Consider the following 288,358-nt stretch of genomic DNA (forward strand, 5'->3'; position numbering starts at 1 on the left):
ACCTTGTGAAGCAGGAGTTGGCAGCCATGACGACACCGACAGTGTCTGTTGCCCTAGCAGCGTTCCCGATGCCCCCATACGCGGAAGTCGCTGCAATTCCACCTTCCACTGTCTCTTCCGGGCCTCCTGACCTCACCTGCGGCTATTTGGCCTCTATGGGCGCCCGAGCACCTGCTGCACCTTCGTATCCTCAGTGGCGTCCACCTCGTCCGGTCTGCTTTTACAGCGGTATACGGGGGCCACATACCACGTTACTGCCGTCGCCGGCAGCTGGATGTAAGCCGAGGCTACGCCGATTTCCAAGGAGACGCAATCCGACGACACGACGCTAACTACCCAGGTCCGTACGCTTTCACGCAGCGTCGTTCTCCATCTCCTCCAGCGTCTCCACATCTTCCTCAGGGCTCCCGTTCAGCCAGACGGCGTTCTCCTTCGCCCTACCGCCACTCTGCATCACCGCTTCGCCCCATCTCCCGCCTTGCTGACCAACCCTCGGAAAACTAAGGATTGCAGTTTTTGGAGGGAAAACTGCGTCCTGTCAAACATCGGAAATACCTCCTTGTCGCCCGGCCAATATGCTATCTGTAACTCTCCAAGGTGTTCCTGTGCAAGCTCTCGTCGAGACTGGTGCCGCTGTTTCCGTTCTGCGTAGTGATTTGTGCTCACGGCTCCGTAAAATCAGAACGCCTTATCTTGGACCCGTTTTACGCGGCGCAAATAACGCACTCATTCACCCCGACGGACAATGTAGGACTCGTGTTTTGGTCGACGGCATTCGTCACCACATTAAGATGATTGGGCTACCCCCGTACATCCATGAACTTATTCTCGGTTGGGACCTCGGATCCTGCATTCTGCCTCCGCTGTTATAACATGTAGGGAGAACGTCGTCCACATCACAGATACCACGGATGCACCTATTTTGGAGTCGTCACCCTCCATCTTGAACTTGGCTGTCGCTGCAGACTACGTCCTGCACCCTAGTCACGAACACATTGTAGCTGTCACATCCAGCCAGGTAACCGATGGAGACACACTGGTTACCCCATCTTCACGCTGCACTTCACGAGGAATTCTAGTCGCCCCTTGTCTCGTCCAGTTTTCATGTAGCTGAGCTCTCCTGTTCCCCTGCAACACAACCCCAGATCCTGTGCTGGTGCCCAAAGGGATGACCGTGGCAACCTTCACCCACCCGCCACTGATCTCTGTCGCAGCGCTTTCCCCTTCTTCGTCACCAGTACCAACCTCAGGTTTGGATTCTTCTTTTTTCCGAGCCCTAATTGGTTCTGACCTAACCGCTGCCCAGTCGGATGCGTTACTCGCCCTTTTGGCTAAGCACAAATCTTGCTTTGATAGCTGTGCCACCGCAGTGGGCCAGACTTCCGTGGCTGCACACCGCATCGAAACCGACGGTTCTGCAATTATACGCCGTCGCCCATATCGTGTTTCGCAGTCAGAACGGAAGGTCATTCAAGAACAAGTTGATGACATGCTAGCATGAAATATTATACGACCTTCATCCAGTTCCTGGGCGTCTCCTGTAGTTCTAGTGAAGAAAAAGGATGGTTCCGTTCGCTTTTGCGTTGATTATCGAGCGCTCAATAAGATTACACGCAAGGATGTGTATCCCATGCCTCGAATTCACGACGCCTTAGGTACACTACAAGGAGCAGAATATTTTTCCAGCCTTGATCTGCAATCGGGATATTGGCAGATTCCCATGAACGAGGCTGACAAAGAAAAAACAGATTTCGCCACGTGGGACGGACTTTATGAATTTAATGTTATGCCATTTGGCATGTGCAGCGCTCCAGCCACGTTTGAGCGTATGATCGACACTGTTCTTCGTGGCCTAAAGTGGAAGACCTGCCTCTGTTATCTGGATGACATCGTTGTTTTTTCTTCCAGCTTCAGCCAACACCTGCAGAGATTAGACGAAGTCCTCCAATGCCTTTCAAATGCTGGCCTCCAGATTAATGCTAGAAAGTGCACATTCGCCAGCAGAAGCATCAAAGTGCTGGGTCAAGTCGTTTCGAAAGACGGCATCCAAGCAGACTCTGAGATGATTGCTGCTGCGCTTCAATTCCCTTGCCGATCGAATCAAAAAATGTTGCGCAGCTTTCTCGGCCTGGCGTCTTACTTTCGCCGTTTTATACGCAATTTTGCTACAATAGCAGCTCCTCTATATAAGCTACTGGTCACCGGCGCCTCTTTCACATGGTCTGAAGACTGTGAGTCGGCATTTCAAGCCCTTAAGAGACATCTCACTTCCGGACCGGTGCTTCGCCATTTTGATGAGAGGGCGCCCACTATACTCCACACTGACGCAAGTGCACAAGGCATCGGAGCAGTGCTCCTGCAACGGGGTCCCGCGTTTAAAGAGCCGGTTGTGCAGTGTTGCCAGGTCCGACGAGGTGGCGTAGCCAAAAGCTAGAGAAGTTGTAGCCCAAATGTAGCCAAACAGAAAAAAAGTGCAAAATATTCCGTATGCAAATATAGGCATTGTTATTTGCAATTTTATTTGTGTATGCATTTTCACATTCGACAACGGCAATCTTTTTTTGCACAGACCGTCGTAGCAAAATGTCCGTGCCGCCGTGACGTTCGGCTCTTTACATCAACAACAGCGACATCATGCTTGCACAGAACACTTTTTGGTTGGCCCCGGTAGCTCTTAAGTTCCAGCAAATCGCTGCAGAGGGCTAAATCAATGCTTTTATTTTATGACAGATAGTACTAAGTTATTATTTTTATTTATTTAGAGTAATATTAACTACGAACTGTGCTTTTTAGCTGTCGTGACGCAAAATAATGTTCAGCGTCATCGATCTCTCACGTTATCTCTGCCTACGGCGTAGAAGTTCAGCTGTCCAGCGATCTGCGACGGCGACGTGCTCACGGCTTCTTTTTTGATGAGCTAAAACAAGTCTTTCGCGCTATGATATCTCGCGTTATTAGTCTCATCGTCCTATCTTGTTTTCTCATTTTCTTGTTTTTGTTTTTCAATTAGCTTGGCCCGGATTAGCTGGGACACACACTACCTATATAGTGAAAATTCACATCAAACTCGCCGCCATCTTAGGTCTCTAGCACGCCAAGAACATGCGTTAAGAAAAGGGACAGGCCACATATGCCCCTCACTCTGAATCGGTGTAAGCGGAGCTTTAAAAGATTACTGCGCAAACCGACACGCTAGTGGAAGAAGCGCGCAGTCGTTTTCGGCGACAAGCACGTCCCGAACTAACTCGCTCGAAATGGTAAAAGCCGCGACGGCGTACAAAGAGCAATGGTAAACAACAAATTGATAACAGTGGTAATGCTGTGAAAACCTGTTACTTTCAAAAAGCAAACCATGTTGATGGCTAATAAAGTTTTAGAATAGGGTCCCCTAAAAATTGGGGCACCAAAGAGCTTGGCGGGTGTTAGCATTGGGGCATGCAGGAATGAAGAGTTTTGGAATAGGCGTGTTGCGTTTGCGAATAGGGTGTTGCGTTTGCAGCGTCACTACGGCATCAAAGAAAAGCTGTTATCAATATTAAAGTAAAATATACCACTTTATGATAAGAAAACTAATTTATACTTTTGTGTTTTCGCCTTTAAATATAATTTAGAACTTATTCTATTAGGAGCATGCAACTTGTTGCGCTTAGTTTTGAGTAACCAACTTTACGCACCTTCACCCAGCCAAGTCAATCCATGATAGGTCTACGAGCCATGAAATCGACAATTGAAATCGGAATAAGCGGGGTATAATGAATCCATTTTCATTAAACATGTTAGTTGGGACAAAGCGATAACCGCAATCACTTCTAGCTTACGAACATCACGCGTTACCACGAATCGAGCCCAGTTTTACGCTAAATTAGAACTGTCGCTTCGGTGGGCGCCGCCATGTTTGTTGACGAAAGCTTTTGGGGCAGCTTTTAGGGCTCCCGATAAATCGATGAAATAGTGTGCTCGACGCAAAACCCAAACACAGTTGCCGTCTTGCACATGCGCAGTGGCTTCGGGCGCCAATACGTTTGAGGCCCCTAGCTATTTTAACGCTCTAATAATTGCTGGGGTTTTACGTGCCAAAACCACGATATAATTGAGAGGCATGACGTAGCGGGGGACACCGGTTTCATTTTGGCCACCTCAGGTTCTTTAACGTGCACCTAAGTTACTAAACGGGTGTTCCTGCATTTCGCCTTGATTGAAATGCGGCCGTCGGGGCCGGGAATCAAACCCGCGTCCTCGAGCCAGTAGCACGACACCTCACAAGTTAACCTAACACGGTGGGTGAAGTTCATGTGACGTGGTGCACTGATGTCATCGTGGCAAACATGTTTCGATATTAGTAGAATGAGCATCTGCATCCATGACGTTACGGGTAAACCATCTAGAAGTAAAAGCACCAGAACCCACCTTTAGCTCGGGGTCTTGCTCCCATTCTTTTTTATACGTTCTCGCATACTTGGCACACTTCCCCATGTTTGGATTCTCCTCTCTGAGGAGGATCCAATCTTACGTCCAACCTGTCGAAATAAATCTCGAATCTAAGCAGGAAGAAAAATTCATCTAGCAGCCCCCCCCCCCCGTCAATTCATCTAGCCCCCCCCCCCCCCCCCCCGTCGGTGCGCCACTGGTATACTGTCAAAAATCCACTACTTCTTGGTTCATCCCGATGCCCGGGGATCGGGTGCCTAACGGTCAAGCAGGGTGTAAGTTTACGTGCATCAAAGATCCCTGCCACCGGCTCAGACAACGGCGCAGAGAGGGAAGGAAAGGCGGGGGGGGGGGGGGTCATTTCGCGGACGCACACACGCACAGCCACGCGGCCGGCTCAACCAGCTATAACAAAGCCTTCGAGATTTGCTTCTACCCGATCAGAGCCACCTCTGGAGCGTGGATTAGGGCGCCACTTATAGCCCAAACACAGCCAAGTCGCAGATTTTCAGTAGCCCAAATATAGCCACATAGCCAACTAGTCCAAGTGGGCACCAAAAAATTTTTCCGTTGCCCAATTTGGCTATATATAGCCAAACCTGGCAATACTGCGGTTGTGGCGTATGCCAGCCGGACCCTCAGGATCTGAACAGAACTACACGATCACGGAGCAGGAATGCCTGGCTATTGTTTGGTCCATTCAGAAGTTTCGCCCATATCTCTACGGTCGCCACTTCACCATCGTCACCGACCATCATGCTCTGTGTTGGCTGTCATCTATGAAGAACATGTCAAGACGCCTGGGACGCTGGATACTGCGCTTACAAGAATATGATTTCACGATAACGTACCGGTCTGGCAAATGTCATCATGATGCAGACGCACTGTCTCGATGCCCGCTTTCGCCTTCTATCAATCGTGCGCACTCCCCGTCTCTACCACGTCGCTCTGACGCAACGCCTGCCCCCTACCAGCTCACGCTAATGTCACTGGATCAAGCTCAGCTTTCTTCACGCTCCGATTTAACTTCCCTTCAGCACGCAGAATCTTACTGTCGAACTCTCATTGATCGCCTTCGCGGCCTAACTTGTAAGCGATCTGACTAGTAGCGCCACCTACCAGCCTCAGCACACAGCCAGCCCCGAAGCCAAGCCGGCCAAGCCTAGGCGTGAGAAGTGTGCGCGAGAGTGCGGGGCGCACGTTGGCTTTCGTCGCGTCTAGTCGCGTTCTTGGACGCACCATGCCTTGTAATAAAGTTCATTATTAATGGTTCTCGAGCCTTAACTGCGTTTCGGCCAGCAGCCGGCCCTCGCCGCCCGTCTCAACTGGCGCAGTCCACAGGAACTAAACCACCCAACAGCCGCTTGTGACGCCAGCTTCGACAATTTCGCCTTCATCGTTATATTTATCATCCCACGGGTAACAAGCGGGCCCCAGTCGTACCTCGCTGCCTTCGTTTTCGAGTTTTAGAAGCATTTCATGATGACGTTGCCATCTTCAAGTATTCATTTATTTTCCTTTTTTTATCTATGTCTAAACTAATTTATTTCAAATTACGATCATAATACCACCGGTTCGTGGCCTATCCCCCACAGTGGGTTATGCTATAGTGCCTGGAATATACTTTAAGTATATTCCAGGGACTATAGTTATGCCATTGATTGAAGCATCATCATCATCATCATCATCGCTGCCGCCAGCCACTTTGGCTACCGTTGTGGACCAACGCCTCTTTTTATAGGAGGCGTTGTGTGGACAATCCAGGCAAGCAAAAGCGGGTTTGATGCGGTCGTAGGTCTTGTGGAAGCCTAATACGTTGCCTCGTGTGCGTTGTGGCAGCACCGTAAACGCTCCACATCCCCTCCTGCCCGTTTTGTTCAGCCTCTGCCATGCCCGACCGAACCTCTCGAGTTCGTTGGAATTGACTTATATGGTCCCTTGCTGTTGACGCCCTCCGGTCACCGCTGGATCGTCACTGCGGTAGACCACTTAACAAGATACGGCGAGACTGCGCCTCTTCGATCTGGTGCTGCTTCTGAAGTTGCTGACTTTTTATTGCGATAGCAATTATATGGACACTCCAAAGCGGATTTCTGCCGTCGTCGTCGCCTTCGCCGTCGCCGTGAGGTTCCGTATGACGTCAACGGCAATGAAATCATCGCCGCGCTCCGGACGCTGTATGTGCGAGTGAAAGGGCGCGAGGGACGCGCGCTTTCACGATGAGCGAACGCACGTCGGAGAGCAAACGCGCATTCTGCGCCGTGCTCCCTGGAGGGCTGCAGAATTAAGGGTCTGTTTCCTCCTTTACAATCACCATATATAGAGAGCAAACGCGACTTTTTCCGTCGCGCAAAAGGCGGTGGGGGACGGGAGGGAGGGGAGGCGACGTTTAGCTGCGGCACCAAATGCGTATTTATATAAAAACGTTGCGAGGCCAGAAGGTGGGTAAGATTTCCGACGCAGCTCGACGAGTGTACCATTCTGATCTCGTCGGAAACCTCCGAGCCGCCCCCAAAGGCACCGGCATCAGTCACCAACGCCGCGCGCGTTCGGTGCGAACGCGGGCAAAACGCAGACGGCGTCGACAACAGTTCTGCCCGTTGCTGGTGCTGCTGCATGTCCAAATTTACACAGCTGATAAAACTACTATCCTTAATCCGTATAGCTCTCTACTAATTTGCTATCGCAATTGCTGCTTCGCCTTTCGGGTGAAACTGCGACATTTTTTTTTCTTGCAATCCATAGTATTGCGCCATGGTGCTCCTCGCGTTCTTTTGTCCGATCGTCGCAAAGCCTTCCTGTCCCACGTCCTCGAGGAAGTCTTGCGGGAGACAAATACGAAGCATAGAACCACTTCTACATATCACCCGCAAATCAACGGCCTTACTGAACGCTTCCGCCGAACACTCTCTGACGTGATTTCTATGTACTTACGTCCCGACCACACAGACTGGGACAACATCCTTCCTTTTGTTACATTCGCTTATAATACTGCGACCCAACGAACTACCGCTTACAGCCCTTTCTCCCTCGTGTATGGACGATCTGCCTCCTCCATCTTCGCCACCGAATTCTTTTTCTCTCCTACTTCCCCTAACACCTCCCTGCCAGAAGAGTTTGCAGCTCGAGTCGCGCATTGCCGTGAAATCGCTCGTCGCAACACCGCCGCTAACCAAGAAAGAAAACGTCTTTGGGAGAGTAAACGCCTTGACATCGCCTTCCATCCTGGAGACCAAGTCCTCCTATGGACGCCGGTTCGAACCCCTGGACTTTGCGAGAAATACCTTCACCGCTACATTGGGCCCTACACAGTCCTACAACAAACTTCCGCAGTGAACTATCTAGTCACTCCGCGTCATTCCGTCGCGGACCGCCGTCGTCGTAGTGCAGAAATTGTTCACGTCTCCCGCATGAAACACTTTATTCCCCGTTCAGCCGATCTTTAGATTGCGGCCAGGTTGGCCGCTTCCATGAGGGGGGGGGGGGGGGGGGATTTGTGTAAGCTCAATTAACGTGCTTCATCGTTCTCAGTTGTATGCAGCCATCATCATCCCTGTTTTTCTTCTTCGTGTTTGAGCCGCGGCCGTGCCTGCGGAACAAACGGGTCTGCCAGTGCTGCCTGTCCTGGTCGTCTTCCGTCTTTCAATATTTGTACTTGTGTACCTCTATATTCATAATGAAATGTGCGCTAGCCGAAAATGACAGTAAAGAAAACAACCTTTCATAACTTCAACATATGGTTTATTGCTATCACATTCGAGTAGCATCTCAGGTGAATAAATGCCATAATTCTAAGATGACGGAAACAATGTACATTGTGCTCTTCGTAAGTTAAACAAAGAAAATATAAATTTTCATATTTGTGTCTAGCCCATATTTATGTCTACTGCAGGACGAAGGCCTCACCCTGCTATCTCCAATTACCTTTATCTTGCGCTAGCTGATTCCAACTTGTGCCTGCACCTTTCCTAACTTCACCAAGCCACCAAGCTTTCTGGCGTCCTCGACTGCGCTTTCTTTCTCTTGATATCCATTCTGTAACCCTAATGGTCCACCGGTTTTCCATCCTACGCATTACCTGGCCTGCCTAGCTCCAGTTTTTTCTCTTAATGTGAACTAGAATATCGGCTATCCCCGTTTGCTCCCTGATCCACACCGTTCTCTTCATGTCTGTTAACATTAGGCCTAACATTTTTTGTTCCATCGCTCTTTGTGCGGTCCTTAACTTGTTATCGAGCTTTGTCAACCTCCAAGTTTCTCCCCCATATGTTAGCACCGGTAGAATGCAATAATTGTGCACTTTTCCTTTTATCTACAGTGGTAAGCTCCTAGTCAGAATTTGGCAATGCCTGTCATATGCACTGCAACCGAATTTTATTCTTCCGAAATTTTCTTTCTCGTGATTAGGGTCCCCAGTGAGTCATTGGACTAGATAAACGTACTCCTTTGCAGACTCTAGACGCTGACTAGTGATCCTGAATCGCCTAGCGCTACACCATATGCGCCAAGTCGTATGGTGAATTCACCGCGCCCATATTACGATGATGAACCTCGTGCTGCGTTACCACTATTCCGCCGGTCTGCCACCATCCACCGCTCACCTTCTCCACGTCGACGCTCCCCATCACCGATGCGGCCTCGTCCCGAAGCTCGGGAAGATGAAAACTAGTCGTCGCAGTCCATGAGGCAAGGGCTGCGATGCCGTCGAAACGCGAAACTCCTCAACGTAGCCCGACAAATGTGATAGAAGTGTTAGTTGACGGTGTGCGCATATATGCCCTCGTAGACGCCGGAGCCGCTGTATCAGTTATGGACGCAAAGCTATGTCGCTTCCATCGAAAGGTCACGAACCCCCTTGCTGGATTCTCCCTCCGCACAGCAGGCGCACAGCGTATTGACCCGATAGCGGCGTGCACCGCTCGTGTTCTCATCGAGGACGTTGTATACGCCGTCGAATTTATTGTGATTTCATGGTGCTCCCATGAAGTTATCCTGGGGTGGGACTTCCTTGCCCGCCACAATGTCGTCATTCATTGCGCACAGGCCGAATTAGAACTGTCGCCGACGTCAGATATGACGCTTGCCGATAATGCTTCTTTTGTGAACAAACTACTCGTCAGGCACGGCACCAACGTACCTCCCAACTCGTCAGTGATTGTCGCTATGCATTGCAGCAGCCTCTCCGACGCCGTCGCACTACTTTCTCCATCCGGCCGCTTTTATAATCGAAAAGGCCTGCTGCTACCTTTTGCGACAGTGAACGTGAAACAGGGCACCACAGCTATTTTCGTATGTAACCCCTTGTGATACCCTGTTATGCTGCTTCAAGGCGAATGTCTTGGCTATGTGGAAGCGATCGACGCCGTACAAATTACGGATGCTCCCGAAGACACGTCCTGCGCCAATTACAGCACGCTCGGTTCTATCTCTACGTCTGACCCTTTGCCCACAGCCACAGATGTGTTCGATTCATCTATTGTCAATGGTCTCACCGCAGCTCAGCGTTCTCAGCTCCTGCGCATCTTAGAAGAATTTCGTTCTTCTTTTGATGTCGGGCAACCTTCCCTGAGCCGGACGTCTGCTGTCACGCACCGTATTGACACTGGCTCCCAATCGCCATTGCGGCAACGCCTATATCGCGTCTCTGCCGCAGAACGTCGCGTGATTAATGAGCAAGTCGACGAAATGCTTCACCGACAAGTGATCCGACCCTCAAACAGTCCTTGGGCATCTCCTGTCATCCTTGTTACGAAAAAAGATGGCTCTGTACGGTTCTCTGTAGAATATCGGCGCCTGAACAAGATCACTCGCAAAGATGTATACCCGTTACCGCGAATTGATGACGCTATCGATAGCCCCCCCCCCCCTTACGAGGAATTCTTTTCATTTCCAGATTTACGCTCCGGCTATTGGCAAGTGCCCATGGCTGACGCCGATAGGCCGAAGACAGCCTTTGTCACACCCGACGGCTTATGCGAATTTAACGTCATGCCGTTTGGACTTTGTAATGCGCCAGCAACCTTCGAACACACGATGGACACAGTTCTGCGCGGCTTGAAGTGGCACACGCGTTTATGGTACCTAGACGACGTTGTTGTTTTTGCCCATGACTTCACCACTTACCTTCAACGCCTCCGGGGTGTTTTGACGTGCCTAACAAACGCTGGCCTACAACTGAACCTAAAGAAGTGCCGATTTGCAGCGCGGCAGCTCACGATACTGGGTTACGTCGTCTCGAAGGATGGCATCCTCCCCGATCCAGCTAAACTTCGTGAAGTCGCCGAATTCCTGAAACCGACGTCCGTCAAAGAACTGCGCAGTTTCGTAGGTTTGTGTTCCTACTTCAGGCGCTTCATTCGTAATTTCACCGCAGTCATATCGCCCCTGACGAAGCGCCTTGGAAACAACGGACTCATCCATTCGTGGTCATCCGAGTGCGACGATGCGTTCGCAAAGCTCCGTTGTTTGCTGACGTCTCCTCCCATTTTGCGTCTCTATGACCCAACAGCACCTATTGAGGTACACCCGGATGCCAGCGGTGTTGGCCTCGACACTGTCCTAGCGCAACGCAAACAAGGCTTTCCTGAATATGTTGTGGCATATGCCAGCCGTACGCTTACTAAGGCCGCGACCAATTCCACCGTCACGGAAAAAGAATGCCTGGCGATCATCTGGGCGCTTACTAAGTTCCGGCCCTATTATTGCGATAGCAATTATATGGACACTTGAACCGGATTTCTGCCGTCGGCGTCGCCGTCGTCGTCGCCGTCGCCGTGAGGTTCCCTATACATAAAATCTTCGCCGCGCGCCGTATGCCCGAGAGGAAGCGTGCGGGGACGCGCGCTATATCACGGAGAGCGAACGCACTCAATCTCCCACGCGCAAGCAAGGAAGCAGGAAGCCAGCGCCGGAGGGAGCAAGGGGGGGGGGGAGGGGGGCGGGCGCACTTCTCTGCCAACAACCGCGCTCGTCGCTCGCTCGCACCGTCTCTTATCTCCACACGGCATTCGCCGCTCAGTTTCCGTTGAAGCGATAGACCGCACGTACCTTCGCCCGCTGCGGCGTATGCCTGCTGCCAGCGTTTTGACAGTCGTTGTCTGCTGTCATTCAGTGTGATCTCCGTGTTTGTGCGCGCTCACACCACGCTTGTTCATTCAGTTCGTAATAGTCGGGCCACATTTTCCAACGCACGCTACACACGCAATGCTGCCCGGATCGGCAGTGCAGCGCTACAGGTGTGTCCCTTCGCACGCGCTGCCCACGGGAAGCGCTTCTCATCAACACCACCGTTTCATACGCGCCTTCTCGTGGTCGTCGAGTCTCTCTTCATGTCGGTCTACTTACGCCGCAGCACACCTGCTTACTTAATCAGCTCATGTTTACTACAATTCATATTGCTACCAAAGCCGCTCACCTTACTTCGTATGACATTGCTGTGTTGCTATCGCGTTCATTGCTTCGCCCTTAGGGCGAAACTGTGACATTTTTTGTATGGTCGCCAATTTGATGTCGTCACGGACCACCATGCATTATGCTGGTTGTCGTCATTGAAGGATCTCTCAGGCCGTCTCGCCCGCTGGGCACTTCGATTGCAGGATTCCGATATCCGCGTACTTTGCCGCAACGGACGCCAACATGCTGACGCTGACGCCCTCTCACGTTCTCTCTTGCCTGACGACAATGCCTGCTGCTCACTATCCCAGCTTGACGTTTCTTCCATCGACATTGGGACCATCGCTTCCGAGCAGCGCAAGGACCCCTGGATTGCCTCCATCATAGACTTCCTTGCTGATCTGTCATCGCAGCCAACCACTCGTGTGTTGCGTTGTCAAGCTCGCCATTTCTCTATTCGCGACGACCTGCTTCACCGACGCAATTAGACCTCTGACGGACGCCAGTGGTTATTAGTGGTACCTCGAAGCTTCCGTTCAGAAATCTGCGCATCGTTTCACTCTGATCCACAGTGTGCACACTCGGGACTCTTCGAAACCTACCAGCGCCTCCGACAACGCTACTACTGGCGAGGAATCTACAACTACGTTCAGAAGTTTGTTCACTCATGCTCCGACTGCCAGTGCCGGAAATCTTCACCCCAGCTCTCGCCAGCTGGTCTGCAGCCTCTACCCTGCCCTAACCGGCCGTTCGGCCGCGTTGGAATTGATCTGTATCGGCCACTGCCTTTGACATCAGCTGGTAACCGCTGGGCCATTGTTGCAGTCGATCGCCTCACACGATACGCCGAAACGGCCGCCCTTCCGGCAGCTATAGCGTGCGACGTTGCCACATTCCTGCTTCGCCGATTCATTCTGCGGCATGGTCCACCTGAAGAAGTGCTCAGCGATCGCGGACGCGTCTTCCTGTCGGAGGTAGTTGAAGCCATCCTCAAAGAGTGCCACGTTGTTCATCGCACAACTACGGCGTACCACCCTCAAACAAATGGCCTCACGGAACGCTTCAACCGTACGCTCGGTGATATGCTTTCAATGTACGTCGCCTCCGACGACACAAACTGGGACGCCATCCTACCCTTCGTAACCTACGCGTATAACACCGCTACGCAGACCACCACTGGGTTTTCACCCTATTTCTTACTGTATCATCGGCACCCTTCGCACACCATCAACACAATTCTGCCGTATCGGCCGGATGCATCCGAGTTCGTGCCTATCTCTGCCACGGTGAGACATGCAGAAGAGTGCCGCGACCTCGCTCGGGCATTTACTACCGAAGATCAAAAGCGCCAGAGGAGCACTCGCAGTAACGCCACTTTCACGCTCACCTTCGATCCGGGAGCGCTCGTGTGGCTATCAGTCCCTTTGACTGCCCCTGGCCTTTCATCAAAACTGGTTCCGAAGTATTAAGGCCCCTATCGTGTCATCGAACGCGCATCTCCTGTGAACTATGTAATAGAACCAGTAGAGCCATCTTCAGACATGCGCCGCCGTGGACGAGACATTGTCCATGTCGACCGTCTAAAGCCTTACTACTACCCGCTCATCGTGATGAACTGTTAGGTCGCCGGACGGCTCCCTTATTGCTCCCGGGAGTGATTGTAGCGAAGAAGAGACGCTAGTGGGTTCAGCGCTACTGGATCAAAACGCTAGTGGGTCGAGCGCTCTTGATCGGCAACGTCTCTCGTGCTTGAAAGCTGTTACTGCGCTGACCGTTGACGTTGCGCTGCTCCACGCTCTGCCGAATAAACACCTTTAAAATATATATATATTCATGCTGTGTGCACACACATGACTGCAACTCTGCTAAACCATAAACAGTGTCTCGAATAACTCGTTAGTTTGAAATAACTTTGCTCGAGTTGTGAAGCATTAGAATTATTGCGTGGTTCTCGCTGTAAAACTTTGGGTCCTGAGCGTATTGCTTTGCGGAGACCGTTCAATCCAACTCTGCAAGGCCGTAGCTTGCGTCTCAAATTATTCGTCAAGTGGGGTTAAGGAGGCTCGAATGATCAAGCATTAGAATCATTATACCATTATCCCGCCCATTAGGATCTTGCAAATGCTATGAAATATATATATATATACCAAGCAATAGGACGCCAGCGAACAGTGGATGCTTGATGGGCAAACGAATCAGCTAAACGCTGATGGGTCACCTAAATAGTGTGCTAGTTGTTGGAAGAGCACGGAGGGGCAAGAAATGGTGATTTAGTGTGATATGAAGTTCCAGACGAGGCAAATAAGTTGGGAAGTTTATTACGAAGCGAAGGCAATAACGCTCCTTCTTTCGTACGTCCATGCAGCGTTCGAAGCTCAGCGCGGCGACTATTAATGCCGAAATTTCATAGCATTTGCAAGATCCTAATGGGCGGGATAATGGTATTGTTAGAGTACGTGGCACACGGAACAGCCGACAAAAACTCGAGACTCAGACAGGCGTCTATTAGCGTCCACCTGGGCCCAGAACATCCAAGATGGCAGGCTAGTCCTTCGAACGCGCTCACGCGCTCCCTGGCCCGATGCTCGTCCTCTTCTTTCTTGTAGGAAGAACGCAGGAAATTCAACACATTCCCGGCCCCGAAGTGCGGTCATGCCTGTAGTTCAAGCGGAAACAGTCTTTGTATGGCCCTTGTCGTCACGAGGCCGTCTTGTCGCTTTGTCTTGCAAGAGCGAACGTGTCCATCTTCTCCTGCGTAGACTTCAATCACCCTTGCGAGTTGCCACATTTGGCGTGGAAGGTTTTCCGCATGTACAAGTACAACGTCGCCTTCTTTAACATTGTTCTTGCTCCGTGTGTCACAGAAGTGTGCAGATCTAAGTTGGAGCAAGTACTCTTTGGTCCATCGTTTCCAAAAGTTTTCCGTCAGGCGCCTTCTGTACTGAAGTCTCCGGAAGGCCTCTGCACGCTTTGAGATCTCGGGGTTCTCGATGTTGCCTTGTGGTATCGTCGTGAACCTACGGCTAATTAACAGATCTGCAGGAGTCAGAGCGCACAGTTCGCCGTCTTCTGATTCAATGAAAGTAAGTGGCCTAGAATTGACGACAGCTTCAACTTCTGCGAGTACTGTCATGAGTTCTTCGGAGTTGAGGCAGGCTCTTTGAAGAATCTTGCGAAGCGGTGTCTTTACAGTTCTTACAAGCCGCTCCCACCATCCACCCCACCAAGGAGCGTGTGGCACAATAAACTTCCATTTGATGCCTTTACTGCTCAGGTGTCCAGCGACATCATCTTCTAACGGCATTCTGAAAATCTTTTGTAGATCCCTTGACGTTTTCTTGAAGGCCCTCGCATTGTCAGAATAGATGACCTGGGGAAGACCGCATCGGGCACAAAAGCGTCGCAAGGACATCAAGAATGCTGCAGATGCCATACTGGACACAAGTTCTAAGTGAATTGCTCTTGAAGATGCGCACGTGAATAGAGCAATGTAGTTCTTCGACTCTCCTAACGGTGTCTTCACGAAGAGAGGTCCCACGAAGTCTACTCCGACTACTTCAAACGCGTGTGCTTGTTTTACCCGATGTATTGCGAGAGGAGCTACTGGAGCGTTGCCTGGTAAAACGGTGAATCGTCTGCACAAGTAACATTCCTTGATTACATTCTTCACCAGACTTCGTGCTTTGCATATCCAGAAGCGCTCTCTCATTTGCGTCAGTGTATCTCGCACACCTCCGTGAAGTACTTCGCAGTGCGCTTTGATTGCGATTAACCTTGAAAAGTGGTGTTTACTCGCCAGTATAATCGGATGCTTGACACCTTCTGGAGCTTCCATCCGCATTAAACGTCCACCAACCCGAAGTAACCTATCTGCGTCCTGGAACGGGTTGAGACCTGCGATGAGTGACGTTTTGTCGATAGAACGGCCCTCTGAGATAGCTTTGATCTCTGCATTGAAGAACACATATTGTACCTGTCGAATCCAGTATTGTTCGGCTCTCGATAGCTCCTGCGTCGTGAGGGGACCAGTTTCTTTATTGCTGCCATTATGTCTGCAGCAGCTGACGAACCTCAACACCCATGCTGTAACTCTTAGCAGCTTATCGAGTGTGCTGTAACGCTCCATTACAATTAGCGGTAGCGTGGCATCAGTCGTAAGTGAAACCTGAACGGTGATAATCTCACAGTAGACTTCTTCGTTGTCCGCTGTTTGTAGTGGTTGTGATGGCCACATGTGCTAAGGTTCCTGAAGCCAGTGAGGCCCATGCCACCATAAGATGCTCGTAGATACCTGGTCAACAGATACGCCTCGTGTCAACAGGTCGGCAGGATTTTCAGTACCAGGACAATACTTCCAAGCGGCCGGCTCGGTTCGCTCGTGGATTTCAGTGACTCTGTTGCGAACGAACTGTTTCCATTTCTGAGCATCGGCCCTAAGCCACGACAATGTTATTATCGAATCCGTCCACATAGTGTAGCGTTGCTGGAAGTCCGTAAGCGCGCTTGATATGAAGCTCATCAACCTTGCACCAATCAATGCGCACAGAAGTTCTAGACGAGGCAATGTTGCCGTCTTGATTGGAGCAACGCGTGATTTTACGATGAGTAACTGGGGTCGTCTTGCGCGATCAGACACAACGTAGGCCACTGCGCCGTATGCGAACGGACTTGCTTCGCAAAAAACGTGCATTTCTAGCACGCGGGGCAGTTTCTCTTTCCCGTAACGCAGTACCATAATTGATTGTAACTTTGACAATTGGCTCACCCATCCTTGCCATTCTCTTCTTAAGTCTCCGGGCAGACACTCGTCCCAGTCAATTCTACGGGTCCAGATCTTTTGAAACAAATTCGTACGGACACCGTATACGGCGCAATGTATCCCATCGGATCGTATACTCTTGATTCTGCTTGTAAGACGAACCTTTTCGTGTCGGACTTTACTTTAAGAAAATCAAGAAGATTAGCCATGGAGAAGCTGAATTCATCGCTCTGGGGACTCCACGCGATGCCTAGTACTTTAATGGAGGCTTCACGAAGTACAACCATCTTTTGGCTGGTTGAGCGGTGCTCGTTTTCCAACGTGCTCATAAGCTCACTAGAGTTTGTCATTCATTTACGAAGATTCATTCCTGCCGAGAGCATGAGCTGTTGCGCCTCTCTACAAAACTGGGCAGCTTCGTCCTCCGTATCAGCACCTGTCACCAAATCGTCGACGTAAAACGACTCACCCAAGGTCTTGGCGGTCGAAGACACACTTTGTGGTGCTCTTCGCACGTGGTGAAGAATAGTTGCTGTCAGCAGAAATGGGCTGCATGTTGCTCCAAAAGGTACTCTGGTCATCCTCCATTCTTGTGCGTCTTTATTGAAAAACTCAGCGACATCGTCTTCTTCAAACCACAGAAATCTAAAGGCATCTCTGTCTTCTTCTTTAATCGAAATCTGAAGGAAAGCCTTCTCGATATCTGCCATTATGGCGATGGGATGCGTTCTAAAGCGTATTAGTATTTTGACGAGATCCTGGTATAAGTTGTCGCCCTTTTCCAAGCACTCGTTAAGTGACTTGCATCCCCGTGCTCTTCACGACGCGTCGAAGACGACTCGCACCTTTGTTGTAAGTGCTTGTTCTCGGATAACTTCTTTATGGGGCATGTAATAAACCTTCGCTGGATTTAGAGGTGGGTCTTTTACAACTTCTGCATAACCGGCTAGCAGATAATCACGAATCGTAGCGTCGTAAATCTGTAGAAGACTCTCCTTGCTGGACAAGCGAGTCAAAAGTTTCTTTAGTCTATTAATGGCGACTTCCTTGTTATCCCTTAGCTCAAATCCGGTTTTCCAAGGCAATGACACTTCGTATCTGCCATCTCGTAGCTGTATCGTTTTCTCGAAGTGCTGCCTAGTTGAGCTTATCTCAATTGCCTGGTTGGCATTATCGGATATACCGATACTCTCCAGCTCCCAAAATGAACGGATTAGCTCGTCATCAACAGCTACATGCGTCTTCAACACGCATACCATGACCCGTGAGTTGACTGGCTTTGACGACAAGTGCTCGGTGCTCCCTTGAAAGATCCATCCGAGCTTTGAGTTCATAGCGATGAGTGTTTCCTCGTTTCCCGGTCTGGAGAGTTCACCTGTCATCACCACCCACATCTGGTCTGAGCCAATTAGTAAACTTACTCCATTTTCTCTTTCAATGAACAGGTGGATCAGCTCATCGGCGATATCGTGCCCGGTTTTTTTAATGATGTGACGAACGAAGAAGTCATCGTGTTGGCTGATATGTCTTGGCAAATGTGGGGTATCTCGATGGCTCTCAATCAACTTCAACATCGGAATGCTGACTTCGGAGGTGAAGCTCAACGATGCGAAATCTTTTCGGTGTGCAACTGCTGACACTGGCGAAAGTGTTTATTGCTATGGAATCAAAGCCAAGACACCTCAACTTTAACCGCCTTGAAAGAGCTTCTGTTACGAACGTACGTTCACTTCCTCCATCGAACACGCCTCTGATGTAACGGTATGAATAATCTGTCACTGCCCATGCTCGGAAAGTCTGTAGGATCACGCACGTCAAAGTGTCACTTCTTTCGTTGCTCTTAGTTGTTGCTGTGCATACAGTCGTACTGCTGCATTTCACGTCTTCATAGGCCTTTCGGTTTAGTTTATCTGGGTCGCAAATACTAGACGCATGACGACCTCTGCAGCCGGAGCACGCAATTCTCCTTCTGCAATCCCTTGCACGGTGACCTTTAATGGTGCATCGAAAGCACCGCATGTCGGCGGCGAGAAGTTTCTTCTTCTCTGACAGCGATAAGTCTGTACGGCAAGACTCTGTCAAATGCTGCGTTGACTTGCAGAAAATGCAGCCCGTATCCGGAGGTGGTTTTGAAGCTTGGTTATGAAGCACTGATGACGTTGGGATCGCACTGTCAAACCGGCGGTTCTTATTGTCTCTAGGATGAGTCGCCTCGTCGTATACTTTTTGCTCCCCAAAGTGACTCTGTTCCAGGCTTTCCAGTTCAATAGAGACGAACTACAGCAGACGCTCTAGCTCCGTGGCTTGCTGAACGTTGTCATTGGCGGAACTTGCAGCTTGTGTAGCGCAAGATCTGTGATACGCTACGACAATGTCATGTGGCAGTGCCCTGAGCAGAACGTCGCATAGCATCGACGAGAAAGACGACTTGCTCACGCCAAGCGCCTCCAGTCCCCACGTGTTAATGAGCACTTGCGAAGTTTCGTTACTTCATTAGAAGAAAGCACAGGAGTGAGCCTTCGAAGCCTTCAAAAATACTCCTGCTCCAATCGCTTCTTGTCCCCGAAACGTCTTTTTAGCATGTCCAAGGCGTCAACGTAACACGCTTCGGTGGTAGGCAGCCCCGCTATAGCTGTCGCCGCGTCTCCTTTCAAAAATAACCTCAGGTAGTTGAATTTGTCGGTAGCTGTAAGAGTTCCGTTCTGGTTGATGATCTGGTCGAATTGCTCCCAGAACGCGTTCCATTTGCTCAGATCACCGTCGAAAGCATTAATTACCAGCTTCGGCAACTTGACTCCTGGCCTTTCAGAATGCCCCGTGGCCACCGGCGTGTCGCGAACCTCGACTGGCGATGACAATGAATTGGTTTCGGACTGCTGGCGGCGTTTGCTCTGGAGCTCGGCTAAGATGCGGGTTGCGTTGTCCTCATACTCAATTACGGTTGCGTAATCCGCCTCGAAAGCCTCTTCACTTATGTGGTTTTCTAATTCATCATTAATCTTCTTCAATTCATCGTTATTGTTCTTGAGTCGCTCGTAAATACAGTCAATCTGTCGCAATGTCGCGGGAATGGTTTCCAGCACCGCACTTGCCTCTTGAATGATCCTGGTGTTTTGGGCCCTTCTTGTGGCGCGCTTCAACTTGAGCTTATCCATGGCGGTCAGCTGATCCGTATACCTCCGTGGTTCGTGGCAGTGGTTCCAGTCGGTAGCCACCAGCGAAGTCCCTTGACGGTAGCTCCCGGCTGTTGCCTCCCGGGTTCTTCGGCACCAAATGTTAGCGTACGTGGCACAAGGAACAGCCGACAAAAACTGGAGACTCAGACAGGCGTTTATTAGCGTCCACCTGAGCCCAGAACGTCCAAGATGGCAGGCTAGTCCTTCGAACGCGCTCACGCGCTCCCTGGCCCGATGCTCGTCCTCTTCTTTCTTGTAGGAAGAACGCGGGAAATTCAACAGCATAATGATTCTAATGCTTGATCATTCGAGCCTCGTTAACCCCAGTTGACGAATAATTTGAGGCGCGAGCTATGGTCTTGCAGAGTTGGATTGAACTGTCTGCGCAAAGCAATACGCTCAGGACCCAAAGTTTTACAGCGAGAGCCACGCAATAATTCTAATGCGTCACAACTCGACCAAAGTTATTTCAAACTAACGAGTTATTCGAAACACTAGTTATGGTTTCGCAGAGTTGCATTCATGTGTGTGCACACAGCGACACGCTTAGTGAAACGTGAGAACATTTTTACAATGGATGAACAGCAGATACTGCGTGTATGCTGCTGTTCGCTTTACACATAGACCCTTACTTTAGGCGTCTGGCAGTACGCAGCCTTTACTTTCAGTAAAGCTAAGGCTGCACCTACCTATGTTCCGGCACAGCAGAACCGGGATGACGGCAATTGTTTTGCCGCTACTTGTCCCTTCATTGCAAGTTTACCGGGTTCGATGTGGGCAGTTCATGCGACAAATTGTCAGTCTAACGATTCCCTTAATACGATAAAAAGGTTCACAAATAGACGCACCGGAATACGAACGCAGTTCTCGCGTCTGAGAACACTGGTGCAATCAAGCCCAACCGGAACTGAAGCGAAAAAAATGACGCAGTTTCGCGAGTGTTTATATAATTGATATCGCAATAAAACGAAGCAGTACCATTATTTATGCCGAACTGCAGCCGAACGTAATCGATATGTTTTTCGCCATCTTGGAACCGAAAGTGAACCGGAACGTTTTGGAGGAATCGTTCCGAACTGATTTCAAGACAGTTTAAGTTCAAAGTCATTTTTGATGAAATTCGACTACCATTCAGGCCGCTGCGCAGACGAGAGTAGATGAAGTATCTAGTGTCAGTTCGTCGCAGCGAGGGAATTGTTATCTCTATATGAATCATACTGTTTGTCACACTAATCTCATTGGCTCACTCAGCTCTGCGCATGGTCAGCACCTACTGTCTAGACCTATTAGCACCGGTAATGAGTATGGCAAATTTGTATTTTACACCTCAGAATTGGTAGCAGCAGCAAACTGCGCGACTCCCACTTTTACAAGCGCCATCATCGCAGTTTATGCACCGCCTCCTGCTAAACTCAAAGTACTGCTCGAAGAAATTCAAGTTTTCATCCCTGAAATTGTGCACTCATTTGTGATCAGCGCCAGGAACTTGAATACGCAACACCAACTTTGGGGCACGGTTGACGGTGTTACGCATGGTGCACAGTCATCACAATTCGCGTCCACCGATGCTCTCATACTACTCAACAACCTTTGATCCCAACCAATATTTCAATCGCACTCTGCTCACAACTGTATGAGTGGCAGGATTACATATCTTGTTTTCGCTGCCTTCGGCTACGATTGGTTCATCATCCATTCGGCAACTCTTATCAAAACACTAAATCCGTTTTTTTCTGTCAGAACAAGCCTGAATAAATACCTTAAAATTTCCACCAAGAAAGTCTGGACTCGCCCACTAATACTAATTTATTTCAATACGTTCAATATTGCCCCCTTCGTTCAAAAGAAGCTCTGTAGTTGGCCATCATTAAATTCCACATTATTTCAAGGCACTTGCGCACAACTTATTTACGACCAGTTGCTGTGCGACCAGGTGGGAGAAATTCTTGGTGAAGGACCGATTTGAAAATAGAACAAAATGTGTCATGGCAATGCATAGGCATTTTTTAAAAATAAGAAGAACCCAACTTGGGAATCTTTAAAAATCGCAATACTACGCCGATTCTGTCACTTATAGAGTGCACATTGACTTTGCTAAAACATCTGGCTTCATGCGGGCTTACAAATAATCTCGACATCAAAATATATTCTGCTTCCTATTTCAAATATCACTTGAAAGACAGCACACCACGCAGCAGCTTCCATTGCTTCCAATTCCGGACAGTGCTTTCACATGTGTTTACAGATGTGAAACATGTTATGTGTCACATGTGTTTCACATGAAACATGTGAAACTTTCATATGTTAAAGGGCCCCTAAACCACCCAGAGGTCGAAATTTAGTTGTGGTGTTGCAGTTGTGCACGAGTCTACAACGAACACGTAGCCGCGAGAATTTTTCGAAGTGGTGCCGTAATAGCGGAGTTACACGCGTTTGATGATCGAAAAACGGCCCTCGCTCGTTTCGCTCTTACCTTCGCTACGGCTGGTCTCTCCTCCTCGCCGATTGCTGCTCCACATGTCACGTGACATACGTCATCGCCAACGACCTTCTCAAAACACTGCCTACTTCCGGTTAAAGCGGACGACGATACAGCCTCCAGTCTGCCGCGCGAGGGGTGTCCAAAGTAGACGACAGTTCGGCCGGCGCCCCGCCCGCTGCACGATCAACGGGCCAATCGACGACCGCGAAGCTGCGCGCCTCTGCCACCGGCAACGAAAACATCGGCTGCAGCTGAGTGCAAGGCTACCGACGGGAGACGACCGGCTCGGCTGTGCTCGCATCGTAGCCGACGGCGCCGCTAATATCAGCGTATTTTCCTTCTTTGTGTACAATTGTTTCGTAGAGCGATAACAACGATAATAAAATATTGTGGCTCTGAGCGTCGGTAATTCCTTTCAAAGCGCCGTCCGCTTTAGCTTTGAAGGTAACCGGAAAAGGCCTAGCGACGATATCGGCGCCGTCGAGCGATCAGCGGCGGCGAAGCTGCCGCATAAATGAGTCCCCGTCTCATACTCTCTACGTACGGCAAGGAATTCTCGCCGCTCGCGAGCAAATCCGCTGTCGAACGGCGGCCCGCGAATGGCAAACGGCGTGCGGCGAGTTAGCGTGCCGGTAACGTGACTCAGCGCTTCTCGGCTACCCGCTGTTGCTGCGGTGCCAGCCCGTGTTATGCGAAGCGTGCCGCTATAGACCCTGTGTTGAGCGCACGCCTGCAAAGGCCAACACTGTCGCACTCTGTTCGCGCAGCTAATCAGAGCGCTAAGCATGACTGTGTTGGAACGTGAGCGATTTCGCACTTACGTTGCGGGCTGAAATAACCAGTTCGCAAGCGCACACAAGCGAGCAACACGGCGAGGACGAGCAGGGAGCGCGCGTACCTGCTAGCAGACTAACCGGAAGTCGTAGGTTCTTGTTCGGCCAATGGACATCGTTTCTGCCGTTGACATCACCAGATTCGCCCTGGTGACATCATGACGACCGCTGGGGTTACTAGTAAGGCGAGGGGAGGAGGACGGAATTGTTTTTCTGGTTTTGTGGCGCGCCCGCGGCGCGTAGCGCTGCAGCGTTTGGCATCGTTGATCGTGACGGCCTTCTGAACTCGATGCGCCTGTTTACTTGCAATGTTCAAAAAATATCTGAGGTGGTTTAGGGGCCCTTTAAGACATGTGTTCACATGTCTTAACCCCAAAGATTCCTGTAGATAATCTATTCACTGACAATATTTATTACTCTCTCGGCTCCGGCAATTATTGGCTACACCTTATGACACTCTAACGACGTGCCTTTCACAGTTACAGAACTCAAACATGCAGTACCACTGTGTAGCATCCGGTCTGCTCAAAAACGGGACGGGATTTGGTTTTCATAAGGAGCCTATATTTTTGTTTTTATATTAAATACTACTTACAACTACTCGGCTTCCTTATTTGTCGATATTATTTCCTATACCCTAATTATTTGATCCCTTCTAAACAATTTGGCTCCGTTAAACATTCGGTGAAATTTCACGTAAAAAGTTGCACACTTTGCTGATATCTCTTGATTGCAAAAATTTAACAGCGTTTAATATCATGAACTACTGCAGTTTCTGCGACCTGAAAACTGCCCTGAAAGCCTTTGCCATTAAATGAAATATTTCCTTTGACACCAAATTGTGATATGCATGCCAATACATTGGTCAAGATTCACAATCACACTGTGCGTTCAAATGTCGCCATCCTCAAACGGCAACAGCAAAACTCACCAGCGTTAACTTTTGAAGCGTGAGAATGGTAAACTTTATCACGCTTCAAAAATAAAGGAGGGAGAGAGAGAGAGAGAGAAAGCTGAGGGTGGACAAGAAAAAAGAAATATTGTCATGCAGAGTTCTCTCTTTGTTATGTACGAGCTTATACAATTTGGCGCTGCCACAGACATGAACCAAGGTGCAGTTGACATTCTTTTTTATTTGTGTACAACCGCAACGGCAGTGTGGTACTTTAGAAGTATACATTCGAGGACGAACCCACCGTTGACATTCCTGAAGAAGTCACTGCACTTGATCTTCTGAATCTCAATATCGATGTAGCTTCCGTGTCTGCAGATGAACTTTTCAATGGAGAATCTGTGAAGTTAAATGTACCCCTGCGTCTCCTCAACAAGCTAGTGTTGACACCGCTCAACGGAATTTTAATTCTCCGACCAGCTGCATCTGACGAGTTATTAACAGTTCTTCGAGTCATTTCCATTCAACAACAGCAATTTTAACAGCTAAGTAACTCTGACTTCTGCTTTAGCCCAGCTGAGAAACTATTCATTGCAAGTACATCCTGAAACATTCGACGGTTCGTGCGATAGTCCCTAATGATGGATAGCTCTCCACGAACTAGCTTAGAAGAACAATATGTGGCTGTCTAATGAAGACCCTGTGATAGATATGCGACCGTTCCTTAGCGGGACAGCAGAAAATGGCACGAGTGGCGGCTTTCGCAAGTCTGAACCTTTGTTAAAATGGAAAGAGTGTTCCCCCTTGAATTTCTGCAAGAATCTGGTTGAGTGGCGGCATGAGACATTGTCTTACCGTTTCAAGTCCGGCACGCCACTCGAGTGTTTGCATAGGAAATAGTGACTTCGCTTTGCTGAACCAAAATGGGAACCATCATTGCTTTTTGCACTCGTCATGCGCGGTTCCCCCGTGACATCTGCAACTACAGGTACCAGTTGACGGTCCGACAACTCTAGAAACCCGCTCACAGAGCCACTAAAGGCATTTCTGCATTCTTGGGCAGAGCGAAGCTACAAGAATGAACAAGAGCTCGCAGGGACAACCAGTGTCCCTCGCTTGGACGGGAATTTTCGGTCGAAATTTGAAAGTATAAAGTGTAACTTTAACGCGAGCTCTGCAAGACCTATAACGCCCGTACAGAAACCCATCGCAATCAAAAGGTGACGACAAAAAAGAAGCAGAGGAAAACTCGAAACAAGTACCTGGAATAAAGGAGACCATACAATTTCTGTTAATTGATTCAAGCGAATTACATATACTGCTCAAAGTCAACGGACACAATATCTGACCTCTTGTAGACACCGGAGCTTTGGTTTCCGTTACAAAAAAGACGGAGCCAGAGCTTCGTGTCCTACATCGTCTTCTTCGAAAGCAGAGGCGCCAGCTCTCAGAAGTTGAAATCGATAAGGCTAATTTGCCAAGGACCTTGCATCCGTATGTCATTCTGTCAAACACTGTCTCCGAAACAACTGTAGACATGCAGAGCGTCACGGTGTTGCCAGGGTTTCTTGCTGCAGCAACAGATCCTTCAGCATTTAAGTGGGAGATCTCCGTACTAGTCAACTCAGTGAGCGTTAAGTTCAAGATAGACACCGGTGCTGAAGAGACCGTTGTCCCCGAGCCCCCGTTATGAGACATTTCAGAACGTTCCCTTAACGTCGACGCTACGCTGCCTCTATGGCCTTTTTGGGCGACCAGAGAAAATTTCGGGCATAACGCAAGGGAACTTCTTGTGGGATGGCCATCAAAGCCTCCGGCATTACTAGGTACTGCCGACATTATGCCAATCTAATCGGCAAACCAGCGATTAGTCACATTGGGCTAGTCTCCACCATGGGTTTACTGTCTGCTACACTGAATTTCGCGCCCGGCTTCTCCGACGTGTTCCAGGGTCCCAGAAAGTTTCCGAGTGAGTAATATATAATGTTGCGGCTGGACAAAACAACCTTTGCTCTGACGTCGCATTGTCATGTCCCACTGCGTCTGTTAGACACGACAAAGATGAGGGTACAGTCCATGGAGAACATCGGTGTCATCACAGCAGTCACCGAGCCAACGCCGTGATTTGCGCCCATGGTCGTCGACCAAAAGCCCTTGGGAGCACACCTGATACGAGTCAACTTCACCAAACTAATCAGTTCCGTCGTTTGAGAATGGCACCACGTCCGAACAGGAAAGCAGACACTGGGCATGTTACGAGACACATCTTGGTTCTCGAAAATCAATGCGAACTCAGGATTGTTCAAAATCCCGCTTAGCAAACGAAACAAAATCCTGACCACCTTCATCGCGCCGCGTGGTCGGTTCTGCAGCAACCATCCACAGCTTGCTCGACACCAGAACACTTCTGGACACGTATGTCCGACATGTTACAAGGCCTCAATGAAGTTGTCTGCCCTATGGACGACGTCGTATTTTGGGGGTCTACCAGACAACAGCATGACCAACGGCTTCGAGCTACACTTGAACGCGTCAGAAAAGGGCGGTCGCACTCACTAAAGTCAGCTGCAAGTTAGGAGTGACGTAAGAAAGATCAGAACGCCATAGCGTTATTGGGACCCGTTCGCATCGTTCGCATTCGGCAAGTAGGCTTCATTCACTGCAACAATGAACGCGGGAAAGCCAGCTTACAAAGACAAAACCTACGCCAATCCCCTTTAAAGTCGACTTCACTTTTAAACTGAAATGCATTGCGGGAAAGACGTTTTTTTGCAGGGGCAATATAAGTGGGCTTATATTAAAATGTGAAGGCCCTAGAACCTTTTTTATTATTTTATTAATTGTTTGCTATTGCCCCGACGCGCGCAGGTCTGGTAGAAATGCTGGAAAAGGAGTTTGTGTTTGAGTTATCTAGTAGCAGAATCAGGTTTTCTCGTACATTCAAATTACAATACGACGCCGATTGGCAAACAACCCGACGGCGAATCCGACGCCGAATGGTAAAGTCGTACTTTACCATATTTCTGACAAATTTCACTGTGAGAAATTCAATTTTTGTTCACCAAAACCTTGCACCACGTGGAGGGCCTGCGCTTGGATAATTTTCTTTGCCACCTGTGATCACACGCTGGTTGCTGACGCCGGAATTTCTGCGACACGGGGCCCTAACCGCTATCGCGTTAAAACAGTCAGCACTTCCACTGGGCAGTGTTGCCAGGTTTGGCTATATATAGCCAAATTGGGATACAGAAAAAAATTTGGTGTCGACTTGGACGAGTTGGCTACGTGGCTATACTTGGGCTACTAAAAATCTGCGACTTGGCGTTGTTTGGGCTATAGGTGGCGCCCTAATCAACGCTCCAGAGGTCACTCTGATCGAGTAGAAACAAATCTCGATGGCTATGTTTTCGCTGGCTCAGTCGGCAGCGCGCCTGTTCGTGTGTGCGTGCGCGAAACGCCCTCCACGCCCCCCTCCACCTTCATCCTCTGCGCCGTTGTCTGAGCCGGTGGCTTTGATCTTTGATGTACTTAAACTTAGATCACGCTTCACCATGAGACACCCGATCCCCGGGCATCGGGATGAGCCTGAGAGTAGAAGGGTTTTCACAGTACACTGTAGTACAAACATCACTATGCTCAGAGAGCAATAAAATAGGGTCGGGAGATCGTGGCGCCGACACGAAAGGAGCACGGTTAGATGACACGCTCCAGTGTGTTAATGGCCATGGCTTCCTGGTCAACTATAGCGCCAGGCACAGCTTTCGACCTGCTTCACGTTTCTCACCCTAAGCTTTACTGCCATTTTCCTTTTCCTCAGGGATGAGTTTTTTTTTTGTGCTTACATTAGAGGTTCATTTCCATAGTGAGCATCATAGTGAGCATCATTTGCATAGTGAGCATCGAGACTTAAGATCGAATCCTCCTCGGAGAGGAGAATCGAACCATGGGAAGTGGGTCAAGTATGCAAGAAAGTATAAAAAAGAGTGGGAGCAAGACCCCGAGCCCAAAGTGGGTCCTGGTGCGTTTACTTATAGATGGTTTACCCGTAACGTGACAGATGCAGGTACTTATGGTGGTAATATCGAAACACGTTTGCCACGATGCTATCAGTGCGCCAGGTCACATGACCATCACCCAGTGTGTTAGCTTAGCAGGTGAGGTGTCGCGCTGCTGGCTCGAGGACCCGGGTTTGATACCCGGCCTCGGCGGCCGCATTTGGATAGAGGCGAAATGCAGGAACACCAGTGTGCTTAGATTTAAGTGCACGCTAAAGAACCCCAGGTGGTCAAAATTAATCCGGAGACCCCACTGCTTCATGCTCCCAATCATATCGTGGTTTTGGCACATAAAACCCCAGTAATTATTGCCATATCAACGTGGTTTGCTTTTTGACAGTAACCGGTTTTCACAGCATTACCACTGTTATCAATTTGTCATTTACCTTTGCTCTTTGTGAGCCGTCGCGGCTTTTGCCATTCCAAGCGAGTTAGGTTCGGGACGTGCTCGTCGCCGCAAACGACTGCGCGCTTTTCGCACTGGAGTGACGTTTTGCGCAGCAACCATTTAAAGCTTCGCGTACAGCGATTGAGACAGCGTGTGGCATATCTGTTGCCTCTCACTTCTTTTTAACGCATGTTCTTGGCGTGCTAGAGACCTAAGATGGCGGCCAGGTTGATGTAAATGGTAACTATATAGAGTGTGTCTCAGGTAACCCGGGCCAAGCTAATAATGAGAAGATAGGAAGATGAGACAAGTAACGCGAGATATCATAGCGCGATACACTGGTTTTGGCTCATAAAAAAGAACCCGTGGGCGCGTCACCGTCGCAGACCGCCGGACAGCTGAAGTTTTTCTACGCCGTAGGCAGGGGGGTCACGTGAGAACTCAATGATGCTAAACGTTATTTTGCGTTCACGTGAGCTAAAAAATAGAGTTCGTAGTTTTTATTACCATCACACTGTATATAACTAAAAATAATAAGTCAATTCTTCCTCTTCTTTCTGGGGTTTTAGGTGCCAAAACCAGTTCTGATTATGAGGCACACCGTAGTGGAGGGATTCATATTGACTACCTGGGGTTCTTTAATGTGCACTACAACTCAAGCACACGGGCGATTTTTGCATTTCCCCTCCATTGAAATGCGGCCGCTGCGGCCGGGATTCAATCCCGCGATCTCGTGCTCAGCAGCGCAACACCTTAGCTGAATGAGCCACCGCGACGGGTTAACGCAGTTCTATTTGTCATAAAATAAAAGCACTATGATTTCGCCCTCTGCTGCGATTCGCTGGAACTTGAGAGCTTTCGGGGCCAAAAAAATGTTCTGTGTGCAAGCGTTATGTCGACCGTCATGGTGGCAAGGACATTTGGTTACAACGGGTTGTGCAAAATAGGATTCCCGTAGGTGAATGTGAAAATTTATATAGAAATAAAACTGCAAATAAGAATGGGTATACATTTGGCTACGAAATACGTTGCTCTCTCTTTGTGTTTGGCTACATTTGGTCTACAATTTCTCTAACTTTGGGCTACGCTGCCTCGTCCGACCTGGCAACACTGTCACTGGGGGGAGATGGAAGACCAGCGAAGCTGTGCAATGGTGGGAATTATGTATTTTCAATTATGACTATTAAGATGCGATGGTGTAATTGTTTATTCGAACTATTCAAGAATGATAAGTCTATATGATCCGGTGGTTTTCAAATATTTATTGACCACAGGGACCATGGCCTTATGGTCGCTACGGTACACCGCCATAAGGTGTATGGCAAACGTTGGCACGTTCTTCATAAACACGTCACCAACGCCGCGCGCGTTCGGTGCGAACGCGGGCAATACGCAACCGCCGTCGACATCAGTTCTGCGCGTCGTTTGTGTGACCGCGCTCAAGCGCTGTCAAAACGCTGGCGTGAGCAAGCGCGCCAGCAGCCGTGAGCGAAGGTTCATGCGGTCTATCGCTTCAACGGAGTTGGAGCGGCGAAAGCACACCGCATACAAAGGTAGGAGCCGTGTAACAGATCGCTTTCAAGATACGGTGTGCGCTACCACGCGGCGCCGCGCAAAGTACAAGTTGCTCGCAGAGCAGAAGCCGCAAGCCCTCATTCCTGCGTGGCCTTCCCGCTGTCCTCCTTTTGCGTGGAAGATTGAGTCGCCAGTTTTCCTTGCGCCCGGTCGCAAGATACGCATTTGGTGCCGCAGCTAAAGGTCGACTCCCCTCCGTCCCTCCCGTCTCCCCACGGCCTCTCGCGCGACGGAAGAAGTCGCATTTGGTCTCCGCCGTGCGTTCCCTCCCCGTGAAGCGCGCGTTCCTCGCGCGCTTTCACTCGCACATAGAGCAAACGGCAAATGAGAGTTTATCTCAACACGCGGACACGGCCATCGAAGACTGAGCCCTTAACAGCTTCGCTGTTATAATGTTCCTGGGTCGCATGCTCAAAAACAAGTTTTGTCCAGAAGAAAACTGTGATAACGTCAAGCGCTGACGCGCCACTGCGTTATCGCGTGCACTGATATCAGCAGCGGATAAGCAACCGCTGCCTATAAAAGTGCGTCAAACGAATAAACGCACACATCTTGTTCTGCACCTGCCACGGCTGTTTCTTTGAGTACGGCTGCCGCCTACTCGGCTGCCGCACGCTACTACATCTACTGGCGACGAGGATGGGATACCGGCGGCTTGCCACTTGCTTCTGCTGTTGCTGCTGAAGACGACGACAGCCTGGCCGGCGCGGCAATGGCAAAGGTGGGAAAAATTGATAATTTTGATGAAAAGAGTGAGAGCTTCGGGTCCTACTTGGAAAGATTTGAGCTTTACGTCTTGGCAAATGATGTGGCTGAAGGCAAGAAACTAGCTGTATTCTTGACGGTAGTAGGACCTCGAGTGTATGAAGTATTGAAGAACCTGCTAATACCTCACTCCCCAGCCAGCAGAACGTATGACGAGGTCACGACTCTGTTGAAAACCCACTACAGTCCCCGAAAGGTCGTGATCGCGGAAAGGTGCCGATTTAACCGAAGAGTGCAACTTGAGCAAGAGACGGTAGCCGAATTTATTGTTCAGCTGAAGCACCTGGCTAGAAGTTGCGATTTTGGCAAATTTCTCGACGAAGCGCTTAGAGACAGGTTTGTCGCCGGGCTACGCTGCGCCGACACTCAACGTGAGCTGTTTGCAGCTGAACAGCTGACATGCGAAGAGGCATGCAAAATCGCGTTAAATCGTGAACTAGCTTGTACACAAACTCAACAAATGAAATTAGAAGAGCCCCAAGGTAGATCGCAAAGGTCGACAGGGCTAGAAGTTGATGTTCTAGGAAGGGCAATCGTGCTAAGGAAAGCTATCGGGGCAAGACTGAACCCCTAGAGTGCTTCCGTTGCGGTAAAAGTCATACGCCCGAAAGTTGCCGGTATCGCAAGTACAAGTGCCACAATTGCGGTGAGCAAGGTCACTTGCGCATAAAGTGTAGACAGAGCACAGGCCGACCGAAGACGCTAAATGCAATCGATTGCCGGGAAGACGATTCCAACGAAGATCAAGAAATATACAGCATGACAATAAATAAGTCTGCGTACTATGTCACTGTTCACATGGAAGAACAAGCCATAAGAATGCAAATTGACACAGGGGCTTCCGTCACCGTCATGCCGAAGTCTGTTTTTCAGCGCAAGTTTCCACACTTGACGGTCAAGAAAGAGACTGTTCCTTTAAGGACATACACAGGGGAACTGGTGACGGTCGTAGGATCGGTGAACGTGCGAGTCGAGCATGGTGATCAAACTGAGATTTTTACCTGTGCTGATAGTAGATGACTGTGGACGAGAGTTGCCATGTCTGCTTGGTCGTAACTGGCTGAGAAAGCTTAAATTGAACTGGCAGGAAGTTCATGCTTTACAGCAAGACGATGCCGTGAATGAAATAAACAAGAAATTTGAGGCCGTGTTTTCACCGCAGATAGGCTTGATAACGGGCTACAAAGCACAAGTTCACTTGAAGCCAAACAGCAAGCCAGTATTTTGCAAGGCCCGTCCCGTCCCTTTTGCGTTGAGGCGAGTTGTGTCCGAGGAACTGAACGCCTTAGAACAGGCTGGGGTACTAAAAAAAGGTCACCAGAAGTGATTGGGCAACTCCTTTGGTGGTGGTACCTAAAGACGGAGGGGCAAAAGTGCGGCTGTGCGCTGACTACAAGGTCACGGTGAACCCGGTGCTTCTGACTGAGCATTACCCTCTTCCTTTGCCAGAAGATTTGTTCGCAATGTTAGCAGGCTCAAAGGTATTCTGTGTTCTTGACCTTGCTACCGCTTACCAACAAGTGGAGCTTAACGAAGATGCGAAGGCGATTTTAACTGTAAACACACACCAAGGCCTTTACCAATATCAGAGGCTCCCTTACGGCATCGCAAGTGCTCCTGCCATATTCCAGTCGCTCATGGACGGTCTTCTAAAAGGTATCCCTCAAGTAGGGTGCTGCATTGATGATGTCATCATTGGAGGTTCGAATGCGAATGAATGTCGGCAAAAGCTGGAAGAGGTGTTGACACGGCTACAGAATCACAATGTGACGCTGCGCATGGAAAAATGCAAGCTCTTTTGCAGCGAAGTCCGCTACCTGGGCCACGGAATTTCAGCTGGGGGAATCAAGCCACTGGGATCGAAAGCAAGTGCGATTAAGGATGCACCCGAGCCCACGAATAGTACGGAGCTGAAATCTTTCCTTGGAATGGTAACATTCTACTCCAAGTTCCTATCGAACTTGGCGTCCGTTGCTGCGCCGCTCTACGAACTCCTGAAGAAGGGCAAGCGTTGGAATTGGACAGGCAAGTGTGCCCTCGCGTTTCAGGAAATGAAGAACTTGCTCTCGACCAGTCCGTTACTTGCTTACTATGATCCGAAGCAGCCCTTGGCTATAAGCTGTGATGCTTCGCAGTATGGGCTCGGCGCGGTTCTTTTCCACATACTTCCAAATGGTATAGAAAAACCTGTTGCTTTTGCGTCCAGGACGCTATCGCAAGCTGAGCGTGGCTATGCCCAGATTGAACGAGAGGCGCTGGCGATAATCTTCGCTCTCAAGAAGTTTCATCGCTACGTATATGGGCGGGAATTCACGTTGTTCACGGACCATCAACCATTGATAGGCATCTTAGGGCCACGCAAGCAGGTTCCATCTTTGGCGGCTGCTCGCATGCAACGATGGGCTTTAATCTTGCTTCTTATCGTTATAAATTGAGATATCGAAAGGGAGCTCAAATGGAAGTTGCAGACGCGCTGTCCAGACTGCCTATTTCAAGTGGAACCAGGAAGGATGAGACCGATACCCTCTGTGTTTTTGAGACTACGCCACTCATGGCTAAGGATGTTGCTAAAGCGAGCAAGTATGACGCGACGCTCAGCAAGGTCTACCGATATACATTGGAAGGATGGCCAGCACAAATCAAAGACACTGAACTTGTACCGTACTATAACAGACGTGCGGAGCTATCGCTGGAAGCAGGATGCGTCACATGGGGAAGTCGTGTTATTGTGCCAACAAAGTTGCACGACGCGGTGTTGGGACTGTTGCACGCAGAACACCCTGGGGCGTCACGCATGAAGATGCTCGCACGTAGCCTGCTATGGTGGCCAGGACTAGACGCAGACATAGAAAGAGCGGTAAAAAAGTGCAGCATTTGCCAAGAGATGCAAAACAGTGCTCCCCGTTCTCCGCTCGAGCCATGGCCGTTTCCCACCCGCTGCTGGCAGAGAGTGCATGTGGACTTTTTTGACTTTGAAAAAACTACATTCCTCTTGTGCGTAGACTCGTTTTCAAAGTGGATCGAAGTGTTTCCTATGCGTACTACTACAGCCACGAAGACTATCGAGCGCTTGCGTAGTCTGTTTGCTGCTTACGGATTTCCTGAACAACTGATTTCTGATAATGGCCCTCAGTTTTCGTCGCAGGAGTTCCAGGATTTCCTCGATGCCTGTGGCATCCGACGCACGTACAGCCCGCCATACCATCCGGAATCCAACGGGGCTGCCGAAAGGTCGGTGCAAACTGTTAAGAGGAGTCTTCGCAAGCAGTTGATGCACGACAAGAAAGGAGATAACTGCAGACCAATGCGGTTGAGACTGGACGATTTCTTGCTGGCGTATCGGACAACACCAAACACGACAACAGGCAAGTGTCCGGCCGAACTGTTTCTGAAACGAATGCCGCGCACGAAACTGTCATTGCTGAGGCCATCGTTTCGGGATGACATGCAGACCAAGCAAGAAGTTATAAAACGGCAGCATGACCGACGGAGATCTACTTTCCGTTCATTCAGGGAAGGAGACTGGGTATACGTGAAGACGGTCAGGCACGAGAAGGTTTCATGGACGGAAGCGCGTGTAGTGCGGCTAGTCAGCCCTGTGACCTATCTGGTAGAGACTCAGAACACAGTCCGGCACGTTCATGTTGACCATTTGCGCTCGCGCAGTTGTTTCCGACATGCAGGATGTGACATTGGGGCAGAAGCCTCGAGACCACCCGGGACCGAGGAACTTGTACGTCATCAGGAGGCCGCCCAAACCGCACCCCAGCAGGCGCATCATGAAGCTGACACGGCATTACCTCCCCTTCCGGATGACGCAACAACCCCGGACCCGCCACCACCAGACGGGCAGGAATTGCAACTGCCCGCTGCGGACAACGAACATCCTCAGACGCAACCTGAAGAGTCTTCCGTCTCCCCGCCAACCCTGCGCAGAAGCCAGCGTGCCCGGAAACCACCAGGCCGATATGCCTCCCGCGATTTCCGTCACTGAAGCCAAATAATAAAGACTATGATCTGGGGGGGAAGGAATGTGATAACGTCAAGCGCTGACGCGCCACTGCGTTATCGCGTGCACTGATATCAGCAGCGGATAAGCAACCGCTGCCTATAAAAGTGCGTCAAACGAATAAACGCACACATCTTGTTCTGCACCTGCCACGGCTGTTTCTTTGAGTACGGCTGCCGCCTACTCGGCTGCCGCACGCTACTACAAAAACAAGCTGGAGACAATCAATATGGTGCCCAGATGGACCGTGAAGCAAGAGCTCCGGTGCCCTATGTGCCGTGCCTTTGTGTATTGTCTTTACCCAAGTACTATTGTGCAGCTGATGACCAAATTTATCTTCCCGCTGGCATGCTGTCGACAAAGCAATGTTTTGTCTGGCAGGCACCGCAAGAACAAGGCTTTGCTCACTGGAAAAATATCCTCTTATCGTGTCCTGTCGTATCAATGTACTCGCCAAAGAAGGAGACATGACTGACGGGAAAGGCCTCTTCTACAAATTGGGCGCTCTGCTACAGCAAAAACAGCCCAACCGCAGCTTCTCACCGGTCGACAATGCTTCCAGGGTGCTCACTGAGACAGAGTGTCACTACGCTTAGATAACAGAATGCCCCACACTCATCTAGGCATGCAAAAAAATGGTAAACTCGGCGGTAATGCAGTTTCACTCAACGTGAAAGCTGGGGAAGTGGGGAGCCGTGATTCGCCGGCGTTTCCCTTTTGTTTTCCTTGTGTTTAACTTGTTTATCCGTTGTTCATCTTGTGTTTAGCTATTCTTTTCACGATGTTGGCATTAGCTTGCCTGCGCTGGCGAGCAACTTCAGCTTCTCGGGCGCGCACCGCTTGATCAGCCCAGCGTCGGCGCTGTGTTTCACGGGCGAGCGCCCGCTGTCGCTCCAAGCGTGCTTACTGCTCGGCGTCCATGGCGGGAAAGAGCGTCCCGGAGCGTGGGAACGGCTAGGAACGGCTCTCAGTGAGCCCTAGCATAATCTTTCGACTTCTGAGGCTTTGGCGCCCTCTCTTGTCTAGTTGCAGTATCAGATTGGCGTTTTCGATCGCGTTTTCATTAATTTGGGTTAAGGAATGTGGTAATTCATATTTTCTTAATTTATGTTATTTTATACATATTAAGTTTAATTTTATCCATTTTAGGGGAATTTTATTTTTTACGTAGACCTCGTGTTGCGCGTGACACTCACCGACGAGGGACGACAACACCGGGACCCTAAACAGCTCCGCACTTTAAAAAATTAGTATCCCTTAACCTGTCGAGGAAATGGGAGTAAGCGAAGCTTGTCTTGTGTTTCGTCGGTGTTCCTCCGAACGAACTGCACTAACGAGTACCACGTTGTGCTCGAACCATAACCGGTCACGACGACGACGAACGCAGGAGCAGGGGCACGAGCGCATGCTGACCACCTGTGCATATAAAACCCCGCTTCTACCCTATAAAACCTAGAAAATGAAGCTAGTTTAGTGGCGCGTGAAAGAACTTTACGAAAGTCGTGTTGAGCAGGAGAAAATAAATTATCAGATAGCAAAACGTTTACGACCTGAGATTAAATGGCATGTTCCATTAGCTTACGACAAGCACTTGTGAACTAAATGGGAGGATAACTGCTGCATAAAGATGGAGGACCATTTTTCGTGACTGGAACAATCTTGCCCACTCTCCAATCGTCCGACATCACTCCTACGGATAATGATTGGAGAAAATATGCATAGGTTCGCGCTCACAGTTATATTGGTGCTTCTCAGCATTTTTGCATTATCCAGTCGACACCAGATGATTGACGTAAGTTTTAAAGAATCAATTAGCTTCTCAATTTTACAAAAAGTAATATCAGACATGAGATGTTGATCTAAATAAGAAAAGAGCGGTAAAATGCGAAAGATTTCATTGGCATGGTTAAGTTCTTCAGCAGTATCGCGATCGTGAATGCAATGGTTTTGCTCATCAAACAGAGCTATGGCTCGGAGTTATTATGGTTAATAGGGTCCCAGAATCGTTTGGGTTGTGTCGTAACATAGCCGGCAGTGTTTGCGAAAAAAAAGAACTTTTTTCTTCATTGGCCAGATTTTCATACCCTTTTTTCTGCAGTATAATATTCGTTCTATGCACATGCATTGTTAAACCGTTTTGCTGAGCGAAAGCTAGACCCTTCCCTTTTTCTTATTAATGCGCTTTAGTATGACGTTAAGTCATGGAGATGGCTGTTTTCTGGTTCACGTGACAGTTGGTACGTATTTCGTGAACAAATCAAGCATTCTTTTTTTGAGGAGCCGGTTAGTGTCAACAGAATGCATAAAAATAAAATTACAATTCTTTTTGTGGCTGCTTTCACTATTCTGAAAGCAATAAGTGGTCGCTGCTTCTGCGGTCACCTAGACTGGTTCAGAAATTGTTCGTACATTTGAGGGACATTCGCATTTTCTAATTGGCGCCCATCGAAGTGGGACAAAATAAATTGCCGAAAGTTGACTAGATCTTTCATTGTCACAAAACTTACAGTACCACAGTTTGTAGACACGCTTTTACAGCGAAGCTGTATACCTCTACCAGCCAAGGAAATTTTCGTGTCGTTGGCGTAAGCAAAAAACCCCAGGCTAAAAATTGAATACAAGCAGCATATCTCCTTTGAAATCCAGCATACAGCTCAGCACTCGTTTTCAAAAGAAAAACCACAAAACAAGCATCAAAACCACATGTTGGATGATAAGGCGCGTGTCAACACTGGGAACGCCCTCCGGCGCGTTCCTGTAAAATTAGGTTTGCAGCTACTTCAAAAGGGGTTCACGTCATTCAAAGCCCTCGTGTGAAGTGCAAACCGTTTAATGTATGATAATGACGCCTGCGAATAATGCGAAGCACGTTCCTTCTCCCGCGCGTGTTTCCCGGTAAAGATTACGGTTGCGAAAGCTACTCCGAGTGTAAAAGTACCCAACAGCATAGAAATCGCGTAGTGACGTCGCCACGGTCGAGCAACTCATTCAGTTCATTCCAGGCTACCATGGGTAGACCACGGAAAGTAAAGACGCCAGGAGAACAGCGTGAATATAATGTCGTTGAGAAGTAATAACGGGTGTACTTATGTACATTTCACTTGTCCCTGGTTTCACTCCTTGTAGAGCCACGTGTATGAATTCAAGTGACGTCACAACGGGTAATCATAGTGGCTGTCGTTTACAGTTTCGCTGTCCCACCAACTTTACAGCGTGGATTGGAGCCATAGTTTTTTTATTGCGTTATCAATTATTTCGACACTCTTGGCGCATTCACGCCGCCACCGTTGTCTGCGCAGAACGCGCGCGGGGGGTATTTTGATACACAGAGTGCGTTTGACTGCAGAAGCGGTGAAGCGAAGTGGACGCACCATGAACGCTACGCTTAATCGCCACGACGGCGGAAGGGCAGCCTTCTTGCTGAGTTGAAAGTTGAAATAAAAAGCCTTTCCGAAAACTGCCACATTTTTATTAAGCAGCAATTAGGGTATTTTCTATAATTTTTGTAATTTATTCCTACATATATTTAAGATGTACCGGTTCCTAGAAGTTATATGCAAAAACATTTATTGAATACGATAGGCCCTAAATCGTCAACAGATGTCCGCAAACCATATTTTATGCCTAAATTTGATTTGTGCCTCAAACATCCCGCAAATAAACACTCAACGTAGAAATAGCAGCAATTATGCGTATATATACGCGTCAATAGAACACTACCCCAATCCTTGTAAAAATCCGTCAAATCGCCGCGTATATAGAAAATGACATTCACTATATCTGCAGAAAGTTCTGATCAGGTAATTTTTGTTCGCACGAAGGAAAAAATGTGAAATTGAGACCCACATTACACAAAAGAGATTTTAGTTGGACTTACTGCATTATTTTTTGGGTGGAAATACAAACCGGACAGGTTTGGAGGTTAACAAAGAAGCTCGAGATCAAGTTAAGGACCGCACAAAGCGATGGAACGAAAAATGCTAGGCTTAACAAGTTAAGAGACATGAAGAGAGCAGTGTGGATCAAAGAGCAAACGGGGATAGCCGATATTCTAGTTGACATTAAGAGGGGAAAATGGAGCTGGGCAGGCCATGTAATGCGCAGGATGGAAAACCGGTGGACCATTAGAGTTGCAGAATGGATACCAAGAGAAGGGAAGTGCAGTCGACGACGACAGAAAACTAGGTGGGGTGATGAAGTTAGGAAATTTGCAGGCGCAAGTGGGAATCGGCTAGCGCAAGACGGGGATAACCAAATTGGAGATCACAGGGCGAGGCCTTCGTCAAGCAGTGGACGTAAATATAGGATGATGATGATGATGATGACAAGCCGGACTGATGCACACAGCGCCGAAATGCCCTAGTTGGATTCAGTGTGTTCAGTACTAGGATTAAGGTAGTTTAGCATAAGTGTACGAGGTATTGCAAAAACTTCGTTCGGAACTCTAACAGAAAGATAGGTAGACACCATAACAGAAAATAATGCGCATTTGGCTAATGAGCTTTATAATAAAGCGAGGTCATGGCTGGATAAGAAAGATTGATTTATGTCCGCCCAATGGTGAGGCGTAGTCACGTCGCTCACGGCTGTCTTCCAAGTGCCTGATAGTTGCGCTCTTCACCCACAAAATTTCACTTTTTAGGTGTTATTGGCTGGAACTCAATAGGCTGCAGTAATTTACAACGTCAAATTTTGCATGTCCGGAAGCATTTATGAGCTCCTCGGAGAACAGGCTTCAACTCTTGCATTAGGATCAGTCGTATGACTCCAACGGTTTTCGAATTAGCAATGTTGCTTGTTTAAATACTAGCTCGAGTCATTCCGCAATGTGATCCTGTACGCTAAAAACAATGTTGAGAATACGTTTTCTGAAGGAATTTGGACCGCATTTTCTGAAACGCTCCACTTTTCAAACATTTTGGTGGAAACGAAAATTTTAAGCAATATTGTGCTGCACAACCGCGTCATTTGGTTATTATGTTGGACACAGACAAACCACCTCCGGCATTTCAGTCAGCTCTTAGTTGCGTGTTGGGCGAAGATGGCCCATCCCGAAAGTGGTAAAATGTCACATGGTTCGTTCTTTTAACCATAAGTTAAGCAGAAAACCAATATATAAAAATGGGTCCTGTACAATACCTCAGTGCCCGGTGTTGTCCTTCCGTTCTCAGGACAACACCTTCCATTTAAGATCTCTCTCTTCGTATCATCCATTACAGCTGAGCTCTGCGCCGTACTAGACGCGACGATGTTCATTGCCTGAAGTGACGCACCTGAGAACGGGGTGGTATGCTCGAACACAAAGCCGGCGCTAGAGCTATTAGTAGCATCCACAGTATGACATTGTGCAGCGAAATTGCTGTGTCAATTGAGGAATATGTGCAGAGTGCAGCATCGCATGTACATGCTGCATTTCAGTGCGTGTGCCCAGGCACATTACATGATCCCAGAATGAACGGGTGAAACTGACCCATGAACATGGCGACATGTGCGTTGTTTCCCTGACATAAGAGATATCGTGATGCAACAATCCATGGAATCATCTTTCATAAGATGGTTCTACGATGCAGCAAAATAAACTATTCTTGAAGCAATCGAGCGTGAAATAAATTCAGACTTTATGCTAAATTACTGAGAGTCGTAGAAACTTTGTTTTAGCAGCTTCAGGTGGGTGCGGCCTTACACAATCAATTCCTATATAAAATAGGGCGTGCTGAATCGTCATCTTGTGCTTGTGGTGAACCGAATTAGTGAAATTCGCATGTGCGTATTTGTTCGCCTTATGAGTTATCACTTACAGAAATGAAAACTGTGTGTCATGTTTAGACCAACAGAGGTCCAGGGCTGTCATTAGCGACCTGTTTTGTACCGTAGGCTTGTTTCCACATTGTGAGGAGGGCATTATGTGCCATGTGAAACCTTTCTCTAAAGTAAGGTTGTGTTTACGCGTTTGAACAATATATTTCTTTCGTATACTGAGTGTGCGTGTGTTCTAACTATTAATTCATATTTTAAACATTACACATAATGTTTAGGTGTCATTTTCTTTTTCCTCTCACTTGCGCTAGAGACTTCTTTTTGTAGATTGTTGATTTTGCAAGGTATTTTTGCAATTTATTTGGTTACGTTGCGTTTTCTTGCTCGCTTGCCTTGTAAGCCTGTTCCTTAAGAGTTTGCTTGTGCTTTGATTGTAATAATTAAAACCCACTTACTCGATGCTCTTTGGGCTTGTAAGGTATTGCTAAATAAATAAATAAATAAATACCTTATGTCATCATGTCATGCTGCAGTAGTGCACCAAGTGGGGCTAGTTAGTTGAAGTTCATATAAGAAAGATTTTAACTGCGCTATGAACAGGGACAAAGGAGGACGAACAACACTGCGCACGTGTTGCCTTTTTCGTCCTCCTTTGTGCCTGTTCATAGCGCAGTTAAAATCTTTCTTATATGATCATCATGTCATCCCAATTTGCTGACTAAATTTTGTTTGCCATCACTTTTGTAATTGTTCGAGTAATTTTCGTCACCCGCAATGCCTCAGGGCACAGGGTAGGTCCTATACCTCCCATGTATTTTGAGCCTTATTTGAGACCCATTTTCTCAGCAACTACTGCGTGTAGCGCATTCGGGTTTGTTTCATTTGATTCGCGATCATGTCGTCTTGCAGTGGAACTATAACTAAGATTATTTGTCGAAGATCAACAGTTTCGCAATTTTTGTACTAACACAGGCAGTTTTTGTTGTTTTTTTCAAAGAAAACAATTCAGAGAAAATTAACTGTTGAGTGCATGTGTACCATTCTAGTTCAGTAGCTGTGCATAGGTGTCTACTTTACGGTGGCTGAAAATCAACCTGCTGTCATTTGAAGTTTTTATAAAAATGGGGCAAACGTAACAAAAAAAAAACTATTTAGAGATATTGAGGGTCAAAGACAAAAAACCTGTTCACTTCATTTTCTTTCAAAAACAAGATGCACATAACCATTTGCCTAATAGCCACCAGCCACATAGTCACTGCCAGAGTCAGCGTTTCGCTTCTTTGCTTGTTTTCTGGTTTCCCTGGCTTGTTTTGTCATGTGTTAGGCCTCTCTTTCGGCAAAATACAGTCCACAACGGTCCACTTCACCCAACCACATCACAGTGTTACGCACTGGTGATATGCCAAATGCCTTCAGGACATTAACTCTTGCCATGCAACCTTCATTGAACGTGAGCACACCATCAAAGGTGGCACTTTTGAGCATCTTCATTCCGAGGAACACATTTTCGGTGCGCGCTCTCACACGACATGGTTAAATGACTCATTAGAAATTTGTGTCTTGCCGTGTAAGCACTTTTTCAGCAGGTGTGGGTGAGCTTACTGTTGGAATATTCACTTCATGGCATGAAGGACTGGTGCAGGCAAGTATTCTTTGTGCGCAAAAGGCTCCTGTGTCAATTGAGCCTTGTTGTATGCACACCCAGTGCCGGCATCTTTTGGGCAGAGCCCGTGACTTGGGTCGATATCCGTAGCCAACATGTGAAAATATTTTGCCCAAACAGCTTTCCGCATGCTTTCCAAGTCTCCAGTGTTTCTTCTTATGGCTAAGCCATATTAGGTTTATCTTTTGTCAATGCAAGTGTCAGTCAACCGCCCCCGTCCTGACAGACATTTGCCAACAGATAGCTTTGTGCCCTTGCTTTCTTTCTTCAACTTTCTGAGCCTGGCACTGTCACCTTTACTTGGGAGTGTGGAGAGTTGCGTGCATGCGCTACTCTCGATGGAGGAGAGACACAACTGGCGGCACAGCAAGCGAAGATTTAATATGTACAGGGACGGTGAACACACGCGACACACAACACTAAAACCATAACTCAAAACTAAAATGCTTACTCAACAGAAAATGCAAAACTAACTAAATACAACACTACCGGAAGGTAACCTATCTCTGTCTCGGAGCCTAGCTCCGTCTTAGAGTCTCTGCGTCAGTCTTAGCGCTGACTCGTCAAAGTCTGGCCACCTCGGCCCCGGCCTAACTGCGTCGTAAACAAAACGTGATCGTCTCTTACGGATCGTCGTCTTGATGTTCTTGTCGCACACGTGTCAGGCTCGTCGGAAGCGTTGAGAGTGCCGTAGATGCCGACGCCTCGCGTTGTCTCTTTCGTCGGCGGTGAGCTCGTCGGTTCGTCGGTGATGAGCTCGTCGGCTCGTCAGCAATGGCGTTCGGCGTTGCTTAGGCCCACCTGGATAGGCCTAGCGTCGGGATGCGTCGCAATCTCTTCGTGAGTGCCGACGTGGCGTCCCGTGGAGAATCGAACGTGCCGGTCTGCCGCAGAAGGGGGATCCTCTCTGGGGTGCCTGGTCCTGCCGTGAGAAGCTGCAGCCCGTCCAGGAGCCTCGCCCGAACTTGCCGAGGTCGACGGCCACACCTTGGACGGCCAGCGTCGCGGACTCAACCAGACCCCCCAGTCTACCGTCGCCAGAGCGGAGCTGGCGATGCGACCTTCCTGACCCGGTGCCACGTTGAAACTCCACGGACAGCGCCGTTCATCTCTCGACTATGCCTCGGTTCGTGCGCCTCGCGCGCTCACGCCGTTCCGAACACCAGGCATCGCGTGCTCCTCTTCTTTTTCGCGCCACCGGCGGCCTCTTACATGTGACAGGCACCCATTCTCTTTTGTACGCGCCCAATGCACTCTTCTTTCGTGATTTCCACAAAATTTACGTTTGGAAGAAACATGAGCGATTGCTAGGTTGTGCAAGGTGAAAAAAGGGGGCGTGGCCGCTCGTCACTTGGTTTCGAAAACCGGGTCTTTTTGGCTCAATAAAAACGCGGAAAAACATGTGGGGCACTGGATATTGTTGAGGAAGGCCTGAGCATTCCAAAAAAGTGAAAAACCCAAAATCGAATTTTTTTAAAATTTTGCCCTACCCTGTGCCCTTAAATAAACAATTACCAATATATATATATAATCACATTCACAGCACTCTTGATGAAGGCTGGACCCCGGCCGAAACATCACTAAAGTCCTATTATGTTTTTCTTACGTGCTTCTACTTTTTATCTATTTTTTGAACTATATATATACACGAGGGTCGGCTCTGTAAGTTTATGGCCTGACAAGAAAGGAGACATGGTACTGGGTTGAACTTTTAGGCGCTTTCAACAGTCACCCTGCATTTCAATGCACGTTGCCCAACGTTTCTCCAATTTGTCTAATTCCCTGTAAAAGGTTATTATTTCTGGACGTTCAGCCATTTCGAGACAGCATTCTTCAAAGTATGCCTCACAGCATCATCTCTGAGGAAATACTTGCCCTTGAGGTGAGCCTTCATAGCAGGTAGCAGATGGTAATCTGAAGGTGCTAAGTCAGGTGAGTATGGCGGATGTCATACAAGCTCGAGGCCAGCATCATGAAGTTGCTCCATGGATGACGAGCAGTGTGACATGTGCGTTGTCCTGTAGGAACAGGAAACCTCTTTCAATTTTCCTGGGCGTTTCAACTCGATCTGTTATAACAGGCGCTGCAGTACTCGCGAGCAGTAGTGAGCATTTGTGGTGTTTCGTCACGGCAGGAAATCAATGAGGACAAAACCCTATGAGCCCCAAATATTGACGGCGGCATGTCTTTCGCTGCCGGAGATTGTCACGCAAACATCTTTGGATGAGGATATTGAGACAATAACAGTAACAATATCATCGGTCGGGAGTGTTCTTTCGTTTAGGGGTCAAAGTGATCACACCACGTTTCATCCTTGGTCACAAGCCTGTCCGAGAAATTTTCCCGGTCGGCAAGCATGGGCAACGAATTTTTATCTTTGGCGTTTTGGTCCTCCGTCAAGTTTCTGGGACTCCAGTGCGTAGTCACCTTGCGCATGTTCAGGTGCACGGGATTTATGCCTTGCACACGTTCCTTCGAGACGCGCATACGTGGTGCAATGACTTGTGTAAATTGGCGATCCGCCTTCATCATGTCATGCACTTGTGTGATGTTCTCCTCTGTGAAAGCACTCCACGGACGCCCGCCCCACACGTGGTTTGTCGCTGATAGCTTTCGTCTCCGTTAAATTCGCTAACCCACCATTTCACTGTCGCATAAGAAGGAGCAGAGTCACGCAAGGTATTTTGCATGCCCTCAAAAATTTCTTTGGCGATCATACATTTCCGGAACAGATATCGAATCAATGTGCGATCAGTGACATGCTGTTCACTTGCGGATACCTCTGTCTTCCTTTATAATTCCACCTGCAGAATGCGACATGTGCAGCATCAGGATATAAAAAGTGGCAGGCAGTACATACAAAACTTACTCTTGAGCATAGAAGTTTCATACCAAAGAACTACTTCCTTCTGGATCAGGCCAGAAACATTCCAGCCCACCCTCGTATACGTGGATTGCACTTACACATATGTGTATTACATTGACGAAGGCAAGTCACTTGGCCTAACCGAAACATTATTAAGCAAAGTTTATCTCCAACGCGCTTCTACTTTTTTTCGCCTCTCGTTCCACCATGATCCCGACACCCAATGCTGCTTTAATATATATAATGCTATACTAGCGAAGCCGAAAGGAAAAACATTCACGTAACACTTCTTCATGTAAGTATATATATATATATATATATATATATACTTACATAAAGAAGTGTTACGAAAGACGAAGTGTTATATATGTAACGAACCACACAAGGACGGTGCTCTGCATTGGTGGCGAAAGAGGAAGACGGAGATTAAAGGCAGTGTTCGGGCGACCATGTTGTTCTACGTCCGCAACCTCCTGCTCGCGTCACACAAGTCGACAGGATAAAGACCTGGCAGCCACCGCATCGGGCTCACATCATCATGCAAGTATTCAACACCACGCCGTGAACCCCAAGCGCAGAGGTCCACCACCCACACCTACCAGCATCATGACTGCATCGCCATACCCTGGGCATACCCAAGTACACCGGATCAGCGGACGATGGGCCCGTGGAAGATTGGTTCCGCCTCTTCGAGCTCCATGCATCCGCTGCATCATGGCCGGAACGGGATATGGTCGCGAACTTCAATGAATACGTCACCGGTGAGGTATTTCACTTCAACCTCACGCACATCTTTGAAAATAGCGAATCATGGAAGAAAATCAAAGACGAGATGAGTACTCATTATACTGATGCTTGCTGGAAAACGATGCCTTATGAAGACAAGAAAATGAGCAAGCATCAGTATAATGAGTACTCATCTCGTCTTTGATTTTCTTCCATGATTCGCTATTTTCAAAGATGTGCGTGAGGTTGAAGCGAAATACCTCACCGGTGACGTATTCATTGAAGTTCGCGACCATATCCCGTTCCGGCCATGATGCAGCGGATGCATGGAGCTCGAAGAGGCGGAACCAATCTTCCACGGGCCCATCGTCCGCTGATCCGGTGTACTTGGGTATGCCCAGGGTATGGCGATGCAGTCATGATGCTGGTAGGTGTGGGTGGTGGACCTCTGCGCTTGGGGTTCACGGCGTGGTGTTGAATACTTGCATGATGCTTGCTGAAGCGCAAATAGGCAAACTGATGTTTCCGCTGTACCAGGCCTCGCCATACTAATGAAATATGTAAGGCAAACATTAGGTGCAAGATATGTCGAAAAGGACATGTGACGTCTATGCGATGAAGCAAAGAGCTGACAGCACAGTGTACAGCATCTACTCCTCGTGAAGTTGAAAATCAGGAAGAGAAAAACGTCTACTTGCCAGTTTATGAACCTCTCATCAAGTGTTTTTCTGCAGACTACAGTTGCATTAGCAGAAGGTAGAAGGCAGTCATGTTATTGTCGTGTTCTGCTGGATACTGGCAGCTAGAGATCATTCATACTGAAAAGCCTGTCTGAGAAACTTGGCTGTAAAGTTAAAGGAAAAAAACACTCCCGATAGGCTCATTCGGAGGAGGTCAAAATGAAAGAGTCATCAATTCGGTTGAAATTAAACTGAAAAGTGCCTACAGTAGTGAAGAAGTGGTATTGGAAGCACTGGAGGTATACATAAATTCAAAAGAAAGATCACCGTTCCTGCCTATTTCATTGCGAAAGAAGTATGAAGAGGATGAATTCAAGCTGGCTGACGATTCATGAGAACGCACATCATGCATAGAAATCGAAATACTTATTGAATCAGACCAGTATTGGCAAGTAATGACAGGTGGGATCCGAAGACTAGAAGAAAGGTTGACAGGAGCAGAAACCTTATTCCGCTGGACAGTACAATGTCAAGCTAAGATATCAGCAACAATAATAGAGAAGTCAACCGTAATGGTGCTTAACGTCAACGTGGATAACTCTGACATACAGACAGAACTCAGCCATTTCTAGGATATTGATACTCTAGGCATAAAGTTCCCTGAGAAAGAAACCAAGAGAGAAGAGGAAGTAATTCAGCACTCCAAGAGGCACTTATAATTTGAAGAGAAGTGATAATCTGTCAGACTTTGGATTTGTATGATTTGAAGACCACACCACTTCGCAACAAATAAACTTTCTTGCTCGTACAACACTCCAAGGAACCGCTGCCACTGCAGAAGCGTAACAAACCCTAAGCGTCACACTCGGCAATATTCCATTCATCATGTCGTCGCTGCAGCCTCAGAAGAGCCTTTGTGAAGCCTGACACAATGCTTCTGCCACCACACGTCTCCCACAAGCGAGCAATGCACCAGCTACCCACAGATTACCACGTCCGTTTACAAAACAAATCAAAGGCCAAATCTTCAGGAAAGACTACAACAGCAGCTCCCGCATAAACATCAAAAAGATCACCATCAACTCCATCAACAACTTCAGCGACCCCGACGACGGCTTCGACATAATCGACGACGAAGAGCATCACCAAAACACACATGCAACAAGAAAGTCGTGAACGCGCAAGCCAGCTAAACGCAAGGCGAACCCAAGTAGGTCGTGTCCCAAGAAACGAGCATCACCAAGGACCTCTACAACATGACCAGTAAAGACGGCGCCTATTGCGGGGACAACTGCGACGACACGGCATGCGACGGCGAAACGAAGTGGTACCATTTTCTGCCCTTATAAGCCTCGACCAACGAGCAGACTCTCCCGTGCACGCAATATCCTAAAGAAACCTCGCAACGTGCATCCTTTCATCCGCACTAGTTTGAAGAGCAATCACCATTCCTGCTACTTCAAGGCGCTTGAACTGAACGCACTTGTATCAGCAGCCGAACGTGGAGATCGGTTTTCACGAGCTACGGCGCATGCAGGCGTCGTCCGGAACACAACAGTCAGGCTCGTCCACCAGACCTATGCGAGAAGTTACCGGACAGCTACACTTTTTATATGAAGTTGGCAAGGGTTACAGAGTCATCTTGAGACATTGGACTAACTGCGCATTCTTATGCTTTTCATTCATCCGCCCCTGCACCTACGACTCTCTCGGGGGGATGGGGAAGTGTGTAACCAACCACACACGGACGGTGCGGTGCATTAGTGGGGAAAGAGGAAGGCGGAGATTAAAGGCAGTGTTCGGGCGACGTATTACAAAAAGTTTTCAAATCCCACTCCATGCACGCCCAACTTTGTACCCCTGTACATGCCCGTCGTTTCTGATATACCTTGACATGAGCCATCAGATGTGTAGACACTCACAACGCCACTAAATCCTGTCAGTGATGCCCGCATGCTCTTTGTTAATACGTTTTCAGTAATCCCACTCCATAGACGCCCAACTTTGTACCCCTGTATAGCACCACTGTACATGCCCATCGTTTTGATGATTTTGACATGGGTCATTACACGTGTTGACATCCATGACGACACGAAATCTGTGCACACCTGTGGTCATGGGCTACTCACGATTTAGGAGCTTGTTTTCACAGCCTTGTTGTATTCACTTTTTTTACTAATTCCACATTCCACTCTGTGCACGCGTAGTTTTCTATTTACGTGTTCGTTGTATTCTTTTTTACTTTGTATTTATTTTTGTTTTCATTTTGTATTTTTTTTTTCTTGTCTCTTTTCACCCTTACGGCAAAAAGGTATAAATTGAGCTCTGTATGCTTGTACACGCACTCTTGATGAAGGCCGGACCCCGGCCGAAACGTCAGTAAAGTCTTGTTATGTTTTTCCTACGTGATTCTATTTTTGAACTACTTCTGTGCCGGCTCCGGTTACTCTTTACTTCACTATATATATATATATATATATATATATATATATATATATATGAGAAGCACAACTTCGCGGTTATCTTAGGTCTATCTACCCAACAGTTTCGGTCGGTGGACCGACCTTTTTCAAGGGATATTGTCCCGTTGTAGTGAGAGTGAAGACCTGACCGGTGGAGAAAACTGCGAGGGACGAAAGCTAACTCTTCAATGAGTGAACTTGTACCCGGAATAATAAGTGACATTCGAGATACAACTATAGCGGCGAGCTGTCGGCGATCAAAACAATCTTATCTACGGTCCTAAATACGCTTGGCCCATTGAAAAAATCCAGTTACTACTGCATATATATATATATATATATATATATATATATATAAAGAGAAATGAATTAAAGAGAAACACATGCTACCTATTTCTCTACCAGATCTGCATCTCGCTGTAACCATCCGTCTGGTTTATATGATGAGCCGTTATGTTGCGGGCTCAAAAGACTGACAACAGGTATTTCACATTGCTCAACGCGCCATGATTTATAAGAAGTAACACATGTTGTTTTTACACTTTTATTTATGGTTTAGAGTTGTGGCTTAGACTTTATTCTCATCGGTATTACTTGATGCAGTGTCATGTTCGTATTTTTTCAGGACAGAGTCATTGTGAAATGCACGTGTGGGACGACAAAATTGCGGAGGATGCCACGCCAGTGTGTGAGGGAACGTACGACGCTATTTGTCAGCAGAAATACCAAGTTTATAACCCATATTGCAAGTCATAACAATGGCGATAGCGTGTGTCGCTGTGCGAAAATTCCAATAAAACGTTTGCTTATTGTGTGAAGTTTTCGCACTGCCTCCTCTCGCACTAGAGCTAAAGGTATCCAAATACAAAGAAATGTAAAGTTTTCGCTAGGAGTTAGTGGTAGAAACTTCTTCAGGCTCACAAACCAGTAATGGAATTTGATGCGGAGAGTAGGTGCACTGAACACGTATACGATAAGCATATTGTCCCGTTGTAGTGAGAGCGAAGACCTGGGCGTTTCAGAAAACCTGCGAGGGATGAAAGCTAACTCTTCAATGAGTGAACTTGTACCCGGAATAATAAGTGACACTCGAGATACAACTTTAGCGGCAAGCAGTCGGCGGTCAGAACAATCTGATCTATGGTCGAAACGTCGGCTATTTATGCATGCATGGCACGCTCAAGATTCCCTCGTAATCGCCGGTGCTCGCGTGCCTTCCAGAATGTACAACCCTATTTGCGTCGCCTATGCATTCTGATTACACAAGGTTCGACCGACAACACAGACAACAGATAGATTCGGCGACAACAATCGAGGATGTTCTCATACATGCAGGCGCGTCTTGCGCTGAGCGATAGCTTTTATCACTCATTAGATGTTGAAATGCGGTCCCAGAAAAAAAGATAAACAAGAACGGGGGCCAATGTACCGGTGTCAAAAAGCATCGTTGAGATGCTATGAATAACGCACAAAAGCGAAAAACAAAGGAAGTCTCTAAAGTTTGTGGGGTCCTGGTATCTCCAAGCAGTACCGACTATTCGGACTTGGCGAGCCACAGAGCCGCGTCAGCCATCGCGTCACGCACTCTAGCGCACCGCTAAGCGCGCGCTTATGCCGCAAAGGGGGGAGCACCGAGTGCTGCGCACGCGAGAAAACACAGTATACAGGCGTTTATCCAGCATTATACAGGGTGCCCCAACTATCATGCACCAGGATTTAAAAATTTCCAAATGTCACGTAGTTCAACAGGACCAAGGTAATCTTGTTTGTCGTCGCTTGGAGATACCAGATTACATTCCGCCTAATTAAATGTTCAGTCCTAATAAATAATCAACTTATCAAGTATTATAATTAGATAAGTGTCAATGCGAAAATTGTAAAGCAACAGGAAAAACTCCCGATACAGCTTTCTGGTGCTTAATACGTGCTACACAAAAGTGTTTTTCCTATCGTGAAAGAAGACCACGAAAACACGCAAAGTGCCTCGAGCGGCCAGTCGCGCCACTTTTAAAGGCAAGCAAGCAAGCAAGCAAGGCCAGTCGCGCGGCAATTTTGCATGTATTCGCGGGCTTCGTTTCCATACCCTTTCATACCCATGTGAAAAGCTTCAATTATTTTACGCCCAGACTTGGCTCAATGCCTCGATAAGACCAAGGCGTCGCGATAATATGGAATGCAACCGCACTCTCGGCAATGAACTGCTAGGTGAGATGGCTTGGTATCATACAGCAATCGTTCATCGATTGGACGTGTTCGATTAATCTTTTTCGAGATTTCGAGAGGAATGGCGCCATAATTTCGAAATTGTACTGGAGTGACGGAGCACGAGCAGTGACTGTGCGGCTGTGCTAGAGCGACTGTCGACTGTTTTTCCGAGTGCCGAGAGATGCCAGGCCGAGCGCTTGCCCTCTCTTCCTCCACACCGCACATGGCGCGCCCGAAGCTGGAGGCTTTCATACCCTCGCAATTTAAGTCACAGTATAGCAACCCAGTCGTTGATCGTCGTGCCACTCCCAGTCCACTAAAGACGTGGCACAGCTTGGGCGCCGCTTTAGAGCAAGTATTCTGACATTAATCGAGCGGCTACGGGCGGCTGACGCAATACTTGCAGCCGCCGGCATCAGCCAGGACGAGCTCTCACAAGACACTCTGTGCCCGAACTTACAGTAAAACATCATGGTGGCCAGCACTCGTAGACGGCAGAATGCTGACCGATACGCCCGCATCAAGCAAATCCGTATCTCGGGCAAGATCCCTGTGCATCTCTGCGCATAAGAGACAGCCCCGCACTCCAGGTGCAAGGGGATCATACGTGGCACACCGTTACAAGACGACCCAGAGATGGCGGATGGCAAGGTTGTTAACCAGAACAACCCTCTCGCACTGGTAGCCAAGAGAATCGCTCCGACCGAGACCGTCATCATAGCCTTTCACGGGCACCGGGTACCGAATTTAGTCAGGTACGGAACGCTCCTCATGAAATGTACCCTATATCGAAAGCAAGTGGGCGTATGCCATGCCTAGGGAAGACTCGGGCATCGCGCAGATGTCTTTCCAACACCGAGCGGCGGCGTCTGTCGGGGATGCGGCCTGCCAAACCCGATGAGCAGCACCAATGCACCCCGAAATGTAAGAACTGCGGCGGACCGCACCTTACCGCTGGTAAATATTGTGCGCATAGATTGAAGACGCCGTACATCGTTCGCCGACGACGCTTCGAGCGTGTCAGGCATCCTCTGATCCGGAAGCCTCATCCAGCCCCAGCCTTAGGGGCAGAAGAAGCTCGCGCTCGAGAGGCGGATCGACAAGCCGAGAGGGCGCCAGAAGTCGCTTTGCCTCAAGATCGCGACCCACATCGCCTTCTCCAGCACGGTGCAGCTCCAGAGACCGCTCCAAGTTCCGCACCGGGAGCGACTCATCCAACAGTCCACGATTCAAGACCCCCACCGGCGGTAAATGCAAGTCCTCTCTAACGTGGGCCGATAAGGCCCGTGGTAACCAAACACAGGCGTCGAAGTTCCAAGACTCGCATGACCCACGTCTCGCGAACGAGCTGGACGAGCTTAGGCGTGCCAATGATAGTCTTAGGAAAGAAAACGCTCAGTTCAAGCAGGAAATCAGTCGGCTGGCCACCGAGATGGCCGAAATACGAAGATTGGCGCTCACACCACCGGCTCCTCAGCCCGCCGCACGCTCGTCGGCCATGAACACGTCGGAGGCCTCCCCCAAGACAGTTGCAGTGAAGCGTCGTGCCATCGATGACTCGAGGAGAGACGAGACGGTAGAACTCCTTTCGGAGCTCAAGAACGCCATCTCCACGTACAAGAAATGATCGCGCACCCACAACTGGGCCTTGTCGCCCTCAGAGCGAGAATATTTAGGCTGGAGGGGACCAGCCACAGATTTTTGCCAAGAACATCGACAGCACAAGTCCCAAACTTGCACAGCTTCATTGCCCCCCCGACAGAGAGTGCCATCCTGAAGGCGGCACTTTTGCAATCTATCCCCAAGCCCAAACATGGATAACGGAACTAACGTCATAACAATGTGCAAGTGGAATTGCGCTGGGTTCGTCAGCAAACGGGCGACCCTGCGACGATACCTAGAAAGCGCAAAGGACAAGCACCAAGTAATCACCTTGCAAGAAACAATGACATCATCACCCCGGTTTCCTAGCAGTTGTTTCCACTGAAGGGGGAAGGGGGGTTGCTACTCTGGTCAGTAAAAAGTTCACGTGCATTAAGCGAGACTTCAGTCTCGCGGACTGAACTCCGTATCGACCCCCCTAAGCGGCGCTTAAGAATAAACAGTATCGTCATACTCAATGTTTATTGCAGAACCATCGTTCACTGAGCCAGGGCGGGTGGTATTCTCAAGAAGGCCGTGAATTTTTGCGGCTGTCAACCTCTAGTCGTCATAGGGGAATTCAGAAATTCAATGCCCAGCATCAGGCGTGGGGCTATCGTACCAATACGAAGAAGGGTAGAGACACATGGCACGCGGAAACGGAGCAAGATGTTAAGCTGGTAACCGGTAAAGACTTTCCGACCAGGAGAGAGAACTCGGTGTGCCGAGATACGACTCCGGATCTCACCTTTGTCAACCTGCAAAACGTCAAGTGGACCAACACAGCCATGGACGTCGTTGGCAGGGGCGTAGCCAGGGGGGGGGGAGGGGTTCAAACCCCCCTCGAAATTTTTCCCCCAGCCCCCTCCCCACTTACCCACCCTTTGTTTTCGTCGCTTCGCACTGACATAATTCATGAAACCAGTGCTACTGTCACAATTTCATTCCTGGGCGCTTCCGTTTGGGTTGGTAATTTACAGCGAATCATGTCTGCATATGTAAAAATACTGAAGCATAACTGCGAGTCGGCCTAGTTGGAGCAGATTCATTTTCTTAAATTTTTGCGCGCAAACAAACAGGGACGAAGAAAAGGAGACACAAGGACGAGCGCTCGTCCTTGTGTCTCCTTTTCATCGTCCCTGTTTGTTTGCGCGCAAAAATTTTTGTAAAAAACTGTAACGGCGTTTGTCAAGGCTTTAACACTCTGTGAAGCTTTGGGCGAGAATGTGGCGGCCGCATTCTGAAGCAACAAATGCGCAACAAATGCGGCCACCGCATTTTAGATGATGACGAAAACGCTCGAGGCCCATTTACTTAGTTTAGGTGCACGTTAAAGACTCCAGGTGGTCGAAATCTCCGGTATACATTTCCGCCGCTTCCCTTCAGGTGCCGGTTAGGCCGCGCTCGCGCAGGATCTTAGGCTACGTTCACACTTGGTCTCGAAGCTGTCAGAAGCGGCAAAATCTTGCAATAATCCGCCCGCCTAGGCGGCAAAACAGGCAGAAAAACAGGCTGCGAGCCAAATCGGTCTCGGGCCGATTTTTTCGTCATGGCGAAGCGGAAACGCGGCGGAAAGTCGTTCTGCTTCACTGGAAGCTACACTAGCATGTAAACAACCGGTCGTAAAATTGAACATGGCACCAAAAGTGTAGGCTGTAATGCTATCGACGCGATCAAGAACCAGCCCTTGCTCTGCGACAAGAGTGGTACTAAAACGTACTGTCAGCAATACTCGCGATAGTATTCAACGTCTGCGCGACCGGAGGCGCGGCAATGAAGCGTTGGCGTGACCCAACTTCTCGCGCTTTTGCAAAGCCAGGCGAACCCACCACCGCCGTTTCCGAGGTGACGCGTCTTCCGTTTAGTCATTGTCCATATCTAGAAAACAAGTAGGTAGAAGTATGAAGCCATTTCTTCTTCCACTTCCATGGCAGACAATAGTTAGGCAGATTCCTCGTTGGCGCTCCATAATTCTCCTCGCACGTGTACGGTATGTTGCAGAAGTCGCGGGTTGCTTTTTTCGTCCCGACGATATATTGGGAGCGTAAGTCTCACGTAGGACGCGCAGGCTTTGGCGAGCCCCAACACAAGGGCCAGCCCGGGTTTTAGCTGTGGTGTTCCCGTTGCCCCTTTGGTGTCCTGGAGGCGCCAACAATAAGAAATGATGAAATGTTATTACAACTTGTAAATAAAAGCTATTAAAGAAATATTATCACGCATAGGCACCAAGCTGTGACTCAGCGCTACCGCGCCCGTGTGCGGAGAATTACGGAACGCCAACGAGGAATTTACCGAAGGTCGCAGATGACACGCGAAGTTGCGTAAAATGATCACTTTTGATGACGGTACGTGGGTCAAAGAATGAACATACCGCTCAAAATAATGCGATAATGAGCGCCACCACGTCGACAAACGTACGCAGACTAGATTGATCTGGACGAAAACGACAGCGGCGGCCGCGGCGGTAGCAAAACAAATGTAAACAACTTGGACAGACGCGGAAAAAATTTTCCGGCCGCTTTGGCCTTTCCGCCCGCTTTGGCCTTTCCGCCCGCTTGCCGCTTCCCAAGTGTGAACGTAGGCTTAGTCTGCGCGAGAAACGTCTCTTGTTTGCGATTGCGCCCCTACGGAAGGCTGGTAATTACTGTTGTGTGGTTGAATCCTAAACCAGCAATTACGGAAGGCTGGTAGTTGCTGTTTTGTTGTGGAATCCCAAACCAGCAATGTACACACGAAGGGGCTGATGACAGCAGTGGAATTCCATCGACTCGCAACAGAATGCACGAAACAGACAGCCGACAAGCATGAATTACTGCTGTGCGCAGTACAGCGTAAGTGAACTCTTGTTGCAGGCGCTGACAGTTCTCGTCGGAGTTCACGCGTCCTGGGAAATTGATTATGTGCACTATGCACTGAACAAGACCGGAGTTCATTCCTGCATCACTAGTACACCAATCAGTCGAGATTCTGTGAGGTACAAGGCCGCTTCCTGTTTGCATCGGCGTAAGTGAAGCAGAAATTAGTTGCCCGCACTACTTAAAATGCGTACACGTGCCATATCTATGGTGTGCGGTGAAATATTCTGTACAATTCTGAATCTGTTGACGTAAAGGCATATCACGGCTGCACGCTCGCACACAACGGAAGACACAGCGGCCCATGCACTTGCCACAGGAAATGCAACCCTCTCGTATGAGGGAGCAGGGCGACGAAAGCTTCGAAAGAAAAAAGAGCCTTACGCGTTTTTGCGCGTATTTAAGTTTTCTAGCGCAAAGACGCAGCGAACAAGCTATTTCTATGGGAGTAGGTATAGCCTGGTCACACGTGCATTTTCACGCGTATAGCCGTCCTTGACTTGTGAAACGCACTTCGCCCCGACGAGGTCGACGCCATCTACGCTTAACGGAGATCAACTATTAACGATGTCTTCTCCGATAGGGCGGGTCGTCTCAATGATGCGTTTTCGAAGACTGGTCCATTCAGTGGCGCGATGAGAGACGGTTGCTCCAATAGCCCACTGTACCTGTCGTACTTACTGTATTAACTGAGCTTACTTTACTTTTTACTTAATTTCTGCACAAGCACACACACACGCGAGGGGGGGGGGGGCAGTCCCATGTCTTTGATATACATGTATAGAGTCTGCTTAAACTACCGTTATTTATTATCGATCACATGATGTAGAGGAAAGCAGAAGCTTGCCCCCCCCCCGGTCGAGCCGGTGAACCCCCACCCCCCGAAAAAAATTTCTGGCTACGCCCCTGGTCGGTAGCGATCATTGCATCATCGAAGCGGTCATCAAGGTTGCCCGTAAGAAGACGAGGGCCTTTAAGTTCACTGACTGGAACTTGTTCCGAGCCAACCGCTCCGAGCGCGTCCTCACCCCGGATACGGACCTAGACTCTTGGTGCGACGGGATAAAAGAGGATGTGGCTAAAGGCGCCAAGGAGCTAACAACCGAGCTGGAGGTGGACAGGATGGACAGTAGACTCGCGCATCTGTTATTAGCCAAGCAGGCACTGCTCGCGCAATGGAAGACTCAGTGCCATAACAATAGAGTACGCAAGAAAATTTCCGAAATCAACAAGACGATAGAGGCTGATTACAAGGTGCTATGCAAGCAGCAATGGGACGAGCTGTGCGACTCCGTAGAGCGCCAGGGGTGCTATGCAGGAAGCGCCAAGTTTGGCGAAACTCGGGATTGTCACGAGCTCTGGCGATGCCCCAAGATGAAAGAACTAATGGTAACAAGGCAAAGTTTGTCCATCGGCACGCCTCCAGTTTAATTGGTTTATCTAGATTTACTCTGGGTGGCTATCATCTCTTGGGCGTTGCCATATGGGCAGTCGACAAACTGGGGCTCACATGATGATACGGTCGGTGCATGTTCGTACCTTCTTTCACTTGTTTGTCGTTCCACCAAGTGCATTACAGGCACAAGAAAGTTATAAAATAAATGTATTTAGTACGATAATATTAGTCACATCAACGTGGGTTATAAGCATTTCAACGTTTACAAGATGTGCACTGAATGTGTATTAGACTAATTTGCCGTTTAATTCGTTTCGCGTTATACCACGAGGGGACGCTCACCCTCCTCTTTATTCCTCTGGATTGGATTGGCGCGGCTCGCTACGTGCTTGCGCTAGCAATTCCGAGCACAGATCGGTGTGCGCTGGTTCTCGCACTAGGCCTTCAACAGATCGCTCGTTGCTCCTTCTCTTTCCTCTGGACTGAATTGATGCGACTCGCTACCTGCTTGTGCTCCCATTTCCGTGCACAGATGGGTGTCCACCTGGTTTTCACATTGGGCTTTCAACAGATATCTCGTTGCTCGCGCTAAAGTAAGGCTGCGAGACGAATGAGCATCAGGTAGCGCAGAAGTGGTTTGCCACGTGCTTACCGTGTAAGCACTCACGAATGCCGGAAAGCAATCATACAAGGGTCAGAAAACTACGCTTTATTTTCTTCTACTTTGTGATGCACCTTCATACTGGCTAGCGCGAGCGATGGCTTCTAACCTTCGCAGTAAAGAGTCTTTGTACTGGGTAGCCCGAGCGATCCGTGGCTTCTAACAAACGCAAGAAAGGGTGTTTGCGGCGTACGTGGCAGTTAATTGATTACCACCACATCTATGCCAGGAATGACGCCAGCAGCAGTGCAGTTACCCTGTCACCACCGCTGACCAGGTGGCGATTCACTTTTTGGCAATTAATTTCTATTTTTTGCGCTTGAACCCCCGTGATGGAACCCACAAACTTCACGCTGTGGTTGACTGTCTCCCAGTGCAGATCGAGGCTCGCCTTGTTAGCATCCACTAAATGTGGAATACAGTTCTATGGGACCCATGCGTCACTGCGAATAATGGCCCCTGGTTGAACATTGGCTGCAATAATGGCTTCGTCTCGTCGGTCGACCTTGAAAAGTCGCAACACTCCTGTGGTAGCGCAGACCATGCCGAAGACCCATGGTGCATGATCTTTTAACATCGCCGTAATTTTGGCCGCTGGGCCGAACGTTGTCGCCCTTCATCAGGTGGCCTCGATTGTACTTTCGGTGCCGCGAAGAAGGCACTCGTGAATTTGCACTATCTTCCCGGAGCCCACGAGTGGAGGTCGCGCCAGCAGCTCGTCCATCACGACCTCATGGTCGTAGTTCTTCCAGTAGGCGATGTCATGCTTCGATAAAGGAAACAAGTCGCTGGTCATCTCCTTCAACAGCCACACGTCTACGCTATTGCTCAGGCAGTACGTGAGCCAAATCACTTGCCGATTAAAGAGGTGGACGTTCGGACGGCCGAGGCGGTCCGTGTTGGCGAAATCACTTCCTTCGCCTCTATGCCCGTAGAGTGCAACGGTAGCGTGTAACTCCAATATCTGGTTTCGGCACCTGTTGCACCGGAAGGCAGCCTGGCGTCCATTCTGAGTCTTCCTCTACAATGTGACCACTACAATGGGACCAACCAACCACAGGTTGGCTGGTCCGGTTGGAAGCCTAGGTGCTTGCAGATGCCCCAGTGCTCCGATGACGCCACCCGACCTGGCCGGGCGCTGGGGCACGGTGGACGCACGGCGCTTGAAGCCGGAGAGAGCCGAAGCGATCGCACGAACTCTTCCTCTGCAGCCTAGTCATACCAATCTGTGCTCCGAAAGCATAATTTGCCCGTTACGCTGTCACCGCAGACGAGAGCCTTCGCCTAACTCGCTACACAGCCAGCGCACTGACGTATTGGAAAGGCGAAAATGACGTTGAAACTCTACGTCGGTCATATAGGTGAACTGGTCCAGACGGTCTATTGACGCATGCTGTCGCTGGATGCGATGACACAGGCTGCTGCTGCCGCCGTCATGTTCCCGAGTTCAACTCGAGGGGGGTTTCGAGATGTGCTAGTTTGGCACGAGTCCGCCTGTCAATTAAAACCATAAGTCACGCCCTACGCGCGGCATGTAACTCTTGTGCGCGCACCCACCGCAGTTGAGCGACGCCCAACTTATTGTTCGGCAACGGCGACGTGGTGCTGAGCAGAGAGGCATCAGCAATCTTGACCGCTGAGATAAAACACGCACAACGCACAGTCATCGGCGATGTACTGAGCGCCGACTATCGCTGGCTTATACATACGCGTATATCTTCTCGAACTGTGATGGCCCCACAACATAGTTTCATTGCCTGCATTGTGGCGACGTAGCACACAGAAAGAAATTATCGGCACGTCACTGTAGCTACTTGCAAAGTGTCGATGCTCCGTGATGGACGACGATGCTGAGTGCATGCGTAGTGTTTTCCAACGACAACATATCGCAGCTGTCATGGGAGATGACTGATCTGTCATCGGCTATGTATCGGAGCGGTAGTGTCGCTAACACGGCCATCTTCAGGCATCGCTCGCTTTTCTAGACCCATTACGATGACATTTCTTCATCACAAGCAATGCCTACAAAACAATTGCAACACCTTCCTGCGTTCGAAGACTCATTTCATAACTGCTCACTAGAGCCCTCACCTACCAAAATGCGATTATTGCGGTTCGTTACGATATCCATCTGCGATCGCTGTTAGCTCCAGCAGAAACAATCGGCAAGCACCTTGGAATGCACAACACACTCAAAATATTGCGTATATGCGCACAGAGGCACCTTCACTGGGCAAGCGATGAAAAGCAATTAATTTCGACGCTGGGCAGCACGCTCTTCTTTACAATGCATCACGAAGGCTTCTCGCACAGAAATAAACTGGTATCGTACAGCCATTTTGCTGCGACAGCCGTTGCTCCTCTCTGTATGGCTGGAGTCTCGTTTTTCGTTGGTAAAGCGGCGGCCTTAATAGCCTCAGTGAAGCGCCTGCGGTGAACAGCCATGTCGCGGCGATGCGTTACCCTTCCCCTAATAGACAGGGAATGGTGAGATCATTGTCATGACTGACTTAATCGAGAATGGCACTGCAGCTCCCCTGGCGACTGCTGACCGTATGAACTCCCTCGTGCGTGCGACCCTCTAGAATGTATCCGCTTGTAAGCTGTCGCCTCGCTGATGCGACTCACGGCGAAAAGTGCAAAAATCTAATAATTCGCTCTATCTCCGTTTGTCATTCACAAATTTATAGCATTCAAAACGAAAAACCAATACCTTAAGAAAGAAAATGTTCGTTATTTTATTTGTTGCATTTTAAAGTATTCGATGGAGGGAAAGTGTAGGGGCAAGAATGCACCGCATGTGCCCTATTCGCATTCGACGAAGGATAGAAAGATAATGCCCGAAAGAGGAGGCACGCCCTTGACGCGCCCGAAAAATGCGTGGCAAGCGGCTCACGGCAAGTGTGCAGATAGACAGCAGGATAGTGAGGGTATTGCTAAATTGCGATAATACGTTGATAGCAATACGCGGCGCTGGCGCGTTTTGTTGCTCAGTCTCCTGTGCTTGAAGGGTGGAAGCACTGTGCCACGCAGGGTACGCTCATGTTGTCATACGCGGCTTCATCGCCATTTCTTTTTGCCTGCTGTTTTTTCACGTTTCTTGCTCTCTCCATTCACTGACTGCCATCGAGCAAACTCGGGTAAAACTCGTGCGAACGAGAAACTCGGTGCATCCTGTATAGCACCTCAGCTCAAGACCGGTAAAAGCTGGACATTCCTCAGGCACTTGCTGCACGATGGCAACACCAAGTCCAATCAGAAGAGAGCTTTGGCGAAAGCTGTCCATTTGGCCGCCGACTCGACTCCAGATGAGGCGGTCACGGAGCAGCCCATAGAAAAGTGTGGTGAGCACTGTTAGGGTGAACACTTCATTAGTATTCAAGTTGGTATAACTTCAACGTACCTTCTACTTCAGGGGGGAAATGTGCCGAATACGACGCCTAATGATGGTGCCGATAAAACAAATAACAGTTTTCTTTATTTTGTGCTAACCATTAACTGCTATAGGTTCGTGAATACTAATGAGGTGTTCACCCTAACAGTGCTCACCACTGTACCTGACGGCCACGGACAATCCGATGCCGCCCCCCCCCCCCAGTTTTCCGAGTACGAAGGGCGCGACGAGCCATCGATGGACGAGGATTTTACCGTCGCTGAGGCCAAGCGGGTTCTCGCATCCCTCAACGGCACATCTGCCCCTGGGCCCGACGGGGTCAAAAACAAAACGCTCAAGCATCTCGACGACGACTCAATCGAGCTTCTTACAGACAAGATGAATGAATTTCATCAATACTTCTTTTTGGGCGAGTTGGTACATCTTGAAACTTTGGGCAACAGCGCAAACAGACGACCACAAGAGGGCAAGAGGGCACAAGACGGCATCAGCGCTTGTGTGTACGTGTCTCCCTTCTTGTGGTCGTCTGTTTGCGCTGTTGCCCAAAGTTTCAAGATGAATGAAATCTGGCGCAGCTGCTTCATTCTCAAGAGCTGGAAAGCAGCCTACACAGTAGACAGACAGACAGACAGTTTATTTCGCATTCAGTTCTTACAAAAACAAAATGCCAGGACTGGAGCAAAAAGCTGCTTTCCAGCAGCTTGACAAGGGCTCCGGCCCTGATTGTGTTTGGCAGTGAAGATATTAAGGAGAAAAAAAACATACATGATATACATGACATATACATCGTATTTGACATTGTAATAACTAAATACAATTTAACATGAACATGTATTTACACTGCAATCATTTCTAATCGTGATTGTTTCCTAGTGTAACAGATTGATAACAATATTACGCCATTCATAATACACATATCACAGTCACATATAAACGTCTTTAACATGTTTCGAACAACAATCTGAAAAAGAAGATCTAAAGAGAAAAAAAACGTATCAAGGAGCATACGAACATTTGGCTATATGCAACAATCTACTGGTAAACCTAAATTCATTCGAATCACCGACACAAATTGAATAAAACGCATATGTTTTTTTTTGATAATTTCGCAGAGAATAAAGGGAAGTGCTCTGCAGAGAAGTTGCGTTTATGGTATATGCACCTGTCTATTCACAGTTAGCATAATGCCCTTTTAATTTCTGCCGGGTAATTGTGCTTATATCAATATTCTCTTTCGAAAAGTTGTTCAGTAACACCGGCATTCTGCATTTTAATCTATTACGCCCTGTGAAAAAGGAACCGCCCATATTTCGCGATTTCGAATGTTGTACTGCTTTTCACCAGGCTTTTCTAACTTGCAATAATTAAGAAAATTGATATCATTTCGTCTTACACTAGTCACGTATTTTATTGCGAAATTGAAATCATACAGCTGATAAAAGGGAAGAATGTTAGTGCTGAAAATAAATGTCCTGTGTGAGCGTCATGCGCAACCTGAGCAACGTGGCGCAAAGCTTTTTTTTTTTGCAAGACAGATAGCCTACTGAAATTTTTTGGACGTCGTTCCAGACACAAGGCTGCAGTAGTTTGCATGATAAGCAAATATAGAATTGTAAAGCAGTAGCTTTATTTTTGGGGGAAGAGTGTATCGCAATTTACAAAGTATGTCACACGCTCTGGCCATATTTGCAGTTATGCACTCAACATGCTCATCCCAACTTAAATGTTGATTGAAGGTTACCCCCAGTGTTTTCACGCTAGCTGCAATATCAATTTTTTCATTGCCAAAAAAGATTTCCAAATCACGATTTACACGTTTTTGTGCAGGAGTAAATAGTACCGCGGTTGTTTTTCTTGTGTTTATATCCAATGAATTTGCTTTAGACCGCAGAAATAGATTACGCAATACGGTGTTTGCTAATTGTGACAGCTTTTCTATGTAATACGAATGGAAGAAAAGGGCTGTATCGTCAGCATAAATTATAAATTGGGTGTCATTGCTAATATTTATTAAGTCGCTAATATATATTGTTACAAGCGCGAAAGCCTTGTATGATTTGGGTATGTGCCACAAGCAGTAGTGGGACACGGAGTACGAGGGGGGCAGAAGAAGAAGACATTCTCCTAGCGATAGCAGAACCTCGGCTGGCGCCCAAGACCGTCGGTTGCGTCCGAATAAACCCTCTTTTCACGGAGAGTTACCTGTAACAGAGTGGTGGAGGTGCTGGGTACACGACGTCGCCGTACTACGGAGTCGCAACCGCTTGAACTTCGCCGGAGCCGCCGTCTAGCCGGTCTCTCGCCGACAACATTCATCATGCCACAGAACGGAGGACCAGACCCGGAGCCAGTTGCAACCACGCAAAGGTCAACGCCAGTTGCCCTTGCCCACCATTACATGGAACCACGCTCGTTCGCGGGAAGAGCGGGAGAAGACGTGGACGAGTGGCTTACGCACTACAATCGGGTGAGCCGATATAACCACTGGAACTCGCTCACGAAGCTTGACAACGTAGTCTTATTTTTGAGAGAAACCGCATTGATGTGGTTCGAGAACCACGAAGAGTCCTTAACAACATGGGAACTCTTTGTTGAAGAAATAGGGAAGTGTTTTGGCGACACTGATGCCAAAAAGAAACGCGCCGAGAGAACACTTGCCCAAAGAGCTCAAACTCCAACAGAGACATGCACAACCTATATAGAAGAAGTACTCAAGTTGTGCAAGATCATAAACCCACGGATGTCTGAGGACGACCGAGTCGGACATCTTCTGAAAGGCATCGCAGAAGATGTCTATAATTTTCTGATAGGGAGAGAAGACCTCACGTCCGTCTCAGATGTCTTGCGTCACTGCCGTACATTTGAGACGTTGAAGACCCGTCGCATTGCACCCAAATTTGGACGACTGGCAAACGTGACAACTGTCGCCAGCGTCGATACCAGTCCATCTACCGACCTTGCCTCTACTATCCGGGAAATAGTACGCGAAGAACTGCGGCGACACAATGAACTAGTGTGCAACACAGCTCAACCGCCGGCTACGTACCCAGTGTATCACTCGGCGCCCACAGCACCATGCGCTACTTTGCCACCGTCTGTGTGTGTCACGGACGTCGATGTGGCTGGAACGACGTGGCCACATCTGGAGACGTTTCCGTCAGAGCAGCGGTATGGGCAACGCTTTCACTCCAGCCGTGATGCACAGAGGCGAACGGCTCCTGTTCAACGTACTGGGGTGCTGTACCCTGTTCGACAACCTCTGCCGGCTGAGCGCTTGGAGCGGCATTTCGTCGAACGTCCTCTGCCCTTGTGCTACAACTGTGGTATCGAGGGCCACATCGCCAGGTACTGCAACGTGGCCCCACAACGCCGCCAGCCGCCAAGGTACGACCGATCAACAACATCTGGCCAGCAACGTGTTGGCGGTGCGTACACATATCCACGCGGGATGTCCAATGAGAACCTGGGAACACTGCGAAACCGTTCACCGGCTTCCGATCGGAGCTTGACACCACCTTCTGCTCCTCGCGTAAGCCGGTCACCGTCTCCCCGGCGCCGCTACCCGTCGCCTTCGCCGGAAAACTAGTCAGCGCGGCCGTTGGAGGTGAGGCCGCTGGACAGTCTTCGATTATGACAGAAATACCTCCGCCAATTTGCATGCTTAAAAATAAGATTTGTGTACGTGTAGACGGCGTCTCAACGATGGCCTTAGTAGACACTGGAGCGACCGTTTCCGTAATGAGCCACGCATTCAAACGCCTGCTAGGACGAAAAGTGCTGTTTTCGTGGGACCGTGCCGATGTGTTTCGTGGAGTGAGTGGAGAATTATTGTACCCTGTAGGTGTGTGCAGTGCAACAGTTAGCTTGGGTTGTGAAACGTTTAACGCGGAGTTTGTAGTTTTACCTCATGCTACGCATGACGTAATTCTGGGCCTCGATTTTCTTAAGCTGTGTGGTGCCAATGTCGATTGCCGAACGGGAGAAATTACTGTAGATCCGAGCCTTCCGACCGTCTTTGTGGAGCACCCGCCGTGTTACGAATGTGCCCTTTGTGTGTCCGCAGATACCATCGTACCGCCGCTGTCTGCCAAATGTGTCCCAGTCGCCTGTTCTCCTGCAACCGACAGAACATTTGAAGCTACCGTAGAGCCCATTCACCTTAGTTGCCTGAAGAAGAATGTTCTGGTGCCCTATTGTACACTGTCGGTTATCGGCGGGCGTACTGTATTATGGACGATAAATTGCTCCAACGAACCCACACTACTACCGGAGGGTCTGAAACTTGCGGCTATTCGTGAACATCAAGTATTGGCGCTCGCCATCCTTGCAGAAGCCCCCGATGCTACGGATGAGTCCCAGTCGGATGCATGCGCCACGGACACTTCGATGATGGCTATGATAAACAAATCGCTCAGCACTAACAAACGTCAGGAACTGGCAAATATTCTACGAAAACACTTTGCGGTGTTCGACTTTTCCCAGCAAGAGGCTCCACCATCCATTCCCCCTTCTCGTGTACAGCATCGCATAGACACGGGATCTCACCAGCCTCTGCGACAAAAGCCATACCGGGTGTCACCTTCGGAGCGCAAGGTGATCAATGACCAAGTCCGTGACATGCTGAAGAAAAACGTTATCCAAGAATCGAGTAGTCCGTGGGCAGCCCCAGTAATTCTAGTTAAAAAGAAAGATGGCACATGGCGATTTTGCGTTGATTACCGCCGCCTCAACGCCGTTACTAAGAAAGACGTATACCCTTTGCCACGGATTGATGATGCTTTAGATTGCCTTTCTTCGGCCTCGTACTTTTCGAGTGTAGACTTGCGGTCCGGATACTGGCAGATTCCGATGCACAAGAGAGACAAGGAAAAAACGGCATTCGTGACACCCGACGGACTTTTCGAATTTAATGTGATGCCGTTTGGGCTGTGTAACGCACCTGCAACTTTTGAGCGCTTCATGGACAACATTCTGCGTGGTTTGAAGTGGGAAGTCTGCATGTGTTATTTGGATGATGTCGTGATTTTCGGACGCACGTTTAGTGAACACAACGCTCGCCTCAATCTTGTACTAGAGTGCCTAGGCAAAGCACGCTTGGTACTAAACTCCAAGAAATGTCGCTTTGGAGAACGCCAAACACTAGTTCTAGGCCACCTAGTGGACAAAGAGGGCATAAGACCTGATCCAGCAAAAACTGCTGCGGTCGAAGCCTTTCAGCAACCTCGCTCAGTAAAAGAGCTACGAAGCTTCTTGGGCCTGTGCTCATACTTCCGTCGGTTTATTCCCGGATTTGCTCACATCGCGCATCCATTGACGTGTCTGCTTCAGAAAGGCGTTCAATTTGACTGGACCCCAGAATGTGCGTGTGCTTTTCGTGAATTGAAGTTCCGTTTGACGTCCCATCCAGTTCTCAAACACTTCGATCCCTTGGCTCCCACTGAACTGCACACGGATGCTAGCGGTATTGGTGTCGGCGCAGTTCTTATTCAACGCTTCGACACCAAAGAACACGTCGTAGCGTACGCCAGTCGCTCTCTGAGCAAGCCCGAGCGCAATTACACCGTCACAGAACAAGAATGTCTCGCGGTGATTTTCGCAGTACAGCGCTTTCGGTCATACTTGTACGGACGCCCTTTCACCATCGTCACAGACCATCACTCGCTGTGCTGGCTCGTCAATCTGCGCGATCCATCTGGTAGGCTTGCACGTTGGACACTCCGTCTACAGGAGTACGACTTCACCGTTTCCTATAAAAGCGGTCGACGGCACTCCGACGCCGACTGCCTGTCGCGGCTACCGCTTCCCACGACGGACTGTGACGCGGACAACTTTGACCACTACATCGTAGCCTTGGAGCCAGCATTTCCTGATCTCAATACCTTTAAGACTGAGCAGCAAAACGACGACACTTTAAAACTGCTTGCTGCCAAACAGAAATCAGCAGCCAATCGTTATTGCACACGTGATGGGCTTCTGTACAAGAAGAACTATTCTCCCACAGGCTCACGATATCTCCTGGTGGTCCCGAAAAGTCTACGCACTTCCATCTTACGGGCTATGCATGACGAACCAACCTCCGGTCATTTGGGAGCAGCTAGAACGCTTTGCCGTCTTCAAGAACGATTTTACTGGCCTAATATGCGTCAGACGACGCAACAGTACGTGTCTAGCTGCAACGAATGTCAACGTCGCAAACGTCCCACAAGTCCTCCTCCTGGTAGATTACACCCTGTGCCACCCCCAAGGACTCCATTCGAGCAAGTCGGGATCGACCTTCTCGGCCCATTTCCACGGTCCTCCAGTGGAAATCGTTGGATCGTAGTGTGCACTGACCACCTGACACGCTACTGTGAGACGGCCGCAATACCATCGGCTACTGCAGCCGACGTGTGCGTTTTCTTACTACGTTTTATCATCCTTCGACACGGGCCTCCTAAAGTCGTTATTAGCGATCGCGGGCGCCAGTTTACTGCAGATGTGGTTGAAGAGATGCTTCGCCTGTGTTGTTCAAGTTTTCGACACTCTACGCCGTACCATCCACAAACAAACGGCCTTACGGAACGCACCAACAGAACTCTCACGAACATGTTGTCCATGTACGTGTCGACGGATCATAAGAACTGGGACAGCGTTCTACCTTTCGTAACTTATGCATTTAACACCGCCCAGCACGAAACTACCGGCTACAGCCCCTTCTTTCTTCTTTACGCTCGGCCGCCACGTTATACCCTCGATACGATCTTCCCATTTCTGAACCACGATGATGCCTGCATATCGGAGACAATCTGTCGTGCAGAAGAAGCCCGCCGCCTTGCTTATTTGCGCACTCTTGCTTCACAAGATCGCTCGAAGGCACGTTACGACCGCCGACACCGACACGTCACATATGATCCCGGTGACTTAGTGTGGATGTGGACGCCTACCAGAAAACTTGGGTTGTGCGAAAAACTACTGGCGCACTATGTTGGACCTTACGTTGTGTTAGATCGTATAAGCGAATTGACATACCGCATAGCACGTCTCCTTTCAAATGGTCGACGGTCTTCAAAGACTGAAGTGACTCATGTTGCCCGCTTGAAGCCCTGCACCACTCGAGATGCTGTTTGACTTGCCCGGTGGGCTTCGTCTACGTGGGGGGATGTGTTACAAGCGCGAAAGCCTTGTATGATTTGGGTATGTGCCACAAGCAGTAGTGGGACACGGAGTACGAGGGGGGCAGAAGAAGAAGACATTCTCCTAGCGATAGCAGAACCTCGGCTGGCGCCCAAGACCGTCGGTTGCGTCCGAATAAACCCTCTTTTCACGGAGAGTTACCTGTAACAATATAATAAAAAGAACGGGCCCTAGTATGCTCCCTTGAGGAACCCCTGCGTGTATGTTTAATAAACCTGAGCGATCATTTCCAGTACTGACAAATTGTTTTCTTTTGTTTAAGTAAGCCTTAAGAAGCTCAAGAGGCAAACCGCGAAAACCGTAGTGCTCTAATTTCATGAATAACGTGATATGATCGATCCTATCGAATGCTTTGGAGAAATCTGCAAAAACATCTATTGTTATTTTCTTTTCCTCAAACCCTGTCATTTTTGCGTTAACAGAGCCATTTCTGTAGACATGCCGTGACGAAAGCCGAATTGATGCTCAGTTAACAGAGAATGTTTCTCGCAAAATTACACAACAGGCTTACAGATGATTTTTTCAAGCCCTTTTGAAATTATTGGAAGTACTGACACGGGCCGATAATTTGAAAGGCTGTTTCTGTCACCAGGTTTAAACAACACAGTAACCTTTGCACATTGCATGCCTGACGGAAATACTCAAGTAGACAGACAAATATTGTATATGTGGGTGAGGACTGGGAGGAGGGTGTCGATAACAAATTTAATCGGCTTTATCTGTAGTCCGTCAATATCGCGTGCTTGGGTGTTTTTAGAGACATAAAAAATCACAGCATATCCACCAGGTGAATGATGGTGAGGTGCGCGAAGCTCCGGAGGTTATGGGTGATACCGTTAATCCTCCGATAAGTTCGCCCGATAAAATCATCATGCAAACACGTGTGGTACGGTGAAGAAAACTTTTATTGAGACATCAAGTTAGCCGCCGCTTCCCTCTCTCGCCTTTCGCGGTCCGCAGCTCGAGGTGCACGTTTCGCCGCGGCGTCATTGGCGCGCACCGTCTCGGGATCCGCCAGGCACCGCGCTCGCTGAGCCGCCGCTTCCCGCTCTCGCATTCCGGGGTCCGCTGCTCGCAGTGCACGTTTCGCCGCGGCGTCATTCGCGCGCACCGTCTCGGGATCCGCCACGCGCCACGCTCGCTGAGCCGCCGCTTCCCGCTCTCGCATTCCGGGGTCCGCTGATCGCAGTGCACGTTTCGCCGCGGCGTCATTGGCGCGCACAGTCTCGGGATCCGCCAGGCGCCGCGCTCGCTGATCCGCCGCTTCCCGCTCTCGCGTTCCAGGGTCCACTGCTCGCAGTGCACGTTTCGCCGCGGCGTCATTCGCGCGCACCGTCTCGGGATCCGCCAGGCGCCACGCTCGCTGAGCCGCCGCTTCCCGCTCTCGCATTCCGGGGTCCGCTGATCGCAGTGCACGTTTCGCTGCGGCGTCATTGCCGCGCACTGTCTCGGGATCCGCCAGGCGCCGCGCTCGCTGAGCCGCCGCTTCCCGCTCTCGCATTCAGGGGTCCGCTGATCGCAGTGCACGTTTCGCAGCGGCGTCATTGGCGCGCACCGTCTCGGGATCCGCCAGGCGCCGCACTGACTGAGCCGCCGCTTCCCGCTCTCGCATTCCGGGGTCCGCTGCTCGCAGTGCACGTTTCACTGCGGCGTCATTGGCGCGCACCGTCTCGGGATCCGCCAGGTGCCGCGCTCGCTTGGCGGCAGCTTCCCGCTCTCGCATTCCGGGGTCCGCTGATCGCAGTGCACGTTTCGCCGCGGCGTCATTGGCGCGCACCGTCTCGGGATCCGCCAGGCGCCGTGCTCGCTTGCCGGCAACTTCCCGCTCTCGCATTCCGGGGTCCGCTGCTCGCAGTGCACGTTTCGCCGCGGCGTCATTGGCGCGCACCGTCTCGGGAACCGCCAGGTGCCGCGCTCGCTGAGCCGCCGCTTCCCGCTCTCGCATTCCGGAGTCCGCTGATCGCAGTGCACGTTTCGCTGCGGCGTCATTGGCGCGCACCGTCTCGGGATCTGCCAGGCGCCGCGCTCGCTGAGCCGCCGCTTCCCGCTCTCGCATTCCGGGGTCCGCTGATCGCAGTTCATTCCGGGGTCCGCTGAGCCGCCGCTTCCCGCTCTCGCATTCCGGGGTTCGCTGATCGCAGTGCACGTTTCGCCGCGGCGTCATTGGCGCGCACCGTCTCGGGATCCGCCAGGCGCCGCGCTCGCTGAGCCGCCGCTTCCCGCTCTCGCATTCCGGGGTCCGCTGATCGCAGTGCACGTTTCGCTGTGGCGTCATTGGCGCGCACCGTCTCGGGATCCGCCAGGCGCCGCGCTCGCTGAGCCGCCGCTTCCCGCTCTCGCATTCCGGGGTCCGCTGATCGCAGTGCACGTTTCGCAGCGGCGTCATTGGCGCGCACCGTCTCGGGATCCGCCAGGCGCCGCGCTCGCTGAGCCGCCGCTTCTCGAGCTCGCATTATGGGGTCCGCTGAGCGCAGTGCACGTTTCGCCGCGGCGTCATTGCGCGCACCGTCTCGGGATCCGCCAGGCGCCGCACTTACTGAGCCGCCGCTTCCCGCTCTCGCATTCCGGGGTCCGCTGCTCGCAGTGCACGTTTCACTGCGGCGTCATTGGCGCGCACCGTCTCGGCATCCGCCAGGCGCCGCGCTCGCTGAGCCGCCGCTTCCCGCTCTCGCATTTCGGGGTCCGCTGCTCGCAGTGCACGTTTCACTGCGGCGTCATTGGCGCGCTCCGTCTCGGCATCCGCCAGGCGCCGCGCTCGCTGAGCCGCCGCTTCCCGCTCTCGCATTCCGTGGTCCGCTGATCGCAGTGCACGTTTCGCTGCGGCGTCATTGGCGCGCACTGTCTCGGGATCCGCCAGGCGCCGCGCTCGCTGAGCCGCCGCTTCCCGCTCTCGCATTCCGGGGTCCGCTATCGCAGTGCACGTTTCGCTGCGGCATCATTGGCGCGCACCGTCTCGGGATCCGCCAGGCGCCGCGCTCGCTGAGCCACCGCTTCCCGCTCTCGCATTCCGGGGTCCGCTGAGCGCAGTGCACGTTTCGCCGCGGCGTCATTGGCGCGCACCGTCTCGGGATCCGCCAGGCGCCGCACTTACTGAGCCGCCGCTTCCCGCTCTCGCATTCCGGGGTCCGCTGCTCGCAGTGCACGTTTCACTGCGGCGTCATTGGCGCGCACCGTCTCGGGATCCGCCAGGCGCCGCGCTCGTTTGGCGGCAGCTTCTCGAGCACGCATTCTGGGGTCCGCTGATCGCAGTGCACGTTTCGCCGCGGCGTCATTGGCGCGCACCGTCTCGGGATCCGCCAGGCGCCGCGCTCGCTGAGCCGCCGCTTCCCGCTCTCGCATTCCGGGGTCCGCTGATCGCAGTGCACGTTTCGCCGCGGCGTCATTGGCGCGCACCGTCTCGGGATCCGCCAGGCGCCGCGCTCGCTGAGCCGCCGCTTCCCGCTCTCGCATTCCGGGGTCCGCTATCGCAGTGCACGTTTCGCTGCGGCATCATTGGCGCGCACCGTCTCGGGATCCGCCAGGCGCCGCGCTCGCTGAGCCGCCGCTTCTCGAGCTCGCATTCCGGGGTCCGCTGATCGCAGTGCACGTTTCGCTGCGGCGTCATTGGCGCGCACCGTCTCGGGATCCGCCAGGCGCCGCGCTCGCTGAGCCGCCGCTTCCCGCTCTCGCATTCCGGGGTCCGCTGATCGCAGTGCACGTTTCGCCGCGGCGTCATTGGCGCGCACCGTCTCGGGATCTGCCAGGCGCCGCGCTCGCTGAGCCGCCGCTTCCCGCTCTCGCATTCCGGGGTCCGCTGCTCGCAGTGCACGTTTCACTGCGGCGTCATTGGCGCGCACCGTCTCGGGATCCGCCAGGCGCCGCGCTCGCTGAGCCGCCGCTTCCCGCTCTCGCATTCCGGGGTCCGCTGATCGCAGTGCACGTTTCGCCGCGGCGTCATTGGCGCGCACCGTCTCGGGATGCGCCAGGCGCCGCGCTCGCTGAGCCGCCGCTTCCCGCTCTCGCATTCCGGGGTCCGCTGATCGCAGTGCACGTTTCGCCGCGGCGTCATTGGCGCGCACCGTCTCGGGATGCGCCAGGCGCCGCGCCCGCTGATCCGCCGCTTCCCGCTCTCGCATTCCGGGGTCCGCTGATCGCAGTGCACGTTTCGCCGCGGCGTCATTGGCGCGCACCGTCTCGGGATCCGCCAGGCGCCGCGTTCGCTGAGCCGCCGCTTCCCGCTCTCGCATTCCGGGGTCCGCTGATCGCAGTGCACGTTTCGCCGCGGCGTCATTGGCGCGCACCGTCTTGGGATCCGCCAGGCGCCGCGTTCGCTGAGCCGCTGCTTCCCGCTCTCGCATTCCGGGGTCCGCTGATGGCAGTGCACGTTTCGCTGCGGCGTCATTGGCGCGCACCGTCTCCGTATCCGCCAGGCGCCGCGCTCGCTGAGCCGCCGCTTCCCGCTCTCGCATTCCGGGGTCCGCTGATCGCAGTGCACGTTTCGCCGCGGCGTCATTGGCGCGCACCGTCTCGGTATCCGCCAGGCGCCGCGCTCGCTGAGCCGCCGCTTCCCGCTCTCGCATTCCGGGGTCCGCTGATCGCAGTGCACGTTTCGCCGCGGCGTCATTGGCGCGCACCGTCTTGGGATCGGCCAGGCGCCGCGTTCGCTGAGCCGCCGCTTCCCGCTCTCGCATTCCGGGGTCCGCTGATCGCAGTGCACGTTTCGCCGCGGCGTCATTGGCGCGCACCGTCTCGGCATCCGCCAGGCGCCGCGCTCGCTGAGCCGCCGCTTCCCGCTCTCGCATTTCGGGGTCCGCTGCTCGCAGTGCACGTTTCACTGCGGCGTCATTGGCGCGCACCGTCTCGGCATCCGCCAGGCGCCGCGCTCGCTGAGCCGCCGCTTCCCGCTCTCGCATTCCGGGGTCCGCTGATCGCAGTGCACGTTTCGCTGCGGCGTCATTGGCGCGCACTGTCTCGGGATCCGCCAGGCGCCGCGCTCGCTGAGCCGCCGCTTCCCGCTCTCGCATTCCGGGGTCCGCTATCGCAGTGCACGTTTCGCTGCGGCATCATTGGCGCGCACCGTCTCGGGATCCGCCAGGCGCCGCGCTCGCTGAGCCACCGCTTCCCGCTCTCGCATTCCGGGGTCCGCTGAGCGCAGTGCACGTTTCGCCGCGGCGTCATTGGCGCGCACCGTCTCGGGATCCGCCAGGCGCCGCACTTACTGAGCCGCCGCTTCCCGCTCTCGCATTCCGGGGTCCGCTGCTCGCAGTGCACGTTTCACTGCGGCGTCATTGGCGCGCACCGTCTCGGGATCCGCCAGGCGCCGCGCTCGTTTGGCGGCAGCTTCTCGAGCACGCATTCTGGGGTCCGCTGATCGCAGTGCACGTTTCGCCGCGGCGTCATTGGCGCGCACCGTCTCGGGATCCGCCAGGCGCCGCGCTCGCTGAGCCGCCGCTTCCCGCTCTCGCATTCCGGGGTCCGCTGATCGCAGTGCACGTTTCGCCGCGGCGTCATTGGCGCGCACCGTCTCGGGATCCGCCAGGCGCCGCGCTCGCTGAGCCGCCGCTTCCCACTCTCGCATTCCGGGGTCCGCTATCGCAGTGCACGTTTCGCTGCGGCATCATTGGCGCGCACCGTCTCGGGATCCGCCAGGCGCCGCGCTCGCTGAGCCGCCGCTTCTCGAGCTCGCATTCCGGGGTCCGCTGATCGCAGTGCACGTTTCGCTGCGGCGTCATTGGCGCGCACCGTCTCGGGATCCGCCAGGCGCCGCGCTCGCTGAGCCGCCGCTTCCCGCTCTCGCATTCCGGGGTCCGCTGATCGCAGTTCATTCCGGGGTCCGCTGAGCCGCCGCTTCCCGCTCTCGCATTCCGGGGTTCGCTGATCGCAGTGCACGTTTCGCCGCGGCGTCATTAGACAGTTTTAGTTTAGCGTGGTTACCGGAATAGCGGGCGTACCGGAATAGCGGGATCGAAGTGCGCATGCGCAGAACGCTAACCGACCCATACCGTTTACCGTGCGCACGCTATTTCTCAGAGTTAACGTTACCGTGTTAGCGTGGTGTACGTAGTGTACGTAAAACATGGCGGCGGTCGCGGTCGCCCGCTTCGAACTGAATTTGGCGTTGTTTTTGTAGAATTCACTTCGTTCGTAGCAAATGACTGCGTAAACGGCTTTTGCTTAGTCTCATGCCGCTTCGCCGAGAGAGTGTTATGGCTAATCTTGAGGAGCTTTCGAGATCGCTTCTCGTTTCGAACGTGCCTAAGCCTAACGAGAGAAATTTTTTCTGAGATGCGAGCGCCATCTGTCGCTAAAGTCGGAAGATAGGCGACGACGGCATATGGCCTCTGAGATTGGAGGATTTCGGAGGCTATGGTAGACAGCTTGTACTGCTTGTCTGTTTCGCTGCAGATCGGCGGACATGGCAAGTAAAAATACAACGCGCTCCTGGCTTCCATTGCGCTGCCTCTCGCACTTTCCGGACGCACACAAACATATCTTAGGTGCCCTATGTATGCGAAATTCAAAGCGTAAAGGAATAGCGTCCCGCACGTAAACTACGCTATCACGCTATACTAAAACTCTCTTTCTGCAAAGTTCGTTTGCGGAACGGTAACGCTATTTCCCGTAACCCCGCTATTACGCTAACGCTAAACTAAAACTGTCTATTGGCGCGCACCGTCTCGGGATCCACCAGGCGCCGCGCTCGCTGAGCCGCCGCTTCCCGCTCTCGCATTCCGGGGTCCGCTGCTCGCAGTGCACGTTTCACTGCGGCGTCATTGGCGCGCACCGTCTCGGGATCCGCCAGGCGCCGCGCTCGTTTGGCGGCAGCTTCTCGAGCACGCATTCTGGGGTCCGCTGATCGCAGTGCACGTTTCGCCGCGGCGTCATTGGCGCGCACCGTCTCGGGATCCGCCAGGCGCCGCGCTCGCTGAGCCGCCGCTTCCCGCTCTCGCATTCCGGGGTCCGCTGATCGCAGTGCACGTTTCGCCGCGGCGTCATTGGCGCGCACCGTCTCGGGATCCGCCAGGCGCCGCGCTCGCTGAGCCGCCGCTTCAGACTCTCGCATTCCGGGGTCCGCTATCGCAGTGCACGTTTCGCTGCGGCATCATTGGCGCGCACCGTCTCGGGATCCGCCAGGCGCCGCGCTCGCTGAGCCGCCGCTTCTCGAGCTCGCATTCCGGGGTCCGCTGATCGCAGTGCACGTTTCGCTGCGGCGTCATTGGCGCGCACCGTCTCGGGATCCGCCAGGCGCCGCGCTCGCTGAGCCGCCGCTTCCCGCTCTCGCATTCCGGGGTCCGCTGATCGCAGTTCATTCCGGGGTCCGCTGAGCCGCCGCTTCCCGCTCTCGCATTCCGGGGTTCGCTGATCGCAGTGCACGTTTCGCCGCGGCGTCATTGGCGCGCACCGTCTCGGGATCCGCCAGGCGCCGCGCTCGCTGAGCCGCCGCTTCCCGCTCTCGCATTCCGGGGTCCGCTGATCGCAGTGCACGTTTCGCTGCGGCGTCATTGGCGCGCACCGTCTCGGGATCCGCCAGGCGCCGCGCTCGCTGAGCCGCCGCTTCCCGCTCTCGCATTCCGGGGTCCGCTGATCGCAGTGCACGTTTCGCAGCGGCGTCATTGGCGCGCACCGTCTCGGGATCCGCCAGGCGCCGCGCTCGCTGAGCCGCCGCTTCTCGAGCTCGCATTATGGGGTCCGCTGAGCGCAGTGCACGTTTCGCCGCGGCGTCATTGGCGCGCACCGTCTCGGGATCCGCCAGGCGCCGCACTTACTGAGCCGCCGCTTCCCGCTCTCGCATTCCGGGGTCCGCTGCTCGCAGTGCACGTTTCACTGCGGCGTCATTGGCGCGCACCGTCTCGGCATCCGCCAGGCGCCGCGCTCGCTGAGCCGCCGCTTCCCGCTCTCGCATTTCGGGGTCCGCTGCTCGCAGTGCACGTTTCACTGCGGCGTCATTGGCGCGCTCCGTCTCGGCATCCGCCAGGCGCCGCGCTCGCTGAGCCGCCGCTTCCCGCTCTCGCATTCCGGGGTCCGCTGATCGCAGTGCACGTTTCGCTGCGGCGTCATTGGCGCGCACTGTCTCGGGATCCGCCAGGCGCCGCGCTCGCTGAGCCGCCGCTTCCCGCTCTCGCATTCCGGGGTCCGCTATCGCAGTGCACGTTTCGCTGCGGCATCATTGGCGCGCACCGTCTCGGGATCCGCCAGGCGCCGCGCTCGCTGAGCCACCGCTTCCCGCTCTCGCATTCCGGGGTCCGCTGAGCGCAGTGCACGTTTCGCCGCGGCGTCATTGGCGCGCACCGTCTCGGGATCCGCCAGGCGCCGCACTTACTGAGCCGCCGCTTCCCGCTCTCGCATTCCGGGGTCCGCTGCTCGCAGTGCACGTTTCACTGCGGCGTCATTGGCGCGCACCGTCTCGGGATCCGCCAGGCGCCGCGCTCGTTTGGCGGCAGCTTCTCGAGCACGCATTCTGGGGTCCGCTGATCGCAGTGCACGTTTCGCCGCGGCGTCATTGGCGCGCACCGTCTCGGGATCCGCCAGGCGCCGTGCTCGCTGAGCCGCCGCTTCCCGCTCTCGCATTCCGGGGTCCGCTGATCGCAGTGCACGTTTCGCCGCGGCGTCATTGGCGCGCACCGTCTCGGGATCCGCCAGGCGCCGCGCTCGCTGAGCCGCCGCTTCCCGCTCTCGCATTCCGGGGTCCGCTATCGCAGTGCACGTTTCGCTGCGGCATCATTGGCGCGCACCGTCTCGGGATCTGCCAGGCGCCGCGCTCGCTGAGCCGCCGCTTCCCGCTTTCGCATTCCGGGGTCCGCTGCTCGCAGTGCACGTTTCACTGCGGCGTCATTGGCGCGCACCGTCTCGGGATCCGCCAGGCGCCGCGCTCGCTGAGCCGCCGCTTCCCGCTCTCGCATTCCGGGGTCCGCTGATCGCAGTGCACGTTTCGCAGCGGCGTCATTGGCGCGCACCGTCTCGGGATCCGCCAGGCGCCGCGTTCGCTGAGCCGCCGCTTCCCGCTCTCGCATTCCGGGGTCCGCTGATCGCAGTGCACGTTTCGCCGCGGCGTCATTGGCGCGCACCGTCTCGGGATCCGCCAGGCGCCGCGCTCGCTGAGCCGCCGCTTCCCGCTCTCGCATTCCGGGGTCCGCTGATCGCAGTGCACGTTTCGCCGCGGCGTCATTGGCGCGCACCGTCTCGGGATGCGCCAGGCGCCGCGCTCGCTGAGCCGCCGCTTCCCGCTCTCGCATTCCGGGGTCCGCTGATCGCAGTGCACGTTTCGCCGCGGCGTCATTGGCGCGCACCGTCTCGGGATGCGCCAGGCGCCGCGCCCGCTGAGCCGCCGCTTCCCGCTCTCGCATTCCGGGGTCCGCTGATCGCAGTGCACGTTTCGCCGCGGCGTCATTGGCGCGCACCGTCTCGGGATCCGCCAGGCGCCGCGTTCGCTGAGCCGCCGCTTCCCGCTCTCGCATTCCGGGGTCCGCTGATGGCAGTGCACGTTTCGCCACGGCGTCATTGGCGCGCACCGTCTTGGGATCCGCCAGGCGCCGCGTTCGCTGAGCCGCTGCTTCCCGCTCTCGCATTCCGGGGTCCGCTGATGGCAGTGCACGTTTCGCTGCGGCGTCATTGGCGCGCACCGTCTCCGTATCCGCCAGGCGCCGCGCTCGCTGAGCCGCCGCTTCCCGCTCTCGCATTCCGGGGTCCGCTGATCGCAGTGCACGTTTCGCCGCGGCGTCATTGGCGCGCACCGTCTCGGTATCCGCCAGGCGCCGCGCTCGCTGAGCCGCCGCTTCCCGCTCTCGCATTCCGGGGTCCGCTGATCGCAGTGCACGTTTCGCCGCGGCGTCATTGGCGCGCACCGTCTTGGGATCGGCCAGGCGCCGCTTTCGCTGAGCCGCCGCTTCCCGCTCTCGCATTCCGGGGTCCGCTGATCGCAGTGCACGTTTCGCCGCGGCGTCATTGGCGCGCACCGTCTCGGGATCCGCCAGGCGCCGCGCTCGCTGAGCCGCCGCTTCTCGAGCTCGCATTGTGGGGTTCGCTGAGCGCAGTGCACGTTTCGCCGCGGCGTCATTGGCGCGCACCGTCTCGGGATCCGCCAGGCGCCGCGCTCGCTGAGCCGCCGCTTCTCGAGCTCGCATTCTGAGGTCCGCTGAGCGCAGTGCACGTTTCGCCGCGGCGTCATTGGCGCGCACCGTCTCGGATCCGCCAGGCGCCGCACTGACTGAGCCGCCGCTTCCCGCTCTCGCATTCCGGGGTCCGCTGATCGCAGTGCACGTTTCGCTGCGGCGTCATTGGCGCGCACCGTCTCGGGATCCGCCAGGCGCCGCGCTCGCTGAGTCGCCGCTTCCCGCTCTCGCATTCCGGGGTCCGCTGATCGCAGTGCACGTTTCGCAGCGGCGTCATTGGCACGCACCGTCTCGGGATCCACCAGGCGCCGCGCTCGCTGAGCCGCCACTTCCCGCTCTCGCATTCCGGGGTCCGCTGATCGCAGTGCACGTTTCGCAGCGGCGTCATTGGCGCGCACCGTCTCGGGATCCGCCAGGCGCCGCGCTCGCTGAGCCGCCACTTCCCGCTCTCGCATTCCGGGGTCCGCTGATCGCAGTGCACGTTTCGCCGCGGCGTCATTGGCGCGCACCGTCTCGGGATCCGCCAGGCGCCGCGCTCGCTGAGCCGCCGCTTCCCGCTCTCGCATTCCGGGGTCCGCTGATCGCAGTGCACGTTTCGCCGCGGCGTCATTAGACAGTTTTAGTTTAGCGTTAGCGTAATAGCGGGGTTACGGGAAATAGCGTTACCGTTCCGCAACCGAACTTTGCAGAAAGAGAGTTTTAGTATAGCGTGATAGCGTAGTTTACGTGCGGGACGCTATTCCATTAAGCTTTGAATTTCGCATACACAGGGCACCTAATTCTATGTGTGTGCGCGTCCGGAAAGTGCGATAGGCAGCGCAATGGAAGCCAGGATTTTTACTTCACATGTCCGTCGATCTGCAACGAAACAGACAAGCAGTACAAGCTGTCTACCATAGCCTCCGAAATCCTCCCATCTCAGAGGCCATATGCCGTCGTCGCGCCTATCTCCCGGCTTTAGCGACAGATGGCGCTCGCATCTCAGAAAAAATTTCTCTCGTTAGGCTTAGGCGCGTTCGAAACGAGAAGCGATCTCGAAAATTCCTCAAGATTAGCCATAACACTCTCTCGGCGAAGCGGCATGAGACTAAGCAAAAGCCGTTTACGCAGTCATTTGCTACGAACGAAGTGAATTCTACCAAAACAACGCCAAATTCAGTTCGAAGCGGGCGACCGGGACCGCCGCCATGTTTTACGTACACTACGTACACCACGCTAACACGGTAACGTTAACTCTGAGAAATAGCGTGCGCACGGTAAACGGTATGGGTCGGTTAGCGTTCTGCGCATGCGCACTTCAATCCCGCTATTCCGGTACGCCCGCTATTCCGGTAACCACGCTAAACTAAAACTGTCTATTGGCGCGCACCCTCTCGGGATCCGCCAGGCGCCGCGCTCGCTGAGCCGCCGCTTCCCGCTCTCGCATTCCGGGGTCCGCTGATGGCAGTTCACGTTTCGCCGCGGCGTCATTGGCGCGCACCGTTTCGGGATCCGCCAGGCGCCGCGCTCGCTGAGCCGCCGCTTCCCGCTCTCGCATTCCGGGGTCCGCTGATCGCAGTGCACGTTTCGCTGCGGCGTCATTGGCGCGCACCGTTTCGGGATCCGCCAGGCGCCGCGCTCGCTGAGCCGCCGCTTCCCGCTTTCGCATTCCGGGGTCCGCTGATCGCAGTGCACGTTTCGCTGCGGCTTCATTGGCGCGCACCGTCTCGGGATCCGCCAGGCGCCGCGCTCGCTGAGTCGCCGCTTCCCGCTCTCGCATTCCGGGGTCCGCTGATCGCAGTGCACGTTTCGCAGCGGCGTCATTGGCGCGCACCGTCTCGGGATCCGCCAGGCGCCGCGCTCGCTGAGCCGCCGCTTCCCGCTCTCGCATTCCGGGGTCCGCTGATCGCAGTGCACGTTTCGCCGCGGCGTCATTGGCGCGCACCGTCTCGGGATCCGCCAGGCGCCGCGCTCGCTGAGCCGCCGCTTCCCGCTCTCGCATTCCGGGGTCCGCTGATCGCAGTGCACGTTTCGCCGCGGCGTCATTGGCGCGCACCCTCTCCGGATCCGCCAGGCGCCGCGCTCGCTGAGCCGCCGCTTCCCGCTCTCGCATTCCGGGGTCCGCTGATGGCAGTGCACGTTTCGCCGCGGGGTCATTGGCGCGCACCGTCTCGGGATCCACCAGGCGCCGCGCTCGCTGAGCCGCCGCTTCCCGCTCTCGCATTCCGGGGTCCGCTGATCGCAGTGCACGTTTCGCCGCGGCGTCATTGGCGCGCACCGTCTCGGGATGCGCCAGGCGCCGCGCTCGCTGAGCCGCCGCTTCCCGCTCTCGCATTCCGGGGTCCGCTGCTCGCAGTGCACGTCTCACTGCGGCGTCATTGGCGCGCACCGTCTCGGCATCCGCCAGGCGCCGCGCTCGCTGAGCCGCCGCTTCCCGCTCTCGCATTCCGGGGTCCGCTGATCGCAGTGCACGTTTCGCTGCGGCGTCATTGGCGCGCACCGTCTCGGGATCCGCCAGGCGCCGCGCTCGCTGAGCCGCCGCTTCCCGCTCTCGCATTCCGCGCTCGCTGAGCCGCCGCTTTTCGAGCTCGCATTCTGGGGTCCGCTGCTCGCAGTGCACGTTTCGCCGCGGCGTCATTAGCGCGCACCGTCTCGGGATGCGCCCGGCGCCGCGCTCGCTGAGCCGCCGCTTCCCGCTCTCGCATTCCGGGGTCCGCTGCTCGCAGTGCACGTCTCACTGCGGCGTCATTGGCGCGCACCGTCTCGGGATCCGCCAGGCGCCGCGCTCGCTGAGCCGCCGCTTCTCGAGCTCGCATTCCGGGGTCCGCTGATCGCAGTGCACGTTTAGCTGCGGCGTCATTGGCGCGCACCCTCTCGGGATCCGCCAGGCGTCGCGCTCGCTTGGCGGCAGCTTCTCGAGCTCGCATTCTGGAGTCCGCTGATCGCAGTGCACGTTTCGCCGCGGCGTCATTGGCGCGCACCGTCTCGGGATCCGCCAGGCGCCGCGCTCGCTGAGCCGCCGCTTCCCGCTCTCGCATTCCGGGGTCCGCTGATCGCAGTGCACGTTTCGCTGCGGCGTCATTGGCGCGCACCGTCTCGGGATCCGCCAGGCGCCGCGCTCGCTGAGCCGCCGCTTCCCGCTCTCGCATTCCGGGGTCCGCTGATCGCAGTGCACGTTTCGCTGCGGCGTCATTGGCGCGCACCGTCTCGGGATCCGCCAGGCGCCGCGCTCGCTGAGTCGCCGCTTCCCGCTCTCGCATTCCGGGGTCCGCTGATCGCAGTGCACGTTTCGCAGCGGCGTCATTGGCGCGCACCGTCTCGGGATCCGCCAGGCGCCGCGCTCGCTGAGCCGCCGCTTCTCGAGCTCGCATTCTGGGGTCCGCTGAGCGCAGTGCACGTTTCGCCGCGGCGTCATTGGCGCGCACCGTCTCGGGATCCGCCAGGCGCCGCACTTACTGAGCCGCCGCTTCCCGCTCTCGCATTCCGGGGTCCGCTGCTCGCAGTGCACGTTTCACTGCGGCGTCATTGGCGCGCACCGTCTGGGGATCCGCCAGGCGCCGCGCTCGCGGCGGCAGCTTCTCGAGCACGCATTCTGGGGTCCGCTGATCGCAGTGCACGTTTCGCCGCGGCGTCATTGGCGCGCACCGTCTCGGGATCCGCCAGGCGCCGCGCTCGCTGAGCCGCCGCTTCCCGGTCTCGCATTCCGGGGTCCGCTGATCGCAGTGCACGTTTCGCCGTGGCGTCATTGGCGCGCACCGTCTCGGGATGCGCCAGGCGCCGCGCTCGCTAAGCCGCCGCTTCCCGCTCTCGCATTCCGGGGTCCGCTGCTCGCAGTGCACGTCTCACTGCGGCGTCATTGGCGCGCACCGTCTCGGCATCCGCCAGGCGCCGCGCTCGCTGAGCCGCCGCTTCCCGCTCTCGCATTCCGGGGTCCGCTGATCGCAGTGCACGTTTCGCTGCGGCGTCATTGGCGCGCACTGTCTCGGGATCCGCCAGGCGCCGCGCTCGCTGAGCCGCCGCTTCCCGCTCTCGCATTCCGGGGTCCGCTATCGCAGTGCACGTTCCGCTGCGGCGTCATTGGCGCGCACCGTCTCGGGATCCGCCAGGCGCCGCGCTCGCTGAGCCGCCGCTTCTCGAGCTCGCATTCCGGGGTCCGCTGATCGCAGTGCACGTTTAGCTGCGGCGTCATTGGCGCGCACCGTCTCGGGATCCGCCAGGCGCCGCGCTCGCTGAGCCGCCGCTTCCCGCTCTCGCATTCCGGGGTCCGCTGATCGCAGTGCACGTTTCGCCGCGGCGTCATTGGCGCGCACCGTCTCGGGATCCGCCAGGCGCCGCGCTCGCTGAGCCGCCGCTTCCCGCTCTCGCATTCCGGGGTCCGCTGATCGCAGTGCACGTTTCGCCGCGGCGTCATTGGCGCGCACCCTCTCGGGATCCGCCAGGCGCCGCGCTCGCTGAGCCGCCGCTTCCCGCTCGCGCATTCCGGGGTCCGCTGATGGCAGTGCACGTTTCGCCGCGGCGTCATTGGCGCGCACCGTTTCGGGATCCGCCAGGCGCCGCGCTCGCTGAGCCGCCGCTTCCCGCTCTCGCATTCCGGGGTCCGCTGATCGCAGTGCACGTTTCGCTGCGGCGTCATTGGCGCGCACCGTCTCGGGATCCGCCAGGCGCCGCGCTCGCTGAGTCGCCGCTTCCCGCTCTCGCATTCCGGGGTCCGCTGATCGCAGTGCACGTTTCGCAGCAGCGTCATTGGCGCGCACCGTCTCGGGATCCGCCAGGCGCCGCGCTCGCTGAGCCGCCGCTTCTCGAGCTCGCATTCTGGGGTCCGCTGAGCGCAGTGCACGTTTCGCCGCGGCGTCATTGGCGCGCACCGTCTCGGGATCCGCCAGGCGCCGCACTTACTGAGCCGCCGCTTCCCGCTCTCGCATTCCGGGGTCCGCTGCTCGCAGTGCACGTTTAGCTTCGGCGTCATTGGCGCGCACCCTCTCGGGATCCGCCAGGCGTCGCGCTCGCTTGGCGGCAGCTTCTCGAGCTCGCATTCTGGAGTCCGCTGATCGCAGTGCACGTTTCGCCGCGGCGTCATTGGCGCGCACCGTTTCGGGATCCGCCAGGCGCCGCGCTCGCTGAGCCGCCGCTTCCCGCTCTCGCATTCCGGGGTCCGCTGATCGCAGTGCACGTTTCGCTGCGGCTACATTGGCGCGCACCGTCTCGGGATCCGCCAGGCGCCGCGCTCGCTGAGTCGCCGCTTCCCGCTCTCGCATTCCGGGGTCCGCTGATCGCAGTGCACGTTTCGCAGCGGCGTCATTGGCGCGCACCGTCTCGGGATCCGCCAGGCGCCGCGCTCGCTGAGCCGCCGCTTCTCGAGCTCGCATTCTGGGGTCCGCTGAGCGCAGTGCACGTTTCGCCGCGGCGTCATTGGCGCGCACCGTCTCGGGATCCGCCAGGCGCCGCACTGACTGAGCCGCCGCTTCCCGCTCTCGCATTCCGGGGTCCGCTGCTCGCAGTGCACGTTTCACTGCGGCGTCATTGGCGCGCACCGTCTCGGGATCCGCCAGGCGCCGCGCTCGCGGCGGCAGCTTCTCGAGCATGCATTCTGGGGTCCGCTGATCGCAGTGCACGTTTCGCCGCGGCGTCATTGGCGCGCACCGTCTCGGGATCCGCCAGGCGCCGCGCTCGCTGAGCCGCCGCTTCCCGCTCTCGCATTCCGGGGTCCGCTGATCGCAGTGCACGTTTCGCCGCGGCGTCATTGGCGCGCACCGTCTCGGGATCCGCCAGGCGCCGCACTGACTGAGCCGCCGCTTCCCGCTCTCGCATTCCGGGGTCCGCTGATCGCAGTGCACGTTTCGCCACGGCGTCATTAGCGCGCACCGTCTCGGGATCCGCCAAGCGCCGCGCTCCCTGAGCCGCCGCTTCCCGCTCTCGCATTCCGGTGTCCGCTGCTCGCAGTCACGTTTCACTGCGGCGTCATTGACGCGCACCGTCTCGGGATCCGCCAGGCGCCGCGCTCGCTGAGCCGCCGCTTCCCGCTCTCGCATTCCGGGGTCCGCTGATCGCAGTGCACGTTTCGCTGCGGCGTCATTGGCGCGCACCGTTTCGGGATCCGCCAGGCGCCGCGCTCGCTGAGTCGCCGCTTCCCGCTCTCGCATTCCGGGGTCCGCTGATCGCAGTGCACGTTTCGCAGCGGCGTCATTGGCGCGCACCGTCTCGGGATCTGCCAGGCGCCGCGCTCGCTGAGCCGCCGCTTCTCGAGCTCGCATTCTGGGGTCCGCTGAGCGCAGTGCACGTTTCGCCGCGGCGTCATTGGCGCGCACCGTCTCGGGATCCGCCAGGCGCCGCACTTACTGAGCCGCCGCTTCCCGCTCTCGCATTCCGGGGTCCGCTGCTCGCAGTGCACGTTTCACTGCGGCGTCATTGGCGCGCACCGTCTCGGGATCCGCCAGGCGCCGCGCTCGCTTGGCGGCAGCTTCTCGAGCACGCATTCTGGGGTCCGCTGATCGCAGTGCACGTTTCGCCGCGGCGTCATTGGCGCCCACCGTCTCGGGATCCGCCAGGCGCCGCGCTCGCTGAGCCGCCGCTTCCCGCTCTCGCATTCCGGGGTCCGCTGATCGCAGTGCACGTTTCGCCGCGGCGTCATTGGCGCACACCGTTTCGGGATCCGCCAGGCGCCGCGCTCGCTGAGCCGCCGCTTCCCGCTCTCGCATTCCGGGGTCCGCTGATCGCAGTGCACGTTTCGCCGCGGCGTCATTGGCGCACACCGTCTCGGTATCCGCCAGGCGCCGCGCTCGCTGAGCCGCCGCTTCCCGCTCTCGCATTCCGGGGTCCGCTGATCGCAGTGCACATTTCGCCGCGGCGTCATTGGCGCGCACCGTCTCTGGATCTGCCAGGCGCCGCGCTCGCTTGGCGGCAGCTTCTCGAGCTCGCACCGCGGGATCCTGCCGACGAGCACGAGCCGCAGCAGCCATCCGCGCCCGCCGCTGCGCATCGTCCATGCTCCACCAACGATCCCACACGTACGGCGGCGATCCAAGAAATGAGAGAGGCGCTCGCTCAACGCGCATCCCCGCACAGCCCGCGCAGCAGCCAATCGGAGAGCAGCGGCACTTCCAGCGCCATCTAGTGTCGATTCATACAAGCGCCATATTGCACACAATTCTATTGGACCAACGCCATCTAGGAAATGAGACGAGAAATGGTGATGACGACACAGATTGTGTATAGCGCCATCTAGAATATCGTCCCTGAACAGCAGTTTCTATGTACTTCTATGAGACAGCGCCATCTATTGCATTATACGGGAGATACGGCCGTTTACTGCCGGGAGATACGCCGGACAACGGAGACGTGACAAGGTTAGACTAAGAGGAGCTACGCCCCTAAAAATAGCGTACACTTCATCTGAAGTTGTAGGTCGAAAAAATGCACTTTCCCAGTTTGGAACACCTAGAAAATTGGCAGCCTGAATGTCGTGCACGCTAGATACAAGGTCTGTAAAGTACTCATTAAAGCGGTTTGCTAAATCTGTGCCTTTCAAGTACCGTCCATTTTCATTTAATTCGAGTTGCATATTTCGGCCCGTATAGCGATTTAATAGCCTATTTATGGCCCGCCACGCAATGTCGCTTCGTAAATCTGCTTGATTAAATACTTTTTCAAAATAATTGTTTTTTGCGTCCCGTAGGAATTTAGTTACAAAATTTCGGTACTGCTTGAAAGCGGAAAGGTCATCATGGCATCTTTTGCGCACACAGTGATGGTACATTTAATTTTTTTTCGAATCAACCTCAGGCATTCATTTGTAAGCCATGGTTTGCGTAACTTCGCGAAGTGTTCGGCACACCGGCCGTACGGTCCACTCTCGCCAAGAAAAGCCTCGATGCTCGCAAACAACACCTGGACGAGTCGTACGCCTCCTACATCGAAGACGTCCTTGCACTCTGCCGACGTGTAAATTCGTCGATGTCGGACAGGGTACGCCACATTCTCAAAGGTATTGGATCTCTCGCCTTCAATGTCCTCGCCACCAAGAATCCGGCTACCGTCGCTGACGTCGCCACCACTTGTCAGCGCCTCGATGAGCTCGAGTCTGTCCGCCTACAGCCCAACTTTAACGATACCCATTCTACGGTGGACAACTATCTACGTACACTGATACGCACGCTCATACGTGAAGAGTTTCAATAGATGGGGTTACCCTCACCTTCGACATGTCCCAGCCAGCCTTTTGGTGACTCATTGCGTGAAGTTATCAGAAAAGAACTGGCGTCCTTGACCTGTGCTGTGCCAGTACAAGCCCCTGTCCTTCAAGCACTACCGACTACCGCCCTACCGACATATATACGCGCAAGTTGCTGCCAAGCCGCTCGGCCACGTCACTTCTCTGTTGCCGCTACCAACTTACGCGTCGGTTGCTACTGCGCCCACGGTTAACTTCCCATCATCGCCACCAGAGCCTTCATCGGCCCACCTGACCTCACTGTCATCCGGTACACCGAATACCCCCTACTACCCACCTTGGCGTCCGTCTCGTCCTACGTGCTATTATTGCGGCTATCGCGGCCACATATAACGTTTTTGCCGCAAGCGCCAGCAAGACGAGAGTCGGGGCTACGGGATGTATGAGCGCGATTTTAGGGGCGAAGCTCCTTAGGGTGTGGGTCTGTCCCTCCTCTGTAGTATGTAGTAGTAGTAGTAGTAGTAGTAGTAGTAGTAGTCGTCTTCGTAGTAGGTAGCCACGTCTACTTTTATGAAAATAAAAAAACTTCCGAAGTTGTGTCCGTAGCGCGGAATCGAACCAGGGGCCCCTCGCTTCCGAACGCGCGGCGCTAACCACTAGCCATGAAGCGCACATGGACACGCGCACCACGATGACAATAAATACCCAACATTAACGAAAGACTACGCGTTTATAACGCGTTTGTGCTAGCGCGTTACGGCCCGTGTAAGAAGCTGGTGTAAGACGCTGTGGCCTCTCCGCCTTACCCCCGTATTCATAAACGCTGATGGCGTCGGCAAACGCGGTGCACGTTCCGGCATGTGTAAACGGCTGCGTAAGACGCTGTGGCCTCTCCCCCTTACTAGAGAGTACTGCACGTTTCTAACGCGTTTGTGCTAGCGTCCCCTTAAGCGGGAGATGGTGCAATTATAATGAAGGGCGCTGTTATAAAATAGGAATGACGTCACATATGGCCCGTGTCATTGGTGGAAGTCAATCGTTCTATTTAGTGCGGCGAGAATGGGCGAATTACACGGAAGATTCGCGGTTTACCGAGGATTCCCTCCGGAGCTTCGCCCACTCATCATCATTCCCCCCGTGGATATGCGTGTTTTTTTTTACTGAGGCCTCTTACCAAGGGCGGCGTTACTCTTCACCTCCGCAGCGCTCCCCATCTCCGCCCGCATCACCTGAGGCACGAGGCGCTTACCGTTCGGTCAGACGCCGTTCTCCATCGACCTTCCGCCGCTCATCGTCACCACTTCGGCCTGCCTCATTTACCTCTACCGTTCGCCCGTAAAACTAAGCGATGCAGTTTCCCAAGGAAAAACTGCATACACAAACAGGACTGAAATTCCTCAAGCGCGCCCATCATCCAAAATGATTCGTGTGTATGTCAAAGGGGTGCCCGTGGATGCTTTAGTGGCTACTGGTGCGGCTTTGTCTGTTATGAATTCTCATTTGTGTTCCCGTCTAACGAAAGTTATGACGCCTTACGATCGTCCCACGCTGGTTGCAGCCGAGGGGAACACTATTCGACCTTCTGCCTTCCGTACTGCGCATGTACTTATCGATGACATCCTCCATCACATACACTTTGCTGTGCTATACCCGTGCTCTCACCAGGTGATTTCGGGATGGGATTTTCTTATATTCTGCGTCTGCTGGTATTTGTTGTGGGCAGCATGTGGTACACGTTACCGACACTGAACACTTGCTTGGCGAGGAAACCCACAAGCCATTTCACCTGACCGCTGCAGAAGATACGGAACTACTTCCAGGACGAAACCAAGTTGTTACACTCCTATCCAACGACATTGAACATGTTGACGTCTTGGTGTTCACTTCTTCCCGTTGCCTTACTAAAGGTATAGCATTTCCATCAGGAGTTGTTCGATTCCACCATGGATCTGCACTGGTCACTGCCACGAACAAAACACCAGAAAAAATCCTACTTCCGCAAGGCACAACCGTTGTCTGCGTCGCCGACCTGGAGCCTGTCTGCGTCTTGCCACTTACGCCAGTCTCATCTGGGAACCCATCTTCTGGTGATTCTTTTGGTGATTCTTCTTCGGCCGCTGCCCTTACAGCAGTCATCAGCATTGACTTGAAACCCGCGCAGACACAACAGCTGCTGGCTTTGTTGAAAAAGTACGCTAACTCTTTCGACGTCTATTCGTCGACCTTGGACCAAACCGTTGCAGAACATCGCATTCTGACAGACGGCACATCTATCCTGCGGCGCCGCCCATACCGTGTGTCTCTAGCCGAGCGGAAAATCATCGAAGACAACGTCGCCCACATGCTGGAACGCAAGATAATTCGCCCCTCGGCTAGTTCTTGGTCGTCTCCTGTTGTCTTGGTGCGCAAAAAAAGATGGCTCCGTGTGCTTTTGCGTCGATTACAAGGCGCTCAATAAGATAACTCGAAAAGACATCTACCCTATGCCGCGCATTGACGACGCCCTTGATTCCCTCCAAGGTGCGGAATACTTTTCCAACCTGGATCTGCGCTCCGGCTATCGGCAAATCGCCATGCACGAAGAGGATAGAGAAAAAACAGCGTTCGCAACCCACGATGGACTGTACGAGTTCAACGTAATGCCTTTCGGGCCCCGCAACGCGCCGGCGACTTTTGAGCGCATGATTGACACCGTGCTGCGTGGCCTCAAATGGAGGAGGAGGAGGAAAAAGAAGAAAGGAAAGGCAGTGAGGTCAACGAGACGCACGTGCAGTTTGCTACCCTACACGGGGGAAGGGGATTAAAGGGATGAAAAGAAAGGAGAGAGAGGGAAGAAAGTACTCGCAGTATGAACATGTGTGGTTGTCCAACACTTCACAGTCGGTCACTGAGGCCAGTCGACTTCATGAATTTTAACAATGCCCGCGCTTGTGAGCTGCGACGCGTGGGGCCACGGTCCAAGAATCTTTGTCACTGAAAACGGTCTCCTGTCTAATTTGTTTAACACACTCCGGAGAATGTCGCGTTCGGTCTCATAAAGATGACAAAAACACAACACGTGTTCCACCGTCTCCGCACAGTGGCACGAGTCACAGATTGGTGTGTCGGACATGCCCAGAAGGAATGAGTACGCTTTCGTAAAAGCCACCCCTAACCACAGGCGGCAAAGTAAAGTTGCATCACGGCGGGGTAAGTTCGGTGGAATTTGTAGCCTCAGTGTAGGATCCAGCCGGTGGAGATGACAGTTCGTACAAATCGGGCTGCTCCATGATGTTTCGGTCTCGGTTTGAGCGAGTAAACGAAGACCCCTCGCTGCGTCTGACCTTGATAAGGGTATAGAAACAGTTAGGGTTTCCTTATGGGCTGACCGGGCGGCATCATCAGCAAGGTCATTACCGAAGATGCCACAGTGCCCCGGCAGCCATTGAAAGATGATGTCATGTCCATTCATTAGGGCTCGATGGAGAACCTCTCTGGTCTCAAACACCAGTTGTTCATGTGTCTTGCGTCGTAATGCTGACTGCAGACTCGAAGGGCTGCCTTGGAGTCACAAAAAATGACCCAAATGGAAGACCTGTCTTTGTTATATGGACGACATTGTCCATTTTTTCATCCTCATTTCCTCAGAACCTGCAACGCTTGGATGAAGTTCTCACGTGCCTCACCCACGCTGGTCTTCAGCTGAACACCAAGAAATTCCGTTTCGCCTGGGTCATGTCGTGAGCAGGGATGGCATTCAGCCGGACCCTGACAAGATTGATTCAGTCCTTCGCTTTTCTTCTCCTGACAGGCCCAAAGACTTGCGCAGTTTCCTTTGCCTCCCATCTTATTTCCGTCGTTTTATACAGAACTTTGCCTCCATCGCAGCTCCATTACACAAGCTACTAGCTTCCGGTGTACCCTTTCTGTGGTCTCAGGAATGCGAATTGGCGTTTTCACGCCTGAAGGACGCCCTCACGTATGCACCTGTGCTTTGCCATTTTGATAATGCCGAACCGACTCTCCTACACACAGACGCTAGCGGCCGCGGTATAGGTGCTGTTCTTCTGCAACGCGACAACTCTTCGCGAGAGAGTCATTGGATACGCTAGCCATGTAACCAGCACTTCCGAAAAGAACTATACGATCACTGAGCAAGAGTGCCTCGCTGTTGTTTCGTCGATACAGAAGTTTCGCCCTCATCTCCACGGTCATCATTTCACCATCGTTACGGACCACCACACCTTATGCTGGCTTTCCACACTCAGGATCTTGTCTGGACGCCTGGGTCGCTGGATTTTACGCCTCCAAGAGTATGATTTCGAAATAATTTACAAGTCTGGAAGGAAACACCAAGACGCCAACGCCTTTTCTCGCTGCCCGCTTCCTGCGGCCCCGCTCGACGCCTCTGCAATCGCTTTGCACGCCACCAGTTCGACCGACACTTGTATGTTTTCCTCCCTAGCCTCAATGTACCAAATGCTTTTGACGACGATCAGCCCCTCGCCTCTCGTCAGCTGGCTGACCCGTACTGTCAACGCCTCATCGATTACCTCTCTGAACCTTCTCGTCCACCTAAAGCGCGCCTGCGTCGCCAACTCGCGCACTTTAAGTTGGACGATGGTGTGCTGTATCGCCGTATTTACCATCCTGACGGGCTACGCTGAGTGCCAGTTATACCACGATCTCTTAGACTTCGTGTCCTGAACACTTTTCATGGTGATTTAACAGCTGTCCACCTTGGGTTCCATAAACCCTATGACCGCATTCGAAGTCGCTTCTATTGCCCTAGCCTTTCTGCTAGCGTCGCGAGATACGTCGGTTCCTGCCCTCCCTTCCAGCATCACAAACTCCCAACATGTGCTCCTGCCGGCCAATTACAGCCGATTCCGTGCCCCACAGTGCCATTCGAGGTTGTTAGGATCGACCTTTACGGGCCCCTTCTGATCACTACTGCTGGCAATCGATGGACAGTGACTACCGTCGACCATCTGACGCGCTACGCTGAGACAGCTTCCGTGCTTTCTGGCTCTGCTTCGGAAGTTGCTCACTTCGTTCTTGAAGCCATTATTCTACGCCATGGTGCTCCCCGCGTACTGCTCAGTGACCGTGGAAAGGCGTTCCTTTCACAACTGCTAAACGAGGTTCTTCGAGCCTCCGGCACTGCCCACAAGACCGCTTCTAGCTATCACCCTCACACTAACGACCTGACCGAGTGCTTCCATTGCACACTTGCCGACGTGATCGCCCCCTATATTCAACCGGACCACCAAAACTGAGGTGTCCTTTTACCATTCGTGACTTTCGCCCATAATACGGCCATGCAGCGCACAACTGGGCACTCGCCATTTTACCTCGTTTATGGACGCTCCCCTACTTTCTTTCTGGACGTTTCATTCTTCACCTCCAAGGCTAATTCATCTCTATCATCGTGCGAAGAATGCGCTTCCCGACTCGACCACTGTCGCCAGCGTGCTCGCCTGAACACAGAGGCCAGACAACAAGACCTAAAAAGTCTTTACGACGAATGTCATCGCGTTGTATCTTTTCGACGTGGTGACGAGGTCCTGCTCCTGACTCCTGTTCGCATCCCTGGTTTGTGTGAAAAATTGCAGCCACGGTTCATCGGGCCGTACATAGTCCTTGGACAGACTTCGCCTGTCAACGATCGCCTAACTCCTCTTGACGCGCGCACAGACCGCCGTTGCCGCAATACCGAGGTTGCCCACGTCTTCCGCATGAAGTCCTTCACGCGGCGTGCACCTCGACGGCCGGCCAGGATGGCCGCTTTCACGGGGGGGGGGGGGGGGATTATTGTGGGCGTTTATTACGGACATCTTCCTCATCTGTATGTTATCATCATGATCCACATACTTCCACAACCCATCCTCCTCTTCACCTGTATATGTGATCATCATCATCGCGTATGTGCTGCGCTGGTTCGCTGACGAGCTCCCGAACCTAATAAACGTCGTTCCACCCGAGACGTCACAATATCAGCATCTTTTCTTCGTGTGAAATTATTGCGAGGAGAGGGTAAAGCGGCAACAACGGTAACAAAACATTGCTCCTTGGGAGCGTCGGTGGTTCGTTCTGAAGCGCCGTCAGCTACAGATTCGAAGTGAACAGAAAAGGCCTAGCGACGATATCGGCGGGGAGCGATCAGCGACAGTGAGGCTGCCGGCGACGCCAGAGCGTAGCTGCGACTACTCCTCTGTCACTGAATGACCACGCCGCTATGCCGCAGGGAGATCTAGCAAAGAGGTCCTCTGCGTGATAGGGATATCTCATCGTTTTCCAGGAAGACCGCCGTCGGCCAGCTGTTCACGGAACACTAACGGCGTGCGGCGAGTTGCCCTGTCGCTAACGTGGACGCGCCTTGAATTCCGATGCCGTGGACACCATAGTGGCACCAATAAGATCACCGTCACTCTGCTCACGAAGTAACTTCCTCTATTTGCGTATGCAATGTCCAGAAATTGAACATGGTGATCGCTTACTTGAAGTCCGACGGCTTTTATAGCTACTTCACTCAAACGTAAATTGTATTTCGCTGAAACCCTGAACCGTCGTTGTGAGGTATGGTTTCCTCAACCTAGAAAACAATTTATACTGTATGCAATTCTTGCCCTCCTCGAGTTATTTTGCATCAAACGCTCTTACACTGAGCCGACACTCTCGAAACCGTGCCGCAACACGATCGGCGGTGTACGCTTGCAGCTGCTGGTGCATGCATGGTTCTCATGCAGTTTTCTGCGCAAGCCACTTCTAGGACGTTTTTCACAAGTAAATTCGTCATCGATGATCGGAGCCTCTTCACTGTTTTCAATGTTCACGCTGAGAGAAACGACAAAGAAAAAGAGGCCACACTCGCTAAGGTTACAGTTTCATGAAACGTAAAAACTCGCCATGCGGCCAAGCCGTCACTAGTATTATTTCAGGACAAGCTTGATGATGTCTTTTAGCATGAAGTTTTAGCGAAACCATCATTTTTTTCGTTAACTCCCTCAGCAATATGGCCATAATGGACGCCTTTCTTGCTGTTTTTTTTTGTTTTATTGCGATAGCAATTATATGGACACTCCAAAGCAGATTTCTGCCGTCGGCGTCGCCGTCGCCGTTGCCGTCGCCGTCGCCGTCGCCGTCGCCGTCGCCGTGAGGTTCCGTATGACGTCAATGGAGATGAAATCGTCGCCGCGCGCCGCCGAACGCTGTATGTGCGAGTGAAAGGGCGCGAGGGACGCGCGCTTTCACGGGGAGTGAACGCACGGCGGAGAACAAACGCGCGTTCTGTGCCGTGCTCCCTTAAGGGCTGCAGAAGTAGGCGTCTCTTTCCTCCTTTACAATCACCATATATGTAGAGCAAACGCGCCTTCTTGTGACGCACGAAAGGCCGTGAGGGGGGGGGCAGGGAAGGGAGGCGACGTTTAGCTGCGGCACCAAGTGCCTATTTATATCAGAGGCTCCGGCAACAGTCACCAACGCCGCACGCATTTTGTGCGAACGCGGGCAAAACGCCGACGGCGTCGACAACAGTTCTGCGTGTTGCCGGTGCTGCTGCATGTCCAAGTTTGTACAGCTGATAAAGCTGCTATCATTACTCCGTATAGCTCTCTTCAAATTTGCTATCGCAATTGATGCTTCACCTTTCAGGTGAAACTGCGACAACTTTTTATTATCATTACAGTTAGCACGATGAAGTCGTAGGCTCGGTTTGAGCGGTGAATAAAATTTTACACGTAAGTGTCAAATGACCCACAGAGCGAAATGTAGCTCCACTAAAGTGAAACCTGGGGAGGTGCGAAGCATGCAATGATGCATAGGCGCCGACTACAGGGGGGGCTCCAGGGCTCCAGCCCCCTCCGGAGTTTTCCCGGCGATCCATAGCCTACCACCCGCCCCTAAAGTATCATTACCGGAGTTATGTTACCCAAATATCTTAAGGATTATTTTGCGTTGCCTCTACCTTTTCACTTTTGTTGTGGCTAAAAGCTTGGGCGCGGACGAGCACGGCTTTTAATTTATACTTTCGCTTTACTTTATTTCGGCAAATGCTGACAATAGGAGAACAAGCGCATTAGAAGCACCAGCGGCGGCTACCTCATCCGTGTTTGCTCGCTTCCACGTTTGTTTTAAATTTCCGCTGAGAACACCATGCACAGACACGATATATTTAAATATATACACAGGACAAAGTTTTTATATTTTTTAAAGAGAAGGAGGTAGCCAACTAAATGGATAGCCTATACCTAGAGAATGAGTGTGTTGATGTATGTTCACCTCACATCAAATTACTTTGCTTGCTGTTTTGACCCTGAAAAAAACCTGCAGACTTCAGTGACCCCTTCGGCAGAGTCGTCTATCAACGGTGCATGAAAAGCACGAGGGTTATATGTGTCTCAATATTGGTTCTCTTTCCAGGATCCAATGCTAACGACTGGCTACCAAAAAAAGATAAAAAAGCTATTATAATTATTTACAACACTTACGCATTAGAGATGGAAACATCGCCTTTTGCATGCAGAGGCCATAAATACGGGGTGTTTCAGCAAACACTTAAAAAAATGTAAAGATGGCCTGTGGCAGATAGCACAATTCTAGTTCATGAGCTGGTCTACTCGAAGAGGCCGACATTACTTGCACAAAAATTGAATTGCATAATCGACTAATTAATCAAAATTCCGCAATTATGTTTTTAACAAATTGCTACGGAACAGTATTTTCCATGAAGAAGAGGCGAGCAGTGTCAAGACGACGACGACGATTAAAGGCTAGTGCGGGCTGTTGCCTCTTGGCCAAGTGCGGCGCATTATTTTTTTACAGAATACCTGCGTCGCCTCGAAGGCATTATCGCAGGGGGTGGGGGGGCAGTTAGATAAAGATATGGTAAATCATTCGCAGAAATAAACAATAAATACACAATGCAAAGTAACATCAAGGTGCAACGTACAATGAGTAAACATTTTCAAGCGTATTGGAAAATTTAAACAAAGTTAAGACAGTAATGCCTTGCCACAAACACAGGCGCGAAAAAAATCATGATTATCAGACACTGCAACACATTCTTCCGGCAACAAATTCCAGTCTTTCACCATATGTGGAAAGAATGATTCAGCAAAACGGTTAGTATTGCAGCTGTATTCACGCACCTTCTTTGAGTGGTCGAGTCGATTCGAGACATAAATTGGCTCCGATAGGTAGTTGCGGCTATCAATGCCTGTTTGATTATAGAAGATACGGTGGAAGAACTTGAGTCTCAATTTTTTTTCTTCTGGTGATTAACGTTTCCCAGCCCAGCAATGCTTTTATTTCAGTGACACTATCCAACGGGTTGTAACTATTGGAGACGAAGCCTGCAGCCTGTTTTTAAAGTTTTTCTATTACTTGAATCAAATAGTCCTGATATGGGTTACAAATCATAGAGGCGTATTCGAGTATAGATCTTACATGCAAAAAATAAGTGTTTCTTTAACATCTTGGGACGCTGATTTGAAATTTCTACGAATAAAAAAAATTTATTTGCCTTAGATATTGAATGCTCAATGCGTACGTTCCATTTAAGTTTCGTTGTGAAGTAAACGCCAAGGTACTTGCACTCTGAGACGCTTTTTATTGTTGTGTTTTCAACATTGTACTGAGTTTGAGGTTAGAATTTTTTATTTGAAAAGCGGACGTGATTACATTTATTAATATTCAGACTCATTCGCCAGCGTAGACACCAATTTGCTATTTTATCAAGGTCCCTCTACAAGATTGTTACATCTGATGGTGAATTTATTTTTCTGTAAAGAACACAGTCATCTGCAAAGAGTTTCATGGGTGACTGTATGTCATCTACAATGTCATTAATATATATGAGTAATAATAGTGGCCCCAGAACGCTGCCCTGAGGCACTCTGAGGATACGGTTATGTGTGATGAACTACACCCATTAAGAACTACACACTGTTTACGGTCATTAAGATAATTACAAATCCAGTTTTGGGTTTTATTATGTATGTTCAAAGACGTTAACCTAATATTTAGTAAGTGATGAAATACTGTATCAAACGCTTTTTTCCATGCTGTGAGGCAGTAAAAAGTTAATCGACTCAAGGTATTTAAATAATTAACTATACAATACATGCTCAAAAACTTTGCAGGATACTGAAGTTAGGGATATAGACCTGTAATTTTCCACCAGTTTCTTGTCTCCAGATTTTAAGATAGGATTAACAGCTGCGAGTTTCCAATCCTGTGGAACCAACCCAGTCTCGTACGAGATTTGCAATAAAATGCAGAGATATTGTGCAATAATGCTGTGACATTTCTTTAGAACATAGGAAAAAATTCTATCAGGACCCATAGATTTAGAAGTGTCCAATTCCTGCAAAAGACAGTCGATACCATGTATATCGATGTTTATTTCAGGCATGGAATGGTCACAGGCACTGTTAGGAGGAAGTGATGTGGTCGCGTAAGTCGTTAGTGTCTCCGAAAACACCGACTGAAAATAGAGATTAAACACTTCAACCCTTTCAGCGTCTGTCGTTATAGCAGTGTCATTCGATTTTAGAGCGGGAACTGAAATGTCGTCTGTTCTACTTGTTTTTATATATTTCCAGAAAGTTTTAGGGTTTTTTTCAGGTCTGTGTTTAATCGGGCAAAAAATAATTCTTTCGCTTTCTCAATTCCTAGTTTTAGCATCCGGTTTGCATCCTTTAAGTGTTGGCGGTTGAGTGAAGAGCTGTTATTACATTTTTTGTACGCCCTTCTAGCTTTCCTTATCAGACTACGCACTCCAGAATTAAACCACGGTTTATCTTTTTCTTTTACCGCAGGAATTTTATAGGGACATGTTTCTCTAGTAGTTTCAATAATTTGTTCCCAACGGTGGACCATAAATGCTCTGCATCACTACTCTCTGACACACGCCGGAAGGTTGGCAAGTATGATACTAATTCTGCCTGAATGGCGTCAAAGTTGCCTCTCTCATATAACAATACTCGCCGTGGTAATTGCACCCGCATAGGAACCAGTGAAATGTCTAGGTTTGTAATGACCACATCGTGGTCACTATGGCCAGGTTGCATTGAGACTTTGGTCACAATGTTGGGGTTGTTACAAAGGACCAGATCTAATGTAGCTTGTTGTCTAGTAAGAACAAGTACATATCGGGTTAAATTGTTGAACATAATTATTTCGCGAAAAATTGTATTGATTCGTGATTTTTTATTTATTTATTTATTTTCGATAAACTCAATCGCCGTGGCTTTGTAAAGGGGAGTGGGTAACATATAAATAAAGAAAAGAACAGAATGAAACATGCAGCATTATACAGTATTAGCGACAAATTGTAAAAGTGAAATGAAATATAACAGAATGGTACTAAAACAAATATAACTGAACTTAACAGAGCAGAAATAAACACATCATGTTATACAATACTAGTAGCAAAATATGAACGTAACAGAAATTTGGGAAAGGGAGAAAAGAAAACATGAGAAAAAAATGTGAAAAAGCAAACAAAATTGCAGGCGTCGCGACATGTAAAAGAAAGACAGAAAGAAGGAAGTGGGGCGGAGAGATGCATGATTAAGCAGTGCCATCACATTGCAGGTGCGCAGATAAAGAATGGGAAAAAAGAGAATGATCAGAAATTGAAACAACATCGTCAGGTAGGTGGTTCCAATCGTTTGATGTGTGCGGTATGAAAGAAAAATAAAATGTGTTTGTTTTGCAAAAAATGCCTTTAACTTTGTGTTTATGGTCAATCCGGGATGAGCGATAAGTGGGTGGCGTGATAACCTCGGTACGTAGTGATGAATGATGGAAGACCTTATGAAAGAGGCAAAGGCGGAAATACTTACGCCGTAGTGACAGAAATGGCAGTGATAGAGCTTGTTTCAAATGCTGTTATACTTGCTGTACGATGGTAATTAGAAAGAATTAAACGTGTGGCGTTATTCCGAATTAATTCTAAAGACCTAATTAAGTTGGCTTGATGGGGGTCCCAGATTGCAGCGGCGTATTCTAACTTCGAGCGCACAAGAGTTTTGTATAGAAGCATTTTAAGGGCAGGTGGAGCTTTATTGAAGTTACGTCGTAAGTATCCCAATGTGCGGTTAGCACTGTTACTGATCATATTAATATGAGTATTCCATGTTATATTGTAGGTAATAGTAAACCTCAAGTACCGGTACGATGATAAATGGTCGAGTTCGATGTCACCTAGTTTGTACGTTGAGGAGCTATCGTAATGCCGAGAAACAGTCATTAGTTTGCATTTGTTAGGATTTAAATTCATGAGCCACTTATCCCACAAACTTGAAATGTTATTTAAGTCTGTCTGTAAGATATTTTTATCGTTATCGTTGCGTATTTCCCTGTAAAGTACACAGTCATCGGCATACAAATGCACAGAAGAAGAAACGCAGTTAAGCAAATCATTAATGTATATTAAAAACAAAAGTGGGCCTAAAACTGAACCCTGTGGTACTCCCGATGTTACATTCACTTCAGGTGAGTTATGACCATTAATTGTGACGTACTGGAGGCAGTTTCTTAGAAAGCATTCGAGCCAAGACAGTATGTTACAGTCGAGATTGAGTGAGGAGAGTTTTACCATTAGTAAGGCATGAATAACTTTTTCAAAGGACTTCGCAAAGTCTAAAAAAATGCAGTTTATCTTGGAGTGTTTGTCAAGTACAGTATGCAGATGATGAGTGAACAAAAGTAACTGGGTTTCACAGGAAAATGAATGCCTAAAACCATGTTGGGCCGATGCAAAAAATGAATTAGATTCTAAGGTACTTAAGAGCGCAGTGTTTATTGCCACACTTATGTATTAGAACTACCTTACCAATTTTCCAATCGAGCGGCAAGATTCCTTGATCAAGAGACTGCTGAAAGATCTTGTGCAAAAAGAGAGAAGAATATGCACCTGTCTGTTTCAAAAACTTTAAGTTAATGTTGTCAGTACCACATAATGAGGATGTTTTTAAGGAAGTAATTAAGTGCACAATTCCAGCAGATTCAAAAATTATAGGAAACATTGGGTAATATACATGGCACACAACTGTGTCAACAGGCACAGCGGTGTTTTCCGAGAAATTGGCAGAAAAAATATTGTTAAATAAAAGTTCACATTCAGATGCTGGAAGCGGCTCACCAGACTCATTGTTGATTGAAAGTTCAGTACTTTCGTTGGAGTTGATTACGTTCCAAAATTGCTTTGGGTTCCTTTATAAAAGCTCAGGTAATGTATGGTTATGAAAATGATTCTTAGCAGTATACACAGCTTCCGTATACTCTGCTTCTGCACTGTGATACGCTTCCCAGCGATCTGAAGTGTTTTGCAACTTAGCCATGCGGAAAAGACGTTTCTTTTTATTACACAAACGTTTCAAATTCGTGTTATACCATGGCGTTTTTTTATTGCTTCGTACACGCCTAAGGGGCACATGCGCTGTAGTGAGATCAGAGACTAGGTTTCTGAAGAAATCCCAGTTTTCTTGTACACTACGCCGATCAAAATTAGAACAAAAAGTATCCAAGCACTGAGAAATTTCCTGGTTGATAGCGACAAAATCTTCCTTGCTATAGTCCCGCATATACTTATCTTCCTTAGTTCCACGCGAAAATGGCATAGTAATATCGAAATGTAGCAACAACTGGTCACTCACACCAGGAAGATAGGTAGTTGGCGATATGAGGTCAGGGTGGGTTGTCAAAACCAAGTCTAAGGTATTAGCTGATTCATTAGTTATTCTGGTAGGTTCGGTTACAACCTGCTTAAAGTTAAAACAATCACACAAATCCAAGAAATGTTGACATTGCGTTGAAAAGGGGTGGAGCAAAGGAACACCAGTCTGCCAGCTAATGTTAGGAAAGTTCAGATCGCCAAAAAGAAAAATAGGTGACGAAGGGTACCGGGTTACGACAGAGCCGAGAAGGTCATGCGATTCATCGACGAATGGCGACGCATAGTTAGGAGGGCGATAGCATACGCCCAGAATAATCTTCGTGTGTTTGCTTGCTATTCCTACCCATACCGTTTCTATAACGGACGAAACATTTACTTGAAAGGAAGGAATTGTTTGAGATACGGCTATCAACACGCCACCACCCTGCCTACTTTCCCTATCGCAGCGATACACGTCGTAAGTGCTAGTAGCCTGAAAAATTTCTGTACTTTCCACACTTGAATTGAGCCATGTCTCGGTTAGTATGATTAAATTTGCATTCATCGATGAAACAAGAGAGTTAAGCCGATTCCGGTGTTTCATAACGCTTCTTACGTTGGAAAAAATGTTGTCGCAGTTTCACCTGAAAGGCGAAGCATCAATTGCGATAGCAAACTTGTAGAGAGCTATACGGAGTAATGATATTAGCTTTATCAGCTGTATAAACTTGGACATGCAGCAGCATCGGCAACACGCAGAACTGTTGTCGACGCCATCGGCGTTTTGCCCGCGTTCGCTCAAAATGCGTGCGGCGTTGGTGACTGTTTCCGGAGCCTCTGATATAAATAGGCACTGCGTGCCGCAGCTAAACGTCGCCTCCCTTCCCTCCCCCTCCCCCACGGCCTCTCGCTCGTCAGAAGAAGGCGCGTTTGCTCTACATACATGGTGATTGTGAAGGAGAACAGAGACGCCTACTTCTGCAGCCCTTAAGCGAGTACGGCGCCGAGCGCGCGTTTATTCTCCGCCGTGCGTTCACTCCCCGTGAAAGACGCGCCCCTCGCGCCCTTTCACTCGCACATACAGCGTTCGGCGCGCGGCGACGATTTCTTCTCCAAATGACGTCATACGGAACCTCACGGCGACGGCGACGCCGACGGCGACGCCGATGGCAGAAATCTGCTTTTGAGTGTCCATATAATTGCCATCGCAATAAAAAGAACAGGAAGGTTGAAAAGTGCAGAAACATGATCATCCCTACCCCCTGCTGATTGTTACTTGTTAGTATGTTTGGAATGAGCAGAAGGCGGATTATTTTTGCGGCTGCGAGTGCTAGTAGCGGGCCCATTCCTATTATCAGACGGCCTACCTTGGATTATACTTCATTTGAGGTGGGAGGTTCATTCTTATGTGTTTGCCTCATCTGCACGCTATCACTTGCGGTGTCATACATGTAACAGGTGTTACCTACATACAACTTATCATGCCAAACCGCGAAGGCTGGCGACTCGGGCAATGAATTTGCAAATTCAAATAGTTCTTTCCGCGCAAGTCTTGTGGATAGTGAAAAATCTTCAGTGACGGTAACTACTACATTTAAGCTTTGATCACTGTGAAAGGACTTGTTGCCGGGACTTAAAACGACTGAACTTCACTATAACGGGTCGGCACCTATTTTCTTGGTAGCTACCACCCAATCGGTGCGCACGTTCAATTATATTGTCGTTTCGATTCGGGTAGATATGCTGCATCATTATGCTTACAATTTTTTCCTCAGTTTGTGCCCATGATTCCTTGCTGTCTGGAACACCATGGAAAATTAGGTTATCACGACGAGCCCTGTATTCGATGTCGTCAAGGCGTGAGCAAAAAACATCGCCTTTGCATTCTATGCCTTTCACTGCCTCTTGTGCAAGACAGCCTTTTAATGATATCATCAATTTTTCCACATTGGGCCTCAACTTTCAATATACGCGCGTTCATTGAAACAAATTTTTCCTCGAACGATTTATGTGCTGTTGCGACATTGCTCGCAATTTCAGCTTGACTCTGGGACAACCTACTTGTCTCAGCCTTTAGTTCCTTTAACATCGCTAGCATTTCATTTTGCCACTCATCAGGACCCGGGTTGCTTTCGGCATCCCCACAACACAACAGTTTGCAAAGTACATGAACATTTTCATCATATGCGCTACACAGTGCATGGGCGCACGGGAATAACAAAATATATCTGTTGCTAGTACGCTTAGCGAACAGGGAACATGTGTTACTAACCTGCACGAAGTAGAAAAGCCGCAAGAAGCGAAAATGAGCCATGATCCCACAGGCGCTCTTCCCGTGCCCACTGAAGCGAGCCGAAGTTCCGATGCTGGTTAAAGCTTGCGCAGGGACTGCTTCCTTTGTCGATGCGACTGTCCTGGTCCAGTGGAGCGATGTCTCGAAAGTCACTGGTTGGCGTGACTCGTTCCCACAGTCGCTATCTTCCGGCAAGGGGTGATTCGAAGGTTGTTCCGTAGGTGGCAGATAGGTGGGTGACACGTCACAACACGGGTAAGTAGGTAGACGAGCCACTGCCTGCACGAAGTAGAAAAGCCGCAAGAAGCGAAAATGAGCCATGATCCCACAGGCGCTCTTCCCGTGCCCACCCTATTGTTATGTTAGTTATTGCGCCGTCAGTAGTCCAAGTTATGTCTGGGAGGTTAAAATCACCGCCCAGAAAAACACTATCAGAGAGCACTGATAAAAAAATGTCACAGTTTCGCCCTAAGGGCGAAGCAATGAATGCGATAGCAACACAGCAATGTCATACGAAGTAAGGTGAGCGGCCTTGGTAGCAATATGAATTGTAGTAAACCTGAGCTGATTAAGTAAGCAGGTGTGCTGCGGCGTAAGTAGACCGACATGAAGAGAGACTCGATGACCACGAGAAGGCGCGTGTGAAACGGTGGTGTTGATGAGAAGCGCTTACCGTGGGCAGCGCGTGCGAAGGGACACACCTGTAGTGCTGCACTGCCGATCTGGGCAGCATTGCATGTGTAGCGTGCGTTGGAAAATGTGGCCCGACTATTACTAACTGAATGAACAAGCGTGGTGTGAGCGCGCACAAACAAACATGAATAGATCACACTGAATGACTGCAGCCAACGACTGTCAAAACGCTGGCAGCGAGCGCATACGCCGCGCGCAGCGGGCGAAGGTACGTGCGGTCTATCGCTTCAACGGAAACTGAGCGGCGAATGCACGGCGCATAAAGGTCAGAGCTGTGTGGAGATAAGAGACGGTGCGGTCGAACGAACGACGAGCGTTGGCAGCGTAGAAGTGCGCCCCCCTCCCCCCCCCCCGCTCCTTCCAGCGCTGGCTTCCCGCTTCCTTGCTTGCGCGTGGGAGAGATAAGAGACTGTGCGGACGAGCGACGAGCGCGGTTGTTGGCAGAGAAGTGCCCCCCCCCCTGCTCCCTCCGGCGCTGGCTTTCCGCTTCCTTGCTTGCGCGTGGGTTCGCTCTCTGTGATAGTGCGTTCGCTCTCTGTGATAGCGCTCGTCCCGCACGCTTCCGCTAGGGCATACGGCGCGCGGCGAAGATTTTATCTATACGGAACCTCACGGCGACGGCGACGACGACGGCGACGCCGACGGCAGAAATCCGGTTGAAGTGTCCATATAATTGCTATCGCAATAATAGAAGTCGAGTACTAATGCGCAGCAGTCCAGTTAGGCCGGGAAGGTGCAGCACTATTAGTGATAGCGATGTAAAAGACAATTACACGAAGGAAGATTCTTACCGTGTGAATCCGTGTAAGGATCGCACCCGTGTAAGGGCCGCACCCCCAACTTGACAGCCAATATTAAAAAATATACATCCAACCGAGAAGCAATCGCGTTCCGTGCGCTGATTCTGATCGGGTTCAGCAGCGAATTGTCGCGCGCAGCGTACTTTCGCACGTCGCTACTGGATGTCGCGAAGAGGCGATCGCGGAGGTTTACGGCGAATTTAATACTCGTAGTTGGAAAAATGAGGTGAAATGGCCCGGTCCCATGAAGGGCACACCAAAATCGCGACAGAAAAGTGCGGCCCTTACACGAGTCAATAAGTTAGTTACAGTGGCCATATAAATTGTAGTAAGTGCATTCACCTAAAATTAAAATACCAAGCAGCTAAAAGAAAGCAATTAAAATAGCGGACAATGTAAATCTGTAAATACCTTACTGGGTGACCTTGAGCTCTCGCTTTCACAACGCAAGCATTATGAAGAACGCCGGCAGCGGAGGCGAACAGTTCGTAACGCCGCGCGATTCACCGTAACTCCGAAAATTAGATTCATCATCATTATCTGCCTATTTTATTGCAATAGCAATTCTATGGACACTCCAAGCAGATTTCTGCCGTTGGCGTCGTCGTCGCCGTCACCGTCGTCATCGCCGTGAGGTTCGATATAGAGTCCAACGGCGATGAAATCGTCGCTGCGCGCCGTATCCGGTATGTGCGAGTGAAAGCGCGCCAGCGACACACGCTTTCGACGTTTAGCTGTGGCGCCAAAGCGTTGCGAGGCGAGAAGGTGGTAAAGACTTCCGACGCTGTTCGACGAGTGTCCCGTTCTGATCTCGTCGAAAACCTCCGAGACGCCCCCAGAGGCACCGGCAACAGTCACCAACGCCGCGCGCGTTCGGTGCGAACGCGGACAAAACGCTGACGTCGTCGACAACAGTTCTGCGCGTTGCTGGTGCTGCTGCATGTCCAAGTTTATACAGCTGATAAAACTACTATTCTTACTCCGCATCAACTAATTTGCTATCGCAATTGATGCTTTGCCTTTAGGGTGAAGCTGCGACATTTCTATATCCACTACAGACGGCCTCTATCAGTGATCTGCAATGACCTCTGCAACACTAGGGGCGTGGAAAGACAGCCTGGCAAGGAAGACTGCGCGCATGAAGTTAGCAGCCATCCCTGTTCGCCCTTATTATTGCGATAGCAATTATATGGACACTCCAAAGCAGATTTCTGCCGTCGGCGTCGCCGTCGCCGTTGCCGTCGCCGTCGCCGTCGCCGTCGCCGTGAGGTTCCGTATGACGTCAATGGAGATGAAATCATCGCCGCGCGCCGCCGAACGCTGTATGTGCGAGTGAAAGGGCGCGAGGGACGCGCGCTTTCACGGGGAATGAACGCACGGCGGAGAACAAACGCGCGTTCTGTGCCGTGCTCCCTTAAGGGCTGCAGAAGTAGGCGTCTCTTTCCTCCTTTACAATCACCATATATGTAGAGCAAACACGCCTTCTTCTGATGCACGAAAGGCCGTGGGGAGGGGGGGGAGGGAAGGGAGGGGACGTTTAGCTGCGGCACCAAGTGTCTATTTATATCAGAGGCTCCGGCAACAGTCACCAACGCCGCACGCATTTTGTGCGAACGCGGGCAAAACGCCGATGGCTCGACAACAGTTCTTCGTGTTGCCGGTGCTGCTGCATGTCCAAGTTTATACAGCTGATAAAGCTACTATCATTACTCCGTATAGCTCTCTACAAATTTGCTATCGCAATTGATGCTTCGCCTTTCAGGTGAAACTGCGACAACTTTTGTTGCACCCACCAATTATTACCAACAATTAGACCAGGCACGTGGGCCGCATAAGTGTCAGCCGCGCACAGTCATTCACAGCTACGGCAGGGCTAGAGGAGAAGACGCGTGCTCTCCTTCCCATTCGCGTTTGATTACGTGACCTACAACTCACCCGAATATTGAGCGCGTGGGAAGCCGCCATCCTTTTCGGCTCACTGTTACGTGCTTTTTCCCGCACCCACAGTGTATGGGTCGCTGATTTATACGGCTTTTGGATGTAATACGGAACATCACGGCGTCGACAACAGCGAAAATTTGCCTGGAGTGTCGATATAATTGCTTTCGCCATAAAGCGAGAAATAGAAAATTGTTAGCAAAGGGTATATATATATATATATATATATATATATTGTCAAGGTGTTTATTGACAGGATTGAGAGGTCGAACTTGGTGCGGCAGTCAGAACCCTGCGAGCAGTCAGGACCAGTCCCGTGCGTAAAAGCGCTGGTGATACGCCTGACTGACCGGCACTTCTTCTTCGTCGTATTTCATACGCCGGAGATGCACCTGGATAACCAGCACTTCTTCGTTACGTGGAAAGAAAAGACAACTCCACCTCGGCGCGGGCACAAAGATGGCACTGTTAGACGAAAGGAAATCCCAGCCTAGGATGACATCGTGGGAGCAGGACGGCAGGGCAAGGAACTCAATGACATGAAGAGACTCCGCGATGACAACACGTGCAGTGCAGGCTCCCAAAGGTTCGACAGGCTGTGCGCCCGCAGTACTCAAATACAGTCCGGAAAGCGACGTCGTTACTTTTCCTATCCGTCGGCAAAGTCCAGCGCGTAACACCGAGGTTGCTGCGCCCGTATCGACCAATGCGAATGTTAGAATCCCTTCGACGTATATATACCTCAATCACGTTGCGGGGGTGATTTCGAGGCCTTGGGTAAATCGAAGGGGACGCAGTTCTCGCCTCGGGAACTGCGACACTTAGTTTCCCGGAGGCAGAGGGCTTGTCCGTCTCATCGGTGAGATGGACGACGAGGACGGTGAGATGGCGAACGACTAGTAGTGTTGAAAGCAGGGGTTTCATCTGGCGGCACAGGGGATTGTAGCCGTCGACGGGTGTAAGTGCTCATGGGTGAGCGGTAATCATAACTAGGCTGCATACAACGTCGACAAAAGCGGGCAACGTGTCCCGGAATACCACAATGGTAGCAAATTGGGCGGTTGTCGGCTGTGCGCCAAGGATTTGGCTGGCGTGGTAGCTATGGTGCAGGCGGCGAGAAGGGAATCGGGGACGATCGCGCAACAGCTTCGAAAGGTGGACGTGGATCGAAGGGCGTCCTTGCAGCGACGTCAGCGTATGTCAAGGGCACCGCGACTGTAGGCGGTTGATTAGCAGCTGGCAGGCACTCAGCGTCTTGCTCCTTGATGACGGTCTGTAACCTCGGTGTCAGTGGGGAATATGGTTGCGCGTTCGTAAAGGGCACCAAGGAAAGCTGCCGAGAAACTTCTCCTCGCACGAACTATTTTATCTGGTGCATTAGAGGCGACTCGTCAACACTTAGCGTCAGACCTGAGACAGAGGAAAATTCTGAGGGCGGATGTCATCTGACAACTCGCTGCCATCGAAGTTCGTCGCAGCTCTGACACAGCGCAATGACGACAGACACTGTGGTCGGGTTCCGGGCGACCAACATCTGGAAGGCGTCGTCCTCGATTCTCTTGAGGATATGCCTGATCTTGTGGGCTTCTGGCATCGTTGCGTCGACTCTGTTGCACAGATTAACGACGTCTTCTCTGTAGCTGGCGAAATTCTCACCTGGTTGATGGGCGCGTCCACGCAGGCATTGTTCGGCCTGAAGTTAGCGGACAGCAGGACCGCCAAAGACTTCCGTGAAGTTGGCCTTGAACACCGACCATGACAGGCAGTGGGGTTCGTGGTGACGATACCACAAGTGCGCCACGTGGCTCAAGTAGAAAATTACGTTGTTGAGCTTGGCCGTATCGTCCCTGTGGTTGTGCGCGCTGACTCTGCCGTACGAGGCGAGCCAGTCCTCGACGTCGTGATCACCGGTACCCGCGAAAATCGCCGGATCCCGCTGACGCTGCACGCCAGGACAGATGAAAGGTAGTACCATGGCTGCAGCTTCTTGGGCTGGATCGTCAGGCATGGTTCGAGAAGGCTGGGCGCGATCGTCCGACATGGGCCGGGATGGTTGAAGGGTTCGATTTTGTAGTTCCAGCGTTGATGGATTCGATTCGTACCCAGCACCTTCCACCAAATGTCAAGGTGTTTATTGACAGGAGTGCGAGGTCGAACTCGGTGTGGCAGTCAGAACCCTGCGAGCAGTCAGGACCAGCCCCGTGCGGAAAAGCGCTGGTGACTCGCCTGACTGACCGGCACTTCGTCTTCGTGACAATATATATATATATATATATATATATATATATATTGCCACGTGTTAGTAACGCTAGAGAACGAGGACGAAGAAGTGTTGTTGGCTGCTGCGGCCGAAACAGTAAACAGCCGATCGCTCGGAGCTGACTGCCTGCCTTTTCCTCTCGCGACAAACTGGTGGAGGTGCGGGGTACACATACGCCCTATGCCTGCTGGTCCTGAACCAGAAGCTACTAACGCCAGTACCTCAGAGACTGCAGAAATCCATCGAAGCAGCCGTCGCCTCCAAGGTCTTTCAACGCAGTACAGTCCGCTGGCAAACTCTGCGAGGAAAGTGGCAACAACAACCGCAAGCCAAACCGACGAGATCCCAAATGCTGCTGTACCTTGCACTGTCAACGCGCCTCGCACTCCTAACCCGTTCCACGGCGACGCCTTTGAGGACGTAGAGGACTGGTTAGACCATTTCCACCAGGTCGCCACGTTTAATGACTGGGATGCTCGCCGTAAGTTGAAGAACGTCTACTTTTCCCTTTTAGACGCGGCAAGGGTATGGTACGAGAACTACGAAGCTTCGTTTACCAGCTGGCACAAGTTTTACCGTCTTCTTCGTGACGCCTTCAGTACCCCCGAAAGGAAAGAAAGAGCCGAAAAGGCACTATCGTCCAGGTTCCAAATGCCGAACGAAATAGTCGCCATGTTCGTGGAAGACATGACACGATTGTTCCGTCGGGCCGACCCACTAATGCCAGAAGACAAGAAGTTGCGCATGTTAATGCGAGGCGTAAAAGAACAGCTTTTCGCGGGCCTCGTGCGCAATCCTCCTACAACGGTGTCTCAGTTCGTCCGTGAGGCAACAGTCATGGAGCGCATGCTTCGGCGGCGGCTATCGCAGTATGAACGCCAGACGATTATGACTGCGGCATGCTCGCTTGTACCTGCAAGGGATGACAGGGAGTCCCTTACCGAACTAATACGGCAGGTTGTTCGAGAAGAACTCCATAAGTATTATGGATCGGCACCTCCGAGTGCCGCGGCCCTTACGGACGTCATTCGGGAGGAAATCAGGCAGGTGGTTCATCCCTCGCCACCAACGCGAACCGAACCTCCCACGCTCTCGTACGCCGATGCTCTTCGGGTTTCTACGCCGTCGACGGCCCGTTTCCCGCATCCACCTACAGAGCCTCCTCGACGCTTCCCAAGCCCAAGCCACCGCACGACTCTCCAATCAGACTTTCGTCCTGGTACGCGGAAGTCAACGGTATGGCGCGCTCCCGACAACAGTCCCTTGTGTTATCACTGTGGGGAGGCTGGACACTTCTATCGCGACTGCCATTACCGATGGATTGGTTTGCGGGGATACCATCCGGACGCCCGTTGCCCGCGCTATAGCGAACGCCCACACGAAATCGAGGAGTACTTGGAAAGCAACCGTCTTCCTCCTGTCCCTCAGCGAAGACAGTCGCGGTCGCCGTCACCTCGTCGGCACACATCATCAAACCGCGCTCGACCCGCCTTTGATTCCATTGGAGTCCCCGGCGGAAGCCCGCGCCGGGGAAACTGAAAACGGCGACCTCCGGGGGTGAGGCCGCTGTCATGCGAAGCGTCAAATATCCTCTGACGACGCCACCCCCTCGCGACGTACCGCTGACGCCTTCCTTCGAAACCGCCAAAAGAGCTTCTGCTGCTATTACTGTTTCCATCGACTGTTATCCGGTAACTGCACTTGTCGATACGGGAGCTGATTACTCGGTTATGTGTGCCTCACTGGCCAATCGGTTACGCAAAGTGCTGACAGCCTGAGACGGCCCACATCTGATCACGGCTGGAGGACACCTCGTGTCACCCATTGGACTATGCACCGCCAGACTTACAATTTATACTTCGACCTTCGCAGCGTCTCTCCTTGTGCTGCCCAAGTGTTCTCCACTGGTTATATCGGGCATGGATTTTCTTCAGGATTATGGGGCGATCATTAATCTGCGTGACTTTTTCCTGACTTTTTCGAACAATGTTTCTTCGGATTCTGGTGTTAAGGATGAACATGATTGCGCGGCTCTACGCTGGTCGATGACTGCATAACGTTACCGCCTCGAAGTAGCATCTTCGTCCTGGTTCAGTGCCCTCAATACCACCTAGATATGGGCATCGCCGAAGGTAACCTCACCATTTTGCTGGATCGAGAAGTCGGCGTCGTACGAGGTCTCGTAGAGCTCCAAAATAGGCAAACCACGATCCTCGCTACTAACTTCAGCGGCGAATACAAGCACTTTGCGAAGCATACCACCATTACCTACTTTGAAACAGTGAACGAGTCCAACGCATGTGCTTCGGTAACGACAATCTCGATGCAGGAAAACAGCGATATGGACTTGACCAGTCACATCAACGTCAATCCACAGCTGAAACAACCCCAACAGGAGAGGCTCCTCAGCCTACTATCATCATTTACCGACTGTTATGCCACCACGTCGAAGGTCAAGCAGACTCCTCTAACCAAGCACAGAATCATCACTGAGCCGACCATCCAACCTGTTCGCCAACACGCTTACCGCGTGTCACAGAGAGAACAGGATGCTATTCGTCATCAAGTTAAGCAAATGCTGGATGATGATGTCATTCAACCATCGACAAGTCCTTATGCATCACCTGTTGTACTATATATATAGTTAAGAAGAAAGACGGTTCACTGCGATTGTGTGTAGATTATCGCAAACTGAACAGATCACGAAAAAGGACGTTTATCCACTTCCTCGAATTGACGACTCCTTGAATCGTCTTCGGCATGCCCGTTACTTTTCTTCAATGGATCTACGTAGCGGATACTGGCAGATTGAAGTTGACGAACGCGACCGGGAAAAAACGCCGTTTATAACACCGGACGGCCTCCATGAATTTAAGGTCCTCCCTGTTGGACTGTGCTCCGCTCCGGCCACATTTCAACGCATGATGGACACAGTTTTATCTGACCTCAAGTGGCACTCGTGTTTCGTCTACTTAGACGATGCAGTTGTTTTTTCAACCACGTTTGAGCAACAAATCGAGGGGCTTGAGGCTGTTCTTCAGGCCATCCGCACCACCGGCCTGTCTCTGAAGCCCAAAAAATGTCACTTCGGATACGAGGAGCTTCAATTTCTGGGTCATATTGTCAGCAGCACCGGTATTCGCCCTGACCCTGACAAAGCCACGGCAGTTGGCTTGTTCCCGATACCGAAGACAACGCACGATGTACGCCGATTTCTAGGGCGTTGTGCTTATTACAACATCAACAAACGCCTCTTCTTGTCGTGACAACTGTGTTCATTGCGCTCGATACATGGTGTCAGAAGTGTAGCTCGCTCACGGGACCATGACCGACCTACGCCCGCCTGAGCCACTGCAAGTGGGCGACAAGGCAGCGGCGTCCTGGCAGACATTCAAGCAACGCATCGAGCTGTACCTGACAGCAACGGAGCCCACGAAGCCACGCAGTAAGGAGCAGAGAGCTGCAATTTTTTTTTCATGTTGCGGGTCAAGAAGCAATTGACGTGTTTAATACCCTGAACCTATCACCGGAGGAATCTAATGACTGCGACGCGTTGGTTAAAGCGTTTGAAAACTACTTCTTGCCTAAGTGTAATGAGACTTACGAATGCTATGTATTCCGCTCGCGTCGTCAGGCACACGGAGAGCCATTTGAACAGTTCTTTCGGGATCTGCAATTAAAAGCAAGAACGTGCAACTTCGGGGATTTTGCGAAATTCCATGCTGCGGGACCAAATCGTGTATGGCATTTGCAGCACTTCCCTGCGAGAAAAACTTCTTCGAAAGAAAGACCTGACGCTGGTCACAGCAGTGGAATGCTGCAAATCTGAGGAACTTGCCGAATCGCAAAATAGGGCGTGGATGGAGGGAAACAAGATTGAACCTGTTTCACGAACGCAAGCTAAACGCGGACGCCAAAAATGCCGGTACTGCAACTTCTCGCACGCGCCAGGGAAATGTTCGGCGTTCGGCAAAACATGCAACAAGTACACGAAGCCTAATCACTTCGCCGCCTGCTGTACAAGCAAGCGAGCAGCCGTTGATGACGTGGTAGAAGGAGCGGAGAGTGACAGTGACTTCGACGTTCTGGGGATCAGGACGACGGAAAGTAAGCGTGGCCCCAAAAGTCGCGACTGGATTGTAACAACGAACATTGAGGGAACTGATGTGCAGCTGAAGGTCGACACGGGAGCGCAGGCTAACTTGTTGCCGAGTTCGTTGTTCAAAAGGCTCGGAACTAAGCAGCAGCCGTACGCCACGAGGAGCATCCTGCGCCATTATGGGGGTGGCGAAATACCACACAGTGGAAAGGTTCGCCTCGCCGTGCAGTTAGACAAACGGCGTGTGCTACTTGAGTTCTTCATAGTAAAGAAGAAGCAAGCCATTCTGGGCCTCGGGGCAAGTGAGCAACTTGGTCTGGTCAACAGAGTGAACGCGGTGGACAGCAGCGATGCATACGGAAGCCTAAAGCAGGCATTCCCAAGGTTATTCACCGGCATTGGCAGGACACGGCGCGAGTACAAAATGGTACTTCGAGAGGACGCTGTCCCTGTGGTACAGCCAACCCGGCGCCTACCTTACGCCCACAAGAAGCCGCTTAAGAAAGAACTCGACCAGATGAATGCTTAGAACATCACCGAGAATGTCGAAGAACCGTCAGACTGGGTAAGTCCCCTGGTTATCGTGAGGAAGAAAAATGGTGACTTAAGAGTACGCATGGACCCGCGGGCAATTAATGGGGCGGTGAAGAGAGAGCACTTTCAGTTGCCATGCCGGAAAGAAATCTAAGGGGATCTAGCGCATGCAAAATATTTCAGCAGACTCGATGCCAACAGTGGTTTTCAACAAATTCCTCTCGACAAAAAGACAGAAATCTGCACATTCAGTTCACCGTTTGGCCGTTATCGGTATCTCAGACTGCCGTTCGGCATTGCATCTGCACCCGAAGTTTTCCAGCGTACAATGAGCCAGATATTTGACGACCTCCCGGGAACACGTGTGTACATTGACGATGCGCTAGTGTGGGGTTCTACGCAAAAGGAACATGATGAACGCCCGTACAAAGCGCTGGAAAGGGCACAGGCAGAGGGCCTAACCTTAAATGCCGAAAAGTGCATTTTTGGATGCACTGAAATCAGCTTCCTGGGTGATAAGATTAGTTCCAAAGGTATTGAGCCCGATCCCGACCTGATAAAGTACGTTTTAAACCACCCTCCGCCAACGACCAAGAAAGACGTTCAACGCTTGCTTGGCACCGTGAACTATTTCGGGAAGTACTTGCCGCTGTTGTCAGCCCATACTGAGGCCTTGTGCAGCCTGATTAGAAACGACACAGTTTTCGAATGGACGCATGCTCAAGAGCGTGAGTGGGCGCAGCTCAAAATGATGCTGACGGAAGCACCCGTCCTGGCTATCTTTAATCCCGAGCTTCCCACAAAACTGTCGACGGATGCGTCAGCATTTGCACTCGGAGCAGTGCTTTTCCAACAACATGGAGGAGGCTGGCGCCCGGTAGGCTACGCATCGCGGGCACTCACAGAAACCGAGCGAAGGTACGCCCCAATAGAAAAAGAGGCCCTGGGCATAACAATCGGCTGCGAAAAGTTCAATGATTACGTCAATGGAAGACATATTGTTATCGAAACCGACCACAACCCATTATTGGCAATTTCAAAGAAGGAAATAGGCGACATGCCACCACGTCTGCAACGACTATTTCTTCGACTGCTGAAGTACAAGTTTGAGTTGCAGTATGTTCCAGGCAGCAAATTGGTTGTTGCTGACACCTTGTCACGAATCACATCACGGGAGCAACCAGAAAAAGGCACAACGGACGTTGAAGACTGAAGTTCATGCCGTGGGCGCCCTGACTGCCGTTGTCGGACCAGCCACCCTATCCCGTCTGCAGGCAGCAACTGCCAGTGATGCAACGGCGCAAGACGTCATCTTCAAGCTGCAGTCGTCAATGCCTATAGAAGGTGAGCTAAAGTCCTTCACATAAGAACTTTTTGTAGTCAACGGAGTACTCCTCAAGGGAGCGAAAGTAGTCGGGCCTGCAAGCATGCGAACAGAGATGCTGCGACGAGTGCACCAAGGGCATCTCGGCTTAGGAAAATGCAAATCGAGGGCTCGCAAGTTGATGTATTGGCCAGGAATGTCAACAGATATTGCCCATTTCATCGACAGGTGTGACGTTTGCAAGAAGTTTGCTTATCGACAGCCTGACGAGCCCCTTTGCCAGCGCACCGTTCCAGACATGCCATAGGCCAGAGTTGGTACAGGTCTTTTTCAATACGCCGGAAAGCATTTTTGGTTGTCTATGACACCTACTCTAATTTTCCAGAAGGCGAGTACATGAAAGAGACCTCTGCAACAACTGTCATTCATAAACTACGCCAGATCTTTGCAAGGCATGGAATACCACTAGAAGTTTGCAGTGATGGCCGCCCGCAGTTTGCGTCAAAAGAGTTTAAAGATTTTGCGGCTCGTTATGACTTTGTGCATACTATTTCAAGTCCACGTTTTCCCAGGTGCAATGGACTCGCCGAGAAGGGCGTACAAGTGGTCAAACGGCTTCTGGGCAAGACTGATACCAAAAAAGAGGACTTCTATTTGGGCCTTCTCAACTACAGGTTCCTTCTCATCTTCACGTACCGCTTGGTTTCAGACTGCACTGCCGGTTAGTAAAATTCAGCGAGGATGCGGTCTGTTGTTCGAGATATCCCTTGGTGCTCTGCGAGGATTCCCTCATGTGCGAGCTTGAGCACAGTCTGTCTGAGCTGTCTGGGAACGACCAGCTGTTCTAATTCCTTCTCAGATAGCAGTTTGTGTCGCCGGTATAAGATACCATCAGACAGAAAGTAGCATGTTTCACGGTTATTTACGACCATAGTGTTACCCACACTTTCGTAACAACGCCGTAGAGACGCTTTATTCCTTTGGAATTCCTCGATAGTCGCCTTATCTACAGTCGCGGCGGTGGCTTTTAGCACAGGGAGGCTGGAGGTGGAGCGTATTCCCTCTGCCATTGCAACACCTTCCTTCGGGAATTCCTCTCGGTCGTCTTCGTACACTCGCGGATACTCATTATTTCGCGAGCAACGCTGGGTGTCCTCAGTCACAGTGTGTTTCGACAGACTGGCTGGGTCGTTCATGCATCCCACAAGTGCCTAGTTTCCATTTGCGATTGCCTCTTCAGGGAGATTCCCTGCTCCGCGGGTTAGGCACCTTTAACATTCCCGAGCACCATGTCATAGAGGGGGTTCTGCATGCATTTAGCCCACACTCTGCCCGTGAAGATCGGCGTGTCTATGAACACCATTGCCTCCGGCAAGCAATGTACAGTCCGGTCCAACAAAAAAAACTGGGCTTGTGGTACCCGTAGACTTCTCTTTCGGGACAAGTCTTTCTCGTACAACTACAGTGTTGCAGCCGATATCTCGAAGTACTATTACAGCCTTGCCCTCAAGACAGCCTTTCGCTACTGGCAAAGTTCCGACGTCAGCCACGGTCGAAGTACTTGTCGATGCCGTATTCACGATGGGGATGGCTTCCCCCGCTTTGGAGAACGACGTATTCTTTTTCTGGTGACCCGGTCTCTCTGGTTTCTTCGGTAGACAGCATGCATGACGCTTGTCGTCTTTCTTGCGTACGTCTTTCCTGTTTCGTCTGGAGAATCGGTCTTGCCACTCGACCAGCCAGTTGCTGACGGGATATTTCTTGTCCGAGACCAACACTCACATGCACGATGACCTGTCTTGTTGCATAAGAAGCATTGTGTGGCCTCTAGGTGGTATCTTAGCGGACTCTGTCTGGCGACTTATCTCCACTGCATTGTCCTTATACGACTTGTCCTTGCTCAGACTGGAAATATCCTGGGCCTCTAAGAAACAATCAGCATTCTGTGCGAGCGTGCTAAGTTTCTTGCAGCTTCTTTCCTTGAGGAATACTAGCAACGCAGGGGAGCATCCTTTTCTAAATTCCTCTGAAGTAATTAGGTTGCGAAGAGCATCGTAAGTTTTCTCGACCTTCGCCATTTCCATCCAGCGGTCGAAATGACCCGCTAGGCGAGAAGCATACTGGAGACCCTCCACCTTTTCTTCTGGAACTTGCTTTTCGTATTTGGCCGAGCGTCGATCGTGCGCATGCGTGAAAGACATCTGGTGACTTTCGCTTCTCGGAATCTGTCTTTGCTCCGTTTGTCCCTAGCCGAGCTGCACTACGCGATCTACTCGACGGCTTAGGTAGATGCCGCTTCAGCGGCCTCAGACCCATGAATAATGACACGCTGTTACTGCGAGTTCTTTTTTATTGTACAATATTTGCTTGCAGGTTATACTTGAGTTTTTGTTAGTGGCTTGCGAAATTTCTCGCGGTCACCTTCGGTGGTATACCGAAATCACAGCAACAGCGTAGCCTTCAGCTGATCATAGTCTGAGGCGGAAGCGGATTCAAGCCGACTAATAACAGCCAACGCTTCTCCTGTCGGGCACAAACTGAGCGATAGGGCCCATTTATTTCGAGGTCACTCTTGAGACGCTGCGACGCGCTCAAAACGTTGCAGATAGGCGTCGAGATCATCTCGCGCTTCATTATATAGTGGAAATAACTTGTGTGGACTACAGCCATCCATCATCGCTGGTACAGCCGCGTCGCCGCTCACCAGTAGTCGAGTATATCGCGCGTTCAAACTGGTTGCCTGTTCTTTAAGCTTGAGCTTCAGCTGTAAAATGCGTTCCTCAACTTGCAACATTCGTTTATCAAGCTCTATGTTCGCGCGCTGATCGTCGCGAGCTTGCGTGCGGCGGTCCCTCTCCGTCACGCGTTCCGTGTCAACCCATTCGCGAAGAGCGGCGCCAGCTAAGCCCATGTCCTTGCCGATCGCGTACAGTCTCTCAATATCCATGGTTTCCTCCCATGCGTCTAGCTGTCGGCAAGATGTTAAAGCCGATCCTGGCAGGCTCGCCAAAATTGTACGAGTAGGCAACTGTGCGGACGCAGGTCAGCCAGACGCACAAGAAGGCACCCAGAGACACAAAGAGACGTCTTTATAACATGGAACGGCACATGGGACTAATACGGGAAACACTTGGATCATACAAATAAGCTTGGGTCGTACGCAGTGACTTTCACGCTCGAGCACTCACAATTCCAATTATTTTAGGCCTCTTGGCGATGGCTCGGTAGACTTGGCTCTGACGGCGGTGAGTACGGGCAGCGGTTGGCGACGCACCCATAGGCAGGACCCAGTCCAGGCGCAGGTACACAGTTCCGGCAGGTATTCGGGTCAACCTGGACAGCAGCAGCCCGGTCCAAGTTCAGGGTGGCACCAGGACGTAGCCCGGTTCCGGAGCGTCAGCTCTGGGACTTACCTGAGCTCGGCAGCGCAGCGGTGGGGTGAGAGCCAGGACGAAGCCCAGTGTGATGTATAGGTTTCGGTTTCGAAACCCACATATTCTACAACCAGGGGGCGCTGCTTGTAACCACGACCTAACCTAACCTAAAGTGCACAAGTATCTAAAGTGCACAAGTATCTACATGAAAAGCGTGGACACAGAATGGAGGACGAGGTCAAGGAAGCTGGCAACCAAGTACAGGATAATCGAAACTGCAAATAGACAACCAGGAGTCATCAGAAAGAAAGTGAGAGAAATAGAGACCGTGAATTGGATGCAAAGAATGGAAACAAAAAGGACAATGGAGATTTACAAGAACGAGAAGAAAGAAATTACAAGGGAAAATCTGTACGATAACACAAAGGGCAGTGCCTTGCTATTTTAGGCTCGAGCCGGTTGCCTAAGGACGAAAACATATCGGAACAAATATTCGGAACTAGAGGAGACATGTGCATGCTGCAGTAAAGATCCAGAAACCACTCAGCACATCCTGATGGAATGCGATGGGGTCCACCCAGCGAGAACCGTAGGTAACGTGCTACTCCCAGAAGCGCTTGGTTTCAAAGTGGAAGGAAACATAAACAGATCAGCCGTAGAGATCAGCAAGAGACGATTGGAGTACTGGTGGAAAAAAAGCAGGGAAAAGGTGGATACGACCTGATCTCTAAAATCATAGGCAGCGGCACAAGGTAAGCTTTTGAAAAAGAAAAATAATGAGAGGTATACAAAAATGCTAGATAAAGAACATGTATAGTATACCTGATTAAATCAAGCAGGCTAGGTGACTATTTGTCGCCGCCCCGTTTCAAAGGGGATGCCAATAAATCATCATCATCATCATCATCACGGCCTATATAAGGAGCTGTCTCCGTTAATAAAGTTGGCTCTTCGCCTCGGTACCTGCCTGCGTCTGCGTGACTTGTTCGGACGCAGTCCCGGTGTGCCCCTGCGTTTACCGCGTGCCCAGCGTGGCATCTATGGCCGCCGCGCCGATACAACTATTGGCGACGTGGATAATCATCATGCATCGCAGCTAAATGTAAGTCGCCGACTGCGATCTTATTTCAGCGGCAAGCCCTTTCACCGTACTTCTGCCTGCCACCAATATTTTCCGGCTCCTCCTTCGGCTTCTTCCACAATCCTGCTTGCGACAAGCCTTCTCCGGCGTCTTGCCTGCGCCTCATCTCCTTCTTCCGTCCTGCCTCAAAATGAATGCCGCAATACCTCCTCCTCATTTCCTTCAGTGCCCCGCAATGCCGGTAATTCCCTGGCGTGATCGGCGTCGAGTCGTGCAGGTATACATCGACGCCGCCACCAAGGACGACACGCCAGCGCACAAGAAGGCCCTCATACTGAAGTTCATGCCTTAGGAGTGGAGAGCGTCCGGATCTACTTCGCCGCTGTTGAAAACCAGACGTAGGCTGGCGCTGACGGAGGAACCAGCGACGCCGAGGCAGTCGACGGACTCGAGGAGGCGCTAGCAGTACTTGGCACGTGTTTTGCGCCAGAGGAGGACAAAGTCGTTACAAGAATACAATTCAAGAGGAGGACACAAGGGTCAGAGGAGTCAACTATACAGCATTTCTTAAAGATCTTCCCCGGCTTTTAGGAGCGTGCGGATTCGGGACAAAAACGGACGCTATGTTCAGAGACAAAGTTCTCGGCGGACTACTGTCAAACCCACTACACCGCAGATTTATTCAGATGGGTAACCAGCTTAAATTTCAAAAGGCTTTAGACATTGCAAGGGCGGAAGAACGCACTGACAAGTTAATACAAGAGCTCAGCGTTCTTCTGGTAGGCACTGTATTACTTCAGCGAGGACCGCAACATGGTCGACGCGATGATCGTCGCCTGCGACGTGACACGCAAGATGGCGGCCTTCACCCCAGCCCGGTCAAGGGCAAGATGGCGGCAACTGGTCCAGCCTCCCTCCCCAGCCGGGTCAAGGTGGCGGCCAACGCCACGAGCTTCCCCGACCGAGCCTAGGTCAAGATGGCGGGCGGCGAGAGCGAGGAGGTGGGCCTCCCCGTCAGGGAAGAAGGCAACTGGGCGGCGCAATTCATTTTTCAGTGCAGCTGGGCCCTCGGTCTGTGGCGCCACCACACGGGAGAACGTGAACCACGGCGGCACCTCAGATCTGTTTGAGCCCCGGTGCCGCGGCGGAAGCCGCGGTACAGGGCGCCGACGCGAAGCGGCGGTCATTGGGGTGTTGCGGAGCGCAGCGTAGCAACACCCCAACAAACGGGCGCCTCTCTCCCCCCGCATCGTCGTCGACTCCCGCCGGCGGCTGCTTCCGTTGCGGGTCGCCACATCATTGGGCCAATTCCCTAGCTGCCCGGCGCGCCGCATGTTCTGCCAGACTTGCGGAAAGAGAGGCCACTTCTTTCAAGTGTGACGTTCTACTCGGGACGAATCAGGATTCGTTGACGCGGTTGAGACGCGGGCCAGCGCGGTTATGCATGCTACAACCGTCCTAAATATTGAAGACGCTGTCGGCGCCCTGGCCCTCTTGCGCGTTCCCTTGCTGGTCAGACAGACCGACAAAGAACTTTTATTTTGGTCCTGAGAAGACGATGAGTGTGCCCCTTAGGGGACATCGTCTGCGGGCCGCACCCACGATGGAGCCGGGAGGTTGAGTCTCTCGGCGATCTCGCGGGCTCTCTGGGCAGCCCTGAGCTGCTCTTCCTTGGCGGAGCTGGTGACGAGCCGGAGCCAGTCTTCCTCAGAAGAGGGAGACCCTGAGCCCCCGCGCAAATCTAGGCACTGCCAGAGCATGTGTTTAAGAGTGCAGCTGGGATGTCCGCAGCGCCCACAGCCCGGATCAATGCCTTCTATAAGTTTTGAATAAATAAATGGAGACGGATAAGTCCCCGTCTGCAGCATTCGCAGGGTGATTGCCTGTGGTCTGTTTAGGTGTGGGTTGGGAAGCGGAAACTTCCGACGGCCCAGTTGATAGTGCTTGCAGACCTCATTAAAAGTGAGAAGAGTGTCCCTTTGCCACTGCCCTCCCCCGGCCTCCGATTGCCCACTTCCGGCGCGGCGAGTGAGACCTCGCGCCTGGAAGTGTGCAAGTTTGTTGGCGTTGGGAACGGCTTCATGAGCATTGCTGCCCATGTGACCAGGGAACCAGATTAAGTGCTTTTTGCCTGTCCAAGATGCAGCAGAGAGAACGCGAGCGGCTTCCTTGCATACCGAGCCTTTCATGAATGCTCTGGTGGCAGCTCGCCAATCTGTGAAGATAGTGGAACGATTCGCGGTGGCCATGGCGATGGCTACGGCCACCTGTTCGGCTTTGTCGGCGTTCGTATATTTAAGCGTAAGCGACGTCAGCAGCTCCCCCGCAGCGAGGTAGCCACCGAAACAAAGTGATTGGAAGCTGCGTATTGCGCAGCGTCAACGAAGGCGGCGTTGTCCTCAATCTTAGCCGCTAGGTTAAGAAGGGCCCTGGCTCTCGCTTTACGTCTGCCGTAATTGTGTTCAGGGTGCATGTTTCTAGATATCTGGGATACCGAATACATTTCCCTGACTTTAACGGGGAGCGCGCACTCCCTCTGTCTGGTGATGCTGGAACCTTTACCGATATACGCTAGTAGCTGTCTACCGGCTTCCGTGGAAGCCATTCTTGCAACTTGTGCCACCTGTTGTGCCTCAACTATCTCATAAAAGGTGTTGTGGACGCCTAGCTCCAAGAGTCTTTCGGTACTGGTGTTCTGTGGGAGACCCAGTGCCTTCTTTATGCTCTTGCGAATGATTGATTCTAGTCTAGCCTTGTCCCTTCTGCTCCACTTGTGGGCCAGTGCTATGTAGTTAATGTGGCTTATGAGGAAGACGTGGAAGAGTCGCCGAAGATTCTCCTCCGATAACCCCCCTCGTTTGTTGGCCACCCTCGTGATTAACTTTGTCATGGAATCAGCTTTGGTTGCAATACGCTCTAAGGTGTAATCATTACTGCCGTCCTCCTCCAGGAACATGCCGAGGATTCTGACTCTTTGTACGACCGAGATAACGGATCCGTTCTCGGTGGTGATAGAGATATTGGGAGGTTTCCCTTTCTTTGCACCGATTGTAGGTCGGTATAGTAGCAGTTCCGATTTCTTAGCCGACAGGGAGAGTCCTGCCTTGTTGAGAAAATCGTGAACGACTCTGATCGCTGTTTGTAATTTCTCTTCGATCTGCCCGTCACTACCTCTATCGCACCAGACTGTAACGTCGTCGGCGTAGAGGGCATGACCGAGACCTTCAATTTCGGCCAGGTTGCGGGACAGAGCTCTCATGGATAAGTTGAATAAGAACGGGGAGAGGACTGCCCCTTGCGGGGTGCCTCTGGATCCGAGATCAAATGTTTTCGATCCCAGAGTTCCTAGGCGAATGGTGGCTTTTCTGTCTTTAAGAAAGGAGCTGACGTACTTGTAGAACTTTTCGCCCAGACCCGCTTCTTTAATGGAATCGAGTATGTGAGCATGTGTAACCTTGTCGAAGGCCTTTTCCAGGTCCAGTGCCAGAACGGCTCTGGTGTCTCTGGAGGCCTTGTCAATGATCTTGTGCTTTATAAGTATCATTACGTCTTGTGTGGACATGGATGGTCTGAATCCAATTTGATTAAACGGAAGGAGATTCCTTTCCTCAGTGAATTTAATGGTCCTATTGAGAATGACGTGCTCGGTGACCTTCCCCACACACGAAGTGAGTGAAATCGGCCGGAGCGAGCCAATCTCTAAAGGCTTCCCCGGTTTCGGGATGAGGATTACAGTCGCGACGCGCCACTCCAGTAGTACCTCGCCCGTCTCCCAAACTTCGTTGATGCTATTCGTGAGGAGCTCGATGGCCCCGTCATCCAAATTCTTTAAAAGTTTATTTGTGATCCCATCGGGACCCGGTGCTGATCTGCAATTGAGTTCGTATAGTACCTCTCTCACCTCCGCGCACGTGAAGGGGGAGCCCAGAGGGTCCGTTCCGTTCTCGTGCGTCGCAGGGGGGTAGTCATTGTTTGAACCGGGTTCAATACAGAGGTATCTCGAAGCCAGATCATCTGTAATTTGGTTCTCGGTCATGCCAGAGTTCTTTAAGTTGTGAATGAGTCTATCGATAGTGAGCCGCTGATTGGCTTTGGATTGTTTGTCCCCAAGCAGATGCTTCAGGATGTTCCACTTCGCTCCGCTCCTCATTTGCCCGTCGACGGCATTGCATACTTCGTCCCATTTCTGCCGAGCGAGCGTTTGGCTATGCTCATCTATTTTCGTATTAAGCTCTGCAATCCTTTTGCGTAGGCGTCTACTTAACTTTTGTGTTTTCCATTTTGCCTGTAGCGTGTTTTTGGCTTCTAGCAGGTGTGCTAAATCTACTGTCCATGCGCTCTACCTCTTTGTCCGTCTGTACTTCCTTTGTGGAAGCAGCAACGTCTTCTTTGAGGTGAGCGAATAATTCCTCTAACGAGCTGTAATCAGTCTCGTCCTGCTTTCTGATATTTCTAAAGAGGTCCCAGTCCGTTACTCTGAATTTTCTGAGCGGCGGTGATGAGACCCTTATCGCGCGGCTGCTGATGTAGTGATCACTGCTGAGGTTCTCTTGTAAATTAGTCCACACGGGTTCCTCCGCATTCCTAACCATAGTCAGGTCAGGCGCGGTATCTCTGCTGACCGAGTTGCCAATTCTGGTGGGGTATCTTGGATCGGTGACCAAGGTGAGACCGCAATCTGCGATCTGTGCTGCGAGGGCCTTTCCCTTGGCCGTGTCCTTCAAGTATCCCCAATCTTGGTGTTGTGCGTTAAAGTCCCCTGCTATGATGAGTGGATGATTGCCTGCAATTTTACATGCTTTCTGGAACAGAGCGTTAAACGTCTCCTTTCTGTCGGCTGGTGAGCTGTACACGTTCAGAATGAAAACGGATTGTTTGAGTCTATCGTTTGGCATAAGCTCGATCATGATGTGTTCAACTTTTAAGTCTGGCCTAACGTCGTGACGTAAATAGGCGAGATTCTTTGAGACGAATGCCGCTACTCCCCTTTTGCCCTCCGAAAAGTGTGCTTCTGCACGATAGTCGCGAAGAGCGATCACGTCGGTGAGCGTTTCCTGGAGGAGGATAACTGACGGCCTTTCGTTAGCAGAGCTAAGTAGTTGTTGCAAGACTGCCTTCCTTTTGCGGAAGCTGGCGCAATTCCATTGCCAGGTGACTAGATTGCTTGCGTTAGCCATTTTACTTACGCGGTGTGGGCGTACCGGGCAGCGCGCGCTGCCTGTCGGATTCTAAAATTTGGAGCCTCGCGGTGTGCTCGCTCAGTTGGAGCTTGATGGGGCTAATTTCGGTAACTATGTCCGATCTTAGCTGGTCAAGCAGTTGTTTGACGGCCGAGACGTTAAGCGTCTCCTCGTCCATGGGCTCGGGGCCCGCCCTGCGTTTAGCGCCTCTGTTGAGAGAAGTGGCGGCTGCTGCAGCTTGGCCGCCGATCGCGCGTTCTCTCTGCTGCATTTCTTGCAATAGTGATCTAATCTCAGATAATTCCTTTCTAAGAGACGCGTTTTCGCGCTCTAGTGATTAAATTTTGGCTAGCGTTTTCTCTTGGAGTTTGCCCTTGTTGCGCGGGGGCATGGGTCTCACCTGTTTTGGTTGCCTTGTCCACCCAGGTGGGTTGTGAGTTGTTCCGGACCTGGGATCCGCTCCTGGATCTCGATCTAGAGCGTTCCGCGGTGGCGTTCCTGGGTGCCTCTGCAGGTGACGTTTCGGCTGGAGCGGGGATTCCCCGACCCCCAGCGTTGCTCGTTGCGTTCTTCTTCTTGATGCCGCCTTTCTTCCTTCTTGTACGTCGTCTCCTGACGACATAAGGAACTTGACACCTGTTTTTGCAGGTTCGGTCGCCGGTGAGGTGAGCGTCTCCGCAGAGCGCGCACTTCGGTTGCACGCATTCGTGTCCGTTGGTGGTTTGCAAAGTTCCACACTTTTCACACACTTTTTCGGTTGGTCTGGGGCAGACGTCGTGTCTGTGACCGATTCGGCCGCAGTTGCGGCAAGTGTCTATTTGCCTCTTGTACAGCGTGCAGCGTACCATGTTGGGGCCGCAGCGGACGTAGTTAGGCACTTTCATGCCATTGAACAGTATTATCACGGTAGTCGACTTCTTTATGCGCCTTACTCCGAGCAGCATCGGGTTTCTGGGTGTGACAAAAAGACTTTGCAGCGCAGCTTCAGCAAGATCGGCATCAATGCCTCTGACCACGCCTCGACAGGTATTACCCGGAGGCGTAATGTAAGCCGCAATAGGGTGCCGTTTATCCGCCAGGATTATCGCCCGGACCTTGGAGTATGCATTGGCGTTCTCTTCGGAGGGTGTGCTTATAACGAAGATATTCTGCATGGCATTCGCACACGATATCCTCCTCGACTGCCGCCGGGGGCAGCCTGGCCGCCATTAAAATGGCGTGCGTGACTTTGATTTGACTGCATTTTCGCACGTCCAGCCCTCCCCCTGGGCGGACGACAACTCGAAAGTGGGATTTGGGCAGGCGCGGTAGCCTGGAAGCTGCGGCAACCTTTCTTAGCTGGCCGGCTTGTTTGGCGCCAACGCGGGCGTCGTTTTGCTTTGCCTTGTGCGCCTCATTCTCGACGCGAGTTTTGTCCGCGTTCCGCTTTCTGTGAGTGGTAATCCAGCCGTTGGACTCGGCTTCCTCTTTGGAGATTTGCTTTCCCACTACCATTTCCTCGTGAGGCATGGCGGAATTTCCTAGAACGTTCTTGGGGGTCGGCCGAGCAAGCCACCGCGCCTTCCCGCGCTGCGGCCGAGCCGATGTCGTACTAAGCCCAGATAGACTTAACCCTCGGTGTCGGAGAAAGGACCCACAAACAAAGGTTTTAGTGGACCTATCGTGATAACTGTGGTATCCAACTGTTCCTTGCAACTTCCCGGAAAGGTTCCAGTAGAAATTTGCCTCTGCATGCCTCTGCATGTCGCTTTGTATCCGGATAGGCTGATCTCATCCGTCAAGGTTTCCTGCAGCATAATTATTTTTTGTTTATCTGGAGATGTTTTTATCAACTGCATGAGAGGTGCTTTTTATGATGAAATCCTCGGCAATTCCATTGCCACACGGTAAAGCTCCCCCTGCTAGCCATTGCTTATAGAACCCGCCTTACTGCTACCCGCTAGAGTACGCTTCGTAGAACTCCCCGACGCACCAGGGAGCGATCTGACGCTCTCTGCTTCTGAGGGTAGGTATTCGTCGTCCTCGCCTTGCGCTTCTACTTTTGAAAGCCTCTTTTCTGTCGTCACTCTCCATTTCCATAACTTATCAACTTTGAAGGTAGTTCTATCTGTGGCATCTCTAAGTTGTTTAATCGCCTCCTTAATCTCTTCCAAAGCAGAGCACACTGTCGTTTCTACTGGGCTTATTGCCCGCTTCTTTAGAGCTGGTGAATTTTCTTCTTCCTGACTGTTGTCATTATTCACCGCTTTGGCTATTGCTACTTTTGTGGAGCTAGTCTGCGAGTTCTTGCGAAGTTCTACAACCTGCTTAGTAAGTTCTTCATTTGCCTTTCTCAGATACGTTACTTCTTTGATCAGCTGTTCTATCCTGGCATCATTATCTCCGACCGGCTGCCCCGCACCGCTCTCTGCTGCCCTCACAGTACCTTTCACTTTGTCGGCCCAGGCTGTTCCAGATGTCGTCTTGTCGCCAGGCTTCTGCTTTCCTCCTTCAAAGCGCACCTGCACTTCACGTGATCTGGAGCGGCTTCTGCCCTTTGACGGCGAGCGGCGTCTTGACCGTGTGGGGCTCTTTGAGCGTGAGCGCTCCTTGGCGCCCGTTTGGGCATCCCATTGCCGCTCAGCTGATGTCGCCCTCGATGCAGATCTGTTGCGTTCACGTCGTCGAATTCGCACCACGTATGGAATTTGGTACCGCTCTTGGCAGGTCTTGTCTCCAGTTGGGTGGTCCCCTCCACAGATTTTGCAGTTAGGCACACACGTGTGATTGTCCTCCGGGTTTTGAGTTCCACATCCTCTGCACTGAACCACGTCCGCTGTTGGACATACATCTGATCTATGTCCAATCTTTCCGCAAGCATAGCAGACATCAAACTGCTTCCTATACAGGTAACACCTCACAAGGGTCGACCCATATCTGACATAATTGGGTACCTTGAGCCCATCAAACAAAACAATGACCGAGCCAGTCGATTTAATACGTTTGGCTGCCAATGCCAGTGGGTTAAAGTCATGCACAATGTTCTTCGTTATCGTGGCCTGATTGTCTCTGAGGTCAACTCTCCGAATCACCCCTTTACACGTGGTGTGCGGAGCTGTCTCGTAGGCGTTAACTTCGTATTCGGTTTCCACTATAATGATTGACTTGATTCGTACATACCTGGCAGCATGACTGGGATCTGGTGTACTGACCACCACGATGTTTTGCGTGAAGTTAGGCCAAACGACATCCTCTCGGGCTTGTTCTGGACTCAGGCATCTGTGGTGCTAACTTTGCTCAAGTTGAGACCTCCTCGGGGGCGGATGACGATCTTGCTGTGCTCCTGTGGAAATTGGGGCATCCTCGATGCCTTGACAATACGGTTCTTGAACGTAGTGGTTGTAGGTCCCTTGTTCTTGCTGTTTTTGCCTTGCTCTTGCTGGCTCTGCGGCGTTGTTTTCCCATCACCAGGAATCCTTCTGGTGGAGCGAGATTTTCGGCTTGTCACAATTTGCCAGCCTAGATCTTCCTCATTCTCTTCTAATCCGGTGGCGTCTTCGTCTTCCATGCGCGTTTCCGCCATTGCGGCCCGGTGGGGCCGGTAGGCCTACTTGGGCCTTGCTAGCCGCACACGTTCGATGCACCAAGAAAGGTCATTAAAAGTCCAAAAATGGAAGTCCCACCTTAAAGTAAGGTGCCCACCAATTCCTGGTGACTTCACAAATCCAGTGATGTGCTTGAATCCGTGATGGTGGTAAAGACGGCTGCACAAACATTCAAAAACGGCGGAGCCGATGTGAGGGACGTCCGCACCTCGGCTTCTTCTTCTTCACTCATCCCTTATCAGTGTATGAAGGAAATTGGCAGTTCAGAGGCGAACGCAGTTTTGGCCACTTAAAGTGCAGGATACGCCAATTATAGAATAACATGGAAAATTATTTAGATTCATAATGCAGTAGCTTAGTTAACATTAATTTACACAGAAACATTTATTTTATTTCATTAGTTTACACAGCAGCCATAAGCGACATATTCGTAGAAAGCGGGGATGAGTAATCAGTCATGGTCAGGCCACGCAGCACAAGTCATACATGTACATGATGTGCAAATGTGTATTTATTGTAGTAAGCAGATCTTTCGGTTTCTTATCGTTTTGTTCTCTACGAGAGAAACAACGCGCCAACTACTGCAATAACTACAGCTAAGCGAAACAGCAGTCACGTTGCGCAAATCTTCAATGCAAAGTAGATAATAGGAACGAAAAATTAGCGGGAAAGATTCGCCACAGATTCGTAGTGCATGCTCGCGAGAAAATGCAAAGCTTGATTTTAGGTTCTCTTGCTCTCTGGACTGAAAAGAGCGTGCAGAGTTTGCGCTTCGCCTAACGAACAACAATGAGAAAGTGCATGCGCGCAGGCTGCACATTTATCCGCATGTACAGCGGCAACAGCTGATCGAGCAAGTCGGTGCGCTGCTGCGGGCCATGTTAAACGTGCCAAACTGAGCAGGTTGTAAGATTTCGGCAATCCTGGCGAGGCCAGCGTGCCGTATCCAACTTCGCCGGCCGCTGTCTCGCACGCTTGAAACGCCGGACTATCTATCCGCGCCTTCACAGTGAATCAAAGCAGCAGAAACGTGCTTGTACTTTTCCGACAATCCAACAGTGCACGAGTACTTCGGTTCCACGACCAATGGGTTCAAGAAACATCGGTGATTTTCATCAGAATCCCTTGCGGGTCCGCTGTCACGCCAAATGTTTGCACACACCGTGCGACCATTTCAGCCTCATTACCCACTGTGCCTCTCTCAGATCGGCTAAAATGTCTTGGTCGGCGTAAGCTACCCGCTTTCCTTCCACAAAACAGTGCAAACTGGCATCACACTGCACGAAAATCATCAAACTACAGTGTACTGTACATCCAACACAGCGGTTGCGGCGACGGGGGCACCTCCGTATAGCCGCCATGTTGCACAGTGTAGCCAGATGCGGTCATAGGGTGCCTCGATGCCAGCGCCACCGTTCAGGGTGGTGCCAACCTTTGACCGCCCCCGCGCCGCCGCTTTCTCGCTGCGACGCCATATTGTGTCACAGCGAGCCGTTGCGATTGCTTGGTGCCGGTGCTGAGTTCGAGGCACAGTGCGCGCGGATGCTTCGCGGACGCTTCTACTTGCTAGACAGTGTTCAGCCGCATGACTGACAAGCTATCAAGTGCATCGTGTCGACATGACGGGCTGTTGTGTTCCCAAGTGCACCGGATCGACGCGTAAAGGACTGCGTTGTTTTCGCTTCCCCCGGGACCCAGAGCGACGGAAGAGATGGGAAGCCCAAGTAAAGCGCGATCAATGGAAGGCAACGGATAACTCCTGCATTTGCGAGGCAAGTGTCAAGAATGTTTAGACTACCGCACCGTGTTTTTCATTTAAATAAGAAAGTATTCTCTGATCCTCGCTCACGTACCTACGTTCGCTCACGAACTAAGTAAGCACTGCACCGATGCTGTCTCAGTGGCGTATGGTTTGCGAGCGCGCGTCGCATAGGCTTTTTTCGTTTTGATGGGCGCAGTCTGTACCCTTATTTTAAGGACTGGCGAAGATGCTTAGCCGCGAAATAGTCTTACATTAGCTACGAATCGTCACGTAAGCCACCTATTTTCCTTTTTCACGGGAAGCACACATCGTGTGCGTCTCTTGTTTCTTTTTTTTCTTTTTCTTTTTTCGGTACTGATTATTTGGGACTAAAGAACGCAGTGCTTCGTCTGGGGAGAGCGGCTGTTTTGTACGTGGTAAGCGAAACATAGTGATTTTCTGTGATTTCTCAGGAGATATCTTGCGGACCTCAGGTTGTTACGTTACATAGCTGATTTTTTAGACTTGTACATATTTGTAGCGTGGTGATCGTAAGCCGATGGTCATTCGTGCTCATTCCCGATCGTAGTGGGTACTGTGACGGTCTTTAAATGCCTGTGCACGGTATGCCCAGGTGTAGTAGAGTTAAGGGGCATCATGGGACCAAAATGTTTCGGCGCTTTCTGGCATGGTCTCTGTTGTAGCCTGTGCATTTCTTCGAAACGTGTGAAGCGAGGTAATACAGCATTGCTTCTGCTAAAATTTATTTTTAAGCACTGTAATGGGTTCTCTGTATTTACAAGGCAACTTTTCATATCAATAATCACTTTTGTTGTTTTACCTGTACTTAGAAACACTTTGAAGAGGACCAGTATGAGGGAAATCGACAGGATGGGCGCCGTCTGTTAAAGTCAACAGCCCTACATCATCATGGACTATATTTTCGAAGTGAAAAACATTGCTAATCTGTATTTGACTGTCTTAGTTTCATTTACGGTTTTTGTACGTGATATGTATGCAGTACGTGTTGTTTATTTTTTTCAATGTAGTTATCAGTGTTCTAATGGTTATTTATGAAATGTTCTGTACTCGCCATCGATGTGTTTGGCTGATGCGACGTATTCGATGGTAGCTGATGTATGTATTCTGGCTTGATATCTGGCTGGATATCTTGATTAATATTACCCGCGGTTGCGTTTTCTTGTTTGCATTCTTGTTTTCGATTTATATTGTGTGTAATAAGGTTGATGTACTCACTTGAACCCCCCCCCCCCCATGTAATGAATAAATAAAAAAAACTCTCTCTATCCCGAATTGTGTGTCGAGCCTACCTTGCGAATTAATTTTTTTATCTCGTCTTTCAACATAACCTTGAGGCGCCACACAGTACATATAATTTTTCATGTACATATCTCTTTCATGATTGATTGTACTAGACATTATAAGTAAATGTATTTTGTGCATTGTTTGATTTCTTGTGTGTACTACGCAAGATTGACACAGACAAGTTACGTTACATTTTTCTCTACAGCACTAACGAAACCTTATTTTCACATCGCAGTTATTTTTACACCAGCTTAATCCTGTCAGCACACAGTTTTGTGGGCAAAAAAGGCAAAAATTGTGCGTAGATATCGTCAAATAATTGCAACGAACGCGAAGAGCACGCGCAACGCAAGGGAAACTAACCGCCGTGCGCGAGTGGCTGGCTACGGTAAAGGAGGCGTGACGTGTAAACCAAAATACAACAGCGAAAAAGAAAAACTTCCACACACAGGGGGTCGCAAACCTTATATACCAAGCATCGAAGCACAAAAAATAGTGCGTATTTTAAACATACACACGGCATATTAAATGTGATTGAATTAGGCAACTTGGGGCATGTTCCCAGCGCCATACATTTACGTCTTCGACCTTCGACGAGTTAACGGCTATTGGTTATAAAGATATTCAGATGGGACACCGATAAAAAAAATCCTCATCAAGGCAAAGCACTTGGAAGCGCGCCGCGAGTAACAATTTATGAACGCAAGCGTAGCTGAGTCTCAGCTCGTGTGACACAATATGGCGGCGCCAGCGGGGTTGTCTCCACCCTGGACGGCGGCGCTGGGCATCGAGGCACCCAATGCGGTCAGTTTTCGCAGTGCCCCCTGCAGTTCATTTGAGTTGCGAATAGCCTTATAGATTGGCAACTACTACATGGCGCCTGTTTTTTTTTTTTGCTTCTGTAATCATTCATGCAGCCAGCGAAAACATAGCCTTTGAGATCTGTTAGGCGGCTGAGATTACGGTAGCGAGTTCGATTCAGGTCGTGGCGGCTGCATTTCGATAAGGGAGAAATGCAAAAACGCTCGTGTACTTCGATACAGGTGTATGCTAAGGAACCCCCAGGGGATCAAAATTATTAGATCATGGTCCTGGCAAAATAAATTCGAGAATTAGTCCCAGCTACAAGTTGGAGGGCGGGGCTCATAATCGGCCTTACCGCAATTATGGATATTTTTTACACTCGCTCCATGTTCCATAATTAGTGATTTCTAGTGGGCGATTCAATGTTCTGCAAGTTTTCCATAAACATAATTTTAAATTTTACTGTACTCATGATCTAGGCATGTAATACAATAATGCCAATTGCTGTACGGAGAAAAATTGCGCAATTTTCATGCTAGAGAGGGTTTTTCCAAATATTAAATTTTCATAATTGTCATCTTAAAAGTGCAGAAACATTAAATATTAATTACAAACCTGTACAATTTCCAACCATACTTTTTCATATTAGGACATCGATCCATCCATGTCCTAACTTATGTATGTCCTAGGCATGCACATTTATGTACAGCCAGTGGACGATCAAAATCGGTGTCCCCTGAACATCCCGCTCGGATGTCCTTTGGACATCCGAACGAGATTTGGACATTCCTTGTACGTCCTATGGACGTCCGTGCTGGATATCCTGATGGATGGACATTCGGACTTGTGGCGGACGTCCCACGGATATCCGTGGTTACTTGGGAACATTCGCAAATGTCATTATATGCTTAAGACCGGATATATTGGCGGGTTTGGAAGTTAACCAAAGATCAGTAGGCCTGTTGGCTTTGGGAGCCCACGGTAATACCACAAATGAGGCAGTGCAGGGCGACATGAGTTGGGCCTCTTCTGAAGTCAGAGAAGCACAGAGCAAAATTAGTTTTGAAGAAAGGCTCAGGAACATGGATGAAAATAAATGGGCGGCTAAAGTGCACAAGTATCTCTACATGAAAAGCGTGGACACAGAATGGAGGAAGAGGTCAAGGAAGTTGGCAACCAAGTACAGGATAATCGAAACTGCAAATAGACAACCAGGAGTCATCAGAAAGAAAGTGAGAGATATAGAGACCGTGAATTGGATGCAAAGAATGGAAACAAAAAGGACAATGGAGATTTACAAGAATGAGAAGAAAGAAATTAGAAGGGAAAATCTGTACGATAACACAAAGGGCAGTGCCTTGCTATTTGAGGCTCGAGCCGGTTGCCTAAGCACGAAAACATTTCGGAACAAATATTCGGAACTAGATGAGACATGTGTATGCTGCAGTAAAGATCCAGAAATCACTCAGCACATCCTGATGGAATGCGACGGGATTCACCCAGCGAGAACCGTAGGTAACGTGCAACTCCCAGAAACGCTTGGGTTCAAAGTGGAAGGAAACATAAAGAGATCAGCCGTAGAGATCAGCAAGAGACGATTAGAGTACTGGTGGAAAAAAAGCAGGGGATACAACCTGATCTCTTAAAATCATAGGTAGCGGTAACAATGTAAATTTTTGACAAAGAAAAAAATGGTCCACCCAGCGAGAACCGTAAGTAACGTGCAACTCCCAGAAGCGTTCGGGTTCAAAGTGGAAGGAAACATAAACAGATCAGCCGTAGAGATCAGGAGGAGACGATTAGAGTACTGATGGAAAAAGCCAGGACGGGAGTATTGCGGACTAAGATGTACCGAGTCAAGTACCAAGGTATAGTACCACACGTTGTGTGGTGCATGTGAAGAGCAAGAGAAAACGGCTGAACACCTCAAACTTTTGTGTAAAGGGATTAACCCTACAGTGCAAAAATGCTAGATAAAGAAAATGTATAATATACCTGATTAAATCAAGCAGGCTAGGTGACTATTTGTCGCCGCCCCGTTTCAAAGGGGATGCCAATAAATCATCATCATCATCGGTATCCGGTGATGTGCATGAGATCAGACGTTGCAGCAAGGTTGGAAGTTAAGCAGCGAGGGGTAGGCAGGCTTGCTTTGGGAACACACGGAAATACACCAAATCAGGGGGTGCAGGGTGACATGGGATGGACGTCTTTCAAGGGCAGGGAAGCTATCAGCAAGATAGAATTTGAGGAGCGATTGAGAGAAATGGCAGAAAAGCGGTGTGCAAGGAGAGTTTTCAGTTATTTGAACATGAACGTTGACACAAAATGGAGGAAGCGGACCAGAAAATTGTCAATCAAATATTTGTACTGCAGGAGGGGTGCAAACCAGGAAACATCAGTTAAGAAAAGGTTAAAGAAACAGAGAGGGGTGTATGGAAAACAGGGATGCAGATGAAATGGAAAGCGCTGGAAACAGGGATGCAGATGAAATGGAAAGCGCTGGAAACATACAGAACTTTCAAGCACGAAATTGCCAAATAAAATATCTATGATAATTCCAGGGGAAGCTCTTTGTTGTTTGAAGCCAGGACGGGAGTATTGCGGACTAAGATGTACCGAGTAAAGTACCAAGGTATAGACACGTTGTGCGGTGCATGTGCAGAGGAAGAGAAAACGGCTGAGGAGGAGGAGGAGGAATAAACTTTATTTGAAAAGAAAATTAGGCGAGCGTGGTTGGGCCCTTAGTCCAGGGCTCCACTGGCGCGAGCGGCTCGCTGGGCTTGGTCCAGGAGAGCCACTTGGCTCTCCTTTCCCTCGTCCGCAAGCCATGCCTCCCACTGCCTATTTAACATGAGTGGTTGTGATGTTATGTACGGGCTAGTAATATGTGAAGGCCTTTCCAGGCACTCCCATGTGATATGTTGTAGTGTGGGTTTGTTGGAACACCATGGACAGACGTCCTGAAATCTTGTTGGGCTTATTTTACTGAGTTGATCCAGGTTAGGGAAGCTGTTTGTTTGAATTTGCGCCGCCAGTCCCTACTCTGCTGTCTGTTAAGGGCCTTGTGTGGATGACCATAGACTCTGCGTTCCTCCCGTTGTTGTAGTAGAATATCACGAGTGCTTGGAAGAAGTTCCGCGCAAGGCCCCGCCGCAGCTCGGTTGTTGAATCCTCGAGCTATACGGTCTGCCGCCACGTTACCTTCCAAGCCCTCGTGAGCCGGACACCAGATAATGTCGTGGTGTTCTTTCAAGGTTTGTCCCAGAATTCTGCGTACCATTTTTGGTACCGTCCCATTGAGAAACAGCCGACATCCCTAGCAAAAATTCTAATAGAAGTTTGTATTAGTCTAATACAGTTTTGTATTAGCTGTATTAGTTTTGTATTAGACTAATAGAAATTTATTAGAAGTTTGTATTGGTCTAATACAGTTTTGTATTAGTTGTATCAGTTTTGTATTAGACCAATAGAAATTTCTATTAGTCGTACTGATTTACCTATAAGACCAATAGGCCCTGTATTAGTCTTATGCAAACAGTGTTGCGCGTCTACTAGTATCTCTGTTAGACTAATAGGTCCTATTAGTCTTATGCAGATTGTTGCTGGTCTGATACAACATGTATTGCTGGATTCCACAGCTGGTGTTTGCTGGTGAAAGTTGATGAAAAAAATAGACTAACGGACCCCTTGCTTGCATGGAGAGGTGTTTCTATTTAATCACTGAATAATTAAATATCAGGCCTGCTGTATAAATGTGCAGCAGACTGCGTTCGCACGTTTGCATTAGTTTCAGCGCACTAAGCTAGTGAAACTGGCCATCTCTCGGCGACATACACAAAAGCGACGTGCGCCAACATGGTCTTGCCAATTTTGCTTCACTGAACCTCGTCGCGATGAGTCGTTGAGGAAACAGCTAGTGTTTACAGCACAGCGAATACTTCCCCATGAAAAAACGAAAAAAAAAAAACGAATTACCAGCTGTAATCTGCAAGGCAGAATCGCGCTGCCCTGTCAGCTTACAGAACACCCATGGCAATAGCAGCAACCATATTTGTTTGCGGCTGAAGTTTCGTTAGTGTCGTATTTTCTGTTGAAGTGCGCAAAAAGTACATGTAAAAACTTTTAACCTAAATTACTGACTTGATACCGCATATAAAAGGCCGTAATATTTATTGACATCAATGAGCAGTATCGCAGAGAAGGGAACACGGCGGTTGGGAAGGATATAAAACTGCGACCGTAGTCAGCCGTAGTTGCGCACAGCACGTGTGCAATGGCGGCCGCCATGTCAAGGCGAGGCTACGGTAGCGAGGCGTCACGCGAGGCGTGCGTGTTAGTGAATGAACGATGTGTTTTTAAGGAACCCGTGGTGTTAGCGCCTGCGCAATCTCATTCGTGCAGTAATATATTTGGATAGTTTTATCTATGGATGCTGTTAATACTTCAAAACAACGCAAGGCAACTGTTTTACCCCTGTCCTTCGCGGCTTTGTGGATCTATCAGCGTGCATCGATGTGCAGCGTTTTCCCCGGCGCCGATTTGCCATTTCAAGGTAATTATACTTCTTATTTATGCCTCTGTAGTACAGTATGAAGCGTTTTCTTTTTTTTTTAAATCCTGACGGTGGACTTAAGTACAGTGCTGTCGGGCCGATAGCTGTGTGCGTTGCAGCAATAACATGCCTGTTTCCGACAACGCTGTGCAAGATTTCTGTCTAGAGTTCCTTATATCTGTCTACAGTTTCGATGGAACCTACATCTTATGTTGATTTTGTGTGCTTTGTAATTGTCCTGTCACGTCAGGTAACGTCATTGTTTGTTATAAATATTTTGAGCTAGCATATATCAGCTGTCCTAAAATATTGCCGAGCCGCATTTATTCTAATTTGGAAGCAAATATTGCCAGCTTAAACGTTTCGTGGTAGAACTAGCACCCCTGCTTTCAACTGTTTCTATATGTGTGTATTTTTGTACCCAGATTTTTTTAACCACTTCATCAAAAGGACGTCCTCTGGTCGAAGTCAACGAAAAGCTCTCTCAATCAAGATTGCTGACCTGACGAAGATCTCGAAAGAGGAATCTGTAAAAAGATATGCTGTGCTAATAAATGCTTCTAGAAATTTTACCTGTTTTTCGTTATCTGGTGCATTGCAACATTTTCTTTCACAGCAATAGACTTATTAGACTAACACTAATAGGCCTATTAGACTAATACACTAATAGACCTATTAGACTAATACACTAATAGACCTACTAGACTAATAGGCCTATTAGACTAATACACTAATAGACCTAATAGACTGTATTAGTGTCAATAACCTAATAGGCTATTAGTTTTTGTATTAGAATTTTTGCTAGGGATGCCGTCTGCGAGTCGGACGTATGACTGCCGACTCGTTTCTGTGTTCCGCGTCTGCAATGGCCATGGCTATTGCAGCCGCTACGGCCGCGCACGTCGATCGAGTTACGGCTGTGGCCGTTAACGAACCAGGGACGTGCAGTTCTAGAAAAGCTGGGTTTCACACCGCGACCACTGTACTGCGACGAGGATACAGTGCTACTGGACAGGGACACGAGATCTCATATCACGGTGGCACCAATACCAAAGAATATGCACCCAACATACCATGCCGGTAGAAGACGAGCACGAGCTGTAACCCTGCGGAATCGTTTTGGGAAAAGGTTCAGCCGCGTTACCCGTAGCCGCGTACTACACAGACGCTAGCAGAGCCAGTAGAGAGACTCGCACGCTAGCGGTTACCCAACAACAACGCATCAAAACGGCTGAACACCTCATACTTTTCTGTAAAGGGCTTAATCCTACAGTGCAAAACAACGGGGCTGATTATTCCAAAGCATTGGGGTTTAGGGACAGTGGATGCAAAATAGACTTTAAGCGGGTAGAAATAACCAAACGGAGGTTATCTGATTGGTAGCTAAAATCAAGGCAGGGGTGAAATTTCACCCACCACAAAGTACAAAATATGTTAATAGTCACGGCTAGGTGGCGCATGCAACCGTGCGATTTAAATGGTTCAGCCTCATCCATCCATCCATCCGAGATAGGTAAATGCGAAAATGCGGGTCCTTGATTTCGGCTTGTTCCGCTGTAAACAAGACCAACAATACTCACGTGGTGGCTCAGGGCGGAGGCCACCGTATTTTTATACATGATGTCTACGGTGATCCATTCATCGGGTGTAGAAGTACGTCTCGTGGACTCATCCAGGGTATGAATGTGACCTTATTGGCGTATTGAACCCTTTGCTATATTAAAATATTTCGTCGTTGCCACATGCCAGACTTCGTCATGCTCAGCAGCTGTTTCCGCTGTTCTTACATGCGCAGCCGAGAAATCGTCTTTAACGTGGCCAGAAAGGGATTTCTGAACAACTGCTATGTGAAACCGGTGCTTGCCTTTTCAAGGCCGAATTTTGGTGAAATGTTTAAGTAGGCGATGCGGATTTTCGCGCGCGACAGGCATGCTTTTACTAACGCTCAGATAAGGTTTCTAGAATCATTTGTTCAGTCATGCGACAGGAACGCAGCGTTAGCGGTGCTGTTACTCCTCTGCTGTCTCGAAGCGATAAAGTTGAAAAGGCACGGTGATTGCCGTGTTGTCGGATCGTGCCGTTCTGTACTACACCTAGAGTCTACGACGCGTTTGACGCGTCACGCGCAATCGTGGTGTCATGTTCGACCTATGACTAGACTCGGCGTCCGCCTGCATTCATACAAACTCGACTTGTCGATGTTTCGAAACGGTACAGGCTTGTGTGGCAGACGCAGAACCGTAACCAGGGTGTCGAACCGAAAAGTTTTCGCGTTCGCTTCGGTTTGAGGTTCAGACTTCTGCATATTTTCGGGTTTGGTTCAGGTTCAGCTCCGGATCAAAAAATATAACCGTTCGAACCGGTTTGAAACGGTTCATAATGGTTCGGAATTAAGGAAAATGAACTATAGTTTATTGTAAAAACCTCTATGGAAACGCGCCTTTAATTTACGAAAACTTTAAGTTTGGGAAATGTCGCGTACGTAACGGCTCACGAAAAATTTTGGCAAATATGAACACGTTGTTGGGAAACTAAATATTTATTTAGATGACTACTTCTATTTGCTGGCGCCTCAAACTTGGCTGTGGAAGCCTGCGCTATGCCAGTGTTCTGAAATGCCGTATGGGGAACCTCCAGCCTCGCAGAGAGGGAGTGTCATGCTTCTGTGAGCCAGGCGGTGTACAGTTCATCATCATCAGTGAGGCCGTTAGAGGCACTTTGTCACCTTTGGTGGTAAAGGATCCGCCATATTTCTTGCTTGCCAGTGAAGAGACAGTGGGCTGCATTTTCAAGAACCATTGTGAATCACCAGCCCTTGCTTCGAAAGAGCTTTGCACGCGCTGTCAGTTCGCCATTTCCCTTGTAGCATGTGTAGAAGCCTCTAGTGCGCCTCCAAATACCAGTGATTACGAAGAAGGCCCAGATGTCATCAACAGTTCTAAATTAGCTTACTTTACTGCTTTTACACAAAGTGTATGTGCATGGCATTCACATTTACATGTACAGTTTGGCCACGTATGCCAATACAATGCCCACTGTTGTTCTGGCATGTACAACTAAACTCCGAAAGCTGAATATAACCACGTCCACAGAATCAGAACTTGCTGTCCTTCGTGCTGCTGTTAAGTATATTTCTCAGGAAGCGTCATTTAAGTGTGCAATGTTCCACAATTATAAAGCAGCTCTTTCAGGGCTTCAGGTTGCCTTGCGCCATTTGAATTATGAGCCGTAGATTTCAAACATGGCAAATCAGCTCTGCGGAAGCCCACAAGGTTGGAAGGTTCATGAAAGGAAAAATTGTCGTCCACCAGACTGTAGCACGAAGCTAAAAAAGTCACCCAGGCTGGTTTCTCAGAAAGAAAGCTTCAAATTTGAAGAAAATTCGTCCTGGTCTGGGGATCGAACTCTATATGAACCCGTCCACATTGCTGTAGTTTCATGCTACAGTCGGGCGGATGACATTCTTCCCTGTCATGAGCGCTCATCCAACTTGTGGGCTTCAGCAGAACTGATTTTTCCTATTATTTATTCAACCTTGCGTGGCATTCTGCTAGCACCCTGGTTAGCTCACATGGTAGAGTGACCGCCCTGGAAAGGCGCTGGTTTTTGGTTTGATCCCCGGACCAGGGGAAATTTTTCTTCAACTCCGGAGTTTCATTTCTCGGAAACCCGTACAGGTTTCCTGTGTAGCTTCACACTACAGTTGGGTGGACGAATATTTTTTGTTTCATCATTTAAAACATATTTACAATTTACGATCACAAATCAAATGATTTATAGGTTATATTTATTTATATATTAATCGATCGTATTGTACGAACAAGTGGTTTTACAATCTAGTTACTTTCTAGTGGCTGCCTGGTCATTGTGGCTTTTTCGGCAGCCATCTTGCTGACAAAGCTGCCAAATGAGCCTATGATAAAGCACAGACCATGCTCTTACTACTATTAAGAATGGATGCAGGCATAGAACTTAACAAATCGCTTCGCTACATTATGTTGGCTTTTTAGGAAACTGCAGTATTCCAACCATCGCTTATCCAAGCTTGATCCAGCACTGCAGCTATAGTTACTGCCAACATTCTCCTGGTGTGACAATGCACTGCTATGCCACCTATGACTGTGTGCAGACTTCACAAATTCATATTTCTTCTTCATTGTAATGGTTGATTCTCCCACATACTACTGGTATAACTGTGCGAAGGACATCGAGCCCCTTCTCTGCCACTACACCCGCTTTGATCGCCATCACTCTTCGAAGCGCTCTCAGTCAACTGGACGAACGACCTGTTACAGAGGCAAATATCCTCGGTGCTTGGCCTCATCCATCATCAATCCAGAAAGCTACGTGCGCTCTAATAATTCTAAAATTAGCAGAACTAAAAAGATACTTATATAGATGATCTGCGTCTGCTACTGTGCCAGTAAACCATCTCCTTCTACCTTCTTTTTCTTTTTTCCTTTTTTAATCTCTTATTCCTCTTCCACCGTGCAGTAAAGCCAACCGGACGTCCATCAGGTTAACCTCCTTGTTTTTCCTTGTTTCTCCCTCTCATCATCTTTGCGCTCCTTCAGCTGCATCGAGATTGAGCTAGTGTACCAATGTATGAATTTAGTTTGCATACTGGACTTTAACACAATGTGATAGTGCATGTCTAGAGGCACGCCTGTGTGACCTGAAGCATGCAGGCGTACTGTAATTTGTTTTTGTAGGCCACAATGCCCCAATTCATTGAAAACACATTTAATTCCATTTAGTGCACCTGTAGCGAGTTTTACAGCTGCAGGGACCTCGTTCATTGAGTTTCAAGAACCAGTGAGGGACTAATAAAGTAAGATTTGGCAAGAGCACAGGCCTGTGGGATGCATTGCCCTTACAAGAGGTAATTTGTTTTGTGCACTTTGCAGCCATGTTCTAATGATGCACCCATGCAAGTTTCTGAAACTTGGATGCTATTACATGTTGTTTGCGTATCTTTGCTGTATATATGATGGAGATAAATTATTTTATAGATGTGCGACACTACAACCTGCCTTGGTTGTGCTAAGTTGTACTAAAATTAATTTGTACAATTTACCTTTGTAGAACTTGCGGTATAACTTGCACCTGTAGACGGGACGACGTCTAGTTGCACCATGTTTGCTTGTTGTTGTTTTTTTTTTTCCTTTTTGCCTTGTACTAAATCCCTGTCTCCTTTTGCCCTCCTGTTATAATCCCTATTGGGATTGACAGTATGTATAAATAAATAAATAACATAATGAGTGTCAAAAGTGAGTTAAGCTTATTTGAAGTTATTTTAGTCTTGCCTGAATAGTAACAATTCTTTGCTGACTATGAAAGCCTTTGTCGTGCATTTCCCCCTCAGATTTGCCTTAGCAGAGGGTTCACAGGGCCTCCTGAACCAGTCTGGAACGCTTCTTGCAATAAGTTCCGGTTCATGATGATGATGTATGGTGTTTAATGGCGCAAGGGCCAGGTATGGCCAAAGAGCGCCAGGCCAGTGTGTTCATGAGTTGACAATGGAGCAATGAATTGCGAAAGGTAGATGTGTCATGGCTGTAAAAGGGCCTAAAAACAATCGCTGTAAAATGCGTAAAATATATATGTAATAAAATTATGGCAATGGCTAATGAGGTGCACAATGAACACGAAAGAACAAATTGCTACATAATGAAGATAAACGAAAATTTATCACTGATAAACTTTTCAAACAGCACTACTGCCTTGACAGACCCTTTGAAACGCAAGGGCCTGGAGGCACGTGCTATGCAAAACTACTATCGCAGCGACATCCTCTGGAGAGAGGATGCGCTACGAAACTATTGGGCAAATAACATGCAATACTACATCGCTCAGAAAATCCAGGACAGCTTTAGTGCTAAAGAGAGGTTTGTCGCCCAGAAACATAGCGGGATGGAGTGGAAGACAGTACCGGTACGCTAGGGGAAAGTGCCTTTTTCTTTCTGTTTCGGCTTCCCTGCACTCCACGAGGACGTGGAGCACGGTAAGCCTCTCTCCACATCTACCACAGGTTGGCGGGTCATTTCCAGTTAAGAGGAAATTGTGGGTGCCGTATGTATGTCCTATTCTCAGACGAGAGAATAGGACATTTGTTCTTCGTATTTTCGTAACGGGATGCCAGGGACCTATTTGTGGCTTAACTAAGTGGAGCTTATTGTTCGTTTCGGCATCCCACAAGCGCTGCCAGTGGGTCCGAAGTTTCTTTCTCAAGTAGGGCTTGAGATCGCTGGCAGGGATAGAAGCGGTAGGGTTAAGGGCTCGCGATGTAGTTGATGTGGCCATTTGATCAGCCAGAACATTCCCCTCGATGCCTCTATGGCCAGGCACCCAGCATATAATAATATGCTGGTTAGACATGTATGCCTTGCACAGAGCAGAATACAGTTCAATAAGTACAGGGTTTGTGTGTCTATGTAGAGTCATGATGGCTTTTACGACGCTTAGGGAGTCTGTAAATATTATTGATCTCTTGAGTTTCGATTTGCCTATAATCTTCACAGCCGATAAAAGTGCATAGGCCTCAGCTGTAAAAGTGCTTGTTTCCGGGTGCAGTACATCGGACTCGGAGAATGATGGGCCGACTACTGCATAAGATACCCCTGCATGTGACTTGGAAGCGTCGGTGTAAAACTGAGTGCAGGACGAGTACTTGAACTGGATTTCTAGAAAATGCATCCGTATATGTGCCTCTGGAGCATCTTTTGTGACCTCTACAAACGAAGTATCACACTCTATGAGTTGCCAATGCCACGGTGGCACTGGCTTTGCTGGGGCCATCAGAGTATGTTCAAGTAGTGGGATGTCCATTTCTTCACTAATTTTTCTTACACGTAGTGAAAAGGGTTCTCTTGCTGTCGGCCGGTTATTAAAGATTGTGGAACTGGTCATATCATTTACGGTTGAGAAGGACGGGTGTTCCGAGTTTGAATTTACTTTCAGGAAATAGGTGAGGCTTAAGGATGAGCGTTGCATATCAAGGGACCACATGTCCGCCTCTACATACAGGCTTGCCACAGGACTTGTCCTGAAGGCACCAGTGGCTAGGCGGATGCCTAGATGGTGTACAGGATCCAGCATCCTTAGGGCGCTTGGCGTAGCGGAATGGTACACTATGGCACCGTAATCTAATCTTGTGAGTATGAGGCTCTTGTACAAATTTAAAAGACACTGTGTGTCACTACCCCAAGCGGTGCGTGACAACGCTTTTAGAATATTCATTGTTTTCATACACTTGTTTCTTAGATACCGTATGTGTGCCACAAATGTAAGCTTCGTATCTAGAATCAGACCTAAAAATTTATGTTCTGTTTTTACGTGCACGCGTTGTCCCTGCAACTCAATGTCAGGATCGGGGTGCAGACCCCTCTTTCTGGAGAACAGGACGCAGGTGGTCTTTTGTGGGTTAAGGCTAAATCCATTCTCGTCTGCCCACTTAGACACCTTGTTCAGACCAAGCTGAATCTGCCGCTCACAGACTGCGAGATTGCACGAGGCGAAACCTATCTGTACATCATCGACGTATGCAGAATAAAACATGTTTCTTGGGATATACAGACGCAAAGAACTCATTTTTACGATAAAGAGAGTGCAACTGAGCACCCCACCCTGTGGCACTCCAGTTTCCTGCACAAAAGGTCTTGATACAGCATTTCCCACACGATCACGGAAAGTGCGATTAGATAAATAACTTTCTATGACATTTAACATATTACCACGTATACCAACGTGCGAGAGGTCTCTAAGTATTCCAAACCACCACGTGGTATCGTAGGCTTTTTCTATATCAAGGAATACAGAGAGAAAGAACTGTTTATGAACGAAAGCTTCACGAATTTGCGTCTCAATACGTATCAAATTGTCGGCGGTGGATCGACCTTCTCGAAACCCGCATTGGTACGGGTCAAGCAATTTGTTGGATTCGAGAAAATGTATTAGTCGGCGGTTGATCATTTTTTCGAACAGTTTGCAGAGGCAGCTTGTTAGTGCTATAGGGCGGTAACTCGAAGCAGACGATGGGTCCTTGCCCTGCTTCAGTATAGGAACGACAATGGCCTCTTTCCAGGCAGAGGGGATCTTGCCGGAGGTCCATATAGCATTGTATAGGGAGAGGAGAGTTTTCTTTGTTTCATGAGGAAGGTGTTTCAGCATTTCATAAGCTATGCGGTCAGAGCCTGGCGCAGACTTATTGCAACAACTAAGTGATGCATACAGCTCAGCAATGCAGAATGGCTGGTTGTATGCCTCGTTTCCCGTACCTTTTCTTTCTAGTTTCTGTTTTTCTATTGTAGCCTTGTGCATTTTAAATGTTTGGGAATAATGAGATGAGCTGGCTACATGTTCAAAATGTGCTCCCAGGCAGTTAGCTTGGTCTTCCAGACTGTGGCCTTGTGTGTTTACCAACGGGACTGAATAGGTTTGTAGCCCTTTTATCTTATTAACTTTCTTCCAGACTCTGCCCTCGTCTGTATATGAGTTTATGCCTGATAAAAACTTTTTCCAACTTTTTCTCCTGGCGTGTCGGCGCGTTCTTCTGCCCTCCGATTTAATTTTCTTAAAATTAACAAGATTTTCCGCAGTTGGGGAGTCGCGTAGCAACCCCCACGCTTTGTTCTGTTTCCTACGAGCGTTCCGACATTCCTCATTCCACAATGGGACACGGCGTTTGCAGGTCGCACCATTCATTTCTGGTATACATTCAGTAGCGGCATTGATTATGAAAGATGCAAGATACTCAACTGCTGCATCAATTCCCAGCAAAGATATGTCAGGCCACGAGATACCACTTGTAAGACTTTTGAATTTCTCCCAATCTGCCATATCCAACTTCCAGCGGGGTGCCTGTGGTAGAGGTTCCTTTTGTAGTGGTGATCTCAGCAGTATCGGGAAGTGGTCACTCCCGTAAGGATTTTTTATAACTTCCCATTTAAGTTCAGCAAATATAGACGGGGAAGCTACACTGAGATCAATGGAAGAAAAAGTTTTGTTTGAGAGATTGTAGTAGGTGGGTTCCTTCTTATTCAGGAGACACGCACCAGAGGAGAAAAGAAATTGTTCAATTAGGCGTCCTCGTGCATCAATACGTGTGTCGCCCCACAAGCTGCTGTGTGCATTGAAATCGCCAAGAACGAGGTAGGGTTCTGGTAATTCATCTATAAATGACTGAAATTCATGCTTGTGTAAATAATGGTGTGGGGGTATGTAGAGTGAGCAAATGGTTATGAGCTTACCTAGAAGTACAGCACGAACGGCTACCGCCTCAAGTGCCGTTGAGGCGGTAGCCTGCCACATCACCACCAGATGATGTGGCAGAATCCTCGCGATCTCTTCGGAAAACAATATTCTGATGTAGGAAGTTGGTGTTTCTGGAGTTGAGGTGCGTTTCTTGAACACACAGCACCTTTGGATTAAATTTATTGATAAGTTCTTGGATGTCATCTAGGTTGTGGATTAGTCCCCTAACATTCCATTGCATTATTGTGTTCATGTTGGAGGAAAATAAAAGGTGCTGTGTGTCTCAAAAGGGAGGAGAGTGACTTTACTTTACAGGGCCTTTGTTAGGCCCTGTAATTGGTGTTTTGTCTTTTTTGGAGCGGTCGAGAGAACCTCGCCGCTCCTTCGATGCTACCTGCACCGTTTGGCTTGGACTGGTGTCCATAGCCTCTTGCGAGGCACTGGACACCCGCTCCAGAGAGCGATGTGTGCGTCGCGTAGACTTCATCTCGAGCGACGAAGTCTTTGTCCCCACCGGGCCGGAGGTCGAAAGGACCCCTGTGGCCTCTGCGGTGCCCTGGCTGCTGCCGGAGCTTGTAGATGCCACTGGTGTGGAGACTTTGAGAGATGGCAGGGCAGCGTTGGCTGCTCCCACCGTAGGGGCGGATGGCGTTGACCTCGGCACGCTAGGCGTGGTCCGGGCTGCCGCCAGAAGCCGTTGTGGTGCCGCCCCCCGTTGCACCACTTCGGCGAAGGATGTTTTCAGTGACAATAATGATGAGATCCGTTGTCGAGCTTCACGGAATGTTATATTCTCCTTAACTTTTACTGTAATTATTTCCTTTTCTTTCTTCCAGGCTGGACAAGCTCTGGAGTATGCAGGGTGACTGCCGTCGCAGTTCGCACAATGTAGCTCATCATTATTGCAGTCGTCAGCAGAGTGAGCGGTTGTGCCGCACTTTGCGCAAATAAGCTGCCCTCTGCAGCTCTGGGATGCGTGACCAAATCTCTGACATTTGAAGCAACGTCGCGGGTTTGGAATATAAGCTCGAACATGAAGTTTTACATAGCCGGTTTCGAGAGTCTCAGGTAAAGTAGTTGAGTTGAAAGTGAGTATTAAGTGCTTTGTTGGGATTTCGATGTCATTCCGCCTGATTTTGATGCGCTGCACGTGGATTACGCCTTGGTCCTTCCATCCATCCAGGAGTTCTTCTTCATTCAATGTCATTAAGTCTTCATCTGATACCACGCCTTTCACTGTGTTCATAGTTCGATGTGCGCTCACAGAAACAGGTATGTTACCAAAAGCTACGAGGTGTGCGAGTTTGTTGTGTTGTTCCTTGTCTTTGAGTTCGAGGAGCAAATCTCCACTTGACATCTTTGTTACCTTATAACCAGCTCCAATGGTCTCTTTTAGGCACTTGGCCACAAGAAATGGGGAAATTGCTCTAGCTTTCGTAGATGACTGCTCACAGTGAAGGACGTGGAATTTGGGGAAAGTTTCTTTGTTTTTGGGCCAGAATAGCGAGGTTGCGTCGGTGCGTACCCTTTTCGAGGCACGATCGGTAGAAAAGGGGTTTGAGGATCCCATGGAAATAAGTGATTTATTCGGCAACGGCGTCTGCCACCCACCACGGAGCCCAACAAGGGGACGTGGCAGAACATATAAACAAGTCTGCACAGCGCCAGCAGTATGCCGTTACTATAACCCAATATGGTATACCCAAGGTAGGACAGCCACACCAGGTTAACCCTTGCCGCCAAGAAAAGTGGAAGTGAATAGAAAAGATGAGAAGACAGGAAAGATGAAAAGCGGGAGAAAAAGACGAAGATTGAAGAGGAGGACAGGAAAAGGCAACTACCGATTTCCCCCGGGTGGGTCAGTCCGGGGGTGCCGTCTACGTGAAGCCGAGGCCAAAGGGGTGTGTTGCCTCTGCCGAGGGGCCTTAAAGGTCCAAACACCCGGCTTCGGCTCAACCCCCAGGATCCCCTTTTCCCCGGACACGGCTAAGCCACGCACGGTTAAACGCGGGAGGGTCCGACCCTCATGTGCTCGGGTCCGTGGTGTCGCAACACACCAAACGCCTGCTGACGCAGACGCCCCTGCGGGGAAGTTCCGGTTCAGGTTCAATTCCAAGATGGCAGAAAAATAACTGTTCGGTTTTGCTTTGGTTCGAGACCTTGGCTGTAACACATTCGTGGCCATGTAGAGCGTACATGAGTTGGGTGCGCACTTGGCCATTGCCGTTGTTGGGCCTCGCTCATTGTCCTCGTGAATGGGCTGGGCTTAATCTCACGTTTTACTGTCCACGATGTGGTGGGGATGACGGATCCTCGCTTTTGTCCGAAATTAACCTCAAGTGACGAGAGGTGGTGGGGGGGGGTCATACCATGAATTGAAACCATTCTCTTAGCAGTTGCGTTTTTGTGCACCACATGTGCTCTTTGTGGGATCACTCTGTGCGCATCTGTGGGTGTATGTGCTGTTCATGTATTTGTGTGATTACTGCGTATACCACAGCTATCCAATAGCACCTTGTTTTTTCCTTCCTTTATGATTGAAACACACAAGCGGAGATGTGCGTGGCTGATAGTACTATTAGCGCAACCAACTTGGAATGTTCAGCTGTTCAGTTCAAGTGATGGGTTCGAGAATGTATCTGCCAGTTCAGTATGTTCAGCCACAGTTTTATGCATACTTGTCTTGCCACACCGTCGCTACAGCTGTTTGTGCCGTGTGGTATTGTCCAAAGTCATTCCTTACGTGCCATTCCTCATTGTTACACCATCATCGTGTTATAGTGGTCGTCTTGGAGGTTAACAAAAAAGCCTGAGAACGTGGTCGTCTTGGAGGTTAACAAAAAAGCCTGAGAACAAGTCAAGGAACCCACAAAGAGCGATGGAACTAAAGATGTTATGCCTACCATTAAGAGACAGCAAGAGAGTGGTGTGGATCAGAGAGCACACGGGGATAGCCGATATTCTAGCTGACATTAAGAAAAAGAAATGGAGCTGGGCATGCCATGTAATGCATAGGGTAGATAAACGGCGGACCATTGGAGTTACAGAATGGGTGCCAAGAGAAGGGAAGCACAGTCGAGGACAGCAGAAAACTAGGTGGGGTGATGAAGTGAGGAAATTTGCAGGTCCAAGTGATGAAGTTAGGAAATTTACAGGTCCAAGTTAGAATCAGCTGACGCAAGACAGGGGTAATTGGAGATCACTGGGAGAGTATAAATTAGGCTGATGATGATGATAGTAGCAGAAACGGAGAGAAAAAAAAGAAGAGCACCTAACAAGGACACACTTATGCTGTACAGGTCAAAACAGAAAAGTGAGTTGATTGTACATATCGTAAGGCTGTCTATCCTATGCCTCGTATTGTCGATGCTTTGGATACCTTACAAAGTGCCGAATACTTTTCGAGCCTCAACTTGCGTTCTGGCTATTGGTAGATCCTGATGCATGAGCCTGACAAAGAAAAGATGGCGTTTGTGATACTTGATGGCCTTTTCGAATTCATTGTAATGCCTTTTGGTCTGTGAAATGTGCCAGCCACATTTGAACGAATGATCGATACCATACTGCGCGGCCTAAAATGGAAAACCTGCCTTTGTTACCTGGACGACATTGTCATCTTTTTGTCCAGCTTTTCCCAGCACCTAGAATGTTTAGATGGCGTTCTCACGTGTCTTGCCAAGGCCGGTACCAGCTCAATACTAAGAAGTGTTGATTTGCGAGCCGCAGCATCAAAGTATTAGGTCATATCGTCAGCAAGCACGGCATTGAGCCAGATCCCAACACTGTCGCTGCTGTACTGCATTTCCCAAAACCAACCACATCTAAAGACCTTCGCAGATTTCTCGGATTAGTGTCATACTTTTGCCGCTTTTTCCGTGACTTTGCGACTATCGGAGCTCCTCTTCATAAACTGCTGACCACGAACACACCCTTTACCTGGATGGATGAATGTGAAGCCGCCTTTCAGACCCTCAAGCGATGCCTCACGCCAGGACCAGTGCTTCGTCACTTTGATCCCATAGCCTCTACTATCCTACACACTGACGCAAGTGGGCATGGAATCGGTGCGGTCCTGCTGCAGCGGAACCACGCGTCTGAAGAGCAAGTCGTGGCCTACGCGAGTTGTACTCTTTCTCCTGCGGAGCGAAATTATACCATAACTGAACAAGAGTGTCTTGCCATCGTATGGTCCATACAGATGTTTTGCCTCTATCTATATGGCTGCCATTTCACCATTGTGACTGACCATCATGCTCTGTGTTGGTTGTCTTGCCTGAAGAATTTGTCCGGGTGCCTTGGCCGTTGGATGCTGCGTTTACAGGAGTATGACTACACTGTCACATAGGTCTGGCAGACAACATCAAGATGCTGATGCTTTGTCTCGCTGCCCACTGTCGCCAAATGCCCAAGTCTCACCTTTCATCGATTCGGCACTGCCCAGCCAACCAACCAAGACGATGGCCCCGGTACGGTTCGTAACCTCAGTAGGCATTATATTGTCACGTAGTAGTGACGCTGAAGAAAACAGTCGTAAAACTGTGTACAACGAAACTGGTTGTTTATTGGGCGAACCTGTGCCCACAAAAGCAAGGTACACTCAAAGCACAGCGATAGCGGCGAACACAGTCGGCGATCGTCGAAAATCTGATCAGCGGCGAAACGCGTCGGCTTTTATACCTGAGTCATCGAAGGTTCTAGATTAATCCCTGATGCCCGCGTGTCTTCCAGAAAGTTCTAGACAATTCGCGTCAGTCATGCAATCAGATAACATAAGCGTCGGTGAAAACAGGCAATGGAAAGAAGCATCGATAACGTTCTAGAAACTTCCGATACAGGCGCGTCCTGCGCCGAGCGATAACGTTTAACATTTGTTAGCCGGTGGAAAGCGGCCACCGGTGAAAGATAAACATTATACGTGTCAATATCATCAGGAGACGTCGTCTCCCTCCAACGTGCAGATACATACTGCTGCACAATTATCAACCGGCTCACTGGCTTATCCCGTCCTCCCAACAGCCGGTTAGGACGACACCTTGCACGGTTTAAACTTCATGATGGATCATTATTTCAGCAAGTTTACTACTCTACATGTCACCGATGGGTCCCCGTCGTCCCTCGCTCACTTCGACTGCAAGTTTTACAAGCATTTCACGATGACGCAACGGCTGGCCACTTGAGATTTTACAAAACTACGACTGCATTAAGACTCGCTGTTTTTCGACTAGCCTGTCCACTAGTGTTGCCAAGTACGTCGGTTCATGTGCGTCATGCCAACATCGAAAACGTTCGACCTCTCTTTCTGCCGGCCCTTTACAATCATTGCCGTGCCCGTCAGTTCCCTTCAAAGTTCTGGGTATCGACTCATACGGACCCATTGCGCCACAGCGCGCTTCGTGTTCTTCTAAGTGACCGTGGCGAGACATTTATTTCTCGTGTTCTTGCTGGCATCCTGCAGGCCTCAAACACCATCCATAAGACCACCTCAGCATATCATCCCCAAACCAATGATCTTACCGAGCGTTTCCATCGAACTCTGTCTGACGTGATCTCCATGTATGTTAAACCCGACCACAAAAACTGGGACACTATACTTCCTTTCGTCACGTTTGCTTATAACACTGCCGTTCAACGCACAACAAACTACAGCCCCTTTTTCCTCGTGTACGACTGTGCACCGTCTTTTGTTTTGCACACCACTTTTCTCTCTATGCCTTCTGTTCCATCTGAATCTCTACCAGAGGAGTTCCCATCCCAATTTTCATTCTCATATTCATACCCATCCTCATATTTGTCATCATCGTTTGTCGGGTTGGTGCTCGCTGGCTGTCTCGCGCTGCGTTGAAATACAAGGGCTCTGCCTTTGTACTGGGCGTCGTCTTACAATGCATGTGATTGTTGTCCACGTGAGAGGAGTGGCAGTACTAAACAAAATTGTGAAAGGCACTGGTATTAGCACTATTACACAGCGATAAAGGTACATCATGTCAAAAGCCTTCTCCAAACTTCTCAAAATATTTTGCTCCAGTGTTGTCATATTCAAAGCGACCCTCCAACGACAATATACTGTGCGCACATATACTTGCAGAACTTGTCTTTTAGAGTATGTAGTTGCTTACATTGACACAATATTTTTCTGGTGTTCTGGACTGTGTTTCTTACATGTTAGTAGTGTAATTAGTGTGTCTTCAATCTTGGTTACCTTGTGCTGTTCTCGGTGACCAAATGTTGGGAAGGAGCTCAGAGTACATTGAAAAAATGCTAACATTGTTGCAGTGCACTTGTAAGAGGACACAATAGTGGGTAAGTTAGCACTGATTCATGGGTGAAGCTGACAGTGTGGCAAAGATGAAGGCAAGCGACACAACACAAGTGCTTGTGTTGTTAATGAGAAGCAAATGAACTGAGGGGTTCGATTTTTTATTTTTTTAGCCACATCCACATGAAGCCAAAAAAAGCATTGGGGAAATTACCTGTTGTTTCAATTGAAATGTAGATATGATAAGGTAAAGGGAAATGAAAGTGGATGAAAAAAAGAATTGCCGCTAGGGCGGGAGTCAAACCCACATTTTCCACAGCACGTGGGATGCTCTACCAATAGAGCTACGGCAATGGCTGTTTTTCCATTCACTTTCTCGCTGTTTGTGTGTGTGTATAAGATTTGAGTGCAGGCAAACTGGCCAATGTTTGTTTGGTCTTGCCTTCGTCATCGCCCACTGTTAGTTTTAACCAGTAACCTAGAACATTGGTATATAGCCAATGTAAATGGTGTTGCAGATTTAACTCCAAGCCATTGTGAGTCTAATATATTACACCTGCCTTGTTTTGTACATTTTGTCTAAGAATCTAAGAGAAAGGAACCCTCCATACTGCTTACTGAAAATGCAAAGTTCACAGTGTAGAACATGAGAATCACGCGTGAGCATCTGTGTTGCCATAGTTGCCATTGTGCTTCCATGCTGCAAATGTTGCAGTCTTGTACCAGTGAGCCCATACTAGCTATGTTGATGTGCATTGCTGGGCACTCTATACATATTAGCGCAACAATAAAAGGTGACACACAAGGAAGGAGAGGACAGGCACTAATCCCCATATTCTCAAATGATCCTCGACTCAATGCTCCTCTACTCCACCGGGTTGAACACAGTGCTGCTGCTCGACTAAAACAGACACTACGCTTCTGGATAATTGCCGTAGGATGTCAGTGAAGCACAGTGATGAATTTTTGTTGAGGGGCAGTGCTGTGATCCACTTTATTGAGTCTAGGAGGGCTGTTGAGTGGAGGAATGTTCTAGAATATTGGGGTAAGTCTCTATTTGGTAATATTTCGTAATCTCTCCTTGTATCCAACATTGTCTTGTGCTGCTCTAATATGTTTGAGGTATAGTGTACTGACCTCTTGTAATTCAGATAACATTTGAAGAACATTTAGCGTTGAGAGCCGGGTGCACATTTGGGCTAGTTAGTTTGATGTAATTAAACTAACAGCATGAAAATATAACTTGGACACAAGTTTAATTCCTTCTGTTCTCTTGTGTCCAAGTTCAACCTTGAAGCAGTTAGTTTGTAACTTACTGCTGTTTTGTTCTCATGCAGATCTTGTGGCATGGTTGCATTTATGCATCCTAATTGCACAATAAAACACTTGGCATCATTGTTTGTTAGGTTTGTCAGCACTTTTAGCTGCTCACAGGCATCAAAACCAGTTCATGTCTTTGCAGCAGTGGACTTCTGAGGTGACAGTCTGTGCATGTACCAGTGGTTATCTTTTTTCTTTTTCTTTTTTTCTAGAGATGAACTAGGCAACCAAATATTGTGAGTGCTTTATTAAACAAGGTGGACCAAACCTTCCAACTTTGTTTCAAAATGTGAGGGAAAATGAAACAGCAGTAAGCAGCAAAATTTGTTTTAATGTTGTTCCAATAAAACACAGGTAGCTACGCAGCAACAAAGCCTTAATCTTAATGAGTGCTTGTTGTGAATGCACTGGATCTTGCTACTTTCCAGGCGAGGGAGCGGCTCTTTGCGGTCAGGCGCATTGTGGAGGGTGAGGCCGTCCTGACGGAGCTTCCCGTGACCTCCTGCCAGCTGGCCTGGAATCGAGCGTGCAAGTATGCGGCCTGCGACCTCTGCATGCGGCCCCTGGAGACGGCTGAGGCAAATGCACAGCGCCTGGCAGCCAAGCCTCAGCTTAGGTTGCTGCAGCCAGGTTGTTGCACAACACGTGTCCAAGAACACACTGCCTGCCCCGGATGCCAGGTTTGTGTGAACGTGGTTGAGTACAGCTTGCATGCCTCTGTCTTGCCAGATTTATTTGTTTCGTTTATTTACTTGTTTCTTTACATATAATACCCTAAAGGTCCAAATAGTGTTACTTAGGGGTGTAGGGGGAATGACAATGGTTTTGTGAATAAGGTGCTTATAATACCGTCCATAAAACAGCAACACAGTGATACAACAGGAGTACTAATATTTAGTTAGCCTCTGACAAGCATTACTGTAAAGGACATGCAATTTTCTTTGAAATTTTGCTGACAGAACTTAGCAAGCGCTTCTAATCAAATTCAGCCTACCATTTGTTGCTTCTCTTCTACCTTTCCTCCACTTCGTGCCTCACATACAGCATAGTGCTTTCCTCTTCACTGCTACTTTCTGTCTTGAAAAGCTGTCATTTGTCCGAGTGCAGCATTAGTGCCACATACCAAACCCTTCCAGGCTTCTTCATCGGAACCTGAAGAAAAATTCTACTTGGTGAACCTGGTAGTTGAACCTGGCACTGCATACCTATCAGCACAGTACAGTAGAATACACATTGCTACAGCAGGGCACCCTGCTGCTGGAATCAGCGTTACCTGTCTGATTTACCACATGGTCATGACATTTAAACATTGACACAACTCTTGTTACCAGGGTTTCTGCGCAAGTTTCCATAGTTGGAACGTACTATGATTAACACAGCTCTAAATACAAAGTACCATGGAGTTTCTTTATTGCTTTGATTCAAAGCCACAATCAGTGAAAGATGAACTGTGAATATCACTACTGGCATGGGAAGTCTGCACTGATGCCAATCCAGTGGTCATGGAATCGTTGCCATTTTGTGCCAGCATCCGCGAGAGCACGACCGTGGGATTGCATGCACAAGTCACTTACTTTCTCCAGTCAAGCAGAATTGTTTCAACACCGTGCGGGAGGCTCTTGCACTTGTCTGGGCAATAGCGAAATCTCACGCTTGTTTATACAACCGTTCATTTACAGTTTTCACACTCTCCTGGCTTTCGTTCCTGAAGGACCCCACTGCTTGGTCGCTGTGCGCTATGCCTTCGACAATGCTTGTGAGCCCATCCCTTTGACCCTCCCCATACTTCAGCAGTTTTCGTTCTCTCACTCTCTGCTTTCACTAACCTTAACACTGAGCAACACCGTGACTCCAGCTTATGCAATGTTATGGGCAAGCCTGCCTCTGCAACATGCAACACCTCCCTTCTCATGTTCTTCTTTCAGGACAGCACTTTATATCAACGCAGCACACACCCCAATTGAGTCTAAGTGAATATGTCAGCTAGTTGGTTGAACATCTTGAACTAGGAGACGGCTCAAAAGACGAGGACACAGAAGAGGCATGCAACAACCACATGTAGCGCTGCCTATCAACTGACTTTATTGAGACGAAGGACGTAGATTTTCTATTTTTGATTTCTTTCGCAATCTTTTGTGCGACAGAAGCGAGCATGTGATGCAGGTCACTAGGCTAGTTGGTGCCGGGTACCTGTGACACGTGCTCGTTTCTGTTGCTGAAAAGATTGTGAAAGAAATAAAAAATAGAAAGTCTACCAAACGAGGGAAAAACAATGGTGAAAAACAAAAGCAGTTTCGCAATACTTTACTTGTATACAGTGGAATCTCGTTAAACCGTACCTGACGGGGACGCGAAGAAAGTACGTGCTAAGCGGCACTACGGCTTACCCGAAAGTAATAAATATGCACTTACCTGCCTGTGGAATGAAACGCGTTTCGCAAGAAAACCAAAAAACTTCTTTATTTTGCGGAAACAGGGCGCAAAAAATCCGTCACTTTCGTTTGCCGCTTCGGCGGCCTCGCAGCGACAACTGAAGTCTCGAAGCCGTCCAATTGGAAGGCCAATGTGTCCATTAACCCTCTCTTTTTGGCGAACAGCCGCATCACATCTAGAGCTCGCGCTGCTTCTCCAACGGACGGACACGGCACATCTTCCAGCTCGGCGTTGTCGTCGTCCTCACCATCGCTTGCGCTGCATAATTTGGTACTAAGCGAGTTTACAATGTCACTGTCGGTAAAATCTTCACAATTTTCGACGTCATTATCGACGTCGCAAAATGACGAAAACGGCACTCTGTCGCCGCCACCTTGTCGATCCAAAACTTCTGCAAGCAGCGCCTCGCAGTCGCTGTCGTCAGCCGCTTCTTCATCGGCATCCACTTTGCTTGGATTGATTTCTTGGGCGGACACCGCGGGCACAATGAACTGTGCACGCGCGAAACAGTTCTTTATAGTTGCGGCTGTTACTTGCTGCCACGAATACGCCAGCAAATGTATCGCGCCCAGCATGTCGATGCTGTAAGTTTTCCCACTTTCCATTGCAAGAAGCATCCTGCGCAGCATGTTTTTTCGATACAAATGTTTAACAGACCGAATTATTCCTTGGTCCAAGGGCTGTGAAAGTGCGGTTGTGTTTGCTGCCAGGAACTCCAGCTTCACGGCAGAAAGGTTCTCAAGTTCTACGTGAGCCGGTGCATTATCTATGACCATAACAATTTTTATTCCGAGGGCGGTAAAGCGACGGTCCACTAGGCGCACGTACTCTTCAAACAGCTTCGAGGTCATCCAGGCTTTAGTGTTGTTACGATAGAACACGCCTGACGGAAGTCGGCCACCCTTAAAGCATCTCGGCTTCGCTGCCTTGCCGATAACGAGGAGCGGCAGCTTTTCAGTCCCTGCCATGTTGGCTGCAAATGCGACCGATAGTCTCTCCTTCGCTTGCTTTCCGCCTGTGCAGGTTTCCCCTTTAAAAGCTAGCGTTCTGTTCGGCAACATCTTAAAAAAAAGTGCCGATTCGTCCATGTTAAATATATCTTCTGGGGAATAGTCTCGCAATATATGTTGCAGCTTGCCGCTGGCCCAGTCCTCCGCGCCGCTTTTGTCTGCTGCTGCACGTTCACCGGAAACAACCTTTGTTGTTAAGTTGTACCGCGTCTTGAACCTAGCGAGCCAGCCACTGCTGCAAACAAAGCTGTCGTGACCCATCTGTGTGGCGAAGCACAACGCCTTTTCGGTAAGAAGGGGTCCGGTCACAGGCAAATTTTTTGCCCTTGCATTTTTTAGCCAACGCACCAAAGCCTCCTCGACGTCTGGGTAACTCGAGCCCCTTAAACGGCAACGCTTGAGGTTGGACGGTGCACCATTAAGCACCTTCTCTCGCGCTGCCCAAATGCCACAAACAGTACTCAGTGGCAGGCCTTTCTCCCGTGCCAACACGGACTTCTTTGCTCCACGTTGAATGTCGTTGATTATATCCAGCTTTTCTTTGATGCTCATCACGCGATGCTTCACTTGCCTGTTCGACATTGTGCGGTCCTGTCACAATCACACTGCGTCCGCAGATCACTGTCGCGAAGTTCGGGCAGTCCTGTCACGATCATGCCGCGTCCTCAAGTCGTCGCGAAGTTCAGCACACGTGCGGTACGGCTGGCGAACAAAACAACTGCGCACATGTGCGCACGTCCACGGCTGCTCCGACTGCTCTCGCCGGCAACGGCGTCACGCGAGATCTCGCGAGAGCACTCGCAGACGACGGGATCTCGCTAGGTCGCTCCGCTGAGGCCTCCAAGATTACTACTCCGAGATTGTGGGCAGCGCGGCGCGGCTCGGAGGCTAGGCATCGCAATGGCCACGGAGATCCGTGCGTATGCATGCAACGCGTAGCTCGCGCTTAGCGCGCTGCGTGCAGAATCGGTTGGCCGAAGGTGCGCGAGACTGCAACGGAGTATGATGGGTATTCGACGAGTGAATACTACGCATTAACCGACAGGTACCCGATGTACCGCTACGGCTAAAGCGGGTACCAAACGCATTAAATTAAAGGGTAGCCGAGTCGGGGATTCGTCTCAACTACATTTAATAAGAAACTACGGCTTAAGCGGGTACGGTTTAACGAGGTTCCACTGTACCTTATGTAACAGAGTCAACAACTTAACTAAGCATGGTTTCACTTGCACTAAGAAACACCAGTCACCATTTGCTCCATGTATTGCAAATGTGGTGCACCGCATCCCTTTGACATGCGGGAAAGCGTATCTTGGCCAGATCGGCCGTTGTTTCAATGAGAGGCTTCGTGAGCATCATTACGATGTAACTACAGCTGTCAGTGGCCATCTAGGTGTTCACTGTAAGCAGTGTGAATGCCGCCCTGAGTTTGAAAAATGTGACGTGTTAGCCAAAACCAGGAACCACATGACACGCAAAATCATCGAGGCCCACAGAATTGCAGTGTTGAACGAAAAATGTGTGAGCGCGCTATCTGTTTTACTATCTGACAAAGAAATTGCGTATTGGCTAACCTGTCAAGAGACCTGCTTTCGCCATGTGCACACAGCATCATGTAAGGGTGACCATCTAGTATCTTTAGATTCTTTTATGTTTTTGTATGACATGGACAATACACTCTAGCATATTTATATGTACGTCCTTCGTCTCAATGAAGTCAGTTGCTAGTCAGTGCTATGTGTGGTTGTTTTGTGCTTCTTCTGCGTCCTCGTCTTTTGCAGTGTTTGCTGAAGTAGTTCACCCCAATGGACCTGAGATGCTGCTTGTCATTCCCCAGCAACTGAGTGCAACCATACTTTCTCAGCTACATGATGTACCAACTGCTGGTCACCTTGAAGTATCTTGTATGCACTACAGTGTTCGGTGCTTCTTTTCGCTGAATTTATACTGATCACTATAGGGTGCTACTTGACTTCTTGCAACTTATATAACACCATCAGGAGCCCTCTTTACTTCCAGCTTGTCAATTTCAACCTCTTATGTGCCTTCAGAACGGCTCTCTTGTGCTGGTGTGTAACACCTCTGACCTTCCCTGCATCTGACTTCATGCTACCAATTATACAGCTTGATCTGGGATCACCAGAGCTTTTATTCATGACCTCCTGCATAACAGATGTCGCTGAGTTCCTTTTGCAAGGCATCATTTTTCACCACGACGCTTCTTGTCAACCTTTTACCGACTGGGGCCGCTATTTCATCTCCAGAGTTTCAGACAACCTAGTCTGTTCCTGTGCCACCAAACGCACGCTTACAATTATGTACCATCTGCAGACAGAGTGATACTGCTGAGTAGCTTAATTGAACCACTATAAACATGTTCTCAATGCATGTTTCTGATAGCAATTGTGACTGGGACGACGCACTCCTCTTTGCTATATTTTCATACAATTCCCCTTGCAATGATGTTGCAGATTACTCGTCATTTTATCTGCTGTACAGCTGCGATCCTGTATTATTACCTTTTGGTACTACCTTGCCCATCTCTCAAGATTGCCGGTCTGAGTATGCCCCTAATATCATCGCCCAAACGAAACAGGCATGTCTACTTGCTTACCATCGCCTCTGTGCTTCCCAGAAAGAGCAGAAGTGCATTTATGACAGTCGTCACTGTGATGCTATCTTCCCGATGACCTTGTCTATTGATGGCCTCCGTTCTGCCGCGTCATTCGCTCAGAACTATACTACTCCGATCCGAGTCCTCCGCCAAATGACCGACGTAACCTATGAGATCTAGCCATGCCTACCACACAGCCCATCGAGACTTCCTTTGACATTTATGTTGGCCGCCTATAGCACTAGCAGTCTTTCCCCATCTACAGTGCACCTGGACTGCGCTTCCATGCTGGGAGGACATACAGTAAAACCTCGATAATTCGAACTCGGTTAATTCGAAATTTCGGTTAATTCTAAGAATTTGAGCGGTCCCGTCATTCTCAATGCTAATTCTACCGGATAATTTGAATGGCCCGCGCGGCTCTATTCGGATAATTCGAAGTTTCCGGCTAGTAGCAACGTGCGGCGGTTAGGTTAGGGCGCTCCGTACAGTCGCCAACCGATTTTCCGAGCTCGTGGGGACTGAAAAATAGTCCGGAAAACTCGTTCGGTCGAAAAAAAAGGTCATTAGTGCGGCTTAAAAAAAAATCTTTAATAGTGCCCTGCCTCATACTACGCTTGGAGAGGATCGACTTGCTTGGATTTGCGCAGCAATGACGTCGTCTCCGTGTACAGTCGACACGAACGCCACCGCGTTGGCGATCTCCGCCAACGGAGTTCGCCATGGAGATCCAAGAAACGAGCTTCGCACCGCTTAGCTCTCACGAAGGCACAGGAGTTAGCGCCGATCACTGAGACATGGGTCTCCGAGACACCTGCTCGGTGTACACGCCACGTTCAAAATAGCAACCGAAACTTGAGGAAAAAAAAACACTGAATTAACTCGCGTGGTGTCAGCGCGCACGAGCGAGCGCGGCCGCCGCAGCCCACAGCGAGCGAAGGTTCGTGCGGTCTATCGCTGCGAGCGGCGAGAGCACAGCCCATACGAAAGGTCAGAGCCGTCTGGAGATCGCTTTCAAGATACGCTGCGCGCGAGAAACCGCTCCGGCGCTAAGTACGCAGTTGTTAGAAGAGTAGAAGTCGCCCGAGGGAGGAAGTCGCCTCCGCCGTGCGTTCGCTCTCCATGAAAGCGCGCTTCCCCCGCGCGCTGTCACTCGCACATACGGCGGGCGCGCGGCGATGATATTATCGCCCTTGGACTTTGTATGGATCCTCAGGGCGGCGACGCCGACGGCGAAAATCCGCTTGAAGTGTCCATATAATTGCTGTCGCAATAAAAAAAAAAAAAAAATCCCACAATAAATAGTTACAACGATGGCATGGCCTCCGAGACTGGAGGATTGCGCGAGCTCTCTATTGATAGCGCGCGTTCTAATCTTGGAGGCTATACAGCGAGTCACTGGAATTCAAGCCAGTGCAAAATCCAACATGGCGGCCTCCAAGATTGGGTAGCGCGGCTAGGAAAGAGCGATTTAGTCCGCAAAATCGAACTTTGGGGTCTCAATTCGTCCGAAAAATTGGGTGCGAAAATGCATGAACTCAATGGGAACCCTGATGGTGCATTTTTGAAGTCCGGAATATCCAGCAAGTCCAAATTTTTGGAGTCAAGCACCACCACGCCCGCTTTCGCGGCAGTTATCGATTCCGTAAACATCGTCCGCAACTTTGTTGAGTGCAGTGCGGGTGATATTTGTATGCTACGTTTTTTGAGCCAGCTGGAGAGCATGGCACTAGGGGCGGCGAACCAGCGCGCCAAGTAATCCCGCATCGGTGATTATTACTTTGAGTAATTTTTCTCGGACATGGAAAATAAAGGTGATTTCTTTTTGCGGCAAGTTCTTGCTTGTTTTCTTTTTTTTTATTCATTTCGGTTAATTCGAAAATCCGCTTAATTCGAAGAATTTTCGCGGTCCGGCGACCTTCGAATTATCGAGGTTTTACTGTATGTTGCTGTACTCTGCACAACATTAAAGGGGCCCTGAAACACTTCTATCTAATCCTAGAATAGCCTCACTGCTATCAAAGTACGTCATCCCACGAAAAAAGTGGAGTTAGCGCACCAATACCCTGCTTTCTGTATTCGTCTCCGCCATTGTGCTACAAGCTACGCAGCAGAGAAGCCAAGAGGGCAAAGCCCGGGCCAGAAGTTGAGTGTCGCGTTAGTAAAAGGGCTCGTCGCAGCACCCCGTGGCGGCCGTGGTAGACTATGCTACACAGCACGCTGCTGTCATCTCGGAGGCTATGCGCAGCAGATGCAGCTACGTGCAGTGCAAAGATTAAATGATTTTTCTCACTTTTTGATATCGCAGACATATATATTTTTTTCAGTTACTTAACCAAAAATTAGCAATCATGTATACAGAGGATGTTCTCGCGATCACAAGATCAGCCAATCGATTGCTGATCAGCCAACCGATTGCTGATTAGCTGATCACAAGATCAGCCAATCAGCAATCAGTTGGCGAACTGCTTTCGATCAGCTCTCAATGACATTGCGGATGCGAGAGCACGCGTCTGTCCACTGCTTTTGACACGAGATTGTGTATTCATCACTGTATGCAGTTCAATAATATTTGGCTCGCATGTTCAAAGGAGCCTCATCAACAGATCAGCAACATTTTTTTTACTATGGTGAAAAAGGGTTTCATGGCCTCTTTAAATAAAGAGAGCATGAGCTTGGTGCTGAAGAAGACAGTAGGTGCTTGGCTGCTGTGTGTTTGTCCTCTGCATAACTTGTAAATATATTACCAGTTTTCTTCCTCCTAGTGCAGCATTATTTCAGATATGACTATTCTCTTTAGAATACTGTTCATAGTTTCTGCATTTCTTGCATTTTCCTGTGCTAGTTTGTTTTTACACAACTCACGTGTTGTTTGTTAGGTTTGTCAGCACCTTTAGCTGCTCACGGGCATCAGAACCAGTTCTGATGAGAACAAATAACCAGGCTTATTGATAGCGATTCTGATGTTTCTTCTCTTCAGAGTGACTTGGATAGCATTTCATCTTGGTATGCCAAATGTAAAATGTCACTTAACGTTTCTAAATGTTTAAACATCACCTTTACAAGAAAACATTCATATAAGTCATGTGAGTACAAACTAAATGGCGTTACCCTATGCAGGGTTAGCAAATGCAAATACTTAGGTGTTTTGTTTACTTCAGATTTAGGATGGAACAGGCATGTACAGGAGATTAGAAGAAAGGCGGCACGGGCAAGTTGGGCTTCCTACATCGAAATTTTGGCCAATTACCTAGTACACTGAAAGAACGACTATATTTTACCCACCTACGTACCGTACTTGAGTACGCGTGTGTTTATTGGGACCCTTATACTGGTGAGTTAGTTAATTTACTTGAAAAAATCCAGAGTAGGGCAGTCCGATTTGTATTGGGAAATTACAACAAAAACCTCAGTATCACATCACTAAAAGCAAGGGTAAACTTCAGTGGCAGGATTTAAAGAACAGAAGAAAAAAACCTTAGACTTAAATTTTTTCTTAATATATATTATTCTAAAACAGGCATTTACAGAGAAAAGTATATTAGGCCACCATCGTATATTTCACGCAGAAGGGGCCACAACTTGAAACTTTACGAACTTCCTTTTAAAGGTGATGCCTTGCGATACTTATTTTTTTGTCGAACCACGAGGGACTGGAACGTTCTTCCGTCAAATATTGTAGGTATTGAATCTAATGATGAATTTTACCACGCTTTGTGTGTTTAAATTGAAAAACAATTTTTGTCGCGATTTGTATACCCCCCTGCTGTAATGCCTGCAAACGCGATGCAGGTACAAAATAAATAAATAAATTTTCCCCCACGCCTACCCGCCGCTCACCATCTCCATGTCGTCGCTCGCTTTCTCCGATGCGTCGCCGTGCCGGACCCACTGAGCAGGAAAACTGATGGCCGCAGTTCCCGAGGCACGAACTGCATCTACGTCGAAATGCTCAAGTCCTCGTCCCTCTCCAGCCAACGTAATTGAAGTGTATGTCGAAGGAGTCGCTGTCCTGGCACTTGTCGATACAGGAGCCGCAGTGTCTGTAATTTCCGCCAAACTCTGTCGCATACTAAAAAAACTTCTGACGCCTTTATCCGACCTCTCCCTTCGAACCATGACCGCTCAAAACATTATGCCTCTCGCTGCCTGTACTGCGCGAGTCTTCATTCAAGGAGTTCTGTATACCGTCGAATTCGTCGTGCTGCCCTCGTGTTCCCATGACATTATATTAGGCTGGGACTTCCTTGCAACTAACAACGTCGTTATTGACTGTTGCCACGCCGAACTTGAACTTTCTGCACTTCACGATTTTGAGAAAATCGAGAACTGCCCTTCTAGTGATAAACTGTTTGTGTCCGAAGACAATGCCTTTCCTCCGTGCTCTTCCCTGCTTGTCCCTGTATCGTGCACCGCTATTTCTGAAGGCACTGTTCTCTTTACGCCCTCTAAAGTTTTCTTTCGCCGCAAATGTCCTCCGCGGCCCTTTGCTCTCCTTACTCTTCGCAGTGGCGCCACGAAGATGCTCGTCGACAATCCCACGGCGTGCCGTTTACCTTTATTTCATGGCGAATGCCTAGGCCTTGTTCAGCCGGTCGACACCTTTTGCATCTTTGATGCTCCTGCGGCTTCTGCTCCTACGGACCTTAGTGCACTTTCTTGTGACCCCGCGGTTGATCAGGCTCTCCTCGACGCTTTCAACCGCTCCATCGACGATGAAACGTCATCTTCACAAAGAAGCCAGCTGCTCACTCTGCTGCAGAAGTTCCGTGCCTCTTTTGACAGCCCTGCTTCCGGTTTGGGTTGCACATCAACCGTTTTTCACCAGATAGATACCGGCAGTCATGCACCTCTACGGCAATGCCCTTATCGGGTTTCCGCCTCGGAGCGCCGTGTAATTGATGACCAGGTTGATGACATGCTCAAGCGCGGCGTTGGACAGCCTTCGAGCAGTCCCTGGGCATCTCCGGTCGTTCTTGTTAAGAAAAAGGATGGCTCTATTCGGTTCTGCGTCGATTACCAACGTCTCAACAAGATAACGCGCAAGGACATTTACCCGTTACCGCGCATCGACGACGCCCTCGACTGTTTTCAGGGAGCAGAGTTCTTTTTTTCGCTGGATTTACGTTCCGGATACTGGCAAGTCCCTATGGCACCATCTGATCGACATAAAACAGCATTTGTGACACCTGACGGATTATATGAATTTACCGTGATGCTTTCGGCCTGTGTAACGCTCCAGCCACTTTTGAGAGGATGATGGATAATATTTTACGCGGTTTCAAATAGAACACATATCTCTGCTACCTGGACGACATCGTTGTCTTTTCCGCTGATTTCCATACACATCTCAGCCGTCTCGAGCACGTTCTGAAATGTCTCACTGATGTGGGACTTCAACTCAACTTAAAAAAATGTCGTTTTGGTGCCCGAAAGCTCACCATTCTTGGCCATGTTGTCTCGCGAGACGGCATTCTTCCGGACCCAGCCAAGCTCCGCACCGTCGCTGACTTTCCAAAACCGACGAAGTTAAAGGAGCTTCGAAGTTTCGTTGGTTTATGCTCGTATTTCCGACGTTTCATTCGAAATTTCGCATCTATAAGTGCACCCCTGACAGACCTTCTAAGCGGCGACAACGAACTTTCAGCTTGGTCACCCGCCTGCGATGACGCCTTCACGAAATTACGCCGCCTGCTAACCTCACCACCTATACTCCGTCACTTCGACCTTGCCACCCCCACCGAGGTCCACACCGATGCCAGCGGTGTCGGACTCGGTGCCGTACTCGCGCAACGGAAGGCGGGGTTCGATGAATATGTCGTCGCCTACGCGAGCCGAACTCTGACAAAAGCCGAGGCTAATTACTCGGTTACAGAGAAAGAGTGTTTAGCCATTATTTGGGCCCTGGGGAAATTCCACCCTTATTTGTAGGGTCACACTTTCGACGTCATCACTGACCACCATGCCCTTTGTTGGCTGTCCACCCTCAAGGACCCATCTGGCCGACTTGCTCGCTGGGCCCTTAAACTACAGGAGTACGACATCCGTGTTCTTTACCGTTCTGGCCGCAAGCACACGGACGCTGACGCCCTTTCTCGCTCACCGGTCGCAGCTGACAACGCTTGCCTATCTGCCCTTGAGCCCGCACTTACATCACATGCACTGCACAACATGCCGTCGGAGCAGCGCAAGGATCCCTGGATCAGTGCTCTCATCACCATCCTTTCTGATCCATCCACCTCTTCACCATCTCGCGCTCTTCGCCGCCAGGCTACCCACTTCTGCATTCGCGATGGCCTTCTTTATAGTCGTAATTACCTTTCTGACGGACGCAAGTGGCTTCTTGTGATACCCCGACATCTCCGTGACCTTATCTGCGACGCTTTCCACGCGGACCCGCAGTGCGCGCATGCCGGCCTCTTCAAGACCTACGCTCGACTACGCCTCCGATTTTATTGGCGCGGCATGTATAACTACATGCGAAAGTTCGTTCGCTCCTGTACTCAGTGCCAACGCCGTAAATTACCTCCCGGACAAGTATACCCGTCACAAACCCTTCCTTGCCCTAGTCGTCCCTTTGATCGTGTTGGTATTGACATATACGGACCGCTACCATCCACTCCAGCAGGGAACCGCTGGATTATTGTTGCCGTGGATCACTTAACCCGTTATGCTGAAACCGCCGCTCTGCCGACTGCCACCGCCCGCGACGTTGCATCGTTTCTGCTACACCATTTCGTTCTGCACCACGGTGCCCCTCGCGAACTTCTGAGCGATAGAGGCCGAGCCTTTCTTGCCGATGCTTTGAAGGCACTACTCGACGAATGCCGAATCATTCACCGCACAAGTACAGCGTACCATCCGCAAACTAACGACATGACAGAACGCTTCAACTGTACTCTTGGTGATATGCTATCAATGTACGTCGCCTCTGATCATTCAAATTGGGACCAAGTTCTCCCTTTCATGACGTATGCGTACAATACTGCGGCCCAAGCAACTACTGGATTTTCTCCATACTTTCTCCTATATGGCCGAGAACCATCTAATACGTTCGATACAATTCTTCATATCGACCTGATGCGTCCGAAAGTACTGCGCTGTCTGAAGCTGCTCGACATGCTGAGGAATGCCGCCAGCTTGCCCGCTCTTTTTCCACCGAGGACCAGTGGCAGCAGCAATCCCGTCAACCTGCCGACTGTTCCGCACCAACATTTTCCCCTGGCTCTCTGGTCTGGCTTCGGGTACCCGCTCCCACACCCGGCCTCTCCGCAAAACTTGTCGCGAAATACCTCGGACCCTACCGCGTTCTGGAACAAACGTCCTCCGTCAATTACCTCATGGAGCCCCTCAAGCCACCGACAGACCTGCGCAATCGCGGCCGCGAACTTGTCCACGTCTGTCGCATTCAGCCGTACTATGACCCAATAGTAGTGTCTTCGCCTTAAGCCGCCAGGATGGCGCCTTTTTCGGCGGAGGGTGATTGTAAAAAAGAAGAGTTACCTGTGCCTCAGCAGCATCGCCACCGGCATGAGCTCGTGGTTGCTGTCCTTGGCCGAACACTTGTGAGTGCTACTCGTTTGCCTGCATCCGTTGCCAATAAACCTCTTAGCAAAATAAATAAATAAACTATGTTGATATGTCTTATTCTGGTTTATGCCCCCCACAATGATGCCTATTGGTGCTGCAGGTTTTCACTAAATTAAAAAATAATAATAAAGCTAGGTCTACTATCATTTTAATGCTGTTTCAGCAGTTACTCATAAACTTTGATTGCAGGTCCCCCTACAACTTTGTGCTCTCGGACCTCACTCTTTATTTTTATGATGTTTTCTGCTGTGAATCTGACAAACTTAATATTCTATCTATTGTCACGCAGTAGTGACGCTGAAGTAAACAGTAGTAAAACTGTGTATGACGAAACTGGTTGTTTATTGGGCGAACCTGTGCCCGCAAAAGCAAGCTACACTCGAAGCACAACGAAAGCGGCGAACACAGTCGGCGGTCGTCGAAATCTGATCAGCGGCGAGACGCGTCGGCTTTTATACCTGAGTCATCGGAGGTTCCAGATTAATCCCTGATGCCCGCGTGTCTTCCAGAAAGTTCTAGACAATTCGCGTCAGTCACACAATCAGATAACATAAGCGTCGGTGAAAACAGGCAACGAAAAGAAGCATCGATAACGTTCTAGAAACTTCCGATACAGGCGCGTCCTGCGCTGAGCGATAACGTTTAACATTTGTTAGCCAGTGGAAAGCGGCCACCGGTGAAAGTTAAACATGTATATGTGTCAATACCCTCCCCTTAAAGAGCATCGTCCCGATCCTACAAACACGAAAGCGAAAACAAAACCACGCGTACAGAAAGGGACAACAATAACAAAGCAACAAAGGACCTAAGTTCGTCAGCGGGCGTAGAAAGGCTTAAGACGCACCACGTGGATGACTTCAGGTCGTGCGCGGCGCCGCTGTGATTGCGAAATACCGTCTGGCACGACCTCATAGTCCAGTGCGCCAATACGTTGGATGATCTTATATGGTCCAAAATACAGCGTAAGAGTTTCTCGCTAAGTCCTCGTCGGCGTATTGGAGTCCAGACCCAAACACAGTCTCCGGGCTGGTACTCGACGTAGCGTCGTCGAAGATTGTAGTGTCGGCTGTCGGTTCTCTGCTGGTTCTTGATGCGCAGGCGGGCGAGCTGTCGACTTTCTTCGGCACGCTGCAAATAGGTGGCAACGTCGAGATTTTCTTCGTCGGAGACATCCGGTAGCATGGCGTCAAGCGTCGTTGCCGGTTTCCTTCCGTAGACCAGGTTGAACGGTGCCATGTGCGTCGTTTCTTGCATGGCCGTGTTGTATGCGAAGGTCACGTACGGAATTGTGGCGTCCCACGTCTTGTGTTCGACGTCGACGTACATTGCCAGCATGTCGGCGATGGTCTTATTTAGGCGCTCGGTGAGGCCATTCGTCTGCGGGTGGTAGGCGGTGGTCCGGCGATGGCTTGTCTGGCTGTAGCGCAGGATGGCTTGAGTTAGTTCAGCCGTGAAGGCTGTACCTCTGTCGGTGATGAGGACTTCTGGGGCACCGTGGCGCAGGAGGATGTTCTCAACGAAGAATCGGGCTACCTCGGCTGCACTACCTTTGGGCAAGGCTTTTGTTTCGGCGTAGCGTGTGAGGTAGTCCGTAGCTACGACGATCCATTTATTCCCGGACGTCGACGTCGGAAAAGGCCCCTGTAAGTCCATCCCGATCTGCTGGAACAGTCGGCGAGGTGGCTCGATCGGCTGTAGAAGTCCGGCTGGCCTTGTCCGTGGTGTTTTGCGTCGCTGACAGTCTCGGCATGTTCTTACGTAATGGGCGACATCGGCAGAGAGGCGAGGCCAGTAGTATTTTTCTTGTATCCTCGCGAGCGTGCGGGAAAAACCGAGGTGTCCAGCCGTTGGGTCGTCATGGAGAGCTTGCAGAACCTCTGGACGCAATGCTGAGGGTACCACGAGGAGGTAGTTGGCTCAGAGGGGCGAGAAGTTCGTCTTTAGGAGAATGTCGTTTTGCAAGAAAAACGACGCCAATCCTCGCCTGAACACCTTCGGCACAATGACGGTCTTGCCTTCCAGGTAGTCTACAAGGCTCCTTAGTTCGGGGTCGGCTCGCTGTTGTTCGGCGAATTCGTCGGCACTGATGGGTCCGAAGAAAGTGTCGTCATCCTGGTCGTCTTGTGGTGGCGGTTCTACGGGGGCGCGAGACAAGCAGTCGGCGTCAGAGTGCTTTCGCCCGGACTTGTAAACGATGGTGATGTCGAATGCTTGAAGTCTAAGACTCCATCGTGCGAGGCGACCTGAAGGATCCTTCAAGTTAGCTAGCCAACACAAGGCGTGGTGGTCGCTCACAACCTTAAAGGGCCTGCCATAGAGGTAGGGACGAAACTTTGATGTAGCCCAGATGATGGCGAGGCACTCCTTTTCTGTTGTGGAATAATTTGCTTCCGCCTTCGATAGCGACCGGCTAGTGTAACTTACAACCCTTTCTAGTCCGTCAGTCCTCTGCACAAGAACGGCGCCGAGTCCTACGCTGCTTGCGTCGGTGTGGACTTCGGTATCGGCGTTTTCGTCGAAATGCGCAAGTATTGGCGGCGATTGCAGGCGTCGCTTCAGTTCTTCAAATGCTTCGACTTGCGGCGTCTCCCACTTGAACTCGACGTCGGCCTTCGTGAGGTACGTCAGTGGCTCGGCGATCCGTGAAAATTCCTTGACGAAGCGCCTGTAATAGGCGCACAGCCCAAGAAATCTACGCACTGCTTTCTTGTCGGCCGGCGGAGGAAAGTTGGAGATGGCTGCAGTTTTCTGAGGGTCGGGGTGCACTCCAGACTTGTTGATGACGTGGCCCAAGAACAAGAGCTCCTCATATGCGAAGCGGCACTTTTCTGGCTTTAACGTGAGTCCGGAGGTTTTGATTGCTTGAAGAACATTTCAAGGCGCCGCAGGTGTTCTTCGAAGCTTGAGGCAAACACAACGACGTCGTCCAAATAGACGAGGCAAGTCTGCCACTTCAAGCCTGCCAGTACTGTATCCATGACGCGTTGGAAAGTCGAAGGTGCCGAGCAAAGACCAAACGGCATGACCTTGAACTCGAACAGTCCGTCTGGTGTTATAAAGGCAGTCTTCTCCCGGTCCCTCTCGTCAACTTCGATTTGCCAGTAGCCGGTTTTGAGGTCCATCGACGAAAAATACTTTGCGTTGTAGAGTCGATCCAAGGCGTCGTCAATCCGTGGGAGGGGTTATACGTCCTTTTTCGTGATCTTGTTGAGGCGATGATAATCGACGCAGAAACGTAGGGTTCCATCCTTCTTCTTCACTAATACCACGGGGGACGCCCACGGACTCTTGGACGGCTGGATGATGTCGTCGCGTAGCATTTCGTCGACTTGTGGCCTTATGGCTTCGCGTTCGCGCGCCGAAACTCTGTACGGGCTCTGACAGAGTGGGCGGACATTTTCGTCGGTTATGATGCGGTGCTTGGTGACAGGGGTTTGTCGAACTTTTGACGACGACGAGAAGCAGTCCTTGTATTGCAGGAGCAGAGCGTTTTGTTGTTCTTTCTTATTCCTGGGAAGGTTCTGATTGACGTCGAAAGTTGGTTCAGGTATTATAGTCGTTGCAGGTGCACTGGAATCCGTGAAGGCGAAAGCACTGCTGGCTTGTACTATTTCGTCGATGTAGGCGACCGTGGTGCCTTTATTAATGTGCTTGTATTCGGGGCTGAAGTTCGTGAGCATCACCCTTGCTTTCCCTGCACGCAGCTCAGCTATGCCTCTAGCGACGCAAATTTCGCGGTTGAGCAGTAAATGATGATCGCCCTCGATGACGCCCTCCATGTCTGTAGGCACTTCGGTACCGACGGAAATCATTACGCTGGAGCGAGGCGGAACGGTGACTTGTTCTTCAAGCACATTCAAGGCATGGTAACTTGATTGTATCCGGTGGTATCGTATTGTGCGTTGAAAGCGTTATCGACTTGGACCTTAAGTCGATGACTGCACCGTGTTGATTTAGAAAGTCCATGCCTAGGATGACATCCCTGGAGCAGTGCTGCAGGATTACGAAGCTCGCCGGGTAAGTGCGGTTGTTTACTGTGACTCGCGCTGTGCAGATTCCAGTCCGCGTTATTAGGTGGCCTCCCGCTGTCCGGATATCGGGTCCTTGCCAGGCTGTTTTCACCTTCTTCAACTTGGCGGCAAACAGGCCACTGAAGACGGAATAGTCGGCTCCAGTGTCGACGAGAGCGGTGACGTTACGGCCATCGATGAGCACGTCTAGATCGGTAGACCGGCGTCTGGCGTTGCGGTTAATTCGTGGCGTCGGATCACGCTGCGTCGGCTTGCTCTGCTGCTGCTACGTCGCGTCGGAAGGTCTTCTTTCTGCGGCGAAGTGCTGTCAAGGCTGTTGCTAGGCGGCATGCTAATATCTCGTCGTGATGATGCGCGAATCGTCGTCGGCGGCGGAGGATCTTCGGCATTGCGTCGTACAGCAACCGCACCTCCATCGGTTGCTGTCTTTAGTTTCCCGGGTAAGGGCTGGAAGATCGGCCCCGGGTGGGACCGGTGCACCTACGGCGATGCGGCGACATGTAGCGGCCTGGTGACGGCGAGCGTGAGGGTCGTCGGAGTTGGCACTGGGCTCCGGCGAGGTAGTCGGCGATGTCGCGCGGTCGTTCACCCCGCATTGGACGCGGCGCGTTGATGGCGAACCCTCGTAGGCCCATATCGCGGTATGGGCATCGGCGGTAGACATGGCCGGCTTCCCCGCAGTGATAGCAGAGCGGGCGGTGGTCGGGGGCGCGCCAAATGTCCGTCTTCCTTTGGTAACTGCGCTGGGCGACGGGCGGGCATGCTGGCGGCGGCGGCGGTGAACGACGGAACTGCGGCATTACGGGGCCCTGGCGCGAGTGCGGCGGGGGGCCTTGACGACGGGCGACGGCGGCGTAGGTCATCGCTTCCGACTCGGGTTGTGCCGATTCGGGAAGTCCTAACGATTGCTGGATTTCCTCCCGCACGATATCGGCGATGGAAGCAACTTGAGGCAGCGACGACGGTAGAAACTTCTGCAGCTCTTTGCGTACTATCGGCCTGATGGTGTCTCGTAGGTCGTGGGAGAGTCCTTAGACTTCGGCGTACTGTGGCGTCGAACGGCGATTGTATTGCCGGTTGCGCATGTCCAGTGCTTTCTCGATCATCGTAGCCTCCGAGAGAAAGTCCTGGACTGTCGTTGGTGGATTCCGCACCAGTCCGGCGAATAGCTCCTGCTTAACTCCCTGCATGAGCAAGCGAACTTTCTTGTCTTCTGGCATAGCGGGGTCGGCGTGCCGGAATAATCGAGTCATTTCTTCAGTGTACATACCGATGCTCTCATTCGGAAGCTGTACACGGTTTTCCAACAAGGCTGCAGCTCTTTCTTTACGGACGATGCTCGTGAAGGTGTCCAGGAATGCGGCTCGGAACAGGTCCCAGGTTGTTAGTGCACGCTCCCTATTCTCGAACCAGGTTCTGGTGCCGTCTTCAAGCGAGAAGTAAACATGGCGCAACTTGTCGTCGCAGTCCCACTTATTGAACGTAGCGACCCGGTCGTATGCCTCCAGCCAGCTTTCGGGGTCTTCACATGGCGATCCGCGGAAAGTCGGCGGCTTCCTGGGTTGTTGCATCACGATTGCAGATTTTGGCGCAGGGGCTGTCATGGTAGCTGCTGCCGAGGTCGTGACTTTTGTCCTCTTGGTCGCTGTGGTCTTCTCGGGAAGAAGTCCTAACTCCGGCAAAAGTCCTTGCTGCCTACGGCTAGCTTGCTGGTCCTTGGCGACGTTGGCGCTGTCCTCCGGTTTTGGGCTTGGATCACGGCTTTTCGGGGGCGTCCGCTGCATGTACACAAAAGCACCTCCACCAGATGTCACGTAGTAGTGACGCTGAAGTAAACAGTCGTTAAACGGTGTATGACGAAACTGGTTGTTTATTGGGCGAACCTGTGCCCGCAAAAGCAAGCTACACTCGAAGCACAACGAAAGCGGTGAACACAGTCGGCGGTCGTCGAAATCTGATCAGCGGCGAGACGCGTCGGCTTTTATACCTGAGTCATCGAAGGTTCCAGATTAATCCCTGATGCCCGCGTGTCTTCCAGAAAGTTCTAGACAATTCGCGTCAGTCACACAATCAGATAACATAAGCGTCGGTGAAAACAGGCAACGAAAAGAAGCATCGATAACGTTCTAGAAACTTCCGATGCAGGCGCGTCCTGCGCTGAGCGATAATGTTTAACATTTGTTAGCCGGTGGAAAGCGGCCACCGGTGAAAGATAAACATGTATACGTGTCACTATTGACCTGCTTGCAAAGACCAGTGAGCTTGAGGTGTGCAGTGAAGTCTATTCTTACCTCAGCTCTTTAGACCATTTTCTTGGAAGTTTTACGAGACCTTGTGGAAGTAATTGATGGCTTATATTTGTCAAATGTTGTAGACTTGAATGTTGAGGCAGTACCAACACCACTTATCAAGACTGGCCCCAGGGAAACACTCTGACATTGCAATAGTGAGTGCTGTTTATTCATGCGGCGGAATACAGGAGGGAGCACAGGTGGCGCCACCAGATAGTTAAAGAAACATAGGTGGTGACCATCACAACATTCTTCAGTAGTTTCATGCTATCGGCAAATGCTCATCAATGGCGAACAGTGATATCCACAAAAAAAAAACAGCACGACATAAACTTGGGTTTTCTCTGTGGGACTCATTGTTTTTTTTTTTGTGCATAAGCATTAATTTTAGTGCTAGTGCATTTACATTTATGTAACTGTCTTTGTCTATTTGTCACTGAGCTAGCCCCTCAGACATGCACTTGTTTCCTAAAGATTCTGTCAGGATAAAGTTGGGCAGCTCACGTAAGGCATAAGACATGTAACTGTCAATTGCCTGACAGGAGAAAAGACCTTAGGGAAAGAGAATTGGTGGCCAAAGGAGGGAAATCAAATTGAGGAGGGCAGATAATTGGATGGAGTGGTGTGGGTGGGCACACGACAGGGTGAATCACTGGGTGATTGTCCTGCATTGAATTAATTAGTTTGTTAGAGTGGTAATGATGACGACATTCATGCAGGCAGCATACTGCAGTGAGGTGTGTCGCTCCAAGGCCTGGCAACTGCACCACCAGGTGCTCTGTGCAGTGAGCAATGAGCCCAGCCGCCCACTCCACAACCTGCTGGAAGCCTGGAAGTGAGTGACATTTAGACCTTGCCAGCAGTCCATGCATGGCAGCTTTCAAAAGCATTGACACTGTCGCCAAATCAGTTCTGCAGAAGCCCACAAGGTGGAGGAAGATTCTTGAAAGGGAAAATCCTCATCCCCCTGACTGTAGCATGAGGGTGAGTCTTCCTTCACATTGCGGGCTTCGTCAGAATTGATTTCCCATATGCAATGTCGCAGTGCTTTGAGTTGTCAAATAATTTAGACATGCTCTGCAATCTGCTAGCCTCCTGTTTAGTTAGTTTAGATGGTAGAGCATAGAGTGACCTTCCAGAAAAAGCATTGGTCCCAGGTTTGATCCATGGACCAGGATGAATTTTTCTTGAACTGTGAAGTTTTCTTTGTGAGAAACTCGTAGATTTCCTTTTTAGCTACAGTTGGGTGGATGAAAGTTTTCCTTTTTGTTGCCACCATCGCGTGCCCGAGCAAACATGAGTTTGCATGCTGCAATACTCTCTTCATTCTGGATCAACAGTAATCGAACAAATGTCCCAGAGGGAAGCCTGTATACGTGTATATGAACAAGCACAAAATTAATGAAAGAAAAATAAATCAAATAATTTTACTGAAAAGTCTTTTTTAAAGACAGGCGGCACCTTATGAATAATGTAACTGCGCTTCACCATTGGCAAGCTAGATTGCAGCTTGATAATGACTTCCGCTAAGTGCTCGCCCAAAAGTTAGGCTGAAAGATCCATATTATTCGTAGACATCGGCTCTTTGTTGGCAGTTCAGTTTTAATTTTCTGGGTGATATTGCCTGGAATTAACATAAGGCTCTAAAAATTTCGAAGCTCAACTTTTTTTCATTCTTGGAGACAGTTATGAGCTTCTAGAATGACAAGTTTCATCTTGCATTAGGATTTATGTGTGGCTCTTTTGATTAAAAGGTTAATAGGCTAATTTGCATAATTGTTTAATTACAATTTTATTTTATGCCTTTGTTGGAAAAGCAATCCCGAGGAAAAAACTTAATTATTGCAGCTTCTCTATTTTCAAAAAATTTCTAAAGCAATTCCATAAATACCCTGTATATTAAGCTTGTATACCCTCTTTTAATTTGTGGATGTGTTCATAGTTAATGCTTCTTGAATGTCTACACTGTCAGATTGCTATTTGCAGTGTGCCATGGGTGAATAAATAAATCTACAGTCAAATCGCGATAATTCGAACTCGAAGGGGACCGGAAATTTGTTCGAATGAAAAGAAGTTCGAATTAAAGAAAAGACGTATTTTTGAAGTATTCGAGCACCACAGCAAAATGCACGAACAGTGCGAGTCGTGAAATGTCACGGCGCGCAACCGCCCACTCTGGCCAACGTCGGTTCCCGATAACGGCAGCAAACGAAACTTCAGGGAGGGGACGGCAACGGATGGCGACGGGCGGGCGCGCGTGGAGACCATCGAAGGTGGGGGAGGAGGGCAGCAGCGAAGCAGATTTGGCCTCGGCAACTCCGCTGCTTCGGTGGCAGTGGCTTCGGTGGCTCCCCTCGCCCTCTCTCTCAGCTCCCTCGCAGCTCCCTCCCCTTCGGCTGTCTCCGTGTGCGCCCGCTGCCATGCCGGCCGGTGCCGATTAGCCCGCTCCCTGAAGTTTCGTTTTCTGCCAGTATCGGGAAGCAGCGTTTGCCGGCGTGGGTGCCGGCACCGCCGGTCCAGCCGGCCCGGTGCCCGCTTAACCCGCTCCCTGAAGTTTCGTTGTCTGTCGTTATCGGGAAGCGAGCATTTGCCGGCATGGGCAGTTTCGTTGGCCGGACTGGGCCTCTGCCGCTGCATTAAGGGGTCTCTCCTAAGCTTTTGCTCTATGGCAGTGTCGGAGCAATGCCGGTCGGAGGCGCCGCCACGTTATTTGGCGCGCTGCTGAGAGCATTGTCGGTTCGCAGTATGTTCGAATTAACCGTCGCAAATGCTTTTGCATTCGAATTACTAAGCGTTTTTGCTTATTGAAATGCACATCACTTTGACGGAACCACAGCGTCAGTTCGAATAAACCGGCAGTTCGAATTAACGAGATTCGACTGCAATGATAATTCAGCTATCACGATCAGCTCATCTATCTTTACAAATACTAAATTTGCCGTGCTTAAATGTCTCACGAAACATTCGACTTCATCCCCTACAGCAGGGATTCACAAGCATGTTGGTCCCAGGGAACCCTGTTAAGCTCCATGAAGTTGAACCCCCCCGTACGTTTTCATGCGCATATTTTCCGTTCGTTTCATGTTACATTTAAGTTCAATAAGTCCAAAACCATGGCCATTTACAAAATTTATGAACTGACATGTCACATTTGTTGCAATATGCAACTAAACTCACTTTGCTTGCATGAACAATTCGATGCGAGTCTCGGTCACACTCAGGGCCAGCCGCATGTCAGCTGCTTTTTTTAGCCAATTCCTATGCTTATTTTTCAGATAGGCTAGTGTTGAGAATGCCTGTTCACAGGCATATGCTGTTGTAAATGGCAGCAGCATGTCCACTGCCTTATCGAAGAGATGTGGGAATGAAGCAGCAGCCTCCATTCAAAAGGCAACAACACTTTGGCAGCCAAATTTCACCTTAAGGGCAGTGTTAGCCCGGAGGTCTAGAAACTCATTTTCCATTTCAACAGTTTCACTGCTCAGCGAGCTTGCATTAACATAGAAAGGAGACACAATCCATTCTACATTTTGAATGTCGAGAAAGTAGCTGGCTAGGTGAGCTCCAATAGTGCTTAGGTGAGTCATTATGATGGACCTGTCAGAACTTGATGGGCATTCTGGGCTTCAATGGAGCACAACCTTTTGAAGGGGCTGTAGTCCTTGCTTACGCGGCTCATCCAGCTCAGCAGCTTGCTACGGAATGCCCGTATTTTATCTGCAGCCATTATCAGAGTGGTATGTTTACCCTGTAGGCTCTCATTGAGCAAGTTTAATTGTTCAAACATGTCGGCCAAGTAGGCTAACTGTACAACAAATGTGCTTTGCAAAAATGGCTCCACTAAAGGTTCGTTGTCAGCGAGAAAAGCTACCAACTCTTCCCTGAGTTCAAACACTCTACTCAAGGCATTTCCCCTTGAGAGCCACCGCACTTCTGTGTGCAGCAGCAAATACTCACGGGCAGCACCCATGTCCCTGCACAGCACCTTGAAAAGGCGATTAGCTTTGGGTTTTGATTTTATAGAATTTATGGTTCTCACTACATGATTCATCACAACTGTGAGCTCTGCACTAAGCTCCTTTGAAGCCAGAGCCTCCCTATGAATCATGCAGTGAGTGAACATAATGTTACTGTTGACCTCCCTGATCAGTGCAATGAACCCTTTAACTTTTCCTGTCATTGCCCTGGCACCGAAGTTAAATACTTTTGTTATACCGACATCTGATACTGTTAAATTCCTGGGTGTTACTCTCGACAAACATCTTAAGTTCAATAGCCATGCCAACTCGTTAATAAAAAAGGTTTGATTTGGCATCCGCATTATCATTAAAACGCGTTCATTCTTCCAACCTCCTGTGATTAGCTCATTGTATCATGCTTATATTAATAGTCATTTATCATACTGTTTATCTTCATGGGGTAATACATATGCCATTCATCTCAAACCACTTGGACGTCTTCAAAATCAGGCAATAAAATTAATGACTTTTAGCTCATTCCGTTGCCATTCTTTACCTATCTATCAACATCTTCGCATTTTACCCATTCAACAGCTGTTCTATCACAAGTTGTCACTCATTACATTTCGCCTCTTTCATCGTGAAATATCATTAGACAGCCTCCCTTTTGATTAACTCATGAACAAAAATAATACTAGGTTTTAAGAACGCAATAATCTTCTGTTACCTAAAATCAGATCCAACTATTGAAAATTTACACTTCGCTTCTATGGTATTTCACTTTGGAATCGCATCCCTGCTAATATTAAGTCATCTCTTTCATTGCAATTTTTTAAACACAATATGAAAAGAATACTGTTAGCAGAACCATCTTTTCATTTGTCATAAATACATTTTTCGTTACATTACTTCTATTACTGTATCGTTAGGCTTCACATTTTCGTAAAAGAATTTGTATTTGGATTGTTCATTGATACATGTAGAAAAGCGAAATTTTTAGTTACGCATTACTAGATATTCCTGCCTTTGATTATTGATTGTGCTATTATTTTATAGCGCTGTTTTAATACCCATCTAATTGTTTTCTATTTATTATACCTTGTTCCCTATGAATTGTATTTTTGATGCGTTTTTTACCTTTTTTGTTTTGTTTGTTTGTTCGCCATCTTCTTGCTGCTCTAATACTCTTATGTATCCACTAATGATAGGAGGTCCCCCTGGCAGTTTCTTACTCTGGGACCTCCTGATACTGTATATAATGTGTAAGCTCTTTTTCTTTGTACATGCAATAAACAACAACAACAAACCGTCAGTGCAAACAGCGATGCATTTGCTCCAGGAAAGTCCTTTGGAAAGAAAAAACTCATTCACTGCATCAAAAATGTCCTTTCCAGTAGTCGTAGTCTCCAGCTCGATGCAGCACAGAAACTCTTCCATAATTACATTGCCAGCCAGATATCTCGCTAAAGTCGCCATCTGTGGGTAGCCAGCAACATCACAACTTTCGTCCACGGCAATTGCAAATTTCGGAGATTGCTGGATGGTTTCGACGGCTTGTGCTTCCACATCCGACGCCATTTCACAGAAACATCTTCCGACAGTGTCATTAGAAATTGGCACTTGCTGCACTTTCTTTATGTGTTCTTCCCCAATCAATGTCTTCACGACATCTTGAATACAAGGCATGATGAGGTCCTCACATATTGTCTGCAGTTTCAGTTGCTTGACTATCCTGTAACTGAGCAGGTACGATACTTTCATCGTGTTCATGGACGTTGCAGAATTCTGGAACAAAAATATTACAGATTCTAAATACTCGCCACAGCCCAAAGCATCTACTCTCGGTACTTAGAAATTTAAAAAAAAACTCACCTTTTTGAGTGAATCCATTTTTCGAGCTTCCAGCTGTTGCTTCTTTTTTGCAAAGTAGTCGACCTTCCTATCCTTGAATGATGGGTGCTTCACGGCGAGGTGGCGAGAGAGCTTTGCTGGGTTCATGCAGCTGTTGGCCAACACTTCGTAACAAATAACACACTGGGGGTTTCCGCCAGTTTCTGTAAATCCATACTGCAACAAACTTCCGGAGTATGCTCTATGTTTGCCCTTCTTGCTCATGTTGCACGACGTGTCGAGAAGGCTAGGTACAGCACGCAACACGTTTGGGGCCGACGGTGGAAGCGGGAAGGCTAGCGTAGAAGAGATGCTAGGCGTAGCGCGCAACATGTTAGAAAACAGCGGTGGTGGTGGACGAACTAGCATAGAACAACAGAGGCTAGGCATAGCACACAACACATTTGGGGCCAACGGTGGTGGCCAGGCTATTTTGACATCGGCAACCCACGTGGTGCAAACTGGGTGCAATCGTCATGAGCCAAGACAAGACACCATCGCAACCAAGGAATGCCGAGAAAGAATGAAAGTTTTCAGTGCATATCGCACGGGGACACCTATATTATTTCATCACAAGAGGTCTTAGAATTAGTGCCGACTGTATTTTCAGTATTCTTTTTATTCTTGAAGTGCTGCTATCGAGGCTGCACACTTCATCTCAGCGAAACGAGTTCGGTGAACGCACTTCATGGCAAACGTCGTGAAACCTTTCCGTTTGTCACTATTGGCAAGGTACACTCGCTCGAAGTGTAACAAAATTGCCGTAACCGCCTGTCGCGGCGCCAACGCATGCTAATGTTTCATCGAACAAACTGTTTTGCGTTGCTCCGTGTATTTTCTTTTCTTTTTTTCGTCGATTGTACGTGGGCGTGCACGCTAGCGGCACCTATCTACAAACGGGAGAAATGCGCATGGGAGTAATTTAAGACCTCCGAGATTCAAGTGCAATAGCTTAACCACGCGGCCCGTTTTCGGAGGCTGGCTTGCTACAAGCTGCTGGCGGGATTTATTGCACAGCTTGCGCGTTTCTTTTATGCACTGTGATGCGCTTTTTGATACTCGGGCGTTAGTAATGGAAGTTCCTTGGATCGAGCGCACCTCGGGTTCGCCATCCAAGTGACTTGGCAAGCGCGGAACCAAAGAAACTTTATCAGCGGCTCGCGGAACCCCGAGGAGGGGCCTGCAGAACCCCTAGGTTCCGCGGAACCCACTTTGAGAAACCATGCCCTGCAGCTTGGAAATACTCTGCACGCATGATTAGAAAAGTGTAAAAGCAAGCAAGGAAAATGAGGAGCCCTCTACGGTGCACTTGCACTATTCATTGTACCCAGGCTTATCGCAAACATTGTGCTCTGCATTTCTCCCAGGACCATGCACTACCCTCCAGAGACCACCACCGTAGAGCTGGCAGTCAGGATCATGGCTGGCTTTGTCCAATCTGAAGACAAGGTTAAAGCATTGACTGTGCTCGAACGCTTTGCCTCGGGCTGCACCGCTGAGGAGCAAGGCAGCATCCTGTCCAGACTGTTGGGTGACAAGTGGGTCGAGCGGCTGAGGACGCTGCGTGACCTGACAGCTGCTGTCTTCCATGGCCACCCCTGTGTCGCTTCGGTAAGGGGAGGTCAGCTCTAAATGTCACTGCTGGAGCTGGGAAGGCAGCTCTGGGCTCCCCTTGATGTAAGAGGGAGGTCGACAAAGTTGCCAGGCGGCTTGTTGAGGTTCATCTCCAGGGGTACAACGATCTAGAGCAAAAGGGGCTGTGAGGGCACCATAGTGAAAGCTTCCAGAATAGTTTTGGCCACCTGAGGCTCTTCCACGTGCTCCGAATGCTTGGGGCACGAACGTTCTTGGATTCCACCTCTATCAGAATGTGATCACCGGGGCTGCAGGGAATCAAACATGCATCCTCATGCTTATCAGTAGATTGCATTAGTCATTCAGCCACCACTGCAGGTAATAAAATTGAAGTTGCAACTAGGTACATGCACAAAGAGACAGAACAAGCAAAAGCAACATGGCAACAGTCATAAGTTTTTGTTAGAGTACCAAGTTGTTTTAAAACACGATGCTAATATAAAGAGCCATAAAACAGGGGTCCAATTGTTGAGGGATTGGGACTAACAATATCCCCTCTAGACATGTGCAAGATAAAAAGGGTGTTTAGACTTTGCATTGAAACGCTATTTTATACATATAACAGGCTCCCCCAAGCTAGCCTCAAAAGCTTGAATTCAACAAATGTGGTGGCTCTCGGTTATCATGGAATCTAACCAGATGCAATTGAATCTGTTGTTGAACCTGCTTGCCTGTTTAATGAACATGTTAATCTCATCAAAAGAGGTTCTTATATTAGTAGTCAAGCCCACTTTTAAGAGTCCATTTAAGTCAAATTTTCATCTACTGTAAACAGTTTTATCAACACAAAAAAAGGTTTTACAAGGAGTCTGGCAGAAAACCGTCCACTTATAGCGACCCGGTTCCACGGTCAGTTCTGTTACAATGAACGGAATGAACCACGGTGCAGCCACATCTTCGTGAGCCAGGGGAAAACAGACAGCTGCATGACACGATGCAGCCAATCAGTGCAGCGCTTCAATTTTGTCTTAAGGTGTACTTTTCCCTTTCTGGCTCAGCTGAAGAAACGTGAAGTTCATCGTCGAAATTTGACTAAACAGATAAAATAATTGACAAAGGCGCGCTTCATGTTTCAGAGTCTCTGCAGGAAGTTGGACACAAAAGATTGCAAAGAGAAATCACAAACATGGCCCGTGCATAGAAAATGTGGCCACAAATGTTTGTCAGCATAAAGAGTTCCCTTATCAAGGCCACTTCAACCTCGTTCCTGTTGATGATAATAATTACAATTGCTAAACATCTTTTACATTCCTTGTGCCTCTTATTTCCTTTTCAACACTTGTGAACATTAGTGTGTGTCTTTGTGTGCATGACTCAATGCTTGTTTAGGGAGTAAATGCTTACTGCAATTTATACCCCAGTCCTTGAGACGTAAATGTGTGTTGGCCTTTCTTGCTTCCTTCGCTGACCCACACTGCCAAATGTTCACGCATGACAGCCTTGCATCATGATTATGTAGTCAGTAGCTAAGGCAAAAAAATTCGATATGCAGGATATTTTGTTCATATACACCTTTAAGTTGACCAGTGGAATCACATTGCGTTTGGGAATCAGAATATGTACCTGTTAAATTATTAATCATAGTAGTAGTTGCTTACTTTCTGTACTGTGCAGTGGATACTTTACGGTTAGTTGTGTGCAAAAGTTAGTAACTGTGACTTGGACTTCACTATGGCTTGCCTTGTTCTGTTTGCCTACTCACACTTTCAGTGGCTAACAGATGAAGGCTTCCGATCTCTGATGGCATTGGTGGCAAAGAGCGGCCAGATCATCGGCACCAGGTGGGCGTACCCTATTGCAAAGCATTGATGGCACCTGGCTGAGCTGTAGTGGTGCTACGGGTTTCCACTATCTTCAGCCAAATTAAGTCTCTTAGCCTAGAGGTCAAAGGCCGCTTTCTTCCTGCACAGCGCAAGAAAAAAGAAAAAATAGGATGCTTATGTATTTCTTGCAAATTTTGGGGACAGATATTCAGTGGTGGTAGTATTGGGTCATTGCTAAGCAGATATGACCTTTTAATGCCAAGCTTCATTTCTGCAATCATAGCATGTACACTAAAATGAATAAACAGCAAGTTCATTATTTAAGCTTTGTCAAATAGTTGACTGGACATTCCCATTTTACATGCAATTAACATGTGGTCATTCTACAAAGCCACATGAAAACATACAAACTGAGGCTGTTTTCCTAAATTACACACAACTGTTTGATAATGTGCCATTTCAATGATTACTGTTAAAGCTAGCCCTATTAAACTTGCTCCGGAACATTCTGAATAGGACTGAGAAATTCTTGTTCAGCCGATCTCAATACATTGTTGTTAACCTTGCCTCTGATCTTGTGCCTGTAACATCTAATGTACTCCAAGGTTCTGCTAATTCGACTGCACTCAATTCGATCTCAACCAGAAGTCTCGGCCGGCACCCAGCTCAAACTTGAATTATTTCAACTCTAAAATCGGCCTTCGTTGGATAATTCGAACTAGACCTGTCAGCACGCATGTGTCTGACTCCTATGGTGATTTCAATAGATCCCCTTTTAATAACTGTGTCTGTCTCGGCAGAGCTTAGGGGACAGTGAATGCTTTGAAACACGCGTCAACTCCCATCAAAAACGCCTATTTTCAGCCTTGCCTGCAAAGAATTTTAAGCAAGTACCAAAGCGCACAATGTCTGAATATGGTACTTACCCAAATATAATGCACGTCTTTTTTTTTTTTTTTTCAGGTAAATTGAACTGCAAACTGCTTGTGCAGTGCAATCGGATACAAAACGAAAAGCGCCTTCACAGAGTTTGTGCTTTACCGTGTAACAAGGATGTATTGCAGCGAAGCTTAACTTAGGAAACCGGTCGCCATTGTGCAACACATATTAGACCCTTGGGCATTTTTCTAGCTGGAAAATTGAGTGCATGTTACATTTCTATTTTGTTTAGGAGCTTTAATCATCATTTCTATGTTAGTTTTCTACTGTAGACACAGAAAATGAGAGCGCATTTTGTTCGAAGGCGTGTTAGAATCCGACAAATATTGTCAAATAAAGCAGCAGTGTGTTTTGTCATTTTTTCAGGATCTTGTTAAATTTGACCCACCGGGTAATTTGATGAATTTTGTCGGTCTCGTCAGGTTCAAACTAACAGAAGTAAACTGCATGTATTCACAAGCTGCCTTAACACTCTTCCCAAATCGAAATATTCACTGACAATAGTGTAATCTACCGGTCAGTTTCTAACAGTATCAACACAGTAAAACTTCAGCATGAGCTTGACCGTGTCCGGGAATGGTGCTACCAGTGGCTAATGACTCTCAATACGATTAAATGTAATCTTTCCATGACCCACCAAAAGTGTCCCGTTACTTTCCTGTACACCTAGGGTTCTCAAGCATGTTGGTACGATGGAACCCTGCTAAGCTTCATCAAGTGTCAAGGAACCTCCCCCCCCCCCCCTTAAGTAAGGATGTTAGGCATAGCGTGCAACATGTTTGGGGCCAATGGTGGTGGTGGACAGGCTATTTTGATGGCGACGTGCAACGCACGTGCCGCAAACTGGTAGCAATCATCATGAGCCAAGACAAGACAGCACGGCAATCAAGGCATGCTGAGAAATAATGAGTTTTCAGTGCGTATCGCACGGGGAGACTTATAACCTTTCATCACAAGAGGTCTTAGAATTAGTGCTGACTCTACTTTGCGTACTTTCGGATTTCACGAGACCGAAAAAAAATAGCCGAATTTGAATTAACCAAATGTCGAATTATCGCGGGTATAAAGAAAATATCAAATGCCTACTACATAAACCTGCTTTTATTTACTGAATGAATTGGCAAATCCTGTTTATATTTTGCACAAAAGCAGTGCGGAAACTGCAATTCTCGTCATCTCTTATCTGATTAGCGCTCGCTGCGTCCATGGACTTGGAACATCCCTCGCAGCGTGGCATCTTCATCTAAGGCCCGATTCTCACTACCACGCGCACATACATTATATTTAAATGCGTAAGCATTTCTAGCTTTCCCAACAGGAAAACTGTTCGTGCGTCAGTTCGTTCCTCCGTCTGTCCGTCTCGCGTAAGGCGATTGCTTGTGCTGCCTGTCGCTTCAACGCAAACGAAGCGGCAAAAACACAGCGCACAGAGTTAGTAGTCGGCACTATCTGTCCGCTTCGCAGAACGCTTTCAAGATACGGTCCATGCGGCCCTGCCAGAATACCTTTGATCGGTCCGTGCCGCCGCGGGAGTCATTTGATCACGGTTCATAATGGTTCGGCATAGATGGACAAGGAGCTAAAGGGCGATAACGGCTTATGATGATCGAAATGTCCTCAGCGCACATGGCGCCGCCACCTGCAGTACTTTGCTTACGTCATCAATGCACCTTGCTCCTCCATTCTTACCAGTCTGTGTCGCCGCAGCGCTGTCGTTTTTAGTGGTCAGATGAAGTGTCATAATGCCAATAATGACACCCGGCTGCATGGAGATGAGCAAGTGGCACAATGCTTACGCATGCTTAAACAACCCCTGGAGGAGTTCCTGCTTGAAATTTTTTAGCGAGTGAGCTGGTTGCCAACAATTTGCCCGTCCATTGCGATGTAGACGGTGCGCTTCATCCTCGACATCTTTGCGCTGAGTCAAAACGAAACTACTGTTTGCCGCAACCGCTGTGGACAAAACCGCGGCCGCTATTGACGTTGACCTTGCAGTTCTGAAGGCAGGCGGCTGACGTGCGCACCAACACAAAATGAAACTACCACTTGCTGCAACAACTGCAGATGAAGCCGCGGTCGCAATCGCCGTGTTCATAGATGGCGACTGCGAATTTTTGAAGGCACCCGGCCGACGCATGCACCGAGTCAAAACGAAACTACTGTGTAGCGCAACCGCTGCAGACGAAACCGTGGTGGGTATTGACGCGATCATGAATGTCCAATGCGCAGTTATGAAGGCACCTAGCCAGTCGCCAATGCGGTGTTATGCGCGGCGACAAACATAAGAATAAAGGCTTTAAAGGCGCAATAGGCACGAAGCGTTCTGGCGTTGCTGTCACTTACGATTTCTGCTGATGGCGATGCGGACTTGGCGATTGCGGAACCAGGAAATATTTATCTTTGGCTCACGGAACCCCGAGGAGGGGCCTGTGGAATCCCTCGGTTCCGCGGAACCCACTTTGAGAACCCGTGCTGTACACAATTGCTAATGAGCCTATACAACCAGTAACATAATTCAAATACCTAGGTGTTGTTTTGTCTAGTGATCTTTCATGGCATGCGCATGTTACTAACGTCATATCAGTAAACAGAGATCATGGTTTTCTGAAGTGTCACTTTCAACACGCGCCCCAACATTTTAAATTACCATCCTATATCTCTTACGTAGTGGCGTGGAGCACAGTTAGAACACCCGGCTTCTAATCTGAAGGTCGCAAGTTTGAATCCTCCTCCATTGAACTACATTTTCAGGCATGGAGTTGCGCCTGACACCGGCAAAAAAATATATTGCTGAGAGCTAGTGGGGCTATACTAGTCATCATCATCATCATCAGCCTATATTTTATGTCCACTGTAGGACGAAGGCCTCTCCCTGCGATCTCCAATTACCCCTGTCTTGCGCTAGCGTATTCCATCTTGCGCCTGCAAATTTACTAACTTCATCATCCCATCTGGTTTTCTGCTGACCTCGACTGCGCTTCCCTTCTCTTGGTATCCATTCTGTAAACCTAATGTTCCACCGGTTATCCATCCTACGCATTACATGGCCTGCCCAGCTTCATTTCTTCTGCTTAATGTCAACTAGAATATCGGTTATCCCCGTTTGTTCTCTGATCCACACTGCTCTCTTCCTGTCTCTTAACGTTAGTCCTAAGATTTTTCGTTCCATCGCTCTTTGTGCGGTCCTTAACTTGTTCTCGAGCTTCTTTGTTAACCTCCAAGTTACTGCCCCATATGTTAGCACCGATAGAATGCAATGATTGTACACTTTTCTTTTCAACGACAGTGGTAAGCTCCCAGTCAGGATTTGGTAATGCCTGCCGTATGCACTCCAACCCAATTTTATTCTTCTGTAAATTTCTTTCTCGTGATCAGGGTCCCCTGTGAGTAATTGACCTAGATAAGCGTACTCCTTTACCGACTCTAGAGCCTGACTGGCGATCCTGAATTCTTGTTCCCTTGCGAGGCTATTGAACATTATTTTTGTCTTCTGCATATTCATCTTCAACCCAATTCTTACACTTTCTCGATTAAGGTCCTCAATCATTTGTTGTAATTCGTCTCCATTGTTGCTGAATAGGACAATGTCGTCTGCAAACCGAAGGTTGCCGAGATATTCGCCGTTGATCCTCACTCCTAAGCCTTCCCAGTCTAAGAGCTTGAATACTTCTTCTAAGCATGCAGTGAATAGCATTGGAGAGATTGTGTCTCCTTGCCTGACCCCTTTCTTGATAGGTAACTTTCTACTTTTCTTGTGGAGAACCAAGGTAGCAGTGGAATCCTTGTAGATGTTTGCTAAGATATTCACGTATGCCTCCTGTACTCCTTGATCACGCAATGCCTCTATGTCTGCTGATATCTCTACTGAATGAAATGCATTTTCATAATCTATGAAAGCCATGTAGAGAGGTTGATTGTACTCCGCAGATTTCTCGATTACCTGATTTATGACATGGATATGATCCATCGTAGAATATCCCTTCCTGAAGCCAGCCTGTTCTCTTGGTTGGCTGAAGTCAAGTGTTGCCCTGATTCTACTGGAAGTTATCTTGGTGAATATTTTATACAATACTGAAAGCAAGCTAATGGGTCTATAATTCTTCAGTTCTTTAACGTCTCCCTTCTTATGGATTAGTATAATGTTGGTGTTCTTCCAGCTCTCTGGTACACTTGAAGTTGTGAGGCGTTGCGTATAAAGGGCCGCAAGCTTTTAAATTATGATATCTCCTCCATATTTGATTAAATCGAGTGTTATTCAATCTTCTCCAGCAGCTTTTCCCCTGGTCATGTCTTTCAGGGCCCTTCTAACTTCAGCGCTAGTTATGGAAGGAGCCTCTGTATCCGGCTCATAACTATTTTGAACGAAAGTAGCTTGGCTGTTTTGGGCACTGTACAGGTCAGCATAGAATTCTTCCGCTGCTTTTACTATGTCATCGAAATTGCTGATGATATTACCATGCTTATCTTTCAGTGCATACATCTTGCCTTGTCCTATGCCAAACTTTCTTCTTACTGATTTAATGCTGCGTCTATATTTTACGGCTTCCTCAATCTTTCCTATATTATAATTTCTAATATCCCTTACTTTTTTCTTGTTGATTAGTTTTGACAGTTCAGCGAATTCTATCTGATCTCTTGAGTTGGACATTTTCATCTTCTGTCGTTTCTTTATTACGTCCTTTGTTTCTTGGGAGAGCTTACCTTCTGGTTGCCTTGGTGCCCTACCTCCCACTTCAATTGCTGCTTCTGAGATCAACCTAGTTACGGTTGCATTAATTACCTCTATGTTGTCGTTATCTTCCTTTTCTAAAGCTGCATATTTGTTTGCAAGCACCAGCCTGAATTGGTCTGCTTTTAGACTTACTGCCGCTAGGTTGGCCTGTTTCCTCTTGACTAATTTCACTCTCTCTCTCTTCAAATTGAGAGAAATCCTAGACCTCACTAACCTATGGTCACTGCACTTTATCTTACCTAAGACTTCTACATCCTGCACATGCTTGGATCGGCAGAGAGTATGAAATCTATTTCATTCCTTGTTTCTCCATTAGGGCTTTTCCAGGTCCACTTCCTGTTGCTGCGCTTCCTGAAGAAGGTATTCATTATTCGGAGCCTATTCCTTTCCGCGAATTCTACTAACATCTCTCCTCTTGCATTCCTAGAATCTATGCCGTAGTTGCCAATTGCTTGCTCACCAACCTGCTTTTTCCCCACTTTTGCATTGAAGTCGCCCATGACTAAAGTATACTGAGTTTGCACCTTTCTCATTGCTAGTTCAACATCTTCATAAAACTGTTCTATTTCTTCATCATCATGACTAGAGGTGGGGGCATAGGCTTGTACTACCTTCATTTTGTACCTCCTATTCAGCTTTATTACGACGACTGCTACCCTCTCATTAATGCTGTAGAATTCATCAATGTTGCCGGCTATGTTGTTATGCACTAGAAATCCTACCCCGGATTCTTTCTTATCTGGAAAACCTCTGTAGCAGAGGACGTGGCCGTTAGTCAGCACTGTGTAAGCCTCACCAGTTCTTCTAACCTCACTAAGGCCAATAATATCCCAGGAAATGCCTGATAATTCTTCAAATAGTCCTGCTAAGCTAGCCTCACTCGAGAGGGTGCGCGTGTTAAACGTTGCCAGGTTCAGTTTCCATTGGCGGCTTGTCTTGACCCAGAGATTCTTAGCACCCTCTGTCGCGTAGCAAGTCTGACCGCCGCCTTGGTCAGGTGCTCCGCAGCGACTGGGAACTGAGGGCCATGGGTTAATTGTCGGAGTCATGAGGGAGGTAGTGGCCGAATACTGTACCAGGGAGGCCAATTCCTGTTCTGGAGAGGGAGTGACTTTGATGAAGCTTAGTGGGCCTTCCTAGTTTGGTTGCACCTTAACTAGTATAGCCCCACTAGCTCTCGGCGATATATTTTTTTTCTTGCCGGTGTCAGGCACCACTCCATGCCTGAAAATGTGGTGGACTGGAGTAGGATTCGAACTTACGACCTTCGGATTTGAAGCCGGGTATTCTACCTCTGCTCCACGCCACCACCTAGTCAAGGTGCAACCAAATTACGAAGGCCCACTGAGCTTCAACAAAGTCACTCCCTCACCAGAACAGGAATTGGCCTCCGTTGTGCAGTATTCGGTCACTACCTCCCTAATGACTCCTGCAATTGACCCATGGCCCTCAGTCCCCAGCGGATGCAGAGCACCTCACAAAGACGGCGGTCAGACCTGCGACGTGGCAGAGGGTGCTAAGAATCTCTGGGTCCGGACAGGGTCCGGACGCTAGCGCAAGACAGGGGCAATTGGAGATCGCTGGGAGAGGACTTTGTCCTTCTATAGACATAAAGATAGGATGATGATGATTATGATGATGAAATCGCTTATCCGTTCGAAACTAGAGTTTGTGTCAGCCATATGGTGACGGCATCAAGCATGCCTCGTAGATGACCTTGAAGCGATGCAAAATTGAGCTGCTAGGTTCATTCACTCATCTTATTCCTACGAAGTCAGTGTTATTGCCTTCAAAGCAGAGTCTGGGTAGCAAACATTATGTTGACGCACAGTAACACATTGTCTCGTGGTAATGGGCAACACGAGCGACAAGGATGTGGACACTTTGTTCCACAAGCTTTTTTATTCACCATTTAATAGCGCTCCTTACATTACCCCGCCCCCATTCATACCTCACCGCATCGGTCACCAATTGCAGGTTTCTCGTCCACATGTACGAACTGTTAATTTTTCAGCGTCTTTCTTTCCATGTGCAGTGCCAAAGACTGAAATGGCCTTCCTCATAATATTGTCGCCATCATCGACCCCTCATCTTTTTCTGAGAATGTGACTGAATGCAATCTTGAGTATTTTGTTGTTTGTGTATACCCACCCCTTATATAATAACCCCGTGAGGGGTCTTTACAGTAACTAAATGAAATGAAAGAGGTGAATTTGCACTATCTCCCACAGGCAATTTCTTTATATTTGTTCTAAGTTTATATACTAGTATAGAATTTATTTATTTTCAGTAATGCCAGTTTGATGCGACACCTGGGAAAAACAAAATGGGCTGTACAAATGGAATGCAAAAAAACAAGTAATAGAGCAGCTAGCTGAATTCAGTTCTACTCTAGTTCAAGAAAATGTGTTCAGGGTCTGGTAGCAGTAATACACTCGCACGTGATTGCTTACGCATTCACTTGATGCACGCAAGTGCAGTAGAATCTGGTTAATTCGAGCTCAAAGGGCACCAGAAATTAGCTCTCGTTCGGTTGTGTGGTACAGCACGAAAACCGATACCATCACTGGGCTGTCTTTAAAAAGGTCTTGTCTTTCCTCCATCAGCACGCGACAACATGTGCCGGAAGAAGCCTAGGTTCCGTTAAAGGTCAAAGTGCACCTCGTGCTGTTTGCTATGGGTCAAGGAAAAACGTGCGAGGGTAAGCCGAGAAGGATGGTGGCTTGATGCGCGCTGTCTACCGTGTGCCCATTGTTTGAGATGACGTGATTGAGCGTGTGGTAATGTGAAAAGCGTGCGTCAGGAAAGGAGGGCAGTGCTGGTGAGCGTGCGCTAAGGTGATCAAGCGCATGCTTGGCTCTAGAGGGGCATAGGTGAGCTCATGGTAATGTGATCAAGCGCACACTGGGGCTCCTTCCTGCTCCTTTTAAAAAGCCTGCCTGCTCCGATTCAGCCTCTGCTTCATGCACGCCTTTCTGTGTCATTTTTATGGCATGCGATATTCCGGTAGATAGTGATGCATGAAACATTCACCTTTGTCTCGGGCTTGTCTGAAAGTTGGTCCATGGGAGTGGAAAATTTTGTTAGAAATAACTGTTGCGTGGTTTTTGCAGTTTTAATGCATGAGAGTTTTTCTGCATTCAAATGCACAAAACTTTGCTGGGATCAACAGAGCAGTTCGAATTATTCGTCGGTTTGAATTAAGATATTTTGAATTAATGGGATTTCACTGTATGTATAATTGAAAATTTTTATTTTCTGGTGCTGAGCCTACTTTACTATGCTAAAGAAGATGCTGATAAGTAATTCCCAATTAGCACATCACTAAGAATTGGCAAAGTGAATTATAGCTGTGCATTGTTTGCTCTTTGCAGTGCACTGAGTGTCTGGGTGAAAAACTGCAATGACCTTGACCTCCCTGATGCGGAGCGGGGTTCCTTGGATATACTCATTGACCAGGTTTATGAGGATATTGAGAAAGGTAATGAAGCGGCTGTCATCACAGGCAACACACAGTGGACAAGCACTGCTTCTCTAATCACTTGAGAGACAGAGGGAGTCATTCTACAATGATGGGGTGTGCAGAATAAAGCATTTGCATAATGCTGTCAGAACAGGCATATTGGTTTTGTCAATGGTGTAATGCCGGTTCACTAGACTTTTTGTAAGAAAACCATGAAGAGTTGGAAGTTGGTTTGGCTTTTTAAAAGAGCAATGAATGCTATGAAAAACTCTACAGTTTATTAGAGAATTCATCTTGAAAAAAAATCTAAAAAATAAAACTGAACAAAGGCCCCTCAAACTGTACTGTTCATTGTGAAATCCGTTTTGGCAAATGTGCCCTGATGTAACTGCTGCCAGATTGCGAAACCATAGTGGTCGCTTGTTGTTTTTCACCTACATTTTATGCATAGGTTGTGGAGTACAGTTCATGCCCGTTACAACGGGTCTGCATACAACATACAGTGGACTCCAGACTAATGGAACTCGCTTAAACGGGAATGCCAGATAAACGGAACAATTGTCTCAACTTTGGTTGGCCACCCATAGGGACGATAGTAACAAACTTGAGTTAAACAGAACCCATTTTTTTGTAAACTCCAGTTAAATGAAACTTTGAATGAAACTATCACTTACCTTATTGGCATATGGTACAGGAAATGTCCGATAAACATATCAAATTGTGATGCTTATGAATACTGAAGCAAATTCAATCCATCAGGCAATTATGGGAAAATAAATGGAAAGATGTCGAGTTGCAACGGTGTTTCTATTGTCACGTAGTAGTGACGCTGAAGTAAACAGTCGTAAAACGGTGTATGACGAAACTGGTTGTTTATTGGGCGAACCTGTGCCCACAAAAGCAAGCTACACTCAAAGCACAACGATAGCGGCGAACACATTCGGCGATCGGCGAAAATCTAATCAGCGGCGAAACGATTTGGCTTTTATACCTGAGTCATCGAAGGTTCCAGATTAATCCCTGATGCCCGCGGGTCTTCCAGAAAGTTCTAGACAATTCGCCTCGGTCATACAATCAGATAACATAAGCGTCGATGAAAACAGGCAACGGAAAGAAGCATCGATAACGTTCCAGAAACTACCGATACAGGCGCGTCCTGCGCCGAGCGATAACATTTGTTAGCCGGTGGAAAGCGGCCACCGGTGAAAGACAAACATTTATACGTGTCAATACCCTCCCCTTAAAAAGCATCGTCCCGATGCTACAAACACGAAAGCGAAAACAAAACCACGCGTACAGAAAGGGACAACAATAACAAAGCAACAAAGGACCTAAGTTCGTCAGCGGGCGTAGAAAGGCTTAAGATGCACCACGTGGATGACTTCAGGTCGTGCGCGGCGCCGCTGTGATTGCGAAATACCGTCTGGCACGACCTCATAGTCCAGTGCGCCAATACGTCGGATGATCTTATATGGTCCGAAATACAGCGTAAGAGTTTCTCGCTAAGTCCTCGTCGGCGTATTGGAGTACAGACCCAAACACAGTCTCCGGGCTGGTACTCGACGTAGCGTCGTCGAAGATTGTAGTGTCGGCTGTCGGTTCTCTGCTGGTTCTTGATGCGCAGGCGGGCGAGCTGTCGACTTTCTTCAGCACGCTGCAAATAGGTGGCAATGTCGAGATTTTCTTCGTCGAAAACATCCGGTAACATGGCGTCAAGCGTCGTTGCCGGTTTCCTTCCGTAGACCAGGTTGAACGGTGCCATGTGCGTCGTTTCTTGCATGGCCGTGTTGTATGCGAAGGTCACGTACGGAATTATGGCGTCCCACGTCTTGTGTTCGACGTCGACGTACATTGCCAGCATGTCGGCGATGGTCTAATTTAGGTGCTCGGTGAGGCCATTCGTCTGCGGGTGGTAGGTGGTGGTCCGGCGATGGCTTGTCTGGCTGTAGCGCAGGATGGCTTGAGTTAGTTCAGCCGTGAAGGCTGTACCTCTGTCGGTGATGAGGACTTCTGGGGCACCGTGACGCAGGAGGATGTTCTCAACGAAGAATCGGGCTACCTCGGCAGCACTGCCTTTGGGCAAGGCTTTTGTTTCGGCGTAGCAGGTGAGGTAGTCCGTAGCTACGACGATCCATTTATTCCCGGACGTCGACGTTGGAAAAGGCCCCAGTAAGTCCATCCCGATCTGCTGGAACGGTCGGCGAGGTGGCTCGATCGGCTGCAGAAGTCCGGCTGGCCTTGTCGGCGGTGTTTTGCGTCGCTGACAGTCTCGGCATGTCCTTACGTAATGGGCGACGTCGGCAGAGAGGCGAGGCCAGTAATATTTTTCTTGTATCCTTGCGAGCGTGCGGGAAAAACCGAGGTGTCCAGCCGTTGGGTCGTCATGGAGTGCTTGCAGAACCTCTGGGCGCAATGCTGAGGGTACCACGAGGAGGTAGTTGGCTCGGAGAGGCGAGAAGTTCTTCTTTAGGAGAATGTCGTCTTGCAAGAAAAACGACGCCAATCCTCGCCTGAACACCTTGGGCACAATGACGGTCTTGCCTTCCAGGTAGTCTACAAGGCTCCTTAGTTCCGGGTCGGCTCGCTGTTGTTTGGCGAATTCGTCGGCACTGATGGGTCCCAAGAAAGTGTCATCATCCTGGTCGTCCTGTGGCGGCGGTTTGACGGGGGCGCGAGACAAGCAGTCGGCGTCAGAGTGCTTTCGTCCGGACTTGTAAACGACGGTGATGTCGAATGCATGAAGTCTCAGACTCCATCGTGCGAGTCGACCTGAAGGATCCTTCAAGTTAGCTAGCCAACACAAGGCGTGGTGGTCGCTCACAACATTAAAGGGCCTGCCATAAAGGTAGGGGCAAAACTTTGATGTACCCCGATGATGGCGAGGCACTCCTTTTCTGTTGTGGAATAATTTGCTTCCGCCTTCGATAGCGACCGGCTAGCGTAACTTACAACCCTTTCTAGTCCGTCAGTCCTCTGCACAAGCACGGCGCCGAGTCCTACGCTGCTTGCGTCGGTGTGGACTTCGGTATCGGCGTTTTCGTCGAAATGCGCAAGTATTGGCGGCGATTGCAGGCGTCGCTTCAGTTCTTCAAATGCTTCGACTTGCGCCGTCTCCCACTTGAACTCGACGTCGGCCTTCGTGAGATACGTCAGTGGCTCAGCGATCCGTGAAAAATTCTTGACGAAGCGCCTGTAATAGGCGCACAGTCCAAGAAATCTACGCACTGCCTTCTTGTCAGCGGGCGGAGAAAAGTTGGAGATGGCCGCAGTTTCCTGAGGGTTGGGGCGCACTCCAGGCTTGTTGATGACGTGCCCCAAAAACAAGAGCTCCTCATATGCGAAGCGGCACTTTTCTGGCTTTAACGTGAGTCCGGAGGTTTTGATTGCTTGAAGAACTGTTTCAAGGCGCCGCAGATGTTTTTCGTAGTTTGAAGCAAACACGACGACGTCGTCCAAATAGACGAGGCAAGTCTGCCACTTCAAGCCTGCCAGTACTGTATCCATGACGCGTTGGAAAGTCGCAGGTGCCGAGCAAAGACCAAACGGCATGACCTTGAACACGAACAGTTCGTCTGGTGTTATAAAGGCAGTCTTCTCCCGGTCCCTCTCGTCGACTTCGATTTGCCAGTAGCCGGTTTTGAGGTCCATCGACGAAAAATACTTTGCGTTGTAGAGTCATCCAAGGCGTCGTCAATCCGTGGGAGGGGGTATACGTCCTTCTTCGTGATCTTGTTGAGACGATGATAATCGACGCAGAAACGTAGGGTTCCATCCTTCTTCTTCACTAACACCACGGGGGACGCCCACGGACTCTTGGATGGCTGGATGATGTCGTCGCGTAGCATTTCGTCAACTTGTTGCCTTATGGCCTCGCGTTCGCGCGCCGAAACTCGGTACGGGCTCTGACGGAGTGGGCGGACATTTTCGTCGGTTATGATGCGGTGCTTGGCGACAGGGGTTTGTCGAACTTTTGACGACGACGAGAAGCAGTCCTTGTATTGCAGGAGCAGAGCTTTTAGTTGTTCTTTCTTATGCCTGGGAAGGTTCTGATTGACGTCGAAAGTTGGCACAGGTACTATAGTCGTCATTGCAGGCGCACTGGAATCCGTGAAGGTGAAAACACTGCTGGCTTGTACTATTTCGTCGATGTAGGCGACCGTGGTGCCTTTGTTAATGTGCTTGTATTCGGAGCTGAAGTTCGTGAGCATCACCCTTGCTTTCCCTGCACGTAGCTCAGCTATGCCTCTAGCGACGCAAATTTCACGGTCGAGCAGTAAGTGATGATCGCCCTCGATGACGCCCTCCATGTCTGCAGGCACTTCGGTACCGAAGGAAATCATTACGCTGGAGCGAGGCGGAACGGTGACTTGTTCTTCAAGCACATTCAAGGCATGGTAACTTATGCTTGTATCCGGTGGTATCGCGTTGTGCGTTGAAAGCGTTATCGACTTGGACCTTAAGTCGATGACTGCACCGTGTTGATTTAGAAAGTCCATGCCTAGGATGACATCCCTGGAGCAGTGCTGCAGAATTACGAAGCTCGCCGGGTAAGTGCGGTTGTTTACCGTGACTCGTGCTGTGCAGATTCCAGTCGGCGTTATTAGGTGGCCTCCTGCTGTCCTGATATCGGGTCCTTGCCAGGCTGTTTTCACCTTCTTCAACTTGGCGGCGAACGGGCCACTGAAGACGGAATAGTCGGCTCCAGTGTCGACGAGAGCGGTGACGTTATGACCATCGATTAGCACGTCTAAGTCGGTAGACCGTCGTCTGGCGTTGCAGTTAAGACGTGGCGTCGGATCACGGCTGCGTCGGCTTGCTCCGCTGCTGCTATGTCACGTCGGCAGGTCTTCTTTCGGCGGCGAAGTGTTGTCGTCAAGGCTCTTGCCAGGCGGCGTGCAGATATCTCGTCGTGATGATTCGCGAATATTCTTCGATGGCGGCGGAGGATCTTCGGCATTGCGTCGTACAGCAACCGCACCTCCATTGGTTGCTGCTTTTAGTTTTCCGGATAGGGGCTCACGGACCGGCCCCTGGCTGGGCCAGTGTATGGTCGGTGCTGCGGTGACAAGTAGCATCCTGGTGACGGCGAGCGTGAGGGTCGTCGTGGTTGCCACTGGGCTCCGGCGAGGTAGTCGGCGATGTCACGTGGCCACTCCCCAAGTTGTGGACGTGGCGCGTTGACGGCGAACCCTCGTAGGCCCATCTCGCGGTATGGGCATCGGCGGTAGACATGACCAGCTTCCCCGTAGTGATAGCAGAGCGGGCAGTGGTCGGGGGCACGCCAAATGTCCGTCTTTCTCGGGTAGATGCGCTGGACGACGGACGGGCGTGCTGGCGGCAGCGGTGGTGGACGTCGGAACTGCGGCGTTACGGGGCCCTGGCGCGAGCGCTGAAGGGGGCCTTGACGACGGGCGACGGCGGCGTAGGTCAGCGCTTCCGGCCGGGGTTGCGGCGATTGCGGCTGCACATCGGGAACTCCAAATGAGCGTTGAACTTCCTCTTTGACGATGTCGGCGATAGATGCCACTTGAAGCTGCGACTTGGGGAAGAACTTCTGCAGTTCCTCGCGAACGACCGCTCTGATGGTCTCGCGCAGGTCGTTGCTGCCAAGTGCTTGAACGTCGATGTTGTTGGCGGCCAGCGTTCGGCGGTTGTATTGCGTTGTCCGCACGTCGAGCGTCTTCTCAATGGTTGTGGCCTCGGAAATAAATTCATCAACAGTCTTTGGCGGGTTGCATATCAATCCCGCGAAGAGCTCTTGCTTGACACCCCTCATCAAGAAGTGAACTTTTTTCTCTTCTGGCATGTCGGGGTCGGCGTGCTTGAACAGGCGAGTCATCTCCTCCGTGAAAATCGTGATGTTCTCGTTGGGCAGCTGTACCCGGGCTTCTAGGAGAACTTCGGCCCTTTCCTTGCGCACAACGCTTGTGAAGGTCTGCAGGAAGCCATGGCGGAACAGGTCCCATGTTGTCAAGGTTGACTCCCGATTCTCGAACCACGTCCTGGCAGCATCTTCCAATGAGATGAAGACGTGGCGCAGGTTCTCGTCGCTGTTCCAGTTGTTAAATACAGCGACCCTTTCATACGTCTCCAGCCAGCTTTCCCGATCCTCAAATGTTGATCCACGGAACGTCGGTGGCTCCCGGGGGTGCTGTAACAAGATCGGTGTAGGCGGCACTGAGGCTGTCATGGTTGATGCGGTCATCGTGGCCGTGCACTTCCTGGTCTTCTCGGGAAGAAGTCCGTACTCGGGGGTTGGTTTTGTAGCCTGAGGCTTGCTCGATGCTCCGAGACGACGTTGGTACTTTCTTCGAGGTTCGGGCTTGGATCACGGCTTTTCGGGGGCGTCCGCTGCATGGACACAAAAGCACCTCCACCAGATGTCACGTAGTAGTGACGCTGAAGTAAACAGTCGTTAAACGGTGTATGACGAAACTGGTTGTTTATTGGGCGAACCTGTGCCCACAAAAGCAAGCTACACTCAAAGCAGAACGATAGCGGTGAACACAGTCGGCAATCGTCGAAAATGTGATCTGCGGTGAAACACGTCGGCTTTTATGCCTGAGTCATCGAAGGTTCCAGATTAATCCCTGATGCCCGCGGGTCTTCCAGAAAGTTCTAGACAATTCGCCTCGGTCATACAATCAGATAACATAAGCATCGGTGAAAACAGGCAACGGAAAGAAGCATCGATAACGTTCCAGAAACTTCCGATACAGGTGCGTCCTGCGCCGAGCGATAACATTTGTTAGCCGGTGGAAAGCGGCCACCGGTGAAAGACAAACATGTATACGTGTCACTATCATGAGGACTTTGCTATGTGCAAGTCATGAACCCTGAGGAGGAAAAGGGCACTACGGAGTAGGTAGGATCTTGCACTCAGGCTGCCACTAATGCTTTGTTCAAACTGACTTGAATAAGCCTGCCCTCAGATGATGCCCTTCTTACGTGCTCTAAGGAGACAGTTTAAAACATCAGTGACGTTTGGGGTGAAGACTATGATCCTATTGAAGAACAAATAGGTAGATATCACTGTTCCAGTGCACGTTACTGTTTCCGACGAGACGACAAGAGATGCAGTTAAAAGTATGCAGTGCTATTTTGAATGTGAGGTCATTTTGGGAATTATTTCGCACATGAGCACAACCTTGTGTAAAGGAAGCTATGCAATACGGTGCATTCCACATATAAAGATACCAATATTGACGCGAAATAAGTTGGCACGTGGTGACACTGGCCCCTTGAGGCGAGAACGACGAAGTTCGTGGTTGCGCGCGCGCTCTCCGAGGTCCAGCCATTATTAAAGGCTGACGTGTTTTTTTGCCTATCTGCTGCTGGCCAACTATTCTAGCTATACTAGCTGGGTGACATTTCTGGTGGAGGTGCTGGGTACGGTCGATGTTAAGATCTCCGGAGCGTACCCAGACCAAAGCCCGACGAGTAGTTCGGCCGAGCTTACCCCTGTGCACGTACGTACCAGCCGACGTCTCCAAGGACTCCAGCCACAGCACGGTCTGCTACCCGAACGAAGTAGAATGACGAACCAACCACCTCCTGCCGCTACTGCAGCATCGCACGTGGTCGTCAATCAGATCCGGACGCCGAATCATTTCCACGGGAGTGCTTCAGAGGGCGCCAACGACTGGCTTGACCATTTTGACCGGGTCGCCAACGTCAACGACTGAACCCACGAGCGTAAGCTTCGATACGTGTACTTCGCTCTTGAAGATTCCGCTAAAATATGGTTTGAGAACCACGAGGCGACACTGACGTCATGGGAAGAATTTCGTCGGCAGTTCCTCAATGCCTTCGCCAGGGCGGACAGGAAGGAGAGGGCGGAGTTAGCAATGGAATCGAGAATCCAAGGCCCGAATGAGCGAGTGACGGCGTACGTAGAAGACATGAATCGGCTCTTCAGACGTGCGGACCCCTCTATGACTGAAGCAAAGAAGGTGCGCCACCTAATGCGCGGCGTCAAAGAGGAAATCTTTGCTGGCCTCATTCGGAATCCGCCGACGACAGTGGCAGAGTTCCACGACGAAGCCACCACCATGGAAAAGGCCCTTCAACAACGGGCCAGACAATACAACCGCGACGCCGCGATTTCAAGGGAGCTCTCTCCCGTTACCCTCGGCAACGACGTCGGCGCCTTGCGCGAACTCATCAGGGCTGTCATCAAGGAGGAACTGCAGAAGATGCAGACGACCGCTGCCTCTATGGGACAACTTTCGATTGCGGAAATGGTGTGCGCCGAGGTCTGACAGGCCGTCCATGTTCCTGAACAGTACGAGGAACCACAGCAGAGACGGCGTCCTGAAATGAGTTACGCAGAAGCAGTACGCCGTCCACCACCCTCAAGTGCGTATAGCATGGTACACTCCGCTCAGCAATTGGACGTTAGCTTCAGGCCTTGCAGCACACCGCACATCGCCGAAGCAAGAACTACGAAGAGCGACGTCTGGAGCACCGCAGACTACAAGCCCCTTTGTTACCATTGTGGCGAAGCCGGGCACATCTACAGAATGTGTCCTTATGGTCATGTGGGGCTCTGAGGATTCGCCCCAAATGCACCTCGTCCACGACCTGGTGAGCGGCCGCCGAAAATAGAGAGTTTCGTCGCGAATCGTCGCAATGGTGATCAACGATGGCACGAGCCCCGTTCGTCGTCTCCTGCTCGTTACAGGTCACCATCACCAAGCCAAGCCTTCTCTCGCGGCGCTCTCAGACGCCGCTCGCCTAGCCCGGCGGCTCGGGAAAACTGAGTTCAGCGACCTCCTGACGTCGACTGTGCGCAAGATCCTCCACTACGACGACAACGACGAAAACAACGACGCAGACGTACAGACGCAGTCAAACACCATACGAGAGGTAATAACGTCGAACATTCCCGTCACCGTAGACGACGAAGAAATAACAGCGTTAATCGACACTGGAGCGGACACCTCAGGAGCATGGACCTTGCCTGCAAGCTGAAGAAAGTTTCTACCGAGTGGACTGGGTCGCAGATTCGCACTGCAGGAGGCCATCTGCTAACCCCGATAGGAAGATGCACAGCGCGAGTGAGCATTCGTGGGTTTACGTACCTCGGCGATTTCGTTATCCTCCCAAGCTGTTCGAGGGACCTAATTCTGGGAATGGACTTTCTGCAGGCTAATGGAGCCGTGATAAACTTACAGAAGTCCCTGGTCACGTTTTCAACGACGCAGGCCTTAGCAGGGAGCAGCACTGACGACACGTATGTCAACGCCTTGAGGATTGTCGACGAGAACATCACGGTGCCGCCAAGGAGCAGCGTATTGACCCTCGTAACCTGCGACGCATTCGACGACTATGAGGGTATTGCCGAGGCAAATATCCCGCTGTTGCTCGAAAGACACATCTGTATCGCCCGGGGCCTTGTTCGAATACAAAGGCAAGTTTTGTTGACAAACTTCAGCCATGAGTATCGGCACGTCCCTCAAGGTACAGCTGTGGCCTTTCTGAACGACATTGCTGACTTCTCCGACGTCGGCACGTTACAAGTGACTTCACCGGATGCAAGAACTCACGCCAGCCTGAGTACCCGCGTCCACATTAATGCTGACTCAGCAGATGTACAGAAGGATCAGCTACTGGGCCTAGTGACAGAATTCTCTGGCTGTTTTTCCACAGAATCTAAAGTCCAACGCACCTCCATTACGCAACACCGGATAGTTACAGAGGAGTCGGCATGGCCTGTTCGTTAGCACCCATACCGCGTCTCACCTATGGAGCGGGAGGCGATTAAGCGTCAAGTTGGAAGAAATGCTCAATGATGACGTCATCCAACCATCGACAAGTCCGTGATTCAAGACTTACTATTCGGTATTCGCACACCCCTAATTGGTTATATTGAGGAGCCGACTTATGAGTTTCAGCTTATGCATTAGGACTATAAAAAAAAGAGACATATACAGTCAGACGTCGATCTAATGAAGTTGTACTTTCAGCAAAAAACTTCGATAAATCCAAATTTCGTTAAAGTTTGCGGTTTTGAAGTTCCAGCAGTAAAAACCATTACACAGGTTCCCAGAACATTCCTGCTGGATAGTATCATGTTAGTAGGTACTTATAAACAAATTACCGCAAGAAGGTCAAGGTCGAGCGTGGAGCCGGAGTGTGCAGTGCAGATCGCGCCAAGAGCAATTCAGTGGCTTTGCTCACGTTGTCCTAAGTTGCGTGTGGCCTGTCGCCGTAAATATCGGATGCCATGGTTGACCACGCGTTGTACCCGCAGTCGTCGTTAGGTGGCGCCTATAAATTGAATACAAGTGTAAAAAAATATGATTCATCCTCCGTAATAAAATCAAGTATAAAATAAATGTAAAGAGAACAAGCTGAACCACGAATGGCAGCACATTTATTTACAGAAATCTAGTTCACGATGCCCTGAAGAAGTCAGTCAGCTTCATCTGACGTTTCTTGATGAGCGTTGGCGCTATGTCTTTTTCGTAAGTCAACAGAGCTGTCAAGGCTTGTTCTTTTGAATGCGCTGTTCTTTTGAATGCGTCATTGGGCCTAACCAGCACATGCTTTTCCCTTACGCTCTTAATGAATATGTCATATTCCAGCCTTCTGTTGCGACTGCTTGGGCATTGCTGCATGTGAAGTCCTTGAGGGTCACGTTGCCTGGCACACCGCCTTGCTTGCAGAGCCACTCCCACAAGTTGACAATGTCTGATGGGATCCAAACATCCTTCGCCGCTGTCGTCCTTGACTATGGCAATGCTGGCTTGCTCCGGCCTGCCTTCCTGAATCAGTTTGCGACAGTTTTACCCTTCATTGTCTTCCCAAAACCGCGCAAGCACCTCAAGGGCCATAAACACATCAATATTTGTTTCCCTATTGAGCTCGATGTTCAGTAGCATCCTCTCGATGACCCGCATGCAATAAGCGCACTTTATGCTATTAATTATTCCTTGGTCCAGTGGCTGGACCAAGGAAATGCAGTTGGTCAGCAGCTATTCAAGTTCCACATTGGTGAGTCCTAGGTCCTCAGTATGGTACGCCGAGCAATTATCCAAAATCAGGCAGGTATTTCTACCCCGCCTGCACATAGCTTCATCAGAATCCATGAGCCAGTTGCTGAATATGCTTCGGATCATCCATGCCTTTGTGCTGGACATATACTTCAGCAGCATGCTCTTTTTTCCACTGAAGCAGTGCAGCTTATCTCTTTCCCAATAATTAACGGGACACAGTTATCACTGCCGTCCATGTTTATAGTTATCACTGCCGCTTGCCACTGTGGCACTTTTGATTTACAGGGACAAAATCTTACTTGGCAGCAGCTGATAACAAAAAGGCCGTCTTGTCGGTGTTGTAGACGTCAAAAGCATCATACTGAGATAAAATGGCCGGTTGAAAGGTCTCATCTAGCATGCTCTTCACAGTGACTTCCGTGGCACTGCAATCGAGTTAACACATGCCTTTGTTTTTTGTTTTTCAGAGTCTGGTGCATTCCTGAACAACGAAGGTATCGGGCTCTTCCCTCTTCAAAGCCTGTGTGAGTTTCTGTCATTTTTAATGTTTCCAGCTGATCAATGTTCTTGTTGGTGCTGTGATATGGAAACTGGAGGTTTCTATTTGCTGAAAACTGAGACCACTAGTGAGATTTATCTTTATATTGCTATTTGCCTTCAGTATTGTAATCAGAAACTGTGTGGTTGTACTGGGAAAAAATAGAGGCAGCATATACACTGGAATCCCATTGATACATTTTTCAAGGGGCAGCGAAAAAAAAATGTTACTACAGTCGAACCCACTTATAACAATATTCAAGTGTCATGAGTAAGGGCCCCGCGGCGAAATAAAAGAAGAGAAAGACGATGTGCACCGAGCGTTCCGAATGGCGCGAGCGCGCAAGGCGCGTGATCCGAGGTATGGTCACGGGAGAAGCGAGGCTGAGCTGTCATTATCGACGTGGCTCTGGGCCGGGAAGGACGCATCGTCAGCTACGCTCTGGTGACGAGAGACTTGGAGGTTCGGCCGAGTTCGTGACGCGGGCAGTCCGAGGTGCAGCCGTCGACCTCGGAGATGTTCGAGCGAGGCTACTTGGACCAGCTGCCGCATCACATGGCCAGGCACTCCAGAGAGGATCCCCCTTCATCGGCAGACCAGCGCGTTTGATAATCCCCGGAGCGCCACGTCGGCACTTGAGAAGAGAGATAGACGGAAGCAACGGGCGAGACCGTCGTTAGGCCTAATCCGTCGAGCCTCCCTGCCACGTCAGCAACAGCGACCGGGTTAACCAAGCTTCGGAGACGAACGAGTGGGCGGACTGACTCCAATGCAGCAATGTTTATGCGACAGTCGGCAAGTACAACGACGTTTACGATTTGAGAAGTCCCCGGCCGGGAGGATACGCGCATCGACGAACTTTGTAAGAACGACTTTCTTGTATCGTCACAACAGTAGGCCAGTAATGCCAGACTTTGGTGTAGGAAACGCCCAGGACTAGCGTAGGCGAAGTTAAGGGCATGTACGTGGATAGATTTAGGTTGTATATTTTTGTTAACATTTATTTATGCATTGTGTTCTAGTTCAGCGTGTACTTGAGTTTTTAGTTTGAGGGTTTTTTCTGTTGAGTGTGATTAAAAGTCTGCTTGCTGTGTTGCCATGTGTCTTCCAATCCCATCTCTTTTACCACCCGCACGCCTCCGAGATCAGTGACGACAAACAAAATCACATCAAGTGCCATGAAAATTTCATTGTTATGACCGATAATTGTTATAACAGGGCTGCATGAAAAAATCAAAATAGGGGGATGGCAGAGCTGTTGTGAGAAACTACAGTTAAACCTGGATATAACGAAATTGACAAATTCCCGAAAAACTTTGTTATAAAGAGGATTTCGTTATGTGCAGGTTCGGCACGAAAATTTGAAAAAGAAACGCTTACCGTATTTACTCGATTCTAACGCGCCCTCAATTGTAACGTGCACCCGTTTTCCGTTTTCGTCGAAGCACTCATCCTTGGAATGTCACACCAGGTACTGGATGCGTGGACGCGTGTCGTTTCGCACGAGCGTGAGGCATCGGAAACGAAGAGCGAGCGTCACGACAGCGTTGTAGCGTTGTATAGTGTTACAGTAGAACCCCGCTGTTACGTTCCCAGGGGCTGCGCTTTCCCGGCTGTTACGTCGTTTTCGGCCAGTCCCAGCACAGCTCCCATAGAACCCAATGCATTGGTAACCCTTGTGGGGGAGCACACGCTGCCACCTTCTCCCGTGGGCGCTCGCCTGTCGCCGGCGCACGGAGCGCCCGCGACAGCAGCCGGGTGGACATCTCGCGCGTGCACACCGCGCGCTGCGGGAGCCGGGCGAACACGGGAGAAATGCACTTTGCCCTCTCCCGGTTCTCGCTCGCCTCTCGCGACGCGAGTGCCGTGCGGGAAGAGGGAAAGTATCCGGCGGGCGAGGAGGACACTCCCCTCGCGGAAAGGCAAAAAGGCATAAAAGAGCGCGACCGAGAGACCCCCAGGGTCTGACCTCGCTTGACCTTCTGCCTGGACGGATTTTTACCTGCTGAAAGCCGTGAGTGACCTCGTTCGCGTGACTACCACACGCGACGAGGCAAGCCTATTTTATTAGTTGTTATACAGAGCGGACTTCCCTCTACAAGTGTGTTTTATTGCTGACAGCAATAAACGTTGTTGAGTTGACTCGCTGGTTGCCTTATTCGCCCGAACCCTACGTAGCTGCGATTACACGCGCTACGGGTTGGGGAAGACCCCCACATTTGGCGCTACCAACGTGGTTCGAATTCGGCAACACGGCGAGTTTTCTTTTCTGTTTTTTGGAGCTGGGACTACTGAAGTTGCAGTAAACAATGGCGACGGGCTTGTCTGACTTTCCAGATTTGTTCATGTGGTCGGAGGTCGCGGCAGATAATCAGAGGCCTAGTGCTAACGCGGCGGCAGCTTCCGAACAAACCGGTAGCTTTGATTTTGAGTGTTTCACGCGGAACAGTCGGGATCGCGGAAACGCCACGTTGGCAGGGTTTAGGCCTGAAAGTAGGCCTAACACGCCTAACACCTCGCCGCGTCATCCCGCGGACTCAGAGTCACCTATGCCTCTAAATAGTTCGACGCAAGCTGCGGATGCGTCCGAACCTTCGGGCGGTAGTATTCCGTCAAGCGAAATAATGCTGCAGAATGCGCTGCAAGTCATGCAGAGCTTAGCCGGCGCCCTGCAGAACACCATGCGGGCCCCGTCGCAGAGCGAGCGACCACGAATTAAGGTAGACATGCCTACCTATAGTGGGTACCACGATCGCACTAGTGCAAACGAGTACCTCGACCGTCTGCAGTATTATCAGCAAGCAACAGGGCTTTCAGACGCCGAACTTCTCGCGCGCGTGGTCCCTGCTTCACTGACTGAACAGGCGGCTCGTTGGTTCCGACTGGCCGGACACAGAGCCCGCACAGTAGAAGAGTTCCGCGCGAACTTCCGCGAGGAATTTCTTCCGGCCAACTACGAGTGGCGTTTGAGGAGAGAGTTGGAGTTGCGTACCCAGCATCCGGACGAGTCCCTGCTGGAGTATGTTCGAGTGATGGACGAACTTTATCGTCTCGCAAGCCCTCTCGCCACCGACGCCGATAAAGTCGAGCGCGTCACACGGCAAGCGCACCCGACTTTCGCGGCCTACTTCAGGGGATGTAGGTACCGAGACTTAGACGAGCTCGCCACCGAGGCAAAGCGCATCCAAGGGGACATCCTCGCGGCGCGAGCATACCGTCCGCCGCCACCCGCCGCGCTGTCACTCGAGCCTCGCTGCGCGTGGAACGGCGGCGGGATCGCTTCACATTCCCCGAGGGTCGACGCGTCGGCATCGTTCGCCGACGAGCAGGTCCAGCGTGGTTGGGAATTATCAGACCTCGCCTTGGACCCGTACGCCTACGCGCTGAAAACAGCACAGCATAACGCGGCACGCAGTGCGCCGCGGCAGGAACTTGCGACTAATGCGAGAACAGAGGAGCGGCACATGCCGACCGCCGAGCGTGGAAGCTATGGCCCGCCGGATTGGAGCGACGGGCGCCCACGCCACCGAGGCTTCGGTGGCCGTTGCTACCAATGCGGCGGACTGGGGCACATCGCCCGTGACTGCGCAAGCACGCCGGGCCAAGGTCGAGCACGTGGTTCGGGAAACGGGCGAGGCCGCCGGTGATCCACCTTGGGTCCTGGGCGGCGATCTCGAACACAACTGGCGATTTCGATTTACTTGCGCCTTTGGCTTGTCGCGTAGGAGATGTCGCGGACTCGCAGGCGCCGTTCATCGAGCTAACGATAGCCCGAAAGAAGTTTGCCGCATTATTGGATACTGGGGCAAGCGCTTCTTTATTTGGTGACGAGGTGTTGCAGCATCTCCGCGAGAACAATATCCGCTTAAGAGATAGTGACATCACTTTCCGCCTTGCTTCCGGCACAGCACAATCGAGCGGTGCAGCTAGACTAGTTATTCGTTGGGAGAGACGCGTCAGGCGACAACGCCTCGTACATCTTCCCGGTCTGTCAGTGCCTGTTATTTTAGGTCGAGACTTTCTCGCCAAGTCGGGTATTTTGATAGACATCGCCAGCGGAGGTTACCGAGAGAACGGAACGGGTGTTTTGAAGCGTTTCGCAAAAGCGCCCGTGCCTGCGGCGACACGCCAGTCTCCGGGGGCGGCGCGAGCGGGCCACACCCAGCCGCAGCTGAGCGAGCAAACCGTAATCGGTAAAGACGATCAAAGCAACGGAGAGACGGTAGCACAACATTGTGCCGCGACGTTGCAAGGGGCAGCGCACCCACTTTTGTCAGAGGTCAACAGCCTGCCGGAGAGAGAAAGGGCACGACTGTCATCGCTGTTGTACGAATACGACGCGATTTTCACGGACCGGCCGGGCCTCACTACGTTAGTCAGGCACAGGATAGACACGGGTGACGCTGCGCCGTGGAAATGTAATCGTGGAAATGTAACCCGTCGGCTTCAGTCTCACGAGTGAAGCCGACGGGAGCGGACGTGTCGAGTCGAGGTGCCATTTCAGCGCAGCAGGTGCAGCGTGCCAAAGAGATAAGTTTTGTTATTTTATATTGGACTTTTTGGTTTTTTAGGAGGGTTAGCTTAGCCAAGCAATCTTTATAAATTATTTTAAGGCTTTGTCACTTTCTTGGTCTTCTCGCTTAGATAAAAGTAGGTAAAGAAATTTTTTTTTTTCCCACATCTACGCCTTGTTAGTACGAGATGATGGCTGGTACTAGGGGGAACCCACGCGTGCGTTGTTCTGAGTGCGAGCGTTCCTACGCGCTGGAAGAAACGCAGTTTAAGTCAGCACGCGAAGCGAATGGTGCAGATTTTATCTGTAGGATGTGTGTGCTAGGGTCGCGGCTAGACCGCCTAGAGCAAGACAAGGATAAGTTAGCTAAGCGGGTTGGAAAGCTAGAAAAGGAACTTGAAATCGAGCAGAAGCAGAGGAAGGAGGCAGAAGAAAAGCTATCTAACGCAGAAATCCAGCTGAGCGCCACCATTCTGCAAAGCAATGATGAACGCATCGAGGCGAGCACCGCGAACGGAGCTGGCTCCGATGCGAGTGCAGAGACAGGCGAACCCGCCACGCCGGGAAGCAGTGGCGGAAACGTCAGTGATAATCATGAAGGGGATACCACTGACGCGGCCGGGGAAGAAAACAAAGCCAAGGGCAAGGATAAGAAAGGAGGGGAGGGCATTGTGACTTCGGGGGCAGCTTTCGGCGATGAGGGGAAAGGAAAGCGTCGAGTTGTCTTTGTTGGGGATTCCAACATGCGTAAAGTAGAACCGGCGATAGCAGAGAGGGTAGGGGCAGACGAACGAGTCCAGGTTAGCGCGCTTCCCGGAAAGCCGATTAGAGAGGTGATAGCGAAGGCCAAGGAACGCATGTGGGACACAATGGAGGAGAGACACCTAGTGGTGATAATGGGCGGAGTGATTGACGTACTGAACGGACGAGGAGCAGGAATCACAAAGCAAATAGCCAAAGGGGTCACCGACCTGCGGAATGTTTCAAAAGAAGTACAAATCGCGGTGTGCACGGTGCCAGAGGTTGAAAGGCAGGGTTATAAAATTGAAAGGGCAGTTCTTGCAGTAAACAGGGAAACTTGGACTCTAGCTAAAGCAATGAATTTTACGGTCATTGACATCAACCGAGAAGTGCACCGAGCAGGCCGCGAAGGCGCTTTTGTGCGTGACGGGATACATTTTAGTGAAAGTGTAGCAACACCGGTCGGAAGTCGATTCGCGGCACGAGCTGTAGCTTTTTTAGGCGGGCCCCAGGCAATCAGGAAGCAGGATTGAGTATTGAACATAGCGAAACACCAGTAAAGGGCAGAATTAGGCGACCAGGAGTCAGGAAAAGACGCAGAAAGGATAAGAATAGAGAAGGTAAAATTTGCTACATTAACATGCAGGGTGGTCGTAAGCAAGAAAAATGGCTGGAAATTCAAACGCAACTGAATGATGAAGCGATTAGCGTGTACGCCTTGACCGAAACGCATCTACGAGATTTGGAGCAGCCGCCTGTTATTGACAACTTTGTATGGGAAGGGTGCAACAGAATGACCGGGTCAAGGAAAGGCGGAGGCGTAGGCGTACTAATTAGGCGAGGTCTGAAGTGGCGAAGGGTAAACGAGACATGTAAAGAGCATTTATGGATTAGTGGTACATGGCAAGGTAAAAAGACGTGGCTGGGAGTAGCTTACTTATGGACAGGTAGTGATAGCAGGGAAAAAAATAAGGAATTGGTCGATTGCATTAGAAGCGATATTAATGAGTTCAGTAACTCGGGCCAGGTGATATTAGTGGGAGATATGAACGCGCACATGGAAGATTTAGACGGATATACTGATTACAACGGCTCTCTAGTGCTGGATTTGTGTGATGAACAGAACCTTATAGTAGTTAACAGGGAGAATAAGTGTCATGGACAGGTAACGTGGCAATGCGGAAACAGGCAGTCATGTATCGACTACGCCTTAGTCTCAGAAATGGTCTACGAACAACTGGAACAAATGATAATAGACGAAAATGGAAAAAATAGCCTGGGAAGCGATCATAGACGTTTAGCATTAAAGTTTGGGAGAGATACCAGCGCAGAACATGAACCAATAGCCTCAGAGTTTTTAAAAATGAATGACGAGCAAATAACAGAGATCGCAAACAACATAGAGAAGAAAATTGAGGCTTTTCCTACAGCAGTCTGGGAATATAAGGAACTGGTGGAGGTTATGCAGCATGAAATAAGGCGGACACGGCAATACAATTGTTGGATTGGAAAGAAGAAACCACATAAGTGGTGGAACAAGGAAATTAAACAAGCTATAGAAGAGCGTAAAGAGGCATCTAGGGTTCATCGAGAAGCCAAAAAGTTGGGATTACAAGAAGAAGAGGTGCTCCTTAGATGGAATACATACAGAGAAAAGAAAAGGGTTGCGAGTGAGCTCGTGCAAGAGAAAATTAAATGCGCAAGTGAACGTTGGGTGCATAACATTCACAAAAGAGACAAAGGCGCCCCAAAAAGATTCTGGAATCATATAAAAGCACTCGGAGCTCCAACTAGAAACTCGCAAACGGCTATAAGGGATGAAGACGGTAACATCTATGAAGGCGATGATGCGCTGCGGTACATCACAGACGTTATCAGGCATAACTTCGGTACGAGAAAAAGTGTAGTTCAGACAACAGATCCAGCAACAACAGAGAGGCTTGAGAGATCAAAATTCAGCATAGAAAGCTTCTATTGGAAAAAGGCAGCAGAAAATGTCCCTAACAACACGGCAGCAGGACCCGATGAAATCCCAATACAGCTAATCAAAAACCTCGGTCCAAAAAGCAAGGCACTGCTGACTAATGCCATAGAGCAAGTGATTAGAACAAAGAATATTCCCGTTGGATGGCGTGAAAGCAAGATGAATCTCATCTACAAAGGCAAAGGAGATAAGGATAAGACGAGCTCGTACAGGCCAGTTACAGTAACGTCGGTGATATATAGAATGGCAATGCAAGCCATAAAATTAGAACTGTCGAAGTGGGTGGAGGAAAACGGTGTATTGGGGGAACTACAGAATGGGTTCAGGCCAGGCAGACGCTTAGAAGACAATATTGTGACAGAGCGATGAAGAAGACGTTTTGAGTGCACTTGAAGAAGACGAAGCTCGGGACTTCGCGTGCTTACTATGATCTTGTCAGCCGCTGCCAGTCTTGTAAATACACTGTAAATACATTTCTTATTCCTTTTCCCCGTAACATTTTTGGTGGAGGAGCGGGGTAACGGGTGGGCAATGCGGCGGCTCTTGGCTTCCTCAAACCGCCTGCATTCGGTAATGATGGCTTGTACAGTAGAAGAATTCTTAAAGACGAGGAGGTGAAAGGCGTCATCTGCTATGCCCTTAATGACATGTGCGACCTTATCAGCTTCCGACATTCTCGGATCCACTTTGCGGCACAGAGCGAGCACGTCCTGGATGTATGTGAGGTAGGACTCAGTGCACGTCTGGACACGCGAAGCGAGGTCTTTTTGAGCGGCGCGCGGACGTCCAACAGGCTTGCCAAACAAATCCGTGAGCTTCTGTTTACAAATGTCCCAGGTGGTAAGTTCCTCTTCGTGGGTCTGAAACCAGACGAGTGCCGTTCCCGCGAGATAGAAGATCAAATTAGCCAGCATGGCGGTCTGGTTCCAATGGTTGGCTGTGTTGGCTTTCATCTCTGAAAGATCCTTCTGGGCGCCTTAGCCGATGGGCTCTGCGCCTTCAAGAATACAACTACTCAGTTGTATACAAGACAGGCCGGTTACACCAAGATGCGGACTGCTTGTCGCGCCATCCTGTCGACCCACCTGACGTTTCTATGGCCGGCATTCCTGTCACCGTTCTCTCTTTGAGTGCTTTTGACGATATCGGAGCGGAACAACGCCGGGACGACTTCTTAAAAGACCTTATTCAACGGCTGACTTCAACGACGCCCGACCCTTCCCTTCGAATGTTTGAACTCCACGATGGCGTCTTGTACCGCTGTAACATGCGCCCTGACGGCCCTGACCGACTCTTAGTTGTCCCTTCGCATCTGCGCCGGACTGTTCTCGCCCAGCTTCATGATGTGCCGACTGCCGGTCACCTTGGCGTGTCACGGACTTACGACCGCGTTCGTCGGCGCTTTTTTTGGCCTGGTCTTTACCGTGACGTCTGCCGTTATGTCGCTGCGTGTGACCTTTGTCAACGACGAAAAAAGCCGACCACGCTCCCTGCTGGCCGCCTTCAGCCACTTGACGTGCCTTCAGAACCATTCTTTCGTGTAGGCGTTGATCTTTTAGGCCCTTTTCCTACGTCTGTTTCGGGAAATAAGTGGCTTGCTGTAGCAACAGATTACGCCACCCGATACGCAATCGCACGGGCTCTTCCGACAAGCTGTGCAACCGATGTCGCCGATTTTATACTAGAACACGTCATCCTTCACCACGGTGCCCCTCGACAGCTCCTTACCGACCGAGGCCGCTACTTTCTTTCGAAAGTTGTTAATGACATTCTACACTCGTGCGCGACTAAACACAAACTTGCTACTGCTTACCATCCACAAACGAATGGTCTAACCGAGCGTCTCAACCGGACCCTCACTGAGATGCTATCCATGTATGTCTCCGCTGACCATCGCGACTGGGACGTTGCATTACCATTCGTTACCTTTGCCTACAATTCTTCTCGCCACGATACCGCAGGCTTCTCTCCATTCTTCCTCTTGTTTGGCCGCGACCCTACGCTACCTTTCGACACCCTCCTGCCTGATAGCCTGTATTTCACATCCGAGTACGCCCGGGACGCCATAATCCAGGCACAAGAGGCACGCCATATTGCCCGACTTCGACTTGTGGACTCGCAGGAAAATCAGCGGCGCTTATATGACACCCGCCTTCGTGACGCCCACTACACACCGGGCGCCCTGGTTCTCCTTTGGTCTCCGTCGCGACGCGTTGGCCTCTCGGAGAAGTTGCTTTCACGCTACTCTGGTCCTTACCGCGTCTTGCGTCAAGTCACCGACGTCACCTACGAAATCGCCCCTCTTGACCCCACCGTGGCTCAGCCTCGTTCCGACGTAGTCCACGTCGCGCGTCTTAAGCCGTATCACTCCAACGCCTCCTAACCAGCACCGGGTCGGTGCTTCAGCCGCCGGGGGTCATGTGACAGAGCGATGAAGAAGACGTTTTGAGTGCACTTGAAGAAGACGAAGCTCGGGACTTCGCGTGCTTACTATGATCTTGTCAGCCGCTGCCAGTCTTGTAAATACACTGTAAATACATTTCTTATTCCTTTTCCCCGTAACAATATGTTTGTACTAACTCAGTGCATAGAGATTTCAGTAGCTCAGAAAAGACCTTTATGGGTAGCATTTCTAGATATTAAAGGAGCTTATGACAACGTAGACAGGGAATTGTTGTGGGATATTCTTCAATACGAAGGCATAGATGACGATTTCGTGGAGCTGCTGAGGGAGATATATCGAGACAACCAAGTACAAGTGGCATGGGAAGGCCGAAAAGGAAATCAAATGGTGGGAATTCACCAAGGATTGAAGCAAGGATGCCCTCTGTCACCATTGTTGTTCACGCTTTACGTTAAGGGCATAGAAAGACGACTGGAAAACAGCGAACTAGGTTTTGATTTATCCTACATGCGTAATGGACAAATGGTGCAACAGAAGGTCCCTGGATTGATGTACGCAGACGACATTGTGCTACTAGCGGACAATAAAAAAGATTTACAGATACTTGCGAATATCTGTGGGAACGCAGCGACAAATCTAGGCCTTAAGTTTAGCACAGAGAAATCAGGGATTATGATCTTTAATGAACACACGAGTAACTTCGTGGTGTCAATTCAACAGCAAGTAATACCCATAGTGAAGCAATATAAGTACCTCGGCGTACACATAAACGAAGGAAAGAATTACTCAAGGAACCACCAAGATAATCTGAAAATAAAGGGGAAGCGGAATGCAGCATTAATGAAACACAGAGCACTGTGGGGCCACAATAAGTATGAGGTGGTGCGTGGAATCTGGAAAGGAGTAATGGTGCCAGCGCTAACATTCGCAAATGCCATTATATGCTTAAAATCGGATATATTGGCGGGTTTGGAAGTTAACCAAAGATCAGTAGGCCGGTTGGCTTTGGGAGCACACGGTAATACGACAAGTGAGGCAGTGCATGGAGACATGGGTTGGGCCTCTTTTGAAGTCAGAGAAGCACAAAGCAAAATTAGTTTTGAAGAAAGGCTCAGGAACATGGATGAAAATAAATGGGCGGCTAAAGTGCACAAGTATCTCTACATGAAAAGCGTGGACACAGAATGGAGGAAGAGGTCAAGGAAGTTGGCAACCAAGTACAGGATAATCGAAACTGTAAATAGACAACCAGGGGTCATCAGAAAGAAAGTGAGAGAAATAGAGACCGTGAATTGGATGCAAAGAATGGAAACGAAAAGGACAATGGAGATTTACAAGAATGAGAAGAAAGAAATTAGAAGGGAAAATCTGTACGATAACACAAAGGGCAGTGCCTTGCTATTTGAGGCTCGAGCCGGTTGCCTAAGGACGAAAACATATCGGAACAAATATTCGGAACTAGATGAGATATGTGTATGCTGCAGTAAAGATCCAGAGACCACTCAGCACATCCTAATGGAATGCGACGGGATCCACCCAGCGAGAACCGTAGGTAACGTGCAACTCCCAGAAGCGCTTGGGTTTAAAGTGGAAGGAAACATAAACAGATCAGCCGTAGAGATCAGCAAGAGACGATTAGAGTACTGGTGGAAAAAAAGCAGGGAAAAGATGGATACGACCTGATCTCTTAAAATCATAGGCAGCGGTACAAGCTAAATTTTTGAAAAAGGTATACAAAAATGCTAGATAAAGAACATGTGTAGTATACCTGATTAAATCAAGCAGGCTAGGTGACTATTTGTCGCCACCCCGTTTCAAAGGGGATGCCAATAAATCATCATCATCATCATCATCGTAATCCTCGGCCGATAAGCTTGACTAAACGGAAAACACTTGACAGCGCCTTAGACGAACTCATCGACACAGGCGTTGTGGAAAGGTCGAACAGCCCATGGGGCTTCCCGGTAGTTCTAGTCCCGAAGAAGGACGATACTTATCGCCTTTGCGTAGACTACCGCAGGCTGAATGAGGTTACGAAGAAGGATGCGTACCCTCTACCCTCCATTTCCTCTTTAGTATCTAACCTAGGCGGGGCGAAGTACTTTACGACGCTCGATGCTAGTCGTGGATATTTTCAGGTCGAAATGGACGAGCGTGACAAAGAGAAAACGGCTTTCACTTGTCACCGCGGGCTCTTTCAGTTCAAAAGAATGTCTTTTGGCTTAGTCGGAGCTCCTGCTACTTATCAGAGGTTGATGGACCGAGTTCTAGGAGATGCGAAGTGGCAACATGCTCTCGCATATCTCGACGACATAGTGGTTTATTCGAAAACATTCGACGAGCACTTGCGCCACTTGAGAGACGTCCTAGACAGGCTGAGGTCCGCGGGTATCACGTTGAACCCGAGTAAAGCTCAGATAGCTGCGAACAGAATAACGCTGTTGGGATTCACGTTGGACAACGGCCGCATTCTGCCGAGTGAGGATAAGCTCGAGGCTATACTGAGCTACCCGTCGCCGAAAGATATCGGCGAACTGAGACGCTTTCTGGGATTGGTGAACTTTTATCGCCAATTCATTCCAGACTGCGCGGCAGTGCAAGCGCCTTTAACGAAGCTCTTGAGGAAAGACGAGCGTTGGACTTGGGGTCCACAGCAGGAGGCAGCACTGCGCGGCCTCACAAAGGTGCTCGCTGACACGGCAGAGTTGCAGCTGCCCGACTTGAACAGGGAGTTTGTGATTCAAACAGACGCAAGCGACCTGGGTCTAGGTGCAATTTTGCTTCAGGAGCACGGAGGCATTCTCCGACCGGTTGCGTTCGCGAGCCGTTAGTTGACGCCGGCGGAAAGGAACTACTCGGTGACAGAGAAGGAGTGTCTCGCGATAGTTTTCGCTCTGCGAAAGTTTGACTATTATGTCGACGGAGTGGCATTCACGATTGAGACTGACCACATGGCTCTCACTTGGTTGAGGCGCTTGAGTGAGCCGAGTGGTCGCCTGGCGCGTTGGGCACTGCTGCTGCAGCGTTACGACTTCACCGTGCGCTACCGCAAAGGAAAAAGCAATGCCGCAGCGGACGCACTTTCGCGAGCGCCAGTCCGAGGCGAGGGAGAAACCCTGGCCGTAGCCCGAGTAAGGGACGCGGAACAACCGTCGGTCCTGGGCGAGAGCGTGAACCACGTAGATGTTCTCGCTTCCGCAGGAGTTGTCTTCAGCAGAAAGGAGCTGTTCGAGGCTCAGCAGAAGGATCCGTTTTGTCGAAAAGTGCTCGACGGGCTCCGAGAGCCGGGCGGCGCGGCCGCCGCGCACATGGAGGCAGCTGGTATTGCTGTCGGTGCGGAGCGCTCAGGAACAGCTGGTAATGCTGTGAGCGCACTGGATTCCTATCTGCTGAATTCCGACGGCGTCCTGCTGAGGTATATTCCCACCGAGAACGACACAAGTGAGGCGTTTAAGGTCGTGATACCGCGCGCGTTGAGAGGAGCACTGCTACGCTACTTTCATGACTCGTGCATTGCTGGGCACGCGAGCGGCCCCAAGACTTACGTTAAGTTGTGTCGCTTCGCTACCTGGCCAGGCATGAAACGGGACGTGATTCGCTACGCCCGATCGTGTCATGTGTGCCAAAGCGTGAAGCCCCGAGGCGGACGACCGCCCGGCTTCATGCAGCCTATCGACAGCCAGACTCCCTGGCAAATCGCGGCATGTGACATCATGGGACCGTATCCCACAACACCGAGCAGGAACAAATTCTTGCTGGTGGTCACGGATCACTTCAGTAAATGGGTAGAACTTTTCCCCCTACGAAAACTGACGGCACGGGTGATCATGGATAAGTTGATGGAGGTTTTTACCAGGTTTGGTTTTCCGGAACAGTTGATAACGGACAATGCGTCCTACTTCACTGCAAAGGTGTTCGTTGACTCATGCGCCGCACTTGGCATTAAGCATAAGAAAACGACAACCTACCATGCTCAGTCGAACCCCACTGAACGAGTCAATCGCAACATCAAGCACATGCTTGTCGCGTTCTCTGAAAGGCATAAGGACTGGGATACCTACCTTCCAGAGATCGGGTTTGCATTGCGATCGACAGTGAACCGCTCGACTGGGTATGCGCCTTCTTCTCTTAACCTGGGGAGAGAGCTGCCGAATCCGATGGATAGGGTTCTCGCGGATCGCAGCGGAATGCCAGTCGCGCCGTCAGCACGAGCTGAATACGCGACGCATCTACGTGCCAAGATGACGGAAGCTTTACATAATGCACGCTGTAATCTTCGCACGGCAAGGGCACAGCAGAAGGCGCAGTACGACCGCTCGCATCGGAACGTCCACTACGAAGTGGGTGATTTGGTGCTTCGACGCCAGCACGTTCTCAGCGATGCTAGCAAACAGTTCGCTGCCTCGCTGGCGCCGAAGTGGACCGGGCCATATAAAGTGCGAGAGAAGGTTTCCTCGCTTGTTTACCGGCTCGAGAACAAGAAAGGAAAGCCGATCGGCGGACCGGTACACGTATGCGACCTGAAACGCTACGTGCCGCGTGATGAGCAGTGGGATGACGATCAGGCCCTCCCTCAACCGCGATCGGCGAGAGAGAGCAGCCAACACCGAACGACAAGCCCGCAGCCGCGCTACAACTTGCGCAGCAGGTGGGGACCACCGGGCACTCCCGGGCCCGTTTGATGTCTCTGGCAAATAACAAGGCGTCACGCGCAACGCGCAATGCGAGTGTTAACCTTATCTGTGCCGACGTTACTGCACAGATGGAGAATTACGACCAACCCATGCGCCGCCGAGACGACTCGGCGGGCTGCCCTCCCTTCGGGGAGTCCCCACGCCACCAGAGGCAGCGTCCGGCCTCACCTCGGACGCCAGCAAGACCTGCCCAGTTCCAGCGGCAGCGCCAGGCCTCCCCCCGGACGCCCGCAAGACCGCCCCCCCCTCATACACCACGACGCCGCTTCCCCAACGGCCCGTCGCCTCGCCGCCCGACCTCTGCGGCCGCCGAGGCTCAGTCGCCGGCCCCACGGGAGCCCGGCGAGCGGACCCCAAACCGACAGGGCCACAGCACCCGGGACGTGGCAACGTGGACGTCGCAAGACGGCGTGGACCCGCCGGCGGCCTACGTATCCGACCGGCCTTGGCGGCGGCAGGAGAGGGCTCGCACCGGCACGCCCCCGGAGCGGCTGTTCCGGCTGTTCCAAGGCCGGACAGTCCGGGACGTCGACCGGAGGGCGAGGGGCGCCTGCCTGCCGCTGCCGGCGGGTACGAGGCTGTGCGGCTGTGGGGCCGTGCGGGTCCACCAGAGCCACGACCGGGGGCCCTGCACCGGATACGAACGAGGGGTTCGCCCAACCCACCGCGACGGCAGCAGCGGCCGCCTAGCGGGGCAGCCCAGGCCATGCTGGCCCGAGCGGCCCGGGAGACCGAGTTCGCGGAGTGGCTGCTCCAGGTGGCGACCGGCCACCCAAGCGCCGCTGATGGAGCAGCGCCCCAAGAGCAGCCACCCGAGGGCCAGCCGACCGCAGACTCCCCGGAGGGCCCAACGGCCGGGGATACGGAGATGGCGGGTGCCGGGGATACGGAGGCAGTGGGGGCCGCAGCGGCTGCAGCCGACGCCGGAGGAGAGGCGGTGGCATCGGAGGTGCCGAGCGAAGACGCGGCACCGCTGGACATGGAGGCCGAATTGTGGGCCAGATATCCGAATAAAAGGCGTCCACATCTCTTGCGTCCGAGGGCCTTCTTAAGGGGGGGAGGATGTGGGGGAGCACACGCTGCCACCTTCTCCCGCGGGCGCTCGCCTGTCGCCGGCGCACGGAGCGCCCGCGACAGCAGCCGGGTGGACATCTCGCGCGCGCACACCGCGCGCTGCGGGAGCCGGGCGAACACGGGAGAAATGCACTTTGCCCTCTCCCGGTTCTCGCTCGCCTCTCGCGACGCGAGTGAAGAGGGAAAGTATCCGGCGGGCGAGGAGGACACTCCCCTCGCGGAAAGGCAAAAAGGCATAAAAGAGCGCGACCGAGAGACCCCCAGGGTCTGACCTCGCTTGACCTTCTGCCTGGACGGATTTTTACCTGCTGAAAGCCGTGAGTGACCTCGTTCGCGTGACTACCACACGCGACGAGGCAAGCCTATTTTATTAGTTGTTATACAGAGCGGACTTCCCTCTACAAGTGTGTTTTATTGCTGACAGCAATAAACGTTGTTGAGTTGACTCGCTGGTTGCCTTATTCGCCCGAACCCTACGTAGCTGCGATTACACGCGCTACGGGTTGGGGAAGACCCCCACACCCTGCTGTTGCGTCGCAACTGTGGGACCGTTCCCGCATCATGCGTTGCGAACTGCCACCCCGCGCCGGCCCAAGCGGCCATTTTGACTTTTCACGTCGTTTGGTGGCTTGACGATGGCATTCGCCGCCCAAAGTGTTGGGGGCGACAACTATGACGTATTTTCGGTTTCCGCCAGCAAAAGTATGGCCCTTGAGATCCGTATTTGCTATATTAAGATTGCGTCTCTGACATGTTGTGGCCTTAAAATTGGTTTTGGCTCATAGATATTCCGTATAAAGTCCAAGGGCGATAACGCAGTCGTTATGCGAGTGAAAACGTGCGAGGGGAGCCGACGATCGCGTCTACATCTCGCGCGCGCAAGAAAAGCAGAAAGGAAGCGCGCCTTCTTCCGTTGCGCTCGAGGCACCGGCGAGGGAGTGAGGGGGAAGGGATAGCGGGGCGGCGTTGTATGGTACTCTGGCATCTACTGCGTGGCGGCGCACGGTCGCACGGACCGTATCTTGAAAGCGATCTGCGTTGGGGCAGAGTCTAGCAGTGTAGGCGCGTCGGCGACTCGTAGCTTTGTGCGTGTTGTGCGTTCTCAGCGCTCAGTTTGCGTTGAAGCGATAGACAACCCCACGAAGGTCACTTCGCTCGCTTCTTCAGCGGCGCTTCCACACGCCGCCAGCATTTGACAGTGCGCGTCCACGCTCATTGAGTCTGATGTGCCACAGCGTGTACCAGCGCGTCGCCAACATCAACTGGAAAAGGAGAGAGTGCCGGCTTGGCGGGCTAGACCAGCTGCAGCAAGCCGCAGGATCAGGTTTGAATGAAGGGAGGTGGAAAGGTCACGCCTGTGGCGGCAAGATCGCCAGGTCGAGGGATGCAGGCCCGTCTCGCACACGCACGCATACGTGAGCTCGCTTCGCTTTCCGTCGCGGTGGAGAAGATGCTTCCGGTTGCTGCTCGCGCAAAAATGACAAAATTTGGGGCGAAATCTCTAGGTTGTCAGAGGGGAAAATTCGTTATATCGAAGGGGTCTCCCGCTGCCACTTTGTTACGTAGAGGTCTCAAATACATGTGCTTCTATGGAGTAACGGCGGGGAATAGAAAAACTTCGTTATGTCCAGGAGTTCATGATATGGAGGTTTGTTATAAGCAGGTTTAACTGTATAATACTACAGCAGAACCTCGCTGTTACGTTCCCGGGTGCTGCGTTTTCCTGGCTGTTACATTGTTTTCGGCCAGTCCCGGCACAGCTCCCATAGAAGCCATTGCATTGGTAACCCCGCTGTTGCGTCGCAACTGTGGGACCGTTCCCACATCATATGTTGGCAACTGCTACCCCGGGCCGGCCCGAGCGGTCATTTTGACTTTTCATGGCGCTTGGCTTGCTGGCTGGACGAGGCATTGGCCGCCCAAAGTGCCGGAGCCAACACCTATGACGTATTTTCGGTTTCCGCCAGCAAAAGTATGGCCTTTGAGATCCGTATATACTATCTAAAGATGGTCCTATGACGTGTTGTGGCCCTAAAATTAGTTTTGGCGCATAGATGTTCCGTATAAAGTCCAAGTTAGATAAAGCCGTCGCCGCGCGCCGTATGCTGTATGTGCGAGTGAAAGCACGTGAGGGGAGCCGATGAGCGCGTCTAAATTTCGCGTGCGCAAGAAAAGTGAGGGAGCGCGCCATCTTCCGTTGCGCTCGAGGAGGGTCCCGGAAAGTAAAACTAGTTTCGGTTTCAAGGAACATGCGCGCTCCTAGCGGTTGCCGGACATCTTAAGTTATTTTTTTATTTCTCTTTTTGTGAACTTTAAATCGGGCTAAACGCGGGAAGTGGTCGCCATCGTGCGTCCGTCAAGCTTGCCTCCGCTCACCCTTGCCACTCGCTCAGCAATATCACAAGCCAGATCGCGTTTGGTCGTCTGCTTCGGTTGTCGTCCCAAGTGTGAAGATGGGAAAAATAAGACAGAGAAGCTTGATCAGCCGTGTAACGAACGGACGACACAGGAAACCAGGTCGACCAAGCTTACACGAAGATGGCTAAACCGGGGCATCACATGTGTTGCGCAGATCTGTGGTGTTCGAACACCGGGAATTCCATTTCTGCAAAGTTTTTCAGGTTTCCCTAATGACCACGGGTAAGCACAAGTGAGCACCCCACCACCTTCCTCCATCCGGCTGCTGATTCAGTTGACTCGTTTAACTGTTTAACTCTGCTTCCTGCGCACTCTGATCGCGTGTAACAAGCCACGGCTGTCGGCATTCAAGATGGCACTGCTGTAACAACTGCAAAGAGGAGTCACGGGCAGCAAGTGACATGCGAGCTCCGCCGAGGCATCGCTTTGGTAGCCTCAAAAGGGGCCTTTTAAAAAATGCGAGAAGGTTACCGCGGCAGTCTCACAGCTTGAGAAATCCAGAAGAAACGCTGGGGTGGGATCGCCACAAGCATCTCGCCACGAACTTCTTCCGGGCTTGACCGAGAAAACCCCATGTCTGTCAGCCTTGCTTGCTTTCTGCGAAGCTTGCCGACATCCTTATCTCACGAAGGTCCCTCGTGAGAACGAAGCCCTGAAGGGACTGAATCATCTGCAGGGTCTCCTGTGAGGACAACGTTGAGGCAGCCTGTTCTACCGCATCATCGCTGCCGTCGTCACTGTCGCCATCGCTATCCGATGCGAGCACATTCACGACGATCACCTCATGGGTTAGAAGCACTTCATTTCCAAATCTATAGCAGTGCGCTTTCTTTTCACCGGCAACGTCTTGCATTGCCGATGTTCAGCGGGCGGATCAGCCATCTTCCGTTTCAGTGCCTCGTTTAACTCGTTGCTGAAACGGACGAAACTCCGTGGCCCAGAACGACTTCAATGCAACCAACAAAGACGAGCATCAGCGACTTTATTCGTCCACAGAAATGCTATGGTGGCTAGAACCTCCTTTTTGTCACCATAGAAATGCGCAGCAAGAGAGCCATGAGCAGCGCCCAGCGCTTTCTGCTATCAGCGAAGTTGGTGCATTCCATTCTTGTTTCGAAGGGTGGCACGGCATAGAGATGTGGGCGTAGCCCATTCGTATTCAGAGGGTGGAAGGGCGATGGGAGAGAGGCGCGAGAGGATGGCGATGCGGAGAAGGCTGGAAAACACCGCGTGGTGACGTGCAGTTGCTCAAATTTATTATTTTCTTTTTTTTCAAGGATTTTGCACTTCATTCTCTTTCAGCATGGACACCCAGTAGCCAGACTTCATCGTTATAACCAATAATGCAGCATGGGGGCATGGTAGCAAGGGGGTTATTTCACCATAGAAAACATACAGAAGCTGATGATGCTGCAGCTTCTCATTGTTATAACCGATATATTGTTAAAACCGGTCTCGTTATAAGTGGGTTCGACTGCACCGCTAAAACATAACAGTGACAAAGCCCACAAATCGCCACAGCAACATCACAAACGGCTCTAAATGGCTGCCAGTACAGTTATTAGACATCTCAGCACTGATACTCTAGACCCGCACGTGTATTACGACATGTACTACGTTCCATGGCCTTTTCACTCTTCATATGTTTCACCACACTATTTTGCACATGCTTCACCACAGTGCAGGGCTGTAGTGCGGTGAAGCTGACTTTAGAGAATCGGCAACTAAACTGAGACACGTTTATTGGGACTGACGATTGTGTACTTCCAACATTTCAGGGTGGAGCCACGAGCAGGACTTCACGGGCTTAAACATGAATATGCAGCGTCACGTTTATTCTTTGTGCAATGCCGTTTTAAAGAAATTTCAAAAAGCAAGTTCAGTAAGAGCATTTAAAAAATTGCTAAGCAGCCTGCGTGAATCTGTTTTCTCAGCTTCCAGCTGTTGTATCTTTTTTTCAGACATAGTTTATTGTCCTATCTTTGCATGCTGTGTTTCGTGGCAATGTGACAAGAGCTTCGCGCTGTCTCTGCTGCTGTGTGCCGCAACTCCGTAGCAAATTATGCATTCAGGGTTTCCCCCAGTTTCTGTGAATCCATATTACAGACAAGTGTTGGAGTAAGCTCTCTGCTGTGATATTCTGCTCATGTTGAACGACAAGTGCCGCTGCAGCCACGGGCAAAGTTGAAGCGCTAGCCCTAACTGCACCCACTGCGCTCCTTTGTGTATTTTGCAGGTGTGGTTTCATATAGCGTAAATTCAAAATAAAATATAATAAAAATGTTTTAGAAAAAACACCTGTGAATATTGAATCAAATAACAAAACATTTGGACATTTTTTAACAAAGTTTAATAGGTTCATATCCATCATTTTTTGTGTGTAATGCCGTTAAGAACCAAAAATCTGACCTAGTGAGGAGCTTTAAATCAGAAACGACTGAAAGGTACTTGGTGCATTGTCATGACACGAATAAAATACGGGAAGAGCACGTAGAGTGTTGCATGTATGCACACTCTACGTGCACCAGATGCACGTAGAGTGTTGCATTCATCGAACAAGCAAAGTGTGATGTCTTAAATGTATTTTCTTTTTCTTTTTGTCAGGCTCCCACAGCTGTATTCCGAATGCTGAGTCATCGTTCCCCCAAAACAACCATGTCCTTAGCTTGGTGGCTCTTCGTGACATCCAACCAGGAGAGGTATGATGCAGGGCTATCTTGGTAACCTCATGTAAAAACAGTGTGAAGAACAGGACAAGGGAGAGGGTACAGATGAACCACTGACTACCAACTGCTGTGCATATCGCACTGAAGGCAATATATGCATTTTATTTTCCACGGTCCCTTGAAAAACATATCAACAGGGTTCTACTGTAGTTGTAACCTTATTTGATATAAAAGTAAATGGTGTACTTGTCACAAGCTGCTCTCATTGGCATGGGGGTGCAAATATCATTGATCATTCGTAGTTTCATCATTGCTTTAGAAAATTCTCACACTACGCAAATTACCAGTCGTCTTAGTCGCTAATAATGAAACACTTGTCATTTGAATCTGCTCAGCACGCGTAAGATACTGCTGACTGCACCATGACAGTATTACTTGCTGGGCTCAAGCAATGCTCGCATGAAGTCATCCTCGCCTGGACTTCCTATCTGCCCATTTACTGATTGTGAAACCAGTGTACTCTGACACTCTGGTCACACATCAACTGCATTTGTGCTCCATTGATTATGCTCCACTGCCACCTCAAGCTGTTATGCCTGTCCATTTGACGTCCTTTCCTTCTATCATCATCATCAGCTTATATTTATGTTCACTGCAAGACGAATGCCTCCGTGCGATCTCCAATTACCCCTGTCTTGCACTAGCTGATCCAAACTTGGGCCTGCAAATTTCCTAACTTCATCACCCCACCTAGTTTTCTGCTGACCTTGACTGGGCTTCCCTTCTCTTAGTACCCGTTCTGTAACTCTAATGGTCCATCAGTCATTCATCCTATGCACTATATGGCCTGCCCAGCTCCATTTTTTTTCTTAATAGACAGTTTTAGTTTAGCGTTAGCGTAATAGCGGGGTTACGGGAAATAGCGTTACCCTAAAGAGAGTTTTAGTATAGCGTGATAGCGTAGTTTACGTGCGGGACGCTATTCCATTACGCTTTGAATTTCGCATATAGGGCACCTAATTATATGTGTGTGTGTGTCCGGAAAGTGTGATAGGCAGCGCAATGGTAGCCAGGAGCGCGTTGTATTTTTACTTCACATGTCGGTCGATCTCCAACGAAACAGACAAGCAGTACAAGCTGTCTACCATAGCCTCCGAAATCCTCCCATCTCAGAGGCCATATCCCGTCGTCGTGCCTATCTCCCGACTTTATCGACAGGTGGCGCTCACATCTCGTAGAAATTTTCTTTCGTTAGGCTTAGGCGCGTTCGAAACGAGAAGCGATCTCGTAAACTCCGCCAAATTATCCATAAAAACATATTGTCGATCCTGCGTGAAGGTAAGCGAAAGCCATTTACGCAGTCATTTCCTACCAACGAAGTCAATTATTCAACAGCAACTCCAAATTCAGTTTGCAGCGGGCGGCCGGGACCGCCGCCATGTTTTACGTACACTACGTAAAAACGCTAACACGGTAACGTTAACTCTGAGAAATAGCGTGCGCACGGTAAACAGTATGGGTCGTTTAGCGTTCTGCGCATGCGCATTTCGATCCCGCTATTCCGGTACGCCTGCTATTCCGGTAACCACGCTAAACTACAACTGTCTAATGTCAATTAGAATATCGGCTATCCTCGTTACCCACACCGCTGTCTTCATGTCTCCTAACTTTAGGCCTAACATTGGGTCAGGCAAGGAGACCGAATCTCTAAGGCTACTCACTGCATGCTTAGAAAAAGTATTCAAGCTCTTAGACTGGGAAGACTTAGGAGTGAGGATCAATAGCAAAAAGGCACATGCGTGCCTTTTTCGTATATATTTCGTGACGACGTTGTGGAATAAACAGTTGAAAGTAGCGCCTGTCCTGTGTCTGACCCTCCTTTTGTGCCTTGTCTCTTGCTTACGCTTTAAAAAGTTTATCAAGAATGAATCATCAACAGCAAATGCAGAAACTGCACACTCGTCTATAGAAGAGAGGCTGGCCAGGATAAATTATGCACACGAGCTGAAATTCACGATGGGCGGGGACAGTTCGTTGTATGTGCCTTTTTGATATATATTTCATTCGATATATATTTCATTCAATATTTTTGAATAGTCATCGTTACAGATAATGGAAGGAACTTTACTTCTGCAGTAGCGCGGTCGTCCTAGAGTGGTGTGCAATGTTTCGGACACACCCTTCAGTTGTGTGTCAGTGATGCCAAAAGAGAAGTGTCAGGGTTTTTGGAGCTCTGTGCCAAAGCCAGAGTGATTGTGGCTAGATACAAACGGAATGCCTAGGCCCGAGGACGGCTTCAGGAAATTCAGAGAAACATGCAGCTGGACCCTCTCGAGGTTATACAAGATGTCCCGACGCGATCGAACAGTGAGCATGCCATGCTGGCCAGGCTCGTGAAGCTCCATACGGTCATCACTGTAGAACTTTCAGAATCTGACGCAGCTCCAAACTTGAACGCAAGTGAGTGGAAGCTTATGAATGCAGCAGTGCAAGTCTTGAAGCCACTTGATAATGCCACAACTGAACTGTCTGGGGACAGATATCCCACGCTGTCACAAGTCATTCCCCTGTTGCAGTGTACCGAGGTGTTTCTAGCTGAACACGTTTCCGAAGGTGGTGAGGCAGCATTGCTTGCCTCAAGCCTTTTGCATAGCATCAAGACGAGGTTCCCTGATATCAAGATGTCACGCCTTCCTGCATTGGCAATGTTGGTCGATCCTAGGTACAAAGATGTCTGTTATGCTGACCCGCAAAGCAATGGGCATTCACTGTACTCGCAATGGCAGCAGAAGAGACTGTGCCTGTTGATCAACATGGTACAGCAACAAGTGAGAACAGCACCTGCTGTGCAGACCCATCAGGGGACTCTGTGTGGAGTGCTTTTACACTCTTCAGTTCGGGTGCACATCATCAGTCAAGCCGTACAATCTCGGATGAGGTTGCTGGGTACTTGAAGGCCCCCCTTCTTTCCCGGTCCGAAGACTCCCTTGTGTGGTGGAAAAATAAGGGCAGCCACCTTTACCCAACCCTGGTTGCAGCTGCTCGTAGGTATCTTTCGATACCAGCTACCCAGACAAGAAGTGAAATGCTTTTTTTCCACTGCAGGAGCCGCTGTAAGCTGCAGAAGGGAGCACCTCAAACCCCAGCATGTGGAACAGCAACTGTTTTTGCACGAAAATTTGTAGATTTTCGTAAACAATCAAGTTTACTTTCCTTGAATAAATCCGAGACCTTAGCCCTCTGCCGTGTTTTTTTCTTTACTTGCTACTATTTGAAGTATTTGCTGCAAAATTATTCGAGAAGAATTACTATTCGCTTCGAATTCGCTGTACACCAAAAAAGCACTATTCGCACAAGCCTAGTCTTGAGGATTGTTGACGAGAACATCACGGTGTCGCCGAAGAGCAGCATATAGACCCTCGTAACCTGCGACGCATTCTATGACTATGAGGGTATTGCCGAGGCAAATCTCCTGCTGCTGCTCGAAAGGCACATCTGCATCGCCTGGGCCTTGTTCGATTAAAAATAAGTGCTCAAAAGTTTTCTTGGCAAACTTCAGCAATGTCCCTCAAGGTACAGCTGTAACGTTCCTGAACGACATTGCTGACGTATCCGACGTCAGCACGTTACAAGTGACTTCACCGGATGCAACCACTCATGTCAGCCTGAGTACCCGCGTCCACATAAATGCTGACTTAGCAGATGTACAGAAGGAACAGCTGCTGGGCCTAGTGACAGAATTCTCCGACTTTTTCCACAGACTCTAAAGTCCAGCGCAGCTCCATTACGCAACACAGGATAGTTACAGAGCAGTCGGCACGGCCTGTTCGTCAGTATCTGTACCGCGTATCACCCATGGAGCGGGAGGCGATTAAGCATCAAGTTCAAGAAATATGCTAAATGATGACGTCATCCAGCCATCGACAAGTACATGGGCATCGCCTGTCGTACTAGTAAAAAAGAAAGACCACACACTCCGCTTCTGCGTTGACTACAGATGGCTTAACCGAGTCACGAAACGCGACTCCCGACAGGCTATACGAATTTAAAGTCCTGCCTTTCGGTCTGTGTTCCGCTCCTGCTACGTTTCAACGAACAATAGACACTGTACTCATTGGACTAAAGTGGCAGACGTACCTAGTGTACCTAGACGACGTTGTGTTTTCCAGCACGTTCGACAAACATATTGCCTGGTTACGAAGCATCCTTACTGCAATACGCTAGGCAAACCTCAACATCAAGCCTGAAAAATGTTACTTTGGCTTCCAGAAACCCAAGTTTCTAGGCCACGTGGTCAGCTCCCGAGGTGTACGACCAGACCCAGAAAAGCTCGCTGCCGTTGCCAAGTTTCCTCGTCCTTAAGACAAGAAGGCTGTTCAGGGGTTCCTGGGCCTCTGCGCTTACTACCATCGTTTCATTGAAGGCTTCTCAAGGATTGCTGAACCTCTCACGAGGTTGACGCGGCAAGATCTGCCCTTTGCGTGAACGGAAGACCAGGAGCTGGCCTTCGCCGAATTGCACAAATGCCTTTAATCTGCTCTAGGGCTGGCACATTTTGATGACACTGCGGCAACTGAAATTCACACGGACGCAAGCAATGTAGGACTCAGAACCATTCTGGTTCAATGGCAAGACTGCGCAGAATGTGTAATTGCTTACGCGAGCCGTAGTCGCAAAAAAGCAGAGGCTAATTCTTCAACCACCTGAAAAGAATGTTTAGCAGTCGTCTGGGCCATCAGCTAGTTTAGACCCTACTTATACGGCCGGCCATTTCGAGTTGTCAGTGATCACCACTGGCTCTGCTGGCATGCCAATCTACGAGACCCGCCAGGTCGCCTCACTTGTTGGAGCCTCTGCCTCCAGGAATACGACATAACTGTTGTCTACAGATCCAGCCATAAGCATAGCGACGCTGACTACTTCTCACATTCTCCTATTCTCTTGACGTCCTCCAACTTGGAGCAAGATTTACCATTTCTGGGTGTCATCGTCGACGTAGTGCGCTGGGTGTCGTCGTCGACGTAGTGTGCACGGCTGACTATCAACGTGCAGATTCTGAACTCCTTCCAGTCATCCGATATCTTGAGGGAGCTGATATTGTTGTCCCACGGCCACTTTCACGAGGATTGACATTGTACTGCCTGCAAAACAGTGTCCTGTACGAGAAAAATTTCGAGAACAGCCAGGAAACGTTCCTTCTCGTTGTTCCGACGGCGCTGCACAAGGAAGTTTTACAGGCGTGTCACGACGATCCCTGCTGGCCACTTAGGCTTCGTGAGGACATTAGTGCGCATGCGGCAGAAGTGCTATTGGTCCTGCCTATTTTTGTCGGTTCAGCGCTATATGCGAACGTGTCGTGACTGTCAGAGGCGTAAAGTCCCACCCGTCAAGCCTGCCAGTCTTCTTCGGCCTTTGGATCCGCCTCCAGCGCCGTTCCAGCAAGTGTGAATGGACCTTCTTGGTCAGTTCCCCACGTCATACTTGCAAAACAAGTGGATAATCGTGGCAACTGATTATTTAACTCTATGCGGAGACGAAAGCTGCGCCGCGGGGAACTGCTGCTGAAGTTGCCAGCTTCTTCGTCCACAACATCGTGCTTCGCCGCGGTGCACCCGCTGTACTCATTACTCACAGCGGTGCAGCATTTACCGCGGAGTTATTGCAACAAGTCAGCTGACGCACAGCTACCACCGAAAGACCAGAGCCTATCATCCCCAAACTAACGGCTTAACAGAGCGCCTAAACAGAACATTGGCCGACATGCTCTCCATGTACATTGATGTTGAACACAACACATGGGATGAAATTTTGCCGTACGGGACGTTTGCTTACAATACCGCTGTGCAGGACCGAGTTTACACCATTCGAGCTTGTTTACAGACATCGTGTTACAACCCCCTTAGATGCCATTCTCCCGGTAGACCATGCAGCCACGAGGAATGACACCACTGATGAGTTCATCAAGAAAGCCAAGGAAGCTCGCCAGCTTGCTCGGAATCGCATCCACACCCAGCAGACTACCGACGCCTGCCGTTACAACCTGACCCGACGGAACATCCAGTACTTCCCAGGTGACCACGTGTGGGTGTGGACACCTATCCGACACCGTGGGCTCTTGGAGAAATTGTTGCACCGCTATTTCGGCCCTTATGAAGTTGTACGCCACCTCAGTGATGTGAACTACGAGGTGGTGCCTCAAAGCTCGGATCCTGGTTCGAGACGACGCCGTTCCCATGCTGAAGTCGTCCACGTAGTACGGATGAAGCCGTCCTATGCAAACGAGGAATAAGCAACCCTCACAAACCGCTTCAGCATTGTGTACATTACTGTATGTTTTTTTGTTTTTTGTCTTTTCATGTGCGCACTCTTGCCTATAGTGCTCGCCCGCTGCCCTTAAAGCAACAGGGTTGGTTGCTTTTGAAAGGGGAGAAATGACGCAAAATAAGTTGACACGTGATGACACTGGCCCCTTGAGGCGAGAACGACAAAGTTCGTGGTTGCCCGCGCTCTCCGAGAATCAGCCATTGCTGAAGACAGACGTTTTTTGCCAATTTGTCGCTGGTGAACTGTTTTAGCTTCTACTAGCTGGGTGACAATATTGCCACGGGGATATGAGTAGCAAAAGGGATAGGAAAATTATATTTACACGATATATACAAAGAGAAACGGCTGCAGGCAAGATGGCAGAACAACAACACGAGCGCTGCCCAGATCATCGTCTTCACCGTCTTTTTGGCGCATTCTTCCATGCTCGGCATAGCGCGTAACATAGAACCCCCGCCGTCGAGAGCGCCGTCTCGGCGCTTAAGGAGCAGTAGGATCTTGTCCGGCAACATAAGGCTTAAGGCGGGAGACGTGCACGATATCAGTGGCGGAGGCGGCAGATGAGCGACTGTCCAATGGAGTGATCTCGTACGTGACGTCTGTGACTTGGCGTAGGACCTTGTAAGGCCCGGAGTATCGGGAAAGAAGCTTTGACGACAAGCCAACGTGGCGGCAAGGCGTCCAGAGGAGGACCAAAGAGCCCGGAGAGTAAATAACGACTCTGTGATGGCTATCGTAGCGGGCCTTCTGGGACAGCTGGGAGGCATGAAGACGATCCCTGGCAATCTGGCGAGCCGTTGCAGCCCGAGAAGCTGCATCGCGAGCATAGTCGGTAACAGGGTGCACAGGTGGTGGTAAAAGAGTCTCGAAGGGCAATGTGGGATGGCGGCCAAAAAGAGATAAAAGGGGGAAAAGCCAGCGGTGTCATGGCGTGACGAGTTGTAGGCGAATGTCACATAAGGCAAGGGGCTGTCCCAATCACGGTGGACTGAGGAAACGTACATGGAGAGCATTGTGGTCAGCGTGCGGTTGAGGCGCTCGGTAAGCCCATTGGTTTGCGGATGGTAGGCAGTGGTGAGCTTGTGACGGATGGAACACGAACAAAGAAAGTCGTCGACGACTTTGGACAGAAAGGAGCGACCACGGTCGGTCAGCAGCTGTCGAGGAGCGCCGTGGTGAAGAATAACGTCGTAAAGTAGGAATTCCGCAACGTCAGTGGCACAGCTTGTCGGTAGTGCCCGCGTGATAGCGTATCGTGTCGCGTAGTCCGTAGCGACGGCAATCCACTTGTTCCCAGTCAGAGATGTTGGGAATGGCCCGATGAGATCAAGGCCGACGCGGTAGAACGGGACACCGGGAATGTCGATGGGCTGAAGAGGACCGGCTGGCGACAAGGATGGATGCTTGTGGCGCTGGCAAGACTCGCAAGAAGCAACGTATCGGCGCACAGAGCGGTGGAGGCCTGGCCAGAAGAACCGACGCCGAACGCGATCGTACGTGCGAGTTGCTCCGAGATGTCCAGCTGTTGGGGCATCATGAAGCTGTTCGAGGACAGTGGAACGGAGTGTTTCGGGTACAACTAGTAGAAGCTCTGGGCCATCGGAGCTGGTGTTGCGTCTGTATAAGATGCCGTCACGAAGCACGAATAATTGTAGTGACGGGGCACGGTCATGAGAGCGTAGACGGTGGATAATTGACCGCAAATTGGCATCGCTGAGCTGTTCGCTGCGTATGTCGGATAAATCGGATATCGCGAAGACACAGGCGTCCGAATCGTGAGCTGACAAGTCGGGAGGGTCCACTGGATGACGGGATAGGCAGTCCGCATCCTGGTGCAGTCTGCCAGACTTGTAAGTGACGTCAAAGCTGTATTCTTGCAGTTTCAGTGCCCAGCGACCAAGTCGTCCAGTCGGATCTTTGAGGGAAGACAACCAGCAAAGCGCATGGTGGTCTGTGATGACCGAAAAGGTGCGGCCAAACAAGTATGGTCGAAACTTTCCGACAGCCCAAACCTGTGCGAGGCACTCGCGCTCAGTGATAGAAAATTTGCATTCCGAAGAGGAAAGAAGGCGACTGGCATAGGCGATGACGCGATCGCGTCCTTGTTGCTGCTGGGCGAGAACAGCGCCGATGCCATGTCCACTGGCGTCGGTGCGAAGTTCAGTAGGGGCTGACGGGTCAAAATGGGCCAAGATGGGTGGTGACGTAAGTAACGTCGTGAGCGTGTGAAACGCAGTGGCCTGTTCAGGACCCCAAGAAAATGGCATTTCCTTCTTCAAGAGTTCCGTGAGTGGACGAGCAACGTCGGCGAAGTTCCTGACAAAACGTCGAAAATAGGAGCACAAGCCGACAAAGCTCCGGACGTCTTTAGTGGAACGTGGTATAGGGAAGTCTTTGACAACACGAATTTTTTCTGGGTCAGGTTGCACGCCTTCAGCACTCACAAGGTGGCCAAGCACAGTGATTTCACGGCGGCCAAAACGGCATTTGGAAGAGTTCAGCTGAAGGCCTGCTCGCCTGAAAACTTCAAGAACTGCCGACAATCGGCTAAGGTGACTGTCAAATGTCGGTGCGAACACGATGACATCGTCAAGGTAACATAGGCAAGTTGACCATTTGTATCCACGGAGGAGGGAGTCCATCGTCCTTTCAAATGTGGCTGGGGCATTACACAGTCCAAAGGGCGTTACCTTAAACTGGTAAAGTCCATCGGGTGTAACAAATGCGGTCTTTTCACGGTCTTGATCATCGACGGAGATCTCCCAGTAGCCTGACCTCAGGTCGATAGAAGAGAAGTATGCAGAGCCGTGTAGACAGTCGAGAGCGTCGTCGATCCGCGGCAAAGGGTAGACGTCCCTGCGCGTTACCTTGTTTAAGTGGCGGTAGTCGACGCAGAAGCGCCAGCTGCCATCTTTCTTCTTCACCAGGACGACCGGTGATGCCCATGGACTGCATGAAGGTTCAATGACGTCCTTGGTGAGCATCTTGTCGACTTCACGCTGTATCACTTCTCGCTCGGCATGGGACACGCGATAGGGACGGCGTCTGATTGGGCTGGCGTCCCCAGTATTGATCTTATGAGTGACCACAGAAGTCTGTCCCAAAGGACGGTCATTGAAGTCGAAGATGTCGTGGTAGGACTTCAATATGCGCCGCATATCGGCTGTCTGTGCAGGAAGGAGGTCAGACGCAATCATCTTGTCAATATCACCGTCGACGAGAATATGTGAGAAAGAGGAAGGGGCAGAGGATAAAGAAGCGTCGGTGACGAATGCAGAAACGGCACACTCGTCGATAGAAGCAATGTGGCCTAGAGTCATGCCGCTTGGGATGAGTTGCGTGCACCAGCTAAAGTTCAGTATGGGTAGCGACGTGTGATTATCTGCAACTCTAATAAGCGTGTGAGGAAGAGCGACGTTTTTGGAGAATACGACGTCAACGATCGGGGTCAAGATGTAATCGCCATCGGGAATGGGCGAACAAGACCGCAAGTTCACATACATAACGGCTTGAGGAGGTAGCCTAACGTAATCCACTGAGCACAAGCGCGGTTGGCGTGTAGTAGGAGCGTCATGGTAGCACAGTAGGTCTAGCTGAAGCAAGCCGGTTCCACAGTCAATAAGGGCAGAATGGGCAGACAGAAAATCTATACCGAGAATGAGGTCATGGGAGCATTTCTCGAGCACGGCAAGGAGTACGCTTGTGGATCGGTCAGCAACACTTATTCGGGCGGAGCACATCCCTAGCACGGGAAACGTTCCGCCATCGGCGACACGAATGAGCGGTACTGTGGGTGGTGTTAGAACCTTCTTAAGGCAGCGACGAAGCTCCGAATTCATCACTGATATCTGAGCCCCAGTGTCCACTAGAGCGACAACATGTGCGTCATCCAGTTTAACATCTATCAGGCTTCGTCTGGTCTGCAGTGTGGTCAGAGGATTTGGCAGGCGGGTCGTCGATGCAGCATCACCTCTGGGAGCTGCATCGTCTAGTTTTCCCGAGGGAGTCGTTCAATCGGCGACGTAGGGCGGCGAAATTGGGGCGAGCGAGATGATTGGCGACGCGACAACGGCGAACGGAACTGGTGACCACGTGGGGACGGCGAACGACGATACGGCATGGGGGGAGCGTCTTCAGCGGTGGTTTGGGGATGCTCGTGGTAGGGCTGAAATCGGCCATGATCCATGTCGGGGTGACGGTTGTTACGGTTGTTTCCATAGGGAGCCTGATACCAATACCACCGGCTGTTACAATGGCGGGCCACGTGTCCAATACGACGGCAGTTAAAGCAAATTGGACGGTCATCAGCAGTCCTCCATTCGGCTGGGTTGCGAGTACGGAAAGGCGGCCTTTGACCTTGGGCGTACGAAAGTGAGGGACGGCGGTCGATCGGCTGCGAAGGAGCTGCAGCGCACACAGAGTCCAGGCCAGCATTGGAGAGCTCCCGATGAACAATAGCTTGGACTAGTGGAACCATCTGGGAACTATGATCACAAGTACGGCCGCACATAGAAGCAGGAGACGCAGCATCAAGTTCACGTCGAATGATCTTCACGTGTTCCACGGTGAGCGGCGCCGATGGCTCAGGTACGTCTTCGCAGGACCACGTTGCTGCCGTGTTCGGAAGTCGAGCGAAGTTATTGGCAATGCGTCGACTTTTGGCGGCCTCAAAGCGCTTGCACTCTTGGATGATGGCATCGATGGTGTCGCAGTCCTTGCAGATTAGCAGGTTGAAGGCATCATCTGCTATGCCTTTTAACACGTGGCCTACTTTCTCAGACTCCGTCATGCTGTCGTCTGCTTTGCGGCAAAGGGCAAGCACGTCCTGTATATAAGTTAGGTATGACTCTGTCGCTGTCTGCGCACGAGATGCCAGCTCCTTCTTTGCTGCTGCCTTTCTCCCTGTGGACTTGCCGAACAGGGAACGCATCTTTTCCTTGCATGCATCCCAGCTCCCAATTTCCAGTTCATTATTCTGAAACCATACCTTCGCGGTTCCCTCGAGATAAAATAGTATGTTGGCCAACATGATCGTCTCATCCCAGCGATTATTCTTACTTGCACGCTCGTACAGGGATAGCCAGTCCTCGATGTCGACGTTGTCAGTCCCGCAGAATGTGCCTGGGTTCTTTAGCTGAGCCAGGACGACCGTTGTCGTTTGTGCCGCCCCGGTGGGCGCAGACACCTCTTCCGCCATCGTGGATAAAGCCAAGCGTCGGCCGCTGCGGAGCTCCGTTGTACCGTGTGGGTACCCAGCACCTCCACCAAAATGCCATATTTACACGATATATACAAAGAGAGACGGCTGCAGGCAAGATGGCAGAACAACAACACGAGCGCTGCCCAGATCGTCGTCTTCACCGTCTTTTTGGCGCATTCTTCCATGCTCGGCATAGCGCGTAACATGTCCACTGCAAGATGAAGGCCTCTCCCTTGTTAAGAGACAGGAAGAGAGGGGTGTGGATCAGAGAGCAAACGGGGAGAGCCAATATTCTAATTGACATTAAGAAAACAAAATGAAGCTGGGCAGGCCGTGTAATGCATAGGATGGCTAACCAGTGGACCATTAGAGTAACAGAATGGGTGCCAAGGAAAGGGAAGCGCAGTCGAGAACGGCAGAAAATTAGGTGGGGTGATGAAATTAGGAAATTTGCATGTGCAAGTGGAAATCACCTAGTGGAAGACAGGGCTAATTGGAGATCGCTGGGAGAGGCCTTTGTCCTTCTATAGACATAAAAAATGTCACAGTTTCGCCCTAAGGGCGAAGCAATGAATGCGATAGCAACACAGCAATGTCATACGAAGTAAGGTGAGCGGCTTTGGTAGCAATATGAATTGTAGTAAACATGAGCTGATTAAGTAAGCAGGTGTGCTGCGGCGTAAGTAGACCGACATGAAGAGAGACTGGATGACCACGACAAGGCGCGTGTGAAATGGTGGTGTTGATGAGAAGCGCTGCCCGTGGGCAGCGCGTGCGAAGGGACACACCTGTGCGCTGCACTGCCCATCCGGGCAGCATTGCATGTGTAGCGTGCGCTGGAAAATGTGGCCCGACTATTACTAACTGTGGTGTGAGCGCACACAAACAAACATGAATAGATCACACTGAATGACTGCAGACAACGACTGTCAAAACGTTTTGCTGGCAGCAAGCGCGTATACGCCGCAGCGGGCGAAGGTACGTGCGGACTATCGCTGAAACGGAAAATAAGCGGCGACTGCACAGCGCATAAAGGTCAGAGCCGTGTGGAGATAAGAGATGGTGCGGGCCAGCGACGCGCGCGGTTGTTGGCAGAGTAGAAGTGCGCCCCCCTCCCCCCCGCTCCCTCCGGCGCTCGATTCCCGCTTCCTTGCTTGCGCGTGGGAGATTGAGTGCGTTCGCTCTCCGTGACTGCGTGCGTGCCCGCACGCTTCCGCTCGGGCATACGGCGTGCGGCGAAGATTTTATCTATACGGAACCTCACGGCGACGGCAGAAATCCGGTGGAAGTGTCCATATAATTGCTATCGCAATAAAATAAGATTATGATTATGATGCAGTCACTTATCCTTTCGAAACTAGAGTATGCATCAGCCATATGGTCACTAGAGCAAGCATACCTCGTAGATGACCTTGAAGCGGTACAAAATTGAGCTGCTAGGTTCATTCACTCATCTTATTTCCATGAAGTCAGTGGTACTGCCTTCAGAGCAGAGTCTGGATTGCAAACATTATCGTTACATTGATGCACATGCACACATTGTCTCGTGGTAATGGGCAACACGAACGACAAGGATGTGGACACTTTGTCTCTTCCACAAAGCCACATATTGTCTCGTGGTAATGGGCAACACGAACGACAAGGATGTGGACACTTTGTCTCTTCCACAAAGCCACATATTGTCTCATGGTAAGGGGCAACATGAACGACAAGGATGTGGACACTTTGTCTCTTCCACAAAGCCACATATTGTCTCGTGATAATGGGCAACACGAACGACAAGGATGTGGACACTTTGTCTCTTCCACAAAGCCACATATTGTCTCTTGGTAATGGGCAACACGAACGACAAGGATGTGGACACTTTGTCTCTTCCACAAAGCCACATATTGTCTCATGGTAAGGGGCAACATGAACGACAAGGATGTGGACACTTTGTCTCTTCCACAAAGCCACATATTGTCTCGTGATAATGGGCAACACGAACGACAAGGATGTGGACACTTTGTCTCTTCCACAAAGCCACATATTGTCTCGTGGTAATGGGCAACACGAACGACAAGGATGTGGACACTTTGTCTCTTCCACAAAGCCACATATTGTCTCATGGTAAGGGGCAACATGAACGACAAGGATGTGGACACTTTGTCTCTTCCACAAAGCCACATATTGTCTCGTGATAATGGGCAACACGAACGACAAGGATGTGGACACTTTGTCTCTTCCACAAAGCCACATATTGTCTCTTGGTAATGGGCAACACGAACGACAAGGATGTGGACACTTTGTCTCTTCCACAAAGCCACATATTGTCTCATGGTAAGGGGCAACATGAACGACAAGGATGTGGACACTTTGTCTCTTCCACAAAGCCACATATTGTCTCGTGATAATGGGCAACACGAACGACAAGGATGTGGACACTTTGTCTCTTCCACAAAGCCACATATTGTCTCGTGGTAATGGGCAACACGAACGACAAGGATGTGGACACTTTGTCTCTTCCACAAAGCCACACATTGTCTCGTAGTAAGGGGCAACACGAACGACAAGGGTATGGACACTTTGTCTCTTCCACAAAGCCACACATTGTCTCGTGCTAATGGGCAACACGAACGACATGGATGTGGACACTTTGTCTGTTCCACAAGCTTTTTTATTCACCACTTAATAGAGCTCCTTACATCACCCCACCCCCATTCATACCTCACCACATCAGATCGCCTACTGCAGGTTTCTCGTCCACATGTAAGAACTGTTTATTTCTCCAAAATCTGATTAGCAACCGTTATCATGACACTGGCAGTTACTGTAGTAAGTTTTGGTCCATTTAAGAGCAACAAAATGTCCTACGAACTTTAGTGGGCACCAAGTTGACGTAGCGTGCATGGGTACACAGTCCCACATGGGCAACAGTGAGAACACGCCCATTGTTCTACCACGAGCAATTAGTCAACGAGCAGAAAACAGACTTCGCCCCATTACACGCCTTGCCAGGCATGGGGTGGTGCGGGCGACGCAGTGCGGTGCAGCTCTTTGTGCTAGTAAAACGTTTTTGCACCAGCTGTGAGTTTAGCCACAAAGCAGCTGGCTCGTCGGGACACAAGTTGGAATGCCTTATCAGGCGAGTCGGTGCTTATGTTCATCTTACTCTGTGCCCCATGCACTGTGCTGGCTATTGTCCTTCAAGGACCGAACTGGACAGCTTGGTAGCTGGTCATTGAAGCCTCAGGGATATAGCTTCTTTGGTGTCCTTTACAAGTCTGGCGGCATGCACCAGGATGCCATGTGACTATCGTATCATCCTGTGGCCTCTCCCGACTCCACTACTCATGATTTCGACATCTGCGTCTGCCAACTCTGGCTTGAGTGACATATGAAATAAACAGCTCAGCAATACAAATTAATGGATCATCAGTTAAATTGGGTGTTGCAACTTTGCCCATCGATTTCTTAAAATATTGTCTTTAGCAAGTAACCACTTGTCCCCTGGGTCACAATAATCAAATCACACTATGGTGTGCAGGAGATCACTGTTTCCTATCTGGATGAATGCAGCTTGAATAGAAGCTGTCACAGTCGAGCCAAGCTGCTCAGGTGAGCCCTTACATTTTACAGGCATGCATCATGTTTTTTTGTTTTTAATTGTTGGGAGATGGAGGGCATTTGTTTCTGGGCATTGAGCAATTGCATTTAGTGCTGCCATCACCAAGTAGTGATATAGGAAATCAACATTACTCGGGTGTCACTAAGTTGTAATCCTTTTTTTCTGTATACGTATATATTCTGGAACCATACCACATTCAGCGAGCTCACATTTTACACAGTATTATCTGAGGGCACATGAATTGGTTAGATGTGATTATCCTGCTTTCATGACTGCCATCTAAAGATATCGCACTGTAAGACAGCAAATTCACCTCAGTGCCACACACTGCTCCCGCAAAGATTGCATTTCTGTGCTGGTCAGAAGCGGGCTCCTCTTTGGAATGTCTATTCCGCAGCTTGAGTGTTTCGTTCTAGGTACAGTCAGCTTTGGCATCACGTAGAGGACATAGAAGAATGCTAGATGCACTTCAGCCCACATTAAAAAGCTGTTTGCCATGAGAGAAGCCTGTTGTAATTGGAATAGCCACGGAAACAGTCTATGAAATAGTAGTAGTAGAAATATTTGTCAGTTTCACACACAAGGCAAAGCATTGACAGCAAGTTTTAACATTGCGCTTGAACTCCTCAGATGGTGAAATTCTAGACTCAACTGCTGCTCGACAAAAACTTAGTAGGCACACTAAATGCCAAACATTCATACAATAGAGACGACAATGGAAAAAATTGGTGTAGTTGTGGCTGACAAATATTGAAGTTTCTGCATTTGAGCTCCTGAAGCTTGTTTTCATTTATTTTGAGCACTAGTAAAATAGATACAAGCACAGGCATCCGTGCAGAACTTTTGTTTATTAGAAAGTGCTTGCTCAGTGTCTGATCTCCCAGGCACCGGTGCAATGACCATTGGAGACTGGCTTGATGGCAATGAGCAGATTGCTTTTGTCTACATTGTTGGCACAACAGCCAGCCACACTGCAACAATTTCCGCTTGTAGTTGGTATTGCTGTCATTGTCCCCACGGCATGGCAGGATGGTAGTATATCAGCAGCACCGAATATACCGATGACTCCGGATACTCTTGGTGACACCCATTTTTTTTTGTTCCTCAGTGGCAGCAGTGCCCTGTCGGCATTTGCATTGTGCTCACGTAGATTGGGTGCAGTAACACAAGTCATGCGAGGTCACGCTTGGCAGCTCCTGGAAAGACATGGAAGTAATAGTAAATTGTGATTCATGGGCTTTGTTCATGGGCTTTGTCAGGAGCTCAGTTTAGCTGAATGGTATGTATTTAAACAATGTGCCAATACACCATGATTGCTGCCAGTAGAAGCAGCTTCGAGATCACAATTTTAGTAGCTGATATTGGAATATATAACAGCGTGCATAGCCCCAAAACTTATGGCTTAGGTGAACAGGTTTCTGTACTTTTCATTGAAATGTAAAACTCCACTGTTATGTCAGTCAGCCATACGCTGGTCAGTTTGAATTATTTGAAGAAACATAATTATTTTTAAATATTTGAAATTGCACAAACAATTTTCTCAAAAATCACTTGCAGTGTTTTGAATTCAATACTTGTTTGTATTTTTTTTCTTTTGTAGAGAAAACCACTTGCTCACGTGCTGCTGCAAGAGGTGTCGGGAAGAAGCTGATCAACCAGATGTGACAAGCGATGAAGAAATGGAGGATGAGAGTGATGAAGACAATCGCACCTGAGGGATGACCACAGACATTCTTGGGGCACTGTCTAGTGTATAGAATATAATACTTGTATACGTATGTGTTCGTTGTGGTCTTGCGTTGCAAATAATTCCTGCTCATCATTTTCGCTTGCAATAGTTGGTTTCAAGTATGTCATGAGTTCACTTTGATAATGTATACATACTTCAGCCATATTATAAAGTTATAGCAGGAGTGGGAAAAAGTAGAGACCAGTAAAGTAGCAAACTACAAAGCGAACAAAATCGAAGAAAAAAATAGTACAGGAAATGCAGATTATCTGTACTTGAAACGAACTCACCTAATTTTCTATCATCTTCATGTGAAAGGCATTGACCTCATTGTGATAGTGCTAGTTTGACCTGCCATGACCCCGGAAAAAGGCTCGTGACCTATTTGGGGGTCATGACCCACAGTACGAATCTGTGACTACTGTGGTCAGTGAGGTACCAGTGGAATGGTACGAATCTGTGACTAACATGACTGACTGATAGGTCATGGCATCAGTAACATCACATGCTCGTCATTTACGTCACGATCAAGGATAATAGAATTATTGACAAGTTATTACAAGCGCCCTTTGCTGTACTGTCACTGGTCCCGTAGAATATGATTATCATATACCAAGTGTTTCAGCATCTTTGTTCTTGCAACCAGTAACAGAACAGGAAATAATAACCATTTCACAAACCTGAAAACTAGTAAAGCAGAGGACAAAGACGGTATTCAAATCAAACCTTTCAACTTTGTGATTAACATACTAGTGCCAGTATTGGCAAGTATCTACAACCTAACCCTTTCTTCCGGAATTTTTCCTAAACAAATGCAAATTGCCAAGGTTGTTGCTATCCACAAGGGTGGCGATACAACAGACTTGGCCAATTATAGACCGATTTCGGTTCTTCCTGTACTATCCAAGGGTTTAGAGAAAATTATATATGTTAGAACAAATAAATTCTTAGTAAAACACTCTGTGCTGTCCGACTGCCAGTATGGTTTCAGGCAAAAGAGGTCAACAGAAATTGCATTAATTAAGCAAAAAGAGCTAATAATAAATGCTTTTGAAGAAAGACAAATTGTGCTTGGAATTTATATTGATTTCTCGAAACCATTTGATGTAGTCAATCATAGTCTGTTACTACATAAGCTAAGCCATTATGGAATTAGAGGAGTATGCCTGTCGTTAATAGAATCCTATCTGAAACACCGTATGCAAATGGTAGTTATTAATCACAGGTCATCCAGCTTACAACGTATTTTGTCTGGAGTCCCACAGGGTAGTATTTTAGGCCCTTTATTGTGCAATATCTATATGAATGACATGTTTTACACCCTTGCCTGTCACTTTAATAGCTTACACCGATGATCTCACGATGCTACTCGCTGGTAAAGATGAACGTGATTTATTGATGCAAGGAAATCAGTTTCTTGAATACTTACGCGTATGGTCTGAAAATAATTGTTTAAATGTAAATGCCAAGAAAAGCAATGCTATAATATTCTGTCCAAAGAATAAAACTATCCAAACAAATTTCGACCTCATGTTAGGCAGCAGTAAGATCAAAATCGTGCCAGCCATCAAATGCCTTGGTGTGGTGTTCACCGAAAGTCTAAGCTGGGACGTACATACAGATAATGTGTGAAGGAAAATGAACCTTATAAATGGTGTTCTGTGCCGGCATAGATGCACTCTGCCAATGAAGGTAAAGGTTCTCATCTATAACACGTATTTACTTCCGATTATGAGTTATTGCTTAACTGTTTGGGGTACAACAACAAAACAAAATACACAGAAGCTAGTACAGCTAAACCTGGATATAACGAAACTGACAAATTCCCGAAAAACTTCGTTATAACGAGGATTTCGTTATATGCAGGTTCGGCACTAAAATTCGTAAAAGAAACGCTTACCGTATTTACTCGATTCTAACGCGCCCTCAATTGTAACGCGCACCCGTTTTTAGTTTTCGTCGAAGCACTCATCCTTGGAATGTCACACCAGGTACCGGGTGCGTGGACGCGTGTCGTTTCGCACAAGCGCGAGGCATTGGAAACGAAGAGCGAGCGTCACGATGGCGTCTTAGCGTCGTATAGTGTTACAGTAGAACCTCGCTGTTACGTTCCCGGGGGCTGCGTTTTCCCGGCTGTTACGTCGTTTTCGACCGGCCCCGGCACAGCTCCCATAGAACCCAATGCATTGGCAACCCCGCTGTTGCATCGCAACTGTGGGACCGTTCCTGCATCATACGTTGCGAACTGCCACACCGCGCCGGCCCGAGCGGCCATTTTGACTTTTCATGTCGCTTGACGATGGCATTGGCCGCCCAAAGTGCCGGGGGCGACAACTATGACGTATTTTCGGTTTCCGCCAGCAAAAGTATAGCCCTTGAGATCCGTGTTTGCTATATAAAGATGGTGTCTATGACGCGTAATGGCCCTAAAATTGGTTTTGGTTCATAGATATTCCGTATAATTAGGGTACAGACACGCTAGCGGCAAAAAACGCGCGCGTCATGCCGCGAGCGCCAAGTTGCCGCGCGTCAGCGCCTTGCCTGTTGGTCTTTATTCTATGGCCTTGCCGCGAGGCCACCGTGGCACGCGCGTCTCGCCGCGCGGCAGCGCGATAAGATCTCCCGCGCTCTCCGAACGCGCGAGCAACACCGCGAGTCCGCGAGTTGTTTCATGCGAGAGACGACGGTCGTCGATTGAAAACCTGGCGCGGACCGGCGGCGGTCCGGTTGTGATGGCTCCGTGACGTCACCCTCGTCGTTCTTGATTGGTTCTTCATCTCGCGGCACACGGCATTTGCCGCAGAAGTGGGTCTCGAACCCATTTCGCGCGGCACGGCGCAAGATCCCCAATTCCTGCCGCTTTTGCCGCACGCGGCATGACGCGTTTTTGCCGCTAGCGTGGCCGTAATGGCACGTACACACTAGCGGCAAAACGCGCGCGGCGCGCCGCCGGCGGCAAAACGCAGCAGCGGCAGGGCGGCCACACCAACCGGCGGCGCGCCGCTGCGGCAATCACGTCACAAACTAGAATCCTCTCCCCTTCTCGAACTATCCGGGAGCTCACGCGTGCAGATGATAGTGCGAAACTAGAAACAAGCGGTCGGGCGGGTCCTTATGGCACTAGTTTCCCGCGCGCACGTCACGGAAGCGGGCCGCTCTCATTGGTCTCCTTCATCCGCGGCACGCGGCAAACCGCAAAAAATCGGTCCAGGAGCGATCCCTGCCGCGGAAACAAAAACCCGTATCGCTGCTGCTTTCGCGGCGCGCGTCTTGCCGCCGGCGGCGCGCCGCGCGCGTTTTTCCGCTGTGTGTACGTGGCATAAGTCCAAGGGCGATAACGCAATCGCCGCGCGCCGGATGTTGTATGTGCGAGTGAAAACGTGCGAGAGGAGCCGACGACCGCTTCTAAATCTCGCGCGCGCAAGAAAAGCAGGGAGGAAGCGCGCCTTGTTCCGTTGCGCTCGAGGCACCGGCGAGGGAGCGAGGAGGGAGGGATAGCGGGGCGGCGTTGTGCAGTACTCTGGCATCAACTGCGTACTTCGCGGCGGCGCGCGGTCGCGCAGGCCGTATCACAGAACACCCATACATGGCCGTATCTTGAAAGCGATCTGCGTTGGGGCAGAGTCTAGCAGTGTAGGCGCGTCGGCGACTCGTAGCTTTGTGCGTGTTGTGCGTTCTCGGCGCTCAGTTTGCGTTGAAGCGATAGACAACCCCACGAAGGTCACTTCGCTCGCTTCTTCAGCGGCGCTTCCACACGCCGCCAGCGTTTGACAGTGCGCGTCCGCGCTCATTGAGTCTGATGTGCCACAGCGTGTACCAGCGCGTCGGCAACATCAACTGGAAAAGGAGAGAGTGCCGGCTTGGCGGGCTAGGCCAGCTGCAGCAATCGGCAGGATCAGATTTGAATGAAGGGAGGGGGAAAGGTCACGCCCGCGGCGGCAAGATCGCCGGGTCGAGGGATGCAGGGCCGCCTCGCACACGCACGCACGCACACGTGCGCTCGCTTCGCATTCCGTCGCGGCGGAGAAGGTGCTTCCGGTTGCTGCTCGCGCAACAATGACAAAATTTGGGGCGAAATCTCAAGGTGGTCGGAGGGGGGGAAATTCGTTATATCGAGGGGGTCTCCCGCTGCCACTTCGTTACGTAGAGGTCTCAAATACATGTGCTTCTATGGAGTAACGGCGGGGAATAGAAAAACTTCGTTATATCCAGGAATTCGTTATATGGAGGTTCGTTATAAGCAGGTTTAACTGTCGTTGCCCAAAAACGGGCAATCAGGCTAATTGCAAATCTACCATGGAATTCTCATAGTCACCCGTACTTTAAACAGTATGGTATTCTCAGGATTCATGCTTTGTATCCATTCAAATTATTGTGTATGTACAAAAATGCAATTATAACAAATAACGAACCTTTACTAACAGCGTTGAACCTCCATCATTATACACCAGCGTACAATGTCAGGCATGACTTGCCTTGTCGTTTACCGTTTTGCCGCACCTTATATCGCAAACAGTCCTTATCATACAATGTGTCTTATTATCTAAACATACTTGCTGAAAATAATGTATGTTTAGAAGACACATCCAGAAATCAGCTATCATCCATGCTTTTGGATTTTGAAACAACTCCTCTTACATTGCAAATAGGCATGAATTATTATATTGCAAGATAGTTTAGGCTGACATTATGTATTTCAGTTTTTCTCTTTTTTTCTCTCTCTTTTTTTGTAGTGTATGAACGCGCTATATATTGCTTTTCCGTTGAGAAATGTTGCATGTAAATTTTGTATATGCCCACCCATTGCTGTTCATGTGTACCTGGGGCACTGGGTGCTCCCTCAAGCTGCCTTTAGCAGCTTTTTGCCCAGTGTCCCCTCTTCCCTGTACTGCTTTGTACTGCGTGAAAGAGAAACTTTCTATTCTATTCTTATGTTGTTCTCCAAGAAACTCTCGGTAAGTTGTCTCCTCTCAAGCAATAAAGAAAGGGTAAATTGGTCCCTTGACCAGCAGCATGAAAAATACCTTAAATACTTATACTTACCTTACATCTTATATACCTTATATGCACCTTATAGACTTATATTCACGTCACTTTCCTCATCTGTACATACATATCATCCTAACTTCTCGCTGGCTTTTCGCGGGGAGTCACTCAGGCACAGGTAGGGAGCCTACATTCAAACGTTGCTTTAGGGTGGTGACAACACCATCATTTTGACCGCTATTTACCGCCAAATTTGGTGGGTAGCCATTTTGGTCCCCAGTCTTTCTGCCTTTTTTTTTTGTCACGCTCTGATGTACTCATGTTGGCACGCGATCTATTAAATTTCTGTAATTTAGTTTTGCGCGAACACGCACAAGAAACCTGCATACATATTTAATATACTAGTTGCCTTTTCCTTTTATTTTATTACATCAAATTTACTTTTCTATCGCCCGTCGTGCGACACATATAAAGCAACAAGTTATAAGGCACGATCGCGTGCTCGTGGTAGGATTATCTCGCGCTAAGAATGTGAACTGCATTAAGCATTGTCGTTGCCTCCCAGTTGTACATAATATATAAAGGGTGCTTTTCGAAGTATGCTGTAATAAAGACTGTCCTTACTAGTATGTTTGACTAAAACGTAGACGTGCCGTGTACGGCGCTCACATGCGCCATTTGCCTCTGTCTGCTGGGGCCAAAGTTTATTAAAAGAAAATTATTTCACGTCACCAAGGGTTGTGGGAAATGTGGTCTGTCGGCTGGTCTTTCGCCATTTTGTGCCCCAGATTTAACCCGCCAATTTAGCTGGCGGCGGCAAGTACCCTTACAAAGGCTGTCACCACCCTAAAACGGCGTTGCATGTAGGCTGCCTAGGCAGAGGTAATAAAGGCCGCTGCTTGAACAGCCTTGCGTAAGTTGCAGAAGCGCTTTTACAGCGAAAGCTGTATAAGGCTAGGCGAAACGAAAAACCGTTCGGCCTATGTTTCGCTAAACGTCTCCATTGGCTGCGCCGTCAGTTACGTCGTTCTCTACGTCGCACCCAAGCGCGCGCGCCATTGGCAGCGCCGTTAGTGACGTCGTTAACGAACGCGTTCCCGCCATTGCCACGTTGACTCTGCTCTGCCCACAACGCCGTGTCTTCGGCTCGCCGTTGTCGCATGCGTTCGATATCTCGAGTTAGCTCGGCGTCCTGGTTAGCAGCATCCGCCCGCCATTGGCGCTTGCGTTCCTCTAGAAACACAAACATGTAACCAATACTAAAGAAACGCTTCAATGCAGCGTCGGGATTAACCCACTGCTAAACACCGGGGCCGCAAGTTTCAGCTTCGCTGGTTAACGGTTAACCATCTGTACGGAGTGCTTAGGCGGTGTTTGTTTGTTTTGTTTTTTTTTTTTTTGTTTTTTTGTCTTCACGTTCTTTGCGGCCACTGCTTCCCTCCGTTCGGGTTGCCGCTTGTTTCAGCTGACCGCCAGCATATCACAAGGAGTGGATACAACTGAGGCTGATGGCAGAACAGTCATGGCGGCGGCGGCCACGCCCCATTGGACCGCGAGCATTGGACCAGCAAGATAGAAAGATGAAGTGCCTAACGTCTACGATTCGCTAGATCGAGTGCACAAGCTCCGCCAGTGATTAAGCCGATGGTGACAAACTCCAAAGATGCTCGCTGGGCTCTAGGCGATGACGACGACTTCATCGAAGCCTATTCGCAACTCAAATGAACTGCAAGGGGCGCTGCGAAAACTGGCCGCGTCTGGCTACACTGTACAACATGGCGGCTATACGGAGGTCCCCCCGTCGCCACAACCGCTGTGTTGGATGTACAGTACACTGTAGTTGGATGATTTTCGTGCAGTGTGATGCCGGTTTGCGCTGTTTTATGGAAGGAAAGCGAGTAGCTTACGCCGGCCAAATCATTTTAGCCGATCTGAGAGAGGCACAGTGGGTAATGAGGCTGAAGTGGTCGCACGGTGTGTGCAAACATCTGGCGTGACAGCGGACCCGCACGAGATTCTGATTCTTGAACCCATTGGTCGTGGAACCGAAGTGCTCGTGCACTGTTGGATGGCCGGAAAAGTACAAGCACGTTTCTGCTGCTTTGAGTCGCTGTTAAGGCGTGAATAGATAGTCCGGTGTTTCGAGCGTGCGAGACAGCGGCCGGCGAAGTTGAATACGTCACGCTGGCCTCGCCAGGATTGCCGAAATATTACAACCTGCTCAGTTTGGTACGTTTAACATGGCCCGCAGCAGCGCACCGACTTGCTCGATCAGCTGTTGCCGCTGTAAATGCGGATAAATGCGCAGCCGGCGCGCACTTTCTCATTGTTGTTGCCACATTTTCGTTCGGCGAAGGCACAAACTCTGCACGCTCTTTTCAGTCCAGAGAGCAAGCGAACCTAAAATCAAGCTTTGCACTTTATCGCCAGCATGCACTACGAATCTGGGCGAACCATTTTTTCTCTTGTAGAGAACAAAACGATAAATAAGAAACTGAAAGATCTGCTTACTACAATAAAAACACATTTGCACACCATGTACATGTATGGCTTGTGCTGCGCGGCCTGACCATGATTGATTACTCCCCGCTGTCTACGAACATGTCGCTTATGGATGCTGTGTACTAATGAAATGAAACAAATGTATCTGTAAATTAACGTTAACTAAGCTACTGCATTATGAATCTAATTAATTTTTCATGTTATTCTATAATTTAAGTAGCCTGCACTTTAAGTGGCCAAAACTGTGTTCGCCTCTGAACAGCCAATTTCCTTCAGACACTGATAAGTGATACAATTGCTTTGATAATTACGCATTTTAAAATGAGCGCCGACTAATTTGCACTAGTTACACGGGTAGCGTGTCTAGGTCGCAAGGAAGGCGTACCACTATGCCATCCCGAAGTTATTTTACGCGCTGGCGCGTACATGTGTTTACATAGAACGATTTACCGACGTTACCCGGGAGTATCTGAAACTCCGATGTAACGATTTTCGCTGATGTACCATACTCGGTAGTTCCACGTTGTGCGCCGCATGTATCCGATATAACAGCTTTAATGAAGGAAAGCTTGAGTACCGCGGAGACATTTGCATCATAAACTGCATTACCACACCGGCTATCACATGAAACTGCATATTGCAGCAATACGCTGAACGTTATCACGATGGCAGTAGCAACCTCAACGCAAACTTCCTGAAGTTCACTGTAGCACTTTACTGCAAACATAGTACAAGCAACAGTATCGCGTTCTCTTCACAGAAACAACAAACCGAAACACGGCTGAAAAAAAAATAAACTTTCTCGAGCAAGACGTTGCGAACATAACAATTGCCGTTGTCGCAGCTTATGATAAGATTCGCAATCCATGTGGCTCTTCGACGCCGCAAAACTGCAAAACGCAGCATAATTCCACGGCCGTGTGGAGTTTCGTTGATGGTTGACGCGCACCCGATCGCAGTGCGAAGGCTACGGACGACGCTCCGACGCTCCGACCTCCGTACGAGGTTTCCGGCGCTCGCCGCTAGGTGTCGCATGAATTGCTGGAGTCGCGAATATCAGTTTGTGTTGAAAGTATGCCAGTTCAAGCCTTTGCTGACACGGCACCGTCCATATCTGTTACTCAGGAGCTCCTTTCTTTCGAAACTTTACGGCGGCCTACCTAGGACCGCCACTGCAGGGCGCTAGCCTGGACGACGTCATTCGTCCGTCCGTGCAATGCACTGCACGTGTTTGAATCGACGACATACGTCAGGAAATTCAGTTGTCAGTTTTGTCTTAGTGTGCGCGTAAACTGATCTTAGGTTGTTGGTTTCCACGTTGGCTTTAATCTCTTGCCGCCAGCCAACAAGAGTGCAAAAGCCGCAATTACGCGACGCACCCCTTCCGTTCCCTCCTGGCGATGAAGTGTCGCTGTGGACGCTCATTGGAATTATCGGTTTAGATTACAAGTAAAAATCTCGCTATATCGGTCCTTACACAGTAGTGGAAAAAATTTCTATGTGACCTATCGTGCCAAGCCTGTCGGCGCCCCTTTCCGGCCGCCGTTTTCGCGCCACTAAACTTGTGCTTCAGTGCCACATGCCAGCTCCGATTGCGGCCAGGCCGACCACATCTGTCCGCGGCAAAAAGTAGCTTGTCCGGCACAATAAGTGTAAGTGGATACTTGTTCTTGATGTTGTCGTGTGCTTTGCTATCTTCCATCGCATTGAACTGGTCATAGTTCCAATTTTCCCGGCCCAAAAAGTGCCCTCCTATGTGACACGCATGCTCTATTTCCTCCTGCGTGCCCGCTCACTCCCCCGCAATCTCACAAGGATGGAGGAAGTTTCCCTGAGGAGAATACGGGCTGGGTTAGCCCTCACCCCTGATTTCACCTGCAGGCGGAAGAGCTTTATCAAGGACGATGCCACATGCTCAAACTGTGACTCTGGCACAAGATACACATGTTAGAGTCGGAGACGTGAAGCTTTCGTGAAGCGGTTACAGAAATGCCATGCAACTGATCATATTCTGGGCCGGTATTTTGTAGCGATGCCTTTCCGATGCTAACACTTTTTCGCGCTTTTCGCGTTTGGTCATTGGTCAGAGTGACGGTCCGCTCACGTTATCAACGGGATCAGCCGGCCGTGAGCGGTGGATAATAAGACTAGTATAGAATAAAACATAACGCATCGCTACAAAATACCGGCCCTGCGCAGCGTTTGGCACCATGGCGACTCCCTACCTGCCAGTGAAAACGGCAAGACGCGGAGACTTCCACCACGTGACCGAGCAGTAAACTGTGCCCGAGATTTGTCCCATTGGCTATGACACTGTGTCCAGAGTCGGCGCGCTTACTAGAGAGGGCCGATCATAGAGCTAGTGCAATAGTAAACCGATTTTACTCGATGAAAGACCGTGCAAGCAGACGCGCCAAATTCCTAATATTTCGGGGGTAGAAATGGTTGCTTTAATTATAAGAAATGTGCTCATGATGACGTATATTTGTTGCAGTGAGGATGTTTAGGTATAGTTTGTTTTATCACTGCGCAATTGCGTAGAAAAAAACAACGCGAGCAGGCAGCCGCCAGGACGTCTGTGAGGCTATAGGGCTACCCTATGAGGGGAGTAAAGATGGTAGCGCCGTCTCCTGTGTGTGAGCTACGGCAAAAGGGCAGCAGCAAGGCATTGCGCTGCTGAGCACGAGATCGCGGGATAGAATCCCGGCTGCGGCGGTCGCATTTCGATGGCGGCGAATTACAAAAACGCCCGTGTGCTTGCGTTGTAGTGTACATTAAAGAACCCCAGGTGGTCAAAACTAATCCGGAGCCCGCCACTACGGCGTCCCTCATAATCAGAACTGGTTTTGGCACGTAAAACCCCAGAAAGAAGACGAAGAAAAGGGCAGCAGCACCTACAGTCGGGAAGGTCCGGTAGTGTTCACAAAGAAAGCTTCTCGTTAAAAAAAGTAGTGTGAGCACTTCATCTTTATCATCATCATCAGCCTATATTTGTGTCCACTGCAGGACGAAGGCCTCTCCCTGCGATCTCCAATTACCCCTGTCTTGCGCTAACTGATTCCAACTTGCGCCTGCAAATTTTCCAACTTCATCACCCCACCTAGTCTTCTGCCGTCCTCGACTGCGCTTCCCTTCTCTTGGTATCCATTCTGTAATTCTAATGGACCACCAGTTATCTATCTTACGCATTACATGGCCTTCGCAGCTCCATTTTTTCCTCTTAATTTAATGTCTACTAGAATATCGGCTATCCCCGTTTGCTCCCTGATCCACACCGCTCTCTTCCTGTCTCTTAACGTTAGGCCTAACATATTTCGTTCCATCGCTCTTTGTGTGGTCCTTAACTTGTTCTCGAGCTTCTTTGTTAACTTCCCAAGTTTCTGCCCCATATGTTAGTACCGATAGAATGCAATGATTGTACACTTTTCTATTCAACGACAGTAGTATAAGCTCCCAGTCAGGATTTGGCAATGCCTGCCGTATGCACTCCAACCCAATTTTAGGCTTCTGTAAACTTCTTTCTCATGATCAGGGTCCCCTGTGAGTAAACGACCTAGATAAGCGTACTCCTTTACAGACTGTAGAGGCTGACTGGCGATCCTGAATTCTTGTTGCCTTGCCAGGCTATTGAACATTATCTTTGTCTTCTGCATATTAATCTTCAACCGCACTCTTACATTTTCTCGGTTAAGGTCCTTAATCACTTTTTTCTACGCAATTGCGCAGTGATAAAATAAACGATACCTAAACATCCTCACTGCAACAAATACGTCGTTCCTGACGGGCCGGACGGCAACCATCGGAATAGACCAGACTCGATCGTATAAGATCGACGTGCCGTACAAAGGAACGCCGCAAGGGGCGATAGTCTCCCCGATTCTCTTCAACGTCGCGATGCTAGCGCTGACCAAGGAGCTGCGGAAGATCCCGGACCGAGGTCACGCCCTATACGCAGACGACATCATGCTCTGGGCCACCAAGGGCTCCCTCGCACGAAAAGAGGCGACCCTTCAGGAGGCCGCGACGGCCGTGGAGAGATTTGCGGCAGCGGGCGGGATGCGTTGCGCGCCCGAGAACTCCGAGGTGATCCGGGTGCACGGAGGAGGAATCTACAAGTCACCCGGCCCTATCGAACCTTATCTAGAGGACCACAAGATCACGGAAAGCAAAAAGACTAGGATACTGGGTTTTTCGATCCAGAGCAACTTGAAAGCCACCCACACCATCCAAACCCTAAGGTCCACCACCAACCATATCTCGCGGATTATCAAACGAATAACAAGAAGCCGCAAGGGCATGCGAGAAGAGGACACGCTCCGCCTCGTCCAGGCTCTGGTGATCAGCAGAGTAACGTATAGCATGCCGTATCACTATGACTCGCTAAACAAACGCGACCAAGAACAAGTCGATGCCATCATCAGAGGCACGTACAAAACTGCCCTAGGTCTCCCTGTTACCACCTCAAACGAGCATTTAGCGGCTCTCGGGATCCACAACACCTTCGCTGAGCTGTGGGACGCGGTTATGGCTTCGCAAAAAGCCAGACTACAGAACACGGCGGCGGGCAGAGCCATCCTCCAGCGGACCGGAACGGCAACGGAGCTTCGTGCCCTCGATGGGCAACGATCACTTCCACCCGAGGTGAGAAGCAAGATCAAGGCGAACCCCATACCGAAGTACATGAGTCATGAACTCCACGAAGGACGACGCAAGGCGCGGGTCGGAAGACAGCGCCGACAATTCAAGGGTGACCCGTACGTAACGTACGTGGACGTGACGGCGTACCCTGCAGGGGGCCTCTTCGCGGTAGCCGCCGTGAACGGGAGGGAAGTGAACGGGCAGGGAAGTTAATGTCGTTACCGACTCGCAACAAGCCTGCTGTAACTTTACCAACGGACGAACACCGGTGCTGGCGGCTCAGATTTTAGGCCCGAGGCTGCAAGAATCCCATCAAATCACGTGGACGCCGGGCCACGCGGGACTGGTGGGGAACGAAAGGGCGAACGCCTTAGCTCGAGCGCTAATCAACCGAGCGGGGCAAAACCAATCGTCTCATCAATCCCCACCCTTTACCTTTGTGCCCCTGCCCTCAAATTGCTGCGACCGACTCGAGATCCAGCGACTCAACCGCAGGATTTATCCTCCCCCTCACAAAAAGCTCAGCACTGAAGAGGCAATAGCCCTCAGACTTATCCAAACACATTCCCAAACCTACACAGATACAGCAAAATATACTGTCACGGAGCGGCATATATTCGAGAGTTCGAGTGGTTTTTGACGCCAATTAACGGCCGCCAAAAACGTGGTGCACTCACTATGCGGCGTATAATTTCTATAAGCGACACGCCGAATTACGGGCGTCAAAAGCGTCGTGGCCTCACGGGGTGCCATCTCGATTCGAGACGCGAAACGCCGATTATGGGCCCAGAAGTGTGCGTGTACGTCTGCGTGGGATGCCGGGTTCGACCTTGGCCCTTGACCTTGGGAGAGAGGAGAATCTGCGGTTCTTCGTCCATGGCGAAAGGGGCGCGGCCAAGACTGTTGGGAGCTAGGAGCCGTGAATTAGGAGAACTCTACATACCGGCAGTTTCCCTACATAGGGAACTAAGGAAAGGACAGGCTATTTAAGCGCAGGTTTTGGGCCCTGCTGATTAGTCTAGAAGCTGAACCTATGCGCTGTTGAGAAGCCGTCAGGGGGCTAGTGCCGTCCAGTATCGCCTGGGCCGCCTGGCCACGTCGGAACTCCGAGGAACTTGTTGACGTACAACGTCAAACCAGCGTCTGCAACGAAGCTCACGGTAGTTCGCCTCAAGTTAGCTCAACATGCTTGAGAGAAGACCTCAAATCTAGACTCCCGGGAAACCCAGCCCAGCAATTCGCATCCGCCTCGACAAGATCGGACCGCCAGCATTCTACGGGGAAGCTTTGTGCACCGACTTCCACGGTTTATGGACTTGCTGCTGCTGCCCGGCCATGCGTATGACACCATTTGTTTTCTTTTGAACTTTGTTTTCTTTTGAACTTTATTTTTAGTGAAACGCTGTTAGGTGTTATTCTTGTATAGTTGATCCGCGCCCTGTTTCATATGTGTATGTATTGTTAATTGCTCATCATATTTCTCTGTCATCATTGTGTTACACTAAGTTCAGGTGTGTTAGTCTGTCTTGTGTATTTTTTATTATTTAATTTTATTAATTTGTGTATATTTATCAGCCGATAAATATCTTGTTTTTTTTTTTGTTTACTCCCGACTCTGACTCTTTTCACTGTGCTCGCTCGAGTACGGACCGACCAACGAGCTTGTCTACCCCGTCGATCGACTTCGCGCCGACGACAAATCGGGGACAGCTGTGACATAAAATGGCGTCCGTGAACAGGACGTTCTGTACAAAAGCAGCACGGTGAACGGAGAACGATAATCGTGGACATTGATCGATTAGGGCTACTGACACATTCTTGTGCAGTGTCGAACGCACGTGCATGCGAATTGTGAGCGCATGGTTTTTGGTGGTGCAGTGGCATTTTGGAGGAAATTGAGTTCGAAAAGTGGGCAGAACTGGGCAAACAGTAAGGCCTAAAGGGCGCTGATTTGGCGACATGGATTTTGCAACAGCAGAGACAGGCAGTCCGGGAAGGGCTGGAGTTGGCCCGAGAGGCAAAGCAGGAAGAGCGAGAGAAAAAGCAGAAAGAGCGAGAGGAAATGAAAAAGAGCGAGTGGCGGCGAAGGAAGCCGGAGAGCGCCAAATACGATTGTTACAATTAATGATTCAGTTTAAGCAAACTGGCAACCTGAGCATGGCTAGCAACGAGCACCTAGAAGTACAGGAGGAGCAGCGGAAATATCAGGCACCCGTAGAAGTCGCGCACGGAAAGTGCGAAGAAGTCGCACGCACGGTTCTGCCGATAGTAGGAAGAGAGGCTAATCTTTAAAGGTACAACCACAGTTGATGCCAGATCCGCAGACCGTGGCGTAGTTGTTGAGGGACCCGTTGATGGTGACCGGATTGAGCGCGACGAGATACTGTGCTAATTGAATGCTAGAGAAGCAGCTAGGCCAGCTGTGGACGAGTTGGCATACGTCGCGAAGGTAGCTCGTGCAGTAGTTGTCCGAAGTGACACGAACTTCTTAGGTAAGAGCACCAGTGGAGAGCTCAATCCATCAGAAAAGTGCGCTGAAGCACAATGCCGGCAGGATAGTGCAGTTGGGGACAGCGCCCAGGTAGGTGAGCTACGGTGCGCAAAAGAAAATAGCTGCATTGCACCGAGGTGTTTGGAGCTCTCCGCCAGTAAAGGTGGAATTGAGAGGGGTGATTCATCCGCTAATCATCCAGACTGCGTGGTTGAAGTGGCAAGTGTGACCGACGATCTGCGCGCCGGTCATCACGAGATGCGAGCTGAAGGCTCGGAAATCAGCACCAGCAAGTGTGCTAGGAGAAAGAAGCGGTTTCGCAGAGTGCGTAATGCGGCAGTGAAGGCAACGCAGCCGAATAAAACATAAGGCGCTGAACCCTGCGGGGAGCACTGTAAAGGATCTCGAAAGGCGCGTTAGCCGATTGCAATGTTTCGTGTACGAGCGCGTCCGAGCCGCCGGGGGAGGAAGAGAGAAAAGGGCCTATCGTCGCGGGGGCGGACAAAAGCAAGAGGGCAATCATGTTCCCCCTCGTTCGGTTCCGTGAAAGATGTGGAAGGCATGGCACAGGAGAGGGAGCCGGTACGGCGCCGCGAATTAGTGATACGCGACAGTGAAATTGCAGCTCGATGCATAGGAGGCATGTTGCCTGTCTGTCAAGTATCAGGGGTGGGCAGTGAGGAGAATGACCTCCGAAGACTGTGTGTTCCCTCGTTTACCAGACGAGCTGTCAAACCGCGCCCGCCCCGAGTACGGCTTAAGGATTTCACGCAGGTTTTGTAGAAACAGTTTGTCTGTTTTTTTATTTTTTTCCATGTTCGGATAATCCTTTGGAGATCGTTCATTGAGCAAGTTTATAGAGCTTTGTTTAAATTGTTTGAAAAGCACTCCGATATTCTGAGAGAGCTGGTTTGTGCGCGCATTAATTTTTTAAACTCTGTTTTCTCGATATGTCATTATTTCTGTAGCAGGTAGGCTTGTTTTGGGGAGAGAGGCGCTTGCAACGTCAATCCATGCTACTTCTTTGAATCCTGTAGTGGCGTGCTTCAAGTACGAATTCACTTGACGTAAGTGTCCGCGAGATTTTTTTTTTCGGAGTGTGGGTCGCTTTATTTGAGGGAGCCGTTGTGTGGCCTTGCCTGTTAGAAATTGTTTGTACCGTTCTGCTAAAGCGTGTCTTGAGCGGACACAAAGGAGCAAAGCGCTGGCGCGTGTCTCGCACGTGTATTCGGAACACGGCAGCAATTTTTTTTTTAGTTTCAGTTGGTGCGTGGAAGTGCTTTGCAATATGCGCGAGTGTTCTTGTAGTCTTGGGCGCGTGGTTTGCGCAGGGTTTTTTTTCTCAGTCGCACTAGTACGTGTATTGAAGCTGATGTAGAGTGCGAACAGACGGTTCATGGCGTTTGTACTGCATATGCTCTTTCCAGTACCATTTATTTAGGGTAATTATGCAGTTGAGTTGTAGAATGTTGGTGCTGTGTGCCTGGACGTGCAGTGTTCTGTTCATTTTTTTTTGTATAATACACGATGTTATTGGATGTATAATGATACATGAAACGGTGTTTTTTTTTTAGTTCTTGGTTTCTTCTCGAAAATGCCACTCGTGTAAGTGAATATTATGTGATAATATTCGGAAAGTGGGGGGCTGTGTCACGGAGCGGCATATTTTCGAGAGTTCGAGTGGTTTTTGACGCCAATTAACGGCCGCCAAAAACGTGGTGCACTCACTATGCGGCGTATAATTTCTATTAGCGACACGCCGAAATACGGGCGTCAAAAGCGTCGTGGCCTCACGGGGTGCCATCTCGATTCGAGACGCGACACGCCGATTATGGACCCAGAAGTGTGCGTGTACGTATGCGTGGTATGCCGGGTTTGACCTTGGCCCTTGACGTTGGGAGAGAGGAGAATCTGCGGTTCTTCGTCCATGGTGAAAGGGGCGCGGCCAATACTGTTGGGAGCTAGGAGCCGTGAATCAGGAGAACTCTACATACCGGCAGTTTCCCTACATAGGGAACTAGGGAAAGGAGAGGCTATTTTAACGCAGGTTTTGCGCCCTGCTGATTAGTCTAGAAGCTGGACCTATGCGCTGTTGAGAAGCCGTCGGGGGGCTAGTGCCGTCCAGTATCGCCTGGGCCGCCTGGCCACGTCGGAACTCCGAGGAACTTGTTGACGTACGAGACGTCAAACCAGCGTCTGCAACGAAGCTCACGGTAGTTCGCCTCAAGTTAGCTCAACCTGCTTGAGAGAAGACCTCAAATCTAGACTCCCGGGAAACCCAGCCCAGCAATTCGCATCCACCTCGACAAGATCGGACCGCCAGCATTCTTCGGGAAGGCTTTGTGCACCGTCTTCCACGTATTATGGACTTGCTGCTGCTGCCCGGCCATGCGTATGACACCATTTGTTTTCTTGTGAACTTTGTTTTATTTTGAACTTTATTTTTAGTGAAACGCTGTTAGGTGTTATTGTTGTATAGTTGATCCGCGCCCTGTTTCATATGTGTATGTATTGTTAATTGCTCATCATATTTCTCTGTCATCATTGTGTTACACTAAGTTCAGGTGTGTTAGTCTGTCTTGTGTACTTTTTTATTTGAATTTTATTAATTTGTGTATATTTATCAGCCGATAAATATCTTGTTTTTTTTTTTGTTTACTCCTGACTCTGACTCTTTTCACAGTGCTCGCTCGAGTACGGAATGACCAACCAGCTTGTCTACCCCGTCGATCGACTTCGCGCCGACGACAAATCGGGGACAGCTGTGACATATACCCACAAACATATCGCGGCATATGCCCCTGGTGCGGCGACACACGCCCTACACTCTTTCACATCTCGTGGGGGTGCGGGGGAAAACCTCAACATTTAAAGACGCCTAACACGTCATTTGAGCGGTGGGAGGTACAGCTGACCGCCGATACCCTGACGGGACAAGAAGCTCTCGTCCAGCAAGTACATCGAGCAGCCATGGCCAGTGGAGTCTCGGAATGAGGACAGCACCCACTCGTCCTCAAGATCAACGACCTCGATAGTCTAAATAAACGTTTTATTGCGATAGCAATTATATGGACACTCAAAAGCAGATTTCTGCCGTCGGCGTCGCCGTCGCCGTGAGGTTCCGTATGACGTCAATGGAGATGAAATCGTCGCCGCGCGCCGAACGCTGTATGTGCGAGTGAAAGGGCGCGAGGGGCGCGCGCTTTCACGGGGAGTGAACGCACGGCGGAGAACAAACGCGCGTTCTGCGCCGTGCTCCCTTAAGGGCTGCAGAAGTAGGCGTCTCTTTCCTCCTTTACAATCACCATATATGTAGAGCAAACGCGCCTTCTTCCGACGCGCGAGAGGCCGTGGGGGAGGGAAGGGAGGCGACGTTTAGCTGCGGCACCAAGTGCCTATTTATATCAGAGGCTCCGGCAACAGTCACCAACGCCGCACGCATTTTGAGCGAACGCGGGCAAAACGCCGACGGCGTCGACAACAGTTCTGCGTGTTGCCGGTGCTGCTGCATGTCCAAGTTTATACAGCTGATAAAGCTAATAGCATTACTCCGTATGGCTCTCTACAAATTTGCTATCGCAATTGATGCTTCGCCTTTCAGGTGAAACTGCGACTTTTTTTTTCTCTTTCGTTCTTGCAATTCGGTCCCATTATTGTTGCTGAATAGTACAATGTCATCTGCAAACCGACGGTTGCTGAGATTTTCGCCGTTGATCCTCACTCCTAAGCCTTCCCAGTTTTAATACTTCTTGTAAGCAAGCATTTCTTCCTGTATGTATCTTCCTCATATGTACACACTGTAATGAAGAAGACAAGACGACGACGAAGCAGTCAGCAACAACCGCGCCAACAACCGCGCCCGTCGCTCGCCGGCCGCACTGTCTCTTATCTCCACACGGCTCTGACCTTTTCTATGCGCTGTGCATTCGCCGCTCAGTTTCCGTTGAAGCGATAGACCGCACGTACCTTCGCCCGCTGCGACGTATATGCGCTTGCTGCCAGCGTTTTGACAGTCGTTGTCTGCGGTCATTCAGTGTGATCTATTTATGTTTGCTTGTGCGCGCTCACACCACGCTTGTTCATTCAGTTAGTAATAGTCGGGCCACATTTTCCAACGCACGCTACACATGCAATGCTGCCCGGATCGGCAGTGCAGCGCTACAGGTGTGTCCCTTCGCACGCGCTGCCCACGGGAAGCGCTTCTCATCAACACCACCGTTTCACACGCGCCTTCTCGTGGTCATCGAGTCTCTCTTCATGTCGGTCTACTTACGCCGCAGCACACCTGCTTACTTATTCAGCTCATGTTTACTACAATTCATATTGCTACCAAAGCCGCTCACCTTACTTCGTGTCACATTGCTGTGTTGCTATCGCATTCATTGCTTCGCCCTTAGGGCGAAACTGTGACTTTTTTAAGACTTCCATTTCGGACGTCTTTGGTCGGCCTACGGCCCGCAGGCTTCGTGCAGAGCAGCGCTTGCGTGAACGTGCGCAATCTCCAGGGAAGAATTACACGGGCTACATCGAAGATGTGCTGAATCTCTGCAACCGCGTCAACCCCACCATGACAGAGGGGGAGAAAATCAAGCACATACTGAAGGGCATCGAGGACGACGCTTTTCAGATGCTGCTCGCGAGAAATCCCACCACGATCGCGGCACTCGTCTCCTTGTGTCAAAGCTTTGACGAGTTGCGTAGGCAGCGCACGATCGCCCGCCAAGCCCTCATGACGCCAAACACACTACCGAGCTTGCAGCTAGCTGGCCACTCTGCCGATCAACAGTCGCTGCTATCTACCATCAAGGACTTTATCCGGGAAGAGGTAGCGCGTCAGCTTTCATTGCTACCTCTCACGCACGAGCCTTCGCAGTCTTTGGCTCCGGACCTTCAACACGTCATTCGGACCCAAGTTGCTGAGGCCCACCCGCCTGTGACTCACCAACCACCCGTCACTGCGCCACTTACCTAAGCTTCCGTCGCGGCTCGGCCCCCTCAACATCCTGCGCCGTATGCCCGACCTGCGATCCCGACCCATGCCTGGCCGACGACCACGAATGCTGCGCCGCTCGCCTTCGCAAGACCTTCGGCTCCGTCCCTCCGCCGCCCCGACGCGTGGCGAACGCCAGACAATAAGCCCACCTGCTTCGCCTGTGGTGTCGCTGGACACGTCGCTCGCCACTGTCGCCGATGTCCACCTTCGCCATTTGACGTCATGGGCAGGTCTGTTCCCTCGTCTGCCCGGTCGCTACCAAGGTACGTCCCTGGCGATCAACCAGCCTCTGCTAACCGCCGGTCCCTGTCTCCGCGACGACGCTCGTGCTCGTGATTTATTCACGTGTAAACGTCAATGAAGGCGAGAAACGTCAGGCAAACGTCAAGAAGCGGCGAGGCGACCAGCAGCCAAAATCCGGGAAAGCGCAAGCTCGGGGCGCGTGGTTAGCACCAACACTGTGGCTTGCTTGCTGACTGCTTCGTCGTCGTCTTGTCTTCTTCATTACAACACTTATTATCATCATCCCTTCTCATGGACTTCTTCGTGGGGTGCCGGGTGAACAATAGCTTTACAGTATGGCACTCCTTATAGCGCTCTAAAACAGTTTATTTCGACCACAGAAATAATTACACAGCAGCTGCATAGATATCCATCCAGAAAACGAATTGGGACAATTTGCGTATTATAAAAATTATGCACGAAAGGACCACACCTAAAAAGAAATATATGCACTTTAAAAGAAATTCTTGTACATACGTATGCAACATAGAACGTATACATTCAAGTACATAACGTATACATACAAGAATGCTGTGGAGTGAACAAGTTTCACACAGAACATAGAAATTTATATGATGCATAACTCTAAGCAATTGTCGAATGGAATGCTACCAGTCATAAAAATGTAAAACAAGGCACTCCAGCACAAGTGTCCAAGTTATGCAGATAAAGACAAATACCAAGACATGGAAAGCTTCTGCGACTTTGGTGTCACACTTTCATTTGTGTGGCGCCCAGCTCACCCCAAAAAGAAATTTCCGCATGGCTTGCAGGCTAAAAAAGCGCTCTTGTCGGATAAGTGGCCAGTCTACAGAATCTTCGCTGCAGCGCCTGCCTCCTCTTAGGTTTTCTCATGGTAACGCTGGGAAATGGACTGTGATCTGGCGCGGCTCCCTGCCTTGTTCAATCGTGATAGTGGTTACAATTCCGCCGACAGTGCCCGCACAAGTTTCATGTGTGCCGTTCCTTCGCAAGTGGGCAACGCTCTCAACATCACGGATGTCAGCAATGGCGCCTTGGCGCTTGACGGCAGTTGACGATTTGCAACAAACACCTTGAGCTTGCTCGGAATTAACAGAACGTTTCGGATGATGACGCAAATCGACTGAATGAGATAGGCATTGTTTAATTAAGTCCCCAGTCGGCCACGGTGCACTAGTGCTTGAACTGAGGCGTTATCCCAATTACTTGATGTCTGTATGAATTTGGCGATTGCGTCTTCCGTGGTTTTGGGCCCGATTTAGACGGCAAATGGGATCACTCGTATTTTTTAACACGTTCTTCAAATGCTGCAACGAAGAAGATAATGAGCAGAACGTTTCATTTTCGCTGTGCTGTCTTGATTGTCACGAAGCCATAGAGGGCACTGCCTCAGAGTAGACGAACTTTAAGTGAGGAATGGGGAAGGTCTTTGTCAACCATGGACTTTAATTGCTATACATGTCTTAGCAAAAAAAAAAAAAAAAAAAGACGTCTTCACTTCATTTTTTTCTCTTTTATATTTGTTAAGGATAGGATTTGTCGTAAAGATGGCTGCGTGCAGCACTTCTATTCCTCGGTGAACTTAAGCCGCACGTTACTGTAGACGTCCGCTCCAAGAGACAATGTTACTTAACCATTCATGAAACTTTTGAAAGCAGGTTCATCTATTCTACATTGTGAGCCTTCGGTCGACTAAATGGGCTTGAAATTTACACAAGCTGTTCTTTGAGCTAAAACACGTGACCAAAAATACGCGCAGATGAACACTTTGGCTTGAGAGGTAGACGTGAAAGTAATAAAAAACGAAAAAAAGGACAGAAAAAGGCGCATAGCAGCCCACCGCATGAACTAATTGAGTGCCGTGTACTGGGGAACTTGAACCACTGGCAGTGTCGAAGTGGCGCCAGAGGACGCGCTATTTTCTACCCGGCTTAGCGTGCGACGCGTTCTCCGAGACATAATAATTGGCGCTTGGCGATAATCGGTGATAATCGCAAGTGCATCGCGGTTATTTCGGCAATACGACACATCTAGTGGTTGTGCTAAAAAATAACCTGCGTTTCTTTATTTGGCTTCTTTATATAACCGTATGCGCAGAAGAGGAGGGGAAGTAAAGATGAGACTTGTCGGCGTGCGCGCGTGTCGTAACAGCCAAGTCGGATACAGCAAGCAGCGCGAGGCAAGGTGCAGACAAAATAGCAGACGAACACGTGCCGGTTCAAAACAATTTTTACATTGGCAAGTGCAAAATTGGTATGGTTTCCTGTACAATTTTTTTTGAAGCGCTTGGTTATAGGCGCTTGTCTGTCTATAATTCTCTTGTGGATCGCCAGAAAAAAGCGTTCACATCGCTCATGCGCACTACCCACCCTCAAACAATATTTTTCACGCCTTATTATGCAGCTCACGAGAGTATAGAGTTGTTCCTTTTCTTAAGTACGCGCTGACGCCAAATGTGCGGCAGCATCCTGCCGCCGGCTTATATCGGTTCGGATAATGCAGAAGGGACCAATAGGAATTGCATGATGTTCAATTTTCAAAGGTACCGCGAACTCACAAAGCTCTATTTCATAATTGATTTTTACGACTGGCTGGCAGCCCTCGCCAATAATTCATTCAGCGTCAGGGTTGGCTGGAATTCGCTTTTACGAACAATTCTAGCATAAAAGCTTTTCGTTAATATGGTCCTTGTAATCTTCTTGGCGCCACGTGTCGATAGCAGATTTAATGAACAGCCGTTACTTGGGCAAGCGCGGGTTATGAAAGGTGTACTGCGAGAGAGGTATAGGACCTGGATTGATGAGGTTGTTTGCTCGCGGGAACGCTTCGCCAGAATGACTGTTATCCATAAACATTGACAACGAGAACAAGGCGGCGTCCAACGAAAAGCTCTGTTAGTCAGCTCCAGAGACGCAGAATAACAACATAAAAAAGGGGCACTGGTTGATGCACGGCGACTGCGTGCGTCGATCAGTGATTGCGACTCGCGTAGCCTCCGCAACTGTCACGGCACCAACGCAAAAGTCATGTGGCAGCGCCTTTTGCGTCGCCTCTGTGCGCACAGAATAGGCCTTTCATCGAGTGGCCAGCTGCTCAAGAGACGAAGCCATGCGTCTGGCCAGGTTCTCCCACGTGCTGCGCGCCACCTGCTTGACCTTGGCGACGAAAGCGTCCCACTGCTCCTGTATCTGTCCCGCGAACTCGTCCTCCTCGCGGCTCCTGGGTGCCGCGTACGTGGCCCTTGTCAGCTGCTGCATAAGTCCCCTGCGCGCCTGCTCGCCCATGCTGTGCAGCACCAGGCAGATGCGGTCGGCCGTCGCGTCGGTGCCGTTGACGAGCACGAACGGTGCTTCGAGTGCACGGTTCGGCTGGCTTTTTCTCGTAGCGGCGTCCAGGCCTCGTTTGCTTGCTTGTGGAGGTTGTGGTTGCGGCTGGCGGCGATCAGCAGCGATGGAGGGCGTGGTTTCGGCAGCGGCGGGTGGGACCTTCACGAGAATGCGCAAACGATACAAAAAAAGTCATGTTTGTTGGCAATAAGTATCGTTCTACAATGCACTGACACAAGCTATAAATTATTTATTAGACAACAAAAATTCAAATTGTCATTATCTATATGTGGAATAAATATTACAATGTTGCCACGGTAACACGCCGTCCATATTACAAGCATCAATCGAGATTGTGGCCCACAAGCAGGGAACCGGCAGAGTGAACACATCAACAACACTGAAGTGCAGCTTTTTGTCTAATACTAATCACGCCATGTAAAGACACATTTATTAAGCGATATTTTGCTTTGCTTGAAACAGTATTCTAAGTTATATATCCCCTTGAATAAATCAAGAGCCCACTATGCGCATGGAGTCAGCTCTCAACCCTGTCTTGGGCTGAGGCCTGCAAGCTAACCTGTAGGCTGTCTTGCCGAGGTATACATGTTTCTGGAGTGGTTGTTCCTGACTCATGCATCTGGAGCGACGGAGAACTTCAAATCGCACAATGTTACCGACAACTCGAATCGCCACTTGGTGATTTTACATGCTTGCACATTCATAAAGTTCCAGTGACTGAGCAGTGTAGAGTGGCGTTAAATTAAGTGAAGACCGATTTTGATCATTGTGCCTGTAAACATTTATATGGTCGTATGACGGGTCAGTACGTCTGGCGAAGGGGTGCATGGTATTAGAGTTGATTAGTGCAGTCATCGACAGCGCAGTCGTGGCAGCGGCGCATGTAGTTTTTTTTTGTAGTTGAAGACGCAAGCTATTTGGCGCAATTTTCAGTGGTTGCTTTCATTGCATATATCTTTTTTCAAGGCTGCAGTATCCTTGAAAGTGCAATTACTTCTGCAACACGTACGGGCTAACTCTGTGGGCGCTAACGTGCAAGTCGATTGTATTATGTGGTGCACTGACGTCAGGTTTTACCCCTAGGCCCTGAGAAGTATAGCACAAATAATGGCTCATTGCACATTGATATTACCTTTCGGTTGGGCATAGCACTCGCCCAACCAGCCAACAGGAAAAGCAGCAGTAGTGACTTCATCCCCGACGGCTTCCTCCTTCCTGATTTTCAGTTCCAGTCAGCAGGTAAGTACACAATATCTGCATTAAACAATATTGTCCCAGGGTTTCTCATTTAATAACTGTCGACAGGGACCGTATACTTCGGCATATTGCAACACTAACTACCTTTTAATACCGTGCAGAAATCTTTAAGAGGTCAACTATATTTCCTGGGCGCTTCGCTGACTGATGTCTTAAGCAGGGGCTTTCTGAGAGAAAGGCTGCGTAACTATGCTCTACTGAAAGCCGCAATGCGAACAACTTAGCCTAAACAATGACAAAAGAGCGTCCACTAATTTGCATATATTGGTAGGCATTACTGAAAAGATCAGCGACGCGCATGCACACTAGCCTTACAAAGCAGCAGATAATTACCTAATGAAATCGACTTGTCCCAGCGGCCATGACTAATCATGTGGAGGGTAATCATGCAAGAAAAAAATCCTGCGCTTGTGTAGTTCAAAACCAGGGCTAATGCAGCTCCACTAACGTGAAACCTTGAGAAGTGCGAAGCAGTGATGCGCCAGCGTTGTCGCTCGACGTGCGCCTGCAGCTCGGCGTCCATGGCACAAAGGAAGGTCCGGAGCGAGCCAACTGCTTATAAAGCCCTGTTCCTTCTCTCTCTTGACACACGGCGCACGCGGATCGGGTGCTGGAGTAGCGCTGGAGTAAGGAGGAATCGATAGCTTGTGGGGTGGTAGCGCCCTCTCGAGCTGTGCTGGTACCAGACTGGCGTGTGGGAAACGATTTTGAGTTATTTCACTATTAACGCGCTTAATATTAATGCTTGATTATTCCTATCTTTTAAATTATTCTGAATCATGTTAAATTTTGAACCAGTTTTGATCAATGCTGCACTTGTTTTGACCCTGCTTTGAGACCTTGTTTTCGCGCATGGCCACGATGACATGGCCATTACACGATTTTCACGATTTGCACCAGTTTCTGTTAGTTAATGCGCTTAATGCTTGATTGTTCGTACCAATTTTACATTATTCTGAATCATGTTAATTTATTTTGAACCGGTTTTGATCAATTCTGCACTTGTTTTGACCCTGTTTTTGCGGTTGACCATGACGAGACGAGATCACATTGCACGCAGACAGCCCGGGCACCTAAAGTGGTTCGCACTTAGAACAGGTGGCTGTAGGCGCCGAGGGAGAGCAGTTTGTCCTTTGTTGACCGGAGGCACGGTGACTTCGGGCGTATTCTGGGATGAACATTTTCAGAGATACTTTCACTTTCGCGAGATTTCACGTGAATAGCGCCGGACGTGTTTGGCGCCTACGGACAATAGCGTTCCTGGCCTGCGTCAACTGTGGTGCAACAGCTTGCCTGGCATTGCGCCAGAGACGCAGTCGCTCGTATAGCACTGACACTTACGCTGAACCCAGAATATTACCCCCGGATGCACTGCACAAACCTGATAGCTTGTCGCGGAGCGCTTGTTCGCCGTCACGACACGAAAGTAGACGACGCCCACCACAAAATTTGCTTGGGTGCTTGGCAAAGATTGAGAACGTGGCAAGTACGCCGGTAATCGTACATGTGACTTCTTTAGAAGTGCAAAAAGAAAGGGGGTGCCCGACCAAACGGGTGCCGATGGCGACGCCACGACAGCGTCTTTGTCATTGAGGTTAAACCAACTGTCTCGTTCACTGGTGTCTTACGAAGTGTTTCTCATGTTCGAGCTCGTATTTCGAATGTGTCTGAATGGCGCAGTAAATTGAAGCTGTTATCTTCAGAGAAAGACTCAGGTCAACAACGGGACGTTGACTGGTTGAAGTCCTTGGACTTTGTTTTCATAACAACCTTGTTTTAATGATTGGCCATATCATTTGACACAGCCGTCCTTGAACTGTGAGCGCATATGTGAAGCGTGAGTAGTGATTATAACTATTCAACCTTGGTTGAAACGTTTTGGCGATAGAAACCAGAGCCTGCAACCAGGGATGTGAGATAATAAAAAATCCCCAGTATAGTTTTGTCCACCATGCACAGATACATCGGCGTACACAGAGAAAAATGACGCATGAACATGACAGGGAAGTGCGGCTATCCTTATTTTGGATTTTCAGAATCGATGATGAAAATTTCCTAGATCAGGATTTAGATTCCTCGTCGTATAATAAATTGTTCTGCTTTGTATAAAATCAATGTTTTTATAACAAAATATTTCTTCAAATATTTGCTTTTATTTCCAATTACCGTGAGCATACTTGCCAGTCAACTGCACCCTTTATGGCGTACTTGTCGGTCTCAGGCGGTACAAGGTACGAGTATCTCGAAATAAATGCAAGGGAGCGTGGCGAATCTTCGCATCCGTAGGTGTTGCCATTGGACGAGAATGTCGGGCATTTCTTGCACGGCAATCTTTATTAGCGGGCACTCTATATCTCGAAGGAAGGAAAATGCAGCGTCGAATACATATGCCGTGCACGAAAAGTGATAGATAGTTTCAGCACACAGCCGCTGTCGAGTGCCGTTACAATAAATCAACTTTAATTGCTAATGATTGTTGCAGTGCTTGTGCGTTTGCCTTGTATGAAGCAAATGAGAAACGTGGCGACTAAACAGTTATGGCATCAACCAATGGACGAAATCAACGGCTACCGTTGAATTGAATTGAATTCTGGGGTCTTACGTCCCAAAACTACGATTTGATTATGAGGCACGCCGTAGGCGGGAGACTCTGGAGTAATTTTGACCACCTGGGGATATTTAACTTGCCCCCAATGCACGGGACACGGGCGTTATTGCATTTCGCCCCCATCGAAATGCGGCCGCAGCGGCGGGGATTCGATCCCGCGGCCTCGCGCTTAGCTGTCTAAGGGCCCATTCGCACTTGCGACTAGGCGAGGTCGCGCGACCAAGTTAGTCGCAAAGCGACCAGTCGCAAGTAGTCGCAAATGGTCGCTTTTCTCGAAATGCGACCGTTTCGGGCCAGTCGCTCACTGCTTTATTTTCAGTCGCGCGACCGCAGTCGCAGAACAGCTGAACCAATCAGATGAGAAGGAACAGGACGTCCGTATACGCTGCCGCTTATTTTACGCGGCGATGACATTTCAAGCAGACGTGAACGGCATATCGCGAGACATTTCGGTTTAGCGACTCGTCGGTCGCATTTGTCAGTGTGAACATCGTTCGTCTTGAGTAGCTTTCTGGTCGCCAGTTGCAATCGGTCGCGCGACCTCTCCTAGTCGCAAGTGTGAATGGGCCCTAACACCACAGCCGCTAAGCTACCACGGCGGGTAACTGCTACCGTTATCACCGTGATTGATAGACTGTCTACTTCGTGTTCACGCTTCCTGCACTTCGGCCGCGCGACAGGCCGCTCGGGGCACTTTGCTTGTATTCGCAGGCTTGCTTCACGCTCGGCAAAACACTTTTATGTAGCACGTATTGAGCGACGGAAGGCTGTATCGGGAGTTTTTTTATGTTTCTCTGAAATCTTATCATTCTAACTTTTCATCTAATTATAATATTTGAGAAGTTGATCAATTCATTAGGATTAATTATGTAATTAGGAGGAATTCAAAAAATAATCTGATTATCTCCAAGCGATGGTAAAGAACATGGCCTTGGTTCTATCTAGCTACGTGGCATTTGCATATTTTTAAATCTTGGCGCATGATAGTTGGGACACCCCGTATATACAATATTCACCATCTAGACAGCCTATGTCACAGGCGGCATATACCGTCCTATTGAATACAGATTGTGGAGTTTAGCGCTTGGTGGGCTATGACTCCTATGAAGCGCTCTGGATTAATTTTGACCACCGATAGGATTTGTTTGACGTGTGCCCAATGAAGCATGGCACATGAACCTATTTGCCCTCTTCACAGGGGATCAATTCCGCCACTCATGCTCAGCAGAGCAACGCCACAGACAACAGCCGAGCCTCCTCCGCGGCGGGTGTTTCCTCTATAAACTCTCACTTGTGGCCATCTGGTGATTTAATATTATGAAATGCGAAGCATTTCTTGGCGAACATTTGCTACTTTGACTCTATCTATCTATCTATCTATCTATCTATCTATCTATCTATCTATCTATCTATCTATCTATCTATCTATCTATCTATCTATCTATCTATCTATCTATCTATCTATCTATCTATCTATCTTATCTATCTATCTATCTATCTATCTATCTATTAATCTATCTATCTATCTATGCGAAGGAAACACTAAGGGATGATGGTAGAACTCATAGTCATGAGCATGACTCAGCAAAAATGACAATGACTCAGCGAAAAAAGATTAACACTAAAAACACTGGAATGGGTTCGGACGTAGGTAAAAAGTGAAGGAAACACTAAAGGATGGTGGTGGAAGTAATAGTCACGAGTACGACTAAGGCTTTCGCCCTAAGGTCTCTTAGGTGTAGTTAAAGGAACTCCTGAGGACTCATGACATAAATGTCATGACATGCGTGTCATGTAGGTCATGAAAGAGCCGCCTACTTCTTGGTGCTCTCATGGTCGTTTCGTTAACTTGGTAGGCTCCCCCCACACTGCTTCGCATAACATCGATTCCCATAGGGCGTGGGACTGGACTGGACAAACTTTATTTGGGTCCTGCAGGACGCGCTTAGGGGCGTGGGAACTGCTGTGTTTTTATTATTATTTCACCAAGCGTCACCAAGTTACTTCCAAGTCCTCAAGATCCTTGTGTACCTGTTACAAATTCAAGAAAAGAAAATATGCAGATCTCATTCAATATAGGAAATATATGTTGATGAAGCACCCTTGCAGGCAATGCATGTCATAACTAATGTTTGAAAGTTGCCCATTATATGTATTTTACGCACTATGTGGCCGTATGGTTGCCTATTTATTATTATTATTATTATTATTATTATTATTAGTAGTAGTAGTAGTAGTAGTAAATTATTGGGTTTTACGTGCCAAAACCAGTTCTGATTATGAGGCACGCCGTAGTGGAGGACTCCGGAAATTTAGACCACCTGGGGTTCTTTAACGTGCACCTAAATCTAAGTACACGGGTGTTTTCGCATTTCGCCCCCATCGAAATGCGGCCGCCGTGGCCGGGATTCGATCCCGCGACCTCGTGCTCAGCAGCCCAATAGTAGTAGTAGTAGTAGTAGTACTAGTAGTAATATGAATTTAATAAATTAAATGAAATTATGGGGCTTTACGTGCAAAAACCACCATCTGATTATGAGGCACGCCGTAGTGGAGGACTCCGGATTTATTCAGACCACCTGGGGTTCCTTAACGTGCTCCTAAATCTAAGTACACGGGTCTTTTCTGCATTTCAAAAGGCATCGAAATGCGGCCGTGGTGGCCGGGATTCGATCCCACGATCTCGTGCTCAGCAGCCCAACACCGTAACCACTGAGCAACCATGGCGGCTTTATTATTATTGCGATAGCATTTATATGGACCCACCAAGCGGATTTCTTCCGTCGCCGTCGCCGTGAGGTTCCGTATAGAGTCCAACGACGATGAAATCGTCGCCACGCGCCGTATGCTGTATGTGCACGAGGGACACGCGCTTTCACTGGTAGCGAACGCATGGTGGTAAGCAAACGCGACTTCTTAAAATTAAAATTATGGGGTTTTACGTGCGAAAACCACGATCTGATTATGAGGCACGCCGTAGTGAAGGACTCCGGAAATTTGGACCACCTGGGGTTCTTTAACGTGCACCTAAATCTAAGTACACGGGTGTTTTCGCATTTCGCCCCCATCGATATGCGACCTTGTTCCGTCGCGCGAGAGGCCATGGGGGGACAGTACAGAAGGAGGGGAGGCGACGTTTAGCTGCGGCACCAAATGCGTATTTATATGTAAACGATGCGAGGAGAGAAGGTGGTGAAGACTTCCGACGCTGTTCGACGAGTGTCCCGTTCTGATCTCGTCGAAAACCTCCGAGCCGCCCCCAGAGGCACCGGCAACAGTCACCAACGCCGCACGCGTTCGGTGCGAACGCGGTCAAAACGCCGACGGCGTCGACAACAGTTCTGCGCGGCGTTGGTGCTGCTGCATGTCTAAGTTTATACAGCTGATAAAACTACTATCCTTACTCCGTATAGCTCTCTACTAATTTGCTATATCGCAATTGATGCTTCGCCTTTCGGGTGAAAGTGTGACATTTTATTGCGTTAGAGATTATATGAACACTCCATTCGCTTTTCTGCCGTCGCCATCGCCGTGAGGTTCTGTATAACGTCCAAGGCGATAATACCGTCGCCGCGCGCCGTATGCTTTATGTGCGAGTGAAAGCGTGCCAGGGTGAGCCGGCGATCGCGGCGCAATCTCGCGCACGCAGGAGAGGGTAGCGGGAAGGAAGCACGCCGTCTTCCAGCCGCGCGCAACACTCCGAAGGTAGGGTAGAGAGTTGGGGGTCGTTCTATTCCAGGCGGCCCGAGCGGCCGCGTGCTCCCGATCGGGCCGCAAGGCGTTGCAAGACTCCGGGGGGAGGATGGAGTAAGGGGGAGGGCGCTGGGCGGTTGTATTTTGAAAGCCATCTGCGGCTGGGACAGAGTCCGCCCTTTGTGTTTTCGCGCCTTAGTTCGGTTGATGCGAGCGGCAGCACGAAGGTCAATTCTCTTGCTGCTGCAGCCGCGCTTAGTCACTCAAGCGTTTTCACAAGTTTCCACGGTCAGCGAGTGAGATGCATTCATGTTAACTTGTGCGCGCGCGACACCATGTTTGTTAATTTAGCTATAGTCGGATACAACTTTAGAAGACAGCGGCATTTGCCCCTCAAAGGCGGAGGCACACGAGCCGGCACCAATAGGCGCGCACTTCAGGTGACGTCATGAGCCGGACGGCCGGTGTCGCCGCCGACGGAGAACATGCCTAACATGGCCGCCCTCGCTTCGAACTGGGCCGAGTCGCGTCAGCTCGGTGCGTCTCCCTTCGTCAGAGTTAATTCGAATTGTTTGTGGTGGTCTGTCATGCCGGAAATATTATTGTGAGCTTACGATGCACAATTTGTGCCGCGTGCGTTTGTTCCGAGCCGTGAGCCGGCGAAGAAAGATTGCAGCGAACATCGGTGGCGCTGCGCTGCGCTTCGTGTGGAAACAAGATCCCGCGGCGGCATACCGCTGCAAACGAACATCGTACGTGTTTGTTCCGTGGTGTTTTGTTTTGCTACTAAGTGAAGTTACGACGAGGAGAGTTCGCCAAAGTCTGGTACCTACTGTGAGCGGCGGGTGTGTTTGTGTACTGTGCCCCTGCGTTTCTCGTCGGACGTGGTGAAGTGATGGAGCAAAACCATTATCAGGATAAATGAGAAAAGCGTGCGCGGATGAAACCAACCTGCGAGTTTCTCAACAGAAAAGATTTGTGAAAGCAACCTCCAACGCAAAGATTCGTTGCTGCCAGCTCAGCGTGCAAACGACCGATTGTTGGCAGCAGTGTGATAAGATAGCCGAGCGTCTAGCGGCGTCGTTCGAGTGTTGTGTAGCACCGTCGATTGATTGCTTTCCACCAATGCTAACAATCAGTGACTAACACGCGCTGCTTGAGCGAATGTCATTGGATTGTTAACGGTCAGGCGTTTAGAAGCAGTGTTTGTTTCCCTAATGTCAGCCTGAATGCTAATTTAAAATTATGACGGATACACTGGTGCCGTTGCAAGGGAGCTTGGCATGAATTCGCGTCGCTGTGTGGCTTAGAACTCTTCGCTCACTGCACGCGGCAGCTGTAGAAAGCCTGCTGTGACACAATCGCGCATAAGCTGTGCTGTCAGCGCTCGGCTTGCTTTCCCACAACACAGCTTTGCGCTTTGTCGTGATATGTCGCTACTAAAAAATTCCTATGACAGTAAAGGCAACAGAGCCAATGTGTACATTAAAAAAAAGTACGACAAAGTAGGCACAGCTGCTTGTGAACTGACTCCTAATAGTTCTACTCGCGTCTGCGTTAAATGTGTGTGCGTGTTTTCTTGTGTGTTTGTGTATATTTGTTATTTTGCCCTTTTTTGTATTTTATATCTTAGTTTTCGCGCTCACGTTTGTGTTCATGTGTGTGAATATGTGAGTTATTCCGTGCGTGTATGTATTTGTACCTATTTCTATCCTTTTATTTTTGCATTTGTTCTTGTAAGCATGCTGCAGCCACGACTTTCGACAATTCCATTAACTCGTCTCATTCAAAGCACCAAGTCCTGTGAATAGCAGGGCTGGCCTCTTCGATGTCATTAAAGCCATTCTCTCTTGTCTACCTTGCCTCCTCAGTCTGTCACCTTGCTTTGTTTTCTCCTACTATTCTGACCTTGCTTCTTGTGCTGTTGCTGCAACGTGATTAATCAACTTGCACCAAAGAAAGTTCTATCAGCTGTGACAACAGAAACATTGACAGATACAAAATGTTAAAAGCATCACGTGGCTTGCACAGTTACTTCGTCTCTTTCCCCTGTTAATGTGTTTATGCATCAGTGCATACGGTAGCTTACCAGAAGTGCACATGAAAAGGTGCCATATTGTGAAACAGCACCTTGCTATGTTGTTGCATTCAGTCTTAATAAACAGATGGTGTTGCTGCCCGTCACATGTAGTGGTACACATATATAACATTGTGCAGTGGGGTATCATTTCCTGTCTTGATGCTTTCATCATTACAAACGCAGTTTTCTAGTGAATGGAGTCCAGCAACGCAGCGCTGTGAGAGCTTTTGCAACTTTCACCATTTATTACTTCCCCAATATCACTGTCTGAATCTGTCCGTCACTTTGCCTACGGCTTGTAATGAACAAAGTGACTCACTAAAACACGTTCAACTTTACTGAGCATTTTTCCGGTATGTAAATATGACAAAAAAATACTAGCAAAGTTAATCACGTTAATAATTGTGCTTGCATTCGCATTACTTGCTCAAGTCAGATTAATAAATTGAAACTTGGCTATGACAACACTTCAATTTTCAGTGCAGACTGCTAACAGAGCCATAAAGCGTGCTCCGACTACTGCTATTTCACTATGGGGCGCGTCAAACTCGACGGTGGCTGCCTGAATGAGCAGTTTGGGCCTCACTAAGCTAATGATGTTTTATATTTGTTCTCTTAATCGCATTACTTGTGTGAGCCAGATAACAAAATAAACAATCCAACCACATGAATGTGCTTTGGCATTCAAGCTGCTGACAGTGGCTGTCAGTTTGGTGTTGTCTGCTGCTATTTCACCACCACTCGCTATGACATGACTGTGATTTACAGTGCAGACTGCTAACAGAACCATCAAGCGTGCTCTGACTACTGCTATTTCACTATGGGGCGCGTCAAACTCGACGGTGGCTGCCTGAATGAGCATTTTGGGCCTCACTAAGCTAATGATGTCTTATATTTGTTCTCTCACTCGCTTTACTTTTGTGAGCCAGATAACAAAATAAACAATGCAACCACATGAATGGCTGCCTGAAAAAGCATTTTGAGCCCGCCAACGATAATCAGGGTTAACAATAGTGTTTCAATTCAGATATGCCAGCATTTAAATGCGTTTCTATGTCACTTCTTAAATCGAGCACAATGTGTGCAGGACGTTGCTTATCAGAATTGAGCTTCTATTATAAGGAATATGCCATAAATGGAACTGCTTATTTATTTGAGAGGTCACGGAATGGATGGTTGGCTGTTGCGAACCCACCGGCAAAATTTTGGTAGCCCTAATAAGGGCTGTTCTTTTGTTAATAAGAAGCGTTTATGCTTCGTCGAGTGGCTCAATGCCAGACAGCTCACAGTCGGAGTCGCTTTCTTCAGTGTCATCTTCACCCAGCTGGATGATGATGGGTTGAATGTGCTCACTCCCAGACGTGTCAAGTCTGAACTTTGCCTCCAAGTCCATCACATGCTGAATGCTCTTCCTCCAGTCTTCCGCCGTTACCTGCTTGATTTTCTCCCTCAAGATGACGTCGACCGTGGACAGCTTGAAGTCTCTGTTGTCCGCAGCGATGCCATTTTTGACCTTGGCCCACACAAGCTCAATGGGATTAAATTCACAGTGGTACGGCGGGAGCCTGAGTACAATGCAATCGGCCCTTACAGCTGTGTTGTCTACGATGTAGCTCAGAAATCGTGACTTTACAGATGCCACCAGCTCATGCAGCTGCTTCTTTATCATCCTTTCACCGTAGGTGATGTTCTTGCTTGTGAGCCACTCCTTTGCCTTCTTCCAGGCCGTCGTCAGCAATTTCTCTTCTCGCCGGCTATGGTAAGGTGCATTGTCTAAAACAATGACGCTACCAGCTGGCAACTTCTGCAGAACGTCATTGAACCAGCCCTCAAAGCGATTGCCGTCCATTTAAATCCTCGTGGTAGTCGCCTGTCTTTTGGCCTCGGAATATATCCAAGCAGCCGTCGACGAAACCATCCTCGCTGCCGATGTGCGTCACGATCAGGCGCTGACCTTTCCCAGAAGGTTGTTTTAGACCCGTCGTCAGGCCATTTGCTCGAGGGAACAGGCGTCCGCGCTACTGCACCACGGTGTCTGCCCACACGATCGACCGAGTGTGTCCCGCGGTCACCCATGTCTCGTCCAGGTAGAAGATCATTCGGCCTTCCGCCCGGTAGCGCTCCACGTCACGGAGGTAGCGATTCCGCCAATCGGTGATGTCATCCCGGTCGATAAGCAGCGAGTTGCGGCTTCTCTTTTCGTGCTTGAAGCCGACCTCGGCAAGCAGGCGATGCACAGTACACCGCCTTAGTGATGGTAGTTCCATACGCTCCGAGAACTCGGTAGCTACCTTCTCGACCGTCGGTATCTCGTTGCGGCGAAAGAAATCGTGCTCACATGATCTCGGCGCGCACAACGTGAAGCTGTCAAACTTCGCGCTCCGTCTCCTCTTCTCCGCATTGCGTGGGCGCTTTCGCGAGGACGTCGTCAGTTTGCCACCCGAAAAATGCGAAGCTTTAACTTCCTGCCTCACCTTGAACACAGTCCTTTCGCTTACACCAAGCATGTCAGCGACAAACTTGCTCGTGTCCTCCACGCTGCGTTCAGGCTGCCTGTTACGCCAAAACGTGTAGCAGTGGAAGATCATGTTGCGTGAATCGCTGTTCAGGATGTGGCCGCTCTTGTTCTTGCCGAGTCTCCTTGGTGGTGTGGTCATCGAGGCGACACAAGGCTCGTTCGGCAACAAAAGATCGCGTTCCGATGTCACCTCGCTGAGCTCCATGGCGGAAAACTGGCACGGAATGCCGCGCGCGATCGTTCGCGAACTCACGAAATCGCAGGTTCGCAACCGTGAAAAAAAAGAAAAAAATAATAATTAAAAATAAGCCCAACACATTAAAAAAATAAGGTTGTGCAAGCACACAAAAAGTATATATGAATCTTATGCTATTAAGCCAGCGACTGCTACGCCCGGTGCCGTCGATCTTGCTCTGTAGCAGACGACGCACAGCGTTGTAGAAGGCACGGAGTTATTTTTCTCTCGCGATCCGGCATGTGCGGTAGCATTTCCATCATGATAGTTTTACCAAACCACTCGTCAAGATACACAAATCTTAATTATAGCGACAAATACGCGTTTTAGAAGCAGTCACAATTTTTTGAGCGGGACTATTTCTTTAGTCGCGGAGGAATTGGCTGCTGCGCTTCGGTCAACTGGGCGGGGCCTCCTCCTGTCTTCTAAAGTTGTACCCGACTATAGTATGCCTATGTTTGCAAGCTTACACGGCCGATAAAGCTACTATCCTTAATTTGTATAGCTGTCCACTAATTTGCTATCGCAATCGATGCTTCGCCTTTCGAGCGAAACTGGGGTTTTTGTTTATTATTATTATTATTATTATTATTATTATTATTATTATTATTATTATTACAGCGAAGCTGTATATGCCTAGGCGAAACGCTCGTGGTCCGACCACAGAAACCCTCCGGCGAAAGGTGTGGCTACGCCGATAGTGACGTCGTTTCTTTCTCGCAGCAGAGCACGTTAAACAGTTTCTCTCCGACTTCGCAATAGGACGGCCGCGCATCGTTCGTTCTCCTGAGGAGCATATGGCCTACGAGCAACAGCGTCAACAGCAGGAGCGGGAGAGATCTCGTCGGTGTCGCGCCAACGCCTCTGCAGAAGATCGGGCCCGCGTTGCGGAGCGCAAGCGGAAATCTCGGGCCGCATACCCGCATTGAATATGCGGGTATGAGCCAGAGACAAAAAAGAAAGAAAGAAAGGAGGAAATAAATCACGTGTGGCTCATTCCGGGACATGACCGTTAGTTCATGACATTAATAACATCACATGCTCGTCAGTTACGTTACGATTCACGATAATAAAAGCACGTGTGGCGCATACCCGCATTCGATATGCGGGTATGAGCCAGGGACAAGAAAGAAAGAAACAAGGGCGGAAAGAAAGAAAGAAGGAAGTAAAGAAAGAAATAATCAGAGAATGAAAGAAAGAAATCACGTATGGCTCATACCGGGGCCAAACAAAGATAAAGTAAATAAATTATGCCGAAACCACCATCTGATTATGAGGCACGCCGTAATGGGGGACTCCGGAAATTTTGACCACCTGGGGTTCTTTAACGTGCACCTAAATCTAAGTACACGGGTGTTTTCGCATTTCGCCCCCATCGAAATGCGGCCGCCGTGGCCGGGATTCGATCCCGCGACCTCGTGCGCAGCAGCCCAACACCATAGCCACTGAGACCAAACAAAGAAGGAAAGAAAGAAATCACGTGTGGCTCATACCGGGGCCGCAGATTTCAGCTTCGCTGGTTTAACATCTGTACCTGATACATGGGCGGTGAAATTTTAATCACTTTTGTGTCGAGGCTCTCTCCTAAAACCTCGTCTGCTGATCAGACAGAGCACCTCTCAAACTGCCTATTGCCTGCAAACGCCTCAAGACGAAGAATGATTCGTATTCCTCGTTCTACGTCTGAACGAGAAGAAAGGGAACCGAGGGGACCGATTTTTATTAATCATATCATAAGAAGCCAACAAACAATGACACCAAGGAAAACAAAGGGGAAATTACTTGTACTTACTACTTTTTTTACTGCTTATTACTTATACGAGCAATTTCCCCTATGTGGTCCTTGGTGTCATTGTTTGTTGGCTTCTTATGATATGATTAATAAAAATCGGGCCCCTCGATTCCCTTTCTTCTCGTTCATTACATAACGAAGGCTCGAATCCGGCAACACTGATGCCTTCAGGTAGCATATGTGGGTTTATTGACCAGTTGCCATCACCCAAAAAGATCACGTGCTCGTGACGCTTGCGGCGGAAGGGATGTTCCACATCTGCTCACAGGTTTGTGAGTGGTGGCGCTGGCTAAAACTCCCAGGGTTACTTCTAGTTGTTAAAAAAAACATAAATACCCCAGAAAGTGGATGGGAAAACGGCTCCGCGGTAGCTCAATGGTGAGAGCATCGCACGCGTAATGCAAAGACGTAGGTTCGTTCCCCACCTGCGGAAAGTTGTTTGTTCATCCGTTTTCATTTCCATTAATTTATCATTTATTTAATTCAATTTGTAAGTACAAGTAATTTCCCCTATGTTGTCCTTGGTGTCATTGTTTGTTGGCTTCTTATGATACGTTCTAGGTCTGCGCAGATGAAACACTCGTTGATGAAGCACTTAAGCGCCTGTACGACCCGTAAATGTGGCCAATGGGATGTCTGTTCAAGCCCTTCCGTGCGATGGTGCACGACGATATGCTTCATGTTACAGAGATAAACCCCAAGGATCTAAGTGATGTGCAATTTTGACATCTTTTATCAAAACTCGCGTGGCCTTCGCATCAAAGGACGTGAGTTTTTCTGCAATGTCATTTCGTCTTCTTTTTCTATATAAGTTATTTCCGAAACTTGGATCTGCAGTGAGATTTCCTCTTCCAACCTTTTTTCCACCAGGCTGCAACGTCTTCCGCAGTGACCTGGCCTTCAGTGGATCTAAACAAAAAGGTGGTGGCGCACTGATTGCTGTTGACTGTCCACTGATATGTTTTCGGCGCAACGACATAGTGTGCAGGTGTCGATTTGTATAGAAATCAGCTTAGCGCGCGGTGAAAAATTGTTAATTGGATCTTTCTATGTACCGTCGAATATTTTTCCTGTCTTGTTTGATGAGGCCATCTCTTCTATTGAAAGTGTAATATCTTCCAATAGAAGAGATGGCCTCATCAAACAAGACAGGAAAGTGTAATATCTTCCGGACGAAGACGAAGTGCCTTTCAGGAAGAACGCCGAGTCTTCGAGCTCTACTTCTTTTGTGAATTTTCTTGGACTTTGCCGGTGAACTGCTGTTTCCTGCTTAGTTGCGGTGGAGATGGACTCTCACGCGCGTCCGCCGGACTCGGTAGTGCCCGCGGCGGCTGCCTCCAGGAAGCGCAACGGCACCGAGAGCGACACTGACAGCGACGACACCATGCAGTACTATGTCAGCAGTGAAGAATCTGGTGACGACACCTTCGAGCTGGTGCGGAGCCGTAAAGCAAAGAGAAGGTTTGTCAGCACATCATCGAATTCGAGTGCGTCCACCATGAGGTCATCATGGATTACCGAGGTACTCACCATCCTTTTCACGCCAGTTCTCGCCACGGATAACCTGAGATGCCTCAACAGGCAAGCCGTGTCTACACATCTAGAGGCACTGGTCCCGAATGAAATCAAGGACATCAGAGTAAACACCCGTAAGAACGTCGTAGCGATCGACGTAGAACATGCGGCTGCGTTAGATTCTTTGCGCAAGGTCACGGAACTTGACGGGATTAAAGTCCACCCTCATATTCCGCTGGGAAAAGAAAGCAGTACTGGCGTAATTTATGATGTCGACGAAACCATTGCCGACACCGATTTGTCGATCTTAATCAAGCCGGCTACAGAAAACACCGTCATCGCAAACGTTTTTCGTCTCGGCACGTCACGGTGTGTAAAGATCATATTTAAGGGCGAATCCCTACCAACACACGTAAAAGTGGGCCACTTCCGACACGCAGTTCGGCCTTTTGTACCAAAACCACTACAGTGCTGGAAGTGCATGAAGTTAGGCCATGTGAGTAGTGTGTGCAAAAACACTTCCGTGTGTTCTCGATGCACGGGGCCGCACACCACTGACACGTGCGAGGCCAGTGTGCTGAAGTGCACAAACTGCAGCGGCCCTCATGATGCATCCTCAAAGGAGTGCCCCTTAATTCGAAAGGAAATGGCAATTTTAAAGAAAATGGTTAGAGACCACTCGTCTCACCGAGAAGTGGCAGCATCTATTAAGCGACGAAGATCACGTCGCCGACGCCGTTCAAGAACCTCCAAAGCCTCTAATATCTTCCCATAGCAAGCACAGAGTAATCCTTCTTGGGGATTTGAGTACACCTGGAAGTGATTGGAACACGGTTAGACATTCTCATTACAATAATTACACCGAGAACAAATCCAACCTGTTGGGATTCCTGTCCCGTTCCCTTCAACAACATAACTTGATCGCCAATTCTTGCTGCAACGTCTCAGACCTTTGCCTCTCGAATGCTCAAGTTATAGATGTCTCTCGTTCTGGAATTTCCCTTCTGCATCCTGATATGTTGCACCCGTCACTAAAGATAACTACCCCGGCGTCAGCCCCGAGTCAGAGCTCCTCCCGCTGCATAAACGAATCCTGTCGCTGTGCTTTCAAGCATGGTGATTATGTTGGTTTATATGATTTCTTGTCCGCCACCGTTTGGTCACTGGTTACAGACAAAACCAATCTTAATGACCAAGTAGATTAATTTACAGAGCTTATTGTAAGCAGTATGCGCAAATACATTCTGCAGTGCAGGCACAAATGCTCTAAATGTCTCCACTGGTTCTCATCTGAACTTACACCTGCCTTAAGTATAAAAATCGCGTGCACCGAAAATCTAGAAGTCCTGGGCCTAATGAGTGAAATGAGAAATTCCGCTTTTTTCGGACTCTATGGAAGCGACACCTAAGGCGAGATCACGACTCATATTTTGCATTCTTCCACAAGAGCGCCTCCGATCGGTCGGCGCAATTTTGGAAGCACAATATATCTGCAAGCCCTCTAGTAAACGTCGGGAGTGTTTTCGCCTGCTCTACTCTAGCGGAGACTGGGACTCTTAGACTAGGAAGCCTTAGGAGTGAGGATCAATGGCGAATACCTCAGCAACCTCCGATTTGAAGATGACATTGTCCTATTCAGCAATAACGGGGACGAATTACAGCAAATGACTGAGGACCTTTACCGAGAAAGTGTAAGAGTGGGGTTGAAGAATAATATGCAGAAGACAAAAATAATGTTCAATAGCCTCACAAGGGAACAAGAATTCAGGATCGCCAGTCAGGCTCTAGAGTCGGTAAAGGAGTACGCTTATCTTGGTCAATTACTCACAGGGGACCCTGATCATGAGAAAGAAATGTACAGGAGAATAAAATTGGGTTGGAGTGCATATGGCAGGCATGGCCAAATCATGAATGGGAGCTATACCCCTGTCATTGAAAAGAAAAATGTACAATCATTGCATTTTACCGGTGCTAACATATGGGGCAGAAACTTGGAGGTTAACAAAGAAGCTCGAGAACAAGTTAAGGACCGCACAAAGAGCGATGGAACGGAAAATGTTAGGCCTAACGTTAAGAGACAGGAAGAGAGCGGTGTGGATCAGAGAACAAACGGGGATAGCCGATATTCTAGTTGACATTAATCGGAAGAAATGGAGCTGGGCAGGCCATGTAATCCGTAGGATGGATAACTGGTGGACTATTACAGTTACAGAATGGGTACCAAGAGAAGGGACGCGCAGTCGAGGACGGCAGAAAACTGGGTGAGGTGTTGAAGGTAGGAAATTTGCAGGTGCTAGTTGGAATCATCTAGCGCAAGACAGGGGTAAGTGGAGATCACAGGGATCGTCCTGCAGTGGACATGAATAGGCTGATGATGATCATGATGATGACTCTAGCGGAGTAGATGTCAAAGTAGTTGCGGAATGTTTTGCTGCCCATTTAGCATCCTTATATAAAGGTTCAGGTTTCAACGCTGGTGTCAGTCAGCCGCACACAACGGTTGTGCCGTCAGTCAGCCGCACACAATCTAGTGCTGTGTTTTTTGATGAAAAGCTCATCAACAAATTCCTTAAGCGCTTGAAGCCTTTCCTATCCTGCGGCTCTGATGGCATCCCCTCAGCGAATTCTAAAAGCTTACGGCAGTATATTTGCCCCAATACTGACATCTATGTTTAATAACTCTTTGAATACTTACACTCTCCCTCACATGTGGAAAACCGTTCTTGTTTTTCCTGTATTTAAGCCTGGCTGGAAAACCGATGTCTCGAATTATGTCTCTTTTCTGTGGCGCGTGTAAGATTCTTAAGCTTGCTCTTCACAACATATTGTCTTTTGTTGTGAAGGACCCATTGATTCTGAATAAACATGGAGTTCTCGCCCGCCACTCCAATATCACAAATCTCACATGTTTCATGAGGCAGATCTCCGTGCCGGTACTCCAAAGGGGGCAAGTTGACATCATTTACTGGGACCTCAGCAAAGCTTTTGATGTAGTCAGCCGCTCACTGCTTCTGATCAAGCTTGCGGACTTTGGTGTTGACTTGTCAAATGACAATCTCTTGCGCAGTTATATTCTTCATAGATCATGTTATGTTAACGTCAATGGCCGAACGTATTATTTTTACATGACAACTAGCGGCGTCCCTCATGGATCAGTACTAGGACTACTCCTTTTTCTTTAATTTTTATTAATGACGTTCTTGCCGCTATTTGAGATTCTTCGTTCTTTCTATATGCTGATGACATCAAGATTTTGAAGAGAAGTCATACTGTTGATGACTGTCGCATCCTACAGTCTGACCTGTTTTTTAAATGGTGCAAAGATAATAACCCGAGTTTGAATGCTGCTGAGATCAAAGTCACGACTTTCACACGCAAAACAGCAAGCTTTCATTTTTATTATTCTGTAGATTCTGCACCATTGTGCAAGGTCTGTGAGATCACTGGTCTCCGTGTACTTTTTGATGCAATCTTACACTTTTCTACTCGGACTAAACGCGTTGCAATGCGGGGTATGCGGTCTCTTGGCTGTGTTTGCAGACATTCGAAGGAATTCAATTCTCCTACACCGTTCCGCCAGTTGTACAAAACAATCTGTCTTCCTCAACTCGAATACGTGTCGGTCATCTGGAATGGCATTTGTAGATCGAACAGTGAAATCAAGAACGGGTGAAAAAAAGTTTCAAAGTATATATCATCAACGCTTTGCTAACACGGAGACTGGACCTTGTCCTGGCACTGCTGGATGATTGTCATTGCCCTTACTTCGCTGCCGACGTAATCGCGCTGACCTGTTATTTTTTCAAGCTCCTTCACGGTATAGCTCACCTGCCCCGAACTCCTCAGTTGTATCATGTTTCGTATTCCGCGCAAGATCACCGGAGAACATAGACACTTCCATAGACCTTTCCTGCCTGTCATGAGCTACACTCAACCGTCCATAGAATGCTGTGTCTTTATAACGCTGATTTCCATGATGCCGATATTTCTCATAGATCGCTGTCATTCTTTTTTTCCGAGCTCCGCGTTGTGTCATAGTTTCACAAGTTGCTCAAGTACCCGTCACCTCCATTTTCTTTTGTATTCACCTCGCGCCTTGTTGTATATGTACACTCTTATTTTCAAAACTCTTCTTTTTATTCATTGTTTGTTTTACTTATATTCCCCTGCAGTTTTCTTTATTGCTTTTTTTAATGTACGTGTGCGCCAGCCCTCACTCCTTATGGCTGTTCCTGGCCACGGTAAATAAATCAATGATTATTGTTATTATTACGTTTGTATTCGTAAAATACTCTCAGGGAGGACAAAGAGAGCTAGGTGGCAAAAATGAGTTGTGTACATAAAGATAATTACAGGTTATGATTACCAGGATACGTTACGGCATTCCACCTGCTAAACATATCTCATATCTTTACACAGGTCTGGTCTGGCGACATTGCCCTATGCGAATTCTGCCAAGAAATAGAAACTATTGATAATGATTTTTTTGGCTCCGACACCGGGTGATATTACAAAGGAAAAAACTTCTCGAAAAACCGCTTGGTAAACTTGGTTTTAATTTATGTGTTTAAATATCACTGTCTTTTGAGTCCCACCATAGTAGGGACGTTTTTGACGCAGTGAATGGTTTCATCCAAGCAACAAAACGTATGTGATGCAAATTCCTACTTTCCTTGCTATTATATCAATTATTCTAAATTGCTCCTATTCTAACTTTTGCAATAATTCTCCTTATTTTTTTGTTTAAGTTTGACCATGTATTTATCAGGTCTCACTGCTCAGTAACACGAAGCTCTTTTATTCGCAGTTGTATGTTTTCTGGTCTTTATTGCGACAGGAATTATATGGACCCTCCAGACTCCAGTGAATTTCCGTTGTCGTCGTCGCTCTCAGATTGCGTACAAAGCCTAAGTGCGATAAGATCGTGTCCGTGCGCCGTTTGCTTTAGGTGCGCTGGAAAGCATGCGAGGGTGAGCCTAGAAAGATGGTAGCTTGGTGCGGCGCAAGGAGGTTAATCAAAAACATTTTCTATAACCTCCTTGTTGCGGTGCCGTCTTCTCGCGCGCGCAAGAGGTGGAGGGGATGGGTGCAGGGTAACGCGCGTCTCCGCTTGTACTCCGTGTCTCCATTGCTTGCACTATGTCTAGGACCGTGGGTCATCTTAATTTGCTCTATATCCAGTGTTTGTTTACACAATTTCCTATACCAGCCAATATAGCCACCCTAATGCACAGTAAATCCGGTGTTTGCTTGCACTATGTGTGATACCGTGAGCCTTAATTGGCGCTTTGTAGGGCCCGTGTTTGAACTACCTCCGGTATCGGCTAGTCGAGCGGCCTTATTTCGCACTATATTCGGTGTTTTCACTGTGTTAGATACCATGGACAGCCTTAATTCAAACAACATCCGGTGTTTGTTTGCAGTACGCGTGTTACCATGGGCTGCCTCAATTCGCACTATATCCGGTGTTTGTTTGCACTGTGTCCGATACCGTGGACCGTCTTATTTCCCACAATATCCGGTGTTTGTTTAGCTTATGTACTGTACCGGCCAATGTGGCCACACTAATGCACAGTGTATTCGGTGTTTGCACTATGGGCCGCCTTAACTCGCAGTGCATCCTGTGTTCGTTTGCGCTATGTCCTACACTGGCCGAGTCACCTCCCTCTCGCTGTATCTCCCACTTCCCCTTACCCCAGTGAGGAGTAGCCGGCTGGAGACACGCTCTACAGGCCGACCTCTCCTCCGTTCTCTTCATTAAAATATACTCCTCCTCCCTCCTTGGTTTGGTTTGGTGCCTATGCGTATGGCTCAACCGACTACGGGGGATCGGCCCTGAATCGGGCGGCAGTGAGTAAAAAGGGAAGAAAACCTAAATGAAATTTTGTAAATTAAGAATGATACATTAAATGAACGGGAGATTTCATGGAAAAGGCAAAGAAAGCTTCTTTAAAAATTGTGTAGATAGCTAAAGAATGTTTCGTGTTAACAATCAGCGCCAACGAAGCTTGAAATACTAATCCGTTGCTTTATTCCTCTTATGGTTAGAGCAAGAATAGTGTGACCATTGGACGGTCTTGAACAAAGGCTCACTGTGAATAAAATATTTTAAATGCGTAAGCATTTCTATGATTACCCAACGAGAAAACTGTCTGTGCGTCCGTCCGTCCTTACGTCCCTGGCGTAAGACGATCGCTTTCAAGTTAGGTCCCGCAGCAGCAAGCGACTCTACCTTCATGCTGTCTCTCGCTTTGACGCAAACGGAGAGGCGAAAACACAGCACGCGGTGTTATCAGCAATCGGTACTCTCTGTCCGCTTCGCAGATCGCTTTCAAGATGCGGTCCGCACGGCCGTGCCAGAGTACGTTTGGTCGGTCCGGGCCGCCACCGGAGTCCTTTGATCACGGTTCATAATAGTTCAACACGGATGGACAAGGAGCTAAAGAGCGATAACGGCTTATGATGATCGGAACGTCCTCAGCGCACATGGCGCCGCCACCTGCAGCACTTCGCTTGCGTTATCAATGCACCTTGCGCCATCGTCCGATCCAGTTTGTGTCACCGCAGCGCTGTCGCTTGTACTGGCCGGATCAAGTGTCATAACACTTCATGATAATGACACCGGGCTGCGTGGAGATGAGCATGTGGCACAATGCTTACGAATACTTATACAACTCCCGGAGGAGTTTCTGCATGAGCTTTTAAAAGCGAAGCTTGTTTATGTCTGGCTTGAACGCATGTGTCTGTTCGCAGAAACTATCATCGTTAGCAATGGCTCGAGCGTCGACATCGTCTTCTTCCAAAGTTGGCACGTTAGCGCCCCTCGGCGCAAGCGCGCGAATGCGCTCGTGCCAGTGCTCCCGCGTTCGTCGTCGTCTTCTTCCACAGCTGGCTCCGTGGCCGCACATCATTCCAGCGTAGAATTTCACTTCTCTTCTGTCGTCGTAATGGGGAGCCGCGTTTACAGGGGTATGTGCCATTGCTTAAGGGGATCCCCTTAAGCAATGGCTCATACCACCGTAAACGCGGTGTCATTGTCTTACGTGACGGACAGATTTAATTTTGAAGCAATTTCACTTTGAAGAATCGCAAGCGGCAATGGCAGGGGGATGCTGCTAACCACGCCGTCGATGAAACTCGAGACATGGAACGCAAACGTTTGTGGTTCGACAAAAAATTGTCCCTCAACAGTGTGATACGCTCCGACGAACAGCGACACAATGCCTTGGAAGTGTTGAATGAACATTAGGCTACTAGTGGAGAAGACCATGGTGAATTTGGAGTTCCGGTACGTGTAAGAAATCTTTATTCAAGGGAAAACTGTCTGCGTTCAGCACTGTGAACGGGTACCTATACCCTTCATTTCTTGTGATGGTGATATCCATCCTCACGGGGTGGAAGAGCCGACTAAATTTTTTTCTCTAGATGCTCAACAGGCAAGTAAGGACAGAAGTGAAACCTGAACGCGCAAACAAAGCAAATGACGTGGGTCCTACGTCCCAGCGAGAGCGCGTCAAGTTGCAGCCTGTATGCAACCCAGCCGACTTCATACCTCGCCGTCATATGTTTCGCCGAGCTGCGTCCAAAGCACAAGCGAAGCGACGCCACCTCTCCCTATGAATGCGGGCCTGGTTCCCGGAAGCGCATCTGCAGGACCGGGCCTGCTCTTTCACTCCCTATTTTGTTATTTTACGCGTAGTATACAGGAGCGTATTGTAAAAGTAGTGCTTCCAGCCGTTGTTGCACTGCACTCTGCAAGAAGAGAACTGTACGTGGTGCATCTTCCTTCAGGCACTCGGGGACGGTCGATCTGCCCAAGTTATTAGCGTGCGTGATGTTTTGCGCCATGAGTTTGAAATCTGGAAATTAGAAGCTGTAGGTCATCTTCTGAGGTGGTTTAGGGTCTAAGACGTTCCGATACTGTGCACGATGTCGCAGATGCGAATCCCGGAAGCGGCCATCACATCCTAATGGGGTCGGAATACATTAATTCTCGCGTACTTAAATAAATTTATGTGCACGGTAAGGACCCGTACAAGTGGTCGAAATTAATCCGCAACTCCCATGCGGCCTCTCACATATACCGCACCTGTCTTCCTTTGAGATGTTAACTGATATTTAATCTCATTTGAAGATATAACTCACGGGACAATATCGCTATTTTTTGCACAAACAATCAGTCGATAGCGTTTTGGCTAGTCAACTTGCCTTTGTGTGTCCCAAGGCTCAATGTTGACTGAAATATAACCGGTGGAACAGTGATGATGTCAAAGAGCAAGGCGGCGGACATCGCGAACATGAGCACATTGTCTTACTATGAAGTCTGCGCAGCTTCTGCAAATTGCCCTAAGCTCATACATGAATCATGAAATGCTCGTTTTACTTTGTGTCTGCTAAACCACCACGCCGATGTCTAAGCGATGTTAGCAAGATTGCATTGCCACTCGCGTCTGTTCGCGGTGCCGCAATGTAAATGCATCTTCAGAATGTGGACGATCTCGGTTTGTGCAAGAAGAATATACAGAGGTAGAGGTGCTAAAATAGCGCGGTCAGTATGACTCTAAATGTTTTTTTTTCTTATTGCGGCGATTCAGGCTATAAACGCTCTTATAGATATTTTTCTCTCCAACACATTGATGGAAACAGGTTAGTGTTTACTTATATTTACACTTTTAAATGACTTCCTACGAGTACATGGCAACCAAGTTAATGGGCTTAGCAAGTCCTTCACCTTAGCAGGCATTTTTCACGCTGCGGTCTTTTTTGTCGCACATAATTGCGTTTCTAGAAATTACTCCTATTTGATCGGGATTCAAGCTTGGCTATAAACGAGTAAACTATTTTAAATATACCATTGATTTCATTGTAAAGCAGCAGCAAGAGCAGACGAACCGCAGAAAAGACTTACCGCACCACTTTCTCCAGCTGTAGTCGAAGGTGCCTCTGGTTGTGAGCAGAGCTACTGAGGCCCCAGTCGCTGTGGCGGGCTTCGCGTCAAGTTTGCACTCGGAGCAGCGTTCCTCTGTCAGAGAGCGGCCCGCGGAAGTAAAGCGGGTGCAAGGGTCGAGCGTGGCCCCGACCGCGGTCGCTTCCGAAGCGCAGTTCCTGCGGACACGGCGGCTCTCCGACGGGGCGCGTCACGCTCCATTGGGTCACCACCGATGGCACTCCGACATCTCCTCGCACGGCTGGGTTTTACATTTCGCACCGCCATGCCTCGACGAGAAAGGATTGCTGGAAACAGTTGGCGGCCGGGTCGAACATGCAAGTTTTTTACGGCCAGTGAACCGTCACGGCCTACCGATTGCCGGTCGCTTGCGTGGAAGTTTGCAACTTCCACGAAAGCTGCGATAATTTTAAATATGGTCGTGCAAATATTGCGTGCAAAAAAATAAGGCAGAAAGGCAAGCCTTGTCGGATGTGCTTCTTTATTTGTTGTAACAATGCGACTGATAATATGGCTACGATGCAGTTCTTTTTTATGTTACTATAGGAGATATTTCGGCATGGAAAACAAAGTTATGAGCGATTCAGCTGCATTCAGTACAGCAAATGCGGTTGTTTTTAGAGTTTTGAGAGTCTTAAATATTGATTCTGTCTTGTATTGTAGGCTATAGACGCGGAAGTGACCGTTAAAACCAACTGGCTCAATACAATGCGGCAGTGCAGCTCCT

The 288,358-nt window shown here is 49.9% G+C and overlaps 1 protein-coding gene across 1 annotated transcript; it reads left to right on the forward strand.

Annotated features, from left to right (window-relative positions):
- The first annotated feature begins 137,294 nt into the window (after positions 1 to 137,294).
- On the forward strand, positions 137,295 to 239,882 carry LOC119441354 (histone-lysine N-trimethyltransferase SMYD5). The gene is made up of 10 exons (XM_037705967.2): positions 137,295 to 137,372; positions 152,952 to 153,203; positions 173,212 to 173,327; positions 179,709 to 179,952; positions 181,687 to 181,757; positions 190,785 to 190,891; positions 202,341 to 202,397; positions 222,844 to 222,938; positions 237,956 to 238,026; positions 239,637 to 239,882. Exons 1-10 carry the CDS (start codon positions 137,313 to 137,315, stop codon positions 239,749 to 239,751), a joined length of 1,188 nt encoding a protein of 395 aa, XP_037561895.1. The 5' UTR covers positions 137,295 to 137,312; the 3' UTR covers positions 239,752 to 239,882.
- Positions 239,883 to 288,358: the final 48,476 nt, after the last annotated feature.

The sequence above is a fragment of the Dermacentor silvarum genome, chromosome 2 (assembly GCF_013339745.2).
Source record: "Dermacentor silvarum isolate Dsil-2018 chromosome 2, BIME_Dsil_1.4, whole genome shotgun sequence".
NCBI classification, from domain to species: domain Eukaryota; kingdom Metazoa; phylum Arthropoda; class Arachnida; order Ixodida; family Ixodidae; genus Dermacentor; species Dermacentor silvarum.

Excerpts from the sequence above, each read along its gene's own strand:
- LOC119441354 (XM_037705967.2), top strand. The coding sequence starts at position 137,313 with ATGATGTCTACGGTGATCCATTCATCGGGTGTAGAAGTACGTCTCGTG. Across the intron at positions 179,953-181,686 it reads GCCACCCCTGTGTCGCTTCG|TGGCTAACAGATGAAGGCTT; the intron begins GTAAGGGGAGGT and ends TCACACTTTCAG. Across the intron at positions 190,892-202,340 it reads TTATGAGGATATTGAGAAAG|AGTCTGGTGCATTCCTGAAC; the intron begins GTAATGAAGCGG and ends TTTGTTTTTCAG.